This window comes from Homo sapiens, chromosome 19 (genome assembly GCF_000001405.40).
Source record: "Homo sapiens chromosome 19, GRCh38.p14 Primary Assembly".
Lineage (NCBI taxonomy): Eukaryota > Metazoa > Chordata > Mammalia > Primates > Hominidae > Homo > Homo sapiens.
In genome coordinates this window covers 9,712,224-9,987,006 of record NC_000019.10, presented here as the reverse complement: position 1 = coordinate 9,987,006, position 274,783 = coordinate 9,712,224, and the positions used below count along the sequence as shown (strand labels likewise).

The 274,783-nt window shown below is 49.0% G+C and overlaps 6 protein-coding genes, 5 long non-coding RNA genes, 1 other non-coding gene and 3 pseudogenes across 51 annotated transcripts in view, besides 31 other annotated features; 7 read left to right on the top strand and 8 right to left on the bottom strand.

Moving 5' to 3' along the window:
* The window catches only part of COL5A3 (collagen type V alpha 3 chain), a 50,944-nt gene extending 23,498 nt beyond the window's left edge, over positions 1-27,446 (top strand). For 2 of the 3 annotated variants that reach the window (XM_011528042.3, NM_015719.4), the window contains exons 28-67: positions 249-293; positions 401-454; positions 585-692; positions 1,112-1,165; positions 4,889-4,942; positions 5,875-5,919; positions 6,148-6,201; positions 6,315-6,359; positions 6,960-7,013; positions 7,115-7,168; positions 7,590-7,643; positions 7,768-7,875; positions 8,027-8,116; positions 8,380-8,433; positions 9,306-9,413; positions 9,535-9,642; positions 9,725-9,778; positions 10,396-10,449; positions 12,599-12,706; positions 12,783-12,836; positions 13,035-13,088; positions 13,198-13,251; positions 13,384-13,437; positions 13,981-14,088; positions 15,749-15,802; positions 15,979-16,032; positions 16,332-16,385; positions 17,085-17,138; positions 17,325-17,432; positions 17,605-17,658; positions 18,279-18,332; positions 18,515-18,622; positions 18,928-18,981; positions 19,068-19,103; positions 19,607-19,660; positions 20,261-20,471; positions 20,581-20,693; positions 24,120-24,188; positions 26,117-26,356; positions 26,450-27,446. In XM_011528042.3, the coding sequence (XP_011526344.1) occupies positions 249-293; positions 401-454; positions 585-692; positions 1,112-1,165; positions 4,889-4,942; positions 5,875-5,919; positions 6,148-6,201; positions 6,315-6,359; positions 6,960-7,013; positions 7,115-7,168; positions 7,590-7,643; positions 7,768-7,875; positions 8,027-8,116; positions 8,380-8,433; positions 9,306-9,413; positions 9,535-9,642; positions 9,725-9,778; positions 10,396-10,449; positions 12,599-12,706; positions 12,783-12,836; positions 13,035-13,088; positions 13,198-13,251; positions 13,384-13,437; positions 13,981-14,088; positions 15,749-15,802; positions 15,979-16,032; positions 16,332-16,385; positions 17,085-17,138; positions 17,325-17,432; positions 17,605-17,658; positions 18,279-18,332; positions 18,515-18,622; positions 18,928-18,981; positions 19,068-19,103; positions 19,607-19,660; positions 20,261-20,471; positions 20,581-20,693; positions 24,120-24,188; positions 26,117-26,356; positions 26,450-26,596 (3,093 nt within the window). In that variant the 3' untranslated portion in view covers positions 26,597-27,446. The remainder of the gene's footprint in view (positions 1-248; positions 294-400; positions 455-584; positions 693-1,111; positions 1,166-4,888; positions 4,943-5,874; positions 5,920-6,147; positions 6,202-6,314; positions 6,360-6,959; positions 7,014-7,114; positions 7,169-7,589; positions 7,644-7,767; positions 7,876-8,026; positions 8,117-8,379; positions 8,434-9,305; positions 9,414-9,534; positions 9,643-9,724; positions 9,779-10,395; positions 10,450-12,598; positions 12,707-12,782; positions 12,837-13,034; positions 13,089-13,197; positions 13,252-13,383; positions 13,438-13,980; positions 14,089-15,748; positions 15,803-15,978; positions 16,033-16,331; positions 16,386-17,084; positions 17,139-17,324; positions 17,433-17,604; positions 17,659-18,278; positions 18,333-18,514; positions 18,623-18,927; positions 18,982-19,067; positions 19,104-19,606; positions 19,661-20,260; positions 20,472-20,580; positions 20,694-24,119; positions 24,189-26,116; positions 26,357-26,449) is intronic. The other variant, XM_017026849.2, reaches the window with a different exon arrangement.
* Positions 33,662-34,254: an enhancer, noted in NCBI's record as "H3K27ac hESC enhancer chr19:10063429-10064021 (GRCh37/hg19 assembly coordinates)". NCBI's record gives its function as "activates a minimal SCP1, AML or CMV promoter by ChIP-STARR-seq in naive H9 embryonic stem cells {active_cell/tissue: H9 hESC(naive)}" and the evidence as "EXISTENCE:reporter gene assay evidence [ECO:0000049][PMID:30033119]".
* Positions 34,255-34,848: an enhancer, noted in NCBI's record as "OCT4-NANOG-H3K27ac hESC enhancer chr19:10062835-10063428 (GRCh37/hg19 assembly coordinates)". NCBI's record gives its function as "activates a minimal SCP1, AML or CMV promoter by ChIP-STARR-seq in naive H9 embryonic stem cells {active_cell/tissue: H9 hESC(naive)}" and the evidence as "EXISTENCE:reporter gene assay evidence [ECO:0000049][PMID:30033119]".
* Positions 49,473-49,975: an enhancer, noted in NCBI's record as "H3K27ac-H3K4me1 hESC enhancer chr19:10047708-10048210 (GRCh37/hg19 assembly coordinates)". NCBI's record gives its function as "activates a minimal SCP1, AML or CMV promoter by ChIP-STARR-seq in naive H9 embryonic stem cells {active_cell/tissue: H9 hESC(naive)}" and the evidence as "EXISTENCE:reporter gene assay evidence [ECO:0000049][PMID:30033119]".
* Positions 50,492-133,289, top strand: OLFM2 (olfactomedin 2). 4 transcript variants are annotated; one of them, NM_058164.4, is made up of 6 exons: positions 50,492-50,703; positions 126,213-126,362; positions 129,146-129,292; positions 129,525-129,744; positions 130,094-130,200; positions 132,144-133,289. In NM_058164.4, exons 1-6 carry the CDS (start codon positions 50,641-50,643, stop codon positions 132,819-132,821), a joined length of 1,365 nt encoding a protein of 454 aa, NP_477512.1. In that variant the 5' UTR covers positions 50,492-50,640; the 3' UTR covers positions 132,822-133,289. The 4 variants fall into 4 exon arrangements, with proteins under 4 accessions (NP_477512.1, NP_001291276.1, XP_047295669.1 ...); NM_001304347.2 differs by lacking the exon at positions 50,492-50,703 and adding an exon at positions 73,206-73,524; XM_047439713.1 differs by lacking the exon at positions 50,492-50,703 and adding an exon at positions 123,486-123,628.
* Positions 50,642-51,236: an enhancer, noted in NCBI's record as "H3K4me1 hESC enhancer chr19:10046447-10047041 (GRCh37/hg19 assembly coordinates)". NCBI's record gives its function as "activates a minimal SCP1, AML or CMV promoter by ChIP-STARR-seq in naive H9 embryonic stem cells {active_cell/tissue: H9 hESC(naive)}" and the evidence as "EXISTENCE:reporter gene assay evidence [ECO:0000049][PMID:30033119]".
* Positions 72,252-72,341: a silencer, noted in NCBI's record as "silent region_10050". NCBI's record gives its function as "represses an Ori minimal core promoter by ATAC-STARR-seq in GM12878 lymphoblastoid cells {active_cell/tissue: GM12878}" and the evidence as "EXISTENCE:reporter gene assay evidence [ECO:0000049][PMID:35858748]".
* Positions 72,362-72,461: a silencer, noted in NCBI's record as "silent region_10049". NCBI's record gives its function as "represses an Ori minimal core promoter by ATAC-STARR-seq in GM12878 lymphoblastoid cells {active_cell/tissue: GM12878}" and the evidence as "EXISTENCE:reporter gene assay evidence [ECO:0000049][PMID:35858748]".
* On the bottom strand, positions 86,485-93,517 carry LOC124904636 (uncharacterized). The gene is made up of 2 exons (XR_007067135.1): positions 93,399-93,517; positions 86,485-86,804 (listed from the first exon to the last, which is right to left on the bottom strand). It is a non-coding gene; the product is annotated as an uncharacterized LOC124904636 (long non-coding RNA).
* Positions 137,318-151,689, bottom strand: PIN1 (peptidylprolyl cis/trans isomerase, NIMA-interacting 1). 4 transcript variants are annotated; one of them, NR_038830.2, is made up of 6 exons: positions 151,605-151,689; positions 150,132-150,184; positions 148,359-148,571; positions 138,867-138,977; positions 137,806-137,917; positions 137,318-137,474 (listed from the first exon to the last, which is right to left on the bottom strand). NR_038830.2 is itself a non-coding variant. In XM_011528068.3 (6 exons), the coding sequence occupies exons 2-6, from the start codon at positions 150,138-150,140 to the stop codon at positions 137,808-137,810; spliced, it is 507 nt and encodes a 168-aa protein (XP_011526370.1). In that variant the 5' UTR covers positions 150,141-150,184; positions 151,605-151,689; the 3' UTR covers positions 137,318-137,807. The 4 variants fall into 4 exon arrangements, 2 of the variants coding, with proteins under 2 accessions (XP_011526370.1, NP_006212.1); XM_011528068.3 differs by adding an exon at positions 148,932-148,995 and having other exon boundaries at positions 137,318-137,917; NR_038422.3 differs by having other exon boundaries at positions 137,318-137,917.
* Positions 138,431-138,980: an enhancer, noted in NCBI's record as "H3K4me1 hESC enhancer chr19:9958703-9959252 (GRCh37/hg19 assembly coordinates)". NCBI's record gives its function as "activates a minimal SCP1, AML or CMV promoter by ChIP-STARR-seq in primed H9 embryonic stem cells {active_cell/tissue: H9 hESC(primed)}" and the evidence as "EXISTENCE:reporter gene assay evidence [ECO:0000049][PMID:30033119]".
* Positions 138,981-139,532: an enhancer, noted in NCBI's record as "H3K27ac-H3K4me1 hESC enhancer chr19:9958151-9958702 (GRCh37/hg19 assembly coordinates)". NCBI's record gives its function as "activates a minimal SCP1, AML or CMV promoter by ChIP-STARR-seq in primed H9 embryonic stem cells {active_cell/tissue: H9 hESC(primed)}" and the evidence as "EXISTENCE:reporter gene assay evidence [ECO:0000049][PMID:30033119]".
* Positions 151,398-151,617: a silencer, noted in NCBI's record as "silent region_10048". NCBI's record gives its function as "represses an Ori minimal core promoter by ATAC-STARR-seq in GM12878 lymphoblastoid cells {active_cell/tissue: GM12878}" and the evidence as "EXISTENCE:reporter gene assay evidence [ECO:0000049][PMID:35858748]".
* Positions 151,648-151,987: a silencer, noted in NCBI's record as "silent region_10047". NCBI's record gives its function as "represses an Ori minimal core promoter by ATAC-STARR-seq in GM12878 lymphoblastoid cells {active_cell/tissue: GM12878}" and the evidence as "EXISTENCE:reporter gene assay evidence [ECO:0000049][PMID:35858748]".
* Positions 151,992-152,928, top strand: PIN1-DT (PIN1 divergent transcript). The gene is made up of 2 exons (NR_183873.1): positions 151,992-152,143; positions 152,329-152,928. It is a non-coding gene; the product is annotated as a PIN1 divergent transcript (long non-coding RNA).
* Positions 156,892-159,089, bottom strand: UBL5 (ubiquitin like 5). Of its 2 annotated transcripts, none has more exons than NM_024292.4 (5): positions 158,943-159,089; positions 158,614-158,680; positions 158,332-158,415; positions 158,133-158,170; positions 156,892-157,042 (listed from the first exon to the last, which is right to left on the bottom strand). In NM_024292.4, exons 2-5 carry the CDS (start codon positions 158,667-158,669, stop codon positions 156,999-157,001), a joined length of 222 nt encoding a protein of 73 aa, NP_077268.1. In that variant the 5' UTR covers positions 158,670-158,680; positions 158,943-159,089; the 3' UTR covers positions 156,892-156,998. The 2 variants fall into 2 exon arrangements, with proteins under 2 accessions (NP_077268.1, NP_001041706.1); NM_001048241.3 differs by having other exon boundaries at positions 159,023-159,089.
* Positions 158,783-159,507: an enhancer, noted in NCBI's record as "H3K27ac hESC enhancer chr19:9938176-9938900 (GRCh37/hg19 assembly coordinates)". NCBI's record gives its function as "activates a minimal SCP1, AML or CMV promoter by ChIP-STARR-seq in primed H9 embryonic stem cells {active_cell/tissue: H9 hESC(primed)}" and the evidence as "EXISTENCE:reporter gene assay evidence [ECO:0000049][PMID:30033119]".
* Positions 158,973-159,279: a silencer, noted in NCBI's record as "fragment chr19:9938404-9938710 (GRCh37/hg19 assembly coordinates)". NCBI's record gives its function as "represses an EF-1alpha promoter that drives an FKBP-Casp9 reporter gene in an ReSE screen in HepG2 liver carcinoma cells {active_cell/tissue: HepG2}" and the evidence as "EXISTENCE:reporter gene assay evidence [ECO:0000049][PMID:32094911]".
* Positions 159,323-159,372: an enhancer, noted in NCBI's record as "active region_13935". NCBI's record gives its function as "activates an Ori minimal core promoter by ATAC-STARR-seq in GM12878 lymphoblastoid cells {active_cell/tissue: GM12878}" and the evidence as "EXISTENCE:reporter gene assay evidence [ECO:0000049][PMID:35858748]".
* RPL10P15 (ribosomal protein L10 pseudogene 15) lies at positions 166,489-166,866 on the bottom strand (annotated as a pseudogene).
* LOC124900430 (small nucleolar RNA SNORA70) lies at positions 166,913-167,053 on the bottom strand. Its single transcript, XR_007067385.1, has one exon. It is a non-coding gene; the product is annotated as a small nucleolar RNA SNORA70 (small nucleolar RNA).
* Positions 167,367-167,516: a silencer, noted in NCBI's record as "silent region_10046". NCBI's record gives its function as "represses an Ori minimal core promoter by ATAC-STARR-seq in GM12878 lymphoblastoid cells {active_cell/tissue: GM12878}" and the evidence as "EXISTENCE:reporter gene assay evidence [ECO:0000049][PMID:35858748]".
* Positions 167,737-167,826: a silencer, noted in NCBI's record as "silent region_10045". NCBI's record gives its function as "represses an Ori minimal core promoter by ATAC-STARR-seq in GM12878 lymphoblastoid cells {active_cell/tissue: GM12878}" and the evidence as "EXISTENCE:reporter gene assay evidence [ECO:0000049][PMID:35858748]".
* Positions 167,928-176,737, top strand: FBXL12 (F-box and leucine rich repeat protein 12). 9 transcript variants are annotated; one of them, NM_001316939.2, is made up of 4 exons: positions 167,928-168,253; positions 168,390-168,462; positions 173,733-173,776; positions 175,290-176,737. In NM_001316939.2, the coding sequence occupies exon 4, from the start codon at positions 175,290-175,292 to the stop codon at positions 176,109-176,111; it is 822 nt and encodes a 273-aa protein (NP_001303868.1). In that variant the 5' UTR covers positions 167,928-168,253; positions 168,390-168,462; positions 173,733-173,776; the 3' UTR covers positions 176,112-176,737. The 9 variants fall into 9 exon arrangements, with proteins under 9 accessions (NP_001303868.1, NP_001303871.1, NP_001303867.1 ...); NM_001316942.2 differs by lacking the exon at positions 173,733-173,776 and adding an exon at positions 172,338-172,435; NM_001316938.2 differs by having other exon boundaries at positions 167,928-168,279.
* Positions 168,277-168,436: a silencer, noted in NCBI's record as "silent region_10044". NCBI's record gives its function as "represses an Ori minimal core promoter by ATAC-STARR-seq in GM12878 lymphoblastoid cells {active_cell/tissue: GM12878}" and the evidence as "EXISTENCE:reporter gene assay evidence [ECO:0000049][PMID:35858748]".
* A 7,853-nt stretch (positions 176,738-184,590) lies between the features above and the next one.
* LOC124904635 (uncharacterized) lies at positions 184,591-193,945 on the bottom strand. Its single transcript, XR_007067134.1, has 3 exons — positions 193,854-193,945; positions 193,359-193,615; positions 184,591-185,085 (listed from the first exon to the last, which is right to left on the bottom strand). It is a non-coding gene; the product is annotated as an uncharacterized LOC124904635 (long non-coding RNA).
* Positions 190,545-190,734: a silencer, noted in NCBI's record as "silent region_10043". NCBI's record gives its function as "represses an Ori minimal core promoter by ATAC-STARR-seq in GM12878 lymphoblastoid cells {active_cell/tissue: GM12878}" and the evidence as "EXISTENCE:reporter gene assay evidence [ECO:0000049][PMID:35858748]".
* Positions 193,434-193,934: an enhancer, noted in NCBI's record as "H3K27ac hESC enhancer chr19:9903749-9904249 (GRCh37/hg19 assembly coordinates)". NCBI's record gives its function as "activates a minimal SCP1, AML or CMV promoter by ChIP-STARR-seq in primed H9 embryonic stem cells {active_cell/tissue: H9 hESC(primed)}" and the evidence as "EXISTENCE:reporter gene assay evidence [ECO:0000049][PMID:30033119]".
* LOC100505555 (uncharacterized) lies at positions 193,827-199,601 on the top strand. The gene is made up of 2 exons (NR_148545.1): positions 193,827-194,073; positions 199,197-199,601. It is a non-coding gene; the product is annotated as an uncharacterized LOC100505555 (long non-coding RNA).
* Positions 193,935-194,435: an enhancer, noted in NCBI's record as "H3K27ac hESC enhancer chr19:9903248-9903748 (GRCh37/hg19 assembly coordinates)". NCBI's record gives its function as "activates a minimal SCP1, AML or CMV promoter by ChIP-STARR-seq in primed H9 embryonic stem cells {active_cell/tissue: H9 hESC(primed)}" and the evidence as "EXISTENCE:reporter gene assay evidence [ECO:0000049][PMID:30033119]".
* Positions 193,935-194,468: a biological region, named in NCBI's record as "H3K27ac hESC enhancer GRCh37_chr19:9903248-9903748".
* Positions 194,319-194,468: a silencer, noted in NCBI's record as "silent region_10042". NCBI's record gives its function as "represses an Ori minimal core promoter by ATAC-STARR-seq in GM12878 lymphoblastoid cells {active_cell/tissue: GM12878}" and the evidence as "EXISTENCE:reporter gene assay evidence [ECO:0000049][PMID:35858748]".
* Positions 194,809-195,178: a silencer, noted in NCBI's record as "silent region_10041". NCBI's record gives its function as "represses an Ori minimal core promoter by ATAC-STARR-seq in GM12878 lymphoblastoid cells {active_cell/tissue: GM12878}" and the evidence as "EXISTENCE:reporter gene assay evidence [ECO:0000049][PMID:35858748]".
* Positions 199,602-200,846: 1,245 nt separating the features above from the next.
* On the top strand, positions 200,847-238,388 carry ZNF846 (zinc finger protein 846). Of its 23 annotated transcripts, none has more exons than NM_001353800.3 (7): positions 200,847-201,069; positions 221,972-222,071; positions 223,599-223,725; positions 224,842-224,925; positions 227,065-227,147; positions 228,243-228,948; positions 234,567-238,388. In NM_001353800.3, coding segments are annotated over exons 2-7 (1,017 nt in total). In that variant the 5' UTR covers positions 200,847-201,069; positions 221,972-222,056; the 3' UTR covers positions 234,569-238,388. The 23 variants fall into 23 exon arrangements, 18 of the variants coding, with proteins under 18 accessions (NP_001340729.1, NP_001382760.1, NP_001382762.1 ...); NM_001395831.1 differs by having other exon boundaries at positions 224,839-224,925; NM_001395833.1 differs by having other exon boundaries at positions 221,972-222,197; positions 224,839-224,925.
* Positions 201,146-201,375: a silencer, noted in NCBI's record as "silent region_10040". NCBI's record gives its function as "represses an Ori minimal core promoter by ATAC-STARR-seq in GM12878 lymphoblastoid cells {active_cell/tissue: GM12878}" and the evidence as "EXISTENCE:reporter gene assay evidence [ECO:0000049][PMID:35858748]".
* Positions 201,146-202,030: a biological region, named in NCBI's record as "H3K27ac hESC enhancer GRCh37_chr19:9895653-9896484".
* Positions 201,199-202,030: an enhancer, noted in NCBI's record as "H3K27ac hESC enhancer chr19:9895653-9896484 (GRCh37/hg19 assembly coordinates)". NCBI's record gives its function as "activates a minimal SCP1, AML or CMV promoter by ChIP-STARR-seq in naive H9 embryonic stem cells {active_cell/tissue: H9 hESC(naive)}" and the evidence as "EXISTENCE:reporter gene assay evidence [ECO:0000049][PMID:30033119]".
* Positions 202,031-202,862: an enhancer, noted in NCBI's record as "H3K27ac hESC enhancer chr19:9894821-9895652 (GRCh37/hg19 assembly coordinates)". NCBI's record gives its function as "activates a minimal SCP1, AML or CMV promoter by ChIP-STARR-seq in naive H9 embryonic stem cells {active_cell/tissue: H9 hESC(naive)}" and the evidence as "EXISTENCE:reporter gene assay evidence [ECO:0000049][PMID:30033119]".
* Positions 207,530-207,705: a silencer, noted in NCBI's record as "fragment chr19:9889978-9890153 (GRCh37/hg19 assembly coordinates)". NCBI's record gives its function as "represses an EF-1alpha promoter that drives an FKBP-Casp9 reporter gene in an ReSE screen in K562 erythroleukemia cells {active_cell/tissue: K562}" and the evidence as "EXISTENCE:reporter gene assay evidence [ECO:0000049][PMID:32094911]".
* Positions 211,847-212,522, bottom strand: UBE2L4 (ubiquitin conjugating enzyme E2 L4 (pseudogene); annotated as a pseudogene).
* Positions 217,476-218,341: an enhancer, noted in NCBI's record as "H3K27ac hESC enhancer chr19:9879342-9880207 (GRCh37/hg19 assembly coordinates)". NCBI's record gives its function as "activates a minimal SCP1, AML or CMV promoter by ChIP-STARR-seq in primed H9 embryonic stem cells {active_cell/tissue: H9 hESC(primed)}" and the evidence as "EXISTENCE:reporter gene assay evidence [ECO:0000049][PMID:30033119]".
* Positions 217,476-218,454: a biological region, named in NCBI's record as "H3K27ac hESC enhancer GRCh37_chr19:9879342-9880207".
* Positions 217,985-218,204: an enhancer, noted in NCBI's record as "active region_13934". NCBI's record gives its function as "activates an Ori minimal core promoter by ATAC-STARR-seq in GM12878 lymphoblastoid cells {active_cell/tissue: GM12878}" and the evidence as "EXISTENCE:reporter gene assay evidence [ECO:0000049][PMID:35858748]".
* Positions 218,285-218,454: a silencer, noted in NCBI's record as "silent region_10039". NCBI's record gives its function as "represses an Ori minimal core promoter by ATAC-STARR-seq in GM12878 lymphoblastoid cells {active_cell/tissue: GM12878}" and the evidence as "EXISTENCE:reporter gene assay evidence [ECO:0000049][PMID:35858748]".
* Positions 261,929-263,007, top strand: LOC100130854 (zinc finger protein 562 pseudogene; annotated as a pseudogene).
* Positions 264,597-274,783, bottom strand: part of LOC105372270 (uncharacterized) — a 12,751-nt gene continuing 2,564 nt past the window's right edge. The window contains exon 2 of the long non-coding RNA NR_187774.1: positions 264,597-267,464. This is a non-coding gene — a long non-coding RNA (uncharacterized LOC105372270). The remainder of the gene's footprint in view (positions 267,465-274,783) is intronic.

Below are 274,783 nucleotides of genomic sequence, written 5' to 3'. Positions count from 1 at the left end.
CAGGAGATGGGAATCGCTTACTTGGAAATTTGGCCTTCCCTGCACACCCCCGCACAGATGACCTTGAGAGGCCTCCAGTGGGGAGGGAGGGGCCTCTGGGGAAAGATCATTTCTTCTGAAGCTGCCCCTCCCAGCTTCTGCCTAGCCTCCTCTTGGGACTATCCTGGCTGCTTTAGAGCAGGGGACTGAGTCTGGGTCACTTCTTAAGCAGGGAAGAGGCTTGAGAGCTTTTTTTTTTTATTTTCCAGGGCACTTCAGGCAACCGGGGCCTCCAGGGGGAGAAAGGCGAGAAGGTGAGGAGAGAAGGAACTCATCAGAGGAGAGGGAGTCCCAATCATGGGGTCCTGGTTGTGTCCCTTCCCCGAGGCCCTCACTTCTGGCCTCTGTCTCTCCCACCCAGGGAGAGGACGGCTTCCCAGGCTTCAAGGGCGATGTGGGGCTCAAAGGTGATCAGGTAAGACCAGCTCCAGATGAGGGGTGGTGTGGGTCTGGGGGCTCGGGGAAGATAGGGAGGGGATGAGCTGGGGCTAGACAGAGCAGGAAGGACAAAAGATGGATATTAAATACTCTCCTTTTTCTTCCAGGGGAAACCCGGAGCTCCAGGTCCCCGGGGAGAGGATGGTCCTGAGGGGCCGAAGGGGCAGGCGGGGCAGGCTGGCGAGGAGGGGCCCCCAGGCTCAGCTGGGGAGAAGGTAAATGACTCTCCACCCTCTAGCCTCCCACAGTCAAGGTGTCCCCAATCTTTTCCCTCTGCCCTTTGCCCTTTTATTATACCTTCGACCTCAGGAGGTTGCTACCAACCTTGTCATCTTTAATTCCTCAGCTCAGCATTACAGAGCAATTTAATGCATGCAACTTATGTGTTCATATCCATAACCACCACATGCAATAGGCATTTTCATCCCATTTTACAGACAAGGAAAACTGAGACTTGGAATGGCTGAATGACCTGCCCAAGGACATGCCCCTAGCAGGCAGGAGCAAGGACTTGAACCTCGTTTCCCCAACTCCCATCCCATTAGCCCATTCACCATGCCCCAGCCAGCCTGACCTTTCCGCCTCTGACCTCCAGGTTGCAATTTCTGACCTTTGTCCCATAACCTTTCTGCAGGGCAAGCTTGGGGTGCCAGGCCTCCCAGGTTATCCAGGACGCCCTGGACCTAAGGTAGGAAGCTGGGGGTGGGGGGTGGAGATGGATATGGGCAGGATTCAGAGACTAACATCTGGGGGTCCAGGCTGTGGTCTTGGGGGATGAGCTGCCCACCCCAAGGGTCACTGAGAGAATGTAAAATGTGGGCTTTGGCCAGGCATAGTGGCTCTTGGCTATAATCCCAGCACCCTGAGAGGCTGAGGTGAGAGGATTGCTTGAGCCCAGGAGTTCGAGACCAGACTGGGCAACGTGGCAAAACGTGGTCCCTATGAAAACATACAAAAATTAGCCAGATGTGGCTGGGCGCAGTGGCTCATGGCTGTAATCCCAACACTTTGGGCGGCAGACGCAGGCGGATCACTTGAGGTCAGGAGTTAGAGACCAGCCTGGCCAACATGGAGAAACCCCATCTCTACTAAAAATACAAAATTAGCTGGGTGTGGTGGTGCATACCTGTGATCCTAGCCACTCGGGAGGCTGAGGCAGGAGAATCGCTTGAACCCAGGAGGCAGAGGTTGTGGTGAGCTGAGATTGCACCATTGCACTCCAGCCTGGGCAACAAGAACGAAACTCCATCTAAAAAAAAAAAAAAAATTAGCCAGATGTGGCCGGGGGCAGTGGCTCACACCTGTAATCCCAACGCTTTGGGAGGCAGAGGCAGGCGGATCACTTGAGGTCAGGAGTTTGAGACCAGCCTGGCCAACATGGTAAAACCCTGTCACTACCAAAAATACAAAAAAATTAGCTGGGCATAGTAGCATGCACCTGTAATCCCAGCTACCCAAGAGGCTGAGACAGGAGAATTGTTTGACCCCAGGAGGCAGAGGTTGCAGTGAGCCAAGATCTCACCACTGAACTCCAGCCTGGTGACAAAGCAAGATTCCATCTCAAAAAAAAAAAAAAAAAAAAAAAAATTAGCCAGATGTGGTCCCAGCTACTTGGGAGGCTGAGATGGGAGGATCACCTGAGCCCAAGGAGATTGAGCCTGCAGTGAGCTATGATCGAGCCACTGCACCCCAGCGTGGGTGACAGAGGGGGACTCTGTCTCAAAAATTTTTTTAAAAAGTGAGCTTTGACATCAGACAGACTTGGGGTCAAATGCCCTCTTACCCGCTATGTGATCTTGGGAAAGTTTCTTGAGCCTGTTTTCTCTGCGGTGAAACAGACATCCCAGTAATTTCCACCTCATCAATTTGATTATAATAATGTTGATAATGCTGATGATGACAATGATTATAAAACTGTAGGATCCTTTTATTTGGTGTGATTAAGTTTCATTCACCAACAAAGTCAGTTAAAGGGGAGAATCATAGAATCATAAAATACACATCTTACATATCTTGAATTAATTATAACTTATAGTCAAATGTACTTATGCAAAAACGTACTTATATGAAAACATAACATTTGTTTGCCAATGTTTTGATGGGTGAGGACACTGATGAGATTCATTTTTCTGCCTAAACTATTCCCATATTATATCACTGATGAGTTCTGTTTCTCTAGAGTAGAGCAGGAACCTAAAGACATTTGGGGCTGGGCGCAGTGGCTCATGGCTGTAATCCCAGCACTTTGGGAGGCCGAGGCGAGTGGATCACCTGAGGTCGAGAGTTCACCACCAGCCTGGCCAACATGGCAGAACCCCATCTCTACTAAAAATACAAGAATTAGCTGGGTGCAGTGGCGGGTGCCTGTAATCCCAGGTACATGGAGGCTGAGGCAGGAGAATTGCTTGAGCCCGGGAAGCAGAGGATGCAGTGAGCTGAGATCGTGCCACTTACTCCACCCTGGGCAACAGAGTGAGACTCTGTCTCAAAAGAAAAAAAAAATAGACATTTGGGAAGATAATTGAGTGCAGAATCCTCCTAGAGTTTCACATTTTTGTGCTGTTGAGCTGATAGTTATCTTGCCTACGTTGGATTTGACAGTGGTTTTTTTTTTTTATTTTTTCAGTGATTTCCCTTTACATTGACTCCTTTTCCTTTAACTTAGATTTTTTTTTCTTTTTAACGATTGAGAAAAAAACTTTGAAGCTTAGTTTTGATGGACAACTTTATTCTCCTTCCTTCCTTCCTCCTTTCTTCCTTCCTTCCTTTCTTCCCTCCCTCCCTCACTGCGTCCCCCTCTTTTTTCTTTTCTTTTCCTTCTTTTTTCTCTTTCTTTCCTTCTTTCTTTCTTCTTTTTTCTTTCTTTCTTTCTGTCTGTCTTTCTTTCTCTCTCTCTCTTCTTTCTTTCTTTCTCTCTCTCTCTCTTTCTCTTTCTTTCTTTCTTTCTTTCTTTCTTTCTTTCTTTCTTTCTTTCTTTCTTTCTTTCTTTCTTTCTTTCTTCTTTCTTTTTGCTTGCTTGCTTGCTTTCCTTTCAGACAGGGTGTCACTCTGTCATTCAGGCTGGAGTGCAATAGTGCGATCATAGCTTATTACAGCCCCCAATTCTTGGACTCAAGCAGTCCTCCTGCCTCAGCCTCCTGAGTAGCTGGGAACAACAGGTGCGCACCACCTGATGAATTTTTAAATTTTTTACAGAGACAGGGTCTCGCTATGCTGCCCAGGCTGATCTCAAACTCCCAGCTTCAAGTGATTCTCCTACCTTGGCCTCCCAAAGTGCTGGGATTACAAGCATAAGCCACTGTACCTGACATAGACTAAGATTTTAGAAAGTCCTTGTGTGCATGTGTTCAGGATCCTTGAAGAGTGTTGGGGCCAGGTTGGTGGCTCACACCTGTAATCTCAGCACTTTCAGAGGCTGAGGTAGGAGAATCACTAGAGGCCGGGAGTTCAAGACCAGCCTGGGCAACATAGTGAGACCCCATATCTACTAAAAATTTATTTCAAAAATTAGCTGGACATGGTGGCGTGAACCTGTAGTCCCAGCTATTCAGGAGGTTGAGGTAGGAGGATCACTTGAGCCCAAAAGGTTGAAGCTGCAGTGAGCTATGATTGCACCACTGCACTCCAGCCTGGGTGACAAAGTGAGACTCTGTCTCTTAAAAATAAAACAAACAAAAAAAGAGTATAGAGACCATGGAACCCCCAGATGGGAAGGGAGAGTAGAGGGAGCCTGAAATGGGCTTTGAGGCGGGATGCCACCACAGACTGTGTAACTTGGGCAACTGTCTTTTCTGATCTGAACTCAGTCTGCACAGTGAGGTGTGGGAGAGGATATCAGAGCCTGTGATGTCTTCCCCCAGGTGGAGGAAGGGTTCCTCCAGCATGGACTGGAGTCAGTTAACAAATATTAAAAAGCACTCACCGTGTGCCAGGCAGTGGGGAATAAGACCAATGAGCTATGTCACAGTGGGGGAAAACAGGCATTGAATAAATAAGTCAATAAGGGTCATTTCAACGCAAGTGTTCTTGGGAAAACAAAATAGCATAATGTGACAGACAGAGGGTGACTTGGGCAATGTGGAAGCCAGGATGGTGGTAGAAAGGCATTCTAAGGAGGTGACATCTGAATGAGATCTAAATGGTCAGGAGTGGCTGACTTTGTGGAGGCCTAGGAGACAAGCATTTCAGCCAAAGACAGCAGCCAGTGCAAAGGGCTGCAGTGAAATGAGAAGGGAGGAGAGGAGGGGAGAGGAGAGAAGAGGGCTGCCTTGTAGGAGGCTGGGGCTGTAGAGACCAAGGAAGCTTCTGGAATCAGTGACCTGGAAATGCCTCAAAGGATGGTATGAGGGGCCAATTCCACCCACCACTCACTCCTCACCCTCATGTCTTCTTTCTAATTCTCTCCACTCAGGGATCTATTGGATTTCCCGGTCCCCTGGGACCCATAGGAGAGAAAGGGAAGTCGGTGAGTCATGACCGGGGGTAAGGGAGAGGGGAGAACTTGTCTGAGGGGAACAGCATGTGTGGTTGTGTCTGATGATGGGTGGACCCTGGGTGTTTGTGTCTATGCCTGGAACATTTGTGTGCACACATGCTATTATATGCAATGCATGACACATGTAGGTGATTACACATGGTATTATCATGAATATGACTGTAAGCACATGTATATGTGTTTCATGTATCTTTCAATATCGATGAGACAGGGTTTGAATGCCGCAGCCTGCAGGCCTGTGCCTGGGTGAACAAGGGCATGAATCTGCGTGCACTTTGCATGATGGTGGGCATAAATGTGTGCAAGAAGCTTGTACATATGCGTGAAAGGACATGTGTATACACATGTGTGTGTTTCTGTGCACACTGAGTGATGGGTATACATGCATGTATTGTATTTGTGTTGCTATGTGTGTATTGTAACAGTGTTAATGAACATTGTATGTACGTACATGAGTGTATGTATACTGCTGTGCTTACCAAGACAAAGTCCTCAGCTGAATCCAGGCCTTCATGTGTTTACAGTGGGTATACATGTGTGCAAGAGATGTATTGCATGATGAGTTCTGTGTCATCTTCAGGCTGTGGATTGCCAAATGCATGCCATGATTACATGCAATCATGTATGCATACTGCACAGCTGTGATCAATATATGTCTTGTGGGCAAACATGCTTGCACGTTTGTACTCTGTAGATGCAATCATAGTTGTAATTGTGTGTTTGAGATCTTTGTGTGGTTTTGAGTATAAGTTGTATTTGTGTGTATGTGTATGACTGAAAAGCTTGTGAATAAATATGTGGCAGACAGCTTTCTGGGTCTGTGACTGGGTGTCTTTTTGTGTTTGCGTCATACCTTTGCACCCTAACTCTCTTCTGCTTTCTCTCTTACAATTCATTTTCAGGGAAAGACAGGGCAGCCAGGCCTGGAAGGAGAGCGGGGACCACCAGTAAGAAAATAGACAGTGCCCCCTACCCTGCTGGGACTTGGGGACAGGGCTGGGAAGGAAAGGTAGTGGAGAGGTCATCTGTGGGCAGGGAAAGGGTTTGGGTTATATCAATGTCCCTGGTCGGGCAGGAGAGGGAGTCACAAGGGGAGGGGACCTGGAAGACTTGGTCTCATCTCCCAGGCTCCCCCACCCCCTCATATCTGATCTTTGCCTTTTTTTTTTGTTCAGGGTTCCCGTGGAGAGAGGGGGCAACCGGGTGCCACAGGGCAACCAGGCCCCAAGGTATGGGATGGGTGGGCAATCAAGGCCCCCCATGCCCCAGGCTCAGCCAGTCCCTCCAAATTCTTCCCAGTTGAGTTTGTTCTGGGGCCTGAGTCTCATTCACTCTGTCCTAGGGCGATGTGGGCCAGGATGGAGCCCCTGGGATCCCTGGAGAAAAGGTGAGTGTGTGTGTGTGTGTGTGTGTGTGAATGTGTGTGTGTGTGAGAGAGAGAGATTCTGAGTGGAGGACAAACCCAAGAGATGAAGAGACATTATAATGCAGTGGTAAGAGCACAGCTTAATTGGGTGTGGTGGTGCACGCCTGTAGTCCCACCTATGCTGGAAGCTGAGATGAGAGAATTGCTTGAGCCCAGGAGTTGGAAGCTGAAGTGAGCTAATCACACCACTGCACTCCAGCTTGGGTGACAGAGCAAGACTCCATCTTTAAGAAAAGAAAAAAAGAAGGAGCACAGCCTGTGAAGTCAGAGAGCCATGAGTTCAAGTCCTGGCTCTGCCACTCACCTACTGTGTGACCTTGGGCAAGTCACTTAACCACTCTGTGCCTTAGTTTTCTCCTCTGTAAAATGGGAGTAACCTCAGTCTCCAACCCAAAGGGCTACAGTGGTGAATAAAATGACTGACTTGTGGAGAATGCCCTGCCCATGCCTGGCATGCAGTAAGCACTCAATATGTGCTCGATCCTGTTGTCATTATGTGGGGCTCAGGGAGTGGGCAGGGAGGCAGGGGGGATGAGATCATGATTTCTGTTTCCATTTCAGGGCCTCCCTGGTCTGCAAGGCCCTCCAGGATTCCCTGGGCCAAAGGGCCCCCCTGTGAGTGAGGTCACCCTCATTGGGGGTTGGGTGGGTGGAGGATGTGGGAAGGGAGGAAGCCCTGTATCTGTGCCCCAACTTTTTCCCACCTCATCCCCCAGGGTCACCAAGGTAAAGATGGGCGACCAGGGCACCCTGGACAGAGAGGAGAACTGGTGAGTAACCCCTCAACCTTTGATTCCTGATCCTTTTTTTTTTTTTTCTTTTTGAGACAGAGTCTCACTCTGTCACCTGGGCTAGAGTGCAGTGGGGCAATCTCGGCTCACTGCAACCTTTGCCTCCCAGGTTCAAGCAATTCTCCTGCCTCAGCCTCCCGAGTGGCACTACAGGCGCGTGCCACCACGCCCGGCTAATTTTTGTATTTTTAGTAGAGACGGGGCTTCATCATGTTGACCAGGCTGCTCTCAAACTCCTGGCTTCAAGTGACCCACCTGCCTCTGCCTCCCAAAGTGCTGGGATTACAGGCGTGAGCCACCGGACCGGCCAGATTCCTGATCCTATCAGGCCTTCCCTGTCTCCTGCTCCTCCATCCCTTCCCCATGTAACACCGCCCCCACATTTAATTTTTCTCTCTAGGGCTTCCAAGGTCAGACAGGCCCGCCTGGACCAGCTGGTGTCTTAGGCCCTCAGGTCAGAGTGGACTCCATAAACCTCCCTTGTTTTGTACCAGTTGGGGGATATTTAGGGGAAAGCTGGACTCCTGAGCGACTCCCCTAGGCCACCCCCACTCAACAGGAGCCTTCTTCCTCACCAGGGAAAGACAGGAGAAGTGGGACCTCTAGGTGAAAGGGGGCCTCCAGGCCCCCCTGGACCTCCTGGTGAACAAGGTCTTCCTGGCCTGGAAGGCAGAGAGGGGGCCAAGGTGAGACACTGTCCACTGGAGATCTTGGTTGAACATCCAAGATCAACCAAGGACTCAGAATCAGTCTCATGGGGGAGGGGGCCCTGAGTCACAGATTGGAGGGAGACATCCCCTCCCTGGAGCTTGACTTCCCTCCTTTGCACTCCTGTAGGGGGAACTGGGACCACCAGGACCCCTTGGGAAAGAAGGGCCAGCTGGACTCAGGGGCTTTCCCGGCCCCAAAGGGGGCCCTGGGGACCCGGTGAGTATCTTTGGAGACCCTCCTGCATGTCCCTTAGAGAAGGAAAGGATGGGGGGGTCAGGGGAGGGATGGGGAATAGCATTTGGGGTGCGGGAAATGATGAAAGCAAAAAAAATGGTGGAGGGAACTGGGGAAGGCAGACCCCTCAAAGCTCAGTGTCCAGTCCCAGGAGAGAGGTGGGGACTGTGAGCTCCCCACAGAGGAAGACAGGACCTGGGGACACCTTTGGGAGTCTCTTAACTGTGAATTATCTCCTCCTTCAGGGACCTACTGGCTTAAAGGGTGATAAGGGCCCCCCAGGGCCCGTGGGGGCCAATGTAAGTATAACCCCATGTGCTGGGTGGGGGCAGGGTGGAGGGGACTCAAGGTGTCTTGGAAGCTTGACATTGTCATGATAAAACCCATGATGGAGGCTGAGGCAGGCAGATCACTTGAGGTCAGGAGTTCAAGATCAGCCTGGCCAACATGGTGGAACCCCGTCTCTACTAAAAATACAAAAATTAGCCAGGCATGGAGGCAGATGCCTGTAATCCCAGCTACTCTAGAGGCTGAGGCAGGAGAATCGCTTGAACCTGGGAGGTGGAGGTTGCAATGAGCCAAGGTCAGTTCTGTTGCTCACTGGCTGGGCCGTTGTATTCCTTGGCAAGCCTCAGTTTCCTTGTCTGTAAAATAGCCATGATGGGAAGCCTTATCTCATGTATGATCACAAACCTCATTGAGATCATTTATCCAGTAAATACTTACCTGTGCATTGGCCATCAACATATAAAAACCCCTTTTCTTGGGCCAGGTGTAGTTGCTCATGCCTATAATCCCAGCTCTTTGGGAGGCTGAGGCTGGAGAATCGCTTGAGCCCAGGAGTTTGAGACCAGCCTGGGCAACATAGCCAGGTCCTGTCTCTACAAATATATATATATATATATATATATATATATATATATATGTATAGGCTGCCAGGAGGACTATGGCTTTTGTTCTAAGTGAGATGGGAGCCATGGAGTGTTCTTGAGCAGGAGAAGAATATGCCCTGCCCCTCAGGTGCTCACAGGCACCCTCTGGCTGCTGCAGGAGGGGAACAGGTTAGATACAATCCTGGTAACCTCAGAACTCAGTGCCTGGTGGCTTAAAAACCCTCCATAAAGGACAGCTACTACTGGTATTATACCTGATTCATCACCCCTGTTCTCAGGGCTCCCCTGGTGAGCGCGGTCCTTTGGGCCCAGCAGGAGGCATTGGACTTCCTGGCCAAAGTGGCAGCGAAGGCCCCGTTGGCCCTGCAGGCAAGAAGGGGTCCCGGGTAAGTGACTTGCCCATCCCATTCCTAGGGCCTCCTCAGGGTCTGGCCCTGCCACATCCCAGGACATGGCTCCTGCAGGACATTCCTGCCCTGACATCCCCCTTTCCATTCCCCACAACAGGGAGAACGTGGCCCCCCTGGCCCCACTGGCAAAGATGGGATCCCAGGGCCCCTGGGGCCTCTGGGACCCCCTGGAGCTGCTGGGCCTTCTGGCGAGGAAGGGGACAAGGTGAGGGGTTCACAGAGAGGAAGGGTCCAGGGGAGGATGGGGGTGAATGGAAGCTGGGTCCTTCATCCCATTTCCTCTGCAGGGGGATGTGGGTGCCCCCGGACACAAGGGGAGTAAAGGCGATAAAGGAGACGCGGTGAGTGAAGGTCCCCAGTGGGGCAGGGTGGGGTGGGTAGCGGAAGAAAGAGGAGGCCAGGGATGTAGAGATCATTCTCCATGGGGTAGGAGAGGCCATGGAGTTTTCTGCCTTCTCGGGTACCATCTTGACAATTACATGCAACAGAAGGTACTTGAGCTGCCTGGAGCGATGGGTCCACAGAACCCAACTGCAGACAGGATAGGGACAGCTGGGGCTCCCAAAGAACTGGAAAGGCACTGGGGTGCGGGTAACCTTCTCCATTGTTAGTGACACATCCTTCCCTCTGCCTGTGACTCTGCGTGGCAGGCACTGAAGCATCTGATACCCAACTTCCCCCCACCCCGAATGTCAGCTCCAGTGGCTTGCATCATTGAGCCAGCTTCGTCCCTGGGTCTTGGTGGAACTTGTGGCCAGGGCTGGGCTTAGGACAGACGTCTGTCTGATCCCATCTGTTGGTGGCTGAGAAGACAGGATTTGGGGGGATGTAGCTGTTGCTGCCTGGTAGGGGAAGTTGTTCTCATAAAGGGGGTGTGGGAGGCAGTGATTGATAGCTCCAGTGCCCTCTCTAATCTTAAACCTGAGGGAATTTTTGATTCTGTTTCCTGTTCTCCCAGGGCCCACCTGGACAACCAGGGATACGGGGTCCTGCAGGACACCCAGGTCCCCCGGTGAGTGCCCCCATCTTTTCAGTCCTTCTCTGGGTCCTTGAAGGGAGGGATAGTGGGAGCAAACGACAGTGGAAGCACACTGACTTAATCCAAACCTCAAACCCAACCCTGATCTTCCCTCAGTACTGACACCCAATGTGAACTCAATCCAAGAATCGGAGTCAATCCCAACCCAACCATGTTGTCCCCTCAATACCGACACTCAATATGAACTCACCCTCAGAATCTGATTCAATCCCAACCCAACCATGTCTTCCCCTCAGTACAAACACCCAGTATGAACCCAATCCCAAATTCGGAGTCAACCCCAACCCAATCATGTCTTCTTCTCAATACCAACATCCAATGTGAACTCAACCCCAGAATTTGGCCCAATCTCAACCCAACTATGTCTTCCCCTCAATGCCAACACCCAATGTGAACTCAACCCCAGAATTTGGCTCAATCCCAGTCGAACCATGTCTTCCCCTCAATGCTGACACCCAATGTGAACTCAACCCCAGAATCTGATTCAATCCCAACCCAACCATGTCTTCCCCTCAATACCGACACCCAATATGAACTCACCCCCAGAATCTGATTCAATCCCGACCCAACCGTGTCTTCCCCTCAATGCCAACACCCAATGGGAACTCAACCCCAGAATCTGGCCCAATCCCAACCCAACCATGTATTTCCCTCAATACCGACACCCAATATGAACTCAACCCTAGAATTTGTCTCAATCCCAATCCAACCATGTCTTCCCCTCAATGCTGACACCCAATGTGAACTCAACCCCAGAATCTGATTCAATCCCAACCCAACCATGTGTTCCCCCTCAATACCAGCACCCAATGTGAACTCAACTCCAGAATCCTGCCCAGTCCCAACCCAACCATGTCTTTCCCTCAATACCAAAATCCAATATGAACTCACCCCCAGAATTTGGCTCAATCTCAACTCCAACCATGTCTTCCCCTCAATGCCAACATCCAATATGGACTCAACCCCAGAATCTGGTTCAATCTCAACCTCATGCTCAACTTTGATCTGCCCCTCTATATCGATGTCCAATATACACTCAACCTTAAAATCAGACTAAATTCCAACCTAAACCCAGCTCTGAACCCCCACTTCAGCCCCAGTCTCAACTCTACTCATGACCTTAACCTCAGTTCTACTCAAACCTTATCTCCAGCCAGGTGCGGTGGCTCATGCCTGTAATCCTAGTACTTTGGGAGGCCAAGGCGGGTGGATCACCTGAGGTCAGGAGTTCAATATCAGCCTGGCCAAAATGGTGAAACCCCATCTCTACTAAAAATACAAAAAAAAAATTTGCTGGGCATGGTGGCGGGCCCCTGTAATCCCAGCTACTTGGGAGGCTGTGCCAGGAGAATTGCTTGAACCCAGGAGGCAGAGGTTGCAGTGAGCCAAGATAGCACCACTGCACTCCAGCCTGTGCGATAGAGGGAGACTCCGTCTCAAAAGAGGGAAAAGAAAAAAAAAAAAAAAAAGCCAGGCACAGTGGCACACACTTGTAATCCCAGCTATTCAGGAGACTGAAGCAGGAGAATTGCTTGAACCAGGGAGGCAGAGGTTGCAGTGAGCAGAGATTGCGCCACTGCACTCCAGCCTGGGTGACAGAGTGAGACTCCTTCTCAAAACAAAACAAAAAACAAAAACAAACAAACAAAAACAAACAAACAAACAAAAGCCTTATCTTCAAATCTCTTAACCAAGCCCTGACCCAGACCTGTCCTTTTTTGTTTATTACCATACAATAGGAACATACGGCCCTATCCTTAACCCCAACTCTGACCCAACTCTTCCAATGCTGACCCCAGACCTGAACTCAAACTTTGAATATGACCCTGGGCCCAACCTCAAACCCAACCCTAAATTCCATCTCAACCCCAGTTGAACCCTGCCCAAGAACTGAACCTCAACTGCAAATCCGACTCACTGTTTAACACTTTGACTCAACCCTTGACTTCATTCCCAAGCCCTGTTCCTTAACCTAGACCCCAACTCCAACTCAACACTGACCCTCTCTAAACTTAATCTGAACCCTGACTCCAACCCTTAACCTCAGTCTTGACCCTTGAGCCTCACTCTGCCCTAATCACTGACCCAGACCTTAAATGTGCCCCTGTTTGTGTTCTTCCAGGGAGCAGACGGGGCTCAGGGGCGCCGGGGACCCCCAGGCCTCTTTGGGCAGAAAGGAGATGACGGAGTCAGAGGCTTTGTGGGGGTGATTGGCCCTCCTGGACTGCAGGTGGGTGTCTGGGTTTGGGGGTGGCACTTCTGATTCTCCCTACCTGGTGCCCCAATCTTGCTTCTTTGTTCCACAGGGGCTGCCAGGCCCTCCGGGAGAGAAAGGGGAGGTCGGAGACGTCGGGTCCATGGTATGCACTCCCAGAGGAAGGTGGGAGGGGGAGGATGGTGGGGTTATAGGTTGGCGGCAGGCATTAGATTCATTTGAGGGACATTGTCATTTTAAGGGCCCTGAGGGTCACCAGCATTGACAGTGGTATCTGTGGTCAATGTGGCCTTTTGGGGAGAGGGGCCTGGGGTCACTGGGTACTAATTCTGACCTTCCACAGGGTCCCCATGGAGCTCCAGGTCCTCGGGGTCCCCAAGGCCCCACTGGATCAGAGGTGAGAACTCTTGGGGGGCCAGGAAGGCTCAGAGATGGGGACAACCATTTCCTAAGAAGAGGATGTTGGGATTCCACAGTCCCACTCTTACCCCTTGCTGTCTCTCCAGGGCACTCCAGGGCTGCCTGGAGGAGTTGGTCAGCCAGGCGCCGTGGGTGAGAAGGTGAGTGAGGGAAGGCAGGGGCTGCACGGGGGGAAGAGATAAATCTAGTCCTATTGGGCAGGGACATTCTGGGGAGCCCCTCCCTGTCTGCTAGGATGGGACCTCTCCCCACTCTCACTTTGCCTCCTGCAGGGTGAGCGAGGGGACGCTGGAGACCCAGGGCCTCCAGGAGCCCCAGGCATCCCGGTGAGTGACTGTGTGATGTGGTCCCTGCACCCAACTCAGGGAACCCCTGACCCCTGGGCATCTTGGGCCACTTTGACCTCTGGACAGTGCAAGATCATCCACTCACCCCTGTCCTGTGGCCGTCCCTGATTACCTTGAGGAAGGACACCTGGAAGTTCTCAGATAGGGCTGCTATGTACAGTTCTGCAGGTTGCACACTACACAAGACTACATGACCCAGGGGATAGGTGAGGGCTCAAATCTGAGTCATGAGTCCTGACCTGAGGATGAGTTGCCCAGATGGGGCCCCTCTTCTAATTCACTCAAGGGCAGCACATGGGCTAGGCCAACCTTGCACATGACCAATGGGCACCTAGACCATCCAGACCTTTCACTGTCTTAAGTCCTAGCTCCTTCTGACCTTTGACCCTTGGACAACCTAGGCTACTCTGAACCCTGACCCCAGAAAAGTCCCAGACCACCCCAATGCCTGAATCCAAGTATGCTAATCCTTGATCCCTGGAGAGTCCAGGCCACTCTGACCTCTGACCTCTTTCTGTAAAGGGGCCCAAGGGAGACATTGGTGAAAAGGGGGACTCAGGCCCATCTGGAGCTGCTGGACCCCCAGGCAAGAAAGGTCCCCCTGGAGAGGATGGAGCCAAAGGGAGCGTGGTGAGTCCTGGGGGGAAGTGGGGGCAGACATGGGAGGGGGCACTTGAATGTACTTGAAGCTCTCCCAAACTTTTTTTTTTTTTTGAGATGGAGTCTTGCTCTGTCACCAGGCTGGAGTGCAGTGGCACGATCTCAGCTCACTGCAACCTCCGTCTTCCGGGTTCAAGCGATTCTTCTGCCTCAGCCTCCCAAGTAGCCAGGACTACAGGCACGCGCCACCACACCCAGCTAATTTTTGTATTTTTAGTAGAGATGGGTGTTCACTATGTTGGCCAGGATGGTCTCGATCTCCTGACCTCGTGATCAGCATGCCTCAGCCTCCCAAAGTGCTGGGATTACAGGCATGAGCCACCGCGCTCGGCCAAAACTCTCCCAGACTTCTAGCCAGGGATTGCATCCTCTAATTTACTGATCTCATGAGTAACCCCCAGAACACGGATGAATGAATGAATGGGTGGATGGATGGATTAATGAATGAGTGGATGAATGTATGAATGAGTGAATTAATGAATGGACAAGTGAATAACTCAGTGGATGGATGAATACGTGAATGAATAAATGGATGAATAAATGAGTGAATGGATGAACGAGTGAGTGAATGGATGAACGAGTGAATGAATGGATGAACGAGGGAATGAATGGGTGAATGAGTGAATTAATGGAAAAATGAATAAATCAGTGGATATATGAATATGTGAATGAATAAATGTGCACGAATAAATGAGTGAATGAATGGATGAATGAGTAAATTAATGGATGAATAAGTAAATTAATGGATGCATGAATATGAATGAATGGATGAATGAATGAGTGGCCGAATGGACAAATGAGTGAGTGAATGAGTGAATGGATGCATGAATGAATGGACAGAGGCGCAAGTGAACAAAATGACTGAAGAGATGAGTGAATAAACGAATGGATGGATGGATGAGTGAATTAGTGAGTAAATGTGTGAATGAAACATAAACGTGCAGTGGTTATACATCATTGAATGGCAAGAAAGTTGATTTCATGGCAGATCATTCTAACACTTGAATTAGTGAGTAAATGTGTGAATGAAACATAAACGTGCAGTGGTTATACATCATTGAATGGCAAGAAAGTTGATTTCACGGCAGATCATTCTAACACTGTTGCAAAGATTAAGGTTGAATTGGGTCAGATTTGGGGTGGATGTGGGATTTGGCTTTGAGGTGAAGGTTGAGGCCCTTCTGTCACCACAGTAGAGGTTGGGGCGGGTGGAGGTCAGGAAGGGGCTTTAGCATCTGTGGGACCTCGACTTGAATGGCATTGTTTGGCGTGTCCCTTCTCTGAGTGTATGAATGAATGGATGGATGGATGAATGAATGAATGAATGAGTGAATGAATGAATAGACGAATCAATGAATGAATAGACAAATGAATGGCCAGTTTTCTCTGTGAGTCCCGAGCTGAGAGGCTGTGAGGACGCTGCAGTGAGACCATGCGTGCGGCATTCTTAGCTCAGCGTCTGCACCCATGAAACACGAGAATGTTCGCTCTACCAAGCCAGGGATTTTATGTTTTGTTCACTAATGTGTCCCCAGAAACCAAACTGTTCCTGGATACAGTTGATCTGTTCCATAAATGCATGATTGCTCCACAATTCAGAGATGTGATTATTAATCATTCTGTGTTCCAGGGCCCCACGGGGCTGCCCGGAGATCTAGGGCCCCCAGGAGACCCTGGAGTTTCAGTGAGTGTGACCCCCTCCCCAATCCTGGCATATTTCCTAATTCTGTCCCCATCTCCCTACCCCCACAGACCTGGGCACTGACAGTGGAACCAAAAACGTTCTTTTGCCTCCCAGCCCCATCCCAAATTCTCACGTACCCTCATCACCCCTCCCAACTCTGTCTTCCCCCCATGCAGGGCATAGATGGTTCCCCAGGGGAGAAGGGAGACCCTGGTGATGTTGGGGGACCGGTGAGTGGGAAAACAGAGGGTGTGGTGCTGAGGCGGGGGTTGGGGAGCTAATGAGTGAGTGAATTGGGGGGGCAGGGGAGTGGGCTAGTGGGGTACCCAAGGCCCCTGCAGATGCTCCCGCTTCACCTCTCTGGGGACCCCCAGGAATGTGAGCAGCTTGAGGGAGTAGGTGGGAGGTGGGAGTACCCGGTGCTGGGGTGAGGCTTGGGGAAGGGTGTCCTCTGGTCCAAGGCGTCCTAAAACAGTCAGGCTCAAACAATGTTAGCTGAGACCACAGCTGGTGTCCTTGTCTCCTCCAGGGTCCGCCTGGAGCTTCTGGGGAGCCCGGCGCCCCCGGGCCCCCCGGCAAGAGGGTAAGTGATAAGCCACCTCCTGGGTCCTCAGCTTATCTACAGCCCCCACTCACCTTACAGACCTCACTCATCCCACAGCCCTCAACTCACCCCACAGACCCCACACACCCACAGACCCCACTCACTCCACAGCCCCCACTCACCCCACAGACCCCACACACCCACAGACCCCACTCACCCACAGACCCCACTCACCTTACAGCCCCCACTCACCCCACAGACCCCACTCACCCCACAGCCCCCGCTTACCCCACAGACCCCACTCAGCCACAGAACACACTCACCCACAGACCCCACTCACCCACAGATTCCACTCACCCCACAGACCTCAGTCAACCACAGACCCCACTCATCCACACACCCCACCTCACCCCAAAGACCCCACTCACCCCACAGCCCCCACTCACCCACAGCCCCCACTCACCCACAGACCCCACTCACCCACAGACCCCACTCACCCCACAGACCCCACTCACCCACAGCCTCCACTCACCCACAGCCTCCACTCACCCACAGCCTCCACTCAGCCACAGCCCCCACTCACCCACAGCCCCCACTCACCCAGACCTCATTCACCCCACAGACCCCACTCACCTTACAGACCCCACTCATCCATAACCCCCCAGTCACCCAGACCCCACTCACCCCTCTGACCCTCAGTCAGCCCCTAGACCCCCCTCACTGTCTTTCCCTTCCAAGGGTCCTTCAGGCCACATGGGTCGAGAAGGCAGAGAAGGGGAGAAAGGTGCCAAGGTGAGTCCCCCTGGCAAGGGGAAGGGTCCCTGCACTACTCTAGGCCAACAGTGGGGCCATCAGGAGAGGGTGGACCTATGACCACTCTGTGCACCTACTCCCTCCCGATCCCAGATGCTTCTTGGCAGGGGTCAGGAGGCAGGAACCCTCTGACTCTGGCCCCTCCCTTGCCTGTGTCCATTTCAGGGGGAGCCAGGTCCTGATGGGCCCCCAGGGAGGACGGGTCCAATGGGGGCTAGAGGGCCCCCTGGACGTGTGGGGCCTGAGGGTCTTCGAGGGATCCCTGGCCCTGTGGTGAGTGGAGCGGGGCAGGGGTGGGACAGGGTGGATCCAGCTCCTCTCTGTCTGCTCCCAGCTTGTGATCCCATCACCGTTTGGAGGGGCTGCCCCTGGTGCATGGTCGGGGGGGGGTCCACACTGTGTTCTGACAGGGTGCAGCCCACCCCATGTTCTGTTCCATTCTCAGGGTGAACCAGGCCTCCTGGGAGCCCCTGGACAGATGGGCCCTCCTGGCCCCCTGGTAAGAGACTTGTTCATCCTTGAGGTTCTGGCTCTGAGGACCACTCTGGGCACCTAGTGACCACCTAGTGAGCATTGGTGCAGGCTAGCCCTCACTGACCATCCATCTGAGTGTCCATACTGCCTGTCTCTACTAACCATCTGCTCTGACCTTCCACCCTGATGGTCTACACTGCCCATCTCTATAACCCTCTGCTCTAACACTCCACCTTGATGATCTACACTGCCCATCTCTATAACCCCCTGCTCTGACCTTCCACCTTGATGGTCTACACTGCCCATCTCTATAACCCTCTGCTCTAATACTCCACCTTGATGGTCTACACTGACCACACTGACCCTTCATCTTGATGCCTGCACTGACTCTCCATCTTAATGGTCTACACTGATCACCCACGCTGACCTTGGCCACTGACCACTCACGTTGTCCATCCTCCAGTCAACCCCTCATTAGCTCTCATCATCCCACCTTGGTGGCCTACTCTGACCATCCCTTGACCTCATCCCTGGTAATTCCCATTTGAAATCTGCATAATTTCCCATTTGACCATCCCCTAACCACCCACACAGACCTCGAGTTCACATTTGAGAATCCCTAACTGACCCTTGCTCTTCTCCCAGGGGCCCTCTGGCCTCCCAGGGCTGAAGGGAGACACTGGCCCCAAGGGGGAAAAGGTAAGGACATCATTCCATTATTCTCTTCCCCATCTCCTCCCCTCTTTCCCTCCCTCCCTGGCTGGGGGGCTGGGAGATTGGTGCATCCTCTGCTCCCAAACTCATCACCCTAAGGCTCTAGGAGAAAAACCTCCCTGAATCCTCCCACGTCCTCCCCTGTCTGTGCCTCTTTTGTCCTTCAGGGCCACATTGGATTGATCGGTCTCATTGGCCCCCCGGGAGAAGCTGGTGAGAAAGGAGATCAGGGGTTGCCAGGCGTGCAGGGACCCCCTGGTCCCAAGGGAGACCCTGTGAGTGTCCTGACCTGAGCGGGAAGAATGCATTTGAAGGAGGGGGTCGGTTGAGAGACTGTGGGTGTGGGGTCTGGGAAACGTGGGTCTGGATTAATGAGGGTGTGTGTGGGGAAAATAGGGGGATGTATCTGGGAACTGGCAAGTTGGAGGCTGCGTCTGGGGTTTGGGGTCTCTCTGTGGGGGAACTGGAGGCTTGTCTAGGGTTCGGGGTCTTCCTTTGGTAGGATTGAAGGCTTGTCTGGGGGATGTGTCAGGGCAATAGGGTGTACCCCACCAATACTGACCCGATGTCCTTTTCCTAGGGTCCCCCTGGTCCCATTGGCTCTCTGGGCCACCCTGGGCCCCCAGGTGTGGCGGTGAGTATGCAGGGAATCTTTTGTGGGATGAGGTCACTGTGGTGGTCCAGGCCAGGACCTCAGCTCTCCCTGTCTGTACCCTACAGGGCCCTCTAGGACAGAAAGGCTCAAAAGGGTCTCCGGTGAGTACACCCTGCTTCCGTGGGCTTACACATCCCAGCTCCCCACCCCCTTCACTGCACCAGAACCCTCCACGTCTCTGCCTTCATTTATTTATTTATTCATGCAATCGTGCGTTCGACAAATATTTATTCAACACCTACGGTTGTATTTCATCAGATCCAAAATGCCATCAATTATAAGATGTACCATTATTTTACAAACTGCTAGGAAAGAAAACAGTTCTGCCAAGTAAACTATGACTTGCCAAAGATGTTAAGAAGCTGATTTCAGAGACATTAAAACATGAAAAGAAAATTTGTGTCTGATGCCTAATGCTGAAAACTGCATGTCTCTTCCCCAAGGCTGTATGTGTGTGTGTGAGTGTGTGAGTGAGTGTGTATGTGAGTGTGTGAGACTGTGTGTGTGTGAGTGTGTGTGTGAGTGTGTGTGTGTGTTTGTGTGTATGTTGGTGGGAAGGGTCTCCATAGACAGGGTTCATTCTCCAAGTGACTTCTCCCTACAGGGGTCCATGGGCCCCCGTGGAGACACTGGACCTGCAGGCCCACCAGGCCCCCCGGTGAGTTCCCCGGGGGGCGGGGGAATGGACACCAAAACCTGGGGGGAGAGCAAGGACTATGTCTGGGTGTCCCCAGAGGGTCCTTCCGTGCGCAGCACTGGGCCAGGCACACACTAGGTGTTCAGAGGATGTAGGTGAAGAGGGTAGTTCCCTGTAAAACCCCAAGGAAGGTCTGGCCTGGGAGGGGGGACTTGGGGGGACACCCATGGGGGCTCTGACCTGGGTCTTGTCTCTTGGACCCCATCTCTCCCTCCCTGTCTCTGTCCATCTCCCTTATCTGTCTCTGTCTATACTGGCGCCACTATTTCATCTTCTGTCTCTCTCCCTGCTCTCTCTCCCTGTCTCTGCTATTCTTGCGCTTTCTCTTTTGTCCTCTTACAACTTGGCTTCTCCCCATCTCTGAATCTGTCTCTCTCTTTCCTGTGTGTCTCTCCCTGTCTGCTTATCTCTCCTTTCTCTATCTCTGCCCCTTGTTTATCTCTCTCCCTCCTCTTTCTCATTTGTGTCTGTCTGCCTCTTCATCTCTGCCTGTCTCTCTTTCTCCCTCTCTCTCCCTCCCCCATCTCCCCTCTCTTCTCCGTCCCCATCCCCTACGCCCAGGGTGCCCCTGCCGAGCTGCATGGGCTGCGCAGGCGCCGGCGCTTCGTCCCAGTCCCGCTTCCAGTCGTGGAGGGCGGCCTGGAGGAGGTGCTGGCCTCGCTCACATCGCTGAGCTTGGAGCTGGAGCAGCTGCGGCGTCCTCCCGGCACTGCGGAGCGCCCGGGCCTCGTGTGCCACGAGCTGCACCGCAACCACCCGCACCTGCCTGATGGTGAGGTCCGGTCCCCCCGCCACTTGGATGGGCGGAGTGGGGGTGTGGGGGGGGTTGGGGTCCGTCGGGTCCCATCCGGACTCACCCACCCTGCCTGGCTCTGCGGCAGGGGAATACTGGATTGACCCCAACCAGGGCTGCGCGCGGGACTCGTTCAGGGTTTTTTGCAACTTCACGGCGGGAGGAGAGACCTGCCTCTATCCCGACAAGAAGTTTGAGATCGTGAGTAACCCAAACCTCTCATCGCCTCCCCCAGGAAGTGCTGTCCCCTGCTCCCCACACCCACAACCACCTTGTCTGGGACGTTATCCTTCCTTCAACCGGCATTTATTGAGCACTTACTGTATGCCAAGTCCTGCCTCAAGAGCTGGGACTACAGCAGAGGATCAAAAAGAAAAAAAATCAGGCCAGCCTGGTGGCACATGCCTATAATCTCAGCATTTTGGGAGGCTGAGGCGGGAGGATCGCTTGAGGTCAGGAGTTCGAGACCAGCCTGAGCAACATAGCAAAACCCCATTTCTACAAGAATTAAAAAACTGGCGGGCATGGTGGTGCGAGCCTGTAGTCCCAGCTACTCTGGAGACTGAGGCGGGAGGATCCTTTGAGCCCTAGAGGCAGAGGTTAGTGTGAGCCGAGATTGTGCCACTGCACTCCAGCCTGGGAGACAGAGCAAGTCTCCTTCTCAGAAAAAAGAAAGGAAAGAAAACAAACTATCTCTGCTTTTATGGAACTCATACCTTCCATGGGAAGACAGACAAGGAAAACTCCAAAAGAAATCAATAGGCTGGATGTGGTAGCTCACGCCTGTAATCCCAGCACTTTGGGAGGCCAAGCGGGGGCAGATCACCTGAGGTCAGGAGTTCGAGACAAGGCTGACCAACATGGTGAAACCCCGTCTCTACTAAAAATAAAAAAATCAGCTGAGCGTGATGGCGGGCGCCTGTAATCCCAGCTACTCGGGGGCTGAAGCAGCAGAATCACTTGAACTTGGGAGACGGAGGTTGCAATGAGCCAAGATTGCACCATGGCACTCCAGCCTGGGTGACAGAGTGAGACTCCGCCTAGAAAAAAAAAAAAGAAGGCCGGGCGCGGTGGCTCACTCCTGTAATCCCAGCACTTTGGGAGGCCGAGGCGGGTGGATCACAAGGTCAGGAGATCGAGACCATCCTAGCTAACATGGTGAAACCCTGTCTCTACTAAAAAAATGCAAAAAATTAGCCAGGCATGGTGGCAGGCGCCTGTAGTCCCAGCTACTCGGGAGGCTGAGGCAGGAGGATGGCGTGAACCCAGAAGGCGGAGCTTGCAGTGAGCCGAGATCGTGTCACTGAACTTCAGCCTGGGCGACAGAGCGAGACTCCATCTCAAAAAAAAAAAAAAAAGAAAAAGAAAAGAAAAAAAGAAAGTATCTACTTCATAGAGTGGCTGTGCAATTCAGATACTGATGCAAAAACAAATATCAGTGAACTGTTTTGTTTTTGTGTGTGTGTGAGACAGAGTCTGTCTCTGTCTCCCAGCCTGGAATGCAGTGGCGTGATCTCAGCTCACTGCAACCTCTGCCTCCCAGGTTCAAGTGTTTCTCCTGCCTCAGCCTCCCCAGGAGCTGTAATTACAGGCATGCGCCACCATGCCCAGCTGATTTTTTTTTTTTTTTTTTTTTTTTTTTTTTTTTTTTTTTTTTTTTAGTAGAGATGGGGTTTCACTACGTTGGTTAGGCTGGTCTTGACCTCAGGTGATCTGCCCACCTTGGCCTCCCAAAGTGCTGGGATTACAGGCATGAGCCACCGCACCTGGCCTGCAGGGAACATTTACTAAACCCTGACTACATGTAGTGCTGGGCTAATACCTCTATCTGCAGGTAAAGCACTTAGCAAGAACCTGGCCGGTATAAGTGTGAAATAATATTTATTGTTATTGTTATTTTTGTCTGTTTTTCAGACAGGGTCTCACTCTGTCACCCAGGCTAGAGCACAGTGGTGGGATCACAGCTCACTGCAGCCTTAACCTCCTGGGTTCAATGATCCTCCTGTCTCAGCCTCTTGAGTAGCTGTGCATCACACAGGTGTGCATCACCATGCCTGGCTAATTTTTTAAATTTCTTATAGAGATGAGGGTCTCACTATGTTGCCCAGGCTGGTCTTGAACTCCTGGCCTCAAGAGATCCTCCTGCATTGGCCTCCCAAGGTATTGTGATTATAGGCATAAACCACCACACCCGGTCTATTCTAATTTTTATAGACAGGGTCTTTCTCTATCACCCAGGCTGGAGTGCAGTGGCATCATCATAGCTCACTGTAACCTAAAGCACTGGGATTAAGCAGTGGGAGAAAGCCACTGTGCCCAGCCCCATATTGTTTTGTTCTTTTGAGACATAGTCTCACTCTGTTGCCCAGGCTGGAGTGCAGTGGCGTGATCTTGGTTCACTGCAACTTCCACCTCCCCAGTTCAAGCAATTCTCCTGCCTTAGCCTCCCGAGTAGCTGAGATTACAGGTGCCTGTCACCACACCTGGCTCATTTTGTATTGTATTTTTAGCAGAGACGGGGTTTCACCATGTTGGCCAGGCTGGTCTCAAACTCATGGCCTCGAGTGATCCACCCATCTCGGCCTCCCAAAGTGCTGAGATTACAGGTTTGAGCCACCGCGCCTGGCCCCATGTTGTTATTTTTAACTGGTTTATTTTCTCCTGGTTTAGTGGGAGCTCAGATGCCCAGTGGATGGGAATTTAGACAAGCTTGGACTTCCCACTGGGCCCGGAGTGCAAGACTTGATCCCTAAACAATTACTAACATCTGAGGACCTCCTCTTCACTCACCTGCTTAGCCTAAAGGGAGAGGCTGAGGCTGGGCACAGTGGCTCATACCTGTAATCCCAGCACTTTGGGAGGCTGAGGCTGAGGTGGGAGGATCGCTTGAGCCCAGGAGTTCAAGACCAGCCTGGGCAACATAGAAAGACCCCCTCCACCCGCCCCCCCCCCCAAAAAAAACAGGCATGGTGGCACACTCCTATTATCCCAGCTACTTAGGAGGCTGAGGTCAGAGGATTGCTTGAACTTTGGAAGTCGAGGCTGCAGTGAGCCAGTGATCACACCACTGCACTCCAAGACCCTGTGACAGAACAAGACTCTGTCTCAAAAAATAAAAATTTAAAAAAGCTGGGCATGGGGGTACATGCCTGTAGTTCTAGCTACTTGGGAGGCTGCAGTGGGAGGATTGCTTGAGCCCAGGAGTTTGAGGCTGCAGTGAACTATGATTATGTCACTGCACTTCAGCCTGGGTGACAGAGTGAGATCCTGTCTCAAAAATTAATTAATTAATTAATTAAAATAAAATGGTGCCATTGGAGACCCAGAGCTCAATCCCACTGGGGAGCCCTGGGAGACTGTGTAGCACAGGCACCTGAGAGTTATCCCCCTTGGAGGTGAGGGAGCTGGGGTATTTATCCACCAACTCCCATTAGTCATTGGGTGAGGGCTGCCTCAGGGGCATGAACCTCCTTCCCCCATTGTGCACTGGCAGAGCTCGTCCATCCCAGAAGCCAGAGAACATCCTGACATAGTCACAACAGCCTACTGTGTGAGGAGGGAAATGCAGATGAGATCTAGATGGCACCAAGGGCGTCAGCTACAGTGACCCTCCCTTTTCTCTTCCAGGTGAAATTGGCCTCCTGGTCCAAGGAAAAGCCTGGAGGCTGGTATAGCACATTCCGTCGAGGGAAGAAGGTGAGTCACCGAGGCCGAGATGGGGAGTGACATGAAAATTGATGGGAACCAGCAGGGGGGTTTGAGGGGTGGGTTCTGAGAGGTGAGATGAAGAGGATAGGCTTTCCTCTACCTTCCTAGGGATCGCAAGCTGGAGGTGGGGTGGCAGCAGCATCAGATGTGTAACAGGCAGTCAATTGCCATACAGAATGATGGTGCCAGGATAGGGGAAGCACAGGGCATGGTGGAAATTTAGAGGCAGTGTTGGAAAGACCAGAAGGCTTCCTAGTAGAGATCACAGCTCATCTGAAGCCTAAAGAATGCACTGTGTTAGCAAGCTAGGAAGGACAAGGACAAGTGTTCCAGGGAGAGGGAAAGGCATATGCAAAGGCTCAGTCAAGACAGGGTCTGGTGAATTTGAAGAAGAAAAAGCCACATGGCTGGGTACAGTGGCCTGTAATTCCAGCACTTTGGGAGGCCAAGGTAGGCGGATCACCTGAGGTCAGGAGTTCAAGACCAGCCTGGCCAACATTGTAAAACCCCATCTCTGCTAAAAATACAAAAAATTAGCCAGACATGGTGATGTGTGCCTGTAATCCCAGCTACTCAGGAGGCTGAGGCAGGAAAATCACTTGAGCCCTGGAGGAAGAGGTTGCAGTGAGCCAAAACCGTGCCACTGCACTCCAGCCTGGGCAACAGAGCGAGATTCCGTCTCAAAAAAAAAAAAAGCATTATTAAGATATTTTGTATTTTTTTCAGATTAGCTCTTCAAAATCTGATGGAGATTTTACATTTATAGTACATCACAATTTGAATGCTAAATTTTATTGGGAATATTTGCTCTATATTTAGATTTCATAAAACCATTGAACAACAGTTCAAAAAGTAGATTCAGACTCAAGTTGTTCCAAGCATAAGCTTTCTGATAACTGGATTGAAGCTCAGTCATTAGTTGTGAATTTTTTTAAGTAAAAGAATTCAGGGCCAGGCACAGTGGCTCACGCCTGTAATCCCAGCACTTTGGGAGGCCAAGGTGGGCGGATCACGAGGTCAGGAGATCGAGACCATCCTGGCTAACATGGTGAAACCCCGTCTCTACTAAAAATACAAAAAATTAGCCGGGCGTGGTGGCAGGCGCCCGTAGTCCCAGTTACTTGGGAGGCTGAGGCAGGAGAAAGGCGTGAACCCGGGAGGCGGAGCTTGCAGTGAGCTGAGACCATGCCACTGCACTCCAGCCTGGGCGACAGAGCAAGACTCCGTCTCAAAAAAAAAAAAAAAAATTAAATGAAGTTAAAAAAAAAAAAAGTCCCAGCCAGGCATGGTGGTGTGCACCTATAGTCCCAGCTACTTGGGAGGCTGAGATGGGAGGATGACTTGAGCTCAGGAGATGGAGGCTGGAATGAGCCAGGATTGTGCCAGTGCACCCCAACTTGCGCGAAAGAGCAAGATCCCAACCCTTACCCCCCAAAAAAGGAAAAAAAATTAAATAAAGTAAAAAAAAATCCCTCCTTCAAATCAGCCACATTTCAAGTGCTCAAAAGCCACGTGGCTATTAGACATGTGGCTGCCATATTGGACAGGGCAGAAATCTGGTATCAGGGACAGTGAGCTCTGTAGATCCAGCGACTCACAAGAGTGGAGGCAGAGTTGTGTCTTCTGGGTGGGGATGAGTGTGTTAAAACCCTGGATTGGTGGATGAAGCAATCAGAATTTGGGAGGTCAGATGGAGTGGGCATGGAGGCCTACTGGATGGAGAGGTGGACAGAGTGGATGTTCAGGTGACTCTTGGGATTCTGCCAGGGATCTCTAGGTGGCTGGTGGGACCTCCTCAGAGATGGTGACATGGGGGGGGTGGCTTGTCTGCCAGTGGATGGAGATTCCAGGGGGTGGCTTCTGCAGAAAGAGGCTCATGGAGCCCCTCATCCTCTGCCTTGCCCTCCTCTCACCAGTTCTCCTACGTGGACGCCGACGGGTCCCCAGTGAATGTCGTGCAGCTGAACTTCCTGAAACTGCTGAGTGCCACAGCTCGCCAGAACTTCACCTACTCCTGCCAGAATGCAGCTGCCTGGCTGGACGAAGCCACGGGTGACTACAGCCACTCCGCCCGCTTCCTTGGCACCAATGGAGAGGAGCTGTCTTTCAACCAGACGACAGCAGCCACTGTCAGCGTCCCCCAGGATGGCTGCCGGGTAAGAGGGTGGGGCAGTGGCCAGCTAGAGAGGGGAGGCAAGATGTCGGCCACCTTCCCGGTAACTCACCGTCTCTGTCTTCTCTGGGGACAGCTCCGGAAAGGACAGACGAAGACCCTTTTCGAATTCAGCTCTTCTCGAGCGGGATTTCTGCCCCTGTGGGATGTGGCGGCCACTGACTTTGGCCAGACGAACCAAAAGTTTGGGTTTGAACTGGGCCCCGTCTGCTTCAGCAGCTGAGAGTGTCCGGGGTGGGAGGGACCATGAGGGAGCCCCAGAATGGGGTGCATTTGGTGCTGAGGCTTTGAAGCCACCGTATTTTTCGTTACCTGTGACTATGGAGCCAATGGGATGTGACTTCGCTCATCACGGACAGTCATTCCTTCTCCTTTCCAGGGTGCTGGGGGCTGGGGTTCCCTGGCCCAAGGGTCCAGCCTCCTCTCACCCCATTCCAGGTGGCATACTGCAGTCTGGCTCTTTCTCCCCTCCCTCCCCACCCAAGCCTCACCTCCCCACCCCTTGAACCCCCATGCAATGAGCTTCTAACTCAGAGCTGATGAACAAAAGCCCCCCCACCCCCAATGCCTGCCTCCTCACTCCTCCGTCGCTGCCCTTCACACCTTTTGGTGCTACCCCTCCCCAGAGTTAAGCACTGGATGTCTCCTGATCCCAGGCTGGGACCCCTACCCCCACCCCCTTTGATCCTTTCTACTTCCACGGTGAAAGGACTGAGGTCGGACTACAGAGGGAAGAGGGACTTCCCTTGACTGGGTTGTGTTTCTTTTCCTGCCTCAGCCCAGCTCTGCAAATCCCCTCCCCCTGCCCCCCACCTCCCCAGGCTCACCTTGCCATGCCAGGTGGTTTGGGGACCAAGATGTTGGGGGGGTGAATCAGGATCCTAATGGTGCTGCCCTATTTATACCTGGGTCTGTATTAAAAGGGAAAGTCCCCCCTGTTGTAGATTTCATCTGCTTCCTCCTTAGGGAAGGCTGGGATATGATGAGAGATTCCAGCCCAAGCCTGGCCCCCCACCGCCAGGCCATAGGGCATAATTTGCATCTCAAATCTGAGAATAAACTGATGAACTGTGTTTCTGTCTCTGTGTATTTCTTTTTTAAATTTTTTTGTTTGTTTGTTTGTTTTATTTATTTATCCTTGAGACGCAGTCTTGCTCTGTCGCCCAGGCTGGAGTGCAGTGGTGCAAGCTTGGCTCACTGCAACCTCCGCCTCCCGGGTTCAAACAATTCTCCTGCCTCAGCCTCCCTAGAAGCTGGGGTTGCAGATATGCACCACCACACCCGGCTAATTTTTATAATTTTAGTAGAGATGGGATTTCACCTTGTTGGCCAGGCTGGTCTTGAACTCCTGACTTCAGGTGATCCGCCCGCCTTGATCTCCCAAAGTGCTGGGATTACAGATGTGAGCCACCACGCTCAGCCCTTGTTTGCTCGTTTTTAGAGACTGGGTCTCACTCTGTCGCCCAGTCTGGAGTGCAAGGGCATGATCATGGCTCACTGCAGCCTCCAACTCTGGGACTCGAGTGATCCTCCTTCTTCAGCCTCCTGAGTACCTGGGACCACAGGCATGCACCATCACACCCAGCTGGGTTGTTTTGTGTGTGTGTGTGTGTGTGTGTGTTTGTGTACAGATGGTGTCTTTCTTTGTTGCCCAGGCTTGTCTCAAACTACTAGCCTCAAGCAATCCTCCCACCTCAGCCTCCTGAGCTGCTGAGATTACAGGTACGAGCCACCTCACCCAGCTCTTGATCTCTTTCATCTGATGTGGCCCATATCTGTCTTGGGATCTGGCTCTTGTCTCATCTGAGGTACCTGTCACCACCTGTATTAATTAGGTATGTCTTTTGGGAATGCAATTATAATGAGACTCACTGGAGATTATAGGCCTATTTATTCACCCAGGCTCCTAGAGGAAAAGTTGAAAATTGTCAGCTTGGGCTGGGAGGCCCAAGTCAGCTTAAACCAGAAGTTTGGCCTCTTTACAAAAAAATTTTTTTTAATTAGCTAGGCATGGAGGAGCATGCCTGTGGTTTCAGCTACTCAGGAGGCTGAGGTGGGAGAATGACTTGAGCCTGGGAGGCGGAGGTTGCAGTAAGCTGAGATTGCACCACTGTGCTCCAGCCTGGGTGACACCACAGCAAGAACTTGTCTCAAAAAAAAAAAAAAATTTGGTTTGGGATGATTTGAATTAGGAGTAAGATGTTGGTTTGAGGTATATTTTTAACTGATTTATTGAGATAGAATTCATTTACCCATTACCATATAATTCATTACCATTCATTACCATATAATTCACCCATTTAAGCTGTGTAATTAAAAGAAATCCTATACCCATTAGTGGTCACTCATGTCTTTCCAACCTCCCAGCTGTAGGCAACCACGAATCTGCTTTCTGTCTCTAAGGATTTGCCTATTCTGGACAGAAATATCCATTTCATATAAATGGAATCACGCTAGGTGAGGTGGCTCACTCCTGCAACCCCAGCATTTTGGGAGGCCAAGGCAGGAGGATCGCTTGAGGCCAGGAGTTCCAGACCAGCCTAGGCAACATAGCAAGACCCCATCTCTACAAAAATGAAAATAAAAACATTAGCCAGGTACAGTGGTGCATATCTGTAGTCCCAGCTACCCAAGAGGCTGAGGCGGGAGAATCACTGGAGGCCAGGAGTTGGAGGCTGCAGTGAGCTGTGATCTCACCACTGCACTCCAGCCTGGGAAACAGAGTGAGACCTTGTCTCTAAAAAAAAAAAAAAAAAAGGAATAAATACAAATAAATGATATAATGATATATGGCCCTTTGTATCTGGCATTTTCAGCAAAACGGTTTCCAGGAGTTTTTTGTTTTGTGGGCAGAGTCTCGCTCTGTCACCCAGGCTGGAGTGCAGTAGCACAATCTCGGCTCACTGCAACCTCCCCCTCCAGGGTTCAAGCAATTCTCCTTTCTCAGCCTCGCGAGTAGCTGGGACTACAGGCACGCACCACCATCCCTGGCTAATTTTTGTATTTTTAGTAGAAACGGAGTTTCACCATGTCGGCCAGGCTGGTCTCGAACCCCTGGCCTCAAGTGATTCACCCACCTCGATCTCCCAAAGTGCTGAGATTACAGACATTAACCACAGTGCCTGGCTGGTTTCCAGGTTTATTTGCAGCATGCATCAGTACTTCATTCCTTTTTATTGCCAAGTAATATTCAGTCATCTCCCACCTTCAGCTAATTCATTCATCGTTGATGGGCACTGTTGGATTGAGTTTAGTTAGGAGTGATGGAGAAATGGTGTGAGTTGAGTTGGGTCAGATGGGATTGGGTGGGTAGAAACTTCAGGTTGGGGTGAGTTTTCTCCCTCAAACCCAAGGCTCTCACCCTACTACTCCTGCCACCAGCCCCTTAAGGCCACCTGAATACTTGTCCTCATTCATTGAATCAACGTTGCTAAGAGTCCTGACTCCATGAAGACTGTTGGTGCCCAGAGGTTGATGATTCGTTCATTCATGTTTTTTTAGAAGCATTTTTTTTTCTTGCTGTTGCCCAGGCTGGAGTGCAGTGGTGCAATCATAGCTCACTGCAGTCTCCAACTCCTGGACTCAAGTGATCCTCCCACCTCAGCCTCTCAAGTAGCTGGGACTATATTCATGTGCCACCACGCCCAGCTAATTTTTAAACTTTTTTTTTTTTTTTGACAGAGTCTTGCTCTGTCGCCAGGCTGGAGTGCAGTGGCGTGATCTCGGCTCGTTGCAACCTCTGCCTCCTGGTTCCAAGCAACTACCCTGCCTCAGCCTCCCTAGTAGCTGGGACTATAGGTGTGCGCCATCATGCCTGGCTAATTTTTTTTTTTGTATTTTACTAGAGACGGGGTTTCACCATGTTGTCCAGGATGGTCTTGATCTCCTGACTTCATGATCCACACATCTTGGCCTCCTAAATGCTGGGATTACAGGCATGAGCCACCGCGCCCAGCCAATTTTTAAACTTTTTTAAAGAGACAGGGTCTGGGGGGAGGGGGGAGGGATAGCATTAGGAGATATACCTAATGTAAATGAGTTAATGGGTGCAGCACACCAACATGGCACATGTATACCTATGTAACAAACCTGCACGTTGTGCACATGTACCCTAGAACTTAAAGTATAATTAAAAAAAAAAAAACAGAGAGACAGGGTCTCGGCTGGGCACAGTGGCTCACACCTGTAATCCCAGCACTTTGGGAGGCCAAGGCGGGTGGATCATGAGGTCAGGAGTTTGAGACCAGCCTGGCCAATATGGTGAAACCCCGTCTCTACTAAAAATACAAAAATTAGCTGGGCATGGTGGCATGTGCCTGTAGTCCCAGCTGCTGTGGAGGCTGAGCTATGAGAATTGCTTGAACCAGGGAGGTGGAGGTTGCAGTGAGCCGAGATTGTGCCACTGCACTCCAACCTGGGTGACAGAGCGAGACTCTGTCTCAAAAAAAAAAAAAAAAGACAAGGTCTCACTGTGTTGCCCAGGCTGGTCTCAAGCTCCTGGGCTCAAGGGATCATTCAGCCTCAGCTTCCCAAAGTGCTGGGATTACAGGCGTGAGACACCATGCCCAGCCTCAACTAACACTATTAATCTTAATCATAGTTGCCATTTATTACTCATATGCCAGACACTGTTCATCAAATGTTTTACCTCGATTAATTTAATTATCCCACATAACAACCTTTGAGGGATGTTCTATTATTATCTCTGTGGTGCAGATAAAGAAACTGAGGAACAGAGAGAGGTGGAATAATTTATCCAAAGTCTAGAACTAGAAAGTGATGAAGACCATCGGCCAGACGCGGTGGCTCACGCCTGTAATCCCAGCACTTTGGGAGGCCAAGGTGGGTGGATCATGAGGTCAGGAGATCGAGACCATCCTGGCTAACCCAGTGAAACCCCGTCTCTACTAAAAATATGAAAAATTAGCAGGGCGTGGTGGCGGGCGCCTGTAGTCCCAGCTACTCGGGAGGCTGAGACAGGAGAATGGCGTGAACCCGGGAGGTGGAGCTTGCAGTGAGCTGAGATTGCACCACTGCACTGCAGCCTGGGCGACAGAGCGAGACTCCGTCAAAAAAAAAAAAAAAAAGAAGAAAGTGATGAAGATCATCAACAGATTTTGCTAAACAGAGCTGGGCATGGTGACATGCACCTGTAGCTCAAGCTATTTAGGAGCCTAAGGTGGGAGATCTGGAGTGAGTTTGAGCCCAGGACTTCAAGTCAACATGGGCAACATACCAAGATCCCATCTCTTAAAAACGAAAAACAAAAAACACAAACATTTTGCTAAACAAAAAGCCATTCTCTCTCTTAAGGGAATTTTGGCTGTTGCCGTTTTTCAAAATTACACCCCTGGGCTCAGCACTTTACATGTATTCTCTTTCTTAATTATCACAGTCCACTTTAATATCTCCCTTTCTTTTTATTTATATTTATTTTATTTTAATTATTATTATTTATTTATTTATTTATTTTTGAGAAGGAGTTTCGCTCTGTCACCCAGGCTTGAGAGCAATGGCGTGAGCTCAGCTCACTGCAAATTCTGCCTCCTGAGATCAAGCGATTCTCCTGCCTCAGGCTCCCGTGTACCTGGGATTATGGGCGTGTGCCACCATGCCCAACTAATTTTTGTATTTTTAGTAGAGACGGGGGTTTCACCATGTTGGTCAGGCAGGTCTCGAACTCCTGACCTCAGGTGATCCACTTGCCTCAGCCTCCCAAAGTGCTGGGATTACAGGTGTGAGCCACCGTGCTCGGCCTATTTCTTTTATTTTATTTTATTTATTGTATTTCTTTATTTTTTGAGACAGAGTCTTGCTCTGTTGACCAGGCTGGAGTACAGTAGCATGATCTCAGCTCACTGCAGCCTTTGCCTCCTGGGTTCAAGCAATTCTCCTGTCTCAGCCTCCTGAGCAACTGGGACTACAGGCACGTGCCATCACACCCAGCTAATTTTTGCATCTTTAGTAGAGACAGGGCTTTCACTATGTTGACCAGGCTGGTCTTGAACTCCTGACCCCAGCCTTTTATTTTTTTGAAACAGGATCTTGCTCTGTTGCCCAGGCTGGAGTGCAGTCACACGATCATAGCTCACTGCAGCCTCCAACACCTGGGCTCAACCAACCCTCTTGCCTCCACCTCCTGAGTAGCTGGGACTACAGGTGCGCTTCACCATGCTCAGCTAATTTTCAAATTTTTTTTGTAGAGAAAGGGTCTTGCTATGTTGCCCAGGCTGGTCTCAAACTCCTGTCCTCAGGCGATCCTCCCGCCTTGGCCTCCCAAAGTGTTGAGATTATAGGCATGAGCCACAGGGCGCTTGCCCCCATGCCCCCATGTCTGTTTGCTTGCATTTTACAGGAAGGAAACAGGTTCAGAGAGGGGAGGCGTCTGCCCACAGTACACAGCCAGGCGTTTGAATGCAGGTCGGCCTGTCTCGGTTTTGCAACTCCATTCCCATCCCAGTGCAGGCGTTTTGGAAAGGAGGGACGATTTATAGAGTTTAATGAGGACTCTTTAATGAGCCCAAAGCTCGTTAATGAATGAGAAACCCAACCCCATAAATGAAACGTTAATTGACAAAGGTGTGAGAAGGGAATTCTGGGCCTTGCTAAGCTCCTTGTGTTTATTCAACATTAGTGCCAGCACCCAGGCGGCTGCCCGGAAAACCCCCAGCTGATTTACATATTTAGCAGCCATAATTAATCACACTGCTAGTGCTCCCTGAGCAATTACTGACACCCAGTGTTCCAGCCAGGGGTGGAGTGGGGTGGCCAGAGTGGGGGCCGCCTGTGGCTTTATACAGAGATGGCTGTGGTCAGGCGCGGGGCGGATATGGTAGGGGAGTTTATTTGTTTAGGAGTTGGGGTCTTGCTCTGTCACCAGGCTGGAGTGCAGTGGTGTGATCATGGCTCACTGTAGCTTCCACCTCCCCTGCTCAAGTGATCCTCCTGCCTCAGCCTCCAGAGTAGCTGGGACCACAGGTGCATCCCACCTCTCCTCACTAATGGTTTTTAATTTATTTTTTTAGAGACAGGGTCCTGTGCTGTCACCCAAGCTGAAGTTCAGTGGCTTGATCATAGCTCACTGCAGCCTCAAATTCCTGGCTTTAAGCAATCCTCCTGCCTCAGCCTCCCTCATAGCTGGGACTACAGGTGCGCACCACCATGCCCGGCTATTTCTTTTGTTGTTGTTGTTGTTTTTGAGATGGTCTCGTTCTGTTGCCCGGGCTGGAGTAGAGCCTCAACATCCCAGTCTCAAGAGATCCTCACATCTCAGCCTCCTGAGTAGCTGGGACCACAGGCTCGTGCCACCACACCCACCTAATTTTTAAATCTTTTGTAGAGACAAGGGCTCACTATGTTGCCCAGGCTGGTCTGGAACTCCTGAGCTCAAGCGGTTCTCCTGCCTCAGCCTCTCAAAGTGCTGGGATGACAGGTGTTAGCCAGGGTGCCGGGCCTAGCAGGGAATTTTACACACGCATACCCATAACTTCGTTTTGTTTTGTTTGAGATGAAGTCTTGCCCTGTTGCCCAGGCTGGAATGCAGTGGCAGTGGCACAATCTTGGCTCACTGCAACCTCCGCCTCCCAGGTTCAAGCAATTCCTCTGACTCAGCCTCCTGAGTAGCTGGGACTACAGGTGTGTGCCACCATTCCTAGCTTTTTTTTTTTTTTTTTTAAATTTTTATTAGAGACGGGGTTTGGCAATGTTGGCGAGGCTAGTCTCAAACTCCTGACCTCAGGCGATCCGCCTGCCTTGACCTCTCAAAGTGCTGGGATTACAGGCATGAGCCACCGTGCCCGGCCACAACTTTGATGGGGACACTCACACACAATTATATATCAGAACCAAGGACCCTCAAAGTCAGGCTTTTCTCTTGTCACCCCTGCCACGGCTGCAGGTCATGTTCCAAACTCCCGTACACACACCCACATCCTCAGCCAGGTTCAGACACACTGGCACCAATAGCAGGGCACACACACAGTCACACACTCCCAGCTGTGAAAGGAAAATTGCAACTTGGGGCTCCAAACTCAACTGTGGCAAAAGGGAAAAGTGAAGCTTGGGAACTGAGTCAGGCGAAAACTGCTTTCCTTTTGTTCCGAAGGAGATAGCTGTAATTTCACTTGCTTACTCTGTCTTACGTAAAATGTAGATTTACTGAGCTGGAGCCGATTGCATAATCTACCCCTCTCTTTTCACATGTAAAATGCAGATTCACTAAGCGGTAATCAAAGCCTCACATGAATGAAACCACTTGCCTCATTGCCTACTCTCTCCCCTATTTTTCCCTTCCTCCTTCCCCTCCTTTTTGCTTTTTCCCCTTAAATTTGTTTTAATTTTTTTCTCTTCTTTGAGATGGAGTCTTGCTTTGTCACCCAGGCTGGAGTGCAATGATGTGATCTCGGTTCATTGCAACCTCTGCCTCTCGAGTTCAAGCGATTCTCATACCTGAGCCTCCCAAGTAGCTGGGATTACAGGCACATGCTGCCACATTCGGCTAATTTTTTGTATTTTTAGTAGAGATGGGGTTTCACCATGTTGGCCAGGCTGGTCTTGAACTCCTGGCCTCAAGTGATCTGCCCGCCTTGACCTCCCAAAGTGTGGGATTACAGGTATGAGCCATTGTGCCCACTCTAATTTTTTTTCTTAAAAGAATTTCTTTTTGGAGATAGGGTCTCGTTGTGTTGCCCAGGCTGAAGTGCAATGGTGCCATCACAGCTCACTGCAGCCTCGAACTCCCGGGCTCAAGTGATCCTCCCACTTCGGCCTCCTAGAGCACTGGGATTGCAGGCATGAACCACTACACCCAGTCCCCTTTAAATAGTGAAGTCCTAAAAACTCTCTTTGGACAAAGCACAGGCGGCAGATCCTACTGTAACTTGTGTTTCTTTTTCCCAGGAGTGTCCTTAACCTTGGCAAAATCAACCTCTAAATTGATTGAGATCTGCCTCTGTTACTTATTGGTTTATTTATTTATTTATTTATTTATTTATTTATTTATTGAGACAGAGTCTCGCTCTGTCGCCCAGGCTGGAGTGCAGCGGTGCCATCTCGACTCACTGCAAGCTCCGCCTCCCGTGTTCACGCCATTTTCCTGCCTCAGCCTCCTGAGTAGCTGGGACTACAGGTGCTCGCCACCGCGCCCTGCCAATTTTTTGTATTTTTAGTAGAGACAGAGTTTCACTGTGTTAGCCAGGACGGTCTCTATCTCCTGACCTCGGATCCGCCCTCCTCGGCCTTGCAAAGTGCTGGGATTACAGGCGTGAGCCACCGCACCCGGCCTACTTATTGGTTTACAACACACACCCAGAGCTCCCTTCACACACACACATTGGTGTTCAGAAATCCATTTGCAGAGACAGAGCCACACCTGGAGAGAGAGACTGTCATTGTCATACACAAAACTACTGCATCATGAGACCTGGCTGGCACATGTTAGACCTGGAAAACTGCAGCCTCACATGAAGACATGCCATTGACACATGAAGCTACATACAAGAGCCTGGTTAAACTGGCTTGTAGGCCAGTCATGGTGGTTCATGCCTGTAATCCCAGCACTTTGGGAGGCTGAGGCCGGCAGATCACCTGAGGTCAGGAGTTCAAGACCAGCCTGGTGGACATGCTGAAACCCCATCTCTACTAAAAATACAAAAATTAGTGAGGCATGGTGGTGCACACCTGTAATCCCAGCTACTCGGGAGGCTGAGGCAGGAGAATCGTTTGAACCCGGGAGGTGGAGGTTGCAGTGAGCCGAGGTCGCACCACTACACTCCAGCCTGGGCAACAGAGCGAGACTCCATCTCAAAAACGACAACAACGACAACAAAAACCCCAAAAAACTGGCTTGTAGACATATCAGAGGCCCCATCCCAGCACATATAACATTCAACAAATATTTGTTCAGCACCTACTATGCTCCAGGCACTAGAGTGCAATGGCGTAGGCTCTGGGGAGACAGCCATGAAACAAACAAAGATCCTTGCCCTGCTGGAGTTAACACTTTAGGATGGTTGACAGGCAGTAAGCAAATATATACATATATATATACACACACACACATACACACACACACATATACACACACACACACACACATATATGTATATATACACACACATATATGTGTGTATATATATGTATATATATAATATCAAGTGGTGCTATGAAGAAAAGCTAGGGGAGTCCAGGGGTGGTGGCTCAAGTTTGTAATCCTAGCGCTTTGGGAGGCCAAGGTGGGAGGATCGCTTGAGGCCAGGAGTTCAAGATTAGCCCTGGCAACATAGTGAGACCCTGTTTCTACAAAAACTTAAAACTTTAGCCAGGTGTAATGGCATGTGCCTGTAGTCCCAGCTTCTAGGGCGGCTGAGGCAACAGTATCACTTGAGCCCAGGAGGTCAAGGCTGCAGTGAGCCATGACTGGGCCACTGCGTTCCAGCCTGGATGATAGAATGAGACCCTGTCTAAAAAAAAAAAAAAAAAAATAGAGATTAGTGAATTTTATTGTGTATAATATATGCCTCAATGAAAACAAAATTTTAACAAGAAATGTACCAGGCAGAGCAATCCCACTTCTGGGTATATAGCAAAAGAATTGAGAGCGAAAGCTCAAAGACATATTTGTACACCCATGTGCATAGCAGCACTATTTATAATAACCAGCCAGGCATGGTGGCTCACGCCTGTAATCCCAGCACTTTGGGAAGTCAAGGAGGCCAGATCATCTGAGGTCAGGAGTTCGAGACCAGCTTGGCCAACATGGTGAAACCCCGTCTCTACTAAAAATACAAAAATTAGTTGGGCATGGTGGTGTGCACCTGCAATCCCAGCTACTCAGGAGGCTGAGGCAGGAGAATCGCTTGAACCCAGGAGGCGGAGGCTGCAGTGAGCTGAGATCATGCCAATGCACTCCACGCTGGGTGACAGAGTGAGACTCCGTCTCAAAAAAAAGTTAATTAATTAATACATAAATAGAAAATAATAGAGAGAACTCTTATCATGAACTCTCACCTACTCACACACCCACCTGAGAAATAACGCTTTGCACATAATTGATGCCCCTTGTATACATTTATCCGACTGCATCTCTTTCTTTCCCTCACCAACTGTATCCAAATGTGTATGTAAAATATGCATAACATAGGGCTGGGCGCGGTGGCTCATGCCCAACACGTTGGGAGGCCGAGGTGGACAGATCATGAGGTCAAGAGATTGAGACCATCCTGGCCAACACGGTGAAACCCCGTCTCTACTAAAAAAACAAAAATTAGGTGGGTGTGGTGGTGTGCACCTGTAGTCCCAGCTACTCAGGAGGCTGAGGCAGAAGAATTGCTTGAACCCGGGAGGCGGAGGTTGTAGTGAGCTGAGATGGTGCCACTACACTCCAGCCTGGTGACAAAGGCAGACAACGTCTCAAATAAATAAATAAATAAATAAATAAAAATATATATATATATGTATATAACATAACGTTTTCCATTGTAACTAGTTTCAAGTGTATAGTCCAGTGGCTTGAGTACGATCGCATTACTGTGCAACCATCATCACCACTCATCTCCAGAATGTTCTCATCTTCCCAGACTGAACTACTGTCCCCATGAAACACTCTTTCCCCATTATCCCACCCCTCTGAGTGTGGGAATGGCTGTTCCCAGAATGCTTTTCCAAATGTACTGCATATGGACTGCTGTATCCATGGATGACACACATGATTTGGCAGATTTTTAAATGATCTCTAACTGGTTCAAGGTTGAACATGTTCTTTTGCAACTTGCTTTGTTAGCTCAACTGGAGGTTTTGCCTGTCCTTGTAGATACAAGTATCTCTCTCTCTCTCTCTCTCTCTCTCTCTCTCTCTCTCCCTCTCTCTCTGAGACAGGGTATTGTTCTCTTGCCCATGCTAAAGTGCAGTGGTAACGTGTGACCTTACCTCTGCATAGTTACTCATTCTATGCATGAACTCTTAGGTTTTTCCCATTTTGTTTCTGTTTAAACATTCTGGCATGCGTCTTTTTTTTTTTTTTTTTTTTTTTAGACAGAGTCTCGCTCTTTCACCCAGGCTGGAGTGCAGTGGCGCTATCTCGGCTGACTGCAAGCTCCGCCTCCCGGGTTCACGCCATTCTCTTGCCTCAGCCTCCTGAGTAGCTGGGACTACAGGCGCCCGCCACCATGCCCAGCTAATTTTTTCTATTTTTAGTAGAGATGGGGTTTCACCGTGTTAGCCAGGATGGTATCGATCTCCTGACCTCGTGATCCACCCACCTTGGCCTCCCAAAGTGCTGGGATTACAGGCAAGAGCCACTGTGCCTGGCCATGTGTCTTTTTTTTTTTTTTTTGGGACAGATTGTCCGTCTGTCACCCAGGCTGGAATGCAGTGGCCTGATCTCGGCTCACTGCAACCTCCGCCTTGCGGGTTCAAGCGATTCTCCTGCCTCAGCCTCCTGAGTAGCTAGGACTACAGGTGCGCACCACCACGCCCTGCTAATTTTTGTATTTTTAGTAGAGACGGGGGTTTCACCATGTTGGCCAGGCTGGTCTCAAACTCCTGACCTTGTGATCCACCCACCTTGGCCTCCCAAAGTGCTGGGGTTACAGGCATGGGCCACTGCACCCGGCCCAGCCATGTGTCTTTTTTTTTTTTAAGAGACAGGGTCTTGCTCTTGCCCAGGCTGGGGTGCAGCGGTGCAATGATAGCTCACTGCAGCCTTCAACTCCTGGGCTCAAGTGATTCTCCCACCTCATCCTCCCAAATAGAAGGCGCAAATCACCATGACCAGGTAGTTTTATTATTATTATTATTATTATTATTATTATTATTATTATTATTTTATAGAGAGGAGGTCTTGCCCTGTTGCCCAGGCTGGTCTGGAACTCTTGGGCTCAACCCATCCTCCCGCCTTGGCCTCCCAAAGTGCTGGGATTGCAGGCATGAGCCACTGCACCCGGCCACAGCGTGTGTCTTTTGTGCACATAGATAAGTGTCTCTAGGGTGTATAGATTGCTAAGAATAGAAATTCTGGGTTATGGGGGAGGCACATGTTCAGCTGTCCTGGGTGTGGACTTCGTGCTGGTCACTCAGACTTCACCCTGTCCCTTTCCTCTCACCATTCTTCTGAGGCTTCCCTGTTAACCCTAAGATAAAGCCCAAGTCCTCTGACCTAGAATCTTGGGCTTCCCCTGTCACTGTCCCTCACCAGGTGACCTAACTCTCTGAACCTTGCAGCCCCAGGGTCTTCTTGCTGCCCACCGAGCCCTGCTAGCTCCTCTGCATCCTTCAGGTTTCATCTCCAGCATCCGCCCCTCATGGCAAACAACCCAGGCTACGTCAGGGCCTCCCATACACGCCCAGAGAACCTTGCCCACATGTGCACACAGCACGCTCTTGACTCTAAGTTATTTGAGGATGGGGCTGGCTTTTTCTTTCCCTTTTTTTTTCTTTTTTTTTTTGAGACAGAGCCTCACTCTGCTCCCCAGGCTGGAGTGCAGTAGCGTGATCTCGGCCCACCAACCTCCGCCTCCTGGATTCAAGTGATTCTCCTGCCTCAGTCTCCCCAGTAGCTGGGACTACAGGCACACACCACCACGCTTGACTAATTTTTGGTATTTTTAGTAAAGACAGGGTTTCATCATATTGGTCAGGCTGGTCTCAAATTCCTGGCCTCAAGTGATCCATCTGCCTTGGCCTCCCAAAGTGCTGGGATTACTTGCAAGAGCCACCGCGCCTGGCCAGAGCTGGCTGTTTCAGAGCCACAAATCCAGTGCAGCCTGGTCCAGGTGTCAGTTCTTGATCTCTGCTTGTAGCTTAAATGGAGGGGTCCTGGCCTCTACTACAAGGTGGGGAGAGGAGGCTGCACAGAGACAAGGGCTTGAATCCTAGCTCCTCTACCTCCTTGCTGTGTGACCTCAGGCAAGTTGCTTCACCTTTCTGAATGTCACTTTCCTCCCCTACGAAACCCTCCAAGGAGGATTGCCTGAGGCCAGGATGTCGAGGCTGCAGTGAGCCATGATTGCACCACTGTACTCCAGCCTGGGCGACAGAGCAAGACCCTGTCTCAAAAAAAAAAAAAAAAGAAAAAAGTCCAGGCCGGGTGGCTCATGCCTGTAATCCCAACCCTTTGGGAGACCAAGGCGAGTTGATCACTTGAGCCCAGGAGTTCAAGACCAGAACAGCCTGGGCAACATGGTGAAACCCCATCTCTATAAAAAATACAATTAGCTGGGCATGGTGGCGGTGTGCACCTGTAGTACCAGCTACCTGGGAGGCTGAGGTAGGAGGATCACCTGAGCCTGGGGAGGTCGAGGCTACAATGAGCTGTGATTGTGCTACCACACTCCAGCCTGGGTGACAGAGTGAGGCCCTGTCTCAAAAAAAGAAAGAAAGGGGCCCAGCTTGGTGGCTCATGCCTGTAATTCCAGCACTTTGGGAGGCCGAGGCAGGCGTATCACCTGAGGTCAGGAGTTGAAGACCAGCCTGACCAACATGGTGAAACCCTGTCTCTACTAAAAATACAAAAATTAGCCAGGCATGTGGCAGGAGCCTGTAATCCCAGCTACTCGGGTAGCTGAGGCAGGAGAATCGCTTGAACCTGGGAGGTGGAGGTTCCAGTGAGCTGAGATCGCGCCATTGCACTGCAGCCTGGGCAACAAGAGCGAAACTCTGTCTCAGAAAAAAAAAAAAAAGAAAGAAAGAAAGAAGAAAAAATAAAAAGAAATCTTCTCCAGGACTATCGCAGGGGTTGAAATGAGCCCCCTGCTGGGCCTGGCTTGGGGCAGACCACTCTGCCTTAGAACGGCTGTGGTTCTGAGCCAAGTTCCGGCCGCATGGCCTTAGATCAGGGCCCTGCTCCTTCCTGCTTTGGTAAGGCTGGGAAGCGTTCCTGGGTCTCCTTGTCCCGCCAGCTCATGCCTCAATTCCCAGGCCCCTAATAGGAACCACATGCGCTGGATGCCTGCCCTCCTCCCCCTTCCCTCCTCCTCCCCCAGAGAGGCCTCCTGAGTCATCCTCTCCACCTCACTCCCTCCTTGCAGCCTCATTCCCACGCTGCCCTGGCCTGGCGTCCTCGTGTCAGAGGGCTGTGTCGTGGGTCCCCGCGGGTCTGTTTGTGTGTGAACTCTGCCTCTACTGTGCCTTTGTGGGCGTGACTCCGTGTCTGAGTTATGGATCAGACACTGTGAGCGTGCTCTGTACAAATTCCATGCTTCTGTTTGCGTGTCTGTGCAAGAGTGTGTTGGCATGTGAACTGTCTGCCTGTTTTATGTGATTGTATTGTGAGTGTTTGAGTAAACGGATGTATAAATATGTCTATGCTGGAGACCTGTGTGTGAGCTGTGTGTCTGAATTGTGGGTTTTGTGGAGTTGTGTGTGTGTCTATTTTCTTTCTCTCTCTCTCTTTCCTTCCTTCCTTCCTTCCTTCCTTCCCTCCCTCCCTCCCTTCCTTCCTTCCTTCTTTCCTTCCTCCCTTCCTTCCTCTTTTTCTGCTGCTTTCTTTCCTTCCTTCCTTCCTTCTTGCTTTCTTCTTTCTTTCTTTCTTTCTTTCTTTCTTTCTTTCTTTCTTTCTTTCTTTCTTTCTCTCTCTCTCTCTCTCTCTTTCTTTCTTTCCCTCTCTCTTTCTCTCTTTCGTCTTATTCTGTCACCCAGGCTGGAGTGCAGTGATCTCAGCTTACTGCAACCTCCATCTCTCGGTTTCAAGCAATTCTCCTGCCTCAGCCTCCCGAGTAGCTGGGATTACAGGCATGCGCCACCATGCCAGGCTAATTTTTGTATTTTTAGTAGAGACGGGGTTTCATCATGTTGGCCCGGCTAGTCTCAAACTTCTGACCTCAAGTAATCCACCCACCGTGGCCTCCCAAAGTGCTGGGATTGCAGTTGTGAACCACAGTGCCTGGCCCCTTTCTTTCTTTCTTTTTTGAGACAAGGTCTCACTCTGTTGCCCAGGCTGGAGTCCAGTGGTGCAATCAGCTCACTGAAGCCTCAATCTCTCAGGCTCAAGCAATTCTCCTGCTTCAGCTTCCAGAGTAGGTGAGACTACAGGCACAAGGCACCATGCTCAGATAATTTTTTATTTTTAGTAGAGATGGGCTCTCATTAATTAAAAGAATTACCTGGGTGAGGTTGGGCATAGTGGCTCATGCCTGTAATCCCAGCACTTTGGGAGGCCAAGGTGGGTGGATCACGAGGTCAGGAGATCGAGACCATCCTGGCTAACATGGTGAAACCCTGTCTCTACTAAAAATACAAAAAAATTAGCTGGGCGTGGTGGCAGGTGCCGGTAGTCCCAGCTACTCGGGAGGCTGAGGCAGGAGAATGGTGTGAACCCAGGAGGCAGAGCTTGCAGTGAACCGAGATCGCGCCACTGCACTCCAGCCTGGGCGACTGAGCAAGACTCCATCTCCCCCCCAAAAAAAAAAAGAATTACCTGGGCGAGACCCCAACTACTTCCTTTTTTTTTTTCTTTTTTTGAAAAAAAGAAAAGAGACAAGGTCTTACTCTGTCACCCAGGCTGGAGTACAGTGGCACCATCACAGGTCACTGCAGCCTAGAACTCCTGGGCTCAAGTGATCCTCCCACCTTGGTCTCCTAAAGTGCTGGGAATACAGGTGCCAGCCACTGCACCCGGTCAATAGGTTGGCTTTGAGTCAGATGGAACTGAGTCTGAATCCTGTGTCTGCCCTTTATAGCTGGGTGACCTCGGGCAAATTACTTAACCTCTCTGAGCCTCAAAGTTTTCATTTATTTATTTATTAGAGACAGGGTCTCGCTCTGTCACCCAGGCTGGAGGGCAGTGGTGCAATTGCAGCTCACTGCAGCCTCGACCTCCTGGGCTCAAACGATCTTCCCTCCTCAGCCTTCCAAGTAGCTAGTACTACAGGCGCAAGCCACCATGCCTAGCTACTTTTTGTATTTGTTGTAGAGATGGGGTTTTGCCATGTTGCCAGGCTGGTCTCAAACTCCTGGGCTCAAGTGATCTGCAGTCCTCTGCCTCCCAAAGTGCTGGGATTATAGGTATGAGCTGCTGCACCTGGCCTGCATTTTTAAATGGGGGATAACAGTGCCTACCCTACAGGGTTGTTGTAAGAACTCAAGGAATTAATGTATGGAGAGGATGTATCCCAGTGGTGGGTGCTTCACTGGAGCTCAGTGAGTCAGGAAGGTTCCTGTTAAAGAGATGTTTCCAGCATGGTCCAGGAGGGAGTACTGAGTAGGTAGGTCATGAATAGCTTGGAGTATTGGGGCTTCGTGAATTATGAGGTTCTCTTCAGACAGATAAAGGGAATGAATCTTCCAAGCACATATCAATCACGGTTTAGTTGCAGGAAATGAGAACCAAAACCAGGGAACTTGGTGCTTACAGAACCAAGGCTGGAGAATAGGGATCTAGGGAAAGCCGATAGAATGACTTGCTACAAAACACCACCTCCCGGCTGGGAGCAATGGCTCACCCCTGTAATCCTATCCCTTTGGGAGGCCAAGGAAGGCACATCACTTGAGGTCAGGAGTTCAAGACCAGCCTGGCCAACATAGTGAAACCCTGTCTCTACTAAAAATACAAAAAACTAGCTGGGCGTGATGGCATGTGCCTGTAATCCCAGTTACTCTGGAGGCTGAAGCAGGAGAATTGCTTGAATCCAGGAGGTGGAGGTTGCAGTGAGCTGAGATTGTACCACTGCACTCCAGCCTGGGCAACAGAGCGAGGCTCCATCTCAAAACAAAAACAAAAACAAAACAAAAACCATCACCTCCCAACTCACCCAAGCAGGAGCTTCTGCCTCTATTATTAGCAGGGAGGTGGAGAATTATCCCCTAGAGTGGGGATTTTTGACTTTAAGACTACATCACCATAATTAATGAACAAAATATGGGATATCCACACAATGGAATATTATTGAACCATAAAAAGGAACAGCATGGCTGGGCGTGGTGACTCACGCCTGTAATCCTAGCACTTTGGGAGGCCAATGCGGGTGGATCCCTTGAGCCCAGGAGTTTGAGACAAGCCTAGGCAAATGGAGAGACTCCATCTCTACAGAAAATACAGAAAATTAGCAAGGTGTGGTGGCATGCAACTGCAGTCCCATTTACTGGGATGGACTGAGGTGGAAGGATTGCTTGAGTCTGGGAGGTGGAGGTTGCAGTGAGCCAAGATCCCATCACTTCACTCCAGCCTGGGTGACACAGCGAGACTCTATCTCAAAAACAACAACAACAACAACAGCAACAGGAACAACAAAACAATGAAAACACCAGGAAAGTTGCAATTCAGAGATACGGAGGCAGTCATCATTGTTACTGCAATGGACTCTCAACAAAAACGGGTTGTTCTCACAATTGGAAACAGGAACATTCCTGCAGGAAAATCCAGTGTCTCCCAATTGTGCTTAGCAGCTGCCTCTACCAGCATAACAGGAAGATTAATTCCACCTTCTTCCACCACCCACTTCTCATGCTTCTAATGGATGAAACCTAATTGGCCTACAGAAGTTTAGCTGCAAGGGAGTCTGGAAGTATTTTCGCTTTGCAGGCTCTATAATAAGGAATGCATACTAGGGGGTTGAAATGATGCCAAGAACCACCCCCTGCCCAAAACCATATATTTTGGTTTTGCTTGTACAGTGTCCTTTCTCTCTTTTAGTGGTCAACATTCTATATCCTTCTCTACCTCCCACTTCCTATCCAATGTAGGTTGAATAAGGCTAACTGCACTCTCTGGCTCCGTGGGGGTGATCTATGAGCCAGACCTAGCCAAGCCAAATAATGAATTCCTCTGAATACATAATTGGTTCAGGATGGGCACACAACTTGGGATGCATAATGAGACATTATTTTGCAAGCTCTCTTTTTGCTGATGCTGCTGAGCTTGGAAGAGAGAAGCTTCTGGAAACCATCTTTGTCATCTCTTGGCTAAAAGTGAATCCTTCCCAAAAGACAGCATGGAATGAGAAATGAGAGATGAGAAATGAGAGATGAGGAATGGAGAGAGACAGAATCCTGATGATATAACAGAAACCCTGGATCCAGCCATGACTGAATTCCACTACCCTCATTTTTGTTTAAGTTATATGAGCCAATAGATTTTTTTTCTTAATCCAGTTCAAGTTGAGTTTCTGCTAAATTCTACCAAAGGACCTCTAAATAATATATTCAGGGATTAGCAAGAGCAAAGGTATGTGTTGGCAGGCATTCACTTCATGATCATTTTCTCTATGAAGTGGGTGGTGCAGGGTGTGAGGAAACAGATGTGGGCTGTGAGAGGGTGACAGGAACCCATGGCTGTCCAAGTTCCTGTCTAATTGGCTGTCCAAGTGCCAATTAGAAAAACCCAATGGCCAGATGGCAAGATCCAACGCCCTGCCTCCCTGCTTCCTGTCATGGAGAATGACCTGTGCCCAGTGCCAGACCCTGAGTCCCCAGTTCATCCATTTTGCCACAATAGATCCTTGAGAAGCGGATCCTGATGTCTCTTCAATGATGGCCCACAATTCTGACCACTGCACCATAGACAGTGCACTCTTCTTAACATTAACCACAGTGCTGACCTTGAAGCTGATATCAGTGCAACTAGGATGCTGAGTGTGACTTTGACCTTAGTATGACTCAATCATAATTTTGACCATAGCTTGGCCAGGTCATTATCCACAGCAAGCTCAGGACAAGGACCATAGCACTAGGACAGAGCACAGCATAACCAGGAAACTGACTGTAGTACTAATCACCACACTGACCACAACACAACCAAGAATGACCAGGAGTGACCACAATTCTGACCACAATGCTGACCCTGGCAGAACCAGGATGTTGACGGCAGCACAGATCCCGGTTCAACAGGACACAAACCACAATGCCATCAGGACACCCAGAGGGCCACTAACCATACCAGTCAACGACCAACGGCATCGAATGCATTGACTAAGGTCCAGTCAGAAAAACAGCCCATCCCAGCAAATTCAATAGAAAGAATTTAATATGGGGACTTTAATTAGCCACACACTGAGGTATTAGGTAGGTAGGTTTGTTTGTTTGTTTGCTTTTGTGGGGTTTTTTGAGACAGGGTCTCACTCTGTTGCCCAGGCTGGAGTGCAGTGGAGTAATCATAGCTCACTGCAGTCTCGACCTTCTCAGGCTCAGATGATCGTCCCACCTCAGCCTCCTGAGTAGCTGAGACTACAGGTGTGCACCACCATGCCTGGCTCATTTTTGTATTTTTGGTAGAGATGCAGCATCTCTACAGAGATGTTGGCCAGGCTGGTCTTGAACTCCTTGGCTCAAACAATCCACCTGCCTCAGCCTCCCAAAGTGTTGGGATTAGAAGTGTTAGCCATGGCACTCAGCCGATAGGTAGGTTTTGTTTTTGTTTTTTTCTTTTTTGAGACAGAGTTTCACTATTGTTGCCCAGGCTGGAGTGCAATGGCATGATCTCAGCTCACTGCAATCTCTACCTCCTGGGTTCAAGCGATTCTTCTGCCTCAGCCTCCTCAGTAGCTGGCATTACAGACACCTGCTACCATGCCTGGCTAATTTTTTGTATTTTTAGTAGAGACAGCATTTTGCCTTGTTGGGCAGGCTGGTCTCAAACACCTGACCTCAGGTGATCCACCCACTTCAGCCTCCCAAAGTGCTGGGATTACAGGTATGAGCCACCGCACCTGGCCCTATTAGGTTGGTTTTAAGCGCAAACTGGAGCAGGTGAATCAACTCTAGTTGCTAGCTATCATCTTTGCAAGGACTGAAACAACAAAGGGAGGTGGTAGTTACCTGAATCCAGGAGCTGCAGTTACCTGGCCAGTCACCTGCCCCCACCCCCCACCATGGTGGGGAATACCTAATGGGACTGAGACCACAGAGGAGGCACAGCAGCCATGGCTAGAGACACTCAAAGTGGAGGGGGGGAAATTCTCTGGCTTCTCCTTTCTTGGCACCCTCCAATCTGCCTGTAGACCTCCCATTGGCTGAGCCTAACCAGATGCAAAGAAGCCTGGGAAATGTAGTGTGTAGAGAACCTGAGAAAGATAATTTGCAGGAGCCATTGCCCTGATACAGAGGGGAGCAGGGGGAAAGTGGGGAATAGATCTAAGTGCATATCGACCAAATTCCAACCATATAACACAGGCTGTAGCTTAGTTGTAACTGTGATCGTCTTAGTGACCAGAGCCCAAGGAGGACACTGTTCATGGTCCTGAAATGCAGCATTCATGAGTCAAGAGTGCTGACTCTTGACCGTGAGACCCACTCTTGGTCAAGAGCTTGTGGGTCCTACCAACCAATGTCCTCCTTTTATGCAATGCCAACTGCAGGCTTGGCCTGAAGGGCCCACAAAGGACTGTCTCCCATTTGGGAAAAGGAGATAGAAGAATAGGATGGGTGCGGTGGCTCATGCCTGTAATCCCAGCACTTTGGGAGGCTGAGGCAGGTGGATCACCTGAGGTCAAGAGTTCATGACCAGCCTGGCCAATATGGTGAAACCCCATCTCTACTAAAAATATGAAAAATTAGACAGGCCTGGTGGCAGGCACCTGCAATCCCAGCTACTTGGAAGGCCGAGGCGGGAGAATTCCTTGAACCCGGAAGGCAGAGGTTGTAAGCCGAGATCAAGCCACTGCACTCCAGCCTGGGTGTGACAGTGTGAGACTCCATCTCAAAAAAAAAAAAAAAAAAAAGAGATAGAAGAATAAACAGGATGTCTTCGCAGGCTCAGACTCTATTTTGTGTCCACATCCCATGATGAGTGTCCTCAACCCAGTGCATGGTTGGTTATTGCAAGGCGTGCTGGGGAGTGAGTGCTAGCTAGGTGCTCTCTTTGCTTAGAGTCACAGATGTCTCCCAATAACTGCAAAAAACAGGTCTTCTAAGAGGGGGAAAGCTTTTTCCCTAAGGTCACATGGCCAAGAAGTGGCAGCACCAGGGTTGAACCCAGATCTGTGGGTCACCAAGCTCTTTCTCATTGACCTGACAAAACCATCATCGACATGTTTTATCCCCAGTAGGGTTGAGACAGGAATGATCCAGGGTGGTCACAGGCAGCCGTTTCACATGACTAGAGGCTATGGGCTGATAAGATCCTGAAAACCAGGGTGTGGACCAAGCTGGCTAAGACCTACTGGACCCAACATGGCGTTACATTCTACCTAGGTTTCACCTAGGATCTCATTATGTACTCATTAAAATACTAAAATTACCCACCCACCAGCGCCCTTGACAATTCCAGGGACACCCAAATTTGGTGTAAAAGTGGGTGGCACCACAGTCCACCTTTTTCCAGTTTTCATGAATATTCCATCCCTTGGTTAAAGAGATACACAGTGGCCTGTTGTGGTGGCTCACGCCTGTAATCTCAGCACTTTGGGAGGCCAAGGCGGGTGGATCACGAGGTCAGGAGTTTGAGACCAGGCTGGCCAATATGGTGAAACCCTGTCTCTACTAAAAACACAAAAAATTAGCCGGCTGTGATGGCGCACACCTGTAATCCCAGCTACTCAGGAGGCTGAGGCAGGAGAATTGCTTGAACCTGGGAGGCAGAGGTTGCAGTGAGCCGAGATCACACCACTGCACTCCAGCCTGGGTGACAGAGCGAGACTTTGTCTCAAAAAAAAAAAAAAAAAAAAAAAAAAAGAGACACATAAAGGTAGCAGTCCCAAACCACCTTGCCCATCTCTCTCTCTTAAGTACGCCCACTCCCTTTTCTCAAGTGTGGACTTTTCCCTTAACAAAAAAATCTCCGAACTTTTCATGATTTTCTGATTCCTCCTTGAATTCATTCTTGCGATGGTGTTAAGAGCCTGGACACCAGCTGGGGTCGAGGCCCCACCAGCGTCTGGGGAGACCCCTCCTAGCCCAACAGTATCAGGGTCACAAAAATGCCAGGCTTCCTGGCCTCGCATATTTTATGCCCGATTTCTTTCCAATCTGACTTATTTGCCCGCCCCCCTCCTCCACCTCTGCCTACATATATCCGAATCCCTAGAGGGGCTGTGGGGAGGAAAGACGACTAGGGACACTTTTTTTTTTTTTTTTTTTTTGAGACAAGGTTTGCTCCTGTTGCCCAGGCTGGAGTGCAATGGCACGATCTCTGCTCACTGCAACCTCTGCCTCCCGGGTTCAAGCGATTCTCCTGTCTCAGCCTCCCGAGTAGCTGGGATTCCAGGCATGCACCACCACGCCCGGCTAATTTTTGTATGTTTTAGTAGAGGTGGGGTTTTGCCATGTTGGCCAGGCTGGTCTTGAACTCCTGACCTCAGATGATCCACCCTCCTCAGCCTCCCAAATTGCTGGAATTACAGGCGTGAGCCACCGCGCCCGGCCTAGGGAGACTTTTGGAGGAGTGAGAGGCAGAGAAAGGCTGGAAAGCCTCCCGAAAGTGAGGCTAGACAAGGACGCCCTTCATATGCAAATGGCTTCGCGTGGAGGCGGTGTTAATATTTTGATTCTCTCGGGGGATGTGGTCTTTCATCTTGGGCTATTGAAACAGGGAGCGAAGAGAAACTCTTCCAGGTGTGGCGGAGGCGGGGAGGCTTCCAGCGGGAGGACTGGTGGGGAAATGGGGCGCCCGGGGAGAGTGAAAACGAGACGCCCCTTTTTGAGGCCAAGCCCACCCACGTGGCCATTTCCATTGGCCTCTTGCCTGATTCTCGGTCTCCTGTCCCCCCAACCTCAATTTTTTCCTCTTATTCCCCGTCTCCATCTATGCCTCACCCCTCTTGTCCTGGCATTGACCCCTCCTCCAACTTCCAATTTCAGATTCTGCCTCAGTTTCCCTGTTGACTCTTGAGTTTTTAGGGAGGGGGCGTTCATCATTTCCCCTCTCTGCTACCAGGCCTTCCTCCTATTCCTCTCCCCCAACCATTCGTCCCCGTCCCACCTGCAACGTGGGAAATGCCCCCGGAGGGTGAAATTTACAAACACGTGACGGGCACCCCTCCCCCACCTCCGCGACCCGCTCCCGGAATGGCCTGGGGGTTGGGGGGCGCTGCCAAGTCCTGTCCTCAGGTCCCCTCGCCGGCGCTGGCTCCCCCACTTCCCCGCCCCCACCCCCCCACCCGACCCTGCTCGAGCTGCTCCCGAAGAGGAGCTGGGGGCGGGGCGGGGGGCGGAGCCCGCAACAAAGACTCGGAGCGAGCGAGGGGGCGGGGGTGGGGCGGAATCCCGGCCGCCGGCGAGGCGGGGGAGGCGGCGGCGCAGGGTCGCCCCGGCCGGGCGGGCGGGGTCGCGCCTGGTGGCGGTCCCCGCGCCGAGGCGCCGCTAGGGCGGGCGGGGGTCGGGACGCCGGGCTAGGGGCGCGTCATGTGGCCGCTCACGGTCCCGCCGCCGCTGCTGCTGCTGCTGTGCTCAGGCCTGGCCGGACAGGTAGGGGCCCGGCGGGCAGGTGCGGGCGCGGGTGGCTCCGGGAGAGGAGGGGGGCGCGGAGGGTTCCCGGAGAAACGGGGTTGGGAGGCTCCACAAGCCCCCCCAGCTGCAGGGCGGCGAGGGGCGGGGGTCGCAGCGGGGGAGGGGCCGGGACGTGCACTCTCTGGCTTGGGAGAGGACGAGGGGGGCTTCAAATCCAGCCTCAAGCTGGGCTGGTTTGGGGGGTGGCGTCTTTGGGGTTCTCAACCCCTCCATGGCCCCGAGCCCCCACCCCGCCATCTCGCTGGAGCTGAATGGGGTTGGGAGGGAAACTTCAGGGGGCATTGGAGGGGGGCGGTTGCTTACCCTTGACTTCCTCTTCGGGGCCGAGATGCCCAGTTTCTGAAGCCCTCCACTCCTCGCCTGCAGCCCCCAGTGTGGGGCAGGGGACGGGACTCACGTGAGAGTGACTGACGGGGACGCGTGTGAAATGCTGTGGGGGTGCAGGGTAAACGTGTGTGTCTTTGTGTCGTGGTTGGGTGTGACCGGGGGGAGTTTGTGTGTGTGGCGGTTGGGGGGCTTGTCCAACTAGTGCCCGAGTTGGGGTGTGATCAGTACGTGAGACAGAGTCTGTGTGTGACCGTGTCCTCATTACTGGCTCCAGATGACTGGGTGTTGTACAATACGTGTGTGGCCAGGTGTGTGGCCGTGTGAGAGCCTTGGAGTGAGCGTGTGCTATTCTGTACCTTTGGGTAAATCACTCTAAAAGGGTGTGTGTGTGTGCAAGCGCTGTGTGTGCAAACGTGTCCATCCATGCACGTGTGTGTGTGTATCTTGGTGCCTTGCTCACAACCGCACACGCCATTCATACCCTTACAGAAGCGGGTCTCCCTCCCCATGGCACCTTTCTCTTGGGCAGGCTCAGGGAGGCTTGCAAAATGTGGGGCGTCCACGCTCTCTTTTGCTATTGGAAAGCCCCTCTCCTCCTCCATCTTGGGAGTGAGAGCACCCCCAAGTTCTCAGATCTGTAGGAGTTCACAGGGAAGCTGGGATCAAAAATAATAAAATAGTCATTATGATAACAGTGATCATTCATTACGTGCTAATTTGAGAGGTGCTGTTTCAATCACACAGCACAGACTAAGGCATTTAACCCCCTCTGCCTCCTCCCTACTAGAGCATGGTATTGTTACCTCATTTTATGGATGGGGAAACTGAGGCGCAGAAAAGTTAAATCACTTGCTCAAGCTCGAGAGTGACAGAGGTGGGACTGAACCGAGGCAGTCCGGCTCCTGAGCCCACACGATTACCCTCTTGTTAAATAATCCGCTCCATGGGTGTGGACAGCGTCCGTGAAGACATTGCTAGGTGGGCTTTTAGGTAGATAGGCAGGGGAGAAACAATTTGGGCACCTTCCCCTTATCAAGAAAAGAATCAGACCCTTGTGCTCACCCCGAGGGGGGTGTTGGGAGGAATGGAGGTTAGACTCCAGATAGAAGGATTTCCAGGCCACGAGGAGAGATTGTGGGGTCCCCTCCCTCGCTCCTCCATTTCCCCACGCATCTCAGCACCCACGCGCTGGGTGGGATAGGGAGTGTGCCCAGCCCCAGGCATGAGGACACACACAATAGGTACTCAATGGATGTGTGAGCCTGAGAGAAGCCAAGAGACACACCTGGGAGACGAGAGACCAAAAGAGGCACACACTTGAGAAACCAGTGGAAAAAAAATGAGCCAGGAATCAAGTTGAATTATCCTTGACCTAGCAGAGGAGACAGAGAACCACCCCCTGTGGCTTCTCCTCCACTCCCTGCTAGGGGGGCACTAGATTTTCTGGCTTCTCACCAAGATTGGCTAGGATGCCAGAGTTTGCTGCCAGAATTGCAATTGGAGGGTGACTCCTACAGCCCCCAGGGCTGGGAGGGAGTTGCTTTGGGGGCGGGACTAACGAGGTCAGTGGAGGCGGGGCTAAAGGACAACGGGGGCGTGGCCAAATGAGGTAATCCGTTAGGGCGGGGCTGGTGGAATCCTGCCGCGGGCTGCAGTGCCTCCAGGCGGCCACCGCGGGAACTACATGGTTGTGAAACAGTCTCGGCGCCCCATACACCCCCTTGGCGTTGGCCCACCAAGCCTGGCACCCCAGGGAAGGGAGGGGTCTGCAGAGAGGATGCTCTACCCACTCTTCGCTCCCTCCATCACTTTCCAAAGACTTCTTCCCTGTCCCTGATGGGCCCAGGGGTCCTTCCTAGAAATCATTGGTTAATCCATTCAATGAACAGATATGATTATGCACTGGGGATACAGCCACCAACTGAGTCATCAAATCCCTGCTCTCCTGGAGTTGACCTAGCAGAGGAGACAGAAAAGAGCCGAATAACCATGTAATACGGTGTCGGCAACTAAATATACATATAATACAATGCAAGTAGCATGAAGAATAACAGATAAAGTATAGAAGATTAGACTGGAGCCGGGTGCTGTGGCTCACGCCTGTAATCCCAGCATTTTGGGAAGTTGAGGCAAGTGGATCGCCTGAGGTCAGGAGTTCGAGACCAGCCTGGCCAACATAGTGAAACCCTGTCTCTACTAAAAATACAAAAAATTAGCTGGGTGTGGTGGCAGGCGCCTGTAATCCCAGCTACTAGGGAGGCTGAGGCAGGAGAATTGCTTGAACCTGGGAGGCAGAGGTTGCGGTGAGCTGCGATCGCCATTGCACTCCAGCCTGGACAACAAGAGTGAAACTCTGTCTCAAAAAAAAAAAAAAAAAAAAAAGATTAGAGTGATAGCAGTCGGGCATGGAGGCTCACGCCTGTAATCCCAGCACTTTGGGAGGCCAGGGTGAGTGGATCACTTGAGGTCAGGAGTTTGAGACCAGCCCGGCCAACATGGTGAAACCCCGTCTCTACTAAAAATGCAAAAAATTAGCCAGGTGTGGTGTTGCACACCTGTAGTCCCAGCTATTCAGGAGGCTGAGGCAGGCGAATTGCTTGAACCTGGGAGGCAGAGGTTCCAGTGAGCCAAGGTCATGCCACTGCACTCCAGCCTAGGCAACAGAACAAGACTGTCTCAAAGCAAAAAAACAGAAAAAGATTACAAGGTGGGGGCTATTTGAGCCAGTGTGGTCAGGGAAGGTGTCTCTAAGGAAGTAGTGTTTCAGGTGACATCTGAAGGAGGTGAGAGAGGGAGCCTTGTGGGTGTCTGGGGGAAGAGCATTGAAGGTGGGAGGAACAGAAGGTGCAAAGGCCCTGGGGTAAGAACAAGCTTGGTGAGTTTCAGAAGCAGTGTGGACGCTGGTGTGGCTGGAGAGGTCGCGGGGAGATGAGGCCGGGGAAGCCAGACCACTTAGGAACTTGTAAGCTGTGGGCAGAAGTTTGGATTTGACCCAGAGAGCAGGAGAACAGGAAAGCAGGGCCTGTCAGAGGCATTGTCCATTCATCCAGGATCTATCCAAGATGTTCTGGGTTCTGGCCTGGGAGTGACTACCAGAGAGCTTGACAGTTCTGAGCCCCACTATTTTCCTTGTGGAAAAGATGCCTTCCTGATCCCTGCGAAGGCCTCCCTAAGATCTAGCTACATCGTTGGCACTATCTGGGTTTGGGACCAACTCTTTCCTGGGGCTTTCAGAGGATGGGGAGAAGGAATAATTCAGTTTAGATCACGTGCCTCAGGGACTTCACACTTGCTGTTCCCTCTGCCTGTGACACTGTTCCCCCTGGTAGCTATTTATCTCTGATTTCTGCTTAAATGTCACCTCCTCCAAGAGGCTCACCCTGAACAGCTAAGTGAAATAGCCCCCTGCTGCCACTCTCTGAGTGCTTACTCCGTGTTCTTTTTCTTTCTCTCTCTTTCTTTCTTTTTTTTTTTTTTTTTGAGACTGAGTCTCACTCTGTTGCCTGGGCTGGAGTGCAGTGGCGCAATCTCGGCTCACTGCAAGCTTTGCCTCACCGGTTCAAGTGATTCTCGTGCCTCAGCCTCCCGAGTAGCTGGGACTACAGGCACGTGCCACCTGATGCCCAGCTAGTTTTTGTTGTATTTTTAGTAGAGACAGGGTTTCACCATGTTGGCCAGGCTGGTCTTGAACTCCTGACCTCAGGTGATCTGCCGCCCAAAGTGCTGGGATTATAGGCATGAGCCACCACGCCCGGCCATATTTTTCTTTATAGCCCTCGTTTCCACATTTCTATGATTCTTCTATTCATTCATTCTCTGTTTCCCCACTAGAGCGGCAGTTTATCAGGGTTCAGCTAGCTTTGTTGTTTCTCCAGTGTCTAGAGCAGAGCCTGACACACAGTAGGTGCTCAAGAAATATCTGCTGAATGGATGAATGGATGGATGGATGGACCCCCTCACACACACAGAGTGTCTTTCTTTCTCAAACCACAGGATTCTTTTATCAAGAGAGTGTCAGGGGAACACTCGCTCCTGGATGGAAGGCACCAAGAAAATCCATTCTTCAGGCCAGGTGTGATGGCTGATACCTATGATCCCAGCATTTTGGGAGACCAAAGCCAGAGGGTCTCTTGAGGCCAGGAATTTGAGACCAGCCTGGGCAATACAGCAAGATCCCATCTCTACAATAACTTTTTCTTTTTATTTCTTTTTTTTTTTTTATTTTTGAGATGGAGTCTTGTTCTGTCACCCATGCTGGAGTACAGTACAGTATTGTGATGATCTCAGCTCACTGCAACCTCTGCCTCCCGGGCTCAAGAGATTCTAGTGCCTCAGCCTCCCGAGTAGCTGGGACTACAGGGGCGTGCCACCACACCCAGCTAATTTTTGTATTTTTAGTAGAGATGGGGTTTCACCATTTTGGCCAGGCTGGTCTCGAACTCCTGACATCTTGATTTGTCTGCCTCGGCCTCCTAAACTGCTGGGATTACAGGCGTGAGCCACCGTGCCCGGCCTCTGCAGTAACTTTAAAAAAAATTGGCCAGGCTTGTAGTTCTACTCAGGAGGCTGAGGTGTGAAGATCACTTGAGCCCAGGAGTTTGAGGCTGCAGTGAGCTATCATTGCACTACTGCACTCCAGCTTGGGCGACAGACTGAGACCCTGTCTCCACAAAAAAGAAAGAAAGAAAACCCATCTTCTTTACCTGTGCCTGACATTCCACCGATAGGGCACTGTTGTTTAGGGGTAAGACGATGTTCTCCTGGGGCTCCTTTAGAGCATGTAAATGTCCCAGTGGAGGGAAGTAAAAGGAAATTTAAAGACTCCGAGTTAGTGTAGGAAAGAGCCCCTTGGGGCTGGATTTAAGATTATGGAGCTTGAGCGACATCTAGTGGTCGAGTGAGGTTTGTGCAGGGACTGTGTGCGTCTGTGTGACTGGTGGGTGAATGTGTGTGGTTGTGCACCTGTGCGTGGGCGCGTGCGTATGTGGGATGGGGGTGCCCAGGTCAGGGTAAAACAGGTGAGATACTCGCCGCGGGTGCAAACATTTTAAAAAGTTGATGATGATGATGATGATGATATTTGAAACAGAGTCTTGCTGTGTCGTCCACACTGGAGTGCAGTGGTGCGATTTCGGCTCACTGCAATCTCTGCCTCCCGGGTTCAAGCGATTCTCCTGCTCAGCCTCTCGAGTAGCTGGGATTATAGGCGCACAGCACCACAGCCGGCTAAATTTTTTTTTTTTTGTATTTTTAATAGAGACAGGGTTTCACCACGTTGCCCACTCTGGTCTCGAACTCCAGACCTCAGATGATCTGCCCGCCTTGGCCTCCCAAAGTGCTGGGATTACAGGCGTGAGCCACGGTGCCGGGCCTATTTCTAAGACGGGGTCTTGTTCTGTCACCCATGCTGGAGTGCAGTGGTGCAGTCATAGCTCACTGAAGCCTCCAACTCCTGGGCTCAAGTGATTCTTCTGCCTCAGCCTCCTGAGTAGCTAGGGTGACAGGTACATGGTACAGAGTTCAGCTATAGTACAAAATTTAAGGGTATGCCCCCCAAAAAAATAAAAACCAGTAACCAAGATAAATAATATTTTAATGGAACATTTTAAGAAAAATCTAAATTGATGCAAGAAAAATCTATAATGAATAAAAACAAATTTTTAAATAAATATGGGCTCCCCCTCTGCACTTGCATAACTTGCCTCACTCTAACTTTGGCCCCATAGGCATGTGTCTGTGGTGTCATGCGTGTATGTGTATGTTTGGTGACTGTGTGCATGTTCAGGGACCATGAGCACAGGGACATGCTTGTATCATCATCACACCAGTGACTGTATCCATGTAGGCCAACCATATGGTATGTGTGGATTTCTTTCTTTCTTTCTTTTTTTTTTTGAGATGGAGTTTCGCTCTTGTTGCCCAGGCTGGAGGTCAGTGGCGCGATCTCGGCTCACCGCAACCTCTGCCTCCTGGGTTCAAGTGATTCTCCTGCCTCAACCTCCCGAGTAGCTGGGATTACGGGCATGCACCACCACATCCAGCTAATTTTGTATTTTTAGTAGAGACGAGGGTTCTCCATGTTGGTCAGGTTGGTCTCGAACTCCTGACCTCAGGTGATCTGCCTGCCTCAGCCTCCCAAAATGCTGGGATTACAGGCGTGAGCCACCACGCCTGGCCTGGTATGTGTGGGTTTCTGATGAGCCCAGTGGCTGGTGTGGGCAATGACTTTGTAGCCCCAGGATTCAGTGTTAGTGCCTGAGAGACAGTAATGTGCTGTTTTCATTTGTTCCTACATGCATGTATTCATTTATTTTATTTTATTTTATTTTATTTTATTTTGAGACGGGGTCTCACTCTGTCGCCCAGGCTGGCGTGAAGTGGTGCAATCTCGGCTCACTGCAACCTCCACCTCCCGAGTTCAAGCTCTTCTCCCGCCTCAGCCTCCCAAGTAGCTGGGACTACAGGCACACACCACCACACCCACCTAATGTTTACATTTTTAGTAGAGACAGGGTTTCTCTATATTGTTGTTCAGGCTGGTCTCAAACTCCTGACCTCAGGTGATCCACCCGCCTCAGCCTCCCAAAGTGCTGGGATTACAGGTGTGAGCCACCGCGCCCGGCCCATGTATTCATTTAGAGAGCATTCATTGAGAGCCTTCTGTATCTCAAGCGTTGTACTATGCAACAAGCACTGGGTGGTAGTTTGTGCTTTCAAGGGGTGGAGTAGATTTAACTTCTGGAGGAGTTGAGTCTGGCTGTGTTGGGAAAAAACTTGTCATGACAGGAACATTTTATTCCCATATCTAGGGAACTCTTGTCTGAGAACATTGACATGTCCTCCCTGCCAAGGTGGAAGCCCATTCTATCTCTTTTTTTCTTTTTGAGATGGGGTCTTGCCATGGTGCCCAGGCAGGCCTCGAACTCCTGGGCTTAAGCAATTCTCCTGCCTCAGCCTCCCAAGTAGTTGGGATTACAGGTGCACACCACCTCAGTGTGTCTTGCAACTTCATCCATCCAGAGTGCAGCCACAAACCAAGAAGTCACCAGGAAAGAGCAGAGAGTAGGGAGAGTAGATTCCATGAAGACTGTATACAAAAGCTTATTCTCTTTCTCTCTTTTTTTTTTTTTTAGACAGAGTCTCACTCTGTCGCCCAGTCTGGAGTGCAGTGGCACGATCTCATCTCACTGCAACCTCTGCCTCCTGGGTTCAAGCAATTCTCATGCCTCAGCCACCCAAGTAGCTGGGACTACAGGCGTGCACCACCATGCCTGGCTAGTTTTTGTATTTTTAATAGAGACGGGGTTTTGCCATGTTGCCCAGGCTGGTCTTGAACTCCTGGCCTCAAGTGATCCACCCACCTTGGCCTCCCTCAGTGCTGGGATTACAGGCATGAGCCACTGCATCCAGCCTGGAAAAGGTTGTTCTTGTTGCTCCTGGGGACCCAGTAGACTCTCGGTCCCAGTTTACTCTTACTTTACACATAGTTCCAACAATCCTGGGCAGCTAGTAACTAGCCTTGCTTAATAGATGAGAAGACAGGTGTCATTGCACAAGAAGAAAGAAACAAAAAGGCAAAGCCAGTTCAGCCATCAAATGAAATGGCAAATAGCTTCTCACTTTTTAGGCTCTAAGAGAGTCCTGGTGAATCCCAGGAAGAATACATGATGAGCACATGGTGAGCCGGGTTCTTTTTAAATTTTATTTTGTTTTTTTTTTTTTAAGACGCAGGGTCTTGCTCTGTTGACCAGGCTAGAGTGGAGTGGTGTGACCACAGCCCACTGTAGCCTCAACCTCCTTGGCCCAAGTGATCCTCCTACCTTAGCCTCTCAAATAGTTAGGACTACAGGTGTGTACCACTACATCCAGCTAATTTTTCTCTTTCTTTTTCTTTTTTTTGGTAGAGATGGGGGTCTCACTATGTTGCCCAGGCTGGTCTTGAACTCTTGGCCTTAAGTGATCCTCTTGCCTCAGCCTCCCAAGGTGCTGGGATTACAGGCATGAGCCACAGGGCCCAGCTAATTTTTGTATTTTTAGTAGAGACAGGGTTTCACAATATTGTTCAGGCTGGTCTCGAACTCCTGACCTCAAGTGATCCGCCTCAGCCTCCCAAGGTGCTGGGATTACAGGCATGAGTCACTGCACCCGGCCCACATTGTTTCTGTTCCTAATTTCTCTAGTAATTTCTATGAGAAAGACACTGATAGAGGCACTCACTCACTCAGGAGGGACGTGACACAGTCCGCTCTGAATGGCTGTCAGTTGCCAAATTTGGGAGACAGATGCAGCCGACACATGGTACAAAGTGCCAGATGTCAAGAGTCAAGTGGGCTTCCTGGGGGAGGTGGCATTTGAGATGGGCCTTGAAGGATGAGCGAGTGAAGACTGGAGGGTGGACACAGAAGAAAGTCATTGGTCATGCTGACAAGACCTGGTGGGTTTACCCTTATTTTACATGATTCTAACCATGTTTAAAAGAGGGGAAGTTTCTGGAAATGGGAACTAGGGTAAGTGTGTGGTTGATGCCTATGGTGGGTGCAGATAGGAGAAGGGAAGTGAGCTTGAAAAGGTTGTGATCTGACTGTAAAGGCTTCGAAAGCTGGGTTAAGGATTTTAGAATTTATTTATTCATTTATTTATTTATATTTTTTTCGAGACAGAGCCTCGCTCTGTCGCCCAGGCTGGAGTGCAGTGGTGCGATCTCAGCTCACTGCAACCCTCCCCTCCCAGGTTCAAGCAATTCTCCTACCTCAGCCTCCCAAGGAACTGGGTTAACAGGCGCGTGCTACCACGCCTGGCTAATTTTTGTATTTTTAGTAGAGACAGGATTTCACCATGTTGGCCAGGCTGGTCTCAAACTCCTGACCTCGTGATCTGCCTGCCTCGGCCTCCTAAAGTGCTGGGATTACAGGCGTCAGCCACCGTGCTGGACCTTATTTATTTATTTTTAGAGATAGAGTCTTGCTCTGTTGCCCAGGCTGGAGTGCAGTGACGCGATCACAGCTCACTGCAGCCTCAAACTCCTGTGCTCAGGCAATCCTCCCACCTCAGCCACCTGAGTCACTGGGACCACAGGCGTGTGCCACCATGCCCACATAATTTTTTTTGTTTATTTTTTGTAGTGACAGGGTCTCACTATATTGTCCAGGCCGGTCTTGAACTCCTGGGCTCATAAGATCTTCCTGCCTCAGCCTCCCAAACTGCTGGGATTACAGGCGTGAGCCACTGCACTTGGCCTAGAATTTAGTGAGCTGGTAATAGTGACTCATAGAAGAGGTTGTGCATGTTTAAATGGAAGACTTTAAAAATTTTTAATTGTGGTAAAATACACATAATATAAAATTTATCACTTTAGTCATTTATTTATTTATTTATTTATTTTTGAGATGGAGTCTCGCTCTCTGTCCCAGGCTGGAGTGCAGTGGCGCGATCTCAGCTCACTGCAAGCTCCGCCTCCCAGATTCAAGCGATTCTCCCATCTCAGCCTCCGGAATAGCTGGGACTACAGGCGGCCGCCACCACGCCCGGCTAATTTTTTGTATTTTTAGTAGAGATGGGGTTTCACCATGTTAGCCAGGATGGTCTCGATCTCCCGACCTCGTGATCCGCCCGCCTCAGCCTTCCAAAGTGCTGGAATTACAGGCGTGAGCCACCATGCCTGGCCTAGAATTTCCATCCTTTTAAAGGCTGAATCATATTCCATGTATGGATATACCACATTTTGTTTATCCATTCATTCATCAATAAATAGACACTGGGTTGTTTTCAGCTTTTTTTTAAAAAAAAGTCTTAATGTTACAGAGGAGGTCTCTCTCCATCACTCAGGCTGGAGTGCAGTGGCACCATCACAGCTCGCTGCAACCTCTATCTCCTGGGCTCCAGGGATCCTTCCACCTCAGCCTCCCAAGTAGCTGGGACTACAGGTGCATGCCACCACGGCTGGCTAATTCTTAAATTTTTTCTGTAGAGATGGGGTCTTGTCATCTTGCTCAAGCTGGTCTTCAACTCCTGGCCTGAAGCAATCCTCTCACCTCAGCCTTCCAAAGTGCTAGGATTACAGGTGTGAGCCACCGCGCCCGGCCTGGTTGTTTTCACCTTTGGGCTTTTTTGAATAATACTGCTATGATCACGGGTGTACCAATATCTTTTTGAGACACTGAGTTCAATTCTTTTGTGTACGTATTCAGAAGTGGCATTGCTGGGCCAGGCGCGGTGGCTCACACCTGTAATCCCAGCAATTGGGAGGCTGAGGTGGGTGGATTGCTTGAGCCCAGGAGTTTGAGACCAACCTCAGCAACATGGTGAAACCGTGTCTCTACAACAAATACAAAAATTAGCTGTGCCTGTGGTCCCAGCTACTTGGGAGGCTGAGGTGGGAGGATTACTTGAGCCCAGGAGGTCAAGGCTGCAGTGCGCCATGATTGTACCATTGCCTGGGTGACAGGGTAAGATCCTGTCTCAAAAAAGAAAAAGTATTGCTGGGTCATATGGTAACTATGTTTTAAGTTTTTGAAGAACTACGATAATGTTTTCTACGGCGACTGCGCTATTTTACATTCCCACAAAGGGTTCCTATTTTTCCACATCCTCACCAACACTTGCTATTTTTGTCAAAAGCCTCTGACCACAACGTTTTTGTCAACTGAATAATATATAACTTTTTTTGTTTTGTTTTGTTTAGACAGGGTCTCACTCTGTCCCCCAGGCTAGAGTGCGGTGGTGTGATCTAGGCTCACTGCAGCCTCCGCCTTCCGGACTCAAGCCATTCTCCCACCTCAGCCTCCCAACACGCTGAGTAGCTGGGACTATGCACCGCCAGGCCTGGCTAATTTTTTGTAGAGCTAGGATTTCACCATGTTGCCCAGGCTGGTCTCCAACTCCTGGGCTCAAACGATCTGCCTGCCTCAGCCTCCCAAAGTGCTGGGATTACAGGCATGAGCCACGGCGCCCAGCCATAACTTTGTTTTATGTGTGTTTCTGTTTTAGAATATCATATATATATATCAATCATATCTATATATATACACGCATATATATATATATATCACATATATATTTATTTTTTGATTCATTAACATTGAACTCCCGGCCAATAGCACTAGATCTGATGCCTGAATGAAGCTTCTGTAACACGTCTTTTCTCCGTGACACACGTCACGGCCTTCTTGACTTAGAAACACTAGACTACACTTCAGCACGGTGCGTGGGGGCCACTGAAGATAGCAGAGTCACCAACAAACAGCACAAAAATATGAAAAGCTTGGCACTAAATGGACCATAAAAAAGACACTTGCATGTAGTATCAGAGCTGGAGGAAGAAAGCAGAGTGTCTCCTTATTAGACCTCAACAGGGTTGGGTGACTGAGTATGTTGTCAGGCCGGGAGCAATGGCTCACGCCCATAATCCCAGTGCTTTGGGTGGCCAAGGCGGAAGGATGGCTTCAGCCCAGGAGTTCGAGACCAGCCTGGGCGACAGAGCGAGACCTCCATTTCAAAAACAATTTTTTTTTTTTTTTTTTTTTTTTTTTGGAGACAGAGTCTCGCTCTGTCGCCCAGGCTGGAGTGCAGTGGTGTGATCTTGGCTCACTGCAAGCTCCGCCTCCCGGGTTCACGCCATTCTCCTACCTCAGCTTCCCGAATAGCTGGGACTACAGGCGCCCGCCACCACGCCCAGGTAATTTTTTTGTATTTTTGTAGAGACGGGGTTTCACCGTGTTAGGATGGTCTCGATCTCCTGACCTCGTGATCTGCCTGCCTTGGCCTCCCAAAGTGCTGGGATTACAGGTGTGAGCCACTGCGCCCGGGCTTTTTTTTTTTTTTTTTTTTTTTTTGTAGAGACGAGGTTATTGCTCTGTTGCCCAGGCTGAAATGCAGTGGTACGACCTCGGCTCACTGCAACCTCCACCTCGTGGGTTCAAGTGATTCTTGAGCCTCAGCCTCCCGAGTAGCTGGGATTACAGGCACACACCACCAAGCCCGGCTAATTTTTGTATTTTTAGTAGAGATGGGGTTTCGACATGTTGGCCAGGTTGGTCTCGAACTCCTGACCTCAGGTAATCCACCTGCCTTAGCCTCCCAAAGTGCTGGGATTACAGGCGTGAGGCACCACGCCCAGCTCTACAAAAAAAATTTGTTTAATTAGCTAAGTGTGGTGCTGCATGCCTGAAGTCCCAGCTACTTGGGAGGATCGCTTGAGCCCAGGAGGTAAAGGCAATCCCACCACTGCACTCTTTTCTTTTCTTTTTTCTTTCTTTTCTTTTCTTTTTTCTTTCTTTTCTTTTCCTTTCCTTTCCTTTTCTTTCCTTCTCTCTCTCTCTCTTTCCTTCTTTCCTTTCTTTCCTTCTTTCTTTCTTTCTTTTCTTTCTTTTTTTTTTTTTCCTGAGACAGTCTCACTTTGTTGCCTAGGCTGGAGTGCAGTGGCGATGATCTTGTCTCACTACAACCTCTGCCTCCCAGGTTCAAGCAATTCTTGTGCATCAGCTTCCCAAGCATCTGGGATTACAGGTGTGCACCCACCATACCTGGCTAATTTTTGTATTTTTAGTAGAGACAGGATTTCACCATGTTGGCCAGGCTGGTATTGAACTCCTGACCTCAAGTGATCTGCCCACCTTGGCATCCCAAAGTGCTGGGATTACAGGCATGAGCCACCGTGCCCAGCTACTCCACCCTGTTTCTAAGCAAGAAAAAAAAAATTATCACTGTGCATGTCCACAAATGACCACAAATGCCCCAGCGAGTATTGATCTTAGAGTATAAACAAATTGCAACAAGTAGGCAAATTTGCCAATCTGGAATTTTCGAATCATGAAGCTCAACTGTATATATGTAGGAGTGGAATTGCTGGGTCATAGGGAGAAACTGCTGTACAGTCTTCCAAAGTTTCAGAGACTCTTCCAAAAAGTCAACAACTCTTCCACCAGTAGTGTATGAAGTGTTCCAGTTGCTCCATATCCTCCCCAACACTTGGTGTTGTCTTTCTTTTTCTTTTCTTTTCTTTTTTTCTTTCTTTTTTTTTTTTTTTGAGACAGGGTCTCACTCTGTCACCCAGGCTGGAGTGCTGTGGCACGATCTGTGCTCACTGCAACCTCAACCTCCCAGGCTCAAGCGATCCTCCCACCTCAGCCTCTCAAGTAGCTAGAACCACAGGCATGCAGCACCACTCCTGGCGAATTTTTTTGTAGAGACGGGGTTTTGCCCTGTTGCCTAGGCTAATCTGGAACTCCTGAGCTCAAGCAATCCACCCACCTTGGCCTCCCAAAGTACTGGGATTACAGGTATGAGCCACTGTGCCTGGCCTTTTTTTAGTTTTAGACATTCTGATGGGTGCCAAATAGTATTGCATTGTGGGTTTATTTATAAATTTATTTTTGTTTTTTTGAGTCAGGGTCTGGTTATGCTGCCTAGGCTGGTCTCCAACTCCTGGGCTCAAGTGATCCTCCCACCTTAGCTTCCTAAAGTGCTGGGAACATTGTGGGTTTCATTTACATTTCCTGATGATGAGTGATGTGCCTGATGATGAATTAAGTGCCTTTGCATATGTTTATTGACAACTTGGATATCCACTTTTGTGAAATGTCTAAGTCTTTTGCCCACTTCTCTGTTCAGATGTCTGGTTTTTTCTTACTGATTTGTAGGAATGTGTGTGTGTGTGTGTGTGTATCTAGATTTTACATAGATACATATTCATATTTTACATAACTATAAAATCAGGATATGAGATTTTTATTGGACATAATGACTGCAAATATCTTCTCTGTAGCTTTTCTTTTCATTCTCTTAGTGGTGTCTTTTAATCAATAGAATTCCTTAATTTCATTTCATTTCTTTTTTTTTTTTTTGAGACAGGGTCTCACTCTGTTGCCCAGGCCGGAGTGCAGTGGTGCAATTACGGCTCACTGCAGCCTCGATCTCCCGGGCTCAAGCGATCTTCCCACCTTAGCCTGCCGAGTTGCTGGAGCTATAGGTGCACACCACCACACCCAGCTAATTTTTGTAGTTTTTTTAGAGATGGTGTTTCACCGTGTTGCCCAGGCTGGTCTCAAATTCCTGGGTTCAAACCATCCTCCCGCCCCGGCCTCCCAAAGTGCTGGGATGACAGGCGTGAGCCACTGCACTCAGCCAGGATTTCTTAATTTTAATGTAGTTCAGGCTGGGTGTGGTGGCTCATGCCTGTAATCCTAGCATTTTGGGAGGCCGAGGTGGGCGGATTACGAGGTCAGGAGATCAAGACCGTCCTGGCTAATATGGTGAAACCCCGTCTCTACTAAAAATACAAAATAGCCAGGTGTGGTGGCGGGCGCCTGTAGTCCCAGCTACTTGGGAGGCCGAGGCAGGAGAATGGCATGAGCCCGGGAGGCAGAGCTTGCAGCAAGCCAAGATCATGCCACTGCACTCCAGCCTCGGTGACAGAGTGAGACTCCGTCTCAAAAAAAAAAAAAAATTTAATGTAGTTCAAATAATTTTTTCTTTCATGGCTAGTGCTTATTAGTGTCCTATTTTAAAAACCTTTGCCTAGCTGGGTGCAGTGGCTCATGCCTGTCTTCCCAGTGTTTTGAAAAGCTGAGGCAAGGGGATCGCTTGAGCCCAGGAGTTTGAGACCAGCCTGGGCAACATGGCAAGACCCTGTTTCTACCAAAAATAAAAAAAAATTAGCCAAGCATGGTGGCATGTGACTGTAGTCCCAGCTACTCGGAAGGTTGAGGCAGAAGGATCGCTTGAGCCAGGGAGGTTGAGGCTACAGTGAAGTATGATCATGTGACTGCACTCCAGCCTGGGTGACGGTAGGCAAAACCCTGTCTCAAAACAACAACAACAAAATCCCAAAACAAACAAAAGAAAATTATAATTCTGTCTGTTGCATATAGGTATTCTGAGGGTTAAATGAGTTGTTACATGTACTTTGCTGCAAATGGTGTCTGGAACATGATAGTACTAAATAAATCTCAGCAATTATTGATATTTTTCCAACAGTTACGAGTTTTTTACCACCCAGAAATTTCAAGGGAAATAAACTTTTTTTTTTTTCAAGATGGAGTCTCACTCTGTTGCCCAGGCTGGAGTACAGTGGTGTGATCTCTGCTCACAGCAACCTCTGCCTCCCAGGTTCAAATAACTTTCCTGCCTCAGCCTCCCAAGTAGCTGGGATTGCAGGTCTGTGCCACCACACCTGGCTACTTTTTTTTTTTTTTTTGTATGTTTAGTAGACACAGAGTTTTGCCATGTTGGCCAGGGTGGTCTCGAACTCCTGGCCTCAAGTGATCTGCCTACCTCAGCCTTCCAAAGTGCTGGGATTACAGGCATGAGCCACCGCGCCTAGCCCCAGAAGAAACATTTTTTTTCAGTGGCTTACCAGCACGATGTTCACAGTGATGATGATGGGGAAGAGGGGACACTTTCTTGAGATATTTCTGCATCAGGATTAGCTGGCTCTGGTGCTGGTTTGAATAGAAGAGGAGTGATGGAGAAGGAGGGGTAAAAAGTAAATAATCTCTCATTTCTGACCGTGGGTACATCATTGCCAGGACCAGGGTGATGCAAGCAAGGAATCTTGGGCTCAAAATTTAAGGAGACACCTATTCTTGTGTTAGTACAGTGCAGGGCACCTCAAAGAGGGAGCTTGCAAGTAAAGTTTAAAAATGCCTCCCCCTTTTGTACAGGCAGGGTCTTGCTCTGTTGCCCAGGCTGGAGTGCAGAGGTGCCATCATAGCTCACTGCAGCCTCAAACACTTGGGCTTAAGCGATCCTCCCACCTCAGTCTCCCAAGTAGCTGGTACTACAGGGACATGCCACCATGCCCAGCTACTTAAAAAAATTTTTTTGGTGGGGAGGGGCCAGGTGTGGTGGCTTACAGCTGTAATCCTAGCACTTTGGGAGGCCAAGGTGGGCAGACCACCTGAGGTCAGGAGTTCGAGACCAGCCGGCCAACATGGTGAAACCCTACCTCTACTAAAAAAAAAAAAAAATACAAAAATTAGCTGAGCATGGTGGCTTGCCCCTGTAATCCCAGCTACTCAGGAGGCTGAGGCACGAGAATCACTTGAACCCTGGAGGCACAGATTGCAGTGAGCCGAGCTCTCACCACTGCACTCCAACCTGGGTGACAGAGCAAGACTCTGTCTCAAAAAAAAAAAAAAAAAAAAAAATGGCAGTGGTCCAGGTGTGGTGGCTTATGCCTGTAATCCCAGCACTTTGGGAGGCCGAGGCAGGAGGATCACCTGAGGTCAGGAGTTTGAGACCAGCCTGGCCAATGTGGCAAAATGCTATCTCTACTAAAAATACAAAAACTAGCCAGGTGTGGTGGCGTGCACCTGTAATCCCAGCTACTCAGGAGGCTGAGGTAAGGGAATCACTTGAACCCAGAGGGGAAGGTTGCAGTGAGCCAAGATCAGGCCACTGCACTCCAGCCTGAGTGACAGAGCGAGACTCTGTCTCAAATAAATAAATGAATAGGAAGAAATGAGGTCTCGGCCGGGCAAGGTGTCTCATGCCTGTAAATCCCAGCACTTTGGGAGGCCGAGGCAGGTGGATTACGAGGTCAGGAGATCGAGACCATCCTGGCTAACACAGTGAAACCCCATCTCCACTAAAAATATAAAAAATTCTCCGGGCGTGGTGGTAGGCGCCTGTAGCCCCAGCTACTCCGGAGGCTGAGGCAGGAGAATGGCATGAGCCTGGGAAGCGGAACTTGCAGTGAGCCGAGATCATCCCATTGCACTCCAGCCTGGGTGACAGAGCGAGACTCCATCTCAAAAAAAAGAGAGAGAAATGAGGTCTCACTGCGTTGCCCAGGCTGGTCTCAAACTCCTGGCTTCAAGCAATTCTCCCGCTTCAGCTTCCCAAGGTGCTGGGATTACAGGCGTGAGCCACCGTGCCTGGTGGATCTTCCCTTTTCAGCAGTTTTATGGAGGTATAATTTACAGAGCATAAAATTCACCTGTGTAAGCGTGCAATTGAGTGACTTTTCGTAAATTTACAGAGTTGTGCAGCCATCACCCCGATCCAATTTTAGGACATTTTCATCACCTCCAAAACAGCCCCCGTGCCCATTTGCATTCCATCTCCACTCCCACCCCCACTTGCAGGCAATCTCTCGTCTACTTTCTGTCTGTATTGATTTGCTGTCCCTGGACATTATGTATAAATAGAATCATAAACTATGTGGTCTTTTGCGTCTGGCTCCTTTTACTTAGCAAAATGTTTTTGAGGATCATCCACATTGTAGCATATATCAGGAGCAAATTCCTTTTTATGGTGGAATGGCATTCCATTGTATGGATGTACCGCAATTTGTTTATTCACTCACCAGTTGATGGGTCTTTGGATTGTTTCATTCATTATGACCAATGCTGCTATGAATATTCATGTTTAGGTCTTTTCATAGACATATGCTTTGGTTTCTCTTGGGTAGATGGAATTGCTGGGTCTTTAAAAAGAGTTTTAGGGTCTGGCGTGGTGGCTTATGCCTACAATCCCAGCATTTTGGGAGGCTGAGGCAGGTGGATTGCCTGAGCCCAAGAGTTTGAGACCAGCCCGGGCAACATAGTGAGACCCCATCTCTACAGAAAACTTAAAAAATTAGCTGGGCACGGTGGTGTGCCTCTGTAGTCTCACCTATTCAGGAGGCTGAGGTAGGAGGATCACATGAGCCCAGGAGTTTGAGGTTGCAGTGAGCTATGATTGCACCACTGCACTCCAGCCTGGGCAACAGAGTGCCCAGCCCCTCGCCTTAAAAAAAAAGATAAAAGAACTAAAGTGGCCAGGCATGGTGGCTCATGCCTGTAATCCCAGCACTTTGGGAGGCCGAGGTGGGTGGATCTCTAGAGGTCAGGAGTTCAAAACCAGCCTGGTCAACATGGTGAAACCCCATCTCTACTAAAAATACAAAAATTACCCAGGCATGGTGGCATGCACCTGTAAACCCAGCTACTTGGGAGGCTGAGGCACGAGAATTACTCGAACCCAGGAGATGGAGGTTGCAGTGAGCAGAGATTTCACCACTGCACTCCAACCTGGGCAACAGAGCGAGACTCCATCTCAAAACAAAACAAAACAAAAAACAACTAAAGTAGGGTAAGTGGCACAGAGTGGTGGGGTGTTCAGATTGTAGATGAGGTGGCCAGGGAAGGTCCTTTGGATAAGATCACCATATCACTGAGGGTCTTGTTAGGGAAACAAACTACGTGTTTCAGAGAGGGGAAATTTAATACAGGGAATTGGTTAAGTGGGAGAAGAAAGAGTTGAGAAGCCACATGGGATGATGAGGAAATCTGGCATAAGCTACAGCAGAAAGCTACTGGAGGGACATGGCAAAGAGAGGATGTGATAAGGAAGGGACCCTTGGGGAGGAACTGGCACTATGGAGGAGGTGTAGCCACTGTCAGAAAACACCCTCCACCCCAAGCAGACACAGGAGAGAAACACCCTGGCTTCTGCCTTCCTCTCCAATCTCCGATCTCCCTCCAGTGGCTCCCATTGGATAAACCGACCAGGAAGCCAGTATGCAATGGAATCTGGGAAATGTAGTTTTCTGGGGGAAGGGCAGGGCATGGCTCTGACCCACACAATGACAGAGCAGAGATATAAATTAAATAAAGGACCGGGAATGGTGGCTCGCATCTGTAGTCCCAGCTACTTGGGAGGCTGAGGCAGGAGAATAGCTTGAGCCTAGGAGTTAGAGGCTGCAATGAGCTATGATTGAACCACTGCACTCCAGCCTGGGTGACAGAGCAAGACTCTGTCTCTAAAAAATACATTAATTAAGTAAAGGAACAAGCCATGGGGGGCATCCTTGATGTATTTTGTGTAGAAGGAACAGGAAGTTCAAAGGTCCTGAGGTTGCAGTGTCCCAGATGGAGCCAAAACCTTGAGAGTGGGTGTGATGGTCCAGGCAGAATGAGAGCGGCAGGGAACCCAGGACAAAGCCCTGAAAGATACAGAGTTTTAGGGAGTAGCAGGAGACAGCGACGGCACAGCCAGAGAGGTGGGTGCAGAACTAGGAAGTGATACCGTGTCTCTGAAGTCAAGGGAAAAAGGAGTTTCAAGAAGGTGATGGTGAGTGGGGACTGACTGACTGTGAGAATGATCTAATGAGGACTGGCATGAGGGTGTGGACCTGGCAAATTGGCACCTTTGGTGAGAAGAGTTTTGGAAACGTTGGGGAGGTGGGAGGCAAGGAGTTAAATGCAAGCAAGTGCAAACTCGAGCACAGACCACTCCTTGGAGAAGCCTGGATGCGCTGAACTAAGGCAGTTTCCCACAGCACCCATGGCCAGAGAGTGAGAAAGTTTGTTTGGGTCCCAAATTGTCTAAGCCAGGAGGCCTGGAGCCCAGTTGGTCTTAGGGTCTGAAATCAGACAGTCCTGGTTTCAAAACCTGGGCCCCCACTTCCCTGCTGGGTTCCCCTGATCTGGGTCCCTCTCCTCTCTGAGCTCAGTTTCCTCACCTGGAAATAGGGGTGTCACTGTACTGTTTATGGATGTTGCAGCAGTTGTTAACATTGCATCTGCAAAGTGTTCAGCACTCATCAGTGAAAGCTTTAGAACAAGCTGGCAAGAACTCATCTTTTTTTTCTTTTAGACAGGGTCTCACTCGTCTGTCGCCCAGGCTGGAGTGCAGTGGCTCGATCTTGGCTCACTGCAACCTCTGCCTCCTGGGTTCAAGCAATTCTCCCACCTCAACCTCCCAAGTAGCTGGGATTACAGGCGTGCACCACCATACCCGGCTAACTTTTGTATTTTTAGTAGAGACAGGGTTTTACCATGTTGGCCAGGCTGGTCTCGAACTCCTGGCCTCAAGTGATCCACCCTCCTCGGCCTCCCAAAGTGCTGGGATTATAGGCATGAGCCACTGTGCCCGGCCTCAAATAATAACAACAATGGTAGCTACTATTTGAAAAACTTACCATGTCCCAGACACTTGTAAAGTATTTTACAAACATCATCATTCCTTATTCTCCCCCTGGCTCACTCCAACTACACTGGCCTCCTTCCTGGTCCTCAAACACTCCTGCCCCAGGGCCTTTGCACTTGCTGTTCCTGTTGCGTGGAACTCTCTTCCCCTAGATATCCAGATGGTTCCCTTCCTCACTTCAGGTCTCTGCTTAAACGTCCCTTTCTCGCCAGGCGCGGTGGTTCACGCCTCTAATTCCAGCACTTTGGGAGGCCGAGGTGGGCAGATCACGAAGTCAGGAGATTGAGACCATCCTGGCTAACACGGTGAAACCCCGTCTCTACTAAAAAATACAAAAAATTAGCCGGGCGTGGTGGTGGGTGCCTGTAGTCCCAGCTACTCGGGAGGCTAAGGCAGGAGAATGGCCTGAACCCGGGAGGCAGAGCTTGCAGTGAGCCGAGATCACGCCACTGCACTCCAGCCTGGGCGACAGAGCAAGACTCCGTCTCAAATAAATAAATAAATAAATAAATAAATAAATAAATAAAAAAGTCCCTTTCTCCAATCACTCTGTTTAAAGTTTACTTCCCCTTCCTCCTAATATCTTATGTACTTTACTTTTTTCCCGTATTTCTTGACTGTCTCACCCCATAGAATATTCATCTTCACATCCAACCCGGAGGCTCATTCTTGGAATGCCAACACTTTGGGAGGCCAAGGTGGGAGGATCGATTGAGGCCAGGGGTTCGAGACCAGCCTGGGCAACATAGCGAGATGCCCATCTCTACCAAAAAAAAAAAAAAAAGAGAGAGAAAAGAAAAAGAATATTCAATTTCACACAGGCAGGCATTTTTGTCTGTTGTTCACAGTGCCTGGGACATAGTAGATGCTCAGTAAATTACCTGATTCTCAGGATGACCAAGCCCTTTACACGTGTTAGGTCTCCACCACCCACTTTGCAGATGGGGAAACTGAGGCAGAGAGGAACAGTCATCCCTACAGGTCACACTTGCATCTTGGTGTTGTCCAGCTCAGAAAAAAAGACGGTTCGAGACCCCTAGCCCCCCTCCCCGCTCATGCTTGGCGCTCCTCCCCAGCCAGAGCCCTCAGCCCCAGGCCGCCGCCTGGAAAGGCCTGAGTCATCGCCGCCTCCAGACGGCGGCGGCCGCGGGCTGAGGGCGACGGCGGCGGCGGAGCGAGGTGATGCGGGGACGCCAGGAGGGGGCGTGAGTGCAGGCAAAACAGAGGAAATTAAAACTAGCCCGGCGCTCCTCTCCGCGGCCCAGCGGCTGCCGCCGCCGGCTGATGCGTGGGCGGACGGGTGGGCGGCGAGGGCACTGCGCTTCCCGCTCCCCCGAGGGAGCGGGCCGGGAGCGGGGTCCCCGGGGCCGCGAGGAAGGTCCGAAGCGTGAGTGCCCCGCCCCCACCCAAAGTTAAAGTTGCAAGTAGACACCTGCCCGGGACTCGCCTCCTAAAAGCCGCGTGCCAGGTCTCCGTGGTCCCTGGGTAGGAAACTGCCCTTGGTAGTCGTGGGAACTCCTCCCGTGGCCGAAGTGACCCCAGGACCGCACCTGCACCCAAACAATTTCGTCTGCTGGCCCTGGATCACGCCACCCTGGGGGCACGAAATGACCGAAGGATCCTTAGAGTGGTCTCAGTGCCCGGGAAGGAAGCCCCTTCCCCCAGCTAAAGGAGACCCTTGGTGACCCGATTCATGGGAGCGCACGAGCGTGTCGCCCCCCCACGCCCCCCAATGCCCGCTGTCCGAGGTTTTAGGTAGCCAGGGTGGGTGTCCCAACAGTGGGTGGGTGGGGATTTGCGACTCCGGCCCCCTGCCGTCTTTGGGTGGCCGGGGTGGGCCGAGGGCGCCTTTACGCGCGGGGTCCCGCGGCTCAGGCTCGAAGAGGGTCTGCGTGCGGGAGGCGGTCCGGGAACACCGCCTAGGGGGAGGGGGGCCGGGAATACCGTTGGGGGGCGGGGCTGGGGAATGCCACCGCGGTGGTGGTGGGGCGCTTGGGGAATGCCACCAGGGGGAGGTCCCCCACCCCATGGAGAGGTCCTCGGCGGGGGGCGGGCGAGGGCGTGGGGTGGGGGGTGGGGGCAGTCTGGGCGCCCCCCGCCCCCCGCCGGGCTCCGGGCCGGAGGCGTGACGTCACGGCGGCTGGAAGTGCCCGGCGCGGAGGCGCGGGAGGGGGCGGGGGCCCGAGCCGGCGCTTTATAAGAGGAGCCCGCCAGGCGCGCCGAGCCGCAGCCCGCGTCCCCGAGCCCCCCCTCACCCCGTCCCGGACCCCCTGCCCCGCAGCTCGCGCTCGTGCCCCCTCCCCCACGCCCCCCCGGGGCGCCTGGGTGTCGAGGGACCGAGCGCCCCGCGGCGGGCCAGAGAAGGGACGCGCGGCGGGCGGCCGCGGGGCATGAGGCGGAGGCGCGATGTCGGTGCCGCTGCTCAAGATCGGGGCCGTGCTGAGCACCATGGCCATGGTCACCAACTGGATGTCGCAGACGCTGCCCTCGCTCGTGGGGCTCAACGGCACCGTGTCCCGTGCGGGCGCCTCTGAGAAAATCGTGAGTGGCCGCCGCGCGGGGGGCGCTCCCGGGGGGCGTGGTACCCGCGCCACAGCCGCTGCCGCCGCCGCAGCCCCCGGGGCCCCCACCTGTCCCCCTCTACCCCTGTGCTTCCCACGACCCTGCCCGGCACGCCTGGGTAGGGGACGCCCTCTCGGGGTTCCAGGGTCGGACGTGGAGGCAGAAGGAGCCCCGGGACCCCTAGCCACCTCCGCGCCATTTAGGATGGTTCTTGCTGTTATTATTGATTATTATGATTATTAGTGAGCAATGTCTGAGCGCGAATAGCGTACCAGGCTCGCTCCGGCCCCAGGGCGGAGGCGACAAGGGCTGCAGAATTGAGCTGAGTCCGGGCTGAGTGGGGTGCAGCGGGAGGAGGGTGAGACTCGGGGGTTTAGAAGGACCCTGTCTCTGAAAGAGGGGAGGATCGAGGGGTTTCCGAGTGTCTCCACCTTCAAGGTCTCTGCCTGGTTGCGTCTCGGCGTCTCTGAGTAGTTCTGTCTGAGTCTCTATTCATTTCCCCTGCTTTGCGTCTCTGGGTCTCTTTCTATTAATATTTCTATCTTTCCTTGTCTCTGTCTCTGTGGCGCTGAGAATTTGTATCTCTTTTTTTCTCTCTTTTTCTCTCCCCTGCACCCCTTCCGCCATTCTTGCCTCGCCATGTGCTGAATATTTATCCCCATAACTCACCCTCCCTGGGAGGTAGACGGGGCGCAGACTGGGGCCGGAGCTGACACTGCCTCCAGAAGCTCCAGGATGGCGCCTTCCCATCCCATCCCCCTTTGAGGCTTTATCCTCCAGCTTCCCCACTACAGAGCTTCCCTGGATCAGGGAAGAAGGAGAGAACTCAGTGGGGTTCTCCCCGTGGTGTCCTGAGGAGAGAGGGGAGGGGTTTCCTTCACTGCAAACTTCCCTGGGCCTCCTCCAGATATGCCTTTCCCCCCACTCCTCAACCTCTGGTAGCCCCACCCCTGTTCCATCTGTTTGGGGGGCTCCTCCCAAATCATCCCCCAAACCCAGGCTGCGATGCCTGGGGCTCCCTTTCTTTAGCCCCAACTTCACCAACCCTCCCTTGCTTAGCCCCAAATGGTCATCCCGCAGCTTCTTTCTCCTTGATGGGAGCAAAGAAGAATTTGCTCCCTAGGGTCGAAGGCAAGGGTGTGTGGTGGTGGTGGGGACACCTGAGAAGGCTTTGTCCAGCCCCTGGTGGGGGTGGTATTGGGCTTGACACAGGTGAGAGCTTTCAGGCTAGATTCTTAGACTTGGCAGCCAATGTGTGAGACGGTGTGTTTCTGTGTGTCTGTCACATTAAGTGTTTATTATTTGGGTATGTCCTGGTGTGTCTATATGTGTGTGTTTCGGTGTGTATATGGGGGAATGGGAGTGGAGAAAGTTTATGTGCACTGCCGGCATGGGGTCCGATGTGCCTTCCTGTGTGTGAGGGTGCATCCCAGAATGAGTGTGGGTGTGTCCCTGAGTGACTGTGCTTGGGTGTGGACGTATCAGCATGTGTATCTGCAATTGCCTGTCCCTGACTATGGGTTTGCCTGTGTTACAAGATTGCATGTGTGCATATGAGTTTGTTATACACAAGTATGATACAGGCTTCTTGCCGTTGCCATCTGAGAAGGGAGAGAGATGGTATCTCATTGAAATCAGAAGCCAAATTTCCCTCTACCACCATTGAAAGCAAGTGAGTCTGTGTACATGTGTTCTATGCAGGTGTGTGTAAATGTGTGCATATGGTGTGTCTGCAGAATGTATAAATAAGTATATAAGAGCATGTCTATGAGTTATGATTTTGTGTGTGCATATGTATCTGTGCAAACGTGTGTGCAAGTATCTTTGTGTGCATATGTGTGGACAGGTATGTCTTTGTAAGTGTGTGCATATAACTGCAAGTGTGTATTTATGAAAGTGTGTGTGTGTGCCTGCCTTGTGTGCATGTGGGTAGGATGCCCTGTGTGCTGTGTGTTTTCTGTAAGTGTGTATGTGTGTGTGCCCAAACAGACCTGATCTCCACTCTGGCCCATTCGTAGCTAACAGCATCTTCATCCAATGCTTCCATGAATTCACCTGCTGAAAGCCAATGGCCCTCCCATCCCTGACACCACCCCATCCCTCAGTCTCATTATACTTTGTCAAAAGGGATCTGAGAAGTGAGATGTTAAGGTACTCAGGGTGAGGGCTGGGAGGGGACTGTGACATGAGGGTGTCCATTTTGGGAGTCTGAAAGACCTATGTTGGAATCTAGATTTTGTCCCCAACTTGCTCTATGACTCTGGCCAGTGCCTTTGTCACTCTGAGCTATTGTTTTCTCATCTATAAAATGGGAATGATGTCTTACCTCACAGAATTGTTGTGGGTAACAGAGATCTGCTGTTCAAATTCCCATCCTTCCACGCTTCCATATATCTCTTCATCCATCCATCCATCCTTCCCTCCATCTATTATTTCATCTATCCATCTGTTTTTACGCCCATCCTTCCATCTGTCTTGCTATCCATATCTCCATTCATTCATTCATCCAACCACCTGTTATTCCATCAGTCTGTCCATCTATCCATCAATTATTTCATCTACCCATCCATTTTCTCTCCATCCATTCACTCATACACCCACCCACTATTCCATCTGTCCATCCATCTGTACATCCATCCTTTCACACATCCATCTCTTTATCCTTCCACCCATCTCTTTTCATCTATCCATGATGCATCATTTGTCTCTCTGTTCTTTCATGGATCCATTCTTCTATCCATCCATCTCTATCCATGCATTCACCAATTCCTCCATGCATGCATTATCCATTATCCAACTCTCTTTTTCTATCCTCTGTGCATCCATCCTTCCACCATCCATCTGCCTCTCCATCCATTCATCTATCCTTCCATCCATTGTATTTATTCCACAAAACTATTTTTTTAAGAGGTGGAGTCTCACCATGTTGCCCAAGCTGGTCTTGAACTCCTGGGCTCAAGGGATCCTCCCTCCTCGGCCTCCCAAAATGCTGGGATTACAGGCATGAGCCACCAGTGCCTGGCCTATTCCACAAGACTATCAAGTGCCTCTTCTATGTCAAGAATTTTTATGTTTGAAAACCCCCAGCTCAGTGCCTAAGATAGCAGATGCTCAGTTAGTGATAAGATTTTTGAGTCAAACATATCTGGGTTTGAATTCTGGCCCTGTAATTTACTAGCTGTGTGACTTTGGGGGAAATTATTTAATTTCTCTAAGCCCCAACTTCCTTATTGTTATTATTATTAATATTATTATTTTTAGAGAAAGAGTCTCACTCTGTCACCCAGGCTGGAGTGTAGTGATGCCATCATAGCTCACTAACATCTGGAACTCCTAGGCTCAAGTCATTCTCCTGTCTTAGCCTCCTAAGAAGCTGGGATTCGATTTCCTTATTAGTCAGGGGGAATTTAGAGTCTTTATGAGATGGTAAGATCCTTGAAGACATCTGTGTTTTGCTCACTACTGAACCCTAAGGTGTGGCGCACATAGGCCTACAATAAATATTTGTCCAATGACTGAATCCACAATCACACCTTCATAAGGATTTGTGGATTCCTCCTTCAAACAAAAACAAATAAATAACGGGCACATAGTAGTGTTTAGTAAGGAGGGGTTGTTTTATTTACCCCTCTAGCCAAGCCTGGAATAAACATTTCTCAAGTGTCTAAATCCATTTCACCTTCCTCAGGACTGGGGAGAACAAATGGAAAGTGACCAGGCACACAGTAGGTGTTCGGTTAGGAGGAGATGTCGGAAGGTTTAGCACCCCAACGTCGGGGAGGCTGAGGGGTTCAGGAAACAAAGCAGTATGGATTCCCAAAGTCAGGAGGCGGAAGGTTGGATGCTGGTGTTTGGCTTTAAAAAGGAACTCAGTGGTGTGGGGCGGTGAGCGTAGAGCCTTGGGGGTCCTGCTTCTCTCTGGCTTCCTCCTCCTGAATTGCAGAAGCAGCTTAGCATTCCTGTGGTTATAGACCATCTCTGGGAAGACGTGGGGAGGAAGCTGCCGCTACTACCTTTGGCCAACTCCCAGCCATAAACCATCCCTGTGGGACAGGAGCCTTCAGCGGAATGGCTTCTCACCTGGGGATCATAAATCCAGGACCAGACTAAGAGCTGTCAGCTGTATTGCCAGCCACGGACATCATTTCGAGGCCTGAAGTAAAATACCTGAATCTTGTATGTTATACCCTTGACCGTCGCCTCTGCCTGGGGGGCTGGAGAGAGGGAAGGGGAGATGGAGGAGGGGTGTGCTATTTGAGGGGGACCTTTTGCTTTATGGGACGAATAAGGAGGAGCTGAGCAGTTCTCAGCAAAAGGCTCTTAGAGTGGCACTGTGGCTCATGCCTATAATTCTCAAGCTTTGGAAGGCAGGGGTGGGAAGATTGCTTGAGGCCAAGAGTTCAAGACCAGCCTGGGCGACATAGCAAGATCCTGTCTCTACAAAAAATTAAAATAGGCTGACCACAGTGGGCTCACATGTGTAATCTCAGCACTTTGAGGGGTCAAGGTGGGAAGATTGCTTGAGGCCAGGAGTTCGAGACCAGCCTGGACAACATAGCAAAACCCCAAAAGAAAATACATTTTTAGCCAGGCACGGTGGCTCACACCTGTAATCCCAGCACTTTGGGAGGCCAAGGCAGGTGGATCACCTGAGGTCAGGAGTTCAAGACCAGCCTGGCCAACATGGTGAAACCCGGTGGCTCACACCTGTAATCCCAGTGCTTTGGGAGGCTGATGCGGGCAGATCACGAGGTCAGGAGATCGAGACCATCCTGGCTAACATGGTGAAACCCCGTCTCTACTAAAAATACAATAATTAGCTGGGCACGGTGGCGGGTGCCTGCAGTCCCAGCTACTCGGGAAGCTGAGGCAGGAGAATGGCGTGAACCCAGGAGGTGGAGCTCGCAGTGAGCCGAGATTGCATCACTGCACTTCCAGCCTGGGTGACAGAGCAAGACTCTGTCTCAAAAAAAAAAAAAAAAAAAAAAAAAAAAAAATTAGCCAGGTGTGATGGCAGGCACCTGTAATCCCAGCTACTTAGGAGGCTGAGGCAGGAGAACCCAGGAGGCAGAGGTTGCAGTGAGCCGAGATCGCGCCATTGCACTCCAGCCTGGGTGACAAGAGCAAAACTCCATCTCAAAAAAAAGAAAAAGAGGAAAAATAAAAAGAATTAGCTGGGCATGGTGGTGCACACCTGTAGTCCCAGCTACTCAGGAGGCTAAAGCATGAGGATTGCTTGAGCCCAGGAGTTGGAGGCTACAGTGAGCTATGATCGCACCACGCCTGGCATGTTGGAGGAACAGGGAGGAGGCCCATGTCTGGAGCATAGTGAGCGAGCGGAAGAGGGAGAGGAGGTGAGGGAAGGAAGGTGATGGGAGCCATATCATGTCGTGGGGAGGGGGATCTTTCAGGGACTTTAGATTTTTAAAATTTTTAAATTTTATTTTATTTTTTTTTGAGATCAAGTCTCACCCTGTTGCCCAAGCTGGAGTGCAGTGGCACGATCTTTGCTTACTGCAACCTCTGCCTCCCGGATTCAAGCGATTCTCCTGCCTCAGCCTCCCAAGTAGCTAGGATTACAGGCATGCACCACCAGGCCTGGCTAATTTTTTGTATTTTCAGTAGAGATGGGGTTTTGCTATGTTGGCCAGGCTGGTCTCCAACTCCCGACCTCAAGTGATCCACTCACCTCGGCCTCCCAAAGTGTTGGGATTACAGGCATAAGCCACCATGCCCGGCCTATATCTGTCTCTTTATCTCATTCATGTCTGTCTCTCCATGTCTCTCTGTGTCTGTCTGTCTCTACCTCTGGGATTCTATCTCCATCTCACCATAGGACCCTGACGGGGACCCTGGGAAACAGACTAGAATTCTTGGACGGCAGAGGCTTCTAGGGCCAGGACCTGTGTTGGATGTTAGGAAGGATTTGGTGACAGAGGGCAGGATGACCAAGACCACCTCTCTTATTTATTTATTTGTTTGTTTGTTTATTCATTTATTTTGAGATAGAATCTCGCTCTCACCCAGGCTGGAGTGCAGTGGCACCGTCTTGGCCCACTGCGATCTCCCTCAATCACCTCCCGGGTTCAAGCGATTCTCCTGCCTCGGCCTCCCAAGTAGCTGGGACTACAGGTGTGCGCCACCCTGCCTAGCTAATTTTTGTATTTTTAGTAGAGATGGGGTTTCAGCATGTTAGCCAGGCTGGTCTCAAATCCTGACCTCAAGTGATCCACCCGCCTCAGCTACCCAAAGTGCTGGGATTACAGGCGTGAACCACCACGCCCGGCCCCAGACCACCTCTCTTGAGGGCCCCAAAGAGAGGCATTGGCAGTGTCTGGACCCCCTGGGTATGCTGGTGATGGGGCCAAGTGTTGACTGGAGATGGAGGTGGGCTCCCAAGCTCCGGGTGACCCCTTGCCCCCTCTGCCCCCGAGCACCATTCCCCCTCCCCGGCTGCCACTCAGGAGGGCGTCCCTCTAGGACCCAGCCACCAGGCCCAGTACTGGCTCCAAGATGGAACAGCTGTCTGGGCTGCAGCTGCAGAAGCTCATTTTGAACAAGGGAGATGATTGCAAGAGTGATTGGGGGAGGGAGAGGGAAGGGGAGGGTAGCTAGGGCCAAAAGGAATCAGGCCTGATTGTTACTGCTGCCTGCCGCTGCAGAGAGTGGATTGCCCAGGAGATGGGGAAGGCCAAGCCAGGCGGGAAAAGGCAGAGGGGAGGTTTGTCTGCCCAGCCGCACGTCCATCTGTCCCCACTCTGGTCCTCCCAGTTGCAAAGTTTCTCTGCCTGCGTCTCTCTCTTCCTGCATTTCAGAGTCCGTATCTCTGACTCTGCAGTTCGGTTTGTATTTGAGTTTCCGCATCTCCCCTTGCCTAATCTCTCTGCCCCTCCGCCTGGATCTCTGAATCTCTGAGCCTTCCCGCTTGTCCCTCAGTGCTGCTGTCGTGATCAGAAACACAGCTAAGGTTTGAGCAGCTCTTGGGCGCGCTCTTTCTTGTCTTGTCATTTCTGCGATACTCAGGGGCCAGAGACACATAGAGGCAACAAATTCCCAGGAAACGGATGGAATGGTGTCCTTCGATAAAGGGATATTTGCAAAGATATCTCAATGAGGACTAATTAATTAAGCGAGCCACTTCCCCTGCCCTCTCCCCCACCCTGTGTGCCCGCAGCCTCCTGGGAGGGAACCAGCCAATGAGTGGATGGCAGAGCCTGGTGCTCAGACAGTGTCTCGATGTTTAATTTATAACAGCCTTCTCCCCGCCGCCCCATCAATCCATCTGGAAGGGCAAGGTGGCCATGGGCGTGTAGACTGTGGCAGAGGTTGGAGACCTACCTGGTCCCCGTGAAAGCATGCTTGGGTGTGTGTGTGCCCCTGTGTGTCAGAGCGTGTCATAGCATGTTTGAGCGTGTCTTCATGGCAAGCACGCCCCATCGTGTAAGGGGAATCTGATGGCCATCAGTTGTGTCTGAACCCAAGGGACGTGTTGGAGTGAATGAGAGCGTGTCTTGTGTGCGGAATGTCTGAGCGTGGCAAAGCCATGCCTGACTGTTGAGGTGCGATGGGGCTTGTGGAGCACATATGAGGATATGGCACATGTTGGGGCTGCTCAGGGTATAGCGCCTGTGCCAGGCTGCCAAGGCCTGTACTTGCAGGTAAAGCTTTTCTTCTCAAGGGCATGGCAAGGTAGGTTTTTGGCAGGGGCTCCTGGTAAGAACAGCAGAGACAGGACAAGGATCCACAGCTTCCAAGAGGAGCCAATCTGAATCTTTCCGGCCCCTTCAGCACTAGTGGCTCAAGAAGGTTGAGTTCCAACTTTTTTTTTTTTTTTTTTGAGATGGAGTCTCATTCTGTCGCCCATGCTGGAGTGCAGTGGCGCAACCTCCACCTCCCGGGTTCCAGTGATTCTCCTGCCTCAGCCTCCTGAGTAACTGGAACTACAGGCACCTGCCACCATGCCTGGATAATTTTTTTTGTATTTTATTTTATTTTATTTTATTTTGAGATGGAGTCTCGCTCTGTTGCCCAGGCTGGAATGCAGTGGCGCAATCTCGGCTCACTGCAAGCTCCGCCTTCCGGGTTCAAGCCATTCTCCTGCCTCAGCCTCCCGAGTAGCTGGGACCACAGGCGCCCACCACTACGCCCGGCTAATTTTTTGTATTTTTCGTAGAGACGGGGTTTCACCGTGTTAGCCATGATGGTCTCAATCTCCTGACCTCATGATCTGCCCGCCTCGGCCTCCCAAAGTGCTGGGATTACAGGTGTGAGCCACCGCACCCGGTCTTTTTTTTGTATTTTTAGTAGAGACAGGGTTTCAACATATTGGCCAAGCTGGTCTTGAACTCCTGAGCTCAGGCAGTCCACCCGCCTTGGCCTCCCAAAGTGCTGGGATTACAGCCATGAGCTACTGTGCCTGGCCTCAACTTTTTTTTTTCCTCCCAAGACAGGGTCTCACTCTGTCACCCAGACTGTAGTGCAATGGCATGATCATAGCTCACTGCAGCCTCGACGTCCTGTGTTCAAGTGATCCTCCTGCCTGAGCCTCCCAAATAGCTGGGACTACAGGTGTGCACCACCACACCTGGCTAATTTTTAAATTTTGCATAGAGATGGAGCTCACTATGTGGCCCAGGCTGGTCTCAAACTCCTGTCCTCAAGTGATCCTCCCACCTTGGCCTCCCGGAGTGTTGGGATTACAGGCATGAGCCACCATGCCTGGCCAGAATTCCAACTCTTGATATAATAGTTGCTTTTCTGTCCTCTGGCTTCCCACCCCCAGTGTGTGGCTTCAGAGTCCCCAGTTTTCCTCATCTCTCTAGTCCTACCAGGCCCCTCAGAGTCACTTCTCAACCCCACTTCTGCTTGCCCCTTCACACTACACACAGGGGAGCTACCAGTGCTGAGGGAAAGTGTTGCCTGTTAAGTTTAGCTTTCTAGTTATGAAGCCCTCAGTATAATACTCAGACTGGGCTGGGCATGGTGGCTTACGCCTATAATCCCAACACTTTGGGAGGCAGACGTGGGTGGATCACCTGAGGTCAGAGGTTCGAGACTAGCCTGGCCAACATGGTGAAACCCTGTCTCTACTAAAAATACAAAAATTAGCTGGGCGTGGTGGTACATGCCTATAATCCCAGCTACGTGGGAGGCTGAGGCAGGAGAATCGCTTGAACCTGGGAGGCGGAGGTTGCATAGAGCCGAGATCCTGCCCCTGCACTCCAGCCTGGGCGACAGAGTGAGACTCCATCTCAAAACACACACACACACACACACACACACACACACACACACACACACACACACACAAACAATACTCAGCCTGGGATTGGAGGCCTTAAGGGCAAGACTAACAGGGTGGTTCAGACAGGTCTGATGATGCAACCCTCAGTGTAATGCCCAACCAGGTAATGCAGCCTTCAGTATAATGACAAGTCTGGTGATGCAGCCCTCAGTGTAGTGCCCATGATAGTGATGTGGCCTTCAGTATAATGACAAATCTGGTGATGCAGCTCCCAGTGTAGTGCCCATCAGAGTAATGCAACCTTCAGTAGAATAACAAGTAGATGTAGCCTTTAGTGTGATGCCAGGATAGTATTGAGGCCAAAAATGTATCTTAAATATGACTTTGGTTCTGCAGATAGATGCTGGCTGGGGCACTTGGTGCAGTGAGAAGGAAAGGAAATTTGTTTATTCTTGGGAGTAAATAGCCAGACATTCTCTGGCTATTCCAGGAGTCCAGGGTTTCCTACCTTGCTGGCCAAGGCTGGCTCCATTAGCCCTCGTAAGTGCCATGTGACCTCAGCAGGACATCAGGCTTATTAGTAGAGCAGAAGTTCTGCAGGAATATTTCAGGTTTCACCGCAATGCTAATGAGTTCGTTGGGGAGACCTAAGATGGCAGCTGACAGATATATACAGATGCCAGTTCCTCCTGAAAGGAGCGTAGGAATGTTTGTGGATACAGGCGGCTGAACAAATGGGTGTGGAGAGTTAATCATGGAAGGGCACAGTTGTTACTTGAATGGATGCAAGTGTGTGGCTTCTGTGTGATTAACATGTTAGTGAATAACATGTTTTTGGCTCCTGGTGAGCATACATGTGGGTACCTGGCTGTTCAGGAGAGCACACAGAGGGCCATGGGTGTTCACAGGGAGGCGTTCACCTGTGTGATGGGCTCTCATGCTGGCACATGTGGCAGAGCTATTTGTGAGTATGGGTATGTGCACTTCTGTCCATGGCTGCAGAATTATCCAGGATAAAAGCAATGGCCAGGTGCAGTGGCTTATACCTATTATCTCAGCGCTTTGAGAGGCCAAAGTGGGAGGATCACTTGAACCCAGGAGTTCAAGACCAACCTGGGCAACATTGTGAGATCCTGTCTCTACAACAAAATATGTAAAAATCAGCCAGGCATGGTGGTGCATGCCTGTAATCCCAGCTATTCAGGAAATCGAGGCTGTCTGTACAAAAAGTACAAAAATTAGCTGGGCGTGGTGGTACCCGCCCGTGGTCCCAGCTACTTGGGAGGCCAAGGCAGGAGGATCACTTGAGCTCAGGAGTTCAAGACCAGTCTGGGCAACATAGGGAGATCCTGTCTCTACAGCAAAAAGTATAAAAAATTAGCCAGGCATGGTGGTGCATGCCTTTAATCCCAGCTACTCAGGAAGTCGAGGCTCCAGTGAGCTATGATCGCACCAGCACTCCAGCCTAGGTGACACAGTGAGACCTTGTCTCTAAAAAGAAACCAGAAAAGGCTGGGTGATCCTCCCACCTGGTCTTGAACTCCTGGGCTCTCACCTGTAATCCCAGCACTTTGGGAGGCCAAGGCAGGTGGATCACTTGAGTGGAGTTCAAGACCAGCCTGGCCAACATGGTGAAAACCCATCTCTACTAAATACAAAATATAAAAATTAGCCAGGCACAGTGGTGGGTTCCTGTAATCCTAGCTACTCGGGAAGCTGAGGCAGGAGAATCGCTTGAACCCAGAAGGCAGAGGTTGCAGTGAGCCGAGATCACGCCATTGCACTCCAGCCTGGGCGACTGAGTGAGACTCCATCTCAAAAAAAAAAAAAAAAAAGATGAAGGCAAGTAAACACAGATATATCCAGTGTCCTCAATATCAATATAGAGTCGGCTGGGCGCAGTGGCTCACGCCTGTAATCCCAGCATTTTGGGAGGCTGAGGTGGGCGAATCACGAGGTCAGGAGATCGAGACCCTCCTGGTTAACACGGTGAAACCCCGCCTCTACTAAAAATACAAAAAATTAGCCAGGCTTGGTGGCGGGTGCCTGTAGTCCCAGCTACTCGGGAGGCTGAGGCAGGAGAGTGGAGTGAACCTAGGAGGCAGAGCTTGCAGTGAGCCGAGATCACGCCACTGCACTCCAGCCTGGGTGACAAAGCGAGACTCCATCTCGAAATATATATATATATATAGTCAGTATATAAAGTGATTACGCAGGTTGACTTGTGGGCTCACGAATTGTACACAGAATCTATGGAAATAGAATGTTTGTGAACATGTGTGAACAAAAGGAATGTTTATTGCCATTGGCAACAGCACACAGACATACATATCCTCTAATGCACAATGGCGTTTCCCTGGATTTCCACTGATGTGCACATATGTGCATAGCTAGTTACAGGCATGTCCAGATACTCCACATGTGCCCTAAACGTGGGAATTCACAGGTGCCTGTGGATAAACAACACAGGCGTCCACATCTGGTTGCAGAATCCCTGTGCACTCCAATGCCTACATGCTGCTCTTTTGGAACACAAATAACCAAATCTCCAGAAATTCTCTGAACTCCTGGCAAAGCGAGATCTCAAAGCCAACAAAGGTGGCCTCAAAAGTGCCCTCAGGCTCTTTTCAAAGGAGTACAGAGGGAAGTTCAGAGTCAGGTGGGTGTCTGAGTTCTCGGCCATCCTGGATAGTGAGCCAGGAATACAGAGCCCTGAGCACAGCCCTGCTCACCACACCAACCTTTCTTTCATTATGTTTTTTGTTTGTTTGTTTGTTTGTTTGTTTGTTTTTGAGACAGAGTCTCACTCTGTCGCCCAGGCTGGAGTGCAGTGACGCGATCTCAGCTCACTGCAACCTCTGCCTTCCAGGCTCAAGCAAGTCTAATTCCTCAGCCTCCCAAGTAGTTGGAATTACAGGCACAGGCCACTGTATCCAGCTTCCTTCCTTCCCTCCCTCCCTCCCTTTCTTTCTTCTTTCCTTCCTTTTTTTTTTTTCTCCTTTCTTTCTTTCCGTCCTCTTTCCTTCTTTCCTTCTTTCTTTTCCTTCCTTCCTTTCTTTCTTTTTCTTTCCTTCTTTCTTTCCTTCCTTTTTCTTTCTTTCCTTCCTTCCTTTTTCCTTCCTTCCTTCCTCACTCTCTTTCTTTCCCTCCCTTCCCTCCCTCCCTCCCTTCCCTCCCTCCCCGCTTCCTTCCCTCCCTTCCTCCTTCCCTCCCTCCCCCCTCCCTCCCTTCCTTCCTTCCTTCCTTCCTTCCTTCCTTCCTTCCTTCCTTCCCCTTCCCTCCCCTTCCCTTTCCCTTTCCCTCCCCTTCCCTCCCCTCTCCTCTCTTGAAACAAGGTCTTGCTCTGTCACTCAGGCTGGAGTGCAGTGCTGCAATCATAGCTCACTGCAGCCTCAACCTCCTGGGCTCAAGTCATCCTCCCAACTCAGCCTGCTGAGTAGTTGGGACTACAGGCATGCATCACCATGCTCAGCTAATCTTTAATTTTTTTGTAGAGACAGGGTTTTACAATGTTGTCCGAGCGGGTCTCAAACTCCTAGGTTCAAGCGACCCTCCTGCCTCAGCCACCCGAAGCGCTTCACCAGCCTTTTTTAGCTGGGATTTCTCTCCCCACCCCCATCACGTTTCACACCTTTCCCCCATCAGAGCTAAGTATGGGGGGCAATGCAAAGAAAGGTGCCCGGCACAAGGAAGGGTGCAGTGCGTGGTAGAGACCGTGGTTTTTATTGAGTCGAATCATGATTACTATCATGAATATTCTCCACCAGTGTGGTGCAGAGAGATCCCGGCCCTTTTCTGTCTCATTTTCCAGCCTTTTCTCACACCTCCTGCGTGTGCTTGTGTCCACCGTGGTGTGCCTCCATCATCCACTGATGCAGCTCCGTCAGTTTCTCTCCTTCCCTGCTCCAGCTGGAGAAGGTCCATCTTTTCAAGTCATCCCTCTCCTCCCCTTCCCAGGTTTCCTCTCTCGGCAGTTAGCTCTTCCCTGACACCTCTCTTCATTTTCATTTGCCTCCTGTTGGCCATGGGGTGGGTGGGAGTCAGAGAGTCTGTTTGGAATTGAAAGCCTCCTAACCGGCCCAGGGAAGTAGGAGCTTTATGTAAGGAATGCAGGGGATCTCACAAAACCCAATAGCTGGGGCTCCAGGGACCTAGAAAGCCATGATTCGCTCATTTGTCAATTCGGTCAACAGATATTTATTATGCACCTACTATGTGCCAGGGGGACACGTGAGACAAGGCACTTGCTCTTGTGGAACTGACATTGTGGTGGGAGGAGATCAATAACAAACAAATAAACAAGAAATTATCATCTGGCCATAAGCGCAGTACAGAGGGCTAAACAGTATCCGGCGGGGGTGGGGCGGGTGTGGTGGCTCACATATATATGTAATCCCAGCACTTTGGGAGGCTGAGGTGGGAGGATTGCTTGGTCCCAGGAGTTCAAGACCAGACTGGGCAACATAGTGAAACCCTATCTCTAAAAAAAAATACAGAAATTGGCCAGGCATGGTGGCGTGCACCTGTAGTCCCAGCTACTTGGGAGGCTGAAATGGGAGGATCACTGGGGCCCAGAGGTCGAGGCTGCAGTGAGCCATGGTTACACCACTGTACTCCAGTCTGGGTGACAGAGCAAGACTCTGTCTCAAAAAAGAAAAGAGAAGAACAAAACAAGTAGATGGGAGAGAGTATGAGTGGGTGAGCCCCATTATGTTGGGTCACTGGGGTAAGCTCTTTGGGGAGCTGATTGAGAAGGAGCCAGGGAGACGGGCATCATGAGAGAGGGAGCTGCATGTGCAGAGGCCCTGAGGTTGAAACAAGCATAGTGCACTCTGGAAAGAGAAGGCTGGAGAGGGAGAGAGAATGGAGTTGTAGAGGTTGGCAGGGAACACTGCATTCGAGGCTTCTGGCCACAGTGAACTGTTGGCTTTTATTCTTTTTTTTTTTTTAATTGAGATGGAATCTCATTCTGTTGCCCAGGCTGGAGTGCAGTGGTGCAAACTTGGCTCGCTGCAGCCTCCACCTCCCGGGTTCAAGTGATTCTCCTGCCTCAGCCTCCCAAGTAGCTGGGATTACAGGTGGCTGCCACCACGCCTGTCTAATTTTTGTATTTTTAGTAGAGATGGGGTTTTGCCATGTTGGCTGGGCTGGTCTCGAACTCCTGACCTCAAGTGATCCACCTACCTCGGCCTCCCAAAGTTGTTGGCTTTTATTCCAAACGCAGTGAGAAGCTGCTGGACGATTTGCCGTGGGGTGGAGGGACTTGATCTGATTCACATTATTTAAAGATCTCTCTAGCTGCTGGGTTGGGTAATGGATTCCCGGAAGTGAGAGTAGAATCAGAAGGACCGAGCAAGCCCGGTGTTATCTGAACCAGAACAGTGGTAGCTGGAATGGTGAGCAGTGGGCAGACTGGTACATCTCAGAAGCAGAGCCGTCAGCACTTGCTGATGGATCAGATGTGATGAATTGGGGGAAGAGAGGAACACAGAAATGGCGTGGTGGCTGGAGAGACTTATAAGGCCCAGGGAGAATTTCTTAAAGATAAGGAGGGGGCCAAGCACAGTGGCTCATGCCTGTAATTCCAGAACTTTGGGAGGTTGAGGCAGGAGGATCGCATGAGCCCAGGAATTTGAGACCACCCTGGGCAACATAGCAAGACCCAGTCTCCACACACAAAAAAATTTTTTTTTTTTTTGAGACGGAGTCTCATTGTTGCTCAGGCTGGAGTGCAATGGCACAATCTCTGTTCACTGCAACCTCCACCTCCCGGGTTCAAGCAATTCTCCTGCCTCAGCCTCCTAAGTAGCTGGGATTACAGGCGCCCGCCACCACACCCAGCTAATATTTGCATTTTTAGTAGAGAAGAGGTTTCATCATGTTGGCCAGGCTGGTCTCGAACTCCTGACCTCAGGTGATCTGCCTGCCTTGGCCTCCCAAAGTACTGAGATTACAGGCATGAGCCAACACTCCCAGCACAAAAAATTTTTTTAAAAAAATTAGCTGGGGCCAGGCGCTATGGCTCATGCCTGTAATCCCAGCACTTTGGGAGGCCGAGGTGGGTGTATCACCTGAGGTCAGGAGTTCGAGACCACCCTGACCAACATGGTGAAATCCCGTGTCTGTCTCAAAAAAAAAAAAAAAAATTAGCTGGGCACAGTAGCATGCATCTATAGTCCCAGCTACTTGGAAGGCTGAGGTGTGGGAGGATTGCTTGAGCCCAGGAGGTCGAGGTTGCAGTGAGCTATGATCACGCCACTGTGCTCCAGCCTGGGTGACAGAGCGAGACCCTGTCTAAAAGTAAAAATAAAATAAAAGACAAGGAGAATCAAGGCAGAACAGACATCAGACAGGTCACTCTGCATGTTAATAGCCAGGAAGTAACAATGATCCGAACCCCCTTCCATGCTCCATGGGAAGAAAGCCAGTGTGTCCCCCAAGATTTTTGTGACTCTGTGGAGGAGCCTGAATTGTCTTGGTCACTGTGCTTCTGACTTCTTGCTTCTGCTGAATTATTATTCCCCACCTGGCATCTCATGCCCTTGGGTTTTTGCTCTGACCTTTACTGAGACCGGGAGGGAGCTCAGCCCCTGAGGTCATGGAGAGCCTCAAATGCCAGGCCAAGTCACTCAGACTAGATCCTGAAAACAGCGGAGCCATTTATCCATTCGTGTATTTATTTATTCAACAAGTATTTTGTTTTTATTTTATTTTATTTTTGAGACAGAGTCTCATTCTGTCGTCCAGGCTGGAGTGCAGTGGCGCGATCCCAGCTCACGGCAGCCTCAACCTCCCTAGGCTCAGGCAATCCTCCCACCTCAGCCTCCTGAGTAGCTGGGACTACAGGCTCACACCACCATGCCTTCTAATTTTTTTTTTTTTTTTTTTTTGAGACGAAGTCTCACTCTGTTGCCCAGGCTAGAGTGTAGTGGTGGGATCTTGGCTCACTGCAACCTCCACCTCTGGGTTCAAGTGATTCTCCTGCCTCAGCCTCCCAAGTAGCTGGGATTACAGGCATGCACCACCATGCCTGCCTAATTTTTGTATTTTTAGTAGAGATGGGGTTTCACCATTTTGGCCAGGCTGGTCTTGAACTCCTGACCTCAGGTGATCTGCCCACCTTGGCCTCCCAAAGTGCTGGGATTACAGGTGTGAGCCACCACATCTGGCCCACATCCTCTAATTTTTTGTAGAGACAGGGTCTCGCTATGTTGCCCGGGCTGGTCTTGAACTCCTGGGCTCAAGCGATCCACCCGTCTCAGCCTTTCAAACTGCTAGGATTATAGGTGTGAGCCACTGCACCCTCAACAAGTGTTTTTGAGGACTTCTTATATGCTTTTAAGGGAGAAATTATATTCAACCAAACAGACATGGATGTGTGGCGCTTTCTGCAAAACAGGGAGGTAGGTGATGATTATGTAGTTGCAAATAAATATAATTGGCAGCTGTGATTAACAGCTTTGAGGGAAAGATTCTTGGTGCTCTAGTAGCTTCTAATAAGGAGATTTGATGTAATTTGGAAGTCAGAGGAAGCAAGAGCTGAGATCTGATGCAGAGAGGAAAGGATGCTCTGCGCAGAGGGAATTGCTTATGCAAAGGCCCTGGGGTAAGAGGAAGGATGGAAAATATGATGGACTAAAGAAGGCCTTGCAAGGCCAGGTGAGGTGGTGGCTCACACCTATAATCCCAGCACTTTCGGAGGCCGGGGTGGGAGGATGGCTTGAGCCAGGAGTTCCAGGCTGCAGTAAGCTACACTTGTGCCACTGCACTCCAGCCTGGGTAACAGAGCAAGACTCTGTCTCTAAAAAAAATTAAAATAGGCTGGGCGCTGTGGCTCACGCCTGTAATCCCAGCACTTTGGGAGGCTGAGGCGGGCGGATCACAAGGTGAGGAGATTGAGACCATCCTGGCTAACACAGTGAAACCCTGTCTCTACTAAAAATACAAAAATTAGTCGGGCGTGGTGGCGGGCGCCTGTAGTCCCAGCTACTCGGGAGGCTGAGGCAGGAGAATGGCATGAACCCGGGACGCGGAGCTTGCAGTGAGCCAAGATCGCGCCACTGCACTCCATCCAGCCTGGGCAACAGAGCAAGACTCCGTCTCAAAAAAAAAAAAAAAAAAAAAAATTAAAATAAAGTAAAGAAGGCCTGGGAACGAGGAGACCAGATGAAAGCAGAGAAGTAAGTAAAGTGCAGAGCCACAGGCTCTTGTGGCGACATTAAGGAGTTTTATCTCTATCCTAAGAATAAAAGGAATCCACCAATATGGTTTTGGCCGGGAGGATAATATGATCACACGTGCGTTGTAAAGTTTCCCAGCTTTCAGAGGCCAAGGCGGGTGAATCACTTGAGGTCAGGAGTTTGAGACCAGCCTGGCCAACATGGTGAAACCCTGTCTCTACTAAAAATACAAAAATTAGCCAGGTGTGGTGGCGTGGGCCTGTAATCCCAGCTACTCAGTAGGCTGGGGCAGGAGAATCACTTGAACCCTGGAGGTGGAGGTTGCAGTGAGCTGAGATGGCACCACTGCACTCCAGCCTGGACGACAGAGCGAGACTCGGTCTAAAAATATAAATAAATAATAAAAATAAATAAAGTTTCCCAGAAGCTCCCATGTGTAGAGTTACTAGCAAGAAAAAAGGTAGATTGAGGTAGACCGAATAGACTTTATTTTTATTTAAATGTTTTGTCATATTTTACATTTATTTATTTATTTATTTATTTGAGACAGGGTCTCACTCTGTCACCCAGGCTGGAGTGTAGTGGTGTGATCACGGCTCACTGAAGCCTTGACTTCTCAGGCTCAAGTGATCCCCCACCTCAGCTTCCCGAGTAGCTGGGACTACAGGCGTGTGCCACCACACCCCGCTAATTAAAAAAAAATTTTTTTTTTGGTACAGTTAGGGTCCTAGTATGTTGCCCAGGCTGGTCTCAAACTCCTAGGATCAAGCAGTCCTCCCACCTCGGCCTCCCAAAGTGCTGGGATAACAGGCATAAGCCACTGCACACAGCCTAGACTTGCTGAATTGTGAAAGTGGCTTGGACCATTGCATGGTGATAGAGATGAAGAATGATGCATGAATTCTAAAGCTATCTAGGAGTTAACATCAGTAGGATTTGGTGAGGGAGTAAAATGAGGGTGAGGATAATGCCCGGGTGTCTGACCCACTGGCCCGGGGGTGGGGAGGATGGAGATGGTGACATAAGGAATGTTGGATAAGAACTAGGTTAGGGAGGGAAGGCTGTGCACTTCAGTTTGAGCATGTTGGGCTTGAGATGCCTTAGAGATATCTGGGGCAGGGGGAGCGGTCAAGGAGTCAGATGATGAATATATGCATTGGAGCTCTGAGGACATATATACAGGCAGGTGTTGATGGACGCTTTGGTAAGGGTCAGACTCCTTAGAGAAAGATAAAGAGAAAATGCAAGGCTAAGTCTAGAGCTGTGGTTCTCAACCGAGGAGTGGGAAGTTATTTTATTTATGTATTTTTTTAATTTTTTATTCTTTTGAGACGGAGTTTTGCTCTTGTTGCCCAGGCTGGAGTGCAATGGTGCAATCTCGGCTCACTGCAACCTCTGCCTCCTGGGTTCAAGCCATTCTCGTGGCTCAGCCTCCCGAGTAGCTGGGATTACAAGCAGGCACCACCACACCTGGCTAATTTTGTATTTTTAGTAGAGACGGGGTTTCTCCGTGTTGGTCAGGGTGGTCTCGAACTCCTGACTTCAGGTGATCTGCCCGCCTCAGCCTCCCAAAGTGCTGGGATTACAGGCGTGAGCCACTGCACCTGGCTTTATTTTATTTATTTATTATTATTATTATTATTATTATTATTATTATTATTGAGAGAGAGTCTCACTCTGTTGCCCAGGCTGGAGTGCAGTGACACCATCCCGGTTTCACTGCAGCCGTGACTTACCTGGGCTCAGGTGACAGCAGGTTTTGACCCTTCCTGTTTAGCACATGTTACCATGATCTCTGCTCACTGCAACCTCCCCTTCCCGGGTTCAAGTGGTTCTCCTGCCTCAGCCTCCTGAGTAGCTGGGATTACAGGCGTGCGCCACCACGGCCGGCTAATTTTTGTATTTTTAGTAGATATGGGGTTTCACCATGTTGGCCAGGCTGGTCTCGAACTCCTGGCCTCAAGTGATCCATCCGCCTTGGCCTCCCAAAGTTGCTGGGATTACAGGAGTGAGCCACCATGCCCGACCAAGAAAACCCTCTTGAATGCTCTCTCCTGAACTCCTGACCTGAGGTTTGGTGTCTGAGGCTGGGGAGAGCTCAGATAGAGGGATGTTCAACTCTAGTATCTATGAGGTGAGACTCAGGATGGTTCTTGTAACGTCTTGAAACCTCTTGAAGATTTATGCTGTGTGTAATAGCTCATCAAGAAACCCTGGTAATAATCCTTGAAATAGACCTGCGAACTCTGCTTTAATGAATTTTACATGATGGCGTTGGAGAAATGAAATCCCCTTACCCTCATTAATCCTGAGACACAGCAATCATTTGCAGTAGACGTTCACCCAAGAGGCCCCAAACACTTTAAGAGAAGTGCTCCACACGTGAGAAGGTGCCCAGGAAGGGGAAATTTCTGCCATGAAATCCTCACCTGATTGTGAACGTTCTACTAGGGCAGGGTGTACCCAGGTACTGAGATAGACCAGGCTCAGCTCAGGTTCCAAGACGGGGGGTTCACTCAAGTCCTGGAACAGAACACAGATACATCCCCAAGGTGTTAAGATGCTCCATGATTGGCCGGGTGCGGTGGCTCACGCCTGTAATCCCAGCACTTTGGGAGGTGGAGGCGGGTGGATCACCTGAGGTTGGGAGTTCGAGACCACCCTGGCTAACATGGTGAAACCCAGTCTCTACTAAAAATACAAAAATTAGCTGGGCATGGTGGTAGGCGCCTGTAATCCCAGCTACTTGGGAGGCTGAGGCGGGAGAATCACTTGAACCTGGGAGGTGGAGGCTGCAGTGAGCTGAAATTGTGCCATTGCACTCCAGCCTGGGCAACAGAGCGAGACTCTGTCTCAAAAAAAAAAAGAAAAAGAAAAAAAATAAAAGATGCCTTGTGGTTTGACTCTATGACAGACTAGAGTCAAGCCCAAGCCTTGGACAGACAAAGGCTTAACTGGGAGAGACCAAAGAGAAACCTGGTTCTAAGAGATGAAGAGGGCCAGGACCAAATCCGAGTCCTGGGTAGATCAGGGCTACGCTGTGGACTTGAGATAGACAAGGCCAAACCCAAGTACTGAGATAGACCAGAGTTTAACTTGAATCCTGAGATGGACCAGGGCTGAACCCACATCCTGAGACAGATCAGACCAGAACCTTGTGAGGAGAGAACCAGAAAATGGGCTTATCTTAGAGAAGTTGTGGGAGAACAGGTTTGCTCTCCCTACTTGTTGAGCCGCGTCACCCAAACTGTCGAGTGCCTCTGGGATGAATGGCCATTGCAGATGACTTGGAATGTCCCAGGACTCATGAGGGGATGAGAATTTTATTTTTATTTGATTTGATTTGACACAGAGTCTTGCTCTGTCACCCAGGCTGGAGTGCAGTGGCGTCATCTGCCTCCTGGGCTCAAGTGATTCTCCCACCTCAGCCTCCTGAGTAGCTGGAACTACAGGCACCCGCCACCAAGCCTAGCTAATTTTCGTATTTTTAGTAGAGACAGGGTTTTGCCATGTTGGCCAGGCTGGTCTCGAACTCCTGGCCTCAAGTGATCCACCCACCTTGGCCTCCCAAAGTGCTGGGATTACAGGCGTGAGGCACCGCACACAGCCAGAATTTTATTTCCCAATGCCAGGTCATCCTAGGATCCAAGGTTGAGCCAGGTCAGGCCCATGAGCCAACAGCACTAGGGATGCCCAGGGTGGCTGTCCCTCCCTGTGGTGTTGGCTGTATGTACTCTGATACAGACTTGAGTGATGCCCCCACTCCATATAGGCTGTCACACCCAGGGTATCACATATCCACACAGCAGCAGATACACACATGCACACACACAGTCACACCAACCCATGCACGTGCCTCAGATACACAGCAACACGTGGCACAGACATGCACATTGACACCCCAAACCCTGGCACACACACGTACAGACCACATCACAGTCTTACAAACACAGCCAACTGGCACACTCAGACATAGCCCTCCTCACTATGCCAGTTTCACATCTGCAATAGTGCCCGACTCCAGGGTCATGGTGTTCTCGGAGAACAGTGTCCCTGGAGTTTTCTCACTTATCTATCATCTGACACCATCCTGTTTTATACATTCATATGCATAGTTTTATACACTTGCTGATGCTCACACACATAAACCTATATATAGCTACCTGCTCATGTGTGTTCTTGATCATGTAGACACAGACGTGCCACACCTCAGTCTCACACACTCACTGGCTCTGTGCCAGTCAGCATAGGCTAGGTTTTGCTGTATAACAAAACAGCCCCCAAGTCTCAGAGGGTTAGTACAACCAAATGAGCTTTTGCTCATGATACATGAGGGTTGGCAGGGTCTCTGCCTAGTCTGGCCACTCAGGGACCCCAGTGATGGAGGCTTCATACCAACATGCACTTTTTTTTTTTTTTTTGAGATGGAGTCTTGCTCTGTTGCCAGGCTGGAGTGCAGTGGTGCCATCTCAGCTCACCTCTGCCTCCCGGTTCAAGCAATTCTCCTGCCTCAGCCTCCCAAGTAGCTGGGACTACAGGCACGTGCCAGCACACCTGGCTAATTTTTATATTTTTAGTAGAGACAGGATTTCACCATGTTGGCCAGGCTGGTCTCGAACTCCTGACCTCAAGTGATTCACCTACCTCGGCCTCCCAAAGTGCTGGGATTACAGATGTGAGCCACTGTGCCTGGCCCCAGCATGCACTTTTTTTTTTTTTTTTTCCGAGATGGAGTCTCGCTCTGTTGCCCAGGCTGTAGTGCAGTGGCACGATCTCGGCTCACTGCAACCTCTGCCTCCAGGTTCAAGTGATTCTCCTGCCTCAGCCTCCTAAGTAGCTGGGATTACAGGCACCCACCACCAGGCCTGGCTAATTTTTGTATTTTTAGTAGAGACTGGGTTTCACCATGTTGACCAGGCTGGTCTTGAACTCCTGACCTCAGGTGATCTGCGTGCCTCAGCCTACCAAAGTGCTGGGATTACAAGTGTGAGCCACTGCACCCAGCCCAACATGCCCTTCTGCGGTTGCTGAGGGAAGACTGTGGCACTGCACACTGGCTTGCCTCTTTTTTTCTTCGTTGTTTCAGAGACAGGGTTTTGCTCTGTGCCCAGGCTGGAGTGCAGTGGTGTGATCACAGCTCACTGCAGCCTCCAACTCCTGGGCTTAAACAATCCTCCTGCCTCAGCCTCCTGAGTAGCTGGGAATATAAGTGTGCACCTCCATGCCCGATAAATTTTTAAAATATTTTGTAGAATAGGGGTCTTGCTATGTTGCCCAGGCTGTTCTCAAACTCCTGGCCTCAAGCAGTTCTCCTGCCTTGGCCTCCCAAAGTGCTGGGATTACAGGTGTGAGCCACCACACCTGGTCCACACCGGCTCTTAAAGTATTCACCTGGAAGTCACTGCCGTTTAAAAGGCATTGGCTAAAGGAAGTCACGTGGCCACACTGGGGAAGTCCTACAGCCCCATCATGTGCCTAAGAGAAAAGAACTAGAAAATGTGTCAACAGTTCTGTTGACTACTGCAGTCTCTTACATGTTCCAACAGTTACTCACTCCTGTAGACACGTCCACATGCACGCACTTTATTCCTTCTCACGGGCACCCATTCTCATGACCTGTTTCCTTCCTTGAGGCAGGGCAGGAGGCCACAGTGCCCGCCCCCTCCCCCCAGAGTCTTCCCTTAGCTTCAGATACATCAGGGGGATCTCCCTGTCTCTGTTGAGCTGGGGGTCCCAGGGGTAATGAGTTTCTGAGCTGCAGCTAGAGCTGGAGCTGAGAAAACAGTGCAGACACCTTCTCTGCCCCCGGAGTGGGTGGTATTTTTCCACAGACACTGGGGAAGAAGAATAATAGGTGCTGGTAGATGTCTCCACCAGCCCAGCGCCTTCCCCGTCTTGCCAGCTGCAGCTTGGAAGAGGGGAGCCCAGAGGGAAGAGAAGGCAAAACCAGAGAGACCCCTGTCCTCCCGACCCGTGTGAGCTCCCAGCGCCACTGGGGACCCTTCGTTGTCCCCTCTCCTCCCGGCTCCTCCTTCTGACTACTCAAATATTCCAAGGCAGGAAACTCATGAATATTTATAGGGGCCTGGCAGTGAGGCAGATATAAAAAAAAAAAAATTGGAATTTATGAACCAGGATTCGTCTATAAATAACAGGCCTGTGGCTGGTGGGGTTCTTCCCTCACCCACAACATTGCTTCAACTGCAGCTCCAGCCCCATCCAAAGCTCACAGAGCCTCCCCTTCACACACATACACACAGCTTCACTGTGGATGCACAATTTCCCATCCGCCAGTGCATTGGCGCACACACACGCATTCATACCCAGCCGAACACACAGACACGTGTTCACACCTGCCTGGGTCTGGCCCACTGCCTCCCTTCCACTCACAGACACCCCGATGCAAAGTGAGCCTGAATGCATCCTCCTCTGTCCACATTCGGGCTGATGCAGCCACTCACACTGCATCTGCACAAAACACACAGTTGGGCTGGGTGTGGTGGCTTATGTCTGTAATCCCAATACTTTGAGAGGCTGAGGCAGGAGGATTGCTTGAGCCCAGGAGTTTGAGACCAGCCTGGGCAACATAGTGAGACCCTATCTCTACAAAAGAAGACAAACATTTACTAGGCATGGTGGCATGCACCTGTAGTCCCAGCTACTTGGGAGGCTGAGGTGGGAGGATTGCTTGAGCCTGGGAGATTGACACTGTGTGTGCTGTGATCGCGCCACTGCACTCCAGCCTGGGCAACAGAGCAAGAGCCTATCTCAAAAACAAAAAACAAAATACAAAAAACACACAGTTGCACACATACACACCATGGAGAGACACATGGCCACAGCTCACTCCCTAACCCATGACCCAAGCACACCCCCTCCCCTCTCCAGGCCTCAGTTTCCTCACCCACATAAGGGGCACACCGAGAGTTCCTACCTCATATGGTTGTTGTGCAGAATTGTTTTTTTTTTTTTGAGACGGAGTCTCGCTCTGTCACCCAGGCTAGAGTGCAGTGGCGCAATCTTGGCTCACTGCAACCTCTGCCTCCCGGCTTCAAGCCATTCTCCTGCCTCAGCCTCCCAAGTAGCTGGGACTACAGGCACCCGCCACCATGCCCGGCTAATTTTTTACATTTTTAGTAGAGACGGGGTTTCACCGTGTTAGCCAGGATGGTCTCGATCTCCTGACCTTGTGATCCGCCCGCCTCGGCCTCCCAAAGTGCTGGGATTACAGGCGTGAGCCACCGTGCCCGGCAGAATTTTAAAAATAACAAATGGATACCAGGTGCCTGTTGTGTGCAAGATGATCTATTTTAAGTGCTGGCAACACAGCAGTGAACAAAAACAGGTAAAAACTCCTGCCTGACGTTCTGGAGGGGAAGAAAGATAATTTGCAAAATTAATGCATAAATGATGTGGCGGAAGCAGATGGAGTAGGGAAGTGGATGGGGGGTGCTGGGGCACTTGTAGTTCTGGCCAGGGGAGATCAGGGAAGGTTTGTTTTTTGTTTTTTTTTTTTGAGGTAAGGTCTCACTGTCGCCCAGACTGGAGTGTAGTCGCATGATCTCAGCTCACCGCAACCTCCGCCCCCCAGGCTCAAGCGATTCTCCTGCCTCAGCCTCCCGAGTAGCTGGGATTACAGGCACGCACCACCACACCCGGCTAATTTTTGTATTTTTAGTAGAGACGGGGGTTTCACCATGTTAGCCAGGCTGGTCTCGAACTCCCGACCTCAAATGATCCACCCACCTCAGCCTCCCAAAGTGCTGGGATTACAGACATGAGCCACTGCGCCAGGCCAGCAGGGAGGGTCTTTTGAGACAATGACATTTCAGTAAGGGTCTGAAGGAGGTGGAAGGACATTTCAGGCAGAGGGGATAGCCAGTGCAAAGAGGTGATATAGAAGAAATATGTTTGGGGTTTTGCAGGAACAGTGTGGCTGGAACAGAGTGAGTGAGAGGGAGAGTGGAAGGAAGTGAGGGCAGGGAGGTGATGGGACAGATTGTGAAGGAGTTACGTGCCTTGGGGAGAACTCTACTTTGAGACAAGGAGAGATCATGGCTCACCACAGCCTCGACCTCCCAGGCTCAAGCGATCCTCCCACTTCAGCCTCCTGTGTAGAAGGGACTACAGACACATGCCACCACTTCCGGCTTATTTTTTAATTTTTTGTAGAGATGGGGTCTCACTATGTTGCCTAGGCTGGTCTCAAACTCCTGGGCTCAAGTGATCCTCTGGCCTCAAAATACTGGGATTACAGGTGTAATCACGCTTGGCTGAGGATTTGGGCTTTTAACTCAGGGGAGATGGGAGCCATGGAGGGTTCTCAGCACGGGAGAGACTCAGTGTGATTCATGTGTTCACAGGTGCTCTCTGGCTGCTGTGGGGGAAGCAGACTGTGGGGGCAAGTAGGGGGAACTGGGAGACCATGGAAGGGATGAACTCTGCTGGTTCAGGTGAGCAATGCCAGGGGCTTGACCATGGAGATGGCCATCAAGAGGGTAGAGCAATGGGTAGATTCTAAAGGTAAGGCTGATGCATTGGTATAAGAGAAAGAGAGGGTGGGCGGTGCGGTGGTTCATGCCTGTAATCCCAACACTTTGGGAGGCCGAGGCAAGTGGATCACTTGAGGTTAGGAGTTTGAGACCAGCCTGGCCAACATGGAGAAACCTCATCTCTACTAAAAATACAAAAATTAGCTGGGGGTGGTGGTGTGTGCCTGTAATCCCAGCTACTCGGGAGGCTGAGGCAGGAGAATCGCTTTAACCCGGGAGGTGGAGGTTGCTGTAAGCCAAGATCACACCACTGCACTCCAGCCTGGGCAACAAGAGCGAGACTCCATCTAAAAAAAAAATGAAAGAAAAAGAAAAATTGGGTGGATTCTGTTTGCAAGTGAATGTACTTAAACGATTTATTCTTGAATGCCAGAGATGTTTATTGAACACCTGCTGCGTGCCAGGCACTGTTCTGTTTTGAGGACACAGCAATGAACAAAGTGATAAAAATTCCTGCCCTTTGGGGAGTGTACATATGAGAGCGACAGACAAGAAATAATATGAGGCCAGGCACGGTGGCTCACACCTGTAATCCCAACACTGGGAGGCCGAGGCAGGCAGATCACCTGAGGTCAGGAGTTTGAGACCAGCCTGGCCAACATGGTGAAACCTTGTCTCCACTAAAAATACAAAATTAGCCAGGCGTGGTGGCACATGCCTGTAATCCCAGCTACTTGGGAGGCTGAGGCAGGAGAGTCGCTTGGACCCAGGAGGCAGAGGTTGCAGTGAGCTGAGATTTAAAAAAAAGAAAGAAAGAAAAAGAAACGAGATGAATGTAAGGTGCGGAAAAATGCATCAGGGATGGTCCTGGAGCATGACAGGGGCTGCACATGTGGACGAGGCAGACTGGGCAGAATCGAGGATGCATTTCGAAGTGAGGGCTGCTTTCGGGGTTGTGCAGGATGGATTGCCTATTTAGGTGGAAATGACAGAACTCGGTGCCAGGGTGTGAATGTGAACCTGAAGGGACACTGACATAAATACCCTCTTAGGGCCCAGTGCGGTAATACCAACATGTTGGGAGGCCAAGGTGGGCAGATCACCTGAGGTCAGGAGTTCGAGACCAGCCTGGCCAACATGGTGAAACCCCATTTCTACTAAAAATACAAAAAATTAGCTGGGCATGGTGGTGTGTGCCTGTAATCCCAGCTACTCGGGAGGATGGGGCAGGAGAATCACTTGAACCTGGAAGGCAGAGGTTGCAGTGAGCCAAGATCACTCCATTGTACTCCAGCCTGGGCAACAAGAGCGAAACTCTGTCTCAAAAAACAAAAACAAAAACAAAAACCCTCTTAGGTTGAATGTTCATCATTTCCCCCATCTTAGGTTGGGTTCCTGAGAAGCAGAACTAGAGACGTAAGTTTCCAGCACTTTTTTTTTTTCTTTTTTGAGACAGGGTCTTGCTCCGTTGCCCAGGCTGGAGTGCAGGGGTGCAATCATGGCTCACTGCAGCCTCAACCTTCTGGGCTCTAGCAATCCTCCCACCTCAGCCTCCCATGTAGCTGGGACTACAGGTGTGCGCCACCACACCTGGTTAATTTTTTAATCTTTTGTAGAGACAGGGTCTTGCTGTGTTGCCTAGCCTGGTCTTAAACTCCTGGGCTCAATGATCCTCCTGCCTCGGCCTCCCAAAGTACTGGGATTACAGGCATGAGCCACCGTGCCTGACTGTGGAGCACATAATTGAAAGTCAGGGCAGGGGTGAGGGGAGCAGGACCTGGAAGAGAATAGATTGAGCAAAGATGAGATCCTAGGTAAAGTCCCGGTTTGGCTTGCTCCACAAGGGTGGGGGGACACTGTGGAGTTATCTCACCATGAGAAGAGGAGTGGGCTTTTTACCCCTGCATCAGTCATTAGCTGCCCCTGGGAGTAGGTGACACCTCCCAAGCATCTCCAAGGTGTGGTGGCTCCCAAAAGCCATGGGCAGGTCCAGAGAAGATCACAGCTGCTAGCAATGAGCCGCCGTGCTCAGCAGCTGCAGGGTGGGTACATCTAGGCAGTCAGCAGCTCTGGGCAGAGCCCCAGGAGCATCTCCCACACTCCCCCAGCCCTAACGAGGGGGGTCATAGGAGCACCAGGCATTTGTGCCAATCACAGCGTGGATGTCTGACACCAGACCATGTTCTCAGCTCTCTTGGGATGAAAACCAGGCCAACTTGGCACTGGGGCTCCTCTGACACAGCTGAGATTTTTTCCGGATTCATTAACTGCCGGAGACTCAGCCCTCTGCCTCCCAGTCTGGGAATTGCAGTCTGGGAATGGGTCAGAATCACTCACTCAACAGTAAGGCACTACTATCACTCCCATTTTGCAGGTGGGGAAAGTGAGGCACAGAGAGGTTAAGTCACTTTCCCATGGTCACACAGCTAGAAAGAGAAGCCGGGTTTTGAAGTTCAAGTTGTCGGCCTCCAGGGTCCATGTGCTTCACAGCTACACTCAACTACCTTTGACTCCATGACCGCTTCAAAACCCAGAGCCCCTGTATCCACCCTGTGATGGGAGAGGAAGGAGGAAGAGAGCAGACAGAGGGTGTTGGGGAGTCGGGGAGGAAGGGGTCACATGGAAAACTTGGAGTGTACAGGAAGCATTCATTCATTCATTCATATCTTGATGCCTGTCCATTGTCTCCAGCATCTGCTGGTGTTGGGACCATAGCATGGAAGAAGACAGACTCAGCCCTGCCCTTTTGGAGCTCACATCCTAATGGGGCATGCAGACACCCACCATGCAAGGAAAAGAATAAAATATAAGAACTTTGTGGAGGGAAGGGGCAGGGAGCTGTGGAGATGTGCACAGGAAGGAACACAGACCTATCTTAGATGATGGAGAAGGCTTCCTGGAGGTGGTGGTGTTTGCTGTGAGCTCTGAAGAATGCCTAGAACTGGCGAGTCCTAGCTGTAGAAACACCAGCATCTCTACAGTCCCATAGACCTGGGGCTGGAGTGCACTGGCACAATCTCGGCTCAGTGCAACCTCCACCTCCCAGGTTCAAGCGATTCTCCTGCATCAGCCTCCCGAGTAGCTGGGACTACAGGCACCTGCCACCACACCCGGCTAATTTTATATATTTTTGGTAGAGATGGGATTTCACCATGTTGGCCAGGCTGGTTTCGAACTCCTGACCTTGTGATCCGCCTGCCTCAGCCTCCCAAAGTGCTGGGATTACAGTCCTGAGCCACTGTGCCTGGGCTTTTTTTTTTTTTTTTTTTAATTTTTGAGACAGGGTCTCACTCTGTCACCCAGGCTGGAGTGCAGTGGCATGATCACAGCTCATTGCAGCCTCAACCTCCCTGGGCTCAGGTGATCCTCCTCTTTCAGCCTCCCAAGTAGCTGGGACTACAGGTGCGCACCACCATGCCTGGCTAATCTATGTATTTTTGTTAGAGACGGAGGTCTCACTATGTTACCCAGGCTGGTCTTGAACTCCTGGGCTCAAGCCATCCTTTCACCCCGGCCTCCCAAAGTGCTGGGATTATAGGTGTGAGTCACCATGCCCAGCTAAGACTACTGTGATTTTAAGCTCTGTGTGCGCAGGCATTCGTTCAACCTCCGTGACTGCCCTAAGAGGGGGATGCTGCTGTTCACCTCGTTTTACAGATGGGGAAACTGGCGCACCATGAGGCTTAAGTCACTTGTCTGAGGTCATGGCTAGGAGGTGGTGCGATGAGGTCCCCCGTGCACACATCGTGCATGCAAAATGCCTGGCACACGGGCAATGCTTGACTAAACTGGTGAAGATGTTATCACTTGCTGGATGCTGCTCTTTGGTGCATGCCATGGCTAGAGGTGATACTGAAGTGCGTGCTCAGCCGGGGATGGATACAGGCGCTGGCGGGTACAATGCAGGCTGATTGAAGGCCCTCTGAGTCCTGCCACCTGGCAGAGCAGTCTTCAGCCTCCTCTGGCTCCACTCCCAGCCCTGGAGAAGCTGGGGGGCCACGGGCCTCTCTCCGGCAGCTTTGACTGGGAGCAGCTGCTCAGTGCTTAGCCAGGATTGATTTCCCTTTAAGCAGCCCATTCTCGCTAACAAAGGTCTCCGGTGACCCAGGTGGCCGCCACTACCCCCTCCCCTCCAAGCAGAGGACGTGCCTGCCTCTAGGCTGGAGCTGTTTTCTGCCTCTGAGATTGATTCATCTGAAAGTCTTGGGCTTACCCAGAGGGATGGGCTGAGTCAGCCTGGATATGCTTACCTGGAATTTGTTGGATTTTTGCCTGTGTTTTGCCCTGGCCAGTTCACCTTTCATGATCTCCTTGGCCACATCCTTTTTTTTTTTTTGAGATGGAGTCTCGCTCTTGTCACCCAGGCTGGAGTTCAGTGGTGCGATCTCGGCTCACTGTAACCTCCACCCCCGGATTCAAGTGATTCTCCTGCCTCAGCCTCCCAAGTAGCTGGGACTACAGGCACTTGTCACCACTCCTGGCTAATTTTTTTTGTATTTTTTTTTTTTTAGTAGAGATGGGGTTTCACCATGCTGGCCAGGCTGGTCTCGACCTCCTAACCTCATGTAATCCACCCACCTTGGCCTCCCAAAGTGGGGGGATTACAGGTGTGAGCCACTGCGCCTGGCTTTTTTTTTTATTTTTTTTAATAGATAGGGTCTTGCTCTGTTCCCCAGGCTGGAATGCAGTGGCACAATCATAGCTCACTCCTGAGCTCAAACAATCCTCCCACCTCAGCCTCCTGAGGTGCTGAGGCTATAGGCATGCACCACCATGCCCAGCTTATTTTTTAATTTTTTGTAGACACAGCGTCTCACTACGTTGCCCAGGCTGGTCTCAAACTCCTGAGGCCAAGTGATCCACCCACCTCGGCCTCCCAAAGTGCTGGGATTACGAGTGTGAGCCACCGCCCAGCCCCTGACCACATTCCTACCCCACTCACACACAGCTATGGGCTGAATTGTGTGTTTCCACCCCCCAAAAATTCATGTATTTAATTCTTTTTTTTGAGACGGAGTCTCACTCTGTCGCCCAGGCTGGAGTGCAGTGGTGCGGTCTTGGCTCACTGCAAGCTGCAGCTCCCGGGTTCACGCCATTCTCCTGCCTCAGCCTCCCGAGTAGCTGGGACTACAGGCGCCCGCCACCTTGCCTGGCTAATTTTTTGTATTTTTAGTAGAGACGGGGTTTCACTGTGTTAGCCAGGATGGTCTCGATCTCCTGACCTCACGATCCACCCACCTCGGCCTCCCTAAGAGCTGGGATTACAGGCATGAGCCACCGCGCCTGGCCTTTTTTTTTTCTTTTTTGAGACAGGGTCTCACTCTGTTGCCCAGGCTGGAGTGCAGTGGCGTTATCACAGCTCACTGCAGCCTTGACCTCCCTGGGCTGAGGTGATCCTCCCTCCTCAGCCTCCCGAGTAGCTGAGATTAGTGGTGCGAGCCACCACACCTGGCTAATTTTTGTATTTTTTGTAGAGATGAGGTTTTGCCGTGTTGCCCAGGCTAGTCTCAAGTAATTGCCTGGGCTCAAGCCATCCACCCGCCTCGGCCTCCTCCCACGGTGTTGGGATTATAGGCGTGAGCCACCACGCCCAGCCCATATGTTTAATTCTTAACACCCAGTACCTCACAATGAATGTGACTGTATTTGGAGGTGGGGTTTTTTTAAGAGGTGATTAAATTAAAATGAGGCCTTTGGAATGGGCCCTAATCCAACATGACTCATGTCTGTATAAGAAAAGGAGATTAGGTCCGGGTGCAGTAGCTCACACCTGTCGTCCCAGCACTTTGGGAGGCTGAGGTGGGAGGATCACTTGACAGCAGGAGTTCAAGACCAGCCTAGGCCACACAGCAAGACCCCCCAACTGTAAAAAAAAAAAAATTAAAAATTAGTGGGACATGGTGGCATGCACATGTAGTCCCAGCTACTCGGGAGGCTGAGCTGAGAGGATCCCTTGAGTCCAAGAGGTTGAGGCTGTAGTGAGGCTTGAAGGAACCAACCCTGCTGACACCTCGACTTCTGACTTCCGGCCTCCAGAACTGTGAGACAATGCATTTTTGTTGCTTATGCTGCCCAGCCTGGGATACTCAGTCAAGGCAGCCTGAGCAAACTCACATGCACGCCCTTGGAAGTTTCCTACCCTTGAGTCCATCTTAGAGTCCATCTCTCAGTAGCCCTGCCCGGTCAGGCTACTGTATAGGGCATCACTGTATAGGGCAGGGTCCCAGGAAAAAGCATAGTTCCTTCAAAAGGGATTCCAGAGGACAATTCTCTGGAATGAAATGACTGTTTTCAGAGATGTGGGCAAGGTTAATAGAAGGAGCAAAGGGATGTTGAAAATCCCTGGGGTTGCCGGGCACAGTGGCTCATGCCTGTAATCCCAGCACTTTGGGAGGCCGAGGCAGGCAGATCACTTGAGGTCAGGAGTTTGAGGCCAGCTGGCCAACATGGCAAAACCCCGTCTCTACTAAAAATACAAAAATTTGCCGGGTGTGGTAGTAGGTGCCTGTAAATTCAGCTGCTTGGGAGGCTGAGGCAGGAGAATTGCTTGAACCTGGGAGGCAGAGGCTGCAGTGAGCCTACATTGCGTCACTGCACTCCAGCCTGGGTGACAGAGCAAGACTCTGTCTCAGAAAATCCTTGGGTCTGCAGCTGAGAGGAGCTATTGCTACCCCCAGGCCACAGAGAGAGCGCCAAAGCTGCAGAAATGTGTGTTTGTTTACTAGGTCTGCTGTCATGAAGTGCTTTGGGCTGGGTGGCTTAAACAACAGAAATTTAATTTCTCACAATCCTAGAGGCTTGAAGTCTGAAATCAAAGCATTAGTTTCTTTTGAGGCCTCTCTCATTGGCTTGCAGGTGGCCACCTTCTTACTGTATCTTCACGTGGTCTTTTCCTATGTGTGTGTCTTCATCTCCTCTTTTATTTATTTGTATTATTTATTTATTTTTAGAGATGGGGTCTCGCTCTCTTGCTCAGGTTGGAGTGCAGTGGTGTGATCACAGCTCACTGCAACCTCAAACACCTGGTCACAAGTGATCCTCCCACCTTAGCCTCCTAAAGTGCTGGGATTACAGGTGTGCCCCATCACACCTGGCCCCAACTCCTCATTAAACAACTTTCAGGTTCCTCTGTTTGCCATGCGTCTTCCTACTAGAGCAGAAGCTTTATGAGGTTGGGGATGTCTGCGCGTCTCCTGGACAGTAGTGACCCCAGTACCTAGAACAGTGCCTGGCACATAGTGGGTGCTCAGTAAATATTTCTGGGATGAACGGATGCTCTGCCCTCCCTGCCTTTGCCCATGCTGACTCTCGCTCCTACATCCGTAAACTTAGCTATTGCATCTTCCAGAAGGCCATTGCTACACCCTCAAAACCAGGCTCTGGGCCAGGCACAGTGGCTCGCATCTGTAATCCTGGCACTTTGGGAGGCCGAGGTGGGAGGATCACTTGAGCTCAACAGTTTAAGACCAGACCGGGCCCAGTGGCTTATGCCTGTAACCCCAGCACTTTAGGAGGCTGAGGTGGGCAGATCACCTGAGGTCAGGAGTTCGAGACCAGCCTGGCCAACATGATGAAACCTTGTCTCTACTAAAAATACAAAAATTAGCCAGGCATGGTGGTGTGCACCTGTAGTCCCAGCTACTCAGGAGGCTGAGCCAGGAGACTCACTTGAACCCAGGAGACGGAGGTTGCAGTGAGCCGAGATCTTGCCTCTGCACTCTAGCCTGGGTGACAGAGTGAGACTCCACCTCAAAAGACAAAAAAGAGTTCAAGACCAGCCTGGGCAACATAGCCCAGGCTCTTAAAAATTTAAATATAATTTTTAAAAATTAAAAAACTTAGCCAGGCGTGGTGGCGCACACCTGGAGTCCCAGTGTATTAGTTCGTTCTCATACTGCTATAAAGAAATACCTGACACTGGGTAATTTATAAATAAAAGAGGTTTAATTGGCTCACAGTTCCACAGGCTGTACAGGAACCATAGCTGGGGAGGCCTCAGGAAACTGACATTCATGGCAGGGGGTGAAAGGGAAGCAGGCGGGTTTTACACGGCCAGAGCAGGAGCAAGAGAGAGACTGGGGGAGGTGCTACACACGTTTAAACAACGAGAGCTTGGCTGGGTACGGTGGCTCACGCCTGTAATCCCAGCACTTTGGGAGGCCGAGGGGGGCAGATCACCTGAGATTGGGAGTTGGTGACCACCCTGACCAACATGGAGAAACCCCGTCTCTACTAAAAATACAAAATTAGCCAGGCGTGGTGGCGCATGCCTGCAATCCCAACTACTTGAGAGGCTGAGGCAGGAGAATCGCTTGAACCCGGGAGGCGGAGGTTGCAACGAGCTGAGATTGCGCCATTGTACCTGGGTAACAAGAGTGAAACTGTCTCAAAATAAATAAACAAACAAACAGCGAGATCTCATAAGAACTCACTCCTTATCAGGAGAACAGCAAGGGGAAACCTAGCCCCATGATCCAGTCACCTCCCACTGGGCCCCTATTCCAGCATTGGGGATTACAATTTGACATGAGATTTGAACGGGACACAAATCCAGACCCTATCACTCAGCCACTCAGGAGGCCGAGGTGGGAGGATCGCTTGAGTCCAGGAGGTTGAGGCTGCAGTGAGCCATGACTGCGCCACTGTGCTCCAGCCTGGGCTACCGAGTCTCAAACAAGCAAACAAAAAATTCAGGCTCTGGAGCCCAGAGATAGAGCCCAGGTCTTCCAGTGTTCTGTGCTTCCCTGCATCGTGGCACTTATCACACCCTGTTATAATTGCCTCTTCCTTTTTCTTTCTTCCTTGCTTATCTGTGAATGTGGGGAAGCTGTGGAGGGTGCTGTCCTATCTGGAAAACAGCCACTGGTATTTCCTGAGCACTCTCTCTGAACCAGGGCTTGAAGCACTTCCGTTGTATTAGCTCGCTGGAGCCTCAAAATGCCGACAGGGTCATCTCATCACCTACTGCCAGTTTCCCTGTTTGAGAAATGAAACTGATGCCAGGTGCTCATGTCTGTAATCCCAGCTACTAGGGAGGCTGAGACAGGAGAACTGCTTGAACCTGGGATGTGGAGGCTGCAGTGAGCTGAGATTGTGCCATTGCACTCCAGCCCGGGTGACAAGAGTGAAACTCCATCTCAAAAAAAAAAAAAAAAAAAAAAAAAGAGAGAAATGAAACTGAGGCTCAGAGAGAGTCACTTGTCCAGGGTAACACAGAGCCAAGATTGAAGCTCAGATGGTCCAGCCCACCTTTCTGTGTTCCCAGTCAGCACCGATTTGCTTATTTTTATTCCATAGGCAATTCTGTCACACTCCCTTGAATATCACGTTGCGTATGTGTCCCGGCCTGTTTGCTGTTACTATAACAGACTACCACAGATTGGGTAATTTATAAAGGGCTGGGTGTGGTGGCTCACGCCTGTAATCCGAGCACCTAGGCAGCCAAGGTGGAAGGGTTGCTTGAGCCCAGGAGTTCAAGACCCACCTGGGCAATGTGGCCAGACCCCATGACTACACAGATTTTTTAAATTAGCCAGATGTGGTGGCACGTGTGTAGTCCCAGCTACTCAGGAGGCTAAGGCAGGGGGATCGACTGAGCCTGGAATGTTGAGACTGTGATGAGTCAGGATCGCATCATTGCACTCCAGCCTGGGCAACAGAACCAGACCTCATCTGTAAAATAATCAATTAATTAATCTTTCTTAAAAAAAAAAATTTATTTTTCCAGTTCTGGAGACTGGGAAGTCCAAGGGCATAGCACCAGCCTCTGGCAAAGGTTATCCCATGGCCAAAGGGCTGAAGGCAAAAGTGACACAGAGAGAGGAAATTGGACCAAAATCATTCTTGTTGTCAATAGCCCACTGCCATGATAACTAACCCACTTCCCTGATAATGGCATTAATTCACCTAACCTCATCTTTAAAGGTGCTACCTCTCAACACTGTTACTTTTTTTATTTTTATTTTATTGTATTTATTTATTTATTTATTTATTTATTTATTTATTTATTTTTGAGACAGAGTTTCTCTCTTGTTGCCCAGGCTGGAGTGCAATGGCACAATCTTGGCTCACCGCAACCTCCGCCTCCCGAGTTCCAGCCATTCTCCTGCCTCGGCCTACAGAGTAGCTGGGATTACAGGCATGTGCCACCACGCCTGGCTAATTTTGTATTTTTAGTAGAGACGGGGTTTCTCCATGTTGGTCAGGCTGGTCTTGAACTCCTGACCTCAGGTGATCTGCCCGCCTCAGCCTCCCAAAGTGCTGGGATTACAGGTGTGAGCCACCGCACCTGGCCATATTTTTTTTTTTTTTTTTTTGAGATGGAGTCTCACTCTGTCGCCAAGGCTGGAGTGCAGTGGCACCATCTCGGCTCATCGCAACCTTCACCTACCTGGTTCAAGCGATTCTCATCCCTCAGCCTCCCGAGTAGCTGGGATTACAGGCGCCCGCCATCATGCCCAGCTAAATTTTGTATTTTTACTAGAGGCAGGATTTCACCATGTTGGCCAGGCTGGTCTCGAACTCCTGGCCTTAAGTGATCTGCCCCCCTTGACCTCCCAAAGTGTTGGGATTACAGGTGTGAGCCACCGCACCCAGCCTCTGAAGTAGCTATTCTTCTGTTTCTTTACTTCTCTAATAAACTTGCTTTCACTTTAAATAAATAAATAAATAAAATGGATTACGTTTCCAACACATGAATTTTGCGGGGACACATTCAAACCATAACATTACGTTAAGCCATTCTGATATATTAACAACCACCTCATGACATCAGTACTATTCTTAGCTATATACTCTAACTGGGGGAACGGAGGCACAGGATGGTTAAGTCAGTAGCCCAAGGTCACACGGCAGACCTGAGGCTCGAACCTAGGAGACCCTTAATGACCACGTCCTCCCACCTCCACTGGGGGAATTGAATGCATTTGAGACTCATTTCTTTGAAACCCTGGAATGTGTGTTGGAGGTGTAGCCAAGGGATAAAGGGTTTGGACCCAGAGTGGACTTGCCACCCGCAGGGGCGCATGGGGACCTAGCAGGAAAGAGCCCTTGGAGGTGGGTTTTCAGGAGTCCTGGTACCTGGCTGTCTGTTATTGGCAGGTTGATCAATGTCACCTCCTGGCTGTGCTGTCCAGCCTTCGAGGCCTCCCTCCAGCCGCTGCCTGGGGGACTCGCAGCAAACACTTCCATTTTGTATAGGGGTGTCCCTGGCTATCGGTGTGAAATGCCTCAGCCAGCCATGGAAGTTAAATGTCCCCCATGGCGACCTTTTCCACACGCGGACGGATTGATTTCAGAAATCCATCCCCGGCCAAAGCGCCCAGCCCCAGCCCCTACCACGGGCGCTGATGGCTGCAAATTTATATCCAGGCCAGAAATTGAATTCCTGTAAGTTGAAGGAACTATCTGAAAAGCTCACCCAGGCTCATTTTTACGTCTGAAAAACTTCAGGCAAGAGATTAAATTGGGGCCAGTGTCTCCCAGCAGTAGGGACCTCGGTGGCGGGGAGATGACCTCGCTGAAGACAGCTTCTTTAGATTCTCTGCCTTCAGCTTGGCCTCCTGGGGCTGAGAAATAAAAAGCAGTGAGACCTGCAGGCCTGCATGGCTAAAGGGATTCCCACTTCTGACCAGCTAATGTTAGAAAAGGGACATGCTCTGTGTACCCAAGGCAGGCTTTTGGTCCCCGTGGTAGCTATTGAGCTATTCAGAGGGACAGGAAATAAAACTGCTAATTCAGGCCAGGTGCAGTGGCTCATACCTGTAATCCCAGCACCTTGGGGAGGCCGAGGTGGGAGGATTGCTTGAGCTCAGGAGTTTGAGACAGGGCGATACCCTGTCTCTGTGAGAAAAAACAAACAAAAAACAAAAGAAAAACAACAACAACAAACAACCAGATGTGCTGGTAAGTGCCTGTGGTCCCAGCTACCCGGGAGGCTGAGGTGGGAGGATCACCTGAGCCAGGGAAGTCGAAGCTGCAGTGAGTCGTGATCGTGCCACTGCACTCCAGCCTGTCTCAAAAAAAAAAAAAAGCTGCTAATTCATCTTCATCCCCGGCCAGGCCCCTGCACCAGCTCCTAAGGCCACCTCAGTCCCAGCAAATTGGCGAGGTTCTAATTAAGCTTCCTTGGGCTGTGGCAGAGAGGACATCAGAGTCTGTGGATCATTCCAGAACCCTCGCTCTTCCCTGCCCCCTGCCAGAGGCATGAAGGCTGGGGAAGGAGAAGCAGATAAATCAAGTGACAGCTCCGTGAAGGAAGAAACCCCATCTTGCTAGAAAGATCTCTCTCGCCTGCCTTGAAAAAATGAGACTGATGCAAATGCGGCTGCTTCTCTTTGGTACAAAAGCCCTTAAATATTAAAGAAATGAATCCTTGATGTCTACAAAGAAAGGATCAAAAACAAATCTTTCTGAAAGGAGAAAAGCTTTTATTTCGCCGTGAACTCTTCTAGATCTAGCCTCTGGCAGGGATGCCTGCGGAACAGGGAGCACAGGAAGATAAAGCTCTCAGTGATGGCCATTCAATATTTGTTCATTTAGGAAGCGTCTGAAGCAGCTACTGCATTGGGTTACAGGCTGGGGAAACGTCCAGCAAAGTGAGGCCACAGTTCCTGCCCTCAAAAGCCATTAGGGGACGGGTGCAGTGTCTCATGCCTGTAATCCCAGCACTTTGTGAGGCCGAGGCAGGAGGATTACTTGAGCTCAGGAGTTCAAGACCAGTCTGGGCAACACAGCAAGACCTTGTCTCTAAAAAATAAAATAAAAGACTGGGTGCGGTGGCTCATGCCTGTAATCCCAGCACTTTGGGAGGCCAGGGTGGGTGGATCACTTGAGGTCAGCAATTTGAGACCAGCCTGGCCAACATGGTGAAACCCCATCTCTACTAAAAATAGAAAAGTTAGCCAGGCATGGTGGTGCACACCTGTAGTCCCAGCTACTTGGGAGGCTGAGGCAGGAGAATCGCTTGAACCCAGGAGGTAGAGGTTGCAGTGAGCCGAGATGGCTCCACTGCACCCCAGCCTGGGCGACAGAGGGAGACTCTATCTCAAAAATAAATAAATAAAATAAAAGCCGGTGGTGGCTGGGCATGATGGCTTATGTCTGTAATGCCACCACTTTGGGAGGCTTAGGTGGGAGGGTCACTTAAGGTCAGGAGTTTGAGTCTAGCCTGGGCAACATAGTGAGACCCCCATCTCTCTTAAAAAAAAAAAAAAAAAGGCCAGTGGGGCATTCTCCAAAACTCCCTGGCCAGTAATCCTCAAAACTGTCAAGGTCAGAAAAAACAAGACAGAAACGTCATAGACCAGATAAGTCTAAAGACATGTGATAACCACTGAGTGTAACGTGGGATCCTGCATTAGATTCTGGAACAGAAAAAGCACTCAAGTGGGAAAACTGGGGAATTTGAATAAAGTCTAGAGTTTAGTTAATAGTAATGGATGCACGGATGTTGATTTCTTAGTTGTGACAAGTGTATCATGGTTATGTAAGATGTAATAACAGGGAAGTCAGGATGAGAGGTACACAGGAGCTCTCTGTATTATTGTTGTAACTTTTCTGTAAACCTAAAATAATTCCAAAAGTAAAAGTTGATTAGGTAGGCATGGTGGCCCACACCTGTAATTTCAGCGCTTTGGGAGACCAAGATGGGAAGATCGCTTGAGGTCAGGAGTTCGAGACTAGCTTGGGAAACATAGTGAGATCCTGTCTCTACAAAAAAAAAAAAAAAAAAAAAAAAAAAAAAAAAAATTAGCTGGGCATGATAGTGTACATCGGTAGTCCCAGCTACTTGGGAGGCTAAGGTGGGAGGATTGCTCGAGTCTGGGAGGTTGAGGCTGCAGTGAGCCATGATCACACCAATGTGGGACACGGCCTGGGGGACAGAGCAAGACCCTATCTCAAAACAAAAATAAAAATAAAAAAAGTATCAGGGTGTGGTGGCACACACCTGTGGTCTCAGCTACTCCGGAGGCTGAAGCAAGAGAACTGCTTGAGCCTAGGAGGCTGAAGATGCAGTGAGCTATGATCATGCCCCTGCACTCCAGCCTGGACAACTGCTTGAGACCCTGTCTCTTAAAAAACCAAAAATGTTGGCCAGGTGTGATGGCTCACGCCTGTAAACACAATACTCTGGGAGGCTGAGGCAGGTGGATCCCTTCAACCCAGGAGTTCAAGACCAGCCTGGGCAACATGGTGAAACCCCGTCTCTACAAAAAATACAAAAATTAGCCTGGCGTGGTGGTGTGCACCTGTAGTCCCAGCTACTCAGGGAGCTGAAATGAGAGGATGGCTTGAGCCTGGGAGGTGGAGGTTGCAGTGAGCAGTGATCGCGCCGTGATTACACCACTGCACTCCAGCCTGCGCGGCAGAGTGAGACCCTGAAGGAAGTGACTCTTGTCCTCCCAGCATAGTGGCTGAGAGTCTGATAGGCTGGCATCCAAATCCCAGCTCTGTGAATTTGGGTAACTTGACTTTTCTCTGTATCTCAGTTTTCCCATCTGTAGAATGGAGCTAGTGTTAGTACCTACCATGAGATGGGGCTCTAAGGATTGAATTTTGGTAATATTTGTAAAGCAACTAAGAAGAGCGAGCTCTACAAGTGTTAAGTAAAATATGAAATTCAGAATGGGAGTAGAGCTTGGGGAGGGATGGATGGACAGATGAATGAATGGATGGATGGATAGATGGATGGATGTATATAAATGGATGGTTGGATGAATGAATACGAGTGAATGGATGAATGAATGAATGGGTAAACAGATAAATGGATGAGCAGATGAATGAATGGATGGATAGATGGATAGATGGTTGGTTTTATGAATGAATGGATAGATGGATGAATGGGTGGAAAGGTGAATGAATGGATGGATGAATGAATATGTGGATTCACAATCACTTTCTATCCTGACCCCTCCCCGACCCACAAGGCTCTTCCAGGCAAAACCCCAGTTCTCAGGCTGAGGGAGGCCCCAGGCGGTTCCCAGGCTTCCAGCATGGCGCGGGTGAACTAATATTTTTTTTTTTTTCTTTTGAGACAGGGTCTCGCTCTGTCACCCAGGTTGGAGTGCAGTGGCGTGATCTCGGCTCACTGCAACCTCTGCCTCCCAGGCTCAGGCGATCCTCCCACCTCAGCCTTCTGAGTAGCTGGGACCACAGGCTCGTGCCACCATGCCTGGCTAAATTATTTTGTATTTTTGGTAGAGACAGGGTCTTACCATATTGCCCAGGCTGGTCCCGAACTCCTAAGCTCAAGCCATCTGCCTGCCTTGGCCTCCCGAAGTGCTGGGAATGCAAGCATGAGCCACAGCGCCTGGCTGATATCTTCTTTAAGGCCTGTCAAGCTTATCACTCAGGGGATATTTGCCCAATACCTCAAGGTTTGACAAGAGCAGGCTGCTATTATCTCAAGCTTTCCAAAGGGACGTGGCCCCCTGTCACGGCTCAGACATAGCAGACAGGCACATTCTCCATCATTCATCACGGCCCTCCTGCCATTCTCGCAGTCAGAGAGAAGCCACAGCCTCTGCCTAGCCTACTGGGCACCTGTCTGCAGCCTAATCTCAGGTGATCCTTCCCTAGGACGAACAACAGAAGCAAGCTCCGTGGCAGAAAGGAGAAATTCACGGTAGACCTGTGAAGGTGTTTGCTCTCTGTCCCACTGGTTCATCAGCATCCTCATTCAACAAACATACCTTGTGCCAGGTTCTGAGGATCACGGATGAATTGTTTGCACAGCAAACAAAACTCCCCGCTCCCCTGTGGTTTCCTTTCCCAGGGTAGAGGCAGGCCTGGAGCCAGCATTCCCACCCGTGAGGCCCTCCTAATGGCGACTGTGATCAGGGCTTGGAGGAGGACAGGAGAGGTGCCGCAAGCCAGTGTAGACTGTGTAACCAGATGGCCTGTGTTCGAATTCCAGCTACATCACTTACAGGCAGTGATGCTTTGGCAAAGAGCTTTTTTTTTTTTTTTTTTGAGAGCAGAGTCATGCTATGTGGCCCAGGCTGGAGTGCAATGGCGGGATCTCAGCTCACTGCAACCTTCGCCTCCAGGGTTCAAGCGAGTCTCCTGCCTCAGCCTCCTGAGTAGCTGGGATCATAGTAGCACACCAGCACACCTGGCTAATTTTTTTGTATTTTTAGTAGAGACGGAGTTTCACCATGTTGCTCGGGCTGGATTCGAACTCCTGACCTTGTGATCCGCCTGCCTTGGCCTCCCGAAGTGCTGGGGTTACAGGTGTGAGCCACAGCACCCGGAATTTTATATAATTTTTTTTTTTAGACAGGATCTCGCTTTGTTGCCCAGGCTAGAGTGCAGTGGCACCATCTCAGCTCACTGCAACCTCTGCCTCCTAGGTTCAAGTGATTCTCTTGCCTCAGCCTCCTGAGTAGTGGGGATTACAGGCTCTCGCCACCATGCCCAGCTAATTTTTTGTATTTTTAGTAGAGATGGGGTTTCACCATGTTGGCCAGGCTGGTCTCGAACTCCTGACCTAGAGTGATCTGCCTGACATGACCTCCCAAAGTGCTGGGATTACAGGCATAAGCCACTGGGCCCGGTCTGGTCTTAAACTCTTGAGCTCACCTCGGCCTCCCAAAGTGCCAGGATTACAGATGCGAGCCACTGTAAACCACAGACATGCACCACCACACCCGGCTATTTATTTATTTATTTTGAGACAAAGTTTTGCTCTTGTTGCCCAGGCTGGAGTGCAATGGTGCAATCTCAGCTCACTGCGATCTTGGCTTACAGCAACCTCCACCTCCCGGGTGACTTGAGAGGAGGGTAACGCGTGGCAGGGACCACCAAGACTGCTTTTGGAAGAGACCTGAACGCTTGAGCCCCGGGGATGGGGAAGAGTTAGCCTGGCCCTAAGAAGGGGAGAGTGCGGGGATTGGCAGCAGGCCCGGCCCGTGCAAAGGCCTGGAGATGAGAATAAGCATCCTGTGACCTGGGAAGGGAAAGACAATTAGAGAGGATGGGCCAGAGAGAACACAGCAGTGTGCGCCTACATCCTGGTTCAGTGCCTGTAAGGATGGAGAAGGACCTTGGCTCCCCTGCTGCCAGGTTATAGCAAGGAGATATTCTGGAAAAGGAAGCCAGCTGGGCCGCGTGGGGACTAGGATGGAGCAAGTGTCCCCTCTCATCCCTCACTCTCCTCTCTCCCTCGTTGGACTTTCTTTGCCTCATGATCCCACAGCCTCAACCCCAACTCCATGAGACTTTGCCAGATCCTTTTTATTGTGTCAAGACTCACACCGTTTGACCTCAGGAAGTTACCAAATTGGCCTTTTGAGTGTTATGAAGATAATAATAGCAGGGCAGCGTGTGATGACTCAGGCCAGTAATCCCAGTACTTTGGGAGGCTGAGATGGGAGGATCCCTTGAGGCCAGGAATCCGAGGCTGCAGTGAACCGTGAGCGTGCTGCTGCACCAGCCTGGGCAACATAGTGAGACTCCACCTCTACAAAAAAAAAATTTTTTTTTAATTAACCAGGTGCAGTGGTGCATGCCTGTAATCCTAGCACTTTGGGAGGCTGAGGCTGGAGGATTGCTTGAGGCCAGGAGTTCAAGAGCAGTCTGGGCAGCACAGTAAGATCCTGTCTCTACAAAAATATTTTAAAAAATTAACCAGGTGCAGTGGTGCATGCCTGTAATCCCAGCATTTTGGGAGTCTGAGGCTGGAGGAACTGTCTGAGGCCACGAGTTCAAACACAGCTTGGGCAATTATAGCAAGACTCCCATCTCTACAAAAAATAAAAAATTAGCTGGGCATAGTGGCACATGCCTGTAGTCCCAGATGCTCAGGAAGCTGATGGCCAGAGGATCGCTTGAGGTCAGGAGTTCGAGGCTGAAGTGAGCCATGATTGTGCCACTGCACTCCAGCCTGGACGATAGAGTGACACCCTGTCTCTTAAAAAATAAAAATAATAGTATTAGCAGACACTTGTGTAGCTCTTACTACATGCTGATGACTGTTCTAATTGCTCTTATATATATTATGAACTCATTTGATCCTCCTAGCAACCCAGAGAAGTAGGTAGTCATCATGTCCATTGTACAAATGAAAAAACTAAGAAAGACACAGAGAGGTTAAGCCACTTGCTGAGGTCACACAGCAAGCGAATGGTGAAGCCAGAACTTAAACCCAGGCAGCCTGACTCCAGGACCCTGCTCTTACCAGTTGGCCCTACTCTACCATCCCAGGAGGAATAAGAAACATCTAGAGGAAACTAGTCACTTCTATCGTAAGGATATTGCCCGGAGAGATGCTGGTGACATCACGTGGAATCCTTTTTGGGAGGACTGTGGGAGAAATCCCTGCCAAAAATAATTGAGCTTTCTCCTGAGCATCTGGTGTACTTTTGTTTCAGGACACTGAGAACCGCATAAATGACCAGCTTTCCCTTTCTGAGTTGGCTGCTAAGGAGCTTGGAGCCAAACTTATGGCCCGGCCATATGCTGATTGTTCAGGTTTTTAAGGGATGAGTTTTTCTTAGCCTCGTTTCTGGCTCTGTTTTATGTCCCTGCTTTTGTTTTTCTTCTTTTTCTCCCTTGCCAAAAAAAAAAAAAAAAATTTAAGGGACTTTTAAAAATCTTTTTTTTTTCTTTTGAGATAGGGTCTCACTTTGTCACGCAGGCTGGAGTGTAGTGGCGCCTTCATAGCTCACTGCAGCCATGAACTCCTGGGCTCAAGTGATCCTCCTACTTCAGCTTCCTGAGTAGCTGGCACTGCAGGCATGTGCCACCATGCTAATTTTTAAATTTTTTGTAGAGATGAGGTTTTACTATGTTGCCCAGGCTGGTCTCAAACTCCTGGGCTCAAGTGATTCTCCTGCCTTGGCTTCCCAAAGTGTTGGGATTACAAGCGTGAGCCACTGCACCCGGCCCTAAAAATCTTTATAAGAACAATACACGTTCATTGTAGAAAACTTGGAAAATAAGATAAATTTAAAGATGGTGATTAAAATCTCCATTAATCTCTAATTTTTAATGACTGCATAGTATCTCATTCTGTAGATGCATCTTAAATTTGTAAATTGGCTGGACACAGTGCCTCACGCCTGTAATCCCAATACTTTGGGAGGCTGAGGTGGGAGAACTGCTTGAGCCCAGGAATTTGAGACCAGGCTGGGCAACATAGCTAGTCCCTGTTTCTACAAAAAATCTTTTTAAAAATTAGCCTGGGCCAGGCGTGGTGGCTCACACCTGTAATCCCAACACTTTGGGAGGGTAAGGCGGGCAGATCACCTGAGGTCAGGAGTTCAAGACCAGCCTGGCCAACATGGTGAAACCTCGTCTCTACAAAAATACAAAAATTAGCCGGGCATAATGGCAGGTGCCTGTAATCCCAGCTACTCCAGAGACTGAGGCAGGAGAATCACTTGAACCCTCGAGGTGGAGATTGCAGTGAGCCAAGATCACGCCATTGCACTCCAGCCTGGGCAACAGAGGGAGACTCCATCTCAAAAAAAAAAATTAGCCTGGTTTAGTGGCTCACACCTGTAGTCCCACCTACTCAGGAGACAGAGGTGGGAGGATCGCTTGAGCCTTTGGACATCAAGGCTGCAGTGAGCTATGATCATGCCACTGTACTCCAGCCTGGGTGGCAGAGCAAGACCCTGTCTCCAAAAAAAAAAAATTTTTTTTCTAGCATGTGTAATAGCTTTTGATCAAATTAATTTCTAATTGTCCAATTTTAAACAATGCTTAATGAACCTCCCTTGCAACAATCAGATGCTGTCCACAAAGTTTCCATGGGCTGAATTCTTAGCTTTGGATTGGCCGAATAAAATGCAAATTGCAGAAACTGTAATGGCTTGGCTGTGGACTGGCAGGCTGTCCTCCAAAAATATCTAATCCCCGCTCTCATATTTAATTGGCGCTATCTTATGGTATTTTACATATCCTTGTAAACCACTTAGAGTCCTCTCTGGAACAAGGCAGGGCACAAATAAATATGTAAGCCCCAAGGTGCCTTGGCTTCCTGATTAAATTATCCAGCCTCAAACACAATAATAGCTTCATTTTATTAAGAGGCAGGCGCTTGCTCTCTTCCTGTTGGCTACTTCCTGATAGCCAATGCTTCTCCTGTCCCCAGGACCCTGTAGCAATGCCTCCGTCCCCAGGGAAACACCAGGAATTGTTTTTTTTTGTTGTTGTTATTGTTGTTTTTTTGAGACGGGGTCTCGCTCTATTGCCCAGGCTGGAGTGCAATGGCACGATCTCGGCTCACTGCAACCTCTGCCTCCTGGGTTCAAGCAATTCTTCTGCCTCAGCCTCCTGAGTAGCTGGGCTTACAGGTGCCTGCCACCACGTCTGGCTAATTTTTGTATTTTTAGTAGAGATGGGGTTTCACCATGTTGGCCAGACTGGTCTGGAACTCCTGACCTCAGGTGATCCGCCCACCTTCACCTCCCAAAGTGCTGGGATTACAGGCGTGAGCCACCATGCCTGGCCACCAGGAATTGTTTTTGAACCAAGATATAGGTGGTGGAGTAGTAGGAGATGATGATCCCTGGCCCGACAGCAAGAACAGCTTTCCCTGCCTGTGTCCTACTCAGTTAATCCTGGACCTGTTTTAGAGGCTGGTGTTTAATTAGGGCAGCCTCAGCAAAAGTGTTTGTAAGATTTCAGCCAGAAAAGACATTTGAGGAACAGATACTTGAGTGCATAGCTTCACTCCCTTAAAGCCCATTAGCAGGAATATTAAACCCTGAACCAAGAGCTCAGCAAAGAGAGAGTGGGTTGGCAGGGCCGTCGTGATAGCTCACGCCTATAATTCCAGCACTTTGGGAGGCCAAGGCGGGTGGATCACTTTAGCCCAGGAGTTCAAGATCGGCCTAGGAAATGTAGTGAGATCCCCGTCTCTACCAAAAAAAATAGCCAGTCGTGATGGTGCATGCCTGTAGTCCCAGCTGCTCGGGAGGCTGAGGTGGGAGGATTGCTTGAGTCAGGGAAGTTGAGGCTGCAGTGAGCCTAGATCATGCCACTGCACTCCAGCCTAGGCAACAGAGCAAGACCCTGTCTCAAAAAAAAAAAAAAAAAAAAGTGGGTTGGCTTCTTTAGTACATCTGCCACATCCGAGGTGAGACAGGCTGCTAGACCACAGACTTCTATGCTGGAGAACGCCTGTGTTCTTGCACCTGCTGTTGTAAGCATTTCCCCTAGAGTAGGACACTCTCTGTTCCTCTCTAGTCTTCTGACTGCCAAGAACTCTTGACTTTGTTTCCAAGCTAGACCCAGTCTGGGAGAGCTAGCACATGGTACATTCCAGAACATTCCAGCGGTTCCTAGGGACATGCATTAACTGCATATCTGAACTTAAACCCAATGGGCAAAACTCAGGACCTCTGCCTGCTGCGATCTGGCAGCCAAAACCCAGGCATTTAATTACACTGCTGCAGAGAACACTCCGGTGAGATGCGTCCAACGCAGACAATTATTTTAGGAAAACCATGGAGGCCTTCTCTCTGCACCACTTAAATCTTGCTTCTCTTTTACAATTCAATATTTCCTCTGTCGAGAGAAAATGGCTTATTTGCTTCAACGGACACGCTAGGCAATGTAGGAAGATGTTAATTACGTTGAACCGGCGGCTTTGTCTCTGCACAAAAGATATTCCTTGGGGGTTTCTATCCAAATTGCTTGGGGACTAGAGCCAGGGGAGGAGGGGCAGGGATGCTTGGGCTCCTGTTTGATGTTTTTCTTTGTTTTTTTTTTTTTTTTTTAAGAATGAGATTTATCAAGAAGGGAGGGCCGGGCACGGTGGCTCATGCCTGTAATCCCAGCATTTTGGGAGGCCAAGGCGGGTGGATCATTTGAGGTCAGGAGTTCAAGACCAGCCTGGCCAACATGGCGAAACCCTGTCTCTACTAAAAATACAAAAATTAGCCAGGCGTGGTGGTGCATGCCTGTAATCCCAGCTACTTGGGAGGCTGAGGCAGGAGAATTGCTTGAACCTGGGAGGCAGAGGCTGCAGTGAGCCGAGATCCCGCCATTGCACTCCAGCCTGGGCGACAGAGCAAGACTCCCTCTCAAAAAAAAAAAAAAAAAAAAAAAAGAAAAAACAGAGAGGTAACAGTGACTCATGCCTTGTAATCCCAGTGCTTTGGGAGGCTGAGGCAGGAGGATCGCTTGAGCCCAGGAGTTTGAGACCATACTGGACAATATAGCAAGACTCCCATCTCTACAAAAAAATTTAAAAATTAGTAGGTGCGATGGTGAGACTAAAGGCCTTTAGTCTCAGCTACTCGGGAGGCTGAAGTGGGAGGAATCACTATTTAAGCCCAGGAGGTTGAGGCTGCCAAAAGCCCTGATAGTACCACTGCACACCAGCCTGGGTGACCAAGTGAGACTCCATCTCCAAAAAAAAAAAAAGAGGAGAAGAAGAAGAAGGGAGGTGGGAGAGTAGTTCTGGATCCTCCCAGAACCAAAGGGGCAGGCTTTCTTGGGGTATTCCTCTTGTACTGGGCCATCCTTGTTGTCTTAGGTCAGGCTCTTTCAGGGAGGATTTAAGTGCAGGTATCCACCTAAGATACCCCAGGAAGAACCAGTGGGGGAGCAGTGAAGTGAGAGAGGAGGTGAAGGAAACCCGTGCCGGGAGACTTAATGAGTACGCCAGGCGCAGTGGCTCACACCTGTAATACCAGCACTTTGAGAGGCCGAGGCAGGTGGATCGCTTGAGCCCAGGAGTTCAAGACCAGCCTGGGCAGCAAAGCAAGACTATCTCTACAAAAGGAAAAAAAAAAAAAAAAAAAAGCTGGGTGTGTTGGTACCTGCCTGTAGGCCCAGCTACTCAGGAGGCAGATGTGGGAGGGGATGGCTTAAACCCAGGAGTTCGAGGCTGCAGTAAGCTAGGATTGCACCACTGCACTCCAGTGGTGGGTGACAGCAAGACCCAGACCTGAGCGACAGCAAGACCCCATCTTAAAAAAATAAATAAATGTGCCAGGCGCAATGGCTCTCGCCTGCAATCCCAGCACTTCGGGAGGCCAAGGTGGACGGATCACTTGAGGCCAGGAGTTCGAGACCAGCCTGACCAACATAGTGAAACCCTATCTCTACTAAAAATACAAAAATTAGCCAGGCATGGAGGTGGGTGATTGTAATCCTAGCTACTCGGGAGGCTGAGGCATGAAAATCGCTTGAACCCAGGAGGTGGAGGTTGCAGTGAGCCAAGATCGCACCACTGCCCTCCAGCCTGGGAGACACAGCGAGAGTCTGTCTCAAAAATGAAAAATAATAAAATAAACGAATAAATAAAAGAGAAGTAATGAGCAGGTTGCTGCTGTGGACAACTGAGGTGTAAATCTAATGGGTTGCCCTGGAAGATTTCATGAACATACACCTTCGAGTTCTTTCCCACTGGAGAGGCAAGAGGGGTGGTATTAATCACGAATGCCTGTAGGTCATCTCTGAGGATTGCTGGGTGTATTTTCTGCTGGCCCCATGCAAGGGCAGGGTGGGATATGACCACCAGAGAAAGCTCTTGGCTGTGGCCAATCCTGGGCACACCTGCAGTGAATGTTAGCTCCACCCAGCTCCTACCTGAGTACAAGGAAGGCGGAGAAAGTGAGTTACTGTGCTCCGCTGCCAGGGCTGAGGATGTGCAACTTACAAAGAGGGGGTTCCCCCCATTTAGGAAGGGTGTACAAAGGCTCGAAGAATGACTGACTGTAATAGTTTCAGCTGGCGTTTATGAATGGTTTGTTTTCCTTATAGATTAGTGGGGGAGTCAAGCTCATCTGTATAATTTGTACAATTATATCATTTGCTCATATTCCAATAAGCCTTAAAAAAAAAAAGACTCGATTGAGTGGGAGAGAAAAAGGTGGGCTAATAGTTGGAGTCCCCGGGATCGCTCATAATTCACAGCTTGGTTTATCTGTGCTGCAGCTCACGGCACCGATTCTGCTGGGAGATCTAGTAATGGCTGTGCAAATGATCAATGATTGTGGTGCTTTGTTTCTCTGTAAAACACTGGGGTTTTTTTAATCAGAATTTCTTCCATGCCTGTCAGAATGCATCCTGGAATAGGACCAGAATCTTCCATTTACCGCCTCTATGGCCACCACCCATCATCACCTGTCTGGATCTGTGCAGTCACCCCTGCCCTGGCCTCCCTCCCTCGTTCCCTAGAGCAGCCAGAGGTCACTGTGAACACCCAAGTAAGGTCACGTCTCGCCTCTGCACAGAACCCTCCATGGCTCCCACCTTCCTCAGGGCAGAACCCAGAGCCCTCACTGCTTCCCACAAGGCCTTGCCCCATCACCTCCCTTCTCTCATCTGCCTCCACTTACCCCTTACTCAATCTGCTCCAGCCACATGGGCCTCCTCCTTGTTTCACAAACACACCAGGCATGGTCCTGCCTCAGCCTTTCTACTTGCTGTTCTCTCTGCCTGGAACCCCTTCCCCAGACATCCAAATGGCTCCTCCCTCACTTCCTTCAGGTCTTGAACAAAGACTTCAGGTTTTGAACAAACGACGCCTACGTGTGCAAGCCCAAGCCAGTCACCCCACAACCCTCACGTCCCCCCACATCCTTTTTTTTTTTTTTGAGACAGAGTTTCACTCTTTTGCCCAGGCTGGAGTAAAGTGGTGTGATCTCGGCTCACTGCAACCTCGGCTCGCTGCCCCCACCCCGCCAGGTTCAAGCGATTCTCCTGCCTCAGGCTCCCAAGTAGCTGGGATTATAGGCGCACATCACCATGCCCGGCTAATTTTTGTATTTTTAGTAGAGACGGGGTTTTACCATGTTGGCTAAGCTGGTCTGGAACTCCTGACCTCAGGTGATCCACCTGCCTCCACTTCCCAAAGTGCTAGGATTACAGGTGTGAGCCACCGCGTCTGGCCTGTTTTTTTTAAGAGATGGGGTCTCACTCTGTCACCCAGGCTGGAGTGCAGTGGCACAGCCATAGCTCATTGCAGCCTCAACTTCCTGTACCCAAGCAATCCTCCTGCCTCAGCCTTGTGAGTAGCTGGGACCACAGGTGCATGCCACTACATCCAGCTAATTTTTTTTTTTTTTTAATTTTTAGTATAGATGAGGTCTTGTTATGTTGCCCAGGGTGGCCTTAAACTCCTGACCTTCAGTGATCCGCCCCCTTCAGCCTCTTGAAATTCTGGGATTACAGGCGTGAGCCACCATTCCTGGGTCCCTCCAGACATTGATCAGGATTTGTAATGATAGAAATGTCCCCTGCCTTCTCCTTTTCTTCTGTCTCACTCGTCCCTCAAGTTCATCTCAAGAGCCCATTCTCTTGGATACCTCCTCAGAGACCCTCAGCCTGAGGGAAGACCCCCTGTTACTCCCTGCACTACTTCTTCAAAGCACTCACTGCAGCATGTGGTTCTAGAAGTATCACTGGCATTAAGTGGTTGATGTCCGTCTCTCCTAGTAGCTCCATGGACAACCACCAGATGTTTTCTTCATTCCTTCTCTTCCTTGATCCTATCCCAGACCCTATGCCTGGGACAGAAGAGACTCTCATGGATATCTTCTTTTTTTTTTTTTTTTTTTTTCTTTGAGACGGAGTCTTGCTCTGTCGCCCAGGCTGGAGCGCAGTGGCGCAGTCTCAGCTCACTGCAACCTCCGCCTCCCAAGTTCAAGCCATTCTCCTGCCTCAGCCTCCCATGTAGCTGAGATTACAGGTGCCCGCCACCATACTTGGCTAATTTTTGTATTTTTAGTAGAGATGGGGCTTTGCCATGTTGGCCAGGCTGTTCTCAAAACTCCTGACCTCAGGTGATCCACCTGCCTCAGGGGTGTCTTCTAATCAGTTTGGAAGTTTATGATTTGTGTCTAGAGTTCCCTGGTACTTATTTGCATTTCTAAGCCTCTGATAAGTCCTGCAGTAACAAAACTTGTTTCACCCAGTGACACACATTTATTTGACCACAGAGCATCCTTTTCCCAGCACACCTGGTAAGATTACCAGTGTTGGAAGGAGTATGGCTTGGGAAACAAAGCCATAATTGGTCACTGGATTATCTGAGCATTTTGTCTGCCATCACTTTGCCTGGGTGGCTCCAGGTGAGGTGGGGGCACAGCAGGGTTGCACTTAACATTTGGTGGCCCTGATGGCCGGGCACGGTGGCTCACGCCTGTAATGCCAGCACTTTGGGAGGCTGAGACGGGTGGATCACCTGAGGTGAGATCCTTTTTTTTTTGTGAGACAGGGTCTCACTCTGTTACCCAGGCTGGAGTGGAGGCCAGGTGTTGGAGACAGGCGGAGGTTGCAGTGAGCCCAGATCGCGCCACTGCTCTCCAGCCTGGGTGACAGGGCAAGACTGTGTCTCAAAAACAAACAACAACAAAAAACAAACCAAAAAAAAAAAAAAACATTAAGTGGCCCTGAGATAGCTCCAGAGCCGATATGTCACTGTGGGCTGGGGAAGCAGAGAGGAGGTCCAGGTTTGGGGGTTATTTGAGTGGATCTCTGTTCTAATGGCAGTCACAGAGACAGTGTTGTGTGCGTGCAAATCTGTGTGAGAGAATGAATTCTGGTCTTGGAGAAGATTTGAGTCCTCCAATTCCTTGCCGTGTTCCTTAAGCCCTCCGCACCTCAGTCTTGCCATCCGTGAAATGAGGCTCCTTAAGGAGGGCCTGAGATCACACACAACAGGCACTGGCATATGCCCGGAGCCCAGCAAAGGGCATCTGTGGTTTCCTTGGGCCCCCTTCCTGTCCCAGTGAGGGCGAGGCGAGACCCTCACTGGGATTCCGGTCTCTGACCCCCACCTCTTTGCAGACTCTCTTCCAGAACCCAGAAGAGGGCTGGCAGCTGTACACCTCAGCCCAGGCCCCTGACGGGAAATGCATCTGCACGGCCGTGATCCCAGCGCAGAGTACCTGCTCTCGAGATGGCAGGAGTCGGGAGCTGCGGCAACTGATGGAGAAGGTGAGAACCTTCCAGGTACCCTGGGGGCAGCTGGGAAAATCTCCCAGTTCTCACCCCGCCCTCCAGCCCCATCCAGGTCAGCCAGTGGCCATATCCAGCTATGCAAATTATTCAGAGCTGGCTGATAATCCAGCTCCTCTCCAGGCAGGTCCTTTTTTTTTTTTTTTCCTTTTAACACAGGGTCTCACTCTGTTACCCAGGCTGGAATGCAGTGACATGATCAGCTCACTGCAGCCTCAAACTCCTAGGTTCAAGCAATCCCCACTCCTCAGCCTCTGAGTAGCTGGGACTACAGACATGCACCACCATGCCCTAATTTTTATATTTTTTGTGGAGACGGGGTCTCCCTATGTTGCCCAGGCTGGTCTCAATCTCCTGGGCTCAAGTGATCCTCCTGCCTCAGCCTCCCAAAGTGTTGGGATTACAGGTGTGAGCCACCATGCCCAGATGGATACTTTATCCAATATCTGTTCAATGTATTTTTTTTTTTTTTCTCCTTGAGACAGTCTCACTCTGTCGCCCAGGCTGGAGTGCAGGTGCAGTGGCGCGATCTCAGCTCACCGCAACCTCCACCTCCCAGGTTCAAGCAATTCTCCTGCCTCAGCCTCCCGAGTAGCTGGGATTACAGGCGTGTGCCACCACGCCCAGCTAATTTTTTTATTTTTAGCAGAGATGGGGTTTCACCATATTAGTCATGCTGGTCTTGAACTCCTGACTGCAGGTGATTTGCCTGTCTTGGCCTCCCAAAGTGCGGGGATTACAGGCGTGAGCCACTGCGCCCTGCCTGTTCAATGCTTTTTTGGGAGAGAAGCCAAGCACTTACTGGGATTGGGGTGGGGGGAAGGAAGGAAGACTGGAGGGGCAGCATCTGAGTCTCCTGTGTGTGAGCTCTGGTCCACCAGGCATGTCCCACCCAGCTTTGCAGTTCACCAGACTCACCTACTAAGAAGGAGTTCTGTGCCCCTTGGGGAGGGTCTAACCCTCCACCTCAAGAGGCTCCTATAAAAGTTTCCTTCTACCTCTGATCATGGTCAAGAGAAAATAGTCCCCTGGGCCGGGCGTGGTAGCTCACGCCTGTAATCCCAGCACTTTGGGAGGCTGAGGCATGTGTATCACTTGAGGTCAGGAGTTTGAGATCAGCCTCTACCAAAAATACAAAAATTAGCCGGGCGTGGTGGTGTGTGCCTGTAGTCCCACCTACTCGGGAGGCTGAGGCAGGAGAACTGCTTGAACCCGGGAGGTGGAGGTTGCAGTGAGCTGAGATGGCACCACTGCACTCCAGCCTGGGCAAGACAGAGCAAGACTCCATCTCAAATAAATAAATAAATAAATAAATAAAACTTACAAATTGTTGATTTCTGGAATTTCCCACTTAATATTTTTGGACTGTGGTTGGCCTCAGGTAGCTGAAACGTGAAACTGTGGAGAAGGGAAGAGTATGTAAAAATGTTTTGTGGCGTTCAGGGTGGGTATTAGGCTGCTGAGTTTCTGGGAGTTTCCAAGTGTCATGTGAATAATTGTACAGGAAAGTCTGTATTTCAACAAGCATCCAGTGGTAACTCTGACTGAGTTTACCTTAGCCAGGCAGAGTCCACTTTAGTCAGGTGAAGCTGGTGGGAATCTACCTTAGCCAGGTGAGAGTCTACCTTAGCCAGGTAAAGGTCTACCTTAGCCAGGTGAGGGTCTACCTTAGCCAGGTGAGGGTCTACCTTAGCCAGGTGTTCATCTTAGCCAAGTGAGAGTCTACCTTAACAAGGTGGGAGTCTACCTTAGCCAGGTGTTCACCTTAGCCAGCTGGAGTCTACCTTAGCCAGGTGAGAGTCTACTTAAGCCAGAGATGGAGTTCACCTTAACAAGGTGGCTACCTTAGCCAGATGTTCACCTTAGTCAGATGGGAGTCTACCTTAGCCAGGGGGAGTTCAACTTATCTAGGTGGAGTTCACCGTAGCCAGGTGGAGGTGGGAGCTGGGTGCTCTCAGGTTGGGTCAGGAGAGGCCAGGGCAAGGGAAGTTTATTTTACTCATTCAGCCAAAAAATACTTATTGGGCCTCTACTCCAGGCCAGTGCTGGGCACTGGAGGTTAAGCTGTGGACAAGCTAGACGCAGCCTCTGCCTCTGAGGGTCCCACCTGAAGGAGGCAGATGGATAAGAATGTTCTACATAGTCACAGCTGGGAAGGAAATGACCAGGCAAGAGGAGAGTGAGTGAGCGGCTACCGGACAGGGTGGTCAGGGAAGGATGCTTTGAGTGGGGGACGCTGGAGCTGAACCCTGAAGGATGAGAAGGAGCCAGCCATGGGAACTTGGGGGAACAGCACTCCAGGTAGAGAGACCAGCAAGTGCAAAGACCCTGCAGAAGGAAGGAGCTTAGAGTCTGTGAGAACAAAGAGAGAGGAAGTGGGTTGGGCGGGGGGGGTGGGCAGGACCAGCCAGCACAGGATCTGTGGAGGAGGAAGGTGATCTAATCTCTGTTTTGAAAGTTCCTTCTGTCTGCTGTGTAGAGAATTGACTACAGGGGATGAAGGTGGAACTGGGAGACTAGGGAGGAGGTGAGAGGTGGTGGTAGGTGGACCAGATGGGAGCCAGTGGGTAGTAGGGAGGGAGCGATGGATGGATGGATTGGGCACGCAATTGGGAGGCTGCTGGTAAGCTCAGGGGAGGAGAAGGTGGCCTCGTCGGTGTGGTGTTTGTACAGCCTCTGTTCCTGCCAGCTCTTGTCTGTGGCATCTCTGGGTTGGGATTTGGGGAAGGAGGTCTGGTCCCTTCAGTTGTCCCCATTCCTAGGTCCAGAACGTCTCCCAGTCCATGGAGGTCCTTGAGTTGCGGACGTATCGCGACCTCCAGTATGTACGCGGCATGGAGACCCTCATGCGGAGCCTGGATGCGCGGCTCCGGGCAGCTGATGGGTCCCTCTCGGCCAAGAGCTTCCAGGTGGGTCCTCCTGTGTCCAGACCAGAGGTCAAACAAATGACTGGGATTTGGTATCCATTAGTTCCTACAATGGAGTCATGTCTGGGAAGAATCTAGGGTCCAATATGAGCCACATGTCAAGGGCCAGGTGTGCATCAAAGACAAAGGGTGAAGTTATGAGTCAGAGGTTGGAGTCATGTCTGGGTCAAAGGCCAGGGGTCAGGCTTGGCCATGGTTCCATCTTGATGCACAGGAGCTGAAGGACAGGATGACGGAACTGTTGCCCCTGAGCTCGGTCCTGGAGCAGTACAAGGCAGACACGCGGACCATTGTACGCTTGCGGGAGGAGGTGAGGAATCTCTCCGGCAGTCTGGCGGCCATTCAGGAGGAGATGGGTGCCTACGGGTATGAGGACCTGCAGCAACGGGTGATGGCCCTGGAGGCCCGGCTCCACGCCTGCGCCCAGAAGCTGGGTATGCCTTGGCCCTTGACCCTGACCCCTGATCTCTGACTGCCACACCCAACTCCAGTATCACCTGTTTGTGCCTAGAAGCTGGACACAGTTTTGACCTCTAACTTTTAAACCTCAACCCTTGACCTTCCTACCTAAGGCTACACTTGAGTCCAGAAGCTGGAAATGGCCCTGACCCTTGGCCTCTAACCCCTCACTCACAACTGAACAACATATTGGGACCAGATTTTTGAGTCTTCCCTCATCCCTGGTCCCAGCTTTCCCAACTTGATCACAGCACTTCATCTTTGCCTGGCCTCTCTTGGGCTGTTCATTTCCCCATCCTCATTCCCCCTGTTCCTGCCTCCCAGGCTGTGGGAAGCTGACCGGGGTCAGTAACCCCATCACCGTTCGGGCCATGGGGTCCCGCTTCGGCTCCTGGATGACTGACACGATGGCCCCCAGTGCGGATAGCCGGGTGAGTGACTGCGCCCACCCCTGGGGTCAGGGCCTGGGAGGGACAGAGCCTTTGACTGCCCATAGGTGCCTAGGGAGTCCACACTGGTGACTGTCTTGTAGCCCAAAGTGTCCTGGATCCCCCAGGGCCATTGGACCTCCCTGTCCAGTAACCCCCAAGTGACCAAGGGCTTTGCAGCCTTGTGAATCCCACTCTGTTGACCTCCAGTGTCTGTATAGTGGCTAATGGTTACTGAGTTCTACTGACCAGTTCTCAGGGACTACTGACGTCCAAGTAACTACCCAATGACCAATGCCCTCCCAAGGACAAGAGACCTCTTCCACCAAGCACTGCTCAGTGACCTTCGGACTTCTAGTAGCTTCCATGGTCATGACTGCCCATCACTTAGACACACAAGAACCATCCATGAGGCTGGGCATGGTGGCTCATGCCTGTAATCCCAGCACTTTGGGAGGCTGAGGTGGGCGGATCACCTGAGGTCGGGAGTTCGAGACCAGCCTGACCAACATGGAGAAACCCTGTCTCTACTAAAAATACAAAATTAGCCGGACATGGTGGTGCATGCCTGTAATCCCAGCTACTCGGGAGGCTGAGGCAGGAGAATCACTTGAACCCTGGAGGCAGAGGTTGCAGTGAGCCAAGATCGCACCATTGCACTGCAGCCTGGGCAACACGAGTGAAACTCTGTCTCAAAACAAAACAAAACAAAAACAACAACAAATGCTAGTTAACATGATGACAACAATGATGTTGATGACACGCCTGGTCACCTCATGGTGACAGGGGTTAGTTAACCATGGCAGTGAATTCAAGTGATGTCTTATCATTCAATGGCTGTCCAGTGACCACTAACCACCCAATATTCAATGACCAGGGAATTCCTGGGCCCAGTGACTCCCCAGGGGCTGCAGTTCCCTGGGTCCTTTGGGATGGAGCATTGTCCACTTAGGGTCTGTTTTAAGATCAATAGTGGCCAGGTGCAGTGGCTCACGCCTGTAATCCCAGCACTTTAGGAGGCCGAGGCAGGCAGATCACTTGAGCTCAGGAGTTTGAGACTAGCCTGGGCAACATTGCGAGACCTTGTCTCTACTAAAGATACAATAAATAAGCTGGGCGTGGTGACTTGTGCCTGTAGTCCCTGCTATTCCGGGGGGCTGAGGTGAGAGGATTGCTTGAGCCTGGGAGGTCGAGGCTGCAGTGAGCCGTGATTGTGCCACTGCCCGCCAGCCTGGGAAAAACAGTGAGACTTTGTTTCAAAAGAAAAAAAAAGGCCAGGCGTGGTGGCTCATGCCTGTAATCCCAGCACTTTGGGAGGCTGAGACAGTGGATCACAAGGTCGGGAGTTTGAGACCAGCCTGACCAACATGGTGAAACCCCATCTCTACTAAAAATACAAAAATTAGCCGGGTGTGGTGGGATGCGCCTGTAATCCCAGCTACTCAGGAGGCTGAGGCAGGAGAATCACTTGAACCTGGGAGGCGGAGGTTGCAGTGAGCTGAGATCACGCCACTGTACTCCAGCCTGGGCAACAGAGAGGGACTCCATCTCAAAAAAAAAAAAAAAAATTACTTAAAAAAAAAAAAGACCAATAGCACTCACTGGGATTTGGGTCCTACTGGGGCCATGCAGTTCCCCAAGAAACTGCAGCCCCTGGGGACTCACTGGGCCCAGGAATTCCCTGGTCATTGGATATTGGGTGGTTAGTGGTCACTGGACAGCCATTGAGTGATAAGACGTCACTTGAATTCACTGCCCATGGTTAATGCTGTCACCAGGAGATGATCATGGTCACACTAGGGCCATAATTGGTAATGAATGGTCAACAGAGTTCCCATGACTAATGACCACTTAGTGACTGTTGAACTCTAATGGCTGTAGCTGGTGCTGGGACCCTTGGGTCGTTGGTGGTGGTTCCCCCCAGTGACCAGCGGCTGCTACCATAGGTCTGGTACATGGATGGCTATTACAAAGGCCGCCGGGTCCTGGAGTTCCGTACCCTGGGAGACTTCATCAAAGGCCAGAACTTTATCCAGCACCTGCTGCCCCAGCCGTGGGCGGGCACGGGCCACGTGGTGTACAACGGCTCCCTGTTCTATAACAAGTACCAGAGCAACGTGGTGGTCAAATACCACTTCCGCTCGCGCTCTGTGCTGGTGCAGAGGAGCCTCCCGGGCGCCGGTTACAACAACACCTTCCCCTACTCCTGGGGCGGCTTCTCCGACATGGACTTCATGGTGGACGAGAGCGGGCTCTGGGCTGTGTACACCACCAACCAGAACGCGGGCAACATCGTGGTCAGCCGGCTGGACCCGCACACCCTCGAGGTCATGCGGTCCTGGGACACCGGCTACCCCAAGCGCAGCGCTGGCGAGGCCTTCATGATCTGCGGTGTGCTCTACGTGACCAACTCCCACCTGGCTGGGGCCAAGGTCTACTTCGCCTATTTTACCAACACGTCCAGTTACGAGTACACGGACGTGCCCTTCCACAACCAGTATTCCCACATCTCGATGCTGGATTACAACCCCCGGGAGCGCGCCCTCTATACCTGGAACAACGGCCACCAGGTGCTCTACAATGTCACCCTGTTTCACGTCATCAGCACCTCTGGGGACCCCTGAGCCAATGCTGTGGCTCGGGCTGCTGCCTGGGGGGCCTCTGGGGGCTGGGGGCCCTTTTCATTCTGCCTGTGTCCCTCAAGGGTGATCTCTCTGTCTCTGTCACGCCCTTTCTCCCCGCCTTTTTGCTGGGCTTTTGTTCTCTGCCTATGTATTTCTGTCTATTTTTTCAATTTCCCCTCTTCTCCTTTATTGATCTCTGCTTTTAATACACCACTTCTTTCTTTCTGCCTTTTTATGGATGTCTTTTTCTTTTTATGGCTCTGGTTCTCCAGTTCTTTCCGTCTCTGCCTCTCTCTGTCTCTCTCTCTCTGTCCTTCCACCCCTCCCTCCTTGCTTCCCACCCATTCCTCATCCCTCACTCCCACCCCCACCCCCACCCCCAGGAGTTGAGTGCATGGATCTGTTTCTTTTTTTATTTACACTTTTTCTTTCCGGTTTGCCGGAATAAACAGGACCTTTGACATTTGACGCTTCGGTGACTGTGTGTGTCCAATGGCGACAGAGGTGGAGGTGGCCCCGAAGTCCAAGCCTGGAGACCCATCTCCAGTGAGGATCCCCTTATTCCATGACTCAAGCTTAAGCGAACTGGGGGGAAGGGGTTCCCCAGGGCCAGCCCTTTGGGGAGATGGGTGAGGAGACCCAATCCAAAGTTGTTTTGATCGAAAGCAATTCGTTTAAAAGCAGTTTGATCAAAACAACCGAGAATTCTAGCACAGCAATGAAAACTGGCCTCAAATGAGTATTCTCCCGTCACTGGATTGCCACTCTGCAATCACTGTTGATGCATTACTAAGAGGTCTGGAATTTTTTTTTTCTTTTTTTTTTTTTTGAGACAGTCTTGCTCTGTCACCCACGCTGGAGTGCAGTGGCATGATCTCAGCTCACTGCAACCTCCACCTCCCAGGTTCACACGATTCGCGTGCCTGAGCCTTCCGAGTAGCTGGGATTACAGGCACGCACCACCATGCCAGGCTAATTTTTGTGTTTTTAGTAGAGATGGGGGTTTTGCCATGTTGTCCAGGGTGGTCTTGAACTCCTGGGCTCAAGTGATCCGCTCCCCTCGGCCTTCCAAACTGCTGGGATTACAGGCGTGAGCCACTGAGCCCGGCCAGTCTGGCAATTTTTTAATGGGTTTTTAACAATCGAGCTGGCTTTTAAGAAGCTGAGTATGAAAGAGTAGGGCCCAGCTGAATTTTTCCATTTTCTTTTTTCTCTTGTTGCTTTGTAATTTCAAAAATCGTTTTTAGACAAGTCACATTTGTGCCGAGTAAACTAATCCCAAAAAAGCTAGAAACAGCCTTTTAAAGGGGCACTCAGGTGCCTTCAATTGAACACACTCATACCTCACACCTGGAGCCTGTTTGCCTGCAGGAGGGATTGGGCAGGGACAGCCCTTGATGGGGGACCAGAATTCTTGGAGGGGAAGGAGAGGAAAAGACAAGAAGTTTTGGAGGCAGGAAAGAAGAGTATGAGGGAGACAGGAAGGGACTGAACTAGGAGTAGGCTGGATGCAGCAGCTCATGCCTGTAATCTCAGCACTTTGGGAGACTGAGGGGGAAGGACTGCTTGAGCCCAGGAGTTCAAGACCAGCCTGGGCAACATAGCAAGACCTCGTCTCTAAAAAAATTTTACAAAATTAGCCAGGCATGGTGGCGTGCGCCTATAGTCCCAGCTACTCGGGAGGCTGAGGTGGGAGGATCTCTTGAACCCAAGAGTTCGAGGCTGCCATGAACCATGAGTGCCACTGCATTGCAGCCTGGGCCACAGAGTGAGACCTTGTCTCAATCTAAAAAATAAAAAAGGAGACGCTAAGTCCTCAGCAGCCTTAGAGATCTGGCTAAAGGCAGGGGAAGGGAAGTCACAGAAGGGGAAGAACCAGATGAGGGCTTTATACGAGCCAGGCCTGTCTGAAGGCCTGCATGAGGCAGACCTAAGGGGTGCAGCCAGGCTAGTTGGAAGGGGTACAAGAAAGGTGAGGAGCGTCACCCTTGGGGCTGAGGGACCAAGAATGAAGGTAGGGGGTGCTGCCCAGGTGATCCTGCCCCATGTTGACCCCAGTGGTTGGTCCCTATTGAATCCAGAGCAGAAACAATCATTTAAAGAGCCCTATTGGCCCAGACCGCCACCCTGCTGAGGCCACAAAGGGGGCACTCCCACTCCTCCTGGGGGAGGCTCTCCTCATCTCTAATTAATGGTTACCCTGATTAAATCATCTCCGCTCCGTGCTGGCATCTCCGGGAACTCGGATACCGGGGCCATATTGGGAACGAAACCAACGAATAATAAATGGGACTGCCTAATGTACTCATTTAAAACCAATTTTTAGAGAAATCCTCAAGAAAAGCAATTAATTTCCATTTAAGCGAATATGTTTGACATCGGAAAAAGGATTAATTCCCGGATTAGCATGTGGAGAGGCACTTTACCCTGTACCTGCTGAAGAAATGAAAAGCAGCACAAAGCCAGGACACCTAGAACATCTGTATCCCCCCCAACTCACATTTATTTGGAGGCAGAGAGTCTCCACAGTGAGGGGACGAGGTAGTTTATCGGCCTTAGATACTGGATTCTCCTAAAGTAAGGTGGAGAATTGAGGCTGCTGAGGTCCACAATCTGTGTCCACACTATGCTGAGTGCTGGGGAGCCACATCCTCACACCGAGATTAGGGCTGGGTGTGGGTGTGTCCATCACATCTGTATCAGGTCCTCAGAGAGATCACACACACACACACACACACACACACACACACACACACGCTCAGAGCTCCTTTTGAGTTTGTGGCTTTTGTTACAAACAAGGATGGGCAGGCAGACTAACATTTCCCAGGCCAGGATCAATCTGTGTGCGTCTTCGGCTATCCACTGCTAACTCACTGACTTCCCCTCTCATCATGGACGTGGGCACAGCGAAGCCAACTCCTGTCCTGGGGCAGTAATACCGTTTACCCCAAGGTGACCTGCTCCAGCTCTGCCCAGCGGCCACAGAAGCCAGGGGCACGTAGAGACTGACCCCCTGGGGCGGGTCTGGCCTGGGAGGTGCCTGTAAGTGGCACTAGGGAAGACTACACTGTCACCATCCTAAAGGCCTGGGATTTATGCCCTGGTTCTAGACAGGAGGGGGTGAGGGGGTGGGTGGGAGGTGAGGGAATGCGCAGCTGCTTAATAATGAATCACCGGCCCCGAAGTGGGCTCTGGAGGCATGTTTACCTAACAGCGACATTCTCATTTGGGTTTTGGCCACTGCACAGACAGACAAGGGAAGGGGGTACCTGGAGGGGCAGGTGGTCACACTCAGAACCGGAGGACTCTCAGAACCGGAGGACTCCCAAAATGCACAGGACAGAGAGACGACCAGTCACATGGCCCCACACATTCTTGGGCAAACGCAGACACACATACACACGGGTGGGGGCAGCGGCTCCCACACAGAACGATGCACAGCCTTCCCTGGGCCCTGCTGCTGATGGTCAGGACACAAAGCCCATTCTTCACCCTGGAGTGGAACTCAGCAAACCCTCTGGGCCCCAGCCACTAATTTCCGATCCTTCCAGACCCAGGGCCTCTACTGTTCCAGGAGGGGTGCAGTCACTTCCCCAACCCCACATCCAACTGTTGGTGTGAATGGTGGCATGGCTGCCTCACTCCCAACCCCCCTCCACCAGGCGATGGGAGAACATTCTGCCTGGCGGTGTATCCATGCAGCCGGCTCTCCCCAGCCCTCTGGAGCTGAGAGGAAACCCATTAAACCTTCCTAATGACAAATGCTCCGGCAGGCAGGCAGCAGGCGAATGAGCGATTGCTCCCGAAGCCAGCCAGATGGGAGCGGGCACAGGTGATTGTTTATGAGGCTTGGCCTTTATTAGAAACTCAGCGCTTGGGGGAGGGGAGGTCCCCTGGGGCCGGGCTTTAGTTGCTCAGGTCCCTAAGCTCTGCCAGCCAGGCACCCCCGCAATCTGGGCTGGTCCCCATCAAGTGGAGGGGGAACAGGGCATGCAGGAATAACCACTTCTCCATCAGACCCACAGCCCCCCGACTGAACAGGGGATGGGGGTCAGGCATGCCACATCCACAGCCCCCACACTGGCGGGGGACCCCATCTCCCCGCCACCCACCCCAGGATTCCCTCTGCTCCACCTTCAGGCACTAAAAGCCATGTCTGCTCCCATCCCCCTCCCTGCAGGAGCCCCCTCCAGTCCGGGAGGGCCCTGTTGTCATGGTAACTGCAGCTGCAATGGGTGCTGGGCCAGGTGCCGGGTTGGACCCACGAACCTTCTGGAAGCCCCTGAGATGGCAGGGAAGCAGATCTCAGGGTGCTGGGCAGCTGGACAGTGCCCATGTCCCCAAGAGCCAGCTGCTGTGACTCCCCCTGGCCCAGGGCAAGGGGAAGCCTCGGGGGAGAACTTGCAGCTGGGACCCTTAGGATGGGGGGGCTATGATCCCCTCCCCACGACATCTTCCCCACTATGCTTCCCTGAGGAGAAATGAGACACAGGAGAGCAGAGCAGTGGTTCTGGGTTTAATTGGGGGTGAAAGGGTGCTGCACAGTTGCTCAGAGGGCCCATGGCTGGGCCGCATGAGTGTTCACCTTTGCGACTGAACAGAGGAGCGTGGCCTAACTAGAAACAATTCGGCCCTCGAGTCTGCCTCCAGCACCTGGGGGGACACGGGGCGGCTCTGCTGACCAGGCCTTCTCTTTGGAACACCCCTCCCACCACACTGCCCTGGGTCTGGGAGCCTCCCACCCCTGCTGAAGTCAATTCCTTAAGGGAGAATCTGGCGGTCGCAGCCCCAACTGGGGATGGACAGGGAGTGGGGACCCCAGGGCCCCCAATCTGGAAGGGCCCCCTCCCAGCCATTGTGGGAACAATAAATACTGTGTGACGGTGGCAGGGAGTGGGGGGTTCGGCCACTGGCTGGCGGGCAAGGGGGAGCTGGCCGGCCTAGCCGCCCTGCCCTGCCCCGAGGCCAGGCCTGGGCTCCCCACCCTCACTCAGTGCGGAGGATGATGTGGATGCCGGAATCCGTGAACACGGGCCCGCTCATCTCCCCCGTCCGCAGCGCAAACGAGGCGTCTTCAAATGGCTTCTGCATCTGACCTGGGAGCCAGGAGGGGCGGTGGGGGTGTCAGGGCTGGGCTGGCAGAGGCCAGGATGAGGCAGGGCGGGTGGCAGCCGCGACAGATGGGGCTCCTGCCTGCGCTGAGCCTCACACTCGTCCACACTCATCCGTCACCATGTTTATTGCCAGTGCTGAGCGGCGGCCCAGCTGGGGGTGGCAGGGCCATTAAGGAGGCCCTGGGAAGCCCGAGGACAGCATGAAGGATAGCAGGCAGGGCTACGGCCGCCGCCGTGCATTTAGGGGCCACTTCGGTAGTGAACTCGTCTCCCTGGGCCTGGTTCCCAGCCCTGCCATGTCATCTGTCCCACCAGCCTCCTCGGAGGAGGTGGGCAGCTGCTGGCCCCATGCTGCCGCCCCACCCCACTAAGACACCTGCACACCACACCCTGCAACCCATCCTGGCCTCTCCCTGATGTTTTTCTGTAGACCCCGAGGACTGAAGAGGAGGAAGAGGAGGAGGCCTAGTCCCCTCTGTCCCTGATTTCCACTGTCCTGGCCAGACAGGCCTAAACTCAGGGCCACCTCCTCTCACCCCTGGTTTCCCCACCTTTGAGAGGGATTCTGGGGGACAGGCCCTGGGACTCTCAGGGCCCTCAACCTTAAACCACAAAAAGGAAGAGGCAGAGGACAGGATGTACCCACCTTGGTGGGCCTGGGATGAGGACATCTGTGCACAGACACACAAGAGACCATGCCCCCCAGGGTAGAGATGATGCCAGGAAGAAAGTGCTGCAGCCCCCCTCCCTGTGTGGCCCTGGCCCTGCCCAGCAGAGCAGCCTCTGAAGCCTGAGGAAGGGGCTGTGCTGCCACCTGCTGGACCCCGAAGGCCGGTGTGGCACCTGGGAGCCCAATGCCCAGACCCTCCTGGCCTCTACCCCTCAGGGTGGTAAGGGTCCCCCAACCTGGTGAGGCCCATTCCTTGCGCACCTCTGCTGAAGGCACCCAGGTCTCCCCTGGCCTTGGCTGAGCTGCAGTCGCTGAACTGTGAGGCCAGAGACTCAAAGTCCTCCTCTCCCGACTTGATCTTCTGGATGTAGCCTGTGGACATGGAACGGAATGGGAGTGCCAGGTCAGGGGTTGGGGGGGGCCTGACCAGACAGGATGGAGGACTCCAGAGCTGGCCAGCGGGGGAGGCAGCACTTCAGTTGGAAAGCCTCCCCTCACAGGCGCACATGCTCCCCACAACCCCTCTCCTCACACATACCTGCATGCGCAGTCACACCTGTCCTCACCCACACCCAAGAAGAGGTGCCTTTCACGAGCATGAGCACTTAATGCACCCCGCCAGTCATCCATGAGCCCTGCCACCCTGCAGGTCTCACATCCCTGCTCCCGCTGTCACTCTCACCAGCACACACACATGCACACACACACACACACGTGAGGGAAAATCTACATACAAGCTGGATGGGCCAGAGGAGAGCAGCAGGCAGGGAGAGGCTGACCCAGGCAGGGGGCTGGCCCCCCGGGCCCCCTGGGCAGAGGTGGGAGAGCTGTCCAGAGAAAGCCCAGCACTGCCACGGCAGCCTGTGGCCCCAGCTGTCCCATCTGGGAAGAACAGCCTGGCACTGGGATGGGCCTCCAAGGCACCCTGGTGGGCTCTGCAAGGGACACTCGTGGGCTGTAGCCCCAGGGTCCCAGAGGCAGGCAACATAGCTCTTCTCCCGGCTCCCCACCTACAGTCTGCATGCTGGCAGAACTCAGGGTGGCCCCACCCTGTGTGGCCCAAACTAGCCCATCGGCTCTGACTCTCCAGGAGGCGGAGGAGGCCAGGGCTGGTGGAGTTAGGAGGAACAGGGCTGCCAGCAGAGGGGGCAAGACGGCAGCAGAGTAGCATCTGAGTGACTCACGTTTCGGAAGCCAAGTGGGGAGGGCTGCGTGTGTGTGCACGTGGTGTGTGTGGTGTGACTGTGTGTGAGCAAGTGTGTGTATGCAGTCTTGTGCACGTGCCAGGTCAGGAGGAATGGCTACCGCCTTCCTGACTCCAGGCCACCCCCAGGAAGGTGCCCATGGGCCAAAGCCTGCCCTACCCCAATCCTCTTGCTCTGACACAAACGGGCGTCCCTTCCAGTGTCCTCCCTAGGCCAGTGGTGCGACAGCCCCAGCAAGCCAGGGCAGCCCTCTGGGTGAACTGCACCCGCCCCGTGTACCCTAAGGCCTGGCAGCCACTCTCCAGGGACACCAGTTCTTCTCTCCAACGTGAAGGTCACCCTGACACACTCAGTAGGGGGTTTCTTAATGTCACCCTGACACTTCTACCCTTGCTCCTTCTGACCTAAATGATGCCATGACACACCTGCCGGCCAACTTGCCCAGGACATACATAGCTGATACACTGGCCTGGAGCCTGTTGGAGACCCACGGGAACACTGCTGGGTGACCTAGCCAGTGCTGGGAGGCCTGGACACCCAACCGTGGCACCTGCTGAACACACTGGACTGATCCAAGTGTCCCCAGGGCCCCTCGGCCTCACGCTCTAACCTGCTTGGGACTGCAGTGGAAATGGTACCACCGTGAGAGCACAGCCATAGCTCCCTGTTTGGCTGCACGTCATGGCAGCCACCAGTGTCCTGGTATCTGAGCTGGATGTCACCACGACCTGCTGCCCTGACATCCCTGTGCCCCTCCGCCTGACAGTCTTGTGCCAGTGGCTGTGACATGCAGCATAGTGCCCGGCACCGAGCAGGACCCTGACCAACGTCCCTTGCTGTCATCATTCTTCCCCTCCATGGGGACTGCATCCCAGGGATGACGCAGCCTCTACTGCTCTGCTCTCCCTATCCTTGGCCCTGCCGGCCCACGTGTCCTGGTCTGACAGGGACATCGATGCCATACAGGGCCCCAGCTTCTGTTGGGATGGCACATTACAGAGGCTTCTGCCCGTGATGCCCTGGTTTGATCAGAATGCCCCGCTTCCAGGGCTGCCACGGGGTCCTCCTCTGTGCCAGACACATCCACCAGTGACTCCGACTTAAACCAGATGTTGCTAGGACCCCCTCCCACCCCTCCTCTCCCTGAACTTCTAGGTATCTCCTTGGCCTTAGGCACAGAGCACTGGAGTCCCCTGTCCCCCCTTCTGTCTGGACCACTAAGCCAGCCAGGGGATCGCACGGTGCCCCCAGAGGTACCCACCTACTTCGGGGAAGCAGGACTGCCTGCAGGCACTGAGCGTCTGAGGAGCCAGGCCCAGGCCCTGAACAAGCATCACCTTGCCACAGCCCCCAGCGGCCAGGGCTGGGGACACAGCCACAGGGATCCCTGAAATTGGACAGCCCGCCCAAGTTGTCCTCTCTCACACACATAGTGTGCAAGCCATACCACTTAAAAACAAATAAAAGCCACACTTTGGCACACCAATAGCTCATATCACCCAGATCTGCCTCTGACCTGCCAGCTCTCTTGGAAAATTTTCTGCTATGATGGGAGCCTGCAATGACTGTTTTTGTTTTCCTTTTGCAGAGATGGGGTCGCACTTTATTGTTCAGGCTGGCCTCAAACCCCTGGGCTGCAGCAATCCTCTTGCCTCAGCCTCGCAAGTAGCTGGAATGATTTTTTTTTTTAAAACGCTTTCTCTTGAACCTGGGAGGTAGAAAGGTACAGTGAGCTGAGATCGTTGCCACTGCACTCCAGCGTGGGCAACAAGAGCGAAACTCCATTTCAAACAAACAAACAAACAAACAAACAAACAAAAAAACGCTTTCTCTTGAAACTGGGAGGTAGAAGGTACAGTGAGCTGAGATCGTTGCCACTGCACTCCAGCGTGGGCAACAAGAGCGAAACTCCATTTCAAACAAACAAACAAACAAACAAACAAACAAACAAAAACGCTTTCTTCCTGAGTTCCTGCTCTGTGAGGCTGACCTTGAGGGGTTTGGTCCTGTGTGTCTTGTTAGCTCAGCCTGTACCTGACCCCGCGACAATGACATCCTCCGACTCCCACCTCGCAGACCTTGGTTTAAGCCTCTTGTCCTGCCTGAAACTCATCAGCTATCCTCTGGTCTCCCCAAGAAGCCTCCCCTAATCCCCCACTGTGTTAGGTGCCTCCCCCTGGGTGCTGCATTTACTACCGTCCCATTGGTGTGTTGCTTGCCCGCCTCACAGTGCAGGAATGGAGGCTGCTGGGTTGGCCTTCTTCATTGCTGCACCCTCAGAACCCAGCACTGTGCACAAAACAGGTGTTCACGAATGTTCAAGAAGTTAATGAATAAATGAGACAGAAATAGGCCATGGGGAAGGAGGGAGACAGGGATCTACCACGGGGCTCGAAGCAGAAATGCTGGAATCTCATGCCCTATCTGCCTGAAACTCAGGCTGCGACCCTAAGGCCAGACTTCCTGGGCCTCCTCCAAGACAATGTGTCAGCCTTGCCCGACGGCGCCAAAACCTGTGAAATTTGATGGGGACTGTCGGGTGCTGGAGCCCCATCCTGATTCGATGTGGCTCCAGCTTAGAACCACACAGACACAGGGTGGCCTCTCCAGGAGCTCCCAGTCTGGAGCAGGGGCCTCCACCTGCTTCAAGGTGTTCAGGACCCCCTGAAATAGTATGCAAAACAGAATGGCACCTATCTGTGCTGGCAGACCCCAGCCAGCCTGCTCACAGTGTATCCCCAAGGTCCAGGAGGACATGTTATGGGTGCTGACTCCAGACTCCATCAGGTCCAGATCCTACCTCTGCTGCTCCTGAACAATGAGAGTCTGGCAGGTGACTTTACCTCTTGGAGCCTCACTCAACTGGCCTGTAAAATGGGGTAACCGCTGCTCCCACGTTGGAGCCTGTTCCAAGGAGTGAATCAGTGACCGCTTAAGCAGTGGCTGTTGCAGAGCAGGCCCCTGACAGATCCAAGCTGCCCATCCGTTATGGACTCAATGTTTGTGTCACCCCAAATTCATGTGTTAAAGCCCTAACCTCCAGTGTGGCTGCATCTGGAGATGGGGACTTTGGGGAAGTAACTAGGGTTAAATGAGGTCATAAGGGTGGGGCCCTGATCCAACAGGATTAGCGCCCCTTTTTTTTTTGAGGCAGAATCTGGCTCTGTCACCCAGGCTGGAGTGCAGTGGTACAATCTCGGCTCACTGTGACCTCTGCCTCCCAGGTTCCAGCGATCCTCCTGCCTCAGCCTCCTGAGTAGCTGGGATCACAGGTGTGCGCCACTACATCTGGCTTTTTTTTTAGTATTTTTAGTAGAGATGGAGTTTTACCATGTTGGCCAGGCTGGTCTTGAATTCCTGACCTCAGGTGATCCACCCACCTCAGTCTCCCAAAGTGCTGGGATTACAGGCATGAGCCACTGCGCCTGGCCAGGATTAGTGTCCTTATAAGAGACACCAGAGAGCTCGTGCTCCTTCACTCCGTGCACATGCGCCTGGGGAATGCCATGTGAGTGCACAGTGAGAGGGCAGCCGTCTACAAGCCAGGAAGTGGGTTCTCGCCAGGAACAGAATCTGAGGGAACCTGGATTGTGGACTTCTGGCCTCCAGAACTGTGGAAAGTGATGACTGTTGTTTAAGCCACACTGTCTGTGATATTTTGTTACAACAGTCCAAGCTAATGCACATCAGTGACCTAGGTGGGAGTGAGGGAACAAATGGGGTAGTCCTTGACCCCAAAAATGTTTCAAGACGTGCTGTCTCCTCTGCCTTGCCAGATCATTACGCTGCTTCCAGCATACTTCCCCCAGGCTGCCCAGGCACCAGAGGGGAAGGGGCCTGGTCGGGGAAAGAGGTGACAGGGTCAGATCTGAGAAGACCAAGATCCAGAAGGAGGGGCTAGAGGCTGGCCCAAGGCCAGCAGGCTGGAAGGGCGCCAGTGACCTTGAGGACCCCAGGACAAAGGGGCTGACCTGGATGCTGGGATGGGTATGTGAGTAGGACAGCTGCTCATAGTCTCAGCCTTGCTGGGACCCTCCAGGCCCTGGGCATGTGAGGGGTGGCTGTCAACAGATCTGGGTGGAGAGCGGGCAGGGAGGGCTTCTCCATGGCCCATCCTCCTTAGACAAGGACACTGGCAATGACTCCCTTGGATCTCTGACAGCCTCTGGCTGTGGCCCAGCAGCTGCAGAGGAGCCAATGCTGGGAAAAGGAGCCTCAGCAGAAAATGTGGAGGTCCCGGCTCTCTCTGCAGGCAGCCTGTCCCTTCGGGGCAAGGGCGGAGCACCAGATCTAAATGGGCACTGATGAGATTTAGCCCGGCTGCCAGCTGGGGAGTGAGCTGCCCAAATCATGGTCTCCTGATCACCCGGCATGAACCCTCGAGGGGAGAACATCCACTTCATGGAAGAGAAAATGAGGCCCAGGTGCCCAATGCCTGCGCCGACACTGCACATGATGATCTGTTACCGAGTGTACCTCGGCCGGGGCCACCTCACTGCATCCTCCTATCGACCTCTGAGGAGATCTGCCCCAGCACCGTCTCAGGCAGGAGGATACCAGGAGAGGGAGGTCGTGTGCCAAGGTCATCATCTGTGTGCTGAGCCCACCAGGCCTCCTGTGGTCCTATCCGGAACTCTTTCTACGGGCTGTGGGGTGGCAGCAGGGGCTGCCCGTGAGCAGAGGCCTTGACTTGACCTCAGCTCCCCCATCGTCCACACCCCAATGACTGGGGCTGAGGCTCCACCGTGCAGAGCACGCCAGCCACTGAGCCCATAGCTCCTGGATCCTCATAGCCACCCTCTCCCCATTCTACAGATGAGGCAACTGAGGCTCAGGAAATGAAGACCACACAGCTGGCACTGAAATCCAGCCCTGTACGAGCCCAGGGTGGGCCACGCTGTTCTGCCCTGACCCTCCCCCAGACATCCCACCCTTGCCCACCTAATCCATCACCCAGTCCTCTCTATCCTGCCTCCTGAATCTCTCTCGGGTCTGCTCCCTCTCACTTCTTCTTCCACTTCCAGCCCCCAAGTTCAAGTCACACCGCCTCTTGCTCCAATTCCTCCCACAGCTTCCACCAGGTGGGCAGGCAAGGCTCCTGCTGACATTCCAGAATCTGCAGGTACCTACGGTGACGCCTCAGGGCCTGGCTACTTACCAGGTGCACCTGTCCAACCCAGAGATGGGCGAGACACCCTCGCCCACCACACCCAGACCCATGCCCTCCTCACTATCCCCACCGACCTCAGCCTTCTGCCAGCTCTCATCAGGATTGCTTGGAGCAGCTCTGTCCTGCGCCTGGCTGCTCTGCTGACCCCCAGGAGCCCACTTCATGCCGCTCCATCCCCAAATGCCTGCACCCTCCTGCTCACTCTTATAGGGTCCGGAAGCCTCAGAACAGAGACCACTAGAGCTGGGAGGACCTGAAGGGTCATCTTGCAATTCTCTCCTGGCTTCTCCCTCCACTTCTTCTTCTTGCTCTGGGGCAACCAGAACCCCTGAAGGTTCTGGGCCTTCCACTTCCCTGGCCCTTGACATTCTAGCTTCACAGATCTCTGCTGAAAGCAGAGCACTGTGGGTTCCTCTCCTGGTCCCACATGGCCACATATGTCCTGCTGCCTCCAGGAAAGAACCAAACCTCCTCACCTGACAAGGACCCTCCTCAACCTGGCTGGGACCTGCCCGTGAAGGGTCTCATCACCCCCTAGCTCCCTGCAAAGCCTTCCCCAGAGTTCTGGCTACATCCTAGTCCTAGGCCTTTACTTCTGCCCCGTCCTGTGCCAGGAATCCTTCTTGCTTCCTACTGGCTCATGAAACAAGGCTGTGAGGGCTGACTCTGGGCCAGGCTTTGTGTGGCAGGATGGGAATACAGGGGAAAGAGAGAGATCCAGTCCCTGCCCTCAGAGGTCAGGAGGCTGGCTCTTCAATCAGCCTTCAAGATTCTGTGCAAGAACTCGGCTTCTCTCTGCCATGCTTACATATAAGACTAACGGGTGGCACTTACTGTCCTAGATGCCATGTTGGGGGTGTGCATATGTAATAACATCCTACAGGCCAACTGGACCAAGTGATGAGAGAGTAAAACAACAGCCAATACTGACCGAGTGTACACTCTGTGCTGGGCCCTGTGCTACCACAACCAACAACAGCAATGACAGTGACCACTAACAATGACAGAACATTTACCGATGCCAGGAGCTGTTACTCCCGCTTTACTGTATTAGCCAGGAGTCCTCACAACTACCCTGTGAAGTGGGTCTTATTATTCTAATACTAATTTTATAAATGAAAAAGACTGACAGCTGGGGGCGGTGGTTCATGCTTGTCATCCCAACACTTCGGGAGGCTGAGGTGGAAGGATCACTTGAGGCCAGGAGTTTGAGACCATCCTAGGCAACATGGTGAAGTCCTGTCTCTACTAAAAATACAAAAATCAGCCAGGTGTGGTGTTATGAGCCTGCAGTCCCAGCTACTTGGGAGGCTGAGGTGGGAGGATCACCTGATCCCAAGGAGGTTGAGGCTGCAGTGAGCTATGAACACTGCACTCCAGCCTGGGTGACAGAGCAAGACCCTGTCTCAAAAGAAGAAGGAGAAAAAGATTGAAGCCCAGAGATGTTAAGTAACTTGCTCAAGAGCACATAGCCAGGACGTGGCAGAGCTGCATAGCAACCCAGGCTGTCTGGGCATGGTTGAGAGATGGGTTGTTTGGAGTAGGGACAGCCCAGGTTTGGGGACTCTGAGAAAGGCATCAGACACAACTTACTGCAAGAATGGAAAAGTGTTTTTTTTTGTTTTTGTTTTTGTTTTTTTGAGACGGAGTCTCGCTCTGTTGCCGAGGCTGGAGTGCAGTGGCACGATCTCAGCTCACTGCAAGCTCCACCTCCCGGGTTCATGCCATTCTCCTGCCTATCTCCCGAGTAGCTGGGACTACAGGTGCCCGCCACCATGCCAGACTAATTTTTTTGGATTTTCAGTAAAGACAGGGTTTCACCGTGTTAGCCAGGATGGTCTCGATCTCCTGACTTCGTGATCCACCCACCTTGGCCTCCCAAAGTGCTGGAATTACAGACGTGAGCCACCGCGCCCGGCCAAGAATGTAAATGTTTTATATTCCCGCTGTCAAAGATGGCAGCCACCAGCTAAAGTATGACCAGTGCAATTGAGAAACCAATTTTTGATATTATCTTATTTATTTTTGAGACAGGGTCTTGCTCTGTCACCCAGGCTGGAGTGCGGTAGTGTGATCTCGGCTCATTACAACCTCTGCCTCCTGGGCTCAAAGGATCCTCCCACCTCAGTCTTCTAAGTAGCTGACACTACAGGCGTGCACCACCATGTCCAGCTAATTTTTTTATTTTTTTAGAGACGGGGTTTTGCTATGTTGCCCAAGCTGGTCTCAAACTCCTGGGCTCAAGTGATCCTCCCGCACAGGGTGGGAGTGGCAGCCAAACTGGACAGCTTTAGACAGGGCTCTGCAAATGATGGCCTGCAGGCCAAATCCTCCCAGATTTTGTAAATAGTAAAGTTTTCTTGGCACACAGCCATGACCATGTGCTTGCTTACATATTAGTTATGAGTGCTATCCAGTTACAAAGCAGAGCTGATAGAGACTGCATGGCCCACAAAACCTAAAATATTTACCATCTGGCCTTTAAAGTTTGCCACCTTGGTGCCAGACTGCAGAGGAAACACAGAACAGAGCAGGGAATAGCTTCCTCCCTTAGGTCAGAATTAACTCACTATCTACTGGCACTCACTACCTCTTTTTTTTTTTTTTTTTTGAGATGGTGCCTCACTTTGCTGCCCAGGCTGGAGTGGAGTGGTGCGATCTCGGCTCACTGCAACCTCTGCCTCCCTGCCTCAGCCTCCCGAGTAGCTGGGATTACAGGCATGCGTCAACACATCTGGCTAATCTTTGTATTTTTAGTAGAGATGGAGTTTCACCATACTGCCCAGGCTAATCTTGAACTCCTGACCTCAGGTGATCTGCCCTCCAAGGCCTCCCAAAGTGCTGGGATTACAGGCGTGAGCCACCGCACCCTGCATGCACTCACTACCTTCCTGACTGCTCTCTCTGGATCCACCTATGTTTATGACTCAGGCCCCTAGTGGATGATATTACTATTGACAACACTTCCCACAGACTGAGGGCCTACTGTGCAAAATCCATTGCCTTATTCCCTTGAACCTTCACAATGGTCCTTAGAGGATGCCCATTTTACAGAGAAAGCTGAGTCTAGGGGAGGTGACACGAGTCCCCTCCCAAAGGTCACAGAGTTCACAGAGGCACAGCTACTACCTGAACCCATGTCTGCCAGCCCCCAGGCTGGGTCCTCTGCCCCTACCTGGCTCACCCTCAAATGCCAGATGGAAAAGAAAGAGAATGGCTGCTGTGAAGGTCAGGGTCAGGTCATGCACTGGCGTTTTTGTGTTGGCCAACACCACGCCTGGCAGCTGAGCAAGCTGGGGTGAAGGGTCTGATGTGACTTCTACAAAGGCTCACCTGGGAGAAGACCCCCTCCCAAGCCCCTGCCCTCGCCCTGCTCACCGTTGATCAGCTCCAGGGCCTCCTCCTTGGTCCGGGTGATCTTCTCCTGCCGCCAGGACGAGGGCCGCCGTGACTGGCTGTGCTTCACCAGCAGGTGCGAGCAGCGGACCCTGGCAGGCTCCCCCTGCCCGTTTTTGCCACCACTGCTGCTGTTGCCGCTGGGCCGCTCCCACTGGCTGGCGTTAGTGATGTGGTTGAAGTAGTACACTCGGCCTGGAGGGGAGGGCAGGCAGGAATTCAGCTAGGGTTGTGCTCCCAGGACACCCCTGGGCCCACAGCCAGAAGCCAGGGTGAGGGCCTGGCTTGCAGGGGGCGCCTTCATTCAACAAATCCATGGTGTATCCACCATGTGCCACAGGCTCTCCAGACGTGGGCCAATGTGGCAGGATACAGTCCCTGCCCTTAGAGAGCTAACATTCTAGGTGAGAGCAGACAGGTGCTAAACAAGCAAATGAAACACAGGATAGTATCAATCCCTGATAACTTCAAGGAGGAAAATAACCCAGAGTGATGGAACAGAGGAAGCTGGGGGACAGGGAGTGACTCAAACCATGCACTCAGCAGCCAGGCCACCTGGATTCAAATCTGAATCTGGGTTCAAATGTGATATATCTTCCCTGGGCCTTGGTGTTCTCACCTGCAAAATGGAGATAACAGTTCCTACCTTAGGGTCATTGAAAGGACTAAATAATAATTTTTAAACATTTTTAAAAGGGCTAAGCACGGTGGCTCTCACCTGTAATCCCAGCACTTTGGGAGGCCAAGGTGGGGTGGATCACCTGAGGTCAGGAGTTCAAGACCAGCCTGGCCAACACAGTGAAACCCCATCTCTACTAAAAATATAAAAAATTAGCCCGGCATGGTGGCAGGCACCTGTAATCCCAGCTACTGGGGAGGCTGAAGCAGGAGAATCGCTTGAACCCGGGAGATGGAGGTTGCAGTGAGCTGAGATTGTGCCACTGCACTCCAGCCTGGGCAACAAGAGCAAAACTCCGTCACAAACAAACAAACAAACCAACATTAGCCGGGCGTTGTGGTGTATGTCTGTAATCCCAGCTACTCGGGAGGCTGAGGCAGGAGAATTGCTTGAATCTGGAAGGTGGAGGCTACAGTGAGCCAAGATCATGCCACTGCACTCCAGCCTGAGCGATAGAGTGAGACTCTTGTCTCAAAACAAAAACAAAAACAACAGGCTGGCTGGGCGCAGTGGCTCAGGCCTGTAATCCCAGCACTTTGGGAGGCTGAGGCAGGTGGATCACCTGAGGTTAGGAGCTCGAGACCAGCCTGGCCAACATGGTGAAACCTCGTCTCTACTAAAAATACAAAAATTAGCCAGACGTGGTGGCAGGCACCTGTAATCCCAGCTACTCGGGAGGCTGAGGCAGGAGAATCACTTGAACCCGGGAGGCAGAGGTTGCAGTGCGCCAAGATCATGCCACTGCACTCCAGCCTGGGTGACAGAGTGAGATTCTGTCTCAAAACAAACAAACAAACAATAAAAAATAAAAAATAAAAAATTAGCCATGGGTGGGTGGTACACGCCTGTGGTCTCAGCTACTTGAAAGGCTGAGGTGGGAGGATTGCTTAAGCCTGGGAGGCAGAGGCTGCACTGCAGCCTGAGCCACACAGTGAGACCATCTCCAAAAATAATAATAAGAAAGCACTAAATAAGCTCACACATCTACAAAATGCCTAGGACAGAAACTGGCACACATTAAGAGTGGGATAGCCTTTATTATCTCTATTGTATAGATGGCAAAACGGAGACCTCACCTTTTGCATCTCTGGGAATGGCAGCAGTGGGTAACGCTTCCTGAGTGTTTACTCTGTTCCAGGCACACACAGGGGAAGGCAGGAACTGTACTCAGGTACTTCACACCCGAAAGCTCTGCTCTTAGCTACTACACCGTGCATGGTGTTGCAGAGCTAGGAACCAGCATTACTGGTGGCCCGATGTTACCCAGGGAGTGAGGGGTATGAAGGAGTGAAGACTGTGAACAAGAAACTGGAAGTAAAGACCCTACTGGGTGCCACTCCAAAGGCTGACAGTTCGCCTGGGTGACATGGAGTGTCACCCATAAAGGAAGCCATCAGGGTTGAACTGAGCAGAAACAGCAGAAATGGGCCCAGAGCTGGGCAGAGCATCCGGTTTATGCTGGAGGTCCCAGCCACAGGCCAGGGCTAGAGCAGGGTGGGCGAGAGCGCGGGTTCCAGGTGCAAATGCAGCTGAGCTACTGACTCACTCTAAAACCTTGGCAATGGGCTCTAATCTCCCTGCACCTCAGTTTTCTCATCTGAAAAATGGGGAATAGAGAATAAGGAGATCAAACCTCATGGGGTTAATGAGGAGAGTCCATGTATCCAAACAGTTCACCAGAACCTGGCACTCAACCAAGGAGAATTATTATTGCAAATGCGATTGCTATGGGCTCTAGAGGCAGCAGAGTGACTCGGGACCTGCCCACAGATGCTGGGCCTGCTCCTCAGGAGTTTGCAGTGACACGGGGAGGGGGATTTGTAGGCAAACTGCCTAGGTCCTAATCCAACCCCCGGCCCCTGAAATGAATGATCTTGGACGAGTTCCTTCAGTTTTCTGACCTCAGTTTCCTTGCTGGTAAGGTGGAAGTAATAACTACCTGGCTCCCAGAGTTGCGGCAATTCAGAGAGAACTTAAAGCGCTTGACACAGAGAAAAACATGCCCTGTTACTGGCAATATTATCATTGTGGCTAACCCTTAAATCGGGCCTAAGCACAGGGGCCATCGTCTGGCAGAATGTCACGGGCGATGTCGCAGACTCAGCATTAGGTGTACACAGTAGGGGTGTTAGCAGGGGTAGGTTGTGGACCCGAGGCCGGGCAACACCCTACGCCCTTTGCAGGGTACTGGGGTGTCTCCCTCCCAGGGGTGCCCCCGGGCCCAGCAAGGTGCAGAGACGTCCCCCGGGGTGTCAGGTGCATTAGGCCGAGAGGTATCAGCCGGGCCGGCAGGGCCAGGGCCATCGCCCCGGACTCCCCGGACCCTCACCCGCCCAGCCCCCTGCCTCAGCTTCCTCAGGCTTCCCGGCGGCTCCTGAGGCTCGCAGTCCCCACAACAGGGCGGGCCGGGGCCGTTACCCCGGGGACGACGCGGAAGAGCCAGGACCCCATGGGAGGGAGGCAGCGCTGCCGCCGCGCCCAAGGGGCGAGCTCGAGCCCTGCTTACGCGGGCCCGCGCAGTCCCGCCCCAGCCCCGACCCCCGCGGCACCTGAGCTGCGGCTCATGCGCTTCTCCCAGCCGGGCGGCAGCTTCTCCTCGTCCGCCATCTTCCCTCCTGCCGCAGCGCCTGCTCCGCCTCAGCTGCGCCGCCTGTCGCCCGCGCCCGCCCGCCGCCGCTGCCTATTGGCTAGACGCGCTCTGCAACGGGGCCTGGCGGCGACGCCCATTGGGCTCCCTAACGGTCCGGATTGGCTTTCTGGCCTTCTATTGGGTAGAAGAAAGGCTGGGCGGACCCTCCCACGTTATCCCTGCGCCCCGCCCCCGGCCAGCCTCAGCCTGGCCCCGCCCACTCGCTCTCCTCGGCTCCTGAGTGGTCCGAAGCGACGCGGGCCCGCCCTTCTCAACGCCCTTTAGCGAGCGCCAAAAAACTCCCGACCCCTTCTTGGCGCGCGTCGCCGCAGAGCCCACCCAGGCGGGATAGAGCTTATGGATTGGCTAATGCCGCAGCAACTCCCGCCTGCCTGAGCTGTTCCCGGAGGTCCGCAAGCCCCCAGCCCTCCCATGCGGAAGAGTCTGGCTGGTGCAGAGGTAACGGCGGTCCAGGAGGTACTTGGGCGGGGCGGTGCTGCCTCTGCTGTTGCCATAGCAATGCAGTTGCCTTGGAGATGAGCACCTAAGTACCCGATGCTTAAATTTGGCTCCTCCATCCTCCCTCTTCCCACCTGTTTCCCACAGATGTCCAAAGCTAACCCAGCCTCTTTTATTTTTTGCAGGGCTCAACTTTTCCCTAGGCTCTGGACCCAAAGGCCTTCCACGTCCTTTGGAACCTGCTTACTTCCTTTATTCCCTCGCAGTCTGGCTCCTTCCTCCATCCTGGGTGACCAGTGGGTGCCGACATTGACATTCATATAAGAACACGGAGGAGGTGCAGGTGGGAGGAGATGGGCTCAGTTTTAGCCAACTTAAAATAGAGTCTGCAGAGCCCGTGGGACACAGGGGAGGTATTTGGGGACCCAGAGTTGGGGAACTGTGGGTAGATATGGGAGTTGAAGACACTGACAGCAAAGGGTGCAACTACAGTTCACCTAGCATAGAACCCTATGTGACCGTTAAAAAGAATGAGGCTCAGTGAAGTGAACTCATAGGGAAACCTGCCCACAACAAATTAGACGCAGGATGCAGTAGAAGGCTAAGAGAAGTCTGGAGCCAGACTTGGGTTTAAAGCCTGGGACTGACACTTGCTATGCGACCTTGAACTGATTACTTAACGTTACTCTGTACTTCGGTTTCCCAATCTGCAAAGCGGGGATAAGCAATTACATCCTTCTGTTTGATGTGAACATTAAATAAATTAATCCACATAAAGCACTCAAGCCAGGCTCGGTGGCTCACACCTGTAATCCCAGCACTTTGGAAGGCCGAGGTGGGTGGATAACCTGAAGTCAGGAGTTCGAGACCAGCCTGGCCAACATGGTGAAACCCTGTCTTTACTAAAAATACAAAAATTAGCCAGGCGTGATAGTGGGCACCTTTAATTCCAGCTACTCGGGTGGTTGAGACAGGAGAATTACTTGAACCTGGAAGGCGGAGGTTGCAGTGAGCCGAGATCGCACCACTGCACTCCAGCGTAGGTGACAGAGCGAGACTCCATCTCAAAAAACAAAAAAAGTTTAAGTTTTAATAGAACATTTTTTACAAGTATTAGCATAATATTAAAAAGATACTTTTTATAAAGATAATTTTAGACATGGGCAGTTACAAAAACAGTAGGGTTTTCATGTACCCTTCACCCAAACTTCCCTAATATTAGCGTCTTAAATAAACAATAGAACAGAATTCTCAACCAGTAGCGATTTTGTTTCCCAAGGGACATTTGGCAACATCTTGATACATTTTTGGTTGTTACAACACCTTCAGACATTTTGGAACAGGAGATACTACTGGCTACTGGCATTTAGTATTAGATGCCAAGGATGCTGCTAACATCCTTCAAGGCACAGCCCCCACCAAAAGAATTATCCAATCCAAGGGCTGAGTGTGGTGGCTCACACCTGTAATCCAGGGCTTTGGGAGCCCAAGGCAGGAGGATCGCTTGAGCCCAGAGTTGGGGACCAGCCTGGGCAACATGGCAAGACCCTATCTCTACAAAAATAATTCACTGGGTGTGGTGGCACGTGCCTGTAATCCCAGCTACTTGGGAGGCTGAGGTGGGAGGATCTCTTGAGTCTAGGAGTTAAGAGGCTGCAATTAGCCATAATCTTGCCACAGCACTCTAGCCTGGGTGACAGAGGGAGACTCTGTCTCAAAAAATAAATAAATAAATAAAAATAAAAGGCTGGGTGCGGTGGCTCACGCCTGTAATCCCACCACTTTGGGAGGCCAAGGTGGGTGGATCAAGAGGTCAGGAGTTCAAGACCAGCCTGGCCAAGATGGTGAAAACCCATCTCTACTAAAAATACGAAAATTAGGTGTGGTGGCGGGCGCATGTAATCCCAGCTACTCGGGAGGCTGAGGCGGAGAATTGCTTGAACCCCTGGAGTGGAGCTTTCAGTGAGCCAAGATCGTGCCACTGCACTCCAGCCTGTCTCAAAAAAAAAAAAAAAAAAAAAAAATCCAACCCAAAAAAGTCAACAATGCCAAAGCTTAGAAACCCTGCTATAATATAATTATCAACACTAAGAAACCAATATCAATATAATACTATTAACTAAACCACAAATTCCCCCCAATCCTGTTTTCCCACTAGTGTTTTTATGTTCCAGGATGGGTGCTCACTGTTCCTGGAGTGTCACTGTTTCTGGTCCCTCTAAGTGGATAGAGCAAGGAAATATACATATGTATACACACATCTATATGTATCAATATATCTGTTAAACGAAAACCATGAATTCAGACTGATGCCTCCAAATCCAGTCCTACAAGGTTCATTTTAAGCATTCCCATCTCCTGTTTTATTTGTAACTTCCTTCTCCACAGTGAGACACCCAGCTCTCATTATCTACAAGTTTACTTATTTGTTCAACCCTGTTTGTGTGTATTACATGGGCCCATGTGCCCACACCCACACACACAAAAGTAGTTTCAAAATTGCTAAATCATGGCTGGCCCAACGGCTCACACCTATAATCCCAGCACCTTGGGAGGCTGAGGCGGGCGGATCACTTGAGCTCAGGTGTTTGAGACCAGCCTGGCCAACATGGTGAAACCTTGTCTCTGCTGGAAATACAAAAAATTAGCCAGGTGTGGTGGCTCGTGCCTGTAGTCCCAGCTACTTGGGAGGCTGAGGCAGGAGAATCGCTTGAACCCGGGAGGCAGAGGTTGCAGTGAGCCGAGATTGCACCATTGCACTCTAGCCTGGGCAAAAAGAGCAAAACTCCATCTCAAAAAATAATAATAAAAAATAATAATTAAAAAAAAGCACAGAAAAGCAAACTATGGAATGTCATATAAATATTACGGGACATATAATTATCCCCGTATGATAAAAACTCTAGGTTATTCCAGAAAGTTTCTAGAGTCACTCAAATGTATTAATGCCCACCACTGGTGGGAGGAGTGGTATAAGAAATAAGAAATTCAGGGCCGGGCGCAGTGGCTGACACCTGTAATCCCAGCAATTTGGGAAGCTGAGGTGAACGGATCATGAAGTCAGGAAATCAAGACCATCATGGGTAACATGGTGAAACCCTGTCTCTACTAAAAAAAATTAGCTGGGTGTGGTGGCATGCACCTGTAATTCCAGCTACTCAGGAGGCTGAGGCAAAAAAATCACATGAACCCAGGAGGCGGGGTTTACAGTGAGCTGAGATCATGCCATTGCACTCCAGCCTGGGCAACAAGTGTGAAACTCCATCTCAAAAAAAAAATTTTTTTAATTTAAAAAATAAAACAGGACAGGAGCAAGGTTGACACAAAGAACTGTGGCCAGGGGAACAGAGGGACAGTTGGTCTCCTGTCTACTCACACCTAGAGGAAGAATACAGCAAATAACATTATGTGCCAGGCATCCTGCTATTCTAATTGCGTGGTCTCATTGAGATGTGGGTGCCACTGTAGTGCTCATTTTTAGAGGATGAAACTGAGGGTCGCAGAGGCTGAAATCCCACTGCTAAGGATCAATCAAAATTCAAATCTAGTCGGTCTGACTCTTGAGGCTGGGATCATGTAGCCACACTTATAGTGCCACACTGCCTCACTGTCTACTATCACGTTTTGTCTTGAAAAGAAGTGCTAGGGCCAGGCATGATGGCTTGTGCCTATAATCTCAGTACTTTGGGAGGCCAAGGCTGGAGGATCACCTGAGGTCAGGAGTTCAAGACTATTTTGGGCAACATAGGGGAGACCCTGTCTGTACAAAAAATTTCAAAATGCCAGACGCGGTGGCTCACGCCTGTAATCCCAGCACTTTGGGAGGCCGAGGAGGGTGGACCACTTGAGGTCAGCAGTTTGAGACCAGCCTGGCCAACATGGTGAAACCCCATCTCTACTAAAAATACAAAAATTAACTGGTGTCATGGGGCACGCCTGTAGTCCCAGTCTCCTGCCTCAGGTGAGGCAGGAGAATTGCTTGAACCCAGGAGGCAGAGGTTGCAGTGAGCTGAGATCGTGCCACTGCACTCCAGCCTGGGTGACAGAGCGAGACTCTGTCTCAAATAAAATAAATAATAATAATAATTTTAAAATTAGCTGGCGTGGTGGTACACACTGCCCAGCTACTTGGGAGGCTGATGCAGGAGGACTGTGTTGAGTCCAGTTCAGGGCTGCAGTGGGCTATGAACATACCACTGCATTCCAGCCTGGGTGACAGAGCAAGATCCTGTCTCAAAAAAAGAAAAAAAAAAAATGCCAGGAACTGTGGATGTTTAAACATGCTTTAAACTCATTTATACCTCCTCACAATATGCCGATTGAAAGCAGACATGAAGTAAACGCAATTATTTCCAGTGGATAAGGAAGTAAAGGCTTACAGAGGTTAAAAAATTTTGCCTAGTGTCACTCAGCTGCTTGGTGGCAGAGCTGACATTCCACACATGGTCTGTGTGATTTCAGAATCTGAATTCCTAACAATTACATCTACTGTCATTAGCCGGAGGTTCTTTGGTTTATTAGGGTGACAATAATCCCAGAGTCTCTTGACCTTCAGACACCCACAGCAAACCCCAGAGCTCTCTCTGGGCTCCCACACAGACTCCCAGCCTGCTGGTCTACTCTGCCCTCATGGATCCAGTTGATCAGAGCTCTTATTTTAGCAGCTGCATGCTGATGGTGCAGTGATGACCAAACAGCGACTGATCCACCCATCACTAGACAGCTGTCATACAGAGACAACAACAAAGCAACATCTAAGTCTTTATTAAGGTGAGTTTTTACAAACAAGCATCTATCCCAGTGTGGGGGATGAGGATGGGAGAGGAAAGCGGGGCAGGAAGATGAGGATTCTCATCTATTGATAATAAAGCTCCAGGTTCATCCCATCGTGGATTTCATCTGAAGGAAAGGTGTTAAGGAATCCTGACTCTGACTTCCGTCCCCACCCCTCTCATCCATTCACAGCCGGGTCAGGTGGCCTGAGGTCTCAGCCCAGGGCTAAGGAAGCCCATTTTGGACCAGGCCATTTTTATTTGGAGAGAACCAAAACTTTACAAAAGAATTTCTGGCTGGGTGCAGTGGCTCACACCTGTAATCCCAGCACTTTGAGAGGACGAAGCAGGTGGCTCACTTGACGTCAGGAGTTTGAGACCAGCCTGGCCAACACGATGAAACCCTGTCTCTACTAAAAATACAAAAAGTTAGCTGGGTGTGGTGGTGGGCACCTGTAATCCCAGCTACTTGGAAGGCTGAGACAGGAAAATCGCTTAAACCTGGGAGGTAGAGGCTGCAGTGAGCCAAGATTGTACCACTGCACTCCAGCCTGGGCAACAAGAGCAAAACTCCATCTCAAAAAAAAAAAAAAAAGTTTCTGTTCCTTCTAGGCCAGGCACAGTGGCTCACGGCTATAATCCCAGCACTTTGGGAGGCCGAGGCGGGAGGATCACTTGAGGCCAGGAGTTTGAGACTAGCCTGGCATACATGGTGGAACCTCATCTCTACTAAAAATACAAAAACTAGCAGGGAGTGGTGGCACACACCTGTAATCCCAGCTACTTGGGAAGCTGAGGCAGAATTGCTTGAACCCGGGAGGTGGAGGTTGCAGTGGGTCAAGATCGTGCCACTGCACTCCAGCCTGGGCGACAGAGCCAGACTGTCTCAAAAAAATAAATAAATAAAATAAAAATTGTAAAAAGTTTCTGCTCCTTTTGCACAATAGATATGCCTGAGTCTCACCCCACCCTGACCTACTGTCCAGCACTCAGGTGGAGGTCAGTAATAAATATTTTGAACTTGAAGTCAAACTATTTCACCAACCACTCTCCTCCCCAACCAAATAATTACCTAGCTCCCATTTTCTAAGTGCTCACCATGTGCCACGTATTAAGTTAAACACTTAATATGCATAAGCTCATGCAGACTTTAGTTTTGAACAGATAACCGAGGCTGGGTATGTAGATGCTTCCTCAAAAAGTCACACAAAGGATACAGTCCCCCAGAGACACGTGGTCCTTAAAAATCGTGTACCTAAGAAAAAGAGACATTTCAGAGATAAGGCTAAGGAGGCTCTTCAGTCTGTAGGCCAAATGAGGTAGCCAAGCCTAAGCAAAGGGCTGCCTGCAGCGCTCCCCCAACCAAAACCTTCCGGCCTAGTCCAGTCCACCCAGTGGCTCTACCGCTGCACTCACCACTTCTTCAGGACAATCTTGTTCCAACGGGTACCAGTTTGGGCTGCAATCAGCTTCTTAAGGTCCCCGATGGTATCATCCGTGCTGGGCGCAGAGCAGTTAAGGCAAATGGAAGCGGTAGAACGAGGAAGAGGACATTCTAGGGCAGAATACCATCTGCCAGGACCCCATCCGCCCCCTCTCCCGGGTTTAACTAAAACCATCCGACAACACAGATTGAGTTGCCTGCCTCACGCCAAGCACCCCTGCGGGTACCACTGCCTCTCGGCTGCCAGTGGATACTTGCATTTAACGCGGACCTTCTTCCCCAGACGGTCGTTGCAAACAACCTCGATCATCCTAGCTGGAGCTACACAAAGCGGGGGGTGGGTGGGAGGCAGCAAAGTCAGAGCTTCAGGCGTCTCCCAGGCCCAGAAGCCCCAGCCTACAAGTCTCCCAGTCCCAGGCCCTAAAATTCCAGGTTACTGAGCCTTCCGTTCTGCCCCCAACCCCCCGGACTCGAATACTCCCAGGCCCCAAGTCCCCTGTCCCAGGGCCGCGAACCCCGGGGAGCCGCGCCTCCGCCCCTTCTCGCCGCCTGAAAGCCCTGCCACAAAACTCCCTGGCCTCACCTCCCACCGACCCCAGACCCTGGGTGGCTGGGTCGCGACAGCTTTCTCCGACTCCGAGCCTCTCCGCTTGACCCCCTCACCTCGAATCGCCTCGAACCTGCCGACGCCACCAGCTCCTCACCCGAGCGCTGAACCCCGGTCGCAGTTAACGCTAGGAACCGGAAGCGGAAGTTAAAGTTCGAGGCCGGAAGCCCTGCCCCTAGCCAGGGGGTGTGGTCAACACTGGGACAAGTTCTTCCGGGTCTGCAGTCTGTGGTGTGTTTGCTGTTCCCAGGTACGGTTTCGGTGTCCCAAGGCTTGACAGGTGTCGCGCCTGTGGTAGGCGCGCCGGGTAGAGAGGGGGGCCTCGGCGGGTTTGTGGCCAGGGAAGGGGCGTGGAGCGAGAGTCAGAGGTCAGGCGCCGGCGCCCAGCTCGTTTGAAGTCATTGTTTGTTGCAGGGAGACTCGGTCACATGGTGGGGACGCCAGAGGGTCCCGGGAGTAGGGGTAAGCTCCTGATCCTGAGCCCGAAGCCTCTTGCAGCGGCAACTAGGAGCAAGGGCGGAGGGTGGGGGTGGGGGACGAGTTCTGCAGTCATCCCTTCTGACCCCCTGGGTTCATTCAGGGCTGGGCTTGGTGAGCATTTGGCTCACCTCTTCCCTCTGGCCATCGCGTTCCCCCGGGATACGGACTCCAGTCAGTAGGCGAAGCTTGATCCTAGAGTAGACTCTACGCTGCCCAACAGCTGCTGTTACCGCATGGTGCCGGACAGTTCCAGGCTCTTGGTGTCCTGAAGAAAGATTTGGACCAGACACACAGAGATGGCAAAGCTGCAAGTTTATTAAGCACAGTATTCCACTCTCGGAGTGGGGAGAGCGGACTGACCTCTGCGAGATAAGATCAGCCCCAGCTTGGTATAGTTTGGGTCTTTTTTTTTTTTTTTTTCTGAGACGTAGTCTCGCTCTGTTGCACAGGCTGGAGTGCAATGGCGCGGTGCCGGCTCACCGCAACCTCCGCCTTCCGGGTTCAAGCGATTCTCCTGCCTCAGCCTCCCGAGTAAGTAGCTGGGATTACAGGCGCCCGCCACCACGCCCGGCTAATTTTTGTACTTTTAGTAGAGATGGGGTTTCACCTTATTGGCCAGGCTTTTTTTCTCTTCCCAAGGCTGCCTAATATCTAGCCAGTGTCTACCTTTTTGAATGATAGGTGTGTTGCTTACTTTGGCCCCTGTGTGCTTGAGAGCCGCCTCCATTCATGATATGCCGTCCATATGCATGAGCGCTAATGAGCTGGTTATCCTTATCATGTTAAGGATACTTTTTGTCTTTAATGCGCGTGCTTATGCCTAAAGAGCTGCTCCTTACTGGTTTGGTCCTGATTTCCCCGGCCGTGGGATTTTTACTGTTTTTTTTTTAATTTTATTTATTTATTTATTTATTTATTTATGGAGTCTCGCTCTGTCGCCCAGGCTGGAGTGCAGTGGCGTGATCTGGGCTCACGGCAAGCTCCGCCTCCCGGGTTCACGCCGTTGTCCTGCCTCAGCCGCCTCCCGAGTAACAGGGACTACAGGCGCCCCCCACCACCCTCGGCTAATTTTTTTGTATTTTTAGTAGAGACGGGGTTTCACTGTGTTAGCCAGGATGGTCTCGATCTCCTGACCTCGTGATCCGCCTGCCTCAGCCTCCCAAAGTGTTGGGTGTGAGCCACTGTGCCCGGCCTTTACTCAGTTTTTAATCTTCCTTTTGTTTTGTCTCCTCAGCTTCTGCCATTTATCTTGCTTCTTGCTGGGTGAGCAAGAAGGGGCGGGTGCCCTTTCACCTTGCTTCTGCTCTCTGCTTTTACGTATTTTACCCTTTATCCAACTTTTAATTCCCTTTGCTATTCTTCTGCCTCATTTTCCCTATTCTCCTTTCTCACTGCCAGTCACCAACCTTAAATGCCTGCGAGGTAACTGGAAACATTGCACATTTGCACAATCTCCTGCAGCTGTATCTTTGGGGAGCACTTTGTACCAGATTCCAGGTTTGTGAGGGCTGGTGGGACAAGGACCGTCCTTCCTCAATTCAGTCAAACAATTTGTAAACCAAAAAGTATCTGAGACAGGTCTCAATAAATTGACAGGTTTATGTAGACAAGGTTAAGGACAAGCCTGGGAGAAAAGGAACACAAAACCCCAGGAACAATCTGTGATCCGTGCTTTTTTCCAAATATGATTTTGAGGGCTTCATTATTTAAAGGGAAAAGTGGGCTGGAGGGGAAAGAGGGAGAGTATGGTCACATTATTTAATCTACATGAAGAATACTCCATTATGTATTCATTTGGTGCTCAGTAAATTGGCACTTTCCATAACATAAAGTAAGCTACCTGTGGAGATATCTGGCCTTTAAAAAAAAATTTTTTTTGAGGCTAGGCACAGTGGCTCACACCTGTAATCCCAGCGCTTTGGGAGGCTGAGGTGGGCAGATCACAAGGTCAGGAGTTCGAGACCAGCCTGGCCAACATGGTGAAACCCCGTCTCTATTAAAAAAAAAAAAAAAAAATTAGCCAGGTGTGGTGGCAGGCACCTGTAATCCCAGCTACCTGGAGGCTGAGGCAGGAGAATCGCTTGAACACGGGAGGCGGAGGTTGCAGTGAGCTGAGATCGCGCCACTGCACTCCATCCCTCCATCCTGGGCAACACAGAGTGAGGCTATCTCAATTTTTTTTTTTTTTTTTTTTGAGGCAGAGTCTCGCTCTGTTGCCCAGGCTGGAGTGCAGTGGAACAAACTCAGCTCACCACAACCTCCCGTGTTCAAGCGATTCTCCTGCCTCAGCCTCCTTAGTAGCTGGGATTACAGGCACATGCCATCACGCCCAGCTAATTTTTGTATTTTTAGTAGAGACAGGATTTCACCATGTTGTCCAGGCTGGTCTCGAACTGCTGACCTCAAGTGATCTGCCCACCTCGACCTCCCAAAGTGCTGGGATTACAGGCGTGAGGCACCGCAACCGGCCTATTTGCTTTTGAATGGCAGGATCCAGAGACTAAAACCCCCTTTTACTATCGTTGAACTATACTGCTACAGTGGTTTAAGAATTCTCCAAGGCCAGGTGCAGTGGCTCAAACCTGTAATCCCAGCAGTTTGGGAGGCCAAAGTGGGCAGATCACCTAAGGCCAGGAGTTCAAGACCTGCCTGACCAACATGGAGAAACCCCATCTCTTTAATTTTGTAAAAATACAAAATTAGCCTGGCATGGTGGCGCATGCCTGTAATCCCAGCCACTTGGGAGGCTGAGGCAGGAGAATCGCATGAACCAGGGAGGCGGAGGTTGCGGTGAGTCGAGATGGTGCCATTGCACTCCAGCCTGGGCAACAAGAGAGAAACTCCCAGGATTACAGGCATGCACCACCATGCCTAGCTAATTTTGTATTTTTGGTAGAGACGGGGTTTCTCCATGTTGGTCAGGCTGGTCTTGATCTCCCGACCTCAGGTGATCCGCCTGCCTCGGCCTCCCAAAGTGCTGGGATTACAAGTGTAAGCAACCACACCCAACCTCTCTTCTGTTTTTCTGTGCTAAGGTCTCATAATGTTTATCCCGTGTACTTTGCTTAAAAATTCCAGAAACTGGCCTTGAAAATCTAAATATAGGCCAGGTGTGGTGGCTCACACCTGTAATCCTGGCACTTTGGGAGGCCAAGGCAGGCGGATTGTGTGAGTTCAGGAGTTGGAGACCAGCCTGGGCAACACGCTGAAACCCCGTCTCTACTAAAATACAAAAAATTAGCCGGGCGTGGTGGCCTGCGCCTGTAGTCTCAGCTACTTGGGAGGCTGAGGCAGGAGAATTCTTCTCTTGAACCCAGGGGGGCAGAGGCTGCAGTGAGCCGAGGTCACGCCACTACACTCCAGCCTGGGAGACATAGTGAGACTCCGTCTCCAAAAGAAACCAAACAAAAAAAAGAAAATCTAAATATAAAACCAAGGTTGTGGAACGTCCCATCCCAGGGAAAGAATCCACAATCCTGTTTTGGTCAAGCTGACACCTGCCAGACCAGCAGGTGGCCCATTACTCAAAATAGTAATGGAAACCAGACATGCTGACTTGTGCATCTGAACTCCATGTCCTGACCCCCTAGCTGCAGCTGTGCCTCGGTAGAACACCCCTTTTCGTTCCTGTCTTGATGATTGTTGGAGCACTCTGTAAGTTTCCCTAATAAATGCTTTGGACTGATTGCTCTGGTAATTGGTGTTTTCTTGAAATCCCCACTGGCCCCATCTTGGGATGATTTAGGGCATTCCTTTGTGGGAATTCCCCTGCCTCTGCTTTTGGGGAGACTCTAGCCGGGATGAAACAGATTGGAAGGTCAAAAGTGAGCTGAGGGGGCTGAGGTGCCTAAGGAAGTTTAGAAGCAGCACATCTTTGCATTCTCTTAGAAATCCTGGGTCACAGCCAGGCACGGTGGCTCACACCTATAATCCCAACACTTTGGGAGGCCAAGGTGGGTGGATCACTTGAGGTCAGGAGTTCGAGACCAGCCTGGCCAATTGGGGAAACCCCATCTCTACTAAAAATACAAAAATGTGGCAGGCGTCTGTAATCCTAGCTACGCAGGAGGCTGAGGCAGGAGAATCGCTTGAACCCAGGAGGCAGAGGTCACAGTGAGCTGAGATATGCCACTGCACTCCAGCCTGGGCAACAGAGTGAGACTGTTTGAAAACAAAGAAATGCAGGGTCACACAAGCATTGACTGTAGTTACCACTTCATGGTAGGATTACTGAGAGTCTCATTCTCCCTTCTTTTTTTTTTTTAATTTTTTAATTTTTTAATTTTTTTTTGAGACAGTGTCTTGCTCTGTCACCCAGGCTGGAGTGCAGTGGCACAATTATAGCTCACTGCAGCCTCCAATTCCTGGACTCAAGGGGACTCACCTCCTGGGACTTCAGGCGTGCACCACCACGCCTGGCTGATTTTTTTAATTTTTGGAGAGACAGTCTCACTATGTTGCCCTGGCTGGTCTCAAACTCCTGGCCTCAAGTGATCCTCCCAAAGTGCTGGAATTACAGGCATGAGCGACCACACCCGGCCTCATTTTCCCTCTTCGTGGTGTTTTTCCAGATTTCTGACACAGAACATATGTTACTTTTGTAATCACCGGGGGTGGAAAAGGAAATGTTTGCTTTTTCAAAATGTTCTAATTTCTCAGTGCTTGATTCAAAGATCTGCCAAGCACAGGGTCTTGGTGCTGAGCTGTGGGGCGAGGAGTTGGGAAAGGGATGGGAAGTGCTGCTGAGAGAAGAGGAAAATGGGGCCGGGTGCCATTACATCACACCTGTAATCCCAACACTGGGAGACCAAGGTGGTAGATCACCTGAAGTCAGGAGTTCAAGACCAGCCTGGGCAACATGGCAAAACCCTGTCTCTACTAAAAATACAAAAATTAACCAGGTGTGGTGGCACATACCTGTAGTTTCAGCTACCTGGGAGGCTGAGGCAGGAGAATCACTTGAACTCAGGAGGCAAAGGTTGCAGTGAGCCGAGATCACACCACTACACTCCAGCCTGGGGGACAGAGTCGGACTCTCTCAAAAAAAAAAAAAAGGCTGGGCACAGTGGCTCACACCTGTAATCCCACCACTTTGGGAGGCCGAGGTGGGCGGATCAGCTATCACCTGAGGTCAGGAGTTCGAAACCAGTCTGACCAACATGGTGAAACCCCATCTCTACTAAAAATACAAAATTAGCTGGGCATGGTGGCGCATGCCTTAAATCCCAGCAACTCGGGAGGCTGAGGCAGGAGAATGGCTTGAACCCGGGAGGTGGAGGTTGCAGTGAGCCGAGATCGTGCCACTGCACTCCAGCCTGGGCAACAAGAGCGAAACTCTGTCTCAAAATAATAAAGAAAAGAAAGTAAATTTTAAAAAATAAAGTGGATCCTGGTACAAGGTTTACGAGGTATGTAAGAATGCCTCCATTATTTTAACTGAACTCTTAAGTTCTGAGAAAACCCAGGCAGGGTCTTAAGGACTTTGTTTTACCTTCTAGCCCTTGCTCGAAGGCCCCAGTTTTTCCAGGTCTTTAATATTTAACTTACGTATTCATCAGAGCTACCACAAGGTGTTGGTGAAGGCTCACTGCTGTGGTTGCACATGGAGACCTAGCCTGCTGTAGGAAGATCTGCTGTTCTCACAGCCGCTTTTCCTTGGGGGAGGTGGATACTTCCCAGGAGGTAGAGTTTTGGGTCAAGACCCAAGGAGCAAGCTGGGGAGGCTTCTTCTCCCCCCTTGCTTCTTGGGTTCCTGGCCCAGAGGAAGGAGCTTGTATGTGGGTTTCTTTTGCTCTCACCTGACTACTTCCCTCTCTCCAGCCCTGTATGCTGGTGGTGCAGGAACCCCCTGTAACTGAGTAGGGATGGCAGGGAAGGGACACCTGGGTTCTGCCAAACTTAGAGGCACTCCCCTTCCCCTGCCAGAGTTCACAAGAAGGGAAATAATCTTAGGGGTGGAGGGAGGGGCATAGGAGTTTCCTCCCCCCATTACCTGAGCACCTCAGCAGGGCCGGGGTGCACAAGTCCCACCTGCCACCCCAGAATTCAGTCTGATATAGGAGGGCAACAAGCCAAGAAGACACACGTAATGCAGCCATAAAAAAAATGCAATCAGCTGGGCGTGGTGGCTCACGCCTGTAATCCTAGTACTTTGGGAGGCTGAGGCAGGAAGAACTTGAGCCCAGGAGTTCAAGACCAGCCTGAGCAACATGGCAAAACCCCGGCTCTAGAAAAAAATACAAAAATTAGCCGGGCGCAGTGGCTCACACCTGTAATCCCAGCATTCTGGGAAGCTGAGGCAGGTGGATCACCTGAGGTCAGAAGTTTGAGACCAGCCTGGCCAATATAGTGAAACCTGATCTCTACTAAAAACATAAAAATTAGCCGGACATGGTGGCGGGCGCCTGTAGTCCCAGCTACTCGGGAGGCTGAGGCAGGAGAATCACTTGAACCTGGGAGGCGGAGGTTGCAGTGAGCCGAGATTGTGCCACTGCACTCCAGCCTGGGTGATGCAGCAAGACTTCATCTCAAAAAACAAAACAAAAATTAGCCGGGCGTGTTGGCATGTGCCTACAGTCCCAGCTACTCGGGAGACTGAGGTGGAAGGATCGGATCACTTGAGCCCCAGAGGTTAAGGCTGCAGTGAGCTATAATTTCGCCACTGCACTCCAGACTGGGTGACAGAGAGAGACCCTGTCCCAAATTTAAAAAAAAAAAAAGATAATGAAATCATGTCCTTTGCAGTAACATGATTTTTTTTTTTTTTTGAGATGGAGTCTCGCACCCGTCGCACAGGCTGGAGTGCAGTGGCGCGATCTGGGCTCACTGCAACCTCCACAATCTCTTTCATATTCTTTTTTTTTTTTTTTGAGACGGAGTTTCGCTCTGTCACTCAGGCTGGAGTGTGGTGGCGCGATCTCAGGTCACTGCAATCTCCGCCTCCTGGCTTCAGGAGGCGTGCGTGTGTGTGTGTGTGTGTATATATATATATATATATATATACACACACACACACACACACACACACACACATTTTTTTTTTTGGACAGGAAGTAGAATTTATTGGTGAGTATTAATAGGGGGGGCAGCACATTGGAAGCCCTCATGAGTGCAGGGCCAGCCACTTGTCCAGAGGGCCACGATTGGGGATGTACTTGACCCCACAGCCATCTGGGATGAGCCGCTTCTCAGCCACCATGTCTTCAAATTCATCAGCATTGAACTTGGTGAAGCCCCACTTCTTTGAGATGTAGATCTTCTGGCGGCCAGGAAACTTGAACTTGGCCCTGCGCAAGGCCTCAATCGCATGCTCCTTGTTCTGCAGCTTGGTGCGGATGGACATGATAACTTGGCCAATGTCAACCCTGGCCACAGTGCCCTGGGGCTTTCCAAAGGCACCTCACATGCCTGTTTGGAGCCTACATTGTGGTAGTGCAAGGTTAGAAACATGAACATCCATCGGAAAGGCCTGTCTCCAAGGTCCCTTAGAGCAACCCATACAACCAACAGGCTGCGTACACTACCAAGGAAGCTGCTGTGTGCAGCCATTGCACACACACATTTTTATAGTTTCTTGGTGGACTTGCCAATTCAGAAAATATCTGTAGTATCAATGAAAGTGAAAAATTCAACAGGTCCTTTGGCCACGATATTCCAGTAATACAAATTTATCCTTGTGCATAGACATCAAGAAGCATCATTAAGTAAAAAAATAGAGTTCTCTGACTCTCTACCAAGCCATTCGCTCGGGGCCAGACCCACAGGCCTCGCCCCGCCTCAACCACGCCTTCATGGCGTAGTCTTCTCCCTGTCTCCGTCCCCCGCTCCCCACCTTCCGAGCGTCTCCATCGCTCCCCAGCCACGCCCTTGGCGCCTGGTCCTGCTGCAGCCTGGTTTCCGTCCAGACCACGACCTCTCGGCTAGGTCCTCGTCGTCAACCCCGCCCCCAAGGTCTCGCCCCGCCCCAGCCCCGCCTTCCAGCGGTTGTCCGAGCCTCTACCCGCCCTAGCCACGCCTCCAAGGCGTGGTTCTCGTCTGCAGCCCCACCTAGGCCTCGCCCCGCTCCAGCCGCGCCTTCCGGGCTTGATCCTCGCCCCACCCCAGCCACGCCTTCTGGACTTGGTCCTCGTCTCTAGCCCCGCCCCCTAGCCGCGCCCCAGCCCCGCCTTCTGGACTTGGTTCCGTTCTCTGGCTCCGCCCCTGAGCCTCGCCCAACTCCAGCGACGCCTTCCGGGCTTGGGCCTCGCCTCTAGCCCCGTCCCCGGGTCTCGCCCCTCCCCAGCCACGCCTTCCGGACTTGGTCCCCGTCTCTAGCCCCGCCTCCGATCCTCGCCCCACCCCAGCCACGCCTTCCGGACTTGGTCCTGGTCTCTAGCCCCGCCTCCGATCCTCACCCCACCCCGGCCACGCCTTCCGGACTTGGTCCTCGTCTCTAGCCCCGCCTCCGAGCTTCGCCTCACTCCAGCCCCGCCTTCTGGACTTGGTCTTAGTTCCCAGTCGCGGCCAAATCACGCCTCAGCCACCTCCCGCAAGCCTCTCACTGCCTCAGCCACGCTTTCCAGGCTGGTTTCTGGTCCCCATCCGCGGCTGGTCCGGCCCTGGGACCGAATCACTTCCCAGCGAGAGGAAGGTCAAATTTCTCGACCGGCTACGGGAAGGTCGCGGCCGCCGCCCTGTCAGCCGCCTCGGCGCCCCCAGGACCCCTCGGGTCTCTTTAACCGGAAGCGGAAGTGCGTGTCGGCGGGATCATGGCGACTTTGGTCGAACTGCCGGACTCGGTCCTGCTCGAGATCTTCTCTTACCTCCCGGTACGGGACCGGATCCGCATCTCCAGGTGCGGCCCCGCCTCCGGGGGGAAGGGCAGGGCGGAGGGCGCAGCTGGCACCTGGAGATGCGATGTGGCCCGGGGCTGGGGTCGTTCTAACCGCGCGTCCCCTCCCCCAGGGTCTGTCACCGCTGGAAGAGGCTGGTGGACGACCGGTGGCTGTGGCGACATGTCGACCTGACGCTCTACACGGTACGCGCAGCTGGCCGGGCGGGCCTGGGCCGCGGTCGCGGTGCCCGGACCCCGAAGACCACCTCTCCCACCCTGGGACTGTGTGTCGGGGCCCGGGCTGGGGATTTAGAGCCAGGCGATCCGGGGCCTATCTCGGCATCATCGCTTACCAGCTCCTCTTCGACCTCAGGGCCTCAATTTCCTCATCCCTGCAATGGGGATAAAGGACAGTACCTGCCTCACGGGGCTATTATGGGACTTCACTGAGATCACGCAGGGAAAGGGCTTAGAACAGTCTGGCACATATTTATCATTCGATAAATGCTAATTTATGACTATGTTATCAAGTTTTTGTTTTGTTTTTGAGACAGAGTCTCGCTCTGCTGCTCAGGCTGGAGTGCAGTGGTGCGATTGCAGCCTCGACCTCCCAAGCTCAAGCGATCCTCTCGCATCAGCCTCCTGAGTAGCTGGAACCACGGGCGCTCGCCACTACACCTGCTAATTTTTTATTTTTTGTAGAGACGGAGTCTCACTATGCTGCCCAGGCTGGTCTCGAACTCCTGGGCTCAAGTGATTCTCCCGACTTAGCCTCCCAAAGTGTTCAGATTACAGGCATGAGCCACAGCAACTGGCTCAAAACATTTATAGATATATTTGTTGCCCTTTTTGAAACTGTCTTCATAGATAATTGCTATTATAAAGTGAATTTGCACCCTTCCTTTTACGTTACTTCATATGTGTGTGTCCAAAAACAATTATAGTGTTAGTAATGTATTTCTGAACTTCGGGTAATGCTGTTCTACTATTTAGATAGTGTTCTACTTTTAAACAATTTTACTGTATATATCCATCTGTAACTCCCTTTAATACAGTTGCTTTTGAAGTTCTTTTTTTAAGGACAGAGTCTTGCTATGTTGCCCAGGATGGTCTCGAACTCCTGGACTGAAGCTGTCCCCCAACCTCAGTCTCCCAAAGTGCTGGGATTACAGGTGTGAGCCACAGTGTCTGGCCTGATAATATGAAACTTTTTCTCAGTTGTTGAAACTTAGTTGTTGGTTTTGCGAGGAAAAGTTGATTCGTCCATTGGTTTTGTGTGCATTTAAAATTTTACCAACTTTAACTGCTACCCTTGTGAGTTACCATTCGGTGGCCACTATTTCTAGTCAATTTCTGCTGACCCACACGGGTCTAAATTTGGCAAGGAAGATTTGATTCCTCTGTCAAAAGTAGCCCATAACATTTATGCTCTGCAGTTTATCTTTTTCTAATTTATTTTTTTGAGATGGATCTCACTCTGTCACCCAGGCAGTGGCAAAATCATAACATACTGCAACCTCCATCTCCTGGGCTCAAGCCATCTTCCTGCCTCAGCCGCCTGAGAAGATTCATTAAAACATGTTTCTTTCTCTCTTGGTTCATGATATGGTTTGGCTGTGTCCCCACCCAAATCTCAACTTGAATTCTATCTCCCAGAATTCCCACGTGTTGTGGGAGGGACCCGGGGAAAGTAATTGAATCATGGGGCCAGTCTTTCCCATGCTATTCTTGTGATAGTGAATAAGTCTCACAAGATCTGATGGGTTTATCAGGGGTTTCCTTTTTTGCTTCTTTCTCATTTTCTTTTGCCATCAACATGTTAAGAAGCGCCTTTCACCTCCCGCCATGATTTTGAGGCCTCCCCAGCCATGTGGAACTTAAGTTCAATTAAACCTCTTTTTCTTCCCAGTCTCAGGTATGTCTTTAGCAGCAGTGTGAAAACAGACTAATACTGTAAATTGGTAGCGGTAAGTGGGGCGTTGCTGAAAAGATACCCAAAAATGTAGAAGCATCTTTGGAACTGGGTAACAGTCAGAGGTTGGAACAGTATGGGGGGCTCAAAAGAAGACAGGAAAATGTGGGAAAGTTTGGAACTTCCTAGAGACTTGTTGAGTGACTTTGCCCAAAATGCTGATAGTGGTATGATCAATAAGGTCCAGGCTGAGGTGGTCTCAGATGGAGATGAGAAACTTGTTGGGAACTGGAGTAAAGGTGACTCTTGTTATGTTTTAGCAGAGAGACTGATGGCATTTTGCCCCTGCCCTAGAGATTTGTGGAACTTTGAACTTGAGAAAGATGTTTTAGGGTATCTAGTGGAAGAAATTTCTAAGTGGCAAAGCATTCAAGAGGTGACTTGGGTACTGTTAAAGGTATTCAGTTTTATAGGGGAAGCAGAGCAGAAAAGTTTGGAAAATTTGTAGCCTGACTATGTGATAGAAAAGAAAAACCCATTTTCTAGGGAGAAATTCAAGCCAGATGCAGAAATTTGCATAAGTAGCAAGGAACCTAATTAGGACCATGGGGAAAATGTCTCCAGGCCATGTCAGAGACCTTCACGGCAGCCCCTCCCATCTCAGGCCTGGAAGCCCAGGAGGAAAAAGTGGTTTCCTGGGGGCCCAGGGTCCCTGTGCTATGTTCACCCTGGGACTTGGTGTCCTGTGCCCTAGCTGCTCCAGCTGTAGCTGAAAGGGGCCAACGTATAACTCGGGCTGTGGCTTCAGAGGGTGGAAGCCCCAAGTCTTGGCAGCTTCCACATGGTCTTGAGCCTGCTGGTGCACAGAAGCCAAGAACTGAGGTTCAGGGCCAGGCACAGTGGCTCACGCCTATAATCCCAGCACTTTGGGAGGCCAAGGCAGGCGGATCACTTGAGGTCAGGAGTTCAAGACCAGCCTGGCCAACATGGTGAAACCCCATCTCTACTAAAAATACAACAAATGCGTGGTGGCGCATGCTTGTAATCCCAGCTACTCGGGAGGCTGAGGCAGGAGAATCGCTTGAACCCGGGAGGCAAAGGTTGCAGTGACTCAAGATCGTGCCATTGCATTCCAGCCTGGGTGACAAGAGCGAAACTCCATCTCAAAAAAAAAAAAAAAGAATTGAAGTTTAGGAACCTCTGCCTAGATTTCAGAAGATGTGTGGAAATGCCTGGATGTCCAGGCAAAAGTTTGCTACAGGGGTGGGGCCCTCATGGAGAACCTCTGCTAGGGCAGTGTGGAAGGGAAATGTGGGGTCAGAGCCCCCACACAGAGTCCCTATTGGGTCACTGCCTAGTGGAGCTGTGAGAAGAGGGCCACTGTTCTCCAGACTCCAGAATGGTAGATCCACCCACAGCTTGCACCATGCACCTGGAAAAGCTTCAGACACTCAACACCAGCCTGTGAAAGCAGCTGGGAGGGAGGCTGTACCCTGTAAAGCCACAAGGGGCGGAGCTGGCCAAGACCATGGGAACCCACCTCTTGCATCAGTGTGACCTGGTTGTGAGACCTGGAATCAAAGGAGATAATTTTGGAGCTTTAAAATTTGACTGCCCCACTGGATTTCAGACTTGCATGGGCCCTGTAACCCCTTTGTTTTGGCCAATTTCTCCCATTTGGAATGGCTGCATTTACCCAATACCTGTACTCACATTGTATCTAGGAAGTAACTAGCTAGCTTTTGATTTTATAGGCTCATAGGTGGAAGGGACTTGCCTTGTCTCAGATGAGACTTTGGACTGTGGACTTTTGGGTTAATGCTGAAATGAGTTAAGACTTTGGAAGACTGTTGGGAAGCCATGATTGGTTGTGAAATGTGAAGACATGAGACTTGGAGGGGCCGGGGTGGAATGATATAGTTTGGCTGTGTCCCCACCCAAATCTCAACTTGAATTGTATTTCCCAGAATTCCCATGTGTTGTGAGAGGGACCCAGGGGAAATAATTGAATCTTGGGGGCTGGTCTTTCCCATGCTATTCTCGTGATAGTGAATAAATCTCAAGAGATCTGATGGGTTTATCAGGGGTTTCCATTTTTGCTTTGTTCTCGTTTTCTTAATTTTTTTTTTTTTTTTTTTTTTGAGATGGAGTCTTGCTCTGTTGCCAGGCTGGAGTGCAGTGGTATGATCTCAGCTCACTGCAACCTCTGCCTCCTGGGTTCAAGTGATTCCCCTGCCTCAGCCTCCTGAGAAGCTGGGACTACAGGCACGTGCCACCACACTGAGCTAATTTTTTGTATTTTTTAAATTAATTTATTTATTTTTCTTTGAGTCGGAGTCTTGTTCTGCCACCAGGCTGGAGTGCAGTGGTGCGATCTCAGTTCACTGGAACCTCTGCCTCCCGTGTTCAAGCGATTCTCCTACCTCAGCCTCCTTAGTAGCTGGGACTACAGGCATGCACCACCACACTCGGCTAATTTTTTTTTGTATTTTAGTAGAAACGGGGTTTTGTCATGTTGGCCAGGATGGTCTCAATCTCCTGACCTCGTGATCCGCCCGCATCGGCCTTCCAAAGTGCTGGGATTATGGGCATGAGCCACTGCGCCCGGGCTTCTTTCTCATTTTCTCTTGCTGCCGCCATGTAAGAAGTGCCTTTCACCTCCTGCCATGATTTTGAGGCCTCCCCAGCCATGTGGAACTGTAAGTCCAATTAAACCTCTTTTTCTTCCCAGTCTCAGGTATGTTTTTATCAGCAGCATGAAAATAGACTAATACAGTTTGTATTACATGGGTATATATATGCATGTATAAAAGGCAAATGTAAGCATGCTTTCTGAAGGATTGATGATAAGCTATTTTCTTCAGTGAATGGAAGAGTTTGATGTAGAAACACCTTTTTGGCCGGGTGCAGTGGCTCATGCCTGTAATCCCAGCACTTTGGGAGGCCGAGGTGGACAGATCACTTGAGGTCGGGTGTTTGAGACCAGCCTGACCTACATGGAGAAACCCTGTCTCTACTAAAAATACAAAATTAAGGCCAGGCGCGTGGCTCATGCCTGTAATCCCAGCACCTTGGGAGGCCAAGGTGGTTGGATCACGAGGTCAGGAGATTGAGACCATCCTGGCTAACATGGTGAAACCGCGTCTCTACTAAAAATACAAAAAAAACATAGCCGGGCATGGTGGCATACGCCTGTAGTACCAGCTACTTGGGAGGCTGAAGCAGGAGAATTGCTTGAACCTGGGAGGTGGAGATTGCAGTGAGCCGAGATTGCGCTACTGCACTCCAGCCTGGGCAACAGAGCGAGACTCTGTCTCAAAAAAAAAAAAAAAAATTAGCCGGGCATGGTGGCACATGCCTGTAATCCCAGCTACTCAGGAGGCTAAGGCACGAGAATCGCTTGAACCCAGGAGGCGGAGGTTGCGGTGACTGAGATCGTGCCATTGCACTCCAGCCTGGGCAACAAGCAAAACTCCGTCTCAAAAAAAAAGAAAAGAAAAGAAACACCTTTGTAAGCACACATAAAGAATATGTTATTAGACAATTTTCCTTTTTCCATTAGGCCCTATGATGCCAAGTAGAGAAATCCAGCAATAAAAGGCAGATGTAAGCATGCTAACTTTTTCTTTTTAAGATAAACTGTACTTAGAATGAAATGCCCAGTGCTATCAATTATATATATTTTTTATTTTCTACTAAGTCTAACTTCCCAGGGTTGATTTTTGCAGCTTCCACTCTACCAGGCTTTGATATATTTTTTTTTTTGACATGGAGTTTCGCTCTTGTTGCCCAGGCTGGTGCAACGGCACGATCTTGGCTCATCGCAGCCTCTGCTTCCCAGGTTCAAGTGATTCTCCTGCCTCAGCCTCCCAAGTAGCTGGGATTACAGGCGTGCACCACCACACCTGGCTAATTTTGTATTTTTAGTAGAGACGGGGTTTCTCCATGTTGGTCAGGCTGGTCTTGAACTCCTGACCTCAGGTGATCTGCCCGCCTTGGCCTCCCAAAGTGCTGGGATTACAGGTGTGAGCCACCGTGCCCAGCCTTTTCATTTGTTGTTTTTTTTTTTTTTTTTTTAACATAGACCTAATTTACTCTGGGTAGTTTTCGGCTTTTAAAATTTTATTCTGTGTTGCTTATTTCTACTGGAGGTGATCATTAAGAAAGGGGTAAAATATCAATGGGTTGCTCTGCTCTTTTTCTTAGTCCAGAAAAAACGGTAAAAATTTATTGCTAAAGATAGATTCTGTTAGTATCTTTTTTTCCCCTACCAGATTTATCTTTTTTTTTTTTTTTTTTTTTTTTTGAGACAGAGTCTCACTCTATCGCCCAGGCTGGAGTGCAGTGGTGCGATATCGACTCACTGCAACCTTTGTCTCCTGGGTTCAAGTGATTCTCTTGCCTCAGCCTCTTGAGTAGCTGGGATTACAGGTGCTTGCCACCACGCCCAGCTAATTTTTGTATTTTTAGTAGAAACATGGTTTCACCATGTTGGCCAGGCTGGTATTAAACTCCTGACCTCAAATGATCCATCCACCTCAGCCTCCCAAAGTGCTGGGATTACAGGCATGAGCCACTGTGCCCAGCCCCTACCAGATTTATTCTAAGTGGCCGAGTGCAGTGGCTCACGACTGTAGACCCAGCACTTTGAGGGGCTGAGATGGGAGGATTGCTTGAATCCAGGAGTTGGAGACCAGCCTGGGCAACATAGCAAGACCTCATCTCTACTAAAAATCACAAAAATTAGCTGGGCATGTGTCAGAAGTCCCAGCCACTTGGGAAGCTGAAGTGGGAGAATCACTTGAGCCTAGGAGGTCCAGGCTGCAGTGAGCCATTATCTCACCACTGCACTGTAGACTGGGTGACAGAGCAAGAACCTGTCTCAGAAAAAAAAAAAAAAAAAAAGATTTGTTCAAAGCCCTAGCAGGCAAGATGGTGCACTCAAACCATCTGGTTGAACCTGGGGAGGTTGAACCTGGGGAGGAGACTGGCTAGGCAAGGGCAGAAGCCCAGCAGGGCACCAGAATCCCCCACCCCGGGGTTGTGTGTCTCCAGCCCAGCAGGGGCCTTGGAAGCTCCATACCTCTCACTCTGTCACCCCAATCTCTGGCTCTTACAGATGCGACCTAAAGTCATGTGGCACCTCCTTCGAAGGTACATGGCATCCCGGCTCCATTCCCTGCGGATGGGTGGCTACCTGTTCTCTGGCTCCCAGGCCCCCCAGTTGTCCCCTGCTCTGTTGAGAGCCCTGGGCCAGAAGTGCCCCAACCTGAAGCGCCTCTGCCTGCACGTGGCCGACCTGAGCATGGTGCCCATCACCAGCCTGCCCAGCACCTTGAGGACCCTGGAGCTGCACAGCTGCGAGATCTCCATGGCCTGGCTCCACAAGCAGCAGGACCCCACCGTGCTGCCCCTGCTTGAATGCATCGTGCTGGACCGCGTCCCCGCCTTCCGTGACGAGCACCTGCAGGGCCTGACGCGCTTCCGGGCCTTGCGCTCGCTGGTGCTGGGTGGTACCTACCGTGTGACCGAGACAGGGCTGGATGCTGGCCTGCAGGAGCTCAGCTATCTGCAGAGGCTTGAGGTGCTGGGCTGCACCCTGTCTGCCGACAGCACCCTGCTGGCCATCAGCCGCCACCTCCGAGATGTGCGCAAGATCCGGCTGACCGTGAGGGGCCTCTCTGCCCCTGGCCTGGCTGTGCTGGAGGGAATGCCGGCCCTGGAGAGTCTGTGCCTGCAGGGTCCCCTCGTCACCCCAGAAATGCCCTCCCCCACTGAAATCCTCTCCTCCTGCCTCACTATGCCCAAGCTCAGAGTCCTTGAGCTGCAGGGGCTGGGGTGGGAGGGTCAGGAGGCGGAGAAGATCCTGTGTAAGGGGCTGCCCCACTGTATGGTCATCGTCAGGGCTTGCCCCAAAGAGTCTATGGACTGGTGGATGTAACTACTCCACCTGCCCTTGGGACCCATCCCAGTTTTCATCATTGAGCCCCAGACCCTCTGAGCAGCACCTTGAAGAGGGCAGATAATCAGACTTGAGGAAACTGAAAGCCCCAGGTTGAGAGAACAGAGGCCTAGGGACCTCCAGACCATTGGAATCACTGTTTGCCAGCTGTGTGGCCTTGGTCATATCATCAGCCTCTGGGAAGCCTAGTTCCCACATCTGGAAATAAGGATGATCATAGCTACCTCACGGTTACATTGCAAAGCCTTACTCTAAAAGCTCCCAGCCTCCAGAGGCTCTCAATGAAGAGTCACCTTCATGGTCGTCTTCAGGAACAGGACGGATGAAGAAGGGGTGGGGTTAAGACTCAGGGGCACCTGAGGGTCTGAGCCCCCTTATGAGTACCCAAGAAGGACTGTCTATGCATGCACACCCACAAGCCTATACACCATTTATATACCTACACGCACGCAAGAGACGCGGAGAGATAGGCGATGCAGACTCGCGATTCAATGATCGATATGCTCATAAAAGTGCTCAATTATATTTTCTGTATTTTGTATGCTGTATTTTCCAAGACGTATATTATTTTACTATTAAAGAAAAAAATCATTTTTTTTTCCCGAGAAGTATTCAGTTTATTCATTCAACCAATCTTTCTTGAGCTTCTGCTATTTTGCAGGCACTGTTCTAGGTTCTGGGAAACTGGGCCACCACAGTGAACAAAACTGACAAGACCCTGCCCTCGTAGATCTCATAGAGGAGAAGACAGGACAACAAACAGGTAAGCCAGTCCATGCTTTAGTTTTTTTGTGTGGGGACAGAGTCTCACTCTGTCACCCAGGCTGGAGTGCAGTGGTGCGATCTTGGCTCACTGCAACCTCCGTCTCCCGGGTTCAAGTGATTCTCCTGCCTCAGCCTCCCAAGTAGCTGGGATTACAGGCACCCGCCACCACGCCCAGCTAATTTTTGTATCTTTAGTAGAGATGGGGTTTCACCATGTTGGTCAGGCTGGTCTCAAACTCCTGACCTCGTGATCTGCTCACCTCGGCCTCCCAAAGTGCTGGAATTACAGGTGTGAGCCACTGCGCTCGGCCACCATGTTGTAATTTTGGAGACTCTGAGCCAGTACACCAGGGTCACGTGATGGAGGCATACTTGCATGGTTGAGTGAGCACGGTAGGCCTCTGTGCTGAGATCTGAGAGGTGAAGAGAAAGCAAAGATCAGAAGAGCTAGGGCAGAAGAGGAAAGGCCAGCACTGCTAAGATGAGAATGAACTTGGCATTTTCCAGAAACAGAAAGAAGGTTGTGTGGCAGAGTGAGCAGGGGTAAGAGCTGTCGAAGTTGAGGTCAGGGCCGGGCATGGTGGCTCACATGTGTAAACCCAGCACTTTGGGAGGCTGAGGTGGGTGGATCACTTGAGCCCAGGAGTTTAAGGCCAACCTGGGACATCTGAGGCAAGTGAATCACTTTGAGTTCAGGAGTTTGAGACCAGCTTGGGCAACATGGTGAAACCCTGTCTCTACAGAAAAAATTAGCCAGGTGTGGTGGTGTGCATCTACCCAGCTGGTATCCCAGCTATTCAGGAGGCTGAGGTGGGAGGATTGCTTAAGCCTGGGACTCGGAGGTTGCAGTGAACTGTGATCACCACTGCACTCCAGACTGGGTGACAGAGTGAGACCCTGTCTCAAAAAAAAAAAAAATAAAACAAAAGGAGATAATGGGGACAGGAGTGGGCAGGGCCTTGCAGGTGGCTCAGGCTTTAGGGGTTCAGTAAGTAACACCACCTTTTCCTGCCTTTCGAGTCTGAACCACTTGAAAGATGCAGGTGTCAGATTATAAGTGTGAGTGCCTACCCGTGAGATGAGCGTTGCTGTGTGTGGCTAAGCCCCGGCTCTGTGGGTTCACCACCTGCTCAGCAGGCCCAGGTGCCTCCTCTGGTGCTTAGAGCCAGGTTGGAGAAGAGAGCTGAGCTGGGTACACTTGGTTTCTTATTCCAAGCTTACCCATCAGAGAAGAGCCAGAGATGTTCCTCCCATGCTCTTCCCACTCAGAGTTGCAGTAGAAATTCCTTCTCTTTCTGTCTCTCTTTTTTTTTTTTTTTTGAAACGGAGTCTTGATCTGTTGCCCAGGCTGGAGTGGTGCAGTGGTGCAATCTTAGCTCACTGCAACCTCTGCCTCCCAGGATCAAATGATTCTCCTGCCTCAGCCTCCTAAGTAGCTGGGAATACAGGCGTGTGCCACCATGCCTGGCTAATTTTTGTATTTTTAGTAGAGTTGGAGTTTCACCATATTGGTCAGGCTGGTCTCAAACTCCTGACCTTGTGATCTGCCCACCTTGGCCTCCCAAAGTGCTGGGATTACAGGTGTGAGCCACTGCGCCCAACCTTTTTTTTTTTTTTTTTTTTTTTTTTAAATAGAGATGGGGCCAGGCACGGTGTGTCCCATGCCTGTAATCCCAGCACTTTGGGACACCAAGGCGGGAGGATCATCTGAGGTCAGGAGTTCGAGACCAGCCTGGCCAACATGGTGAAACCCCGTCTCTACTAAAAATACAAAGATTAGCTGGACTTGGTGGCACATGCCTATAATCCCAGCTACTCAGGAGGCTGAGGCAGGAGAATCGCTTGAACCCTGGAGTGGGAGGTTGCAGAGAGCCGAGATTGTACCACTGCACTCCAGTCTGGGCAACAGAGAGAGACTCTGTTTCAAAAATAAATATAGATAGATAGATAGGAGGTTGCAGAGAGCCGAGATTGTGCCACTGTACTCCAGCCTGGGCAACAGAGAGAGACTCTGTTTCAAAAATAAATATAGATAGATAGATAGACAGACAGGTAGACAGACAGAGACAGGAGTCTCCCTATGTTGCCAAGACTGGTCTCGAACTCCTGGGCTCAAGCCATCCTACTTCAGCCTCCCAAGTAGCTGGGACCACAGGAATGTGCCACCACACCTAGCTACTTTTTATTTTTTGTAGAGATGGGGGTCTCACTGTGTTGCCCAGGCTGGTCTCTAACTCCTGAGTGCAAATGATCCTCCTGCCTTGGCCTCCCAAAATACTGGGATTACAGGCATGAGCCACCTCACCTGAAATTCCTTCTCCATCTGGCCACATGAGGACTAGGCTATGAGTGTGCCCCTGATGTGGCCCTAGTCAAGGTCTGATTGTCCAATGCTGTGACCACCCCAGCAGCTCCAGCCCAGGACATCAGGGGGCTGGGTTGAACCAGGTAGAAACAGAGATTGGTGAAGTCTCAGAGCCTGTGGGAACAAGGAGGGAAATGAGGTTTGTTTTGCTTGCAGAGAGTGTCTGGAGAGCTGGGGTCAGTTTGGGAGAACATGAGGGTGACTCAACACCAGCCCTGTGCTGGACTCTGCAGGTGGTTCTGGAAGTGCATTGCCGATGCCCCAACCTGGAACAACTCTAGGGCAAAAAAGCTTCCTTTCTTTTTCCTCTCTGCCTTTCCAGTTGGAAGGGAGGGAGCAGCAGGCATTCGTTTTAGTTTTTTTGTTTGTTTTTTGGAGATGCTAGTCTCACTCTGTCACCTAAGCTGGAGTGCAATGGTGCGATCTCAGCTCACTGCAACCTCTGCCTCCAAGGTTTATGCTGCAGCCTGCCTCAGCCTCCTGAGTACCTGGGATTACAGGCACATGCCACCACACCCAGCCAATTTTTATATTTTTAGGAGATGGGGTTTCACCATGTTGGCCAGGCTGGTCTCAAACTCCTGGCCTTAAGTGATCCGCCTGCTTTAGCGTCCCAAAGTGCTGGGATTACAGGTGTGAGCCGCTGCAACTGGCCAGCAGGCATTAATTTTGAAGCAGGTAAGTGTTTACAGGCAGTGCTAGCAGGTGGGGGAAGAAGGCCCTGATCTGTAGCATTTGCAGATTACTATGGTGTAAACACTGTCTCACCACAGCTGGTTTCAAGCTACCAACAGTTTAACAACTGGCTCACAAAATAGTTGAAGATTCAGCATTTGGCTCTCCTGAGCTGTGGCATACCACTGGTTACAGGTGTCTTCTTCCTGGGCTTACCCTATGGAGAATTCATTCTGCCTTAGTGACCTCTAACATGGGCCTTGCCCCAAGGGGTGATGGGGTGATGGGACATCAGACAGAGCTTCTCCCCTTTTGGAACCTCCCCACCCCTAATCATTGCCTTCTCCCAGATAAGGGGCTGGGGGCTTCAGGACTGCCCTCCAATGAAGGCAAAGCATAATCACAATAGCTGACATTATTATTTTATTTTTATTTATTTATTTTGAGACATGGTCTTACTCCATCACCCAAGCTGGAGTGCAGTGGTGTGACTGTAGCTCACTGCAGCCTCGAACTCCTGGGTTCAAGCAATCTTCCCACCTCATCCTCCCCAGCAGCTGGGAATACAGGCATGCACCACCACACCTGGCTAATTTTTAAAAAGAATTATTATTATTATTATTTTGTAAAGACGTGGTCTCACTGTGTTGCCCAGGTTGGTCTCAAACTGCTTGGCTCAAGCGATCCTCCTGCCTCAGCCTCCCGAAGTGGTGAGATTACAGGCGTGAGCCACCACACCCAGCCTACTGAGTGCTTCTTATGTGGCAGGCACTGTGCTCAGTCCTTCATGCATGGACTCCTATAAGCAGCCCACTGAGGGAGGTAGAGATGAAGACACTGAGGCACAGAGAAGTTAAGTTGCCCAAAGCAACATAGCTGGTAAAGTAGAACCTGAGTAATTTTACTCCACAATCTTGCCCAGGATATAAAGCTGCCATGCTGCCATGCAATAGTATCTGAAGGGAGGCCCAGTAACTGGGCCCTATTAGGGGCTGTGAAGGCAATCATGACTCCATCTTGGATGCCAACTGCCATCTTGACTTCTGCTTAACCCAAGTCCTGAGAACAACTCCAACATTTCTAGATTTTTTTTTTTTTTTGAGACGGAGTTTTTGTTTTTGTAGCCCAGGTTGGAGTGCAATGGTGCAATCTTAGCTCACTGCAACCTCTGCCCCCAAGGTTCAAGAGATTCCTGCCACAGCCTTCTGAGTAGCTGGGATTACAGGTGCCCACCACCATACCCAGCTAATTTTTTGTATTTAATAGAAATGGGGTATCACCATGTTGGTCAGGCTGGTCTCAAACTCCTGACCTCAGGTGATCCACCCACCTTGGCCTCCCAAAGTGCTGGGATTACAGGCATGAGCCACTGTGCCCCACCTACTTTTTTTTTTTTTTTTTTGAGACAGAGTCTTATTCTGTCCCTCAGGCTGGAGTGCACTGGCCCAATCTCGACTCACTGTAACCTCCCTCACCTGGGTTGAAGCAATCCTCCCACCTCAGCCTCCCAAGTAATTGAGACTACAGGTGCACACTACCATGCCTGGTGGTTTTTTGTTTTTTTTTGTTTTTTGTTTTAAGACATAGGGTTTCGTCATGTTGCCCAGGCTGGTCTTGAACTCTTGGGCTCAAGCCATCCGCCCACCTTGGCCTCCCAAAGTGCCGGGATTACAGGCATGAGCCACTGCACCCAGCCAGGATTTCTACTTTATTTACTGTTCTTGTGTAAGAACATATACTCGCCATAGATCCTGCCCTTGGACCAAAGCAGCCTTGATGTTATTGTATAAATTACAGGCTATGACACATATCACATTCTTACCTGTCTGGAGGGTTAACTTGGCCTACACATTCTTTAGGAAAAAAAGAAAAAATTTTTTTTCGAGACAGGGTCTTGCTTTGTTGCCCAGGCCAGAGCGCATCATGGCTCATCTCAGCCTTGACCTCCAGGGCTGTAGTGTTCCTTACCCTCTCAGCCACACAAGTACCTGGGACTATAGGCACATGCCACCATGCCCAGCTAATTTTTCTTTTTTTGTAGAGATGGGGTCTCACCATATTGCCCAGGCTGGTCTCAAAGTTTTGGGCTCAAGCGATCTGCCTGCCACAGCCTCCCAAAGTGCTGGGATTACAGGTGTGAACTACTCACCATGCCCAGCCCCTACAGCTTCACTGAGGTATAATTAACATGTAATAAATTGCACATATGGCCGAGCGCGGTGGCTCACGCCTGTAATCCCAACACTGGGAGGCAGAGGCAGGCGGATCACCTGAGGTCGGGAGTTCGAGACCAGCCTGACCAACATGGAGAAACCCCGTCTCTACTAAAAATACAAAATTAGCCGGACGTGGTGGCACATGTCTGTAATCCCAGCTACTCGGGAGGCTGAGGCAGGAGAATCGCCTGCACCTGGGAGGCGGAGGTTGCGGTGAGCCGAGTTCACACCATTGCACTCCAGCCTGGGCAACAAGAGCGAAACTCCATCTCAAAAAAAAAAAAAAAAAAAAAGTTTAAATTTACCTATAGCGTGGAAGCTTCCTGCTTTGAGTTGTCCTGCTTTTCTGGACCAAGCCAATGTATTTATTAAATGTGTTTGATTGATGTCTCATGTCTCCCTAAAATATATAAAACCAAGCTGCACCCCAACCACTTTTGTCACATGTTCTCAGGACATCCTGAGGGCTGTGTCGTGGGCCATGGTCACTCATATTTGGCTCAGAATAAATCTCTTCAAATATTTTACAGAGTTTGACTCTTTGTCAACCATTGCCTTTGCAAAAATAATAATCAGGACAGTCGAGGTGGCTCACGCCTGTAATTCCAACATTTTGTGAGGCTGAATGAACTCCAGAATGGGCAGGTCATTTGAGCCTGGGGAGGTCGAGGCTGCAGTGAGCTGTGATTGCACCTCTGCACTCTAGCCTGGGTAACAGAGTGAGACCCTGTCTCAAAAAAATATATATCAGAAAATTATGACAGTGAAAGAGATCTGAGCCAATCCACCCCCCATCTTCCCTTTCCCTTAATATTTCCTGGGCTATTGGGCTGAGGTAACTTTAAGAAACATTTAGGCTATAGTTTAGGTGATAATAAGCTTTGCCTAAAACTCAATCGCTTTGGTAAAACTAATGGGGAGCCATCAGCAGGAGAGGAGCCTGATTCCTGCAAAGGCGCAGAAATGTATGTCAGCCACTATTCCAGAGGTTATGAGATATGCAACTTCCCCAATTACTCCTGCAAATAACACCACTATTGCAGAACCCCAGATTGGCCTTTGGAGATACCCTTTCAGGTTTTATTGCATGTCTGACACCTAACACTCCTCATGGACCCGTCAACCCTGCTCCTATGGCCCCACCCAAAATCGATTCAGCCTGTAGGAGGAAGGCTTCGACCCCCCTATGATTGCATCTGCCCCAACCAATCAGCAGCAAGCACCTGTTACTCTGCCATCCCCACCCGTTCCCCCAAACTGTCTTTGGAAAACCCCTAACCTAGGAGCTTTGAGATGATTTGAGTAGGAACTTCGACTCCCACGTGGCATGGCCAGCCTCATGTCCACTAAACTCTTCCTTTACTACAATGCCATTGTCTTTCTTTATGCAGTGGGCAGGAAGAACCCTCCGGCAATTACAGCTTGAGCCCAGGAATTCGATGCCAGCCTAAGCAATGTCGACGAAAAGCGTCAAACTCTGTAAAATATTTTAAGAGATTCATTCTGAGCCAAATATGAGTGACCATGGCCGGTGATACAGCCCTCAGGAGGCCAGGAGAACATGTGCCCAAGGTGACTGGGGTGCAGTTGGTTTTGTACATTTTAGGGAGACATGAGACTTCAATCAAATACATTTAAGAAATATATTGGCCGGGCGCGGTGGCTCACGCCTGTAATCCCAGCCCTTTGGTAGGCCGAGGTGGGCGGATCACATGAGGTCAGAGTTCGAGACCAGCCTAACCAAGATGGTGAAACCCCGTCTCTACTAAAAATACAAAATTAGCCGGGTGTGGTGGCACGCGCCAGTTATCCCAGCTACTCAGGAGGCTGAGGCAGGAGAATCGCTTGAACCAGGGAGGCGGAGGTTGCAGTGAGCGGAGATGGCACCACTGCACTCCAGCCTGGGTGACAGAGCGAGACACCGTCTCAAAAAAAAAAAAAAAAAAAAAGGAAAAGAAATACATTCATTTGTTCCAGAATGGCAGGACAGCTCAAACCGGGAGCTGGGGTGGGGTGGGAGTGGGGATTCCAGCTTATAGGGAGATTAAAACTTTTTTTCTTTTTTTGAGAGGAGGCTTGAGGTTGTGGAGACCCAAGTTCTTTTTTTTTTTTTTCTTTTTTCTTTTTTGAGATGGAGTCTCGCTCTTGTTGCCCAGCCTGGAGTGCAATGGCACCATCTCGGCTCACTGCAACCTCCACCTCCCGGGTTCAAGCGATTCTCCTGGCTCAGCCACCAGAATAGCTGGGATTACAGGCGCCCGCCACCATGCCCGGCTAATTTTTTTTTTTTTTTTTTTCGGAGACGCAGTCTCGCTCTGTCGCCCAGGCTGGAGTGCAGTGGCACGACCTCAGCTCACTGTAACCTGCGCCTACCGGGTTCCAGCAATTCTCCTGCCGCAGCCTCCTGAGTAGCTAGGATTACAGGTGTGTGCCACCACGACCGGCTAATTTTTGTATTTCTAGTAGAGACGGGGTTTCGTCATGTTGGCCAGGCGGGAGACCCAAGTTCTTATTTCCAGAGGAAGCCTCCAGGTACTAGACTTCAGAGAGAATAGGTTGTAAAATGTTTATCCGACAGACCTGGGGGCGTGGCTTCCAATGAAGACCAGCCCCAGAAGGCCGGGCTGGGAGACTGCGAAGTCGGAGGGGTTGAGGGGACTTCAGGCAGAGTGGGTGGAGCAAAGGAGAGGGCTCAGGCTTGGGGGCGGGACTTGGGTGGGTCCTCCATTCTGGTTGGCCAAGCCTCTATGTCCCAAATAAAAGTCTCTACCTTCCCGAGAACTTATTACAATAGAACACCAGATTTCCAGAGGTATCTGCCAGTCCACAGAGTGAATCACGTTTCCATTCATCCCGTTTCTTCTATAGGCCCTTGAAGAGAGTTTTAACATTTTCTTCTTAAATCGGTTGTATCTTTCGGTGAGGTTAACTCCTAGAGATTACATATAAATACATTTAGGTTTTTTGCTCTTTTTTCCAACCGATGGTTATTGAGGAGTTCTGAGAGATGAGAAATGTGCTGATTTAAATCACAAATGTAGGCCAGACGCAGTCGCTCACACCTGTAATCCTGGCACTTTGGGAGGTTGAGGCAGGGTCCTTTGAGCCCAGGAGTTCTAGACCAGCCTGGGCAACATGGGGAGACCCTGTCTCTATGAAACATTAAAATTAAAATTAAAAAAAGAAAAATAAATAGCCCGGGCGCGATGGCTCAAGCCTGTAATCCCAGCACTTTGGGAGGCCGAGGCGGGTGGATCACCTGAGGTCAGGAGCTCGAGACCAGCCTGAACAATATTGTGAAACCCGCTTATACTAAAAATACAAAAAATTAGTTGGGCGTGGTGGCGGGCGCCTGTAATCCCAACTACTTGGGAGGCTGAGGCACCAGAATAGCTTGAATCCGGGAGGCGGAGGTTGCAGTGAGCCGAGATGGTGCCATTGCACTCCAGCCTGGGCGACAAGAGCAAAACTCTGTCTCAAACGAAACAAAACAAACCAAAAACCCAATAAAATACAAAAATTAGCTGCGCGTGGTGGTGCACACCTGTAATCCCAGCTACTCGGGAGGCTGAGGCAGGAGAATCGCTTCAACCTGGGAGGCGGAGGTTGCAGTGAGCCGAGATGGCGCCACTGCACTCCAGCCTGGGTGACAGACTGAGACTCCTTCTCTATATAAAAAAAAAAAGAAATAGAAAAAAGAAAAATGAATAGGCCGGGCACGGTGGCTCACGCCTGTAATCCCAGCACTTTGGGAGGCCGAGGCGGACGGATCACTTGATGTCAAGGGTTCGAGACCAGCCTGGCTAACACGGTGAAACCTCGTTTCTACTAAAAATACAAAAAGTTATCCGGGCATAGTGGTGCGTGCTTGTAATCCCAGCTAGTCGGGAGGCTGTGGCAGGAGAATTGCTTGAACTCGGAAGGCGGAGTTTGCAGTGAATCAAGATCACACCACTGCACTCCAGCCTGGGTAACAGAGGGAGACTCCGTCTCTTAAAAAAAAAAAAAGGAAAATAAATAAATAAAGTAGATCACAGATATAAAATAGTGTCCAGATGAAACAATAGATGCCCAACATCCTGGAATGGGACATCAATTAAAATAATAAAAATAGAAAAGAACAAGAGATGCCCAGCAAATAGTTATTTTCACTTTCCCCCTAACGAAGGGTGAAGAGGTCTACAAATGTTCGCTGTTTCTCTTAATTCCTGTGTTTTGAGAATTAAGGATTTATAAGGCAAACCAAGTGATGCGCTGTTGTCTTCTGGAGACCTATGGTATTACATTTCATCTCAAGCAGGTGCTTTTTGAAACTTACCTTTAAACCTTCCTTCCCTATTGGAAAGTTATCACTTGAAAAAGCATTTTCATCATACCTGTAATCCCAGCACTTTGGGAGGCTGAGGTGGACGGATAACCTGAAGTCAGGAGTTCCAGACCAGCCTGGCAAACATGGTCAAACCTCGTCTCTACTAAAAGTACGAAAATTGGCTGGGCACAGTGGCTCACACCTATAATCCTAGCACTTTGGGAGGCTGAGGCAGGTGGATCACCTGAGGTCAGGAGTTCAAGACCAGCCTGGTCAACATGATAAAACCCCATCTTGGCCGGGTGCAGTGACTCACGCCTGTAATCCCAGCACTTTGGGAGGCCAAGGTGCTCGGATCACGAGGTCAGGAGATTGAGACCATCCTGGCTAACACAGTGAAATCCCGTCTGTACTAAAAATACAAAAAAATTACCTGGGCGTGGTGGCGGGCGCCTGTAGTCCCAGCTACTCAGGAAGCTGAGGCAGGAGAGTGGTGTGAACCTGGGAGGCGGAGCTTGCAGTGAGCCGAGATCGCGCCACTGCACTCCAGCCTGGGCGACAAAGTGAAACTCCATCTCAAAAAAAAAAAAAAAAAAAAAAAAAAGAAACCCCATCTCTACTAAAAATACAAAAAATTTGCCAGGTGTGTTGGTGGGCCCCTGTAATCCCAGCTACTTGGGAGGCTGAGGCAGGAGAATCGCCTGAACCCAGGAGGCAGAGGTTGCAGTGAGCCGAGATAGTGCCATTGCACTCCAGCCTGGGCAACAAGAGCAAAACTCAATCTCAAAAAAAAAAAAAGTACAAAAATTAGCTGGTGTGGTGGTGCTCGCCTGTAATCTCAGCTATTCCTGTGGCTGAGGCATAAGAATTGCTTGAACTCACGAGGGTTCAAGTTGCAGTGATCTGAGATCGTGCCACTGCACTCCAGTCTGGGCAACAGAGCAAGGGGCCAGCAAAAAAAAAAAAAAAAAAAAAAAAAAGCCTTTTCCAAGCTGGGATGGGGATGGAACAACAGTTTGACAGATGAGAAAACTGGGACTCAGAGTCATCTACACACAGTATTTCCACTTCATCTCCAGGAAATGACTGAAGGAATTTAGGGGATGTCTGTCAATTTCTGAGGAAAGACAGAACAGCAAGTGCAAGGGCCCTGAGGCAGGAAGGCAGGACAATGCTTCTGTAACAGCAGAAGCCCTGTGTCTGAAATGGTTTAAGTGAGTTGGGTAGGATGGAGACTAGCAGGAAGGAAGTCAATTATCAGTCAGATCATATGGGGCCATGAGAACAACTAAACATTTTGGGTTTTACTATGAGTGCAATGCAAAGTCATAGAAGGGTCTGAGCTACTGGAGCAATATTATCTGATATATATTTTAAGAATATCTGTCTGTCATTTGTACAACTCTTGGGAATCAAAGGTAGAATCAGGGAGCGTAATTGGAAAGTTAAGGCAATAATCCCGATGAGAAGAAAGTGGTTTGGAAAGTTGGTAGCAGGGGAGAACAGAGGGGTTGTGGCATGGTCTGAGGCTAAAGTGAAGGTAGATCCAAGAGCTATCTGCTGATGGATTTTCTTTCTTTTTTTTTCCTTTTTTTTAGAGACAGTCTCACTCTGTCACCCAGACTGGTGTGCAATGGCACAATCATAGCTCACCGCAGCATGGAACTCCTGGACTCAGGTGATTCTTCCACCTCAGCCTCCTCAGTAGCTGGGACTACAGGCGCCCACCACCACAGTCAGCTATTTTTTTTTCTTTTTGTAGAGATGGGATGTCACTATGTTGCCCAAGCTTGGCTCTAACTCCTGGCCTCAATCGATCCTCCTGCCGTGGGCTCCCAAAGTGTGGGATTATAGGCATGAGTTACCAAGCTTGTAACCGCCTAACTGCCTAGAGCTGATTTACCAATACAGGAAATTGCAATAAAGAAAGAGTTTCATTCATGCAGAGCCAGCTAGCCGTACAGGAGACCAAAATTTTACTATTATTCAGATCAGTCTCCCTGAAAACTCTGGGATCAGGGGGTTTGTTTGTTTGTTTTGAGACAGAGTTTCGCTCTTGTCACCCAAGCTAGAGTGTAATGGCGCCACCTCAGCTCACTGTAACCTCTTCCTCCTGGGTTTAAGAGATTCTCCTGCCTCAGCCTCCCGAGTAGCTGGGATTACAGGTGGCCGCCACCACGCCTGGCTAATTTTTCTATTTGTTTTTTTTAGTAGAGACGGGGTTTCACCATGTTGGCCAGGCTGGTCTTGAACTCCTGACCTCAGGTGATCCACCTGCCTTGGCCTCCCAATGTGCTGGGATTACAGGCGTGATCCACCGCACCTGGCCTGAGATCGTGGTTTTTAAGGATAATTTGAGATAATTTTAAGGATAATAGGGGGTCTGAAAGTGGGAAGTGCTGATTGGTTGAGTCTGAGATGAAATCACAGGGAGTGGAACCTGTCCTGTTGCTCTGAGTCAGTTCCTGGGTGGGAACCACAAGACCAGATGAGCCGGTTTATCCATCTAGGTGGCCTCAACTTGTGCACTGAAACACAGGGTCTGCAAAATATCTCAAGCACTGATTCTAGGTTTTACGATAGTGATTTTATCCCCAGGAGCAATTTGGGGAGGTCCAGAATATTGCACCCACCAGCTGCATGACTCCTAAACCATAATTCCTTATCTGTGGCTAATGTGTTAGTCCTGCAAAGGCAGTCTAGTCTCCAGGGAAAAGGAGGTTTGTTTTGGGAAAGCATTATTGTTGTTTTTGTTTCAAAGTTAAACTATAAACTAAGTTCATCCCAAACTTAGTTTGGCCTATGTCCAGGAATGAACAAGGACAGTGTGGAGGTTAGAAGCAAGATGCAGTTAGTTTGGTCAGATCTCTTTCCCTGTAATCAGTTTCTCAGTTATAATTTTTGCAAAGGTGGTTTCAAGCCCAGTACCCAGGGCTCGTAAGAAAGACATTCAGCTAGGCGCGGTGGCTCACGCCTGTAATCCCAGCACTTTGGGAGACCGAGGCGGGTGGATCACGAGGTGAGCAGATCGAGACCATCCTGGCTAACACAGTGAAACCCCGTCTCTACTAAAAACAAAACACAAAAGATTAGCTGGGCGTGGTGGCAGGTGCATGTAGTCCCAGCTACTCGGGAGGCTCAGGCAGGAGAATCGCTTGAACCTGGGAGGCGGAGGTTGCAGTGAGCCGATATCGCGCCACTGCACTCCAGCCTGGGTGACAGAGTGAGACTCCGTCTCAAAAAAAAAAAAAAAAAGACATTCAGGTCGTGCGCGGTGGCTCACCCCTGTAATCCCAGCACTTTGGGAGGCTGAGACGGGCAGATCACATGAGGTCAGGAGTTTGAGACCAGCCTGGCCAACATGGTGAAACTCCATCTCTACTAAAAATAAAAAATTAGCCAGGTGTGGTGGCATGCACCTGTAATCCCAGCTACTCGGGAGGCTGAGGAAGGAGAATCACTTGAACCCGGAGGTGGAGGTTGCAGTGAGCCGAGATCGCGCCACTGCACTCCAGCCTGGGCAACAGAGTGAGACTCAGCTTCAAAAAAAAAAAAAAAAAAAAGAAAGAAAAAAGAAAGACATTCAATTAAGCTTCTTCCTTTTCCCACAGACTCTAGAGTTTAACGTCTTCAGTGGGAATCAGCATGGACGTTCAGAACAGTCCCTCCTTAAACACAAAGACATTTCCTACCTCATACCTCATAATCACATGATAGAAGGGGTGAGAAAGTCTCCACGGCCAATCCCATACAGGGGTGTTCAAGAATACAGTTATGGGTTGTTAGTTTTTGTTTCTGGTTGGGCCTGCAAAGCCTCTTCCTCATCCCTCTTTTCCACTTATCACTAGAAACAGAAACTAAAAACCATGGCTTCAGGCTGCTACAAGTCTAAAACAAAACAAAACAAGACAACAACAACAAAATAAGGCGACTTGGACAAACTTGCTAGTAAATCCATTAACGAAGGCCCCGCCCTCATGATCTAATCACCTCCCTAAGGCCTCATATCCTAATTTCATCACTTCTGCGGTTAGGATTTAAGCATTTGGCTTTGCGGAGTGGTGGTGTGGAGGCAGGACACACACAACATACAACCTTCAGACCATAGTGAGGTAGGAGACTGGGTAGGACTTACTTTGTTTCCTGGTCCCAACAGGATAAAGTGAAGAAGCCACCGGGAACCAGCAGATGGCACCAAAAGCCATCTCTAGTTGCTCTCCTTGCTTGTTAGGGTAAGACACTCCTACCAGAGCCATGACAGTTGATAAGTACCATGGCAACAACATGAAAGTTACCATTCACTTCCACAACAATCACCTGGAAGTTATAGCCTCCTTTCTAGAAAGTTCTGCATGGCACACCCCTTAATTTGCATGTAATTAAAAGTGAGTATAACTATAGCTAGCCAACAGCACAAAATGCTGATTCTGGGCACACTGCATAGGTTTTAGCTGTACTCTGGAAAAAGCAACTCTGAGTGAATGAAAGATCCTTGTGTAGCACCACCAGTTGAATTCTTTCCTGGGTGAATCCCCAATGATGGCACTTACCTGCATCAGTAGCACACTTCTATTTCCTTAGGCACCTGCTTATAAGCTAAAACTGCCTGCTTGCCAAAAGGATATAAGAATTTTTATTTTTCATTTGGATAAAGGCAATTAGTTAACACAAATGGCCACCCCAATTACCAAACTTAGGATGAACTTCAACAACATTGTTAACACAGTCATTGTGTTGTGAATTCTTTTTTTTTTTTTTTTTTTTTTTTTTTTTGAGACAGAGTCTTGCTCTGTTGCCCAGGCTGGAGTGCACTGGCGAGATCTCGGCTCACTGCAACCTCCACCTCCTGGGTTCAAGCGATTCTCCTGCCTTAGTCTCCCAAGTAGCTGGGACTCAACACACCCAGCTAATTCTTTTGTATTTTTAATAGACACAGGGTTTCACCATGTAGCCAGGCTGGTCCTGACCTCCTGAATTCAGGTGATCCATCCACCTCAGCCTCCCAAAGTGCTGGGATTACAGGCATGAAAACCAGCACACCTGGCCCACCTGTGCACTGTTAGTGAGACTATAAAACGGTGCAGCAGCTATGAAAACCAGTATGGCAGTGGTTCAAAAAATTAAAATTGGTATTATCACATGGTCTAGCAATCCCACTTCTGGGTATATATCTAAAAGAATGGAAAACAGGCTCTCAAAAAGATATTTGACCACCCACGTTTATAGCAGCATTATTCATAATGGCCAAGAACACACCTCATTCATAAGGGTGTATTTTGGGGCTTTCTATTCTATTTATTGGTTTAATTTATTTACCACTACACCAATATTACTGTCTTTTTTTTTGCGACGGAGTCTCGCTCTGTCGCCCAGGCTGGAGTGCAGTGGCACGATCTCTGCTCACTGCAAGCTCCACCTCCCGGGTTCATGCCATTCTCCTGCCTCAGCCTCCTGAGTAGCTGGGACCACAGGTGCCTGCCACCACGCCCGGCTATTTTTTGTATTTTTAGTAGAGACGGGGTTTCACCGTGTCAGCCAGGATGGTCTCGATCTCCTGACCTGGTGAACCGCCCGCCTCGGCCTCCCAAAGTGTTGGGATTACAGGCGTAAGCCACCGTGCCCGACCCTGTCTTTCTATTTCTTAATGTCTGTAGGGTAAGTGCCAACAGTTCTTCAGGAGTATTTTGTACCTCCACATACATACATTTTATTATAAGTAGATCAGGTTCCTCATCAAACATGTTATTTTGACTGAAAACTTGTTAACTTTCTATATTAAGTAAGAAGAATTCAAGTCTTTATATTGAAACTTCTAATCCATCAACAAGGAAGGTCTATCCATTGATCTAGGTCATCTTTGATTTCTTTCAATAGTAGTTTACAAATTTCTCGGAAGAGATATTGCATACTTTTTTGTTGTATTTATTTCTACTTATTTTATTGCTGTTGTAATATTGCTGTTAAAAGAGACAAGTCGGCCGGGTGCGGTGCCTCACGCCTGTAATCCCAGCACTTTGGGATGCCGAGGCCAGCGGAATACCTGAGGTCAGGAGTTCCAGACCGGCCTTGCCAACGTGGCGAAGCCCCGTCTCTACTAAAAACATACAAAAATTAGCTGGGCGTGGTGGCATGCGCCTGTAATCCCAGCTACTCAGGGGCCTGAGGCAGGAGAATCGCTTGAACCAGGGAGGTGGAGGTTGCAGCAAGCCAAGATCAAGCCACTGCATTCCAGCCTGGGCGACAGAGCAAGACTCCGTCAAAAAAAAAAAAAAAAAAAAAAAAAGAGAGAGACAAGACAATTATCTTTGCATATTGAGTTTTTAGCCACTATTCTTGCTAACCCGCACATTATGTGTAACAATTTAGATTCTTTTGGATCTCCCACTTAGACAATTATGTTGTCTGTAAATAATGGCAGAAAAGAAATGTAGATAATGTTTCTTCCAATTTCTTTTTCAGACAGGGCCTTCCTCTGTCGCCCCAGCTGGAGTGCAATGTTGCCATCTCAGCTCACTACAACCTCTGCCTCCGGGCTCAAGTGATCCTCCTGTGTCAGTCTCCGAAGTAGCTGGGACTATAGACATGCATCACCATGCCTGGCTAATTTTTGTATTTTTTAAAATTGAGACAGGGTTTTGCCATCTTGCCCAGGCTGGTCTCAAACTCCTGAACTCAAAGCGATCTTCCTTCCAAAGTGTTAGGATCTCAGGCGTGAGCCGCGCGTGGCCGTAACTACAATGCTTGATAGAATTCGTGAGAGTGGGCATCGTTGCTGTACTCCTGAGCTTAGAACAGTTTTCAGTATTTCACTACAATGTTAGCTGTAGATTTTTTTACATGCTCTTTATCAGTTTGTTGAGAGATGTTGAGAATGGGCCCGGTGCGGTGGTTCATACCTGCAATCTCAGCTCTTTGGGACGCCAAAGAGGGAAGATCGCTTGAGCTCAGGAGTTCGCGACCAGCCTGGGCAATATAGTGTGACCTCCCATCTCCACGAAAAATTTAAAAATTAGCCTGCTGTGGTGTCACGAGCCTGTAGTTCCAGCTACTGTTGAATTTGAGGGAAGATCGCTTGAGCCCAGGGATTGGAGGTTTCCGTGAGCCGTGATCGAGCCACTGCACTCCAGCCTGTGCGACAGAGGAAGACCCTGACCTATAAAAACGCAAACAAAGTAGTGAAGAGAGATGTATCAGTTATCTACTGCCGTATAACAAACCACCAGGAAACAGCGCATCCTCGTACAAGCCGCATGAATGCAGAGGAAAGCGAGCAGAGGCATTTCGAGGTCCCGCCCAACAGACTCCCTCCATCGTGGTCCCGCCCCCACCCCAAGCCGCCGCCGGGTTCTGCCCCCACGGTGCCCAGTGAAGCCGGAGGGACGGGGTCCAACCGTTGTCGGCTGCGCGGAAACTGGGACTTCTCCCCAGGGTCGTGGAGGACGCGGCCGCCGACCCTCCCACCGCCTCACGCCTCGGAGACCGGGTCCAGAGCCCTCAGCCGCTTCCGAGCCCCGAGAGGGGAATCAGAAGTGCGCGTGATCAGAGCGGCACCCCCTTCCCAGGAACCGCAGCTGAACCAACGGTTTCCCCTGCACCAGCCTTTGCGACCAGGTGGGGCTTCAGGTGCGGCTTCGCCACGTGGAGGCAGGAAGACCCGGGCAGGGACTCGGTGAGGGGGAGACGGGGGTGGGGTCTTGGTGACCGAGAGACGGGGGCGGAGACTTGGTGAGGGGAGACGGAGGCGGGGACTCGGTGAGAGGATTGACGGGGGCGGGGACTCGGTGAGGGAGAGACAGGGGCGGGAATCGGTGAGGGGAGACGGAGGCGGGGAATCGGTGAGGGGAGAGACGGGGGCGGGGACTCGGTGACGGGGAGACGGGGGCGGGAATCGGTGAGGGGACGACGGGGGCGGGGACTCGGTGAGGGAAGAGAAGAGGGCGGGACTCGGTGAGGGGGAGACGGGGGCGGGGACTTGGTGAGCGGACGACGGGGGCGGGGACTCGGTGAGGGGAGAGAAGAGGGACTAGGTGAGGGGGAGACAGGGACTCGATGACAGACAGGGCAGGGTCTCGGTGAGGGGAACCGGGGGCCGGGGACTTCGTAAGGGAGAGACAGGGGTGGGGATTAGGTGATGGGGAGACTGGGACGAGAACTCGGTGAGGGAGAGACGGGGGGCGGGGACTCGGTGAGGGGCTGTCAGAGGCGGGACCTCAGTGAGGGGAGAGAAGAGGGCGGGATCTCAGTGAAGGGAGAGAAGAGGGCGGGGACTCGATGAGGGGGAGACGGGGCCGGGGACTCGATGACGGGAAGGGTAGGGGACTCGATGAAGGAGAGACGGTGGCGGGGACTCGATGAGGGAGAGGCGGGGGCGGGGTCTCGGTGAGGGGAGAGACAGGGATGGGAACTCGGTGAGGGGGAGGCGGGGGCGGGGACTCGGTGAGGGAGAGGCGGGGGTGGAGACTTGATGAAGGATAGACGGGGCGGGTACTCGATGAGGGGGAGTCGGGGGCGGGGTCTCCGTGAGGGGAGAGACGAGGGCGGGGTCTCAGTAAGGGAGAGGCAGGGATGGGGACTCAGTGAGGGGGAGGCGGGGGCGGGGACTCGGTGAGGGCGAGGCGGGGCGGAGACTCGATGACGGAGGACGGGGGCGGAGACTCGATGAGGGCGAGACGGGGGCGGGGTCTCAGTGGGGGAGAGACAGGGATGGGGACTCGGTGAGGGCGAGGCGGGGGCGGGGACTTGGTGAGGGCGAGATGGGGGAGCGGTCTCGGTGACGGGGAGACGGGGTAAGGTCTCTGTGAGCGTAGATGGGGCTGGTGTCTCAGTGAAGGCGCAATGGGGGCGGGGATTCAGTGAAGGCGGAGACCGAGGTGGAGTCTCCCTGAGTGTGGAGATGAAGGTAGAGACTCCGTGTAGGATAGGAGGACCGGGACTCAGTGATGCGGGAGTCTGTGGGCGGAGGATTACCCAGGTGCCCAGGCAAGAGACTGAAGGCACAAACTGTTTCAGTATAATAAAGAAAACAGTTAGAATAAGAATAGTTATAAATTAGATATAGAGATGATCATGGACATTATCAATCATTAGTATGAACATTATTAATCATTAGCTTTTAATATTACTCTTTGTTGTATTACTAACATAACCAAGGAATAACGGGCGGGTGTAGGATCAGGTGCTGAAGGGACATTGTGAGAAGTGACCAAGAAAGCAAGAGGTGAGCCCTCTGTCAGGCCCGCATAAGGGCCGCTTGAGGGCTCCTTGGTCAAGCGGTAATGCCAGTGCCTGGGAAGGCACCCGTTACTTAGCAGACCATGAAAGGGAGTCTCCCTTTCCTTGGAGGAGTCAGGGAACACTCTGCTCCACCAGCTTCTTGTGGGAGGTTGGATATTATCCAGGCCTGCCCGCAGCCATCCGGAGGCATAAACCCCTCCCTGTGGTGCTGTGCTTCAGTGGTCACTTTTCTTGTCCACTTTCATATTCCTCCGGTACTCCTGGTTCCTCTTTGAATTTCTTAGAAGATAGTGGTAGAAGAAATAGTGAAAGTCTTAAAGTCTTTTATCTTTCTGATAAGTGCGTAAAAGAAAACACTGGGCCGGGCGCAGTGGCTCATGCCTGTAATCCCAGCACTTTGGGAGGCCGAGGCGGGTGGATCACGAGGTCAGGACTTCAAGACCAGCCTGGCCAAGAAGGTGAAACCCCATCTCCACTAAAAATACAAAAAATTAGCTGGGTGCAGTGGCAGGCGCCTGTAATCCCAGCTACTTGGGAGGCTGAGGCAGGAGAATCGCTTGAACTCGGAGGGCGGAGGTTGCAGTGAGCTGAGATCGGGCCATTGCACTACAGCCTGGTGACAGAGTGAGACTCTGTCTCGGGGGAAAAAAAAAAAAAAAAAAAGAAAATGCTGATGTATGCTGTCTTCCCTCTCTTCTTCAGCTACCTATAAGGGAAGGGCCCCCTGTCCTATGATCACGTGACTTGCTTGACCTTATCAATCACTTGGATGACTCACCCTCCTTACCCTGCCCCCTTGTCTTATATACAATAAATATCAGTGCATCCGCCATTTGGGGCCACTACTGGTCTCTGCGTCTTGGTGGCAGTGGTCCTCAGGGCCCAGCTGTCTTCTCTTTATCTCTTTGTCTTGTGTCTTTATTTCTTATGATCTCTCATCTCCACACATGGGGAGAACACCCGCAAAGCCCTGTAGGGCTGGACTCTACCAGGAGATGGAGCCCGGGACTCAGTTGTGGGGAAAAGAAAGAGAGATCAGATTGTTACTATGTCTATGTAGAAAAGGAAGACATAAATTCCACTTTGATCTGTATTAAGAAACATTGTTTTGCTTTGAGATGCTGTGAGTCTTAACTTTAGCCCCAACCCTGTGCTCACAGAAACATGTGCTGTATTGAATCAAAGTTTAATGGACTTAGGGCTGTGCAGGATGCCTTGTTAACAGTATGTTTGCAGGCAGTATGCTTGGTAAAAGTCATCGCCATTCTCCATTCTCGATTAACCAGGGACACAATGCACTGCGGAAAGCCGCAGGGACCTCTGCCCAAGAAAGCTCTGAGATGGCCTGAGATATGGCCTCATGGGAAAGGAAAGACCTTACCATCCCCCAGCCTGACACCCCTAAAGGGTCTGTGCTGAGGAGGAGTAGTGAAAGAGGGAGGCCTCTTTGCAGTTGAGATAAGAGGAAGGCTTCTCTCTCCTGCTCCTTCCTGGGAATGGAATGTCTCCGTGTAAACTGACCATTCCCATTCGTTCAATTCTGAGATAGGAGAAAACTGCCCTGTGACTAGAGGCGGGATATGCTGGCAGCAATACTGCTCTGTTACTCTTTGCTACACTGAGATGTTTGTGTAAAGTGAAACTTAAATCAGGCCTACGTGCACATCCAGGCACAGTACCTTTCCTTGAACTTATTCGTGATACAGATTCCTTTGCTCACATGTTTCCCTGCTGACCTTCTCCCCACCTGTTGCCCTGCTACACTCCCCTCACTAAGATAGTAAAAATAATGATCAGTAAATACCGAGGAAACTCAGAGACAGCCAGCGGTGCAGGTCCCCTGGGCCCACTGTTCTTTCTCCATACTTTGTCTCTGTGTCTTATTTCTTTTCTCAGCCTCTCATCCCACCTGACGAGAAATACCCAGAGGTGTGGAGGGGGAGGCCCCCTTCACTCGGTGAGGGGACAGACAGAGGTTAGATCTCGGTGAGGGGTGGGCAGAGCAGAGTCATCGAGGGGACAGACGGAGGCAGGGTCTTGGTGATGGAGAGATGGGGGCGGGTTCTCAGAGAAGGATGAGCGCGGGTTCTCGATGAGGTGAGAGACGGGGGCGGGGTCTCAGTGAGGGAGAGATGAGGGCCAGATATTGTGAGGCTGCATATTGCAATGATGCATATTTCCCAGTCTCACTGACTTCTTATGTTTAGGTCAGTATATGAAAAAATCTACATGGGCCTGGACTTTATTTTTTTCTTTCCTTTTTTTTTTTTCAGACGGAGTCTTTTTTCTTATTCTTAAAAAAACAAAAATTCTTAGCTGGGTGCGGTGGCTCATGCCTGTAATACCAGCACTTTGGGAGGCCGAGGTGGGCGGATCACCTGAGGGTGGGAGTTCAAGACTAGCCTGGCCAACATGGAGAAACCCCGTCTCTACTGAAAATACAAAATTAGCCAAGTGTGGTGACACATGTCAGTAATCCCAGCTTCTCGGGCGGCTGAGGAAGGAAAATCGCTTGAACATGGGAGGCGGAGGTTGCAGTGAGCCAAGATCACACCATTGCTCTCCAGCCTGGGCAAGAAGAGTGAAACTCTGTCTCAAAAAAAAAAAAAAATCTTAAAAAAAAATCACCATTATCGAGCTGGATGCAGTGGCTCACTCCTGTAATCCCAGCACTTTGTGAGGCCGAGGCGGGCGGATCGCTTGAGCTCAGAAGTTCCAGACTAGCCTGGGCAACATGGTGAAACCCCGTCTCTACCAAAAATACAAAAATTAGCCGGGCATGGTGGTGTGCAACTGTAGTTCCAGCTACTTGGGGGGCTGAGGTGGGAGGATCCTCTGAGCCCAGGAAGTCGAAGCTGCATTGAGCCATGATCACGTCACTGCACTCCAGCTTGGGTGACAAAGCTAGATCTTGTGTCAAAAACAAAACAAAACAAAGCACCATTATGTCATCATTTTTTATCCAAAAACATAAATTTTGAAGGCCTGGCACAGTGACTCATACCTGTACTCCCAGCACTGGGAGGCTGCAGCAGGACGATAACTTGAGCCCAGGAGTTTGAGGCTGTAGTGAGTTGTGATCGCACCACTGCACTCCAGCCTGGGTGACAGAGTGAGACACTGTCTCAAAAAAACAAACAAAAAACAAACTGATGGTCAGGCGAGGTGGCTCACACCTGTAATCCCAGCGCTCTGGGAGGCTGAGGCCGACGGATCATGAGGTCAGGAGATGGAGAACATGCTGGCCAACATGGTAAAACCTGGTCTCTACTAAAAATACAAAAAATTATCTGGTCGTGGTGGCACGCGCCTGTAGTCCCAGCTATTTGGGAGGCTGAGGCAGGAGAATTGCTTGAACCTGGGAGTCGGTTGCAGTGAGCCGAGATCGCGCCACTGCACTCCAGCCTGGCGACAGAGCAAGACTCTGTCTCAAAAACAAAAAACAAAAAACAAAAACAAAAACAAAAACCTGATTTACTTCTTTTCCCAATTCATTTCAGACCAGAAGACCATGTAGCACCAAAAAGATAGCTGCAAAGCGGAATAAAGTTGGGGAAAACAATCTGCTGGCCGGAAGAGAGTAAGATGCAGGAGGATGATTGCCGGTTCTCCGCAGCACGAGTCAGGGAGGCCATGAGATGGAAGAGCCACCCCACAATGGGAAGAACCTGGAGACAAGGTTCTCCTTGTCTATGCCCAAGAGAAGCCACCCTTCAGGAGAGAGTTTCTGAGTTTCATGAACTTGGGGAACATTCTAAACCTATTCAAAATATGCTTACTCACAGAGAGGTCTCACAAGTAGGCACGTCGTCCATAAATGAGACTCGCATGTTGAATATTTACACAGAATTCAGTTTTTGTTTAGATGACTATCAGAATAAAATATCTGTGTATGAAAAGCCTTATGAATGTCATGACTATAATGGAACCTATGGCAAAGCATTCATCGTACTCAATTTGAAGGAATTCAGACAAGGCAGAAGCAGTCTAGGTGCTCTGAAAATGGCAGCAATTTTTTTTTTTTTTTTGCGACAGAGTCTCGCGTCTTGCTCTGTCACCCAGGCTGGGTTGCAGTGGCATGATCTCGGCTCCTGCAATCTTCTCCTCCCGGGTTCAGGCGATTCTCCCACATCAGCCTCCCAAGTAGCTGGGATTACAGGCATATACCACCACGCCCGGCTAATCTTTGCATTTTTAGTAGAGATGAGTTTTCACCATGTTGGCCATGCTGGTCTCAAACTCCTGACCACAACTGATCCGCCCACTTCGGCCTCCAAATGTGCTGGGATTATAGGCATGAGCCACCACACCCAACCTAAATGGCAGCAGCTTCTAATGTAGCAATGCACTTGCTTGCTTGTCAAGACAGACTTTCCATGGGGGAGAATCCCTATGAGTGCAATAAGAGTGACAAAGTCTTCAGTTGATTAGTTATCCCTTAATTGACAGGCATCGACTCAACGTGGTGAGAAGCCACATGTACATAATCCATGTGGAAAAACCAGGCCTGGAGCGGTGGCTCACGTCTGTAATCCCAACACTTTGAAGACTGATTACAAACTGGGAGGTTGAGGTAGGAGAATCCCTTGAGCCCAGGAGTTCAAGACCAACCTGGGCAATATAGTGCAACCGCTATCTCCACAAAAAATTAGCCTGCTGTGGTGTCACGAGCCTGTAGTCCCACCTACTAGAGGAATTGAGGCCGGAGGGTCACTTTAGCCCAGGGGTTGGAGGCTGCAGTGGTGAGGGTCTCGGTGAGGGGGACATGGGGGCGGGCACCCGGTGAGGGACAGACGGGGGCGGGAGCCATGATTGCGCCACTCACTCCAGCCTGGGCAACAGAGGGAGATCCTGACCTTAAAAAAACCCTCTTCACTATTATTTTTGGTATAAAATAAAAAATTATTTAAAAATTGTATTAGGAAATAAAAATATTAGTGAAAAGGGATGTATCAGTTATCTACTGCTGTATAACAAACCACCTGGAAACAGCGCATACTCGTACATGGCGGCATAAGCGCAGAGGAAAGCGAGCAGAGGCATTTCGAGGTCCAGCCCAACCGACTCCCTCCATCATGGTCCAGCCCCCCATACGTCCTCCCGCCGGGTTCCGCCCCCACGGTCCCCAGTGAAGCCGGAGGGCGGGGTCCAATCGCGTTTGGCTGCGCGGAAACTAAGACTTCTCCCCAGAGTTGCGGAGGACGCGGCCGCCGCCCCTCCCAACTCCTCAGGCCTCCGAGGCCGGGTCCAGAGCCCTCAGTTCCTTCTGAAACCCTGGAGCGGAATCAGAAGTGCGCGTGGCCACAGCGGCGCCTCCTGCCCTTTAGCCGCCGCTGGCCCAACGGTTTCCCCAGCAGTAGCCTCTGCGACCAGGTGCGGCTTCAGGTGCGGCTTAGCCACCCGGAGGGAGGCAGACGGGGGCGGGGTCTCGGTGAGGGAGAGATGGGAGCGGGGACTGGGTGAAGGGCGAGATGGGGGTGGGGTCTCGGTGAGGGTGAGACGGGGGCGGAGCCTCGGTGAGGGGGAGATGGGGGCAAGGTCTTGGTGAGGGAGAGATGGGGGCGGGGACTCGGTGAGAGGGAGATGGGGGCGGGGTCTGGGTGAGGGAGAGACGGGGGCGGAGTCTCGGTGAGGGGGAGATGGGGCGGGGTCTCGGTGAGGGAGAGATGGGGCGGGGTCTGGGTGAGGGAGAGACGCGGGCGGCGACTCGGCGAGGGAGAGATGGGGGCGGGGACTCGGTCTTGGTTGAGACAGGGGCGGGGACTCCGTGAGCGAGAGACGGGGGCGGGGAGTCGGTGAAGGGAGAGATGGGGGTGGGGTCTCCGTGAAAGAGAGTAGTGGTGAGGGGACAGACTGGGAGGCTGACGCAGGCGGATCACGAGGGCAATCGATTAAGACCATACTGGCCAACATGGTGAAACCCCATCTCTACTAAAAATACAAAAATTAGCTGGGCATGCTGGCAGGCGCCTGTAGTCCCAGCTACTGGGGAGGCTGAGGCAGGAGAATCGCTTGAACCTGGGAGGCGGAAGTTGCAGTGAGCCGAGATCGGGCCACTCCAGCCTGGTGATAGAGCGAGACTCCGTCTCAAAAAAAAAAAAAAAAAAAAATCTCGGTGAAGGGGGAGACAGGGTGGGGTCTCAGTAGTGAGAGAACAGATGGGGCCGGGGTATTGTGAGGCTGCATCAATGATGCATATTTCCCAGTCTCACTGACTTCTTATGGTTAGGTCAGTATATGTGCGGGGGAAAAGAAAGAGAGATCAGACTGTTACTTGTGGGGAAAAGAGAGATCAGACTGTTACTGTGTCTATGTAGAAAAAGGAAGACACAAGAAACTCCATTTTGATCTGTACTTAGAAAAATTCTTCTGCTTTGAGATGCTGTTAATCTGTAACCTTAGCCCCAACCCTGTGCTTGCAAAAACATGTGCTGTGTTGACTCAAGGTTTAATGGATTTAGGGCTGTGCAGGATGTGCTTTGTTAAAAATGTGTTTGCAGGCAGTATGCTTGGTAAAAGGCATCGCCATGCTCCATTCTCGGTTACCCAGGGACACAGTGCACTGTGGAAGGCCGCAGGCACCTCTGCCCAAGAAAGCCCGGGTATTGTCCAAGGTTTCCCCCCACTGAGACAGCCTGAGATATGGCCTTGTGGGAAGGGAAAGACCTTACTGTCCCCCAGCCTGACACCCGTAAAGGGTCTGTGCTGAGGAGGATTAGTGAAAGAGGAAGGCCTCTTTGCAGTTGAGATAAGAGGAAAGCATCTGTCTCCTGCTCATCCCTGGGAATGGAATGTCTTGGTGTAAAACCCGATTGCACATTCTATTTACTGAGATAGGAGAAAACCGCCTTATGGCTGGAGGTGAGACATGCTGGCGGCAATACTGCACTGAGATGTTTGTGTAAAGTGAAACATAAATCTGGCCTACATGCACATCCAGGCACAGCACCGTTCCTTAAACTTATTTGTGACATAGCGTCCTTTGCTCACATTTTCCTGCTGACCCTCTCCCTACCATTACCCTATAGTCCTGCCACATCCCCCTTGCCCAGATAGTAGAGAAAGTGATCAATAAATACTGAGGGAACTCAGAGACCAGTGCCGGTGCAGATCCTCACTTGCTGAGCACCCGTCTCCTGGGCCCACTTTTCTTCCTCTATACTTTGTGTCTTATTTCCTTTTCTCAGTCTCTTGTCTCCACCTTGCGAGAAATACCAACAGGTGTGGAGGGGCAGGCCCCCTTCAATACGAAAAAAATCTACATGGGCCTGGACTTTTTTTCTTTAGGAAAAAAAATCACCATTATCTGGCCAGGCGCGATGGCTAGTGCCTGCAGTCCCAACACTTTGGGAGGCCGAAGCGGGCAGATCGCTTGAGCTCAGAAGTTCAAGACCAGTCTGGACAATATGGCAAAACCCGGTATCTACAAAAATAAAAATAAATAAAAATAAAAATTAGCCAAGCATAGTGGCACTGTGCCTGTAGTTCCAACTACTTGGGGGGCTGAGGTGGGAGGATCACCTGAGCTTGGGAGGTTGAGGTGGTGGTGAACAGTGATTGTGCCACTGTACTCCATCCAGGCGACAGAGTAAGACCCTGTCTGAAATTAAAAAAAAAAACAAAAACAAAACTGGCCGGACACGGTGACTCACACCTGTAATCCCAGCACTTGAGCTCAGGAGTTGGAGACCAGCCTGGTGAAATTATGTCTCATTATTATTTATACAAAATAAACTTTTAAAGAATATATATATATATATATATATTTTTTTTTTTTTTTTTTTAGTGATGAGACTCTCACTATGTTGCCCAGGCTGGAGGGCAGTGGCTATTCATAGTGGCAATCATAGCACACTGCAGCCTTGAACTCCTGGCCAACATGGCGAAACCCTGTCTCTACTAAAAATACAAAATTAGCTAGGCATGGTGATGCGGGTCTGTAATCCCAGCTACTAGGGAGGCTGAGGCAGGAGAATCGCTTGAACTTGGGAGTTGGAGGTTGCAGTGAGCTGAGATCGTGCTACTGCACTCCAGCCCAGGTGACAGAAAGCTAGACTCCATCTCAAAAAAAAAAAAAAAAAAAAAAAAAAAAGAATTATAGGGAGAAGTCCAGGTACTCAGGTCTGTATTTCAGCACTTTGGGAGGCCAAGGGGTGGCTCAAGTGATCAAGAGCAGCCTGGGCAAGATAGTAAAAACCCATCTTTACAAAAAAATTTAAAAATCAGCCAGGCATGGTGGCATACATCTATGGTCCCTGCTACTGGGGAGGTTGAGGTGGGAGGATTGCTTGAGCCTGGGAGGTCAAGGCTGCAGTGAGCCATGATCATGCTACTGCACTCCATCCTGGGTGACAGAGCAAGACCCTGTCTCTTAAAAAAAAAAAAGTTACAGGGAGATAGTGTTATGTATGGAGTGCTTGAAGAGGTAGAAGATCTAGAAAGAGCCACAGGTGTGCATTTTGAGAGAGTTAAAGGAAGTTGAGGAAAGCCATTTGTTCCTTTCAAATGCATATGGTGTCCTATTTAACCAAAATTATATCCCAGTAACATTTCTTTTCCATCTAGCTGTGTATTTATGGGTAACCTAATGTAACAGACACATATCAAAGTTTCAGTTAATTTCCTACTCATGTAACAATCTAAATTTAGTTGGCTTTCTTCCCCTGGTGGTGCAGAAACCCAGTATCTTTCAATGTTGAGACACCATGTACATCTAGGTGGAAAGGGAAAGTAAAAATAGAGAAAGCTGGCTGGGCATGGTGACTCATGCCTGCAATCCCAGTGCTTTGGGAGGCTGAGTCGGGAGGACTGCCTGAGACCAGGAGTTGGAGACAAGCCTGGGCAACCTAGCAAGACCCCATCTCTGGAACAAAAAATTAAAAATTAGGTGTGGTGGTGCACACCTGAAGTTCCAGCTACGTGGGAGGCTGAGGCTGGAGGATTGCTTGAGCCCAGAAGTTTGAGGCTGCAGTGAGCTGTGCAGCACCACTGCACTCTAGCCTGGGTGAGAGATTGAGACCCTGTCTAATAAAAAAGAGAAAGCACATTGCTCTTTGGCTAACACGACACATTTTTTTCCTTTAACATTTTGTGGTAAAAACTAGTCACAAGGGCTAGTGCCATTCCTGGTGGGGCAGCTATTTTTCAGCAATCACTCTGTATTCTGGAAGGGAAGAAAAATATTGAGGGAAAGTTCTTCTATCTCTGGATTCTGCTAACTTAAAAAAATTATTAGGCCGGGTGCGGTGGCTCACACATGTAATCCCAGCACTTTGGGAGGCTGAGGTGGGTGGATCATCTGGAGTCAGGAGTTCGAGACCAGCTTGGCCAACATGGTGAAACCCCATCTCTACTAAAAATACAAAATTAGCAGGGCATGGTGATGTGCACCTGTAATCCCAGCTACTTGGGAGGCTGAGACAGGAGAATCCCTTGAACCCGGAGGCGGAGGTTGTAGTGAGTCAAGATCGCACCATTGCACTCCAGCCTGGGCAACAAGAGCGACACTCCATCTCAAAAAAAAAAAAAAAAAATTGTTTGCCCTTGGGAAATTTCTCTATTTTCTTTTTCATTGATAGAGCAATTAAAAAATAAAGGGTTTTGTTTTTGTTTTTGTTTTTTCCACTTGCTTTGCTGTAAAGAAAAAAGTTTTTTTTTGTGGGATCTGGGATTTTATATCAAGACAGTCTTTCAGAAGACTGTTTGCCTAACTTCCACAAGCAGGTGTCTAGACTAAAATTAGTTTCTACTTTCCTGGAGTTCATCAGACAGCATGAAAGATAAACAGCGCAAGTGATAAAGCGTTATGACAAGACTTATAATAAAGGAATTTCAAAGGGGCTATGGGGTGCTGGGAGGGGAGGGATAAGAGTGCACCTAACAGTGGGTGGGACATGGTGGCCCATACCTGTAAATCCAGCACTTTGGGAGGCCAATGTGGGCAGATCACTTGAGGTCAGGAGTTCAAGACCAGCCTGGCCAACATGGTGAAACCCCATCTCTCCTAAAAATACAAAAATTACAGGGCGTGGTGGTGCATGCCTGTAATTCCAGCTACTCAGGAGGCTGGGGCAGGAGAATTCGCTTGGACCTGGGAGGCAGAGGTTGCAGTGAGCCAAGATCCGCCACTGGGCTACAGAGGGAGATTCCATCTCAAAACAAACAAACAAACAAAAAAACACCTAACAGGATATTTTCTCCAGAGGAGGCAAGGTTGACTTAAGTTCTGAAAGATGTGTAGGACTATATCAAGTGGACAAGAAGAGCATATGAATGCAGAAGCCAAGTCAGTAATTCTCAACCTAATCCTTATAGAATGTCCTGGAAACTTGAGAAATGTACTAAGGGCTGAGTCCTACCTCAGACCAATTAAAACAGCATTTATGGGGATGTGTCATGGGTATCAGTGTTTTTAAAAGTCCTCCAGTGAATCTAATGTGCAGCCACTGTTGAAAACTACTGCATAAGGGCCATGGTGAATTCATGAAAGTTAACTGATTTTGGTATGTCTGGAGTCTCTAACTGTGGAACATTAGAACTGGGAGTAAAACATCACTAGGTCAGGCTGAGTGCAGTGGCTCACACCTGTAATCCCAGCATTTTGGGAGGCTGAGGCAGGTGGATCACTTGAGGTCAGGAGTTCAAGACCAGCCTAGCCAACATGGTGAAACCCTACCTCTACTAAAATACAAAAATTAGCCGGGCATGATGGTGCACACCTGTAGTCCCAGCTACTCGGGAGACTGAGGCAGGAGAATCGCTTGAACCTGGGAGGCAGAGGTTGCAGTGAGCTGAGATCACACCACTGCACTCCATCCTGGGTGATAGAGCAAGGCTCCATCTTAAAAAAAAAAATCACTAGGTAATATCATGATGAAAATTTAAGACTGTTTAAGAAGATTTGAGTGGAGTCTTAAAACATTTCAGAGAACTAAGGGAAACTTGCTGGGTGTGGTGGCACATGCCTGTAGTCCTAGTTATTGGGGAGGCTGGGGCGGGAGGATCACTTGAGCCTGGGAGTTGTAAGCTGCAGTGTACATGATCATGCCTGTGAATGACCACTCCACTCCAGCCTGGGCTATATAGCAAGACCCTGTCTTTAAACAGAAAGAAAAAAAGAGTGGCCAGGTGCAGTGGCTCATGCCTATAATTCCAGCACTTAAGAGGCTGAGGTAGGGGGATTGCTTGAGCCCAGGAGTTTGAGACCAGGCTGGGCAATATAGTGAGACCTCATCTCTACAAAAAAAAAAACAAAAAAAAAAACAAAATTAGCTGGGCATGGTGGCATGCATTTGTAGTCCTAGCTACTTGAGAGGCTGAGGTGGGAGGATCTCTTGAGACCAGGAGGTCAAGGCTGCAGTGAGTGAAGATCACTGTACTACACTCCAGCCTGAGTGACAGGAGTGACAGCCTATCTAAAAAAAAAAAAAAGTCGTGATGGCCGGGCGTGGTGACTCATGCTTGTAATCCTAGCACTTTGGGAGTTGGAGGTGGGTGGATCACCTGAAGGTCAGGAGTTCGAGACCAGCCTGGCCAACATGGTGAAACCTCGTCTCTACTAACAATACAAAAAATTAGCTGGGTGTGGTGGTGGGCACCTGTAATCCCAGCTGCTTGGGAGGCTGAGGCAGGAGAATTCCTTGAACCTGGGAGGCAGAAGCTGCAGTGAGCTGAGATCACGCCATTACACTCTAGCCTGGGCAACAAGAGTGAAACTTGGCCTCAAAAAAAAAAAAAAAATTCTGGTGGGGTGCAGTGGCTCATGCCTGTAATCCCAGCACTTTGGGAAGCTGAGGCAGACAGATCACCTGAGGTCGGGAGTTTGAGACCAGCCTGACCAACATGGAGAAACCCTGTCTCTACTAAAAATATAAAATTAGCCAGGCGTGGTGGCGCATGCCTGTAATCCCAGCTACTTGGGAGGCTGAGGCAGGAGAATCGCTTGAACCCGGGAGGCGGAGGTTGCGGTAAGCCATGATCGTGTTATTACACTCCAGCCTGGGCAACAAGAGTGAAACTCAGTCTCAAAAATAAATAAATAAATAAATAAATTCCTTTTATTCTAACTTCTGGAAGTAACATTTCTTCCAAAGGAACCAACCTCTTTTCAAGGTGACACCCCGAAGCTACAGTTGGCTGAAATGTCAGAGTTAAATCGTCTCACATGAGCATTCTATTCAACTATTTACCCTCAGAGCTAGAAAGTGGATATTAATCTAACCCTCATTTTACAAATGAAAAATATTATGCACAGAGAGTTTAAGCCTAGATTCAATCTCAGGCAGTCTGATTCCAGAGGAATATTGTTTCAACATTGGGTTATAAAGTATCAGTTTTCTTATATACTAGCATAGTATTAAACTTTGAAGATAGGGCATGGTGGCTAACACCTGTAGTCCCAGCTACTGGGGAGGCTGAGTTGGGAGGATGGATTGAGCCCAGGAGTTGGAATCCAGCCTGGGCAACATAGCGAGACCTTGCGTCTTTTTTTTTTTTTTTTTTTTTTTTGAGACGAGTTTTCGCTCTTGTTGCCCAAGCTGCACTGCAATGGCATGATCTCAGCTCACTGCAACCTCTGCCTCCTGGGTTCAAGCAATTCTCCCGTCTCAGCCTCCTCAGTAGCTGGGATTACAGGCACATGCCACCTCACCTGGCTGTTTTGTATTTTTAGTAGAAACAGGGTTTCACCATGTTAGCCAGGCTGGTCTCAAACTCCTGACCTCAGGTGATCCATCCGCCTTGGCCTCCCAAAGTGCTGGGATTATAGGCCTGAGCCACAGTGCCCGGCCCCCTCATGGTTTCTTTTAGCTTGTTTTTCTGTCACCTGCATTTTCTGTAAATTGGGAGGTAGGTCTAGAGCAGTGATTTCCAATGGGGATGATTTTACTCCTGGGGGACAGTTAGCAATGTCTGGAGACATTTTTGGTTGTCACTACTGGGGATGCCTTTGACATCATCCATGGAGAGGTCTGGGATGCAACAGCTGAAATCTCCTTTGAATCCCTGTAGTGAATTTTTCATTTTAATTATTGTATTTTTTAGCTCCAGAATTTCTTCTTGGTTTCTTTTTAGGTTTTCTATCTCTTGATTGTTATTTATATTCTGTTCATACATCATTTTCTTGAGTTTTTCCATGTCTTCCTTTAGTTCTTTGAACATCTTTAAGGCAGTTGTTTTAAAGTCCTTGTCTAGTAGATATACCATTAGGTCTCTTCCAGGGAAAATTTATATTTATTTATTTTTTCTTTGAATGGGCCATACTTTCCTGTTTGTGTGCCTTGAGATTTTTGTTAAAAACTGGACATTTGAATCTGATAATACTGTAACTCTGGAAAGCTGATTCTCTCCTTTGTCCAGTGTTTGCTGGGTTTTTTCTGTATTGTTTTGGTTTGTACACCAGTGTTCATAGCACCGTTACTCACAATAGCTGCCAGTGTCAAACTCAAGTTTTAGTCTGGCTTTTTTTTTGTATTTTTTAGTAGAGATGGGGTTTTGCCATGTTAGCTAGCTTGGTCTCAGACTCCTGACCTCAGGTGATCCACCCACCTTGGCCTCCCAAAGTGCTAAAATGACAGGTATGAACCATCGCACCTGGCCCCAAACTCAAGTTTTTCCACATCCAATTGTTTAAATTTTTTTTTTTGGACAGAGTCTCACTTTGTTGCCAGGCTGGAATGCAGTGGCACGATCTGGGCTCACTGCAACCTCCGACTCCCTGGTTCAAGGGATTCTCCTGCCTCAGCCTCCCAAGTAGCTGGGATTACAGGCACATGCCACCACGCCCAGCTAATTTTTGTATTTTTAGTAGAGACGGGATTTCACCAGGTTGGCCAGGATGGTCTCGATCTCCTGACCTCGTGATCTGCCCACCTCGACCTCCAAAAGTGCTGGGATTACAGGCATGAGCCACCGCACCCGGCTCCAAACTCAAGTTTTTCCACACCCAATTGTTTTTAATTTTCTTTTGGTTTGTTTGTTTAAAGATAGGGTCTTGATTTGTTGCCCAGGCTGGAGTGCAGTGGCAGGATCACAGCTTATTGCAGCCTGAAACTCCTGGGTTCAAGCAATCCTCCTGCCTTGACCTCCCAAGTAGCTGGGATTACAGGTGCAAGCCACCATGCTTGGCCATCCAATTGTGTGTGTGTGTGTGTGTGTGTGTGTGCGTGTGTGTGTGTTTTCTTTCGTTCTTCTTCTTCTTTTTTTTAATGATCCTGAATCAATTGTTTTAAACATAGTCCAAACAAGCAGATTTTTTAGTCCTTTAGGGCCTGCCTGCTCTGCATACCCCGGTGAAATTGTGCCAACCATTTGATGACCACAGAGAAGATAAACCCTCCAGCTATAAAAAGGACCCCAATCCCTTGCTGCTCTTCAGAGCTTTCTGATTTAGAAACTTCCCACTAGGCTGCTAAGCAACTTCACCTAGCACATAAGCTCCCTCTCAACTCCCATTCTTTCCCTGGAGTTCTCTTGCTCTCCTCCCATTCTGAGTAGTGACCTCCAAGTCTGTAGCCTTTGGATATTCTCATGCTATGAGGGACTGCAGGGACCAGCCCCACAGGGTCGGTGGGCTTCTCCCTGTGTGTGGCGACAAGAGAGTGTAGAAATAAAGACACAAGACTAAGAGATAGAAGAAAAGACAGCTGGGCCTGGGGGACCGCTACCCCCAATGCACGGAGACCGGTAGTGGCCCCAAATGTCTGGCTGCGCTGTTATTTACTGGATACAAAGCAAAAGGGGCAGGGTAAAGAGTGTGAGTCATCTCCAATGATAGGTAAGGTCACGTGGGTCACGTGTCCACTGGACAGGGGGCCCTTCCCTGCCTGGCAGTTGAGGCAGAGAGGGAGAGGAGACAGAGAGAAAGACAGCTTATGCCATTATTTCTGCATATCAGAGACTTTTAGTACTTTCACTAATTTACTACTGCTATCTAGAAGGCAGAGCCAGGTGTACAGGATGGAACATGAAGGCGGACTAGGAGTGTGACCACTGAAGCACAGCATCACAGGGAGACGGTTGGGCCTCCAGATAACAGTGGGCAAGCCTGGCTGATGTCAGGCCCTCCACAAGAGGTGGAGGAGCAGAGTCTTCTATAAACCCCCCCGGGGAAAAGGAGACTCCCTTTCTCAGTCTGCTAAGTAGCGGGTGTTGTTCCTTGACAGTTTTCGCTACCGCTAGACCATGGTCCACCTGGCAATGGACGTCTTCCCAGACGCTGGCATTACCGCTAGACCAAGGAGCCCTTCTGGTGGCCCTGTCTGGGCATAACAGAAGGCTTGCACTCTTGTCTTCTGGTCACTCCTCACTATGTCCCCTCAGCTCCTATCTCTGTATAGCCTGATTTTTCCTAGGTTATGATTATAGAGCAAGGATTATTATAATATTGGAATAAAGAGTAATTGCCACAAACTAATGATTAATGATATTCATATATAATCATGTCTATGATCTATATCTGGTACAACTATTCTTGTTTTATGTTTTATTATACTGGAACAGCTCGTGTCCTCGGTCTCTTGCTTCAGCACCTGGGTGGCTTGCTGCCCACAAGGGACCCCACACACAAACCCATCAAAGCACTGCCCAAGTGAGCTACTGCTGCCTTGTGGTCACATATTTTACGTTAATCACCCAAAAATCATTCAAATACCCTACATATGCATATATTTTTGTTTTTCACATTTAGTTCCCTGATTCATTTGGAGTTTATTTTGTGAATGGTGTGAGTTATCCATGTAATTTTGTCTTTTTCCAGATGGCTAACCACTTAATCTTAGCACCTTTCATTGCAAACTGCATTTTTGCCCCAATTGATCTGAAATACCACCTTTCTGAACTGAATTCCCATATGTTCCTGGATCTATTTCTAGATATTCCATTTTATCCCATTTGTCTGTTTCCTGTTCCTGTTCCTATCCACAGTTTTAATTGTAGAGGCTTTATAGTATGTCTTAATATCTGTAGGGCATTGTCACTTTTGTTTTTCAGAGTTTTCTTGGGTATTATCAGACGTTTGTGCTCCCATGTGAACTTTAAAATTAATTTACAAAACTCCATTAAAAAGTTTGGTTTTTTATTGGGATTGTTATATATATATACACACACACACACACACACATATATATACACATATATATGTATATATATTTAAAACATCTTAGATTTTAATCCTTTCTTTACAGATTACCTACACCATTTTTCACTAAGAAAACTGTAGAAAGTTAGTAACTGCCACAAGTGAATGTCAGGCGGTGGCACGTGTCAATTTCCACAGAGTCCTGCTTTGCCGGGTGTCTGAATGCACTGCATGGGGCCTCTGCTTACACTTGCTGGAACCAATCGTGGCAGATTTTAGTCCACAGGTCACTTTCCCCATATTTCTTTGTAAACTCTTCAGCATTCTTACAGAATTTTTTACGGTCCTTAGAGTATTCTTCAGCTAGGTCAGCCCGAAGCGGGTGCTCGGGCTGGGGGTCATTCACCAGTGCTATGAGGGACTGGATTACTTGGTCGGTTTTGGTTGCTGGCTTCCAGTTTTCAGCACTAATTACTGACAGACAGACCTGCCCCTTTTCGTCGATATTTGGGTGATAGATCTTTGTTTTAAATGTGATCTTTGGTAGTTTGAATGGATACTCTGCTGGAAAGTTGATTTCGATTCTGAAGGTCACCTAATCATATGGAGAGTTGTCAGGAACAATAAGCCCTTGCTAAGTCAATAAATTAGCTTCATCAACCTGGATGTTACGGGAAGTTTTTCATCCCACATTTGCAGATTTCCTCAAGCTCTTAATCAGCCTCCTGCTGGCCGCCATCTTGGATTTGGTATTTTTTTTTTTTTTTTGAGACGGAGTCTTGCTCTGTTGCCCAGGCTGGAGTGCAGTGGCGCAATCTCAGTTCACTGCAAGCTCCACCTCCCGGGTTCACGCCATTCTCCTGCCTCAGCCTCCCGAGTAGCTGGGACTACAGGCACCTGCCACCACGCCTGGCTAATTTTTTGTATTTTTAGTAGAGACTGGGTTTCATCGTGTTAGCCAGGGTGGTCTCTATCTCCTGACCTCCTGATCCTCCTGCCTCAGCCTCCCAAAGTGCTGGGATTACAGGCATAAGACACTGCGCCCGGCCTGGGATTGTTATATTTTTGAGTTAACCTGTTAAGAATTGCTATCTATATGATGTTAAGTCATCTTATAGAAGAACAAGGAATTTTCCATTTGTTCAAGTCTATTTTGTGTCTTTCAAGAATGTTTGTTTTAAAGCTTCTTCATGTATGTTTTACACATTTTTTGATAAGTCTAAACCTAAGTATCTTTATGTTATTCTACATAAGTTTTATTACATCACCTTACTGGCTTTTGACTGGTAGATGAATGCCATTGGTTTTTAGATAGCAATTTCACATTCTGTTAACTTATTATTTTATTCTCTAGGGCTTTCCATATATAATATCACATCATCTGCAAAAAGAGATAGTTTCCTTCTTTTGCAATTCTATGCTTATTTACTTTTTCTTTTTCTTTTTCTTTTTTTGAGATGGAGTTTCGCTCTGTCGCCCAGGCTGAAGTGCAGTGGTGCAATCTCGGCTCACTGCAACCTCCACCTACCGGGTTCAAGTGATTCTCCTGCCTCAGCCTCCTGAGTAGTTGGGATTACAGGAGCATGCCACCATGTCTGGCTAATTTTTGTATTTTTAATAGAGACGGGATTTCACCATGTTGGCCAGGCTGGTCTCAAGCTCCTGACCTCAGGTGATCCTCCCACCTTGGCCTCCCAAATTGCTGGGATTACAGGTGTGAGCCACCGTGCCCAGCTGCAATTCTATGTTTCAAAATTAATTTTTCTTACTGAATTGTATTAGCTAATGCTTCCAGTACACACACACACAGACACACACACACACTCAGCTATAGGTACAGGCAATCATCTTAAGAAAGTATTCACTAATTTCTATTTTTCTGGAGTGCTGATATCAATAAGGGACATTGCACTGGGTGTGGTGTTGCACGCCTATAGCCCCAGCTACTCAGGAGGCTGAGGAAGGAGGATCCCTTGAGCCCAGGAGTTTGATCCAGCCTGCACAACATAGGAAGACCCTATCTCAAACAACAATAATAATAACAATAATAATAAATGAGTGTTGAATTTTTTCCAAAGGCTTCATCAGCATCTATGGAGAAAGTCACATGACTTGTTCTTGTAGATGTATTTTTATGGTGCATTATTTAATGGATTTTTTTTCTTTTCTTTTCTTTAGACAAGGTCTGGCTCTATCACCCAGGCTAGAGTGCAGGGGCATGGTCGGTTTTAGTTCACTGCAGCCTCCACTTCCTGGGTTCAAGCAATCCTCCCACTTCATCCTGAGTAGCTGAGATCACACACGACTAATTTTTGTCTTTTTTGTAGAGATGGGGTTTCAACATGTTGCCCAGGCTGGTCTGGAACTCATGAGCTTGGGCAATGCAACCTCCACCTCAGCCTCCCAAAGTGCTGATATTACAGGCATAAGGCACTGCACCTGGACTATTTAATGGATTTTCTAATAACTGCACTAATACTGCTGTTTTATGCTAAATTTCATGTGGGGATAGTTATTTTCTTAATGTGGTCTTGTATTTTATTTGCTAATAGCTAACAGCATATTTGAATCCATATTCATAATTGATATGGTTCTGCAATTTTTCATTTTTTGTACTCTACCACTTTTTTTTTTTTTCTGAGACGGAGTCTTGCTCTGTCACCACTGGAGTGCAACGGTATGATCTCAGCTCACTGCAACCTCTGCCTCCTGGGTTCAAGCGATTCTCCTGCCTCAGCCTCCTAAGTAGCTGTGATTACAGGTGCGTGCCACCACACCTGGCTGATTTTTGTATTTTTAGTAGAGACAGGGTTTCATCATGTTTGCCAGGCCAGTATCAAACTCCTGACCTCAGGTGACCCACTCACCTCGGCCTCCCAAAGTGCTGGGATTACAGGTGTGAGCCTCCATGCCCAGCCTCTACCACATTTTATATCAATGTTATACTTTCTTCATAAAAGGAATTAGGAAGTATTTCTTCATTTTCATTGTTCTTAAGTTATGGAGCACTGGGAATATTTGAACTTGGAAGGTTTGGTATAATTCTCCATTTAAAACATCTAAGCTCACATTTACAGTCTAATGATGGTTGACAAAGGTGTCAAAACAATTCAATGGGGAAAAATAGTATTTTAAATGAATGGGACATAGTCTTAAAAATGTCTGAAACAGGCTGGGCATGGTGGCTCACACCTGTATTCCCAGCAGTTTGGGAGGCTGAGGTGGGTGGATCACGAGGTCAAGAGACCGAGACCATCCTGACCAACACGGTGAAACCTCGTCTCTACTAAAAATACAAAAATTAGCTGGGCATGGTGGTGTGCACCTGTAGTCTCAGCTACTTGGGAGGCTGAGGCAGGAGAATCATTTGAACCCAGGAGGCGGAGGTTGCAGTGAGCCAAGATAGGCCACTGCACTCCAGCCTGGCAGCAGAGTGGAGACTCCATCTCAAAAAAGAAAAAAAAAAAGGACACTTGCACACACATGTTTACAGCCCACAATTTGCAACTGTAAAAATATGGAACCAGTCTCAATGCCCATCAACTAATAAGGGGATAACAAAAATGTGGTATATATACACCACAGAATACCACTCAGCTATAAAAAGCAAGAAAGTCATAGCATTCTGAGCAACCTGGATAGAGACTATTATTCTAAGTGAAGTAACTCAGGAATGGAAAACCATATATATGTTCTCACTTATAAGTGGGAACTAAGCTATGAGGATGCAAAGGCATAAGAATGATATAATGAACTTTGGGTGGGCGCAGTGGCTCACGCCTGTTATCCCAGCACTTTGGGAGGCCGAAGTGGGTGGATCACTTGAGGCCAGCAGTTCAAGACCAGCCTGGCCAACGTGGGAAAACCCCATCTCTACTAAAAATACAAAAATTAGCCAAGCATGGTGGCGCATGTCTGTAATCTCACTTACTCAGGAGGCTGAGGCAAGAGAACTGCTTGAACCTGGGAGGCGGAGGTTGCCAAGATCATGTCACTACACTCCAGCCTGGGCAACAGAATGAGACTCCATCTCAAAAAGAAAAAACAAAACAAAACAAAAAAGGATAGAAAGAAAGAATGCACTTTGGGGACTCTGGGGGAAGGGTGGGAGAAGGGTGAGGGATAAAAGTGGATAAAAAACTACACATTGGGTACATTGTACACTGCTCGGATGATGGGTGCACCAAAATCCCAGAAATCACCACTAAAGAACTTATCCATGTAACCCAAAACCACCTGTTTCCCAAAGGCTATTGAAATAAAAAATAAATAAATAAATAAACCTTTTTCCATTTTGGTTTACATTTATATTCTTTTTCTAGGTTTTATTTTTTGAGCTGGGGATTTATTTTTTATTTTTTATTTTTTTGAGACAGTTGTGCTCAGTTGCCCAGGCTGAAGTGCCGTGGCGCCATCTCAGCTCACTGCAACCTCCGCCTCCCAGGTTCAAGTGATTCTCCTGCCTCAGCCTCCCGAGAAGCTGGGATTACAGGTGCGCACCACCACGCCCTGCTGGTTTTTGTATTTTTTAGTAGAGACCGTGTTTCACCATGTTGGCCAGGCTGGTCTTAAACTCCTGTCCTCAGGTGATCCGCCTGCCTCGGCCTCCCAAAATGCTGGGATTACAGGTGTGAGCCACTGCACCCAGCTATTCTTATTTTTATTGACAAAAGTGTTTAGGAATATGAATGTTCCTTTGACCACTGCTTAAAATGCGTCTTGTATTATCCAAAAAAGCCAAAAAAAAAAAAAAAAGAGAAAACCCAATATCCAACAACTGATGTTATGATACAGCCATACAATGGAATCTTATTTAGTAAAAAAAAATTAAGTACTGATACATGCTAATTGGATGAACCTTGAAAACATTGAATGAAACAAGCCAAACACCACGTGTTTTATATTCTAATTCTACAGGCAATATCTACAGTAGGCAATCTATACAGACAGAAAGATTAGCTGTTGCTTTGGACTCTGGGGGTGGGGGTGGGGCTGGATGAGCAGATTGGGTGATCATGGCTAGGGTACTGGGTTTATTTTTGTGGTCATGAAAATGTTCTAAAATTGATTGTGATGATCGATGCACAAATATATGAATATACAAAAAGCCACGAAACTGTACACTTTAAACAGGTTAATTGTATGCTATGATAATTGTATCACAACAAAACTAAAGGCCTAAAGAAGGAACTGAATGTATCAGAGGCACAGAGCATTTTATGGATTAACAGGTTAATCTTTTTTTTTTTTTTTTTGAGACGGAGTCTCACTCTGTCGCCCAGGCTGGAGTACTGTGGCATCGTATCAGCTCACTGCAACCTCAGTCTCCTAGGTTCAAGCAATTCTCCTGCCTCAGCCTCTCGAGTAGCTGGGATTACAGGCGCCCACCACCACACCCGGCTATTTTTTAAAAAATATTTTTAGTAGAGATGGGGTTTCGGCATGTTGGCCAGGCTGGTCTCGAACTCCTGAACTCACGTGTTCCACCCGCCTCGGCTTCCCAAAGTGCTGGGATTACAGGCGTGAGCCACTGCCCCCAGCCCCATCAGGTTAATCTTTCAAACAGGGTGTCGCTGGTCTCGAACTCCTGGGCTCAAGCGATTCTCCCGCAGTAGCTAGGACTACAGCGGGATTATCTTTGTAAATATGTTTATATCCCTGCAGAGGGTTGAAGAAACAAGGAGAAAATCCTGCAGAAAAGAATTTCCCTAGGGTGGTGGCTCACGCCTATAATCCCAGCACTTTGGGAGGCCAAGGTGGAAGGATCACTGGAGCCCAGGAGTTCCAGATCAGCCTGGGTAACAAAGAGAGACCCTGTCTCTACAAAAAAATAAAAATAAAATAAAAATAAATTAGCCAGGCGTGGTGGCACACACCTGTGGTCCAAGCTGCTTGGGAGGCCGAGGGGGGAGGATCCTTTAGGCTCAGGAGTTCGAGACCAGCCTAGGGAACACAGTGAGACCCAAGTGTCTAGAAAAAGATAACTTAGCTGGGCGTGATGGGCCCAACTGTGGTCCAAGCTACTCCGGAGGCCGAGGCGGGAGGATAGCTTCAGCGCAGGAATTCCAGGCTGCAATGATCTATGACCGAGCCACTGCACTCCAGCCTAGGCGACAGACCGGAGCCTTATCTCAAAAAACTAAAAAGAGAAATTAAAAAAGAAAAGAAAAGCACTCGATGAGCATCCCGCTGTCTGCAATCGAAGCCTTAGGTGACGCCTCCACGCGTGCCCCGCCCGCTGCGCCAGTCCCCGCCTCCAACCCGGCCCTTGGCGCTGGGTTTCCTGGTCCGGCGTCGTTCCCAATATCGACAGATTGATCTGGATCCTGGTCCACCTGGGATGCGAGAAAACGGGACTTTTCTGTACGCGTGTCGAAGAGGTGGCCCCAGCTCTTCTCTCAGCTTCACATCATCCTCATTCCAAAGCTCTTGGGGCTCGGCCCCTACACTTAATGCCGTGCGCAACCGGAAGCGGAAGTGCCAGCCGGCGCGCAGCTATACGTATTCCCCGCTCTCCAGCAGCTTCCTAGCTGGGTTTTCACCTCAGCCAGCGCTCATGCTCAACCTAGGCAGGGCGGGGCAGGAGGGCCTAGCGGGAGGCGGAGCGAGGGTCGGAGGGTGACGCTCCGGACTTCTGCTAGGTCTGAGACGCGCCGGCCTCCCGCTGCTGCTCCGGAGAAGCGGCGCCTCCTCCCCGCCAGGACCCCGAGGCGGGGGGTTCCCGCCTTCTCTTCTGAGCGCCTCTTCCCGCTGCGCCCGCATCAGTCTGGGCCTGGCCCAGGGTCCCCGGTGGAGACGTGTTTTTTTCTCCAACCACCGTGCCCCTCTGTTTAAAAGCAGCCAGTCAACCTTTGTGTCCTTTCTCCAGAAGGAAAAGCATCTCAGCTGTTGTGGAAAAGGGCCCCAGCGTCCTCTTGTCACCGACAGGGCGATTGCAGTGCGTTCCGGTGAGCCCTGGACGGAGGAGATGATCTGGCTGTGGGAGGGCATCGCTTATTGAAGTTTGCGAAATTGCTCAGCAGTTAAATGCTTTGTCAAGTGTGCAGGAGTTGTAGGTTTATAGAAATAAAAGCAAATATTGCCACAGTTATAAAGCAAAGTAGCAATACTCCGCTGTGTTTTTGAGATCAAAAGCAGCTGAACTTCCTAGGTCAGTACCTCCCAAAGAGCTTCAAAACGGAGGGGCTTCCAGGAAGTAGGATGCCGCCTTCATTATACCAGTATCAGAAATTACAGTTGTATTAACTGTGAAAGAGACATGTTTTGATTCAGCGTTTTTCCTCTCGTATATATACATATTTTGAGACGGAGTTTCGCTCTTATTGCCCAGGCTGGAGTGCAATGGCGTGATATAGGCTCACTGTAAACTCTGTCTCCCGGTCCAAGCGATTCTCCTGCCTCAGCATGCTGAGTAACTGGGATTACAGGCATGTGCCACCACGCCCGGCTAATTTTGCATTTTTAGTAGAGACGGGGTTTCACCATGTTGGTTGGGCTGGTCTCGAACTCCTGACCTCGTGATCCACCCTCCTCGGACTCCCAAAGTGCTGGAATTACAGGTATAAGCCACCGCGCCTGGCCTTCCCCCTCATATATTTTTATTTATTTATTTACGTTTTAAAGACAGGGTCTTGGTTTGTTGCCCAGGCTATCTGTAGATTGAATATTCTAAACCAAAGAAAATGTGAAAGGCCAGAATATTGAACACCTATTATATATCCTTGTTGTAGACTGATCATTTGTTAATATTTTGCATGTTTTCTGTTTCTTTGCATCTCTTGTGTAGATCAATGTGTATTGGCCGGGTGCGGTAACTTAAACACCTGTAATCCTGGCACTTTGGGAGGCCGAGGTGGGCGGTTCACCTGAGGTTGGGAGTTCCAGACCAGCCCGACCAACATGGAGAAACCCTGTCTCTACTAAAAATACAAAATTAGCCAGGTGTGGTGGGGCATGCCTGTAATCTTAGCTACTCGGGAGGCTGAGGCAGGAGAATCGCTTGAACCCGGGAGGCAGAGGTTGTGGTGAGCTGAGATCGTGGCAATGCACTACAGCCTGGGCAACAAGAGCAAAACACCGTCTAAATAAATAAATAAATAAATAAAACTAGGCCGGGCACAGTGGCTCACCCCTGTAATCCCAGCACTTTGGGAAGCAGAAGCAGGAGGAGCCACTGAAGCTATGAGTTTGAGACAAGCTGGGACAACATAGTGAGACCCCATCTCTACAAAAAAAAAAATAAATAAATAAAAGCATAACTAAAGTCAGTGACAATATCAAGTCTTCTTTAAGATGTGCATGCATTGCTGAAGAGAACACTTTTTTTTTTTTTTTTTTGAGACAGAGTCTTGCTCTGTTGCCAGGCTGGAGTGCAGTGGCATGATCTCGGCTCACTGCAACCTCCACCTCCCGGGTTCAAGTGCTTCTCCTGCCTTGGCCTCCCGAGTAGCTGGAACTACAGGTGCATGCCACCATGCCCAGCTAATTTTTGTATTTTTAGTAGAGATGGGGTTTCACCATGTTGGCCAGGATGGGTTTCACCATGTTGGCCAGGATGGTCTCCATCTCTTGACCTTGTGATCCACTCACCTCGGCCTCCCAAAGTGCTGGGATTACAGGCGTGAGCCACCATGCCCAGCTACATTTTAAAACAGTGACAACTAAATATGGACTTGGTGATGCAACATGCATACGTGTGCCAGGCTAAATGTAAAAGTTATTTATCACATTATTTGAAATAGCCTAAATTAGGAACAACCCAAATGTGGATCCACAGAATGGGTGAATTGTGGCATATTTCTGTGGCTTTTTTTTTTTTTTTTTGTGACAGAGTCTTGCTCTGTCACCAGGCTGGAGTGCAGTGGCGCAATCTTGGCTCACTGTAATTTCTGTCTTCCTGGTTCAAGTGATTCTCTTGCCTTAGCCTCCCGAGTAGCTGGGATTACAGGTGTGAGCCACCCATTTTTCTTTGTATTTTTAGTAGAGATGGGGTTTCACCATGTTGACCAGGCTGATCTTGAACTGCTGACCTCAAGCGATCTGCCCACCTCGGCCTCCCAAAGTGCCGGGATTACAGGCGTGAGCCACCATGCCCAGCCTCTGTGGCATATTCTTCAGCAAAGATATGAACCAAATCACAGGTGGATGAACACAACAACTTGGGTGCACCTCACCAGCATAATGCTGACTGAAAGAAGCCAGACACAAAAGTATTCTTACTGTCTGATAGTTGCTAGGCAAAGTCAACTAGAGTATTTTTTCTTTTATTCTTTGTTTTCATATATGTGTATATATATATATGTATATTTATTTGTTTATTTATTTATTTAATAAAGAGACTTGGTCTCACTATATTGCCCAGGATGGTCTCTAACTCCTGGCCTCAAGCATCCTTCTACTTCAACCTCCCAAAGGGTTAGGATTACAGGCATGAGCCACCCCCTGGACAATTAGAGTATTAAGTGTCAGAATAGTATTACAATTGGGAGGCATGCCATGGAAAAGACTATGTCTGCAATGCAGGGTATGGAAATGCTTTATTTGTTTGTTTGTTTGTTTGTTTTGAGATGGAGTCTTGCTCTGTCACCCAGGCTGGAGTGCAGTGGTGCAATCTCGGCTCACTGCAAACTCTGCCACCTGGGTTCATGCTATTCTGTTTCCTCAGCCTCCCCAGCTGCTGGGACTACAGGCACACGCCGCCATGCCCAGCTAATTTTTTTGTAGCTTTAGTAGAGACGGGGTTTCACTGTGTTAGCCAGGATGGTCTCGATCTCCTAACCTCGTGATCCACCCGCCTCGGCCTCCCAAAGTGCTGGGATTACAGGTGTCAGCCACCGTGCCTGGCCTACTTTTTTGTTTTTTAAGATGGAGTCGCACTCTGTCAGCCAGGCTGGAGTGCAGTGGCATGGTGTCGGCTCACCGCAATCTCCACCTCCCAGGTTCAAGTGATTCCCCCACCTCGGCCTCCCGAGTAGCTAGGATTACAGGCATGCACCACCACACCTGGCTGGTTTTTTTGGATTTTTAGTAGAGACAGGGTTTCACCCTGTTGGCCAGGCTGGTCTCAAACTCCTGACCTCAAGTGATTCGCCTACCTTGGCCTCCCAAAGTGCTGGGATTACAGGCATGAGCCACCATGCCTAGCCTGAAATACTTTTTCTTTGATGTATCCAACTGACATGCCATTATTCTTTTCCAAAGGTCATTTTTTCCAGGACACTTTCTGTCTTCATGACAGGAACATCGAGAAGCCAAGGCTAGTGGCTGGGTTACTGATGGATTACTGATGGATTCTTCTCAGGCAAGTGGAAAGCAGACCTAACTTCAAAATGTTATGCTTGTAGCCATCATCGGTAGCCTTACCTTGTTATCGTGTATTCAAGCATCTTAAAGAAATGATGGTCCTGCTCAGGAAATAACTCCCCAGGTGAATTTCTCTAGGAACCAAGCCATCTCAGGTTGTACAGAGATTGCAATGGAAGTGTATTGCGGGATCTGGCCAGCAGCCCACAGTGCAACGGGGCTCTCTCTTTGTTCCCAGGCAGATTGGCAGGTTGAGAAATAATAGACACACACAAGATAGTGAAGGCTGGGTCCAGGGGGGTCACCGCCTTCTGGTCCCACAGTGCCAACAATGCACTGGATATACCAGCAGTTATTATTAAGCTTAGTGAGGGCGGGGGTAGGTTAGTGAGGGATTTAGGGTCATTTGATTATGAGGTGAGATGGTCACATGGGGATGAAGTAATTCTTTAACATAACATTTGTATGTAGAAGTACAGTACATTTGTATGTAGAAGTACAGTATACAGAGACAAGAATTTAAAATATAGTGTGTGTGTCAGTAATTTCTAACAGAGCCTTAAAACAGAAACACAATCTTTCCATAACCTATGATTAGCAAGATATTAATCAGCAGTAACAATTGCCACAAATGCTGGTTAGAAACAATCCATGGAAACAGGATGTGAAGCTAGACAACTGGTTAGACCAGAAGTTCTCAGAAGGGAGTATGCCTTAACTTTAAAGAGGCCTACAAGAGCCGTGACAAGATGAGGGCGTTTATCCATATGGACAGGCACCCCCCATGCATCTGTTTATAGGCTCTCCACAAGGGTCGCATTCCATTCCCAGAGCTATGAACATCTGCTTTTCTGGGATAGGAATCTTGGTGATGTGAAACCTCCCTGACTGCACGTCCATTCATAGGCTCTGTGCAGGGGGAAGCACATCACACGCTGTTGGCTCATTCTGGCAGTCCAACCTGGCATTGTCTTTACACAATCCTGCATGCAATTTTGTATTTACAGTAATCAGGAGCATTTCATCTTTTATTCTGTAGCAATAGTTTCAGTGGGTCTCCCTACAGAAATGATTATTTTATCTCAATGTTTACTAATTCTTTCTGATCCTCAATCATGCTTGTTGGCTCATTGTTTTGCTGAGTGTTATGACAGATTGTAAGAAAGGGATGGAGATGTCTAATCTGAAGGAATTTGTGTGTCACTGTGGAGATAATTCATTTGTTATTAGATTTTACATAGTGCTGCAACATATTCAGTGCAGACTGCACCTATAAATAGAGGAGGACTAAGGCCAGAAGAGCCCATTGTAAAGCTGTAGGAAGATCAGTTTAGTCATGTTTCAGTGATGCTGATAAGTCCATGGGATTGGATGCCATTGCAAGACAATATCTATATAGAGGAGAAGAGGCCTGAGGCCTGGGAGTACTGCAGGCTTCTAGTCTTCCTTAGTCCTTCATGCATTTTTCTCAGAACATCAAAGGAGATGGTACTTAGCTGAAGCTGGCATGTATTTAATGGTTTAGCACTTAGTGACCTTTGAGGATGTGGCTGTGGACTTTACCCAGGAGGAGTGGACTTTGTTGGATCAAGCCCAGAGAGATCTCTACAGAGATGTGATGTTGGAGAACTACAAGAATCTCATTATACTAGGTAAAACTGGCATCATTTCTTCACTGACCCCTTTAGGAAATCAATGTTTCTTAAATGTTTGCTGTCAAATGAGGGTACTGTAATAAGCAAGACAGGCATGGACCTTGGCCAGTGGACATTCCTTTTTTTTTTTTTTTGAGACACAGTCTGGCTCTATTGCCCAGGCTGGAGTGCAGTGGCATGGTCTCTGCTTACTGCAAAGCCCCCCCTCCTGGATTCAAGTGATTCTCCTGCCTCAGCCTCCCAGGTAGCTGGGATTACAGGTGTGCACCACCATGGCCATCTAATTTTTGTATTTTTAGTGGAGACAGGGTTTCACCATGTTGGCCAGGCTGGTCTCAAACTCTGACCTCAGGTGATCCACCTGCTTTGGCCTCCCAAAGTGCTAGGATTACAGGCGTGAGCCACCATGCATGGCCTGGGCATTACTTTATAGAACAAGCTTGTAAACTTTCTTAAAGCATTATGAGATTTATGCACAGACCAGTTTTTTTGTTTATTTGTTGTAGCTCATCAGCGATCGTTAGTGTTAGTGTATTTTATATGTGGTCCAAGGCCATTCTTCTTCTTCCAGTGTGGCCCACGGAAGCCAAAAGATTGGACACCCCTGGTGTAGAGGATTCCCCATGAAAATAAAGATTTAAGTAAATGAGTTTATTTAATGTATGGATTAAAAACTTTAAGACTTTAAATGTGTATGAAGTTGGACTTGGTTTTCCAGGCTCAAGCAATTCTTCTGCCTCAACCTTCTGAGTAGCTGGGACCACAGACCTGTGCCAGCATGCCCTGCTAATTTTTGTATTTTTAGTAGAGAGGAAGTTTCACCACGTTGGCCAGGCTGGTCTTGAACTCCTAACCTCAAGTGATCTCCCTGCCTTGGCTTCCCAAAGTGCTGAGGTATGAGGCATGAGCCATTATACCTGGGCAACATTTTTGTTATTTTAAAAATAGTTTTAGTGCATGTATTGGAAATGTTATATGATTAGTTTGCTATTTGTAAAGTTACACTTGACCATCTTTAGAATCCCCGAAGGCAAAAGTATTGGTTCCCCATTGAAGGACATGGTGTTATGTCTTGCATGGGCCTCTTCTTTTGTGCATTTTTCCCTCCAGCAGGGTCTGAATTATTCAAACGTAGTCTCATGTCTGGATTGGAACAAATGGAAGAGCTGAGGACAGGAGTGACAGGAGTTCTGCAGGGTGAGTTCATAAGCAGATGTGGTATTATGGCACTGCTGTGCCACCCTAGGAGACATGCAGTACATTGGAAATGTTACTTTGCGAACTTCTCAGGGTATACTCTTCTTCCTGAGAAGGCTGAGGCCATTTGGTTTCCTTAGATACTTTCAACTCCCCTCATCTTTAAATTTCCATTGATCTTCTCAACCTCTTTTCTGTTCTCAGAAAGGTTTGTCTGCCTTATTTGAAAATTCCATCTTATGCATGTAGGTCCTTTGCCAACACCTTCTTATATTGCTTTCTTGATTCTCCCATCTTTTTGCTTACTACCAGCCTCAGTTTTCTGCATATTATTAGTTGGATAATAAGTAATACAGGTTTTTTTTTTTTTTGAGATGGAGTCTTGCACTGTCGCCCTGGCTGGTGTGCAGTGACATGATCTTGGCTTGCTGCAACCTCCACCTCCTGGGTTCAAGCAATTCTCCTGCCTCAGCCTCCCAAGTAGCTAAGATTACAGGCACCTGACACCACGCCCAACTAATTTTTTGTATTTTTGTAGAGATGGGATTTCACTATGTTGGCCAGGCTGTTCTCGAACTCCTGACCTTGTGATTCACCTGCCTCAGCCTCCCAAAGTGCTGGCATTACAGGTGTAGTGATAGTTTTGACACCATATCTTTACCATTGCAAAACTTCTGACATAGCCAAACTCTTTATAGTCCATCTTTCCATTTGCTTCACTCTTTTTTTTTTTAATCATGTTTTATGCATGTTTGGAAAGATATACAAATGTGCCATATACTTTTTTTAGGTAAAATATACAAAAATTTACCATTTTAGTGTTGTGTAGCTATCAGCTCTTTTTAGTTTCAAGGCATTTCTTTGTTTGTTTGTTTGTTTGAGACAGAGTCTCTCTCTGTTGCCCAGGATAGAGTCCAGTGGAGCCATCTTGGCTCACTGCAACCTCCATCAGCTTCCTGGCTTCAAGTGATTCTCCTGCCTCAGCCTTCTGAGTAGTTGGGACTACAGGCGTGCGCCACCATGCCTGGTGAATTTTTGTGTTTTTTGATAGAGATGGAGTTTCACCATGTTGGCCAGGCTGGTCTCAAACTCCTGACCTCAAGTGACCCACCTGCCTCCGTCTCCCAAAGTGTTGGGATTACAGGCATGAGCCAGTGTGCTTGGTCTAGTTTCAAAGCATTACCATCACACCAAAAGGAAACCATATACCCATCAAGTAGTCAGTCCCCACTCACCCTACAGAGACTAATTTGCTTTCTCTCTCTACGGATTTACCCTTTCTGTATATCTTATATAAATGGAATCATACAATGTAACCTTTTCTCTCTAGCTTCTTTCACTTAGCTATATATATATGTATATATATATTTTTTTCTTTTTTGACACAGAGTCTCACTCTGTCACCCAGGCTGGAGTGCAATGGCATGATCTTGACTCACTGCAACCTCTGCCTCCTGGTTTCAAGTGATTCTCATGACTCAGCCACTTGAGTAGCTGGGATTACAGGTGTACACCACCATGTCTGGCCAATTTTTGTATTTTTAGTAGAGACAGCACTTCACCATGTTGGCCGGGCTGGTCTCGAACTCCTGAACTCAAGTGATCCACCTACCTTGACCTCCCAAAGTGCTGGGATTATAGGCATGAACCACCACACCCAGCCCAGCACAGTTGATTCTGATAGGTTTTCTGAACTTATTAGTCATATTGTGGTAGGAAAGAGCCCTGTAGTTCTTCACTCTGCCACATTTGATTATGCTATGTCTGTTCCTTAGGCATTTTTTTTTTTTGAGACGAAGTCTTGCTCTGTAGCCCAGGCTGGAGTGCAGTGGTGGATCTCACCTCACCGCAACCTCCACCCTCTGGGTTCAAGTGATTCTCCTGCCTCAGCCTCCTGAGTAGCTGGGATTACAGGCATGCACCACTGCACCTGGCTAATTTTTTGTATTTTTAGTAGAGACAGTGTTTCACCATGTTGGCCAGGCTGGTCTTGAACTCCTAACCTCAGGTAAGCCACCTATCTAGGCCTCCAAAAGTGCTAGGATTACAGGTGTGAGCCACCACGCCCAGCCCCATAGGCTTTTAAACGACTTTATTCCACAATTTTTCTCCCAAGCTGCATTTTTCACTTTATTTCAGAATTGGATTTGCAACTCAAAACCAAAGGCTCCCCACTGCTGCAAGATATTTCTGCAGAAAGATCACCAAATGGAGTACAATTGGTAAGATTTCCAAGGGATGAAATCTTCCACACTAGGACAAGAAGCACAATATTCATGAAAATTATATGAGGAAAATGGCATTTACCCAGAGAAAACAAAGTCTGAAGAGATTCTCTGAATATCATGAATATGGGAAGCACTCTAAACTTACTACAAACATATTTCTTCTCAGAGATCTCACAAATAAACATCCACAAACATACAACTCAGCTATTCAGTTTTTTGTGCATAATTTCTTTTACTTTATTATTATTTTTGAGACAAGGTCTTACTCTGTTGCTCAGGCTGGTGTGCAATGGTGCAGTCTTGGCTCACTGCAACCTCTGTTTCCTGGGCTCAAATGATCCTCCAGCCTCAGCCTCCTGAATAGCTGAGACTACAGGCATGAGCCACCATGCCTGGCTGATTATTTTTTTTTTTGTAGAGATGGGGTTTCACCATTTTGTCCAGGCTGGTCTCAAACTCCTGAGCTCAAAGCAATCCACCTGCCTTGGCCTCCCAAAGTGCTGGGATTACAGTCATGAGCCACTGTGCCCAGCCCATAATTTAGTCTAAATAATTCTCAGATGTATTGTGGCTAATGCCTGTAATCCCAGCACTTTGGGAGGCCAAAGCGGGCAGATCACTTGAGGCCAGGAGTTGGAGACTAGCCTGGTCAACATGGCAAAAATCTGTGTTTACTAAAAATACAAAAATTAGCTGGGCATAGTGGCACATGCCTGTAATCCTAGCTACTTGGGAGGCTGAGGCCTGAGAATCCCTTGAACTGGGAGGCAGAGATTGCTGTGAGTCAAGATCGTGCCACTGCACTTCAGCCTGGGTGACAGAGTGAGAATCTTTCTTAAATAAATAAATAAATAAATATCAGACAGATTGTCTAAGAAGCTCTGTGAATGCAGAGAATATAGGCAGGCTGGTGGCCTCATTGTCCTATTACTCAACTTAACTCAAAAATGGGGCTGGAACTCTGTACATATAATGGATATGTTAAAATGTTTAAATATATTTCCAATGCATATATGTTGTGATTGGGGAGAAATTCTGTTACCATACTGAATGTGAGAAATTCTTTATTCATCTTTTATATCTCAACAGGAGAGAAGCAATACTGCAGAGAAACTGTATGACTCTAACCATTCTGGAAAAGTCTTCAATGAACACCCATTTCTTATGACTCACATGATAACTCACATTGGAGAGAAAACTTCTGAGGATAATCAGAGTGGAAAAGCCTTAAGAAAGAACTTTCCTCATAGTTTTTACAAGAAAAGTCATGCTGAGGGGAAAATGCCTAAGTGTGTTAAACATGAAAAAGCCTTCAACCAGTTTCCAAATCTTACTAGGCAGAATAAAACTCACACACAAGAGAAATTGTGTGAATGCAAAGACTGTTGGAGAACTTTTCTTAATCAGTCATCCCTTAAGTTACATATAAGATCTCACAATGGAGACAAACACTATGTATGTAAGGAATGTGGGAAAGCCTTCAGTAATTCCTCACACCTTATAGGACATGGAAGAATTCACAGTGGAGAGAAGCCCTATGTCTGTAAAGAATGTGGTAAAGCTTTCACTCAATCCACAGGACTTAAATTACACATCAGAACTCACAGTGGAGAAAAACCATATAAATGTAAAGAGTGTGGGAAAGCCTTCACCCATTCTTCATACCTTACTGATCATACAAGAATCCACAGTGGAAAGAAGCCCTATGTATGTATGGAATGTGGAAAAGCCTTCACTAGATCCACAGGACTTATTTTACACATGCGAATTCACACTGGAGAAAAGCCATATGAATGTAAGGAGTGTGGAAAAGCTTTTATTCATTCCTCATACCTTACAAAACATGTAAGGATTCACAGTGGAGAGAAGCTGTATTTATGTAAGGCATGTGGGAAAGCTTTTACTCGTTCCTCAGGACTTGTTTTACACATGAGAACACATACTGGAGAAAAGCCCTATGAATGTAAAGAATGTGGGAAAGCCTTTAATAATTCCTCAATGCTTAGTCAACATGTAAGGATTCACACTGGAGAGAAGCCATATGAATGCAAAGAATGTGGGAAAGCTTTCACTCAATCCTCGGGCCTTAGTACCCATTTAAGAACTCACACTGGAGAAAAGGCCTGTGAATGTAAGGAATGCGGTAAAGCATTTGCTCGTTCCACAAATCTTAATATGCACATGCGAACGCACACAGGAGAAAAGCCTTATGCATGTAAAGAATGTGGGAAAGCCTTCAGGTATTCCACATACCTTAACGTTCACACACGAACTCACACTGGAGCAAAACCATATGAATGTAAGAAATGTGGGAAAAACTTCACTCAATCTTCAGCACTTGCTAAACATCTAAGAACTAAGGCATGTGAAAAAACCTGAAGTGTTCCTCAGATCTTAGTATTTACATCTAAACTCATCTGGAAAAAAATCATAGGAAGGTAAAGAATATGAACAACCTTCACTGAATTTCCATATCTTATATAATAGGAATGAATTTAACATGGACACAAGTCCCAGTGATATAAGGAATAGGCAAGAGTAGTAATTCTTCACATCTTATAAAGTGTAAGAACTCACCTTTGGGAGAAAAATCTGGTTCTAAGGCATGTGGTAAAGCCTTTGTTTCTTCCACTATTGTTTATTTTTCTTTTTTTTTTTTGAGACAGAGTCTCTCTCTCTCACCCAGGCTGGAGTACAGTGGCATGACCTTGGCCCACTGCAACCTCTGCCTCCTGGGTTCAAGGAATTCTCCCACCTCAGCCTCCCGAGTAGCTGGGACTACGGGCATGTGCCACCATGCCCAGCTAATTTTTTGTATTTTTAGTAGAGACAGGGTTTCACCATGTTAGCCAGGATGGTCTCGATCTCCCGATCTCATGATCTGCCCGCCTTGGCCTTCCAAAGTACTGGGATTACAGGCTTGAGCCACCACACCCAGCATATTGTTTATTTTTCATAACAAAAATTACTGTAAAAGCCAATTGAAGGTAAGAATGAGAGATAGCCTTAAAATACTTCACAAACCTTCATAGTACTTCATAATCAACACTGGAGAAAAACCCTCTGTATGTAAGGAATGTGATAAAACATTTACTTAGTGCTCAGGACTTAATATCTACATGAGAATTCACAGTGGTATAAAACCCTACAAATGTAAAGGCTACAAGATCTTCACTTATGCCTTTTAATAACTCAACATCAAAGAACTCACAGTGGGCAGATAGCCTATATATGTAAGAAATCTGGGACAGCCTTCAGAAATTTCTGACAGTTTCAGATATAAGAAACCTCATCAATTTAAGATGTGTTAAGAATTCTTCCAGTGTTACTAAGTCAGTCAACATGCGTTGGAGAGAAACTCTATGAAGGTAAGATGTGGGAAATCTTTACTTCTGTCTCATGTGTTAATATTTGGTAATCTCAAAGAGGCCAGAAACATTATGAATGTTAGAAATATGGGAATGTCTTTATATATATATATATATATATATATATATATATATATATACACACACACACACACACATATATATGCACACACACATACACACACGTATGTATTATTTCATCCTTTAATATAAATGATAATTCATACTGGAGAGAAATCTTGATAATACAGAATGAGGGAAATGTTGCATCCATTTTACAAGTCTTACTATACTTGTGAAAACCCACACTGCAAACAAGCTATATGAATGTGAAAATATGAGAATATGCTGGGCGTGGTGACTCATGCTTGTAATCCCAGCACTTTAGGAGGCCGAGGTGGGCAGATCATTTGAGGTCAGGAGTTTGAGACCAGCCTGCCAACATGGTTAAACCTCATCTCTACTAAAAATACAAAAATTAGCCAAGTATGGTGGCGGGTGCCTTTAATCCCAATTGCTTGGGAGGCTGAGGCAGGAGAATTGTGTGAACCCAGGAGACAGAGGTTGCAGTGAGCCAAGATTTTGCCACTACACTCCAGCCTGGGTGACAGAGCAAAACTCCATCTCAAAAAAAAAAAAAATCTGGTAATACTTTTTTTTTTTTTTTTTTTTTTTTTTTTTTTTTTGAGACGGAGTCTCGCTCTGTCGCCCAGGCTGGAGTGCAGTGGCGGGATCTCGGCTCACTGCAAGCTCCGCCTCCCGGGTTCACGCCATTCTCCTGCCTCAGCCTCCCAAGTAGCTGGGACTACAGGCGCCCGCCACTACGCCCGGCTAATTTTTTGTATTTTTAGTAGAGACGGGGTTTCACCGTTTTAGCCGGGATGGTCTCGATCTCCTGACCTTGTGATCCGCCCGCTTCGGCCTCCCAAAGTGCTGGGATTACAGGCGTGAGCCACCGCGCCCGGCCTGGTAATACTTTTAGCAGTACATATTCCTTAAGTGCCTCTGAAAATACTCACTGGAAGAATAAACTATGAATCTGAGGAGTTATGGGAAGCTTTCAGATACTACTGTTACTGTACACAAGATCATACTAGAGGAGAAATTGAAATAAATGACATGAAAATGAGATTGCCTTTCTATGTGTCTTACTGTCCATGACGACTTGTCATGGACAGTAAATTTTCTGTGGTTGAAAAGTTTAATTGCTTTTAAAATTCCCCCTAGTAGAATTTTTTCTATATTTTAGTAAGAACAGCATGTGGGAGGAGTGAGGACTGGACAGTGGACTGTACAGTGGATGTTAGGATGTTATATTTAATCCCCGTGGTCACCAGGCCATGCTTCTAATTCCAGCACTTTGGGAGGCTGAGGTGTGTGGATCACAAGGTCAAGAGATTGAAACCAGCCTGGCTAACATGGTGAAACCCCGTCTCTACTAAAAATACAAAAATTAGCTGGGTGTGGTGGTGCATGCCTGTAGTCCCAGCTACTTGAGAGGCTGAGGCAGGAGGATTGCTTGAACCTGGGAGGTGGAGGTTGCAGTGACTCGAAATCGCACCATTGGACTCCAGCCTGGGCAACAAGAGTGATACTCCATCTCAAAAAAAGAAAAAAAAATCCCCATGGTAACTACATATAAAATATCAATGGAATATACACAAAATGAGACGAAAAAAAGATGTCACTAAAAAAACAAATCAACAAAAAAGGCAGTAATGTAGGAAATGAGGGACCAAAAAGCTGTAAGACATACAGAAAAAGAGTAACAAAGTGGCAAAATGAGTCTTTTTTATTGGTAATTATATGAAGGGTAAATGGGATAACTTCTCCAATCTAATGGCATAATTTGGCAAAATGGATTAAAATACACAATCCAACTGTATGTTGCCCTTTGCTTTTTTTTTTTTTTTTTTTTTTTAAGACAGAGTCTCGCTCTGTCGCCCAGGCTGGAGTGCAATGGCAAGATCCCGGCTCACTGCAACCTTCACCTCCTGGCTTCCAGAAATTCTCTCTGCCTCAGCCTCCTGAGTAGATAGGATTACAGGCACCCACCACCATGCCCAGCTAATTTTTGTAGTATTAGTAGAGACAGGGTTTTGCCATGTTGACCAGGCTGTCTCAAACTCCTGACTTCAGGTGATCTGCTCACCTCAGCCTCCCAAAGTGCTAGGATTACAGGCATGAGCCATCACGCCTGGCCATCCTTCGCTTTAGATCTAAAGACAAAAAAGGTTGAAAGTTAAATAATGGAAAAAGATCATTCCATGTAAATAGTAACCTAAAGAGAATTTGCCTGGATATATTAATATCAGACAAAGTAAACTTGAAGTAAAAAACTGATAGAAGAGAGAGTGAATGAGAGTATATACTGATAGAAGGTAAAATTCATCAAGAAGATAAAAAAATTATATGTATCAAACATCAGAGCTTAAAATACATGAAGTAAATATTGGCAAAATTAAAGGGAAAAATAGACAATTCTGCATAACAATTGGAGACCTCATTATACCACTTTCAATTTAATAGGTAGAACAGCCACGATAATATCAAGAAGGAAACAGGACAAGTACTATATAACAGTTGGCACAACCCACCCCACAACAGAAGAGAACACATTTTTCTCAAGCATATGTGGAATAGTTTCCAGGAGAAACCATGTGTTAGGCCACAAAACAAATCTTAATGAAATGTAAAAGACTGAAACACAAAGTACCATTTCAAGTCACATAGAATGAAACAAGAAATGAAAAACAAGGAAAACTGGAAAATTCACAAATACATTTTATTGTAAGCAACACACTCCTGATCTATCAATGGGTGAAGCAAGAATTCACAAGGTAAATTAGAAAACATCTTGAGACAAATGAAAACAAAGACATGGCATACCAAAATTTATGAGATGTTGCTGTAGTCTAAATTTTGTCTCCTAGGCTGGGCACGGTGGCTCACACCTGTAATCCCAGCACTTTGGGAGGCCAAGGTGGGTGGATCACAAGGTCAGGAGATTGAGACCATCCTGGCTAAGGTGGTGAAACCCTGTCTCTACTTAAAAAAAAAAAAAAAATCAGCCCAGTGTGGTGCTGGGTGCCTGTAGTCCCAGTTATCCAGGAGGCTGAGGCAGGAGAATGGTGTGAACCTGGGAGGCAGAGCTTGCAGTGAGCCAAGATCACACCACTGCATTCCAGCCTGGGTGACAGAGTGAGACTCCATGTCAAAAATAAATAAATAAATAAATAAATAAATAAATAAATAAATAAATAAATTTTGTCTCCTCAACTTGCGTATGTTGACATCTTAACTCCCAAAGTGATTGTATTAGGAGCTGGGAATTTTGGGACATGATGAAGTCATGAGGGCTCTGCAGAATGGGATTACCCCCCTCATGGAAGACACCCCAAAGATATTTCATGCCACTTCTACTGTATTTGGTTACTTCAAGAAGATGGCTCTCTGTGAACCAGGAAAAGGGCCCTCATCTGACACTGAATCTGACTGTACCTTGAGCTTTGACCTAATCTCCAGAACTCGGAGAAATAAATTTATGTTGTTTATTAACCACCAGTCTATGGTATTTTGTTATAGCAGCCTGAATGGACAGATACAGTGAAAGTAGTGAAAAGAAGGCAACTCATAGCAGTAACTACTCAAATTCAAAAAGAAGAAAGATCTCAAAGACTAAGCCAAGGAATGTTTCACAGAATTCAGCCTAAAAAGAAAAGTGCTGGAAAGGATGTAAATTAAATAATGTATGAGATAAGCAAAAAGCTTCAATATCCAGCTACAAGGCATTCTAGAATGAGAGAATAGAAAAAAAAAAAAGGGAAATCACTGAAAGAAGCAATAAGAATTTTTTTTTTTTTTTTTTTTTGGGATGAAGTCTCACTTTGTTCCCCAGGCTGGAATGCAGTGGAACAATCTCCACTCACTGCAACCTCCACCTCCCAGGTTCAAGTGATTCTCCTGCTTCAGCCTCCCGAGTAGCTGGGATCACAGGCATGCACCACCAAGCTCAGCTAATTTTGTGTATTTTTTTTTTTTGTAGAGACGAAGTTTCATCATGTTGTCCAGGCTGGTGTCAAACTCCTGACTTCAGGTGATCCACCCACCTTGGCCTCCCAAAGTGCTGGGATTATGGACGTGAGCCACCACACCCGCCCTTGAAATACTGTTTCTAAAAGGTATATGGAAGAACAATAGGCAAGGATAATCAAGACCCAGCTGATAAAAAAGGTGGAAGAACTTGCCCTAATGAATATCAAGATTAAAACTATAGTAATTAAGATGCTGTTGCATTGTACACAGACAACTAGACTATTGGTACAAAATAGTCTGGAAATAGTCACGTGTATTAGTCTGTTCTTGAGTTGTTATAAAGAAATACCTGGCTGGTCATGGTGACTCATGCATGTAATCCCAGCACTTTGGGAGGTGATCCACCCACCTCGGCCTCCGAAGTGCTGGGATTACAGGCATGAGCCACTGCACCCCGCAAGATCTCATTTTACAGTAATGTTACATGCATCCATATAAGAGACCACCTGAGCAGGCTTAGTGTGAGCAACAAGGCTGTTTATTCACTAGGGTACAAGTGGGCTGAGTTTGAGAAAGGAGTCAGTGAAGATGGTGGGATTATCATTGGTCTTATAGGTTTGGGATAGGCGGTGGAGTTAGGAGCGACTTTTTTTGTGGGCAGGGGATGGATGTTATGAAGTACATTCTCAAGAGTGGGGAGGATGTTACAAAGTACATTCACAAGGGCGGGGAGGATGTCTTGTCCCAAAGGCAGGGAGGAATGTTACAAAGTGCATTCACAAGGGCGGGGAGGATGTTACAAAGTACATTCACAAGGGCGCGGAGGGTGTATTGTCACAAGGGATGGGAGGAATGTTACAAAGTACATTCAGAAGAGCAGGGAGGGTGTTGCAAATTACATTCACAAGGGTGGGGAGGAATGTTACAATGTACATTCACAGGACAAGGAATATCACAAAGTACATTATCACAAGGGCCGGGGATGTCACAATGGTTTGACCATGGTGCGGCCAGCTCAGAGGACCTTACATTCCTGTTTTTTTATGTTAATAAGAAATAAAAATAATAAATAAAATAAGAATAGTGAAAACTTGGGGTGAAATTTTGGGGCTGTATGGAGGAGTGATGGGTGACGTTTCTCAGGGCTGCTTTGAGCAGGATTAGCGGTGGTGTGGGAACCTAAAGTGGGAGAGATTAGACTGAAGTAAGATTTTGGGGTAAGGGGTGATATTGTGGGTTTGTTAAAAGCAGCATTTGTTGTATAGAGTGATTAGTGATAGCCTGGATGCAGTTTTGTAGGAATTGAGAGATTAATCAGAAGACACAAGCCCTCAATAAGAGAAGGAGGAAGACAGGTATTAGAGAACTAACGATTGGAAGAAGCCAGGATACCCAGTTAGAGAGTGGCCAGGTGGGTCCAGCATAATTAGTTGCCTGACTAGCGAGGTTTTGAGCTCTGTTTTTGAGTTTTTTGACGTCATCATATACCAGGCCAGACTGATTAAAGTTAAACAAACACTCTTCATTAAGAAATATGCAGAGTCCTCCTTTTTCAGCAGTGAGTAAATCGAGGCCTTGGCAGTTCTGGAGGACAACTGCAGCTAAAGTGTCAACCTGGGCTTGGAGGACAGATAAAGATTGTGATATATCTGTAATGCTAAACAGAGAAGTCATTAGAGAGGCTGCAGAATGGTGTGACAGAGGTTGAGATAGCTGCTATTCCAGTTCTAAGTGCAATAGTGAAGGCAGAAATTCCTAGACCCACAAGTAAAGGGATTAATGGGATGACTCTTTTTTGTCATGTTGGTGTCATGAGGGGGACAGGCAGTTGTTCGTTCCCATTTGCAAACTGGATTTTGGGGGTAAGGAAGACTAGAGTACATGTGCCCATCCAGTTGGCAGGTGTACGTGGAAGAACCACAGAAAAATAAGAGAGCTTGTGTCAGGCATAACTGGAAATGTAAAGTGAAAAGGTGAGAGGGTGTAGTGAAAGAGGGGTCCTGCACCCAAAATCCTAGAGATCCAGCAAAGGCAGCAGCCATTAGAGGTTGTAATGGGGATTGATGGTGCAACTGCGTAGAGGGAAGGTTCAGTTCTCATGGTGTATAAGAAAGCACATAGTATCTGTGAGTAGTCTTTCACTACTATTCATGGGGCTGGGTATAAGCAAGCAAGAGGAGGGGTCAGGAGGAGAGTCAAATGAGCAGGGCGAGGGTAGCCAAAGATGGAGTGAGATGCAGGGTAGGTGTCTTCCTAAGCATTAGTGACTGCCAATGTTTTTTAGTTTGTCAGTAATGATAGAGAGCTTATCAGTAATGTGAAGTTGGAATGCTCCCATCTGTTTGGTAGTGTGTGTGGCTTGGTTCTGGAGATAAAGAGTAAAGGAACATTTGGATGGTGGAAGGTTTCCTAAAGGGATTCCAGTAGGCTGTTTTTGGGAGAAGCATAAAGGAGCAGCAACAGGGATAGTTGTTTGTGTGGTTAGGGGTCCAAATATGGGGGGGAGTGGAATTGACATAAAGAGAAAGGTGCCGTAAGTAGATGCGGAGAAGTGTGGCCGCTTTTTAATGCGAAATCTCTGGGGAGTTCTCACCAAATCTGTCTAGAAAGTAAAGAAGTTCCTCAGGTGGGTAAAGACAAGGGCTATTAAAGAAGGTTCAGAGGTGTAGGGAGACAGGAGAGGTAGCTCAGTCAGCCTGTAGAGCGGGGACGGCTGCATAAGAGCAGGAAGAAAGGGAAATGCATAGCCAACAATTTTTTACTAGAGAAGGATTGGAGGCAGTGAGGAGAGAGTGGGTGAGGTTGATACTATGCTGGAGGTAACTAGGGAGAGGTAGAGAGTGACTGGAGAATAGGGGCAAGGATAAGAGTGAGTAGAAAAGTAAAAAAAAAAAAAAAAAAAAAGAAAGACTTATCAGGATAGGAGAATTGGAATGTATCTTGCCACTGAAGATATTATATCCACTGCAAGAGAGTTAAGGGTGGCTATTTGAAGTAAAACCAGGAGATATCAGTTATGGTGACTTGGAGGAAAAGTGTAAACTGGTAAACTGGCAGCGTAAACAAGGGCAGGGCATTTACGAGTAGTTGAGAATGATGAATAGGTGTATGACTAGACAGAAGATAATAGGGATGACAAGTCTTGGGGGCACAGTCCAAGTAGTGGGGATGACTTCATAAAGCCCTGTTGCAAAAAGTAGGGTAAGGACGAATAGACCTAATAGAATGAAGGGATGTGTTAGGTTTATAAGGGCTATTACTGTTCTTCAGAAATGCGAGTGAGTTTAAGGGAAGTAGGGGAGAGTGCTTGAGACTTCCAGGAGGAAGAAGAGAGATCAGGCTGGCTGGCTGACAGACACAGCTTTATTCTGGAATGGTGAACCCAATGGGGAGGGTCCTGCAGGTGGACGGGAGTTGGGGTACTATAGATGACTAAGCAGTCCATCGCGGTTGTAGAGTTTGAGGGATCAGATTCTTAACAACAACTGATCATCCAGCTAGGGTGTCTTCATATGGCTGGGAATCTGGAGTAGGCAAGAGAAGATTAGCAGGCTGGTGAATTTCCTGTCTAGCCTGCTGGAGGACTGGAAGATAGTCGCCTAGAGGGCTGGTGTCTGGCACAAGGTGGGGGCCCAGCAAGAAGGTATGTCCATATAGTCAAATAGACTATACCCTGTAGCTTCTCGAGGACAAGCTGTAATTCTAAGGAGGGCAAACGGTAAAAGTACTGTCCAGTCTTTTTTAAGTTGAAGGCTGAGCTTGGTGAGGTATGTTTTTAAAAGACCATTAGTTCTACCAAAACAGAGATATAGACCAATGGAACAAAATAGAGCCCTTGGAAATAATACCACACATCTACAACCATCTGATCTTTGACAAACCTGACAAAAACAAGAAATGGGGAAAGGATTCCCTATTTAATAAATGTTGCCAGTTAAACTGGCTAGCCATATGTAGAAAGCTGAAACTGGATCCCTTCCTTACACCTTATACAAAAATCAGTTCGAGATGGATTAAAGACTTAAATATTAGTCCTAAAACCATAAAAACCCTAGAAGAAAACCTAGGCAATACCATTCAGGACATAGGCATGGGCTAGGACTTCATGACTAAAACACTGAAAGCAATGGCAACAAAAGCCAAAATTGACAAATGCAATCTAATTAAACTAAAGAGCTTCTGCACAGCAAACGAAACTACCATCAGAGTGAACAGGCAACCTACAGAATGGGAGAAAATTTTTACAATCTACCCATCTGACAAAGGGCTAATATCCAGAATCTACAAAGAACTTAAACAAATTTACAAGAAAAAATCAAACAACCCCATCAAAAAGTGGGTGAAGGATATGAACAGACACTTCTCAAAAGGAGATATTTGTGCAGCCAACAGACACATGGAAAAATGCTTATCATCACTGGCTATCAGAGAAATGCAAATCAAAACCACAATGAGATACCATCTCACACCAGTTAGAATGGTGATCATTAAAAAGTCAGGAAACAACAGGTGCTGGAGGGGATGTGGAGAAATAGGACCGCTTTTACACTGTTGGTGGGAGTGTAAACTAGTTCAACCATTGTGGAAGACAGTGTGGCAATTCCTCAAGGATCTAGAACTAGAAATACCATTTGACCCAGCCATCCCATTACTGGGCATATACCCAAAGGATTATAAATCATGCTGCTATAAAGACACATGCACACGTATGTTTATTGCAGCACTATTCACAATAGCAAAGACTTGGAACCAACCCAAACGTCCATCAGTGATAGACTGGATTAAGAAAATGTGGCACATATGATCCATGGAATACTATGCAGCCATAAAAAAGGATGAGTTCTTCTCCTTTATAGGGACATGGATGAAGCTGGAAACCACCATTCTGAGCAAACTATCGCAAGGACAGAAAACCAAACAAGACATGTTCTCACTCATAGGTGGGAATTGAACAATGAGAACACATGGACACAGGGTGGGGAACATCACACACTGGGGCCTGCTGGGGGGAGGGGGGAGGGATAGCATTAGGAGACATACCTAATGTAAATGACGAGTTGACGGGTGCAGCAAACCAACATGGCACATGTATACATATGTAACAAACCTGCACGTTGTGCACATGTACCCTAGAACCTAATGTAACAATAATAATAATAATAATAATAATAATAATAATAATAATAAGACTGTTAGTTCTTTCTACCTTTCCCAAATATTGAGGACAGTAGGGGCATGAAGCTTCCACTGGATGCCAAGGGCCTGGGAGACTGCTTGAGTGATCTGACTAACGAAGGCTGGTCCGTTATTGGACTGTATAGAGGTGGCAAGGCCAAACCAAGGAATTATATCTGACAGGAGGGAAGAAATGACTGTGGTGGCCTTCTCAGACCTTGTGGGAAAGGCCTCTATCCATCCAGTGAATGTATCTACCCAGACCAAAAGGTATCTTAGTTTTTTGACTTGGGGCCTATGGGTAAAGTCAATCTGATAGTCTTGGGTCGGGGGCAAATCCTCGAGCTTTTTGTGTAGGAAAGGGAGGGGGCCTGAGATATCCCTGAGGGGTGGTAGAGTAGCAGATGGAACACCGAGAAGTAATTTCCTTGAGGATGGATTTCCATGATGGAAAAGAAATGAGAGGTTCTAAGAGATGGGCCATTGGCTTGTAACCCACATGGAAGAGGTTATGAAAGGGTGATAAGATAGAATGAGCCTGTCAAGCAGGAAGGAGGAATTTTCCTTGATCCAAGAACCATTTGCCTTGAGTAGGAAGGGATTGATAGGTAATAGTTTCAGTGGGAGAATAGGTGGAAGTGATAGATGAGAAGGAAAAAAAATGGCCATGAGGGACAGATGTGGGAATACTAGCTGCTGCTTTTGCTGCATTATCAGCATAAGCGTTGCCTCGAGCAATGGGATCTGGTAACCTCTGAGGCCCCTTGCAGTGAATGACTGGCTTCCTTGGGCAGTAGAGCAGCCTTAAGGAGGATTTTTATTAAGGAAGCATTGATGATGGAGGACCCTTGTGTAGTGAGAAAACCTCTTTCTGCCCATATAACTGCATGGTAATGTACGATGTGGAAGGCATACTTGGAATCAGTGTAGATATTGACACATAGTCCCTTTACAAGGGTGAGATCTTGGGTTAAAGCAATGAGTTCGGCTTGTTGAGAGGTAATGGAAGGGTGCAGGGCAGTAGCTTCAGTGACCGATGTGGAAGACACCACAACATATCCTGCCCTTGCCGGTGACTGACGATTTGGCCTTGAAGAACTACCATCAATAAACCACGTGTGGTCTGGATTAGGAACAGGAAAGAGGGAAATATGGGGAAATGTGGAGGATGCCATATGGATTGAGAGATACAGTCATGAGGTTCAGGTTTGGTGCTAGGTATAAGGTGAACAGCTGGGTTGAAGTCTGTGCCAGGAACAATGGTAACTGTGAGAGTTTCAATGAATAGTAAGTAGAGTTGGAGGAGTCTGGAGGCAGAAAGTATATGCGCCAAGTGTGAGGAGGAAAATAGATTTTGAAAGTTATGAGAGCTGTAGAGAGTAAGTGGGGCATGGTTTATGATCTTGAGGGCCTCTAGAAGTATTGAAACAGCAGCTGCCACCACACATAGACATGAGGGCCAGCCTAGAACTTTGAAGTTAAGTTGTTTGGATAGGAAGGCTACAGGTCGTGGGCCTGGTTCCTGTGTAAGAACTCCAACCACACAGCCTTGTATTTCAGCCGTATATAAGAAGGATTGGGACAAATTAGGGAGTGCTAATGTGGGACCTGTTTCTAGGACTGTCTTTAAGGAATGAAAAGAAGAGTGGGGAAAGAACTTAGGGTTTGTGGGGTCAGTCAGGTTTCCCTTTGTGAGTTTATATAGGGGTTTAGTTAGGATGGCAAAACCTGGTATCCAAAGGCAAAGGTATCCAACCATGCCTAGGAAGGACAGGAGTTGTTGCTTTGCAGAAGGGGTTGGGGTTTCGGAGATTAGCCAGACATGGTTATCAGGGAGACCACGTGTGTTTTGATGAAGGACTATGCCAAGATAGGTAACAGATGGGAAAGAAATTGGGCTTCAGATGGGGATACGTGATACTCCTTTGAGAATAGATGTTGAAGGAGCAGGAGGGTATCCTGTTGGGAAGATTCGTAAGAGGAGTTGCAGAGGAGAAGGTCATCCATATATTGAATAAGGTGAAAAACAGATGGACAGAAAGAAAGTAGATCATGAGAAAGAGCTTAACTAAAGTAATGGGGGTTATCTCTGAAGCCTTGCAGCAGTACAGTCCAGGTGAGTTGCTGAGATTGGTGGGTGTCACGGTCAGTCCATGTGAAAGTGAAAGGAGATTGGGATGAGGGGTGCAAAGGAATAGTGAAGAGGCATCTTTGAGGTCAAGGATGGAATAATAAGTTGTGGAGGGAGGTATTGAGTATAGGAGAGTACATGTGTTTGGCACTACAGGATGAATTTGGTTAATAAAACAAAGATCCTGAACCAACCTGTAAGATTTGTCCAGTTTCTGGACACGTATGATAGGGGAGTTGTAAGGAGAATTTGTAGGCTTTAAAAGGCCATGCTGTAACAGGTGAGTGATAACAGGCTTTAGTCCTCTTAAAGCCTATTGTGGGATGGGGTACTGGTGTTGAGTGAGGTAAGGGTGATTAGGTTTTAATGGGATGGTAAATGGTGCCTGATCAGTCGCCAAGGAGGGAGTAGAAGTATCCCACACTTGAGGATTAAGGTAGGAAGACACGAAAGGAGGATTCAAAAGAGGTCTTGAATGGGGCAAAAGGGCAGCAATGAGGTGTGACTGAGGTCCAGAAATAGTCAGGGAAGCAGATAATTTGATTAAAATGTCTCAGCCTAATAAGGGAACTGGGCAGGTGGGGATAACTAAAAAAGAGTGCATAAAAGAATGTTGTCCAAGTTGGCACAAGAGTTGGGGAGTTTTAAGGGGTCTGGAAGCCTGGCCATCAATAACCACAACAGTTACGGGGGCAAGGGAAACAGGCCCTTGAAAAGAAAGTAGTGTTGTGTGGGTAGCCCCCATATCAATTAAACGGGATGGACTTACCCTCCACTGTAAGAGTTACCCAAAGCTCAGCATCCATGATGGTCTTGGGGGCTTCCAAGGTGATTGGGCAGCATCAGTCTTCAGCCACTAAGTCGAGGAGATCTGGGAAGGAGTCTGCCAAGGAAAGTTGGGTTCGAGCTCCAGGAGCTTTAGGAATGGTGGCGATGTGAGTCGGACAGTCCAACTTCCAGTGGGGGCCCACAGAGAGAGGGCATGGCTTAGGAGGAAACCCGGGCTGCGGGCTTTCCGAGGCCCAGTGACCAGGCTTTTGGCATTTGAAGCAAGGTCCACCAGGAGGTTTTGAAGGAGCCCCTGGGAGCTGTGTCTTGGTTGTTCTGAAGGTTTTGTATGCTGGAGATGTTGTGGGTTGTCTTACAGTGGAGGCAAGTAGCTGTAACTCAGAGATACGTTGCTGTTTGGCCAGTTCTTCTCTGTTATTGAACACCTTGAAGGTGAGATTGATTAAATCCTGTTGTGGGGTTTGAGGGCCAGAATCCAAATTTGGAGATTTTTTCTAATGTCAGGAGCAGGTTGGGTGATAAAATGCATATTAAGGATAAGGTGGCCTTCTGGCCCCTCTTGGTCTAGTGCTGTAAAGTGTCTAAGGGTAGCTGCTAAGCGGGCAATGAACTGGGCTGGGTTTTCAACTTTACCTTGGGTAGTTACCTTTAGGTTGTCATAATTAACAGCGCTGTATGCTGCCTTTTTCAGCCCCTCGACTAGGCAGGAGACCATGTAATCTCGCCTAGCTATACCTGGGGAGTCTGTCTGGTATTGCCAATGGGGATACTCTCGGGCAACAGCCCTGGTGCCCTCTTGGAGGCCTGGCTCATGAAGCCAGTGGGTGTCTGTGTAGGACTGGGCTAGAAAATAAACTCTTTCTTGTTTGTCTGGGGAGGGGGTAAAGGTCAGGATGACATTTAAGTCACTCCAGGTTAAGTTGTAGGACTGAGTTAGATATTGGAATTCCTGTATATATTTAGTGGGGTCCTATGAGAAAGAGCCTAAATGCTGACTGATTTGGGAAAGGTCTAATAGAAAAAAAGGCACATGTACTGACTCTATGCCTTCAGCTCCGGCCACCTCTCTAAGAGAAAATTGTTGGGCAGGTGGGGGAGAGCTAGTCACAGAATGAAACTATAAGCCAGACTGGGTGTGAGGAGGGGAGGTAATAGAAGGGTTATAGGGTGGGAGAGCAGAGGCTGTGGAAGAATTGGGACCTGATTCACCCTGGCGAGGAGCAGCTGGGGGAGGAGAGAGGTCAGAGGGGTCACTGGAAAAGGAGGATTCAGAGGACTCTGAGCTTGGGGTGAAGACCGAAGAAGCAGACAGGAGAGAAAAGAAGGAAAATCTGGGATGAGTTGCATTGGTGGTAGAAACTAGGGAGGGAGCAAAATGTAAAAAATGCTTGGACGTAAGCCACCTCAGATCATTTGCCCAATTTTCGACAAAAATTACTGAGGTCTTGTAGGATAGACAAATTGAAAGTGCCATTCTCTGGCCACTTGGAACTATTGTCGAGCTTGTATTGGGGCCAAGCAATATTACAGAAGAAAATAAGACATTTAGCTTTTATGTCAGGTGTTAGTCAAAGGGGTTTTAGGTTTTTAAGAACACAGGCTAAGGGGGAAGAGGTAAGAATGGATGATGGAAGGTTGCGCATAGTGGAGAAGGTAAGTTTAAAGAGGAAGGTAGAGACACGGAGAAATGGAGGTGGGCAGCTACCAGTCTTCCAGTAGGCATCCCTGACTGAGTCCTAGGCTGTAATGTGGGTGAGCTGCCAAAGCAGCCATCCCTGCAATTGACCTGCCACCAAGGGAATGTTGGTGAATGATCAAGGCAGGCGTCCCCACGGTGATCAGACACCAAGGGAAGACTATCTTCCCAAGTCTGTGACCAATGTCAGAGTTTTTGAATGCACGGATAAAGTGTGTCTCCTTTTTGTCTCTACCAGGAAAGGAGAGAAACTGAAATTGAAAGAGAGATTGAAGGGAGGTGAGAGAGGTTAAGTAGCGAGTGAAAAAACTGCTGACCCAAGTGCCAAAAACCACTTATTTATTTGAAATTGGTGAGATGGTCCTTGGGCTGGTTGGTCTGATGCCCCGAGGTCATAGGTGGATCTCCTCATGCAGGGAGCTTGAGGACAGGGGACACATCTCCTGAAGGAGTTCCCTTGTCCTGGGTTTTTGGGACCAAATGTTATGTGCGACCATATAAGAGACTGCCTAAGCAGGCTTAGTGTGAGTAACAAGGCTGTTTATTCACTTGGCTGCAAGTGGGCTGAGTCTGAGAAAGGAGTCAGCGAAGGGTGGTGGGATTATCATTGCTTCTTATAGGTTTGGGATAGGCTGTGGAGTTAGGAGCAATTGTTTTGCAGGCAAGGGATGGTTGTTACAAAGTACATTCTTAAGGGCGGGGAGGATGTTACAAAGTACATTCACAAGGGTGGGAAGGATGTCACAAAGTACATTCACAAGGGCTGGGAGGGTGTATTGTCACACGGGTGGGGAGGAATTTTACAAAGTACATTCACAAGGTTGGGGAATATCACAAAGTACATTATCACAAGGGCGGGTGAATGTCATGCTGGCTTGACCATGGTGTGGCCAGCTCAGAGGACATTACAAGTAACACTAAAGGGGCAATAAGAATACCAGTTTTTCCTGTTCTGGTATCACTTGGCCTAGACTAAAAACCCAGCCCTAGTACAGCAAGAGGGAGAACTATACTCACTGTTAGTCCAATGAATGAGTCAGAACCAAATTGGCTAAGCTGTTCAAGATTGCAATTCATGTCATAAGTTCTGGAACAGGAAAGGGGCAACCCCAGCTTCATGCATATATATACCCAGTATTTGGCAAAACCCCTCATGGGAGTTTGAAGACTGGCCTCTGTTAGACCCTCGCTCTTGGTGGTGATGTGCCAAAACCCCACAGGGTTCCTTCAGTAGGAGGGGTGCCCCCTCCCCAGGAAGTCATATCCCATTCCAGGCAAACGTACTGCCAGGGTCTGGGATCTCTATGTTGGTGCCTTCACTGGCTTATGTAGTTCTTTGTCACCTGACCCTAATGAGGTCAATGGGGACACCAGAGAGAGGGAGGGAGGTGACTGCCTGTCCATGGGGCCAAAGGGAACCAAATGGAGTCCACTGCTTACAACAGGAGCCAGTGGGGACCAAGCAACCAGTATGTCAAGTAAACATCCAAAATAAGAGGAAAAAAGTTATTTTTTGAGATGGAGTTTCACTCTTGTTGCACAGGCTGGAGTGCTATGGTGCAATCTTGGCTCACTGCAACCTCCACCTCCCAATTCAAGCTATTCTAGTGCCTCAGCCTTCCGAGTAAGTGGGATTACAGGCATGTGCCACCATGCCTGGATAATTTTTATATATTTAGTAGAGAGGGGGTTTCACCATGTTGATTAGGCTGGTCTCAAGTTCCTGACCTCAAGTGCTCCACCAGCCTTGGCCTCCCAAAGTGCTGGGATTACAGGCATGAGCCACTGTGCCTGGCCAAAAAAAAAAAATTTTTTTTAGCCACTTAGAAATACAAGCCATTGTAAAGATTTTATGTAAAATAAAAAATTGGGGGGAAGAAAAGGACCAATTGTCTTGAGGCTACTGCCTATAGGCATCGGACCTTTACTGCTCCCTCATTTCCTCTTATCAACCAGAGATGGAATTTAAGAACTGTGGCTTTCTGGGAGATGGAGGTTGCAGTGAGCTGAGATTGTGCCACTGCATTCCAGCCTGGGTGACAGAACAAGGATCTGTCTCAAACCAACCAAAACAAACACAAAGAACTGTGGCTTTAGGCAACTCAAAGCCTAAAATGGGGAGGTTTGAGGGGAGAAAAAAAGACTTCTGGCTGCTCTAGGCAGCTGTAAATCCAAGGTGGTGGAAATGAGTAACTTGAAACTGTAAGTACTAAAGAAACATCAAGGCTAGTAAACAGAATTCTATCCCTAGATTAGTTACTGATTTAAAAACAAGGGTGAACTGTGGTGGCTTATGCCTATAATCCCAGAGATTTGGGAGGCCAAGGTGGGAAGATGAGCATCATAGTGAGACCCCATCTCTACAAAAAGAATAAATTAGCTGAGCATGGTAATGTGTGCCTGTAGTCCCAGCTACTTGGGAGGCTGAGGTGGGAGGTTCACTTGAGTCCAGGAGGTTGAGGCTGCAGGTAGCTGTCACTGGGCCACTTCACTCTAGCCTGGGAAACAGAGTGAGACCCTGTCTCTAGAAAATAAACAAAACAAATAATAAAAGTGATAAATGGCCCTTCGTGATGGACTAATTATTGACTTAATGTTGTGGTCCCATCCATCAGGGTCTCCATACTCAATTTCCAATATTATTTAGATTACTGATTCTATTCATTCAACAACAGATAAATAATTTGCTCTTGTAGATTGGTGTGATGGTTAATGCTGAGTGTCAACTTGATTGGATTTAAGGATACAAAGTATTGATCCCGGGTGTGTCTGTGAGGGTATTGCCAAAGGAGATTAATATTTGAGTCAATGGGCTGGGAAAGGCAGACCCACCCCTAATCTGGGGGGTCACAATCTAATCAGCTGCCAGAGATGCTAGAATATAAGCAGACATAAAAATGTGAAGAGAGAAACTGGCTTAGCCTCCCAGCCTACCTCTTTCTCCCATGCGGGATGCTTCCTGCCCTCGAACATCAGACTTCAAGTTCTTCAGTTTTGGAACTCAGACTGGCTCTCCTCGCTCCTCAGCCTGCAGACAGCCTATTGTGGGACCTTGTGATCCTGTGAGTTAATACTTAATAAACTCCCATATATATATATGGGAGTCACCTAGTCTGGAGTGCAGTGGCACTATCTCGGTTCACTGCAACCTCTGCCTCCCAGGTTAAAACGATTCTCCTGTCTCAGCCTTCTGAGTAGCTGGGATTACAGGCGCCTACCACCACGCCCAGCTAATGTTTATATTTTTAGTAGAGACAGAGTTTCACCATGTTGGCCAGGCTGGTCTTGAACTCCTGACCTCAGATGATCCACCCGCCTCGGCCTCCCAAAGTGCTGGGATTACAGGCGTGAGCCGCCACGCCCGGCTAATTTTCTTTTTTTAAAGGACAGGATCCAAGAAACAATTTGCTTGGCCGTACTTTTGGCAACTGTTTTGGCACTGGATGCCCTGGTCAAACATATGATCCCATCATCATGTTTATTATACACAACTGAGCCATTACCTAAATATTGTCCCCATAAGGTAAAAAAAAAGTCTGGAAATCTCTTGCCTGACTGATACCGAAAATATAAATCAAAACAACACATTGCCACGTATACTGAGGCCGCAATACCAGCCTCTGCAAGGCCACTCCACATTCCCTTTGGAGTAACAGGCATTACTGATAGTAACCAAGACACACATTTCACTTCTTAAAATACAGAACGCTAGGCTCTTGAAAAAGGCATTCAATAGACGTTTTGTGTCCCTAACAGGTTCCAAATAGACATTTTAACTGAGGGATGTAATGAAGTCCTCAAACAACTCCTTTTCAAATTGCAGTCCAACAAATAAACCCCTACATAAGTTTATATTTTGCCCCAAATCTTAACCAATCTTAACAAATTTTTAATTTTGCCCCCATCTCTCAGGGATTAGAATCCAGATTGAGTGTATATGCTTTCTTTGGACTCATTAAGCAGAGATTGTCCCACAGGCCAGCCAGCTGATCATCTGATAACGGGACCCATTTATTATTTTATTTTATTATTATGATCTTTTTTTGAGACAGAGCCTCTCTCTATTGCCCAGGCTAGAGTGCAGTGGTGTGATCTCGGCTCACTGCAACCTCTTCCTCCCAGGTTCAAGCTATTCTCCTTCCTCAGCCTCCTGAGTAGCTGGGATTACAGCCGCGTGCCAACACGCCTGGCTCACTTTTGTATTTTTTAAGTAAAGACGAGGTTTCACCATGTTGGTGAGGCTGGTATCGAACTCCTGACCTCATGATCTGCCCACCTTCGCCTCCCAAAGTGCTGGGATTACAGGTGTGAGCCACCGCGCCTGGCCACAGGACCCATTTAAACTTAATTTTGGCCGGGTGCGGTGGCTCACACCTGTAATCCCAGCACTTTGGGAGGCTGAGGCAGGAGGATTGCTTGAAGCCAGGAGTTCAAAACCAGCCCAAGCAACATAATGAGACCCATCTCTACAAAAAAATTGAAAAATGAGTTGGACATGGTGGCATTCGCCTCTAGCCCCAGCTACTCAGTAGCTTAGGGAGGATCCCTTGAACCCAGGGATTCAAGGGTGCAGTGAGCTATGATTGCACGACTGCACTCCAACCTGGGTAATACAGTGAGACCCTGTCTCGAAAAAACCCTCCAAACAAAAAGCAGCTAAATTTCCACCAAAAACAAAAACAAAAAAAACCCAAAAACAAAAACTGTCAGGCACAGTTGCACACCATTCTGTTTACTGTTGGTGTTATTACTACTAGTTTCTGTACTTTCACTGGTTTACACTCAGGAGGTCCCTATTAACTCAAATGGGTACTCACGTAAAATGATTCCTCAGGCTGGGCTTGATGGCTCATGCCTGTAATCCCTGCACTTTGGGAGGCCAAGGAAGGTGGATCACTTAAGGACAGGAGTTCAAGACCAGCCTGGCCAACATGGCAAAACCCTGCCTCTACTAAAAACACAAAAATTATCCTGGCATAGCAGTGTGTGCCTCTAATCCCAGCTACTTGGGAGGCTGAGGCATTGGAATAGCTTGAACCTGGAAGGCAGAGTTTGCAGTGAGCTGAGATCCCACCACTGAGCTCCAGCCTGGGCAATAGAGTGAGACTCCATCTCAAAACAACAACAACAACAACAAAGGATTCCCCAGTCCCACATCCCAGATGACATCATGATATCACTCTGGCCCCCAAATTTCACTGGCTGAGATGACATTGCCTCAGAAGACACTGCCCCAACGAAGAATTTTCCATCGGAGTTGAGTTTGACCCTTGTGCTAGAAACTATACACCTCTTACCCAAAAATCTCCACCCAGTGATGCTCATGGATGGCCTTTCCTAAGGTACAAAATGGATACAATATTTTTTGGTTTTCCTCCTGAGCTCTGCTTAACCCATGATACTGTTACACTCTTAACTCTCTCCTAATGTAGACCCCTACACTTCCATGCCTAAAGAAAAATCTGAGGCTCACACCGGTAATCGCAGCACTTTGTGAGGCTGAGGCAGGTGGATTTTCTGAGGTCAGGAGTTCAAGACCAGCCTGGCCAACCTGGTGAAACCCTGTCTCTACTAAAAATACAAAAATTAGCTGGGCGTGGTGGCAGGTGCCTGCAATCCCTGCTACTTGGGAGGCTGCGGCAAGAGAATCACTTGAACCCGGGAGTTGGAATTTGCAGTGAGCTGAGATCATGCCATTGTGCTCCAGTCTGGGCAACAAGAGTGAAACTCTGTCCCCCACCCCAAAAAAAAAATTAGCCGGGCAGGGTGGTGGGAGCCTGTAATCCCAGCTACTCTAGAGTCTGAGGCAGGAGAATTGCTTGAACCTGGGTGGCGGGGGTGGCAGTGATCCAAGTTTGTGCCACTGCACTCCAGCCTGGGTGACAGAGCGAGACTCCATCTCAAAAAAAAAAAAAAAAAGAAAGAAAGAAAGAGAAATCTGGTACAGGTGACTAAAATTAATGAAGATCTTGCTTTTTCCAGTGCTTTTTTATTTATTTATTTATTTTTATTTATTTTTTTGACATTGGCTTCTGGGCAGAAATTGACAAGTGAATCCTAAACTTCAAACAGAAATGGAAAAAACACCAAATAGCCAAAACAATTGTGAAAAAGAGGAACACAGTTGAAGGACTCCCATTTCTGGATTTCAAAACTTACTACAAAGTTGCAGTAATCAAAACAATGTGGCACTGGCTTAGGGACAGAGCTACAGATTAATGGTATAGAATTGAGAGTCCGGGGCCAGGGCGCGGTGGCTCATGCCTGTAATCCCACCACTTTGGGAGGCCCACACAGGCCGATTACTTGGGGCCAGGCCCCACCTTCCTCCCTGCCCTTCTACCATCCACAGGACTGGATCTGATCTCAACCTGGTGTTCTGGGCTTGGACCCACCTTCTGCTCCGCCCCCAATCATGGCTCCTCCCCCAGCGTAGTCCGGCCCACAGGCCTGATTCTAACCTCAAGCTCATCCTCTGGGCCTGGCCTCACCTTCCTCCTGGTCCTCTAGCGTGGGCCCGTGCCCCTGGCCCATAGCTCCCTCCACAGGCCTGACTAACTTCAACCTTGTTCTCTGAACCTGGGGACTCCAGCTTCCTCTGTGAGTCCACAGCAAGTCTCAGCTGCACCCACGCGGGAGGAAACTAGAATTTCTCGACGTAATGTCTTCCAGCAAGGCTGAAGCACGAGCAGCAGAGCCACTCCTGGCTGGAGGCTGTAAGCGGAAGTGACGCAAGCGAGGCGCCACCCTCTTTTCCGGTACTGGCTCCGCGAGCCTGAGCGAGGTTTACCCATGGTTGTCCTTGATTTCGGAGGGAGCAAGTGTACTGGTAGTGGAACGGGTGGTGAGAGTTGAAGTTTATCCGAAGCTGCCGAGGGGCCTTCTTAGAGATACTTGGCCTGCTGTGCTCGCGTCAGGTAGGTCTGCGAGGCCGCTCGGGCTGTCAGTCCTCGCGAAAGTCGGGGTCGATAATTGCCGCCCTCACCCATGGAGCTCCCTTCAAAAGCCTCCAAAAAGACCATTGTGAGTTTTTTCTATGAGGAAAAGAATTTCCTCCACTTGAGCCACGTTAACTTGTCCCCCAGCGTCGTCCTGCCTTACAGACCCTGCGATTCCCGCGCATTCCGGTGAGCACTGGGTGAGGGATGGTTCAAGGGGGCATCTTGTTATACGAACGAATGTTTCAACTGAGAATGTTCCTTTGTTTATGCGTCATAAACGTATTTTTGACGCCATACATTCTGTTATAAAGACACTTTAATAAGTATCTAGGGAGTGCATATTTCTCTACGGAAATATAAAATTATGTAGACCACAAACAGGTCTTTCTACTGAAGAAAAATAAGAATGCTAAGCTATTTTGATCTGAACTTCGTAGGCCTGGACCTCCCCACAGATTTTAAAAACAGGCGCTGGCCAGGTGCGGTGGCTCACGCCTGTAATCCCAGCACTTAGGGAGACCGAGGCAGGCAAATCACCTGAGGTCAGGAGTTTGAGACCAGCCTGGCCAACATGGCAAAACCTCGTCTCTACTAAAAGTACAAAAAAATTAGCTAGGCGTGGTGGCGCACGTCTGTAATCCCAATTACTTGGGAGGCTTAGGCAGGAGAATCACTTGAATCCAGGAGGAGGAAGTTAGTGAGCTGAGATCGTGCCACTGCACTCCAGCTGGGGTGACAGACCGAGACTCTGTCTCAAAAACAACAACAACAAAAAACCCAAGCAAACGAACAAACCAGGGGCCCACCCGGGGTACGGGGTCTCGTACCCGGGGTACAAGACCAATCTGGGCAACATAGCGAGACCCCGTCTTTACAAAAAAAAAAAAAAAAAATTAAAAATCAGCCAGAGATGGTGGTGTGTGCCAGCTACTCGGAAGGCTGAGGCGGGAGAATCACTTGAGACAGAGAGTTCCAGACTACAGTGAGCTATGATCACGCCATTGTTCTCCAGCCTGGGCTACAGAGCAAGACCTTGCCTCTTAAACAAAAAGACAAAAATGGGCACCCAGGAGGAAAGGATATAGATTTTGTTGCACTAGTATTAGGAATCAAATTTACCATTCGCCCTCTCCCTAGAAAACTAAAATACCTTTTATGGTGAAGTATTTGAGGGTAAGTTGAAAATTGCAGGAAATTGATACTTGACTTTCAGGTAGTTGGTAATGCATTTTCTAAAGATAAAGGATACTGGTCTACTAAAACCACAGTATTTGTATTTCAACCAAGAAAAATTTAAAAAAAGTCATTTAGGCTGGGCACAGTGGCTCACACCTGTAATCCCAGCACTTTGGAAGGCCGAGGCGGGTGGCTCACTTGAGGCCAGGAGTTCGAGACCAGCCTGGCCAACATGGCGAAACCCCATCTCTACTATAAATAAATAAATAAAGCCAGCACCGGTGATCCCACCAGCTGAGACGGGAGAATCACATGAACTCGGGAGGTGGAGGTTGCAGTGAGCCGAGATCGCGCCACTGCATTCCAGCCTGGGTGGCAGAAGGAGACTGTGTCTCAAAAAAAAAAAAAAAAAAAAAAAAAAGAACGACTCATCTAGTATCTACTTTGTAAAAACAAAATTCTCTACATGGTTCCAAAATAGGCCCTTGGGACCTAAGATCTATTTAAAGTTTATGGCCTTTAGTATCTTTGAACCTAGACCAGTTACTATGGTTTCTCTGTCAAATCAACTTTTTGAAGAGTCACATATTATTTCAGAAAGACACCCATTTTAATATTTCTGATTGTAGACTTATGGTGTGTTTAAATATTTCTTTTATTTTTTGTATTTCTTATAAAGTGATTAATGCTAATGGTTCATTAAGGCATAATGAAAAAAAAAAAATCCAACCAAGGGCTGCTCTTAGGGAACTTGTAAACTAGTGGAGGGGCAGACGTCTAACCAAGCAAATAAATGTTTCATTACAATTTTTTTTTTTAAATTGAGACAGAGTCTCCCTCTGTTGCCCAGGCTGGAGTGCAGTTGTGCCATCTCTGCTCACTGCAACCTCCGCCTCTCAGATTCAAGCAAGTCTCATGTCTCAGCCTCCCAAGTAGCTGAGATTACAGGCATGCGCCACCACGCCTGGCTAGAGATGGGGGTTTCATCCTGTTGGCCTGGCTGGTCTTGAACTCCTGACCTCAGGTGATCCACCTGCCTCAGCCTCCCAAAGTGCTGGGATTACAAGGGTGAGCCACTGCGCTTGACTTATTATTACAAATTGATGAGAGTTTTGGAAGTAGAGGACAGTATTGTTTTCTATGTGTATATATGGGAATAGATGAATGTAAGAAAAGTGAGTTCTATTTAAGGTGAGACCAAAAAGATGGTGTCTAAATAAGCCATATTGAAAGGAAAGGGAGTAGGAGTTAAGGAAAGCATCATATAAATTGGCTGATTACATATCTACGGAGAGAGGTGAGTACATCAAGGGTTTTTCTTAGGTTTGATAGAATTTTCTTTGGGGATTAAAATGAGGGATGAATCTAATCTACAACATTATAACTACAGAAAAAATGATGTCTAATCATCACTTTATTCTACTCATGAAAAACTAATTTTCTTAAGTAGGAAATTAATTGAAAGAATCAGAATCAGTGGCTGGCTGAGCACTTGAAAATAAGTTCTACATGAAAATTCACTTAATTACCAATCTTAGCAAATATGTGTTCATATATGGAGGGGCAAGGCTCTCCGTGGTATTCAGTTCAACTTTGGGTTCTTCCTACCCAAAGTAGGACTCCATTTCCCAGAAGAAATGTACAGAGTTACCAGTCCCGTGTGAGACTCCTATGTCACCGACACATCTACTCACTCCATGGGTAAATGAAATCAGAAGACTCTCTTGCTGACATGGGCTGCCAGAAAGCTCTGAAGGAAACATGAGGCTTAAAAATACCCACATTGGGCCGGGCACGGTGGCTCACGCCTGTAATCCCAGCACTTTGGGAGGCCGAGGAGGGTGAATCATGAGGTCAGGAGTTCAAGACCAGCCTGGCCACAATGGTGAAACCCCGTCTACTAAAAATACAAAGATTAGCTGGGCATGGTTGTGGGCGCCTGTAATCCCAGCTACTGGGGAGGCTGAGGCAGAGAATTGCTTGAACCCAGGAGGCGGAGGTTGCAGTGAGCTGAGATCGTGCCACTGCACTACAGCCTGGGCGACAGAGCAAGACTCTGTCTCAAAAAAAAAAAAAAAAAAAGAAATACATTACCATCTGTATTTGTCACTTAGGGGTCCCAGTGAGCTAGCTGGACACAGAGAAAAAAATGGTTTGTTCTGAAGATAAAGCTGATGAGGATGTGCGTATTCTGCTGGTTGTAGAGAGTATTAGAGAAAATTTCAAAAACTATTGGCAACATCTACTAAATTTGTACACGTACATGTGCTCTAACATAAGAGTAATGGCTCCAGTGTGCATCAAGATAACATTAAAGACATTTCACCAGCATTATTTGATGTAATCCTCAATTGGGAATTACTCAAATGAGATCAACAGAATGGGTAAATTGTGGCATAATTATACTACTGGAATGCTCTACAGCAAATGAAGTAATAAAGGTAGATACAGTGATATGGATCAACTTCACTAACATAATCTTAAGATCACGTGTTAGGCCAGGCACGGTGGCTCACGCCTGTAATCCCAACACTTTGGGAGGCTGGGGCGGGTGGATCATGAGGTCAGGAGTTTGAGACCAGCCTGACCAATGTGGTGAAACCCTGTCTCTACTAAAAATACAAAAAAAAAAAAAATTAGTCAGGCGTGGGGGCGTGCGCCTGTAATCCCAGCTACTCAGAAGGGCTGAGGCAGGAGAATCACTTCAACCCAGGAGACGGAGGTTGCAGTGAGCCGAGATCACGCCACTGCACTCCAGCCTAGGTGACAGAGCGAGACTCCGTCTCAAAAAAAAAAAAAAAAAAAAAAATCACCGGTCAGTTGTTTCTACCTAGTACCAGAGCCAAGGTGTTTCTCAAAAAGAGGGTAGTTTCCTGCAGAAGATGGCATGGATTTGCTCCACACTACTGTGCTGCGCGTCTCCTATTGGTGCTTGCCAGAGAATGCTATGGAGGCATTGAGTATGATTGGATCTACTAGATCATTTGGACGAAGTGCTTGAGAATGTTATAGAGCAGCCTGAACTTGATGCAGGGCGCTTTGCTTTGTTTTTTGTTTTGTTTTGTTTTTTGAGACGGAGTTTTGCTCTGTCGCCCAGGCTGGAGTGCAATGGCACAATCTCAGCTCACTGCACCCTCTGTCACCAGGGTTCAACCGATTCTCCTGCCTCAGCCTCCCAAGTAGCTGGGATTACAGGTGTGCACCACCATGCCCAGCTAATATTTGTATTTTTAGTAGAGATGGAGTTTCACCATGTTGGCCAGGCTGCTCTTGAACTCCCAACCTCAGGTGATCCACCCACCTCGGCTTCCCAAAGTGCTGGGATTAAAAATATGAGGCACCTCGCCTGGCTTGCAAAGCACTTTCCTTCTGTGACCCCACTGAATGTCTCATAGGTGACTTTGTAGACTGAATAAAACACATTCAAAAGTGGTGTATGTTTTAAAAGGAAACATTGTCATTTGCAACATCATGGATGGATGTGGAGGACAATATGTTAAGTGAAATAAGCCAGGTATGGGAAAACAAATACCAGATGATCTCCCTTGTATGTATAATTTAAAAAGTTGGATTCATAGAAGGAGAGACAGAATGGTAGTTACCAGGGGCTTAGGGGTATGGGTTGGGGAGATGTTGGTCAAAGTAAGGGAGGAGACCACCTCTCATATTGTCTTATGCCCAATTTCTGCCTCCAAAGAAAAAAAGAAGTAAAAACTAAAAGGCAGAAATGAAACCCACAGGCAGACATCCCGGCGTCAAACCCTGGGCCTAGTTGTTAAAGACAGACCCCTGAACTAATTGGTTATGCTATCTATAGATTACAGACATTGTATGGAAAAGGACTGTGAAAAACCATGTACTGTTCTGTTCCATTCTAATTACCGGTGCAGGTGCATGCAGCCACTAGTCATGTACCCCCTGCTTGATCAATCGATCGCAACCCTCTCACACTGACCCCCTTAGAGTTGTAAGCCCTTAAAAGGGACAGAAATTGCTCGCTCAGGGAGCTCTGTTTTTGGAGATGTGAGTCTGCCTATGCTCCCAGCTGAATAAAGCCCTTTCCTTCTACAATTCGGTGTCTGAGGGGTTCTTGTCTGTGGCTCATCCTGCTACACTTTCTTGATTCCCTGGCTGGGAAGCGAGGTGATTAATGGAAGGTTGAGGCAGCCCCTTAGGTGGCTTAGGCCTCCCCTGTGGAGCATCCCTCTGGGGGACTCTGGCCAGCTTGAGCGACTCGGATCCTGAGAGCATTCCCAGGTAGTCAGTTGCCCCGGTGGAACACCTCGCTGGAGCAGTGCGTGGCAGGCCCCCGTGGAGGATCAACACAGTGGCTGAACACCGGGAAGGAACTGGCACTTGGAGTCCGGACATCTGAAACTTGGTAAGACTGGTCTTTGGAACTTGCCCACTCCATTTGAGTGGAAGCGTGGCCTGATCACCCATGACATGCCTGTACTGGCACTTTGGTTTTTGTTTTTGACTTGACTGGGATTGCTTGATACTTTGGTTTTGGTTTTGACCTGGCTTGGATTCCCTGATACTCTGATTTTGTTCTGATTCTGGTTTGGCATAAACTATAAAAGTGTGTGTGTGTCCTCTTTACTCGTTCTTTATTTTGTGGTGTGCTTGTGGTTTGAGTGTGGTGTTTTGTCTCAAGGAAACATGGGTCAGGCACAAAGTAAGCCCACCCCACTAGGAATATGTTGAAAAATTTCAAAAAGGGATTTAAGGGAGACTATGGAGTTATTATGACAGCAGGAAAACTTAGAACTTTGTGTGAGATAGACTGGCCTGCATTAGAGGTGGATTGGCCATCGGAAGCCTGGACAGGTCCCTTGTCTCGAAGGTATGGCACAGGGTAACCCATAAGCCAGGCACCCAGATCATTTCCTGTATATAGATTCTTGGTTAAAGCTAGTTTTGGATCCCCCACAGTGGTTAAGATGACAGGCAGCAGCAGTACTAGTAGGAAAGGGACAGTTAAGGAAGGTTCTTGCTCCACACACCAAGGGAAATCAGCACCAAAAGTCCTGTCAGACCCAACACCAGAAGAATCATGGCAGGAATTGGTACCAGCAGTACCCCCTCCTTATCGAGAGGAAGGGGTCCCCACTCCTGAGCCCACAGCACCTATACCTCTGCCAGATAGCCACACTCCTAGACCACCCAGAGTGGACAAAAGAGGAAGTGAAGCTGTGGGAGAAACTCCTCCTTTGGCAGCTCGCTTACAGCCCAAGACTGGAATCCAAACACCCCTGAGAGAGCAGCGATATACTGGGGTAGATGAGGATGGAGACGTGGTGGAAAGGCATGCCTTTGTGTGTCAACCTTTCACCTCTGTTGACCTCCTCAATTGGAAAAATAATACTCCATCTTACACCAAAAAGCCTCAAGCTTTAATTGACTTGCTCCAAACTATTATGCAGACTCATAATCCTACTTGGGCTGATTGCCACCAGCTACTCATGTACCTCTTTAATACAGACGAACAGCGAAGGGTGCTCCAGGCAGCAACTAAGTGGCTAGAGGAGTACGTCCCAGCAGATTACCAAAACCCCCAGTAATATATAAGAATTCAGCTGCCAGGAACAGACCCCCAATGGGACCCAAACAAGGGACCAGACATGGTACTGTGAGGCATTAATAGAAGGTCTAAAGAAAGGGGCTCAAGAGGCTACAAATGTAAATATGGTCTCTGAGGTCATCCAAGGAAAAGAGGAGAGTCCAGCGCAATTCTATGAAAGACTGTGTGAGACTTACCTTATGTACACTCCTTTTGATCCAGATAGCCCTGAAAATCAGCGCATGATTAACATGGCCTTAGTTAGTCAAAGCGCAGAAGATACCAGGAGAAAATTGCAGAAACAGGCTGGGTTTGTGGGTATGAATACCTCACAGTTACTGGAAATAGTCAATCAAGTGTTTGTGAACAGAGATGCAACAAGCTGCAGAGAAAGCCGTAAGGAAGGTGAACGCCAGGCCAAGCGAAACACCAACTTACTGGCCATGGCCATTAGGGGAATTCCCCCAAAAGGAGAGGGAAAGGGGGGTTCCGGGAAGAATACCCAGTCTAATTGCCCATGCTTGCAACATAACCAATGAGCCTATTGTAAGGAAATAGGACATTGGAAAGATAAGTGTCCCTAACTGAAGGAAAAGCAAGGTGATTCGGAACAAAAGATCTCAGATAAAGATGAGGGAGCTTTGTTCAATCTGGCTGAAGGACCACCAGAGTGAAGGCAACCAGGCTCAAGCGCCCCCAAGGAGCCCACGGTCAGGATTACAATTGGGGGCAAGGACATTAAGTTTTTGGTCGATACTGGTGCTGAACATTCAGTAGTGACCACCCTGGTCACCCCCTTATCCAAGAAAACCACTGATATAATCAGAGCAACAGGAGTTTCCACTAAGCAGGCTTTCTGTCTACCACAGACATCCTCGGTGGGGGGACATGAAATAGTTCACCAGTTCTTGTACATGCCTGACTGTCCCTTGCCCTTGCTGGGAAGAGACTTGCTTAGCAAGCTGAGAGCCACCATCTCCTTTACAAAACAGAGCTCTTTACATCTAAAATTACCAGGAACAGGAGTTATCACAGCCCTTACAGTTCCTCAGGAAGAATAATGGAGACTTTTTCTAACAGAGCCAGGCCAAGAGATAAAACCAGCTCTAGCTAAACAATGGCCTCAAGTATAGGCAGAAGATAATCCTCTGGAACTGGCAGTCAACCAAACCCCCATACTCATAGAAGTTAAGCCTGGGGCCCAACCAGTTAGATAAAAGCAGTATCCGGTTCCCAGAGAAGCTCTTGAAGGAATCCAGGTTCATCTCATGTGCGTGAAAGCCTGTGGAGTTATAGTTCCTTGCCAGTCTCCACGGAGCACCACCCTGCTGCCTGTCCCTAAGCCAGGGACCAAGGACTACCGGCCAGCACAGGACTTGCGCTTGGTCAACCAAGCTACAGTGACTCTGCACCAACAGTTCCTAACCCTTACACATTGTTAGAGCTGCTGCCAGCTGAGGACAGCTGGTTTACCTGTCTGGACTTAAAAGACACCTTCTTTAGCATCAGACTAGCTCCTGAGAGCCAGAAGCTGTTTGCCTTTCAATGGGAAGATCTGGGGTCAGGTGTCACTACTCAGTACACATGGACCTGGCTTCCCCAAGGGTTCAAGAACTCCCCTACTATCTTCAGGGAGGCCCTGGCTCGAGACCTGCAAAAGCTTCCTGCTGAAGACCTAGGCTGCGTCTTGCTCCTGTACATGGACGACGTTCTGCTGGGACACTCCACAGCAGTTGGGTGCACAAAAGGGACGGATGCCCTGCTTTGGCACCTGGAAGACTGTGGATATAAGGTGTCCAAGAAGAAAGCTAAGACCTGCAGACAGCACGTACGCTACCTGGGATTCACTATTCGGAAAGGGGAGCACACCCTGGGGCAGAAAGAAAGCAGGTCATCTGCAACCTACCAGAACCTAAAACCAGAAGGCAAGTAAGGGAATTCCTAGGAGCTGTGGGGTTTTGTAGATTATGAATTCCAAACTTTGCAGTACTAGCCAAACCTTTGTACAGGGTTACAAAGGGGGGCGACCAGGTGTCTTTTGAACGGGGGCCTCTACAACAGCAAGCCTTTTGTAAGTTAAAGGAAAAACTTACGTCGGCTCCAGCCCTAGGACTACCAGATTTCACAAAGCCCTTTACTCTCTATGTGTCAGAAAGAGAAAAAATGGCAGTTGGGGTTTTAACCCAGTCTGTGGGGCCCTGGCCAAGGCCAGTGGCCTATCTCTCAAAACAACTAGATGGGGTTTCCAAAGGCTGGCCACCATGTCTAAGGGCCCTGGCAGCAACAGCCCTGTTAGCACAAGAAGCAGATAAACTAACCCTTGGGCAAAACCTGAATATAAATGTCCCCCATACTGTGGTAACCTTGATGAATACCAAAGGACATCATTGGCTAACAAATGCTAGATTAACCAAGTACCAAAGCTTGCTATGTGAAAATCCCCACATAACCACTGAAATCTGTAACACCCTAAGTCCCGCCACCCTGCTTCCAGTATCAGAGAGCCCAGTCAAGCGTAACTGTGTAGAGGTGTTGGACTCAGTTTATTCTAGCAGACCTGACCTTTGAGACCAGCCATGGGCATCAGTAGACTGGGATTTATACATGGATGGGAGCAGCTTCATCAACCCACAAGGAGAAAGATGTGCAGGATATGCGGTGGTAACTTTGGATGCTGTCATTGAAGCCAAACCGTTGCCACAGGGTGTTTCAGCCCAGAAGGCTGAGCTCATTCTTTAACTCGGGCTCTAGAACTCAGTGAAGGTAAGACTGTAAACATCTACACTGACTCTCGATATGCATTTCTAACCCTCCAAGTGCATGGAGTGTGGAGCATTATATAAGGAAAAGGGCCTGTTAAACTCTGGGGGAAAGGACATAAAATATCAACAAGATATTCTACAATTATTAGAGGCAGTGTGGAAACCTCAGAAGGTGGCAGTCATGCACTGCAGGGGACACCAGTGAGCTTCCACCTCAGTGGCCTTGGGAAACTCTCGAGCTGATTCAGAAACTCGAAAAGCAGCATCTACCCCTTACCGGGCATCGGTAGCAGCCCCCTTACTCCCTCAAACACCTGACCTGGTACTACCTATTCTAAGGAAGAAAAAGACTTCTTCCATGCAGAAGGGGGGCAAGTAATAAAAGGAGGATGGAACAGACTGCCAGATGGGAGGGTAGCTGTGCTGCAGTTAATGGGAGCCACAATCGTATTGGCCATGCACGAAACCACTCATCTAGGTCAAGAGTCACTTGAAAAATTGTTAGGCCGGTACTTCTACATCTCACACTTGCCAGCCCTTGCAAAGCAGTAGCACAATGGTGCATTACTTGCCGACAGCACAATGCGAGGCAAGGCCTCACTGTTCCACCCGGCATACAAGCTTATGTACGGCTCCTTTTGAGGATCTTCAGGTGGATTTCACAGAAATGCCGAAATGTGGAGGTAACAATTATTTGCTGGTTCTTGTGTGTACTTACTCTGGGTGGGTGGAGGCTTATCCAACATCAACTGAAAAGGTCTACGAGGTAACCTGTGTGCTTCTCTGAGATCTTATTCCTGGGTTTGGACTGCCCTTATGAATCAGCTCAGAACATGGCCTGGCGTTTGTGGCTGACTTGGTACAGATTAGCCGGGTGCATTAGCAGCACCTGTATTCCCAGCTACTTGGGAGACTGAGGCATGAGGATCACTTGAGCCTGGGAGGTGGAGGTTTCAGTTAGCCCAGATTGTGCCACTGCATTCCAGCCTGGAAGATGGAACAAGACTTTGTCTCAAAAAAAATTTAATCATTGAAAAGTAAAATAATAATTGTCATCAAAATAATGTTTCTGTGTTCAAATGGGTGAAATCTCTTAATATGTTGGAAAATGTTTTAAATCCTTTATCCCCTCATCAGCAGACAAGAAGCTACAGTGGATGGAAACTCTGTAAGAATTGTGAAGAGGTCTTCAGGGAGCTGTTTTTCCTTAAGACACACATGAGAGCTCAGAATGGAGGGAACACTTTTGAGGGTAATTGTTATGGAAAAGACACCCTTAGTGTGCACAAAGAAGCCTCTATTGGACAGGAACTTTCTAAATTTAATCCATGTGGAAAAGTCTTCACCCTAACTCCAGGCCTTGCTGAACATCTTGAAGTTCTCAATGCAAGACAACCGTACAAATGTAAGGAATGTGGAAAAGGCTTTAAGTGTTTTGCAAGCCTTGATAATCACATGGGAATTCACGCTGGTGAGAAACTCTGAATTTCAGGAATGTGGGAGAACCATCACACCCTCCTCACACCTAAAGCAGTGTGTAACAGCTCATACTGGAAAGAAATTCAAAAAGACTAAGAAATATGGGAAATCCTTCACTAATTTTTCTCAACTTTCTGCACATGTGAAAACTCATAAAGAGGAGAAGTCCTTTGATTGTAAAGAATGTGGAATTTCCGTTAGAAATTCCTCATATCTTAATGATCACATTCAAACTCCAACTGGAGTAAAAACCACACAAATATACAGACTGTGGGAAAGCCTTCACTAGATCAATTCAACTTACTGAACATGTAAGAACTCACACTGGGGTAAAACCCTATGAATGTAAGGAATGTGGGAAAGCCTTCACTCAGTACACGGGCCTTGCTATACACTTACGAAGTCACAGTGGAGAGAAACCCTATCAGTGTAACAAATGTGGAAAAGCCTTCACTAGATCCTCAGGCCTTACTCAACATACAATAATTCAGATGGGAGAGAAGCCTTATGAATGTGTTGAATGTGGAAAAACCTTCATTACTTCTTCCCATCGTACTTAACATTTGAAAACTCATAGTGGAGAAAAGCCCTTTGTATGCAAGATATGTGGGAAAGCATTTATATTTTCCTCATCCCTTAATATTCACCTGCAAACTCATACTGGAGAGAAACCCTTCATATGTAAAGAATATGGGAAAGCATTTATTGTTTCCTCACACCTAGGTAGACATAAAATCATGGCTGGGCACAGTGGCTCATGCCTGTAATCCCAGCACTTTGGGAGGCCAAGGTGGGTGGATCATGAGGTCAGGAGATCTGAGACCATCCTGGCTAACACGGTGAAACCCCATCTCTACTAAAAGTACAAAAAATTTGCCAGGCATGGTGGCATGCACCTGTAGTCCCAGCTACTCAGGACGCTGAGGCAGGAGAATCCCTTGAACCTTGGAGGCAGAGGTTGCAGTGAGCCGAGATCGATTGAGCCACTGCACTCCAGCCTGGACAACAGAGTGAGACTTCATTTCAAAAAAAAGAATTCACACTGGGGAGAAACCCTATGAATATAAGGGTATGAGTGTTACCATTTAGCTCATCGGTTGCCATCTTTAATTATTGGCAGTGACACCAGAAGATTATCAGATTTGTCCTAAATGCCTTGTGAGGGTTGTAATGGCTGATGGACTGGCCTTAGATGCCATCCCAAGAGTCTGAAATTAAACCTACAGCTTCTGAATACAACTTCATGGTTGCCTGAGTCTTGGTATCTGTGAAGAAGGGTCATGGATGGTGAGGTCAGTACTGCAGGCTGCCTCACCTTGCTGATTAGATTCCTAAGATCATAGCATTAACAAGTTCTGTGTGAGATAAATCATGCAGATTGACCCCAGCCCCTGTTGGTTAGTGGCTGCCAGTGGCACATTCATGTCAAAATTTACCAGAAGCCAAGATAATGTAGGCCCCAGAGTTGGGTTGTTAAAAGATGCTCCTCCAAGAGTCTTCTCTGTTCCCAGGGATCCTGCAGATCATGGCAGGAATGAAACCATCTTTTACTGCCAGTGCACTTTCAAAGCTGATTATTTCTGTGACCGCTTCTTGTAAAATCTAAGAAGTGTGACAGCCTTGCCTGTTCTGTTCTGCCTTCTCTGTCCATTTTACATGGCACAATGTAAGTGGCAGTGTCTCTTCTAGTGTAATCCAGTCTCTCTCCTCATTTCTCTTAAGATGGCTGATATAGTCCATGAATCCCACTCATGATCTCTTTATGAGATGATTTTTCAGCCACACTTTGAGGATTCTCTTCAGTACAAGTTTTCTAATTTTTGTAGTATGAATAGGCTGAGAATTTTCCAAATCTCCAAGTTCTGGTTTCTTGTTCCTTAACAATTTATTCTGCAATTCAAGTCTCCTCTTTTGCATTTTCCTGTAAGCAGTCAGGAAGAATGAAGCTTCCTGTGTCCTTTAACACTTTAATTACAGATCTTAGTGATAAATACTCAATTTTATCTCTCTGAAGCTCTACCTTCCACAAAATGCTAGAATACAGTTCTGCCAAGTTCTTCACCACTTTATATCAAGGGTTGTCTTTTCTTTATTTTCCAATAGCATGTTCCTCATTCCCCAGTGACACCTCACCAGAATTACCCTTATCAACCTTATTTCCAGCTTGCACATCAGAACTTTTCGAGCTTCTACTCATTTGTCAGTTTCAAAGCTGCTTCACGTTTTTAGTTTTTTGTTTGTTTGTTTGTTTTTAATTGCAGTACCTCTACTTCTCAGTACAAAATCTGCCTTAGCTCAGGCCACCATAACAAAATACCACAGACCAAATGGCTTACAAATCCATTTAATTTTAAATAAGTGAGGTTAAAACCACAGAAATCTATTGTTGGAACAAATTTTTAGTGCCACAAAAGAAATAGCATTTGAATATAAGTTTTCTCAGCTAGGCAAATTTACTTGTATAGAAGAGTGTATCTTGTGGGTGGAGCAATGGCGAGAGCACATCACACAATGGAGAGCATTTTTAATGGAGAGGGTTTTTAATCCCTAACCCTGTTGGCCTTAGTTGCTGTTTCATTCCCCTATTGGTTGGGGTCGGCCGCACAGTCTAAGCTAAATGTAATTAGCTAATTAGAAGAGCGCAGGGAAGAACAGTTTCTGCGGGTAAAGCTGTTACAGCAGGGAGGGGGTGGTTTCCTGGCGGGCATGTCTGAGCACAGCAGGGCAGGAGGGGTTGATAGATTGGCAGGCAAGAATTATTTAGACCAGGGAATAAGACTTCAGGAGAGACAGTACAAGGAAGTGAAGACCTCATGGAGAAGAATACCTTGTTTGTAACAAAGTGAAACTCTTTGAAGAGGAACTGTTTGAACTACTTGTTTTTAACAATTTGACCCCTCTTGAATTTATACACTTCCTTCTTTAAATTTATTTAACGTGGCTTGAATTTGTCGAATTTTTAAAAAATTATTATCTAGAAGGAAAAGTTTGTCTGAATAGGGTAGGGGAGAATTGGGGAAGGTTTTAATGAGAGCTGTTTTTATAAGCCTCTAAATTAGCTTATGGATGCAAGGGATAATACAACACTTAACAAGAATGATCACATTTAGTATAATAGCAAGGGAAGTGAGGATTTAGGACGTAAGTCCTTTTAACTTGCTAAACCATTTTTCAATAAATTAGTGAAGGGATTATTTATTTTAGAAATTTTAGCTAGCTTATTGGACAAAGTAGTAATGCCTTGTAGTACTTTTGTTATGATTCATTGGTGGCAGTGCTATTAGGGATAAAAGTACAACATTTAGTTTTAATTATGACACAAATTCTACCTCTTTTTTTTTGCTAGTATTATATTTAATGCTATTTTATTTTCTTAAGTCATTTGACTGATGAGCCTTAATTGTTGACCTATTTTTTTAATAGCATCTTTGGTATAATTAAATTGTTGCTGGTTGTAATAGATGTAATTCATTTAACTTACATTTTTATTTATAGTCAACTATCAGAACAATATAGACTCAAATCCTGCAGCTATTTGGTTATGGGCCTTAAATTTATTTGGTACTCTTTGTGGAACTTCAATAGTATTTATATAAACATGAGGATTAAAGGACACACGAAGGGCATTTTTTGTTTTTGTGGTCTTTTGCCATTATCTTTCTTGGTTGATGAAATGAGAGGGGGAAAAGGATGGCCTTTTCACCTGGAAAAGGCCTAGAGCATAAGTGCCACCCTAATGGCTTGGCAGAGTACCCAGCAATAGTCCCTCGCAATACCACTACACATCTGCTTGGGGATGAACAAGGCAGACTGATTGGTAAGCTCTTGAAAAGGCTTGGTTTCACTGCACCCTGTTAAGTCTCCAAGGAATGCTAACTTTTCCCCCTGCAGTGAAAGGCACGAGGTGAAGTTAATATTAGGGACTGGAGGCCAGATGGCCCTCAGGGGCTGACCCTTAGGGCTCTTGACCTCAGGGAACAGCAGTGAAAGAGTTTCGCATGACTCATCGCCCCAGGCTGTGGGGTTTTGGAAGGGGGCTAGCATACAGCTACCATACTGTTTATGCCCAGCTGCCATACAGCTTATGCCCAGTCCATGAGAGGACCACCCAAGTGGAAAGGGGACAATTTGGGTCTCTGGCTTGCCTGTCACACAAGAGTAACAGTCGCTTTTGTTTAGCATGTGAACAGAATATTTAATCCATTCCAGCCAAGCATTTGTGTCTTGATATCCTGTTTAATTGCTATAGTTTGTTTTAAATTTTTAACCTCTGTAACAGGTACTTTGGTTTTATCATTGGGTATATAATGAGAAAAGATTTGATTAGCAGAGAACTTTGGAGAGGGAGAAGGGGGTGCAGGAGGTGGGGAAACAATGAAGTGCATTTTAAAGGATCCTAAAGCGTCCTTCCCTGATACTTCTGCTCTTATACTATAGACGTAGCTTAATGAAGGGGAAGAACTCTGGGGAGCAGAGATGGTAATCTGTACTGGATTATGATGGTTCAGCTGACAATTGGGAGGGGTAAGTGCTTTAGTAAAATAAATATAAGGTTTTAAGAAACTGCAAGTACTAGTTAGAGCAATCTATCCTTGTTCTTTAGTATTTTATAGAGCATTGGACCAACTTTGGCAGAGAAGCTCTGCCCTAGGAGGACAAGATTCCAGTTTATACTGGAATCTTTGTCAAGCTATTTTTAAACTAACTTATCCTAGTTAACAGATTTTTAGTCTGAGGAGAGCTAGGAAGGACAAAGATACTTTTCTGAAGTGGAGTGTTACCTCTGGCTTGGTAAATCTCCACAGAGCATCAAAAGGCAAGCATTAAAAGTAATAGTTTGGGGTGAACTTGACTTAGTTACATTAATCATGAGAGGACTAGTAATAGAAGGGGAAAAGAAAGAGTTGCAACATAAGAGGATTAAACCCGTTTTAGCTTTAGCTTGTTTGGAGTTGGCCCTGGAATAACTGTCCATGATTCTGGAGGGGGTGGTGCTTTTTTGACCCGGGTGTGATGGGTCCATCCTCTTTGCTGTTTCAACTGTGGTCTTGGTGGTTAGAAGCACTAGGAAGGGTCCTTCCCAAAGCCGGTTCGAGTTTTGCTTCCCTCTAGCTCTTAATGAAAACGTGATCTCCAGGTTGATGCAGGTGTGCTGGGAAATCCAGGGGTGGTGCCTGTGCTAAAAGGCCTTTAGTTCTGAGGGAAGAGAGAGTGGAAGGTAGACTAAGTATATAGTTTTTGCAAAACTGATTTTTTGTTTGTTTGTTTCGAATGTAGGAATGTCAGCAGTGGAGTGTAAATAAGGCAACCCATATACCATTTCATAAGGGGATAAGCCACCATCTTTCCGAGGGGCATTCCTGACTCTTAACAAGGCAATGGGGAGGCATTTAGTCTATGGTAACCGAATCTCTAAAACTAATTCGGTTAGATGAATTCTTAGAGTTTGTTTTTTTTATATTCTTCCTGATGAAGGTGGGTGCCGGGGGTATGGTATTTTTATGTTATGATTAGTACTTGGGCTAATTTTTTAACGGCATGTGCAGTGAAATAAGTCTTATTTTCTGAATCAATATTTTCTATTAATCTAAACTTGGGTATAATGTTTTCAATTAATGCTTTAACTACATTACTGGCTGTTGCACTTGAAAAGAGAATAGCCTCTACCTAGTGAGTAAGGTGATTTACATTACTAGTAGGTACTTTAGGCAACCAATTTGGGGCCATTTTGGTGTAATCAGTTTGGACACTTTAGAACGGCCTTAATCCTGGCTCCCTTCCTCCAAGGGGTGACTTTCTTAGAGTTTGCTTATTAGTGTATATATATACACACACACACACACACACACACACACACATATATGTATGTATGTATGTATGTATGTATGTATATATTAGGTAACTATCTGTAAGTTGTTTGCCAGAGTATACATTTTTACACATCCATAGACTCTGAGAGTTGCATCACATATAGCTTGGGACTTAGGCTGCTGAGTGGGGAGATGGTGGAGGCACGGCTGCCCAGGCTCAGGCTGCTGCGAGGTCTGCTCTCCTCTATCAAGGGTCAGCTATTGGGTCCAAATGACAGGGGCAAGAGGATGGTGTGGGTGCTGTGGCACCCAAGCAGTCTCCTGCCTCCTTTTTCTACTAGTTGCTGTCTCTCATAGTTCTCAATCTCTCTCCTCACCTGCTCACTCACTTTTTGTCTCTTTGTCTCCTGTCTTTTCCTCTTTTTTTATTTTTGCAATTTTTTTTTTTTGAGATGGAATTTCGCTCTTTCTGCCCAGGCTGGAGTGTAATGGTGTGATCTCAGCTTGCTGCAACCTCTGCCTCCTGGGTTCAAGCGATTCTCCTGCCTCTGCCTCCCAGGTAGCTGGGATTATAGGCGCTTGCCACCATGCCCAGATAATTTTTTGTATTTTTAGTAGAGACAGGGTTTCACCATGTTGGCCAGGATAGTCTCGATCTCTTGACCTCGTGATCCACCTGCCTCAGCCTCCCAAAGTGCTGGGATTACAGGTGTGAGCCACTGCTCCTGGCCTCCTCTCTCTTCTACACTATTTCTCTCCTTAGTCTCACTTTCTGTGTCCCTCTCTGATCTCTGTCTCGTTTAGTCTCTTTCTCACTCATTCTCTCCTTCTATCTCTGTCTCTAATTTTTTTGTTTCTCTCTACATTTTTTATTTTTAGACTCATAGGGTTTTTTTTTAAGTCTCTATCTCATTTGCAATCTCTCTTTTTTTCTCTCTCTCTGTCATCCCCTGTTTCTTCTCTGTTGGGAGCAGGCCCCTCAAAATGTGGCCATAAACTGGCCCTAAAACTGGCCATAAACAAAACCTCTGCAGCACTGTAACATGTTCATAATGGCCCTAATGCCCACGCTGGAAGGTTGTGGGTTTACCGGAATGAGGACAAGGAACACCTGGCCTGCTCAGGGCGGAAAATGGCTTAAAGGCATTCTTAAGCCACAAACAATAGCATGAGCGATCTGTGCCTTAAGGACATGCTTCTGCTGCAGTTAACTAGCCCAACCTATTCCTTTAATTCAGCCCATCTCTTCATTTCCCATAAGGGATACTTTTAGTTAATTTAACATGTATAGAGATAATGCTAATGACTGGTTTGCTGTTAATAAATACGTGGGTAAATCTCTGTTTGGGGCTCTCAGCTCTGAAGGCTGTGAGACCCCTGATTTCCCACTTCACACCTCTATATTTCTGTGTGTGTGTCTTTAATTCCTCTAGCACCACTGGGTTAGGGTCTCCCTGACTGGGCTGGTTTCGGCAAGTGGTGTCCATCGTGGGGGTTTGAATCCAGGTTGAAGTGTCACCAGAGCGATGGTTGGAATGGAAAACTAGCTGGAGGACACCCGAGCACTCTTAAAGCAATCCCCATGGTGAGTAAGAAGGGGAGCTTGGAAGCATCAGGGTAACAATGGGACAGGTGTGGGGTCTGGTTCGTTTCACCTTGGAGCTTTTTCACGCTGATGATGATGAGGAACTAGAGTATAACAAAGTAACAGAAGAGGTTACAGAGCAGGTTTATTTGCCAGCTAAAGCTAAAGCAGCAAAGGAGGGAGAGGTTCATCTCTACCCTTCTGCACCCCGTCATTATTATTTTGAAGAAAAAGACCCTCCAGATCTTTCTTTTCCGGAGGACACTGGGTGAAAAGTAGTTGCCCCAGTGACTGTTTGAGCTCAGGCAGGAATTCAGCAAGCTAGACGAGGGGTGATTTAGAGGCTTGGCAGTTCCCTGTTAGAATACACCCCCTAGATCAACAGGGAAATATTATAGCTACATTTGAGCCTTTTCCTTTTAAATTCAGGAAAGCACATTTAGTTGATTATATCAAGTCCTGTGATGGTATCGGAGGTAATCTGCATAAAGCTACTTTGTTGGCACAGGCAATGGCAGGACTGAGAGTGGATAAAGGAAATATTCCATTTCCTGGAGCTTGTTTTAACTGTGGGAAGCATGGTCATACTAAAAAAGAATGTAGAAAAAATCAGCGAGTCAGCCTGCCAGATAGGGGAAGAAAGAAAACTGCTGATCCTGAAATATGTCCAAAATATAAAAAAGGAAAACATTGGGCTAATCAGTGTCACCCTAAGTTTGATAAAGATGGGAACCCAATTTCAGGAAACACCATGAGGGGCCTGTCCTGGGCCCCATTCTAAAGTGGGGCATTTCCAACTCAGGCCGTTCCCTCACCCCTGTACAATATCTGTCCCCTGCCACAGCTGGTAGTGCTGCAGTAGATTTATGCTGCACAAAAGCTGTAAGCCTTCTGCCTGGGGAAGCCTTGCAAAAGGTCCCAACAGGAGTCTGTGGACCCTTGCGAGAAGGGACAATAGGATTACTTTTAGGAAGGCCTAGTTAAAGTTTAAAAGGCATACAAATACATACAGGAGTCATTGATTCAGATTACATTTGGGAAATTCAAATTGTTATATCTACTTCTGTTCCCTGGAAAGCAGAGCCAGGAGAGTGCATACCACAGCCCCTGATTGTGCCACATGTGGGAATGGGGAAAAGTGAAATTAAGTGAACAGGAGGATTTGGAAGCACAAATAAACAAGGCAAAGCAGCTTATTGGGTAAATCAAATTACTGATAAATGTCCTGCCTGTGAAATAACTATTCAGGGAAAGAAATTTAAAGGTTTGGTAGACACAGGAGATGACATTTCAATCATTTCTCTCCAGCACTGGCCATCCACGTGGCCAATTCAACCTGCTCAATTTAACATAGTTGGAGTTGGTAATGCCCCTGAAGTATATCAAAGTAGTTATATTTTGCATTGTGAAGGGCCCGATGGACAACCTGGGACTATTCAACCAATTATAACTTATGTACCTATAAATTTATGGGGAAGAGATTTATTACAACAATGGGGAGCACAAGTTCTAATTCCAGAACAATTATATAGCCCTCAAAATCAACATATGATGCATGAAATGGGGTATGTCCCTGGTATGGGACTAGAAAAAAATTTGCAAGGTTTGAAAAAACCACTTCAAGTGGAAAGACAAAGTTCCTGCCAAAGATTGGGATGTCATTTTTGATGGCGGCCATTGTTAAGCCTCCAGAACCTATACCTTTAAAATGGTTAACAGATAAGCCAATTCGGATAGAACAATGGCCGCTAAGTAAAGAGAAACTGGAGGCTTTAGAGAAATTAGTTACTGAACAATTAGAAAATGGGCACATAGCTCCAACATTTTCCCCTTGGAATGCTTCAGTTTTCTTAATTAAGAAAAAATTAGGTAAATGGAGAATGTTAACTGACTTAAGAACTATCAATTCAGTTATACAACCTGTGGGAGCATTACAGCCAGGATTGCCTTCTTCTGCTATAATTCCAAAAAATTGGACTTTAATAGTCATAGATATAAAAGAATGTTTCTTTACTGTCCCTTTAGCTGAGCAAGACTGTGAACGGTTTGCATTTACAATTCCAGCAGTAAACAACCTGTAGCCTGCTAAGCATTATCATTGGAAAGTGTTGCCACAGGGCATGTTAAACAGTCCAACAATTTGCCAGATGTACGTGGTGCAAGCAATTGAACCTACTTGTAAAAAATTTTTGGTGTTACATTATTCATTATATGGATGATATAGTTTGTGCTGTCCCCATTTGAGAAATATTACTCCAATGTTATGATCACTTGCAAAATTCGATTTCTTGCACTGGTTTAATTATAGCAACCGAGAAAATTCAGACTACTACTACTCCTTACTCCTACTTGGGGACCTTAGTAAATGACACTATCATTGTGCCACAGAAAGTAACCATATGTAGGGATCAATTAAAAACATTAAATGACTTTTGAAAATTACTAGGGGAAATTAATTGGATACGACCTGCTCTAGGCATTCCTACCTATGCCGTGAGTAATCTGTTTTCTATCCTTAGAGGAAATCCTAGTCTCACTAGCCCTTGGCATTTAACAAAGGAGGCTGAGGCAGTTACAACTGATTGAGAAACAAGTCCATAAAGCTCAAATAAATAGAATAGATCCAGAGAAGACTCTAGATTTGCTAATTTTTTCAACTCAGCATTCACCTACTGGTGTTATTTTCCAAGAACAGGACTTAGTAGAGTGGGTTTTTCTTCTACATACTAATTCATGGACTCTAACTCCTTATTTAGACCAAATTGCTATTATGATAGGGATTGGGAGAACTTGGATTGTTAAATTACATGGATATGATCCTGGAAAAGTTATTGTCCCTCTCACGAAGGCACAAATACAGCAAGCTTTTATAAATAGTCTTACTTGTCAAACCCATTTAGCTGACTTTGTGGGTATTCTTGATAATCATTTTCCTAAAACAAAGCTGTTTCAGTTTTTGAAATTAACTAATTGGATTCTCCCCAAAATAACTAAATTTAAACCAATTGAAGGTGCTGAGAATGTTATTACAGATGGGTCTAGTAATGGTAAAGCTTCTTATTTTGTCTCAAAAAGTAAAGTTTTCCAGACGCCCTATACTTCAGCTCAAAAAGCGGAGCTTCTAGCAGTAATTGAGGTATTGACTGCTTTTGATATGCCTATTAATGTGATTTCTGATTCTTCATAGTGGTTCATTGCAGACAGTTAATTGAAAATGCTCAGTTATTATTTCATACAGATGAACAACTGATGACTTTATTTACCCAGTTGCAAACAGCAGTTAGAAGTAGAATGCACCCTTTTTACATCAGTCACATTAGGGCTCATACACCTCTTCCAGGACCTTTGACTGAAGGGAATCAAAAGCCTGATTGCCTAGATGCTAATGCAGTATCTAATGTTAGACATTTTCACAATTTAACCCATGTTAATGCCTCTGGTCTCAAACGCAGATACAGAATTACCAGGAAAGAAGCTAAAAATATTATCCAGTGATGCCCAACTTGCCAAATGGTACATTCCTCATCTTTTACAGGAGGAGTTATTCCTTGAGGATTGGAACCTAACTCTTTTTGGCAAATGGATGTCACACATGTTCCTTCGTTTGGGAGACTAGCTTATATATGTGTATGTGTGGACACCTTTTCTCACTTTATATGGGCTACATGCTAATCAGGAGAGTGTTTGGCCTGTCTGAAACATCATCTTTTGCAGTGTTTTGTGGTGATGGGCATTCCAGCTTCTATTAAAACAGATAATGCCCCAGGATATACTAGCCAATCTCTAGCTACATTTTTCTCTATGTGGAGTATTAAACACATTACTGGTATCCCATACAATTCTCAAAGACAAGCCATAGTGGAAAGAATGAATCTCTCCCTAAAACAGCAGTTGCAAAAGCAGAAAAGGGGAGACGGAGAATATGGAACCACACAGATACAACTGAATCTAACATTATTAACATTAAATTTTTTGAACCTGCCCAAAGGCCAGATGTTATCAGCAGCTGAACAGCATCTACAGAAACCAGCTGCAAAGACAGAAACAGAACAACTGATTTGGTGGAGAGATCCAATAATAAAAAGATGGGAAATAGGTAAAATAATAACTTAGGGTAGAGGTTATGCTTGTGTTTCTCCAGGCCAAAATCAACAGCCAATTTGGATACCATCAAGACACCTGAAACCTTATCATGAGCCAGATGCCGAGGAAGAGACTCCGGGAGGATCCCAAGGACCCCCCAGTTGCAGCCATGTCAAGACTGATGCTGAGGAGGACCCCAACTGTCACGAGTAACACCCGTTGAACACAGCCACCCACCTGGGGACAGATCAAGAAGCTGTCACAGATGGTGGAAGAAAAACTGAGGAAAGTGGGACAACCAGTCACAATGAATAATTTAATGGTAGCTATCATAGTGGTTATCACCACTGCTGTGAGTATTCCTTCAATAAGAGCTGACACAGAGAACAATTATACTTATTGGGCATATTGATCAATCTTGGCTGGCAATAATGCCTGGATGCAATCACTCTATGACCCAGTTACACATGCTTTCTGATCTCAGTATTTACCATAATAAATCTGCTCCTATAATTGAGGCATACCACCCTCAAAAACCTATTTGTAAACAGGATTGGACCCAGTTAGAAAAAATGAATGTGCTTGTTTAGGAAAATTGCATTGCAGAACAGGTAGAGGTGCTACACAATGATTCCTATGGAATCTTTATTGATTGGTCCCCTAAGGGGATGTTTAGCTTGAATTGCACCTCTCAGTCTGCATGCCCCAGCCACACTATGTTCAGCTGGTCTGAACAAAATGGTCAGATGGTAGAAATGATAAGAAGTACAACAAGAGTTCCTATTATCTGGAACCATAGCAGTATAGTGGCACTTCAACCTCAAATGATATGGCTCATTGTAGGAGCTAAACATTAAGGATTTGTGGAAACTATTAATAGCTCTTAATAAGATCACAATTTTGGAAAGAATAAAAAAGTATCTAAAAGGACACTCTACAGACTTGTTTTTGGATATTGCAAAATTAAAAGAACAGATTTTAAAACATCCCAGGCACACCTGACCTTAATGCCAGGAACTGGGGTGCTTAAAGGAGCT

What these genes read in the sequence shown, in the direction of transcription:
- ZNF846 (NM_001077624.3), top strand. An exon ending in CAAGAATCTCATTATACTAG is followed by an intron (nt 223,726 to 224,838) that starts GTAAAACTGGCA and finishes TTTTCCCTCCAG; the next exon opens with CAGGGTCTGAATTATTCAAA. An exon ending in CACCAAATGGAGTACAATTG is followed by an intron (nt 227,148 to 228,242) that starts GTAAGATTTCCA and finishes ATATCTCAACAG; the next exon opens with GAGAGAAGCAATACTGCAGA.
- FBXL12 (NM_017703.3), top strand. Translation starts at nt 168,194, where the DNA reads ATGGCGACTTTGGTCGAACTGCCGGACTCGGTCCTGCTCGAGATCTTC. An exon ending in GACCGGATCCGCATCTCCAG is followed by an intron (nt 168,280 to 168,389) that starts GTGCGGCCCCGC and finishes CCCCTCCCCCAG; the next exon opens with GGTCTGTCACCGCTGGAAGA. An exon ending in TCGACCTGACGCTCTACACG is followed by an intron (nt 168,463 to 175,289) that starts GTACGCGCAGCT and finishes TGGCTCTTACAG; the next exon opens with ATGCGACCTAAAGTCATGTG.
- UBL5 (NM_024292.4), bottom strand. Translation starts at nt 158,669, where the DNA reads ATGATCGAGGTTGTTTGCAACGACCGTCTGGGGAAGAAGGTCCGCGTT. An exon ending in AAGATTGTCCTGAAGAAGTG is followed by an intron (nt 158,171 to 158,331) that starts GTGAGTGCAGCG and finishes TCTTTTTCTTAG; the next exon opens with GTACACGATTTTTAAGGACC. An exon ending in CCACGTGTCTCTGGGGGACT is followed by an intron (nt 157,043 to 158,132) that starts GTATCCTTTGTG and finishes CCTTTCCTTCAG; the next exon opens with ATGAAATCCACGATGGGATG.
- OLFM2 (NM_001304347.2), top strand. Translation starts at nt 73,390, where the DNA reads ATGTCGGTGCCGCTGCTCAAGATCGGGGCCGTGCTGAGCACCATGGCC. An exon ending in CGCCTGCGCCCAGAAGCTGG is followed by an intron (nt 129,745 to 130,093) that starts GTATGCCTTGGC and finishes CCTGCCTCCCAG; the next exon opens with GCTGTGGGAAGCTGACCGGG. An exon ending in CCCCCAGTGCGGATAGCCGG is followed by an intron (nt 130,201 to 132,143) that starts GTGAGTGACTGC and finishes CTGCTACCATAG; the next exon opens with GTCTGGTACATGGATGGCTA.
- PIN1 (XM_011528068.3), bottom strand. An exon ending in AGATTCAGATTTGAATCCAG is followed by an intron (nt 148,572 to 148,931) that starts GTGGCCTGGCTG and finishes CCTCCCCTCCAG; the next exon opens with GCCGAGTGTACTACTTCAAC. An exon ending in CCTGGGTGCCTTCAGCAGAG is followed by an intron (nt 137,918 to 138,866) that starts GTGCGCAAGGAA and finishes CCTGGCTCCCAG; the next exon opens with GTCAGATGCAGAAGCCATTT.